Source organism: Miniopterus natalensis, chromosome 11 (genome assembly GCF_054644295.1).
Source record: "Miniopterus natalensis isolate mMinNat1 chromosome 11, mMinNat1.hap1, whole genome shotgun sequence".
Classification (NCBI taxonomy): Eukaryota; Metazoa; Chordata; class Mammalia; order Chiroptera; family Miniopteridae; genus Miniopterus; species Miniopterus natalensis.
In genome coordinates this window covers 39,069,277-39,283,184 of record NC_142091.1, presented here as the reverse complement: position 1 = coordinate 39,283,184, position 213,908 = coordinate 39,069,277, and the positions used below count along the sequence as shown (strand labels likewise).

The following is a 213,908-nucleotide window of genomic DNA, read 5'->3' as shown; positions in this document are numbered from 1 at the left end:
TGTCACTAGGGTCCTAACCCAGGTCTATCTGCCTGGAGGGCCAGAGCTCTTTCCTGGGCCACCCTGGGAAAGATGAGAGCTCTATAAATAAACTGCCCATGTGGTCGTGAGTGTGTGCCCTGAGCACTTGGCACAGGCGGAAATGGATGGAGGGGCCTCTGTAGCCAACTAGAGGCAGGGTCTGAGTGTGTGGGTGAAGAGAAGGAAGGAGGGCGTCCAGGAGGAGGGACGTAAGCTTGGAACTGCACAGCCTCACTGTGAGAAAGAGCGGTGAGTTCAGGGAGGGACCTGGCCGTCCACAGCACCTGGATGGGCTGTGTACCCAGCCTCCTGCAGGGACTCAACTGCCTCTGTCCCTTGAGGGAGACCACAAACAATGATGGCTAAAGGGGCCAGGAGAAGGGAGGGTCCACCCTGACAGGGAAGGCTTCCTGCCGGAGGTAGTTCCTGGACTGAGGCCTGATTGTAAACAGAGCCACTGTTCCCCTGTGAACTCTGGATCCTCAGCCACATCAGGAGGTCAGCTGAGCAGGCACAATTGCCCAAAATTATAGAGGAAGAAACTGAAGCTTGGAGACATGGGGCTGGGTCTTGACTGCTCGGCACCCCTCTACCTCCTAACTATGGCTCAGCTAGCATGGAGCAGCTAGACACAGGCCCACATAGGGGTTGGCAAATGGGCACCCAGGTTCTTCCTGTGGAGGCCAAGGCTGCTTCACCTGTGCTGCTGGGATTGATGTTGGGTTCCCTAAAGCACCCTTGCCCACTCCCAGGCCACTGGGTGACCTTGGCTGGGCACTGATCCATTCTGAGCTTGGCTCCTCCTCTGGCCCTCATGGGCTATGGTGAGAACTGGTACTCAGGAGAGGCCTGGCCAGGCCCCAGCCAGCACTATTTACAGTGGCTCCACTTATTCCCTTGCATCCCTAGAGGCAGGGACTGCCCCCCCCCCCCCACGTTTGCAGAAGAGGACCCTGAAGCTCAGGGACGGTAAATAACTTGCCCAGGGTCACAGAACTGCTAAGTGATGAGCCAGAGCCTGTGACTGCTCCAGAGCCCAACACCTTCCCTTTCCTTCCATCATGCTAGACCCTAGTCCTCAAGCTCTGTTAGTGAGGGCCCGACCTCTGGTTGTTCAGGGGTCATGGAAGTTCTCTTCCCCAGCATCCAAAGTCTGGTGGAGACGGAAAGTGTGGCAGGCTGGGGCTGTGGTCACTCCTCAGTCTCACTAATCCTCAGCCAAGTCAGCCAGGTCAGGGTGATGGAACAAGGCCTGTGCTGAGCAGACTCTGGACTGCCCTAGCACACTTGTGATTCAGTACCAGCTGTGTGGCCAGGGCTGGAGGCAAAGGTGGCTTCTCAGAGAAGGTAGCAAAAGCACAAGCGGAAGTGCAGTGAGGTGTCTTCCAGCCCTCCCAGGTCCCTTGCCATCTGTCTTGGGGGCCAAGCGAGACAGCGTGGGGTGGCCCAGCCTCCCTGCCTGGCCTGAGCAGGAAACCCACAGTGCTGAGTGATGGGGCGGTGGGCAGAGCAGAGCCAGTTGGAATGCCAGGTGGTGGGGAGGGTGCCTGCTGCCCGCTCCCACTCCGGGGGATGGGGTAAACCTTGTCTCCTTTGGCAGCAAGTTGTTACAGGCTACTACTTAGCCTCTCTGGGCCTCAGTTTCCTCATTTGTGAAGCCTGGAACCCTGTCTTTGAAGGGCTCAGTGAAATTCAGCCTAGAAAGGGAATGAGGTAAGCAGTAATTGCTCTTGGGAAGTCCCAGCTCTGCCCCAGAGACAGCTGTCTGGTTGTAGACTGCCCTCTTCCAGCCCCTGACTCAGCCCAGGGAAGGGGCAGGGATAGCATCTGCTCTGCACCCAGACTGGGAGAAGCTGGGTAGGCCCGGTCTGGCCACCTTAGCCCTTTTCTTAGCCTCAAGGACCAATTAGCCCCCTTAGCCCCACCTGCCCACATCACCCCACTGAGCCTCCCAGGCCCGGGCCTGGTGGCAGCTCTGAGGGGATAACAATGCCCGGCCGCTGGGGGTGGACTAGGGAACAGCTGCTGCCCAGTGTGCCCTGAAGCAGGATTAGGGGCCAGCATGCATGGAGTCCCCATGCTTGGGTTAGGTTTGGACATCATGGCTGCCCAAGGCTGGGGTGGGGTGGGAATTGGGTGCCCTTCTCACTGAGTGGCCCTGAGGCAGCCTCTGCAGGTCGCTGGGCCCCAGCCTGCCAGCAGCCCTAGGGAGCTGGGGCTTCACCCTGGGAACTCTGCTTCCTCCTCCTGGGAACTCCCAGCCTTCCCTGGGCTTCCTCCTTCTCACAGTACCTTTACCTGGAGTTGGCACAGAATAGGGCAGCATGCAAATGAGTACAAAAGCAGGGAAACCTCAGATGCCCAGAGATCTCCAGGGTGGGGCCAGCACCTTTTTCCCTAGGGCCCTCCTGGGTGCTGTGTAATAGCCCCCCTGCTTACCATGTCCACTGGTTGCCTGGCCTTGCCATCAGGCTGGTAGACGCCCCGAGAGCATGTGTTGAATGCCAGGCCCTGGGCTAGGCTCCAGGGAAGGGACCAGAGTGAGGTGGGAAGCAGAGAGTCAGACAGCCCTGGGCTCCACCCTGCTTCACCACTTGCTGCTTCTGTGACCCATTCAAGTAACCTCCCGTGGCACAGTTAGCCCAGGTGAAAAGGGGATGCTCATCTCTCCTGTGAGGAGTGGAGGCAACCCAGGATGAGGACCTGGCCCAAGGGAATGAGGGTCATTTCCCTTCATTGTGAGGATGGAGGATGGGAAGGAGGAGATGCCTACTGCCGCCCACTGTGGGCGCTGCCCTACTTCAGCCCCAGTTGCCAGGGAACCACTGGGCTCCTCGCTAACCTGAATTTCTCTATTGATGGGCGGCCTTTGTCTTCCTGCCTCGGGTGCAGCCATCGCTGAGGGGACCATGTCCAACTGTGTTTCCAGGCAACACTAGCCTCTGGAGGCTGCAGGGTGTTTCTCAGGCCCTAGAGCTGCTAGCTGGGAAACAGAAATACCTGCCTCGCCTCCTTGCCGTAGGTGGGCACCTGCCTCCCACCTCCAGCTCCCCAGTCCAGCTTCACTTGGCAGGGCGCCCTCTGAGGCACAGTTGTTCCATTCCTGTCCCCTGCTAACCCTTCTGGGCTCCTATAGGCCCCAGGGGAAGTGCAAGCTTCTCAGCTTGCAGCCAGGCTTGGTGTGACCTGGGCGTTGCCCACCCACCTTCCCAGAGCCCCCCCTTCCTATACCCTCCCAGTTCCCAGATTCTCACCATGGCCAACTGGCACCTCCTGTGTACCAGACTCTGTGCCAAGCATTATACGTAAATATAAGAGAATCTCACTTATACCTTACACCTGCCTATCAGTGTATGCTATTGCTCCCTCCACAATTTACACATGGGGAAAATGAGGCACAGCACATGCTTATTGAGGGCTTAGTGCCATGTCTTGTGCTGAGTATTTCATGTGAGTTTCCTCATCAGCCCTCTGTACAGTGGGGTAAGGTCCAGAGCCATAGTCAGGCTGGTTCTCCCCAAGTGGGCCCAGGGGTTCAGGTGTAGGTTCCGACCCCCACCTCACCCCAACCTCTGGGTTCCTTAACCACCAGCCTGTTCTCTGCCCCTCTAAACCTTGGCAGAAGCTGCATCCTCTCCTGAGTGTGCCTTTTCTGATCCCTGCCCCCTACCTCCTAAGCTCAGTATATACCTCCCCACATACTGGGGCCAGGCCCTGTGCTGGCCACTGGGCACAGAGGGCAGCCGTCAGTGAGGAAGGGGCATAAGCAGGATGGGCACACACAGGATGATTACTGCAGAAAGGGAGGTGGTAGAGGGGCTTCCAGGAGGAAGTGACTGAGCTGAGAGCTCTGAAGGAAGAGTAGGCGTTGGCCTGGTGATGGGAGGGGTTTTTGGGCAGAAGAAACAGCAGATACCAGTGCTGGGGTGACAGGCAAATGTGGGGACTGAAAGAAGCTCAGAGCAGCTGGAGTGGGGTGGGGGTGGGGCCAGATCTCAGAGACAAGACACCTAGGCTGCAGGTGGGGCTGAACTGGAGGCTAAGGAGGTAGGTGGCCATGGGGGTGGGCATGAGGCCAGGAGACCTTCAGGATTTGGTGGCATGACAAGGAGGCTAGGGTGAGGCTGGTGAGTGGCTGGGTGCCCGTGACCCCACTGCTTCAGTTCTGGGAAAGGGGAAGCTGCCAAGGCCTGGGTGGGGGGCGGGGGCAGGGGACACAGCTTCCTCTTTCTCTGTGGCCTCCAGGGCTGCACCTCCCTGGTGCTCCTTGGCCTCTAGGGACCCTTGCCCTGGCTTTATTAATAGGCTTTCTTCCAGGGAATTTCTGGTTCCAATGTTCGGGTATTTTTTTGAGGGCGGGGCTAGGCTGAGTGTGAGGAAGCCCCTGCTACTGTGAGCTTGTTTGGTGGAGGCCTCCTGCCCCAGACGTGGGCTGGGGAGGGTTTTGTGGTGAATGAGACAGTGTCCCCGCCCTTGCTGCTGTCTGGTGGGGGGGCAAACAATAAGCAAGCAAGCAAACAAATGCTTAATTACCTGCCTGGGCAGGAGGTGCAGCAGGAAAGAAGGGCTAATGGGGAGGAACTCCCACGACCTACTTTAGGCTCGTTACCTCATTTAAACCCGTGCCAGCCTTGCCCTGGGAGATGATATCCCATGTTGCAGTTGAGGACGCTTACACTGGGTGAGGTGAAGCAGGGGCTTGGGTCCCACAGGGAGTTGGTGGGGCCCCAGGCTAGGAGGCTCTGTTCAGGGAGGAGTGGCCTCTAAGCTCACTTCCTTCTCTGCCCCTGGGGCCCCACGGGGTTCTCCTCTGCCAGGAGCACAGGGGCAGGAAAGGAGGCCCCTGGCTGTGGGCACTGCCCTTCTCGGGGCCTTGGTCTGCCCACATGCCCCCTCTAGGAAGCCCTCAGGAGTTGGTGGCTTTGGGAAGTCACTGACTCCTTGGCCTCCAGGTCAAGGCAGGGGGTGGGGATGGAGCCTTCCCATACCCGCACCCAGCCAAGGGGCTTTGGTGGAGGTTCCAGGGCTCGGGGCTTAGATGCTGGAGTCCTGATGGGGGAGGGGGTGCAGAAGGGGAGGCAGCTGGCTGGCGGCTGCCTGACTGGGCAGGCCCATTGGGGGCTCAGTCTGGGCTGAGTGTGGGGCAAGGGGAGCAGCTGTAAGCAGAGGCTTGGGGGCTAGACTGGAGTAAGTGCTGGTTTGGGGTAATTAGAAGGTACATAATTAGAAGGCGGCAGGGCTCTCTAGGCAGTGAGCGTCTGTGAATGTGCCTAAGTGGGTCCTCACTGACTTTGAGTCTGGGCCTTTAGACCCCCATTTTGCTCCTGGAAGCCTCAAGATCTCAGGTCCCTGTCTGTCTGGAGATGAGCAGCTGCACAGCCCTCCCTGTGGGCTCAGGTCACCCAGCAGGTGCAGTCAGGGCCAGGGGTGGGGCGGGGGGCCATCTCTTCTGTGCCTATGGTACCTCTTACATTTCACTCCTGCCCCAGCCCTCTGGGCCCACCCTGGGGGACATGGATGGATGCTGGGTCTGGCCCCTGGGCAGGGCTCTGGGACCAGCCTGAGGACTTGGGGCTTGTGGCAGGCCTATGGATTAGGTCCTATGAAGAACAGGGTAGGGCCTGTGGGGAGGTGGGTTTGAATGGGAGCCACCCAGGCAGGGTGAAGTTTCACTTGGGGGCAGAAACAGGAAAGGAAAACTTGTAACCAAGTCAGAGGAGGGGCAGGTTGGGGAAGGGGTCAGGGGATGTCACCTGTTGGGCGCTGTCAGGGGCCAGCCTTCACTCTACTCTGGCCCAACGTTCTGTCCCAGGTTTTCCCCTGAGCTGGCCTTGGGCCTAGAGCTGCCAGTGACCTAGAGAGTCCCGTGGTGTGACTGCTGCCCCTCCCCCTCCTGTGGTGTAACTCAAGCCCCTGGCCTGCCGAGGTCTGGCTGGGCCAAGCCATCCAGTGAGGCCAGATCATTTTCTTCTGGCTCCTTTTCCAAGTGGGAAGCCTGTGCCACCCATAGGCTGAGGGGCTCTCCCAAGGGGCTTGGCATCAGACAGTTTAGGGATCCAGGCAGGGTCCCTTTAACCTGAGGGGTTCCCTAGGCCAGTGACTTGGCTCTCCAATGCCACCCCTCAGGGTTCAGAGGTTCCACATGGCCTGTGGCTTTGGCCAGACACATATTGATCCCCTCACCCTCCTGAGCCTGGAAATAGGTTGTTGGAAACTCTCTCGTTTTCCACGATCCCTTTTGTTGTCTATTTCTATCCTCCTTTCTGCTACTCCAGCCTGTCCACTGGCTGGAGACTTCGCCAGGGGAGGCTACACTCAGCCTCTCAGGCCCATGCCCACTGCGTGGAGACAGTATATGTTGGCCACTGGTCTGCCCTGTGGTATGAGCTCCGTGAGGATAGGGACACTGTCCATCTCGTTCATATTCATATTGTTTCCTGTACCTGGCACACAGTAGGTGCCGGAGAGAGGATGGGAGGCTGAATGCTGGCCACTAGAACCACTCCGCAGGACCTCCCCCAGGTCTGCCCTGGCCCTTTTTGGAGAAGTTGGCTGGGTGTGGACAGCGGGCACATGGGAGGGCCACGACTGTGATGGAGTTGGCAGGGCTCTCTAGGCAGGAGCTTTGGGGGCAAAACCCAGCTTTGGAGATAGGTGGTCTGGAGAAGCTTCTGGAGACAGAGGACTTGTATTGGGCTTTGAAGGGTGAGAGGAAGGGCCTGCCTTGAGCAGGAACAGCAAGAGTGAAGGCAGAGAGCAGGAGAGGTGGGCATGCTCGGCCTGCACGGAGTTCTGAGGGGCAGGAGACTGAGAGATGGGGGCGGGGGGATTGCAAGCTCTCTTATCCCCCATCCTCAGGGATGCAGTCATAGGCTTCCTTCCTCCCAGGCTCCCCTGCCCATGCCCCAGGGCACCTGGCTGTTTATAGAAGGGGAAGGAAGCTGGACCTCCTCTAGGAAGCCTCCTAAGCCTGGCAGATCATCCTGCCTTCCTCCAGCCTGGCTGACCTGGGAGGTGGGCCCCAGACAGGGCACCCCCACCTCTACTCAGGCTTGAGGGCTATAGTGGGGGGGAGGGAGGGAGTGTAGGCCAAGCCTTGTAGATGCTCTACCTGCCCAGCAGCACCTTGCGAATTCCCCATCTAGTGCTGTCCTGGAAGTGGGCCTTTTCTCACCTCCTGCTGAGCCTCCCCTCTGCCTGCCCTAGGCTGGGGACCACAGGGCCTGAGGATGAAGCTGAGGATGAAGCTGAGCCCTCCACCACACTGGCCCCTGTCCTGCTTCCTTGTGGTGAGTTGGGGATGGGACTGTGGTGGGGACAACAGAAGAGCCAAGTCCTGAGCCCTGAGCCAGGCCTTCCAAGGAGGTGGAGTGTAAAGGCTGCTCGGAACGGTGCTGGGATGGGGTTCTCAGCTCTTCCTGTGAGGCAATCTGACCCTGGGAAGTACCTCTTGGCCCACACTCATCCTGGTGCTGGGAGTCAGGTCTGGGACCTGAGGAAGTCCCCAGAACCTCCTGTGTAACATTCCCTCCGCCCTTCAGGCCAGCTGGCTCTACTCTGCACCTCCCACCCCCAAAGCAAAACCAGAGGGCCAGGGGGTCTCCCCACAGCAGGGGGATTCAGGGCAGACAGTTCATACCTGGAAAGGGAAGCAGAGGGAGGTCCCAGTGGAATGAGCTGGGGACACAAATTAAGAAGAACCTTCCCTTGGGATGTTTCACGCTGTGTGGGTGCAGGGATATGAGGCTGACCTTACATCACGGGGAGGCCACGGAGGAGGATGTGGTCCTGGGGACTCAGCTGAGGGCCTAGAATAGGCAGCACCAGCTGCAGATTTGGCCCCAGGGATGAACAGAAGCTGGTTGATGACAGGCCCAGCTGTGGGGGGGGGGGGGGGGAGGTAGCAGGAAGCAGGGCGGAACTTGAGAGGAATTTGGAAGCATTTCCCCCTCATCCTGGAGGATGCAAGGGGTGTGATTCAGAGACCTGAGGGCTTGAGATCCTAATGAGGCCCTGTCTGGGGCTTTCCAGCATTTTCCAAAAGCAGAGTGTCTCTCCCTACCTGAGCAATGGCCATGCAGCAGGTCTGGGATGAGCAGGCTTTACTCTCAGCATGAGGGTGAGGTTAGAGAGGATCCCTGAAGCCTGGAGGTCTTCAGTCCACTCCTAGGGCCTCAGGGAGCTGGTGGTGGATAGACAGCCCTAGAGATGCCATGGCCCAGTGCTTTCTGCTCAGTGTGCCCTGCCCACTGTTCTTCCAGCTGCTGCCCTGGCCTCTGGCTACACCAACATCAATGACCCCTTGGCATTGCCCACCTGGGGAGGAGCCCAATCTGGTGAGCTCACCCTGCCCACCTGCCCTGTCCTGGGAGGATTCTTGAGGGCTGGGGTGGGTTTCCTGGAGACCTCGGGCCTGGCTTCTGGCTTTGTTCTCACCCTTTCCCTCCCACAGGACCCGGGGCAGGGCACATTATGCAGGGCCTGCCCCCTGGGCACCTTCTCAGCCTCGTGGGGCTCTAGCCCATGCCAGTCCCACTCCCGCTGCAGCCTTCAAGGGAGGCTGGAGGCCCAGGCGGGCACAGTGACTCAAGACACCGTATGTGGAGACTGCCAGCCTGGGTGAGCCATGAGGTGGGGTGCGGGGGCTCATGCCGGTTGACGAGGACTCTGGATCCTGGGGCCCCAGCCTCACCCAACCCCTGAGTGGGCCTCAGTCCTCCCATCTGTGAAAGGAGATGGGTAAGGACCAGTGTGGGTGTCCAGTAGAAAGTCTAGTCTCTTTTGAGGAAAGTTCTGGGTCTCACTGATGTCTCCCCCCCTGTAGGTGGTTTGCCCCTTCAAGGGTCCCCCATGTTCCCTGTCAGCCATGCTCCTGGACACCTCTGGGTCCTCGCAGTTGTTATGGTAAGTGGCAGATGGGGCCTAGGACAGATGAGGGTATGTGTGGGAGGGGGTCTGGCGAGCTTGAGCCTAGGAACCACCCCCAGTGTCCATCCAGGCCAGTGGGGTCCTCATTCCCTCAGCTCATAGGAGAGTGCACAGCCAGGGGTGTCTAGCAGGACGTGGTCCATTGTTCCACTGGCTATGTATCCACCCACTTCATTTCTGAGTGGCAGAGACCATCCAGCAGGTGGCCTCACCCCATTAAAGACACCCGTGCAGATGAGTGTGAGCACATGCTTGTGTACACACACACACATACCCTATCAACTAACTCACAGACCAGGTCATGGGGAGGCAGGATCCAGTATCCCTGTGCCCACGCATGCACTCAGGTGCCGAGTGTTCATGCCTCTGACCTAGCACTAGAGGTGACAGGGGGATGAGGTTCTGACCATCTTGAGGCCTGAGGAGGCCTTGCTCAGGCTGACTGATCAGATGGCCAAATAGGAGGGCCTGGGGGTGAGTTGACCTTTGCTTCCCCAACATGGCAGGGAGTGGGCAGCTCTGGGGCAGGGAGTGGGCAGCTCTGGACACATCAGAACCCACACACGCACACGCACACCCCCCAACCCCGGCCCTGGGCCTCTGAGTGTCTGGTTCTCTTTGCCTGTCTTGCCTCCATGCCTCTATCCTCCATCGTGCTCAGATCGGAGATGGCGGACCCGACGTGGTGTGGAGGTGGCAGCAGGGGTCAGCGGCACTGGGGAGACACGGCAGCCTGGGAACAGCACACGGGCAGGCGGACCCGAGGAGACGGCTGCCCAGTATGCAGTTATTGCCATCGTTCCTATCTTCTGCCTCATGGGGCTGCTGGGCATCCTGGTGTGTAACCTGCTCAAGCGGAAGGGCTACCATTGCACTGCCCACAAGGAAGTCGGGCCTGGCTCCGGAGGTGGAGGCAGCGGTGAGGCCTGGTCTGGGGTCCTGGGGAGGCCAGAGGGCACAGGCCAGCCCAGCCCAGCTCAGCTTGGTGGCTGCCTGAGGAATTCTGCTTGGCCCAGAGGGTCTGACAGGGAGAGGCCTGAAGAAGGCAGCTTGGAGGGCTTCCTGGAGGTGCTGCCTGTGGGCCACAGAGGAGATACTGCAAACTGACAAGATGGAAATGATGAGGTGGCCCAAGGAGGCGATGGGGCAGAGCAGAGGCAGAGCAGGTTAAGAGGCTTTAGTGGGATTCCCACTCTGGGTGAGGCCACACCTGGCTGTAGGGATCTGGACTCTTCAGAGCTACAGTTGTGTGTGTGGTCAAGGATCAGACTTTCCTACTCGGTACTCAAAGTGATCTCTGACATCTGGCCTGAAGGGCTGGAAGGGCAGCTGTCCTGGGCAGGTACCAGGAGAGACTTGGGTTTGCAGGCTGTGGTTTGAGTTACGAGTCCTGGAACCAAAGGGAGACGTGTTCCTCCTGCCCTTACCCCAGAGCCCTGGGCCCTTTTCTCCTCCTTACTCCCTACTATACCCTGAAGGCCAGTAGGGCAGGGGCCCTATGGGCACATATATTACCCACAGGAGCCTTGTGCTCAAGTCAAAATTGGAATGTCACCTCTAGTGCCAACTCCCCAGGCTGCCTGGGGCTGGCCAGAGCCCTTCCCAAGTCCTGACACTGGAGTTTGGAGGGGGCAGGAAGTGGGCAGGAATTTTAGGCAAGGAGGAAGGTGGTAATTCAGGCCATCTCGCCTGGACCGCCGTTGTTTTCCTAGCCTAGGACTAACTTTAACTGCTGGCTATTGCCTGGGTACAAGTCCTAGGAGCTGTTTGCTGCTGGCCTGTTTTCATGCTTTTGTGGTTTGGGCCCTAAGCTGGCCAAGGGCCCTCAATTAGTTATGTAGACAGGACAGTGTGCAGGGAGGTAGGTAATAGGCCTGGAATTGGCAGAGTTTTCAGGAGCTGTTTGCAGGAGGGGAGAGGGCAGGCCCCAGAAGAGGCTACCCTCCCCCCCATACACACACACACTCTCTGCAGGGACTGTGGAGTTCAGATGGCCCTGTCGCTGCGAAGCACCTGGGGCTTTGGGGTGCAGGGAGCATTGACGCTGAGTACTGAGGGTGATGATAAGCTTCTTAGAGCTGCGGCCTGGAACAGGTTTATAAACACCCAGGTTTGTAGCCCAGCTCCTAGGAAGGCTTGGTGCGCCCTCTGCTGCCACATCCTGGTGTAGCTCCAGAGCCTGGCGGTCCACCCTCCTCACTTCCCCAGGATCACCGTCCTTCTCTTCTGACCCCAGGGAACAACCCTGCCTACCGGGCTGAGGATGCCAACGAGGACACCATCGGGGCCCTGGTGCGCCTGATCACAGAGAAGAAAGGTGAGGGGAAGGTCTGATCTATCCCTGTGCCAGGAAAGAAGGGTTTCCTCTCAGAGCCTGTGAGGCAGCCTCACGGGTCAGATCCCACCCTGCTCTGCCCTTCTACCAGGTCACCTCCGGCCAGCCTGGCCCTCTCAGACCAGTGTGGCTATGATGCTGCCCTCTTCCCTCCTGTTCTTGCCTGTTGGGGGGGTGGGGGGGGTGGAGGAAAAGGCACATGGCCCAGGCCAGAAGGGGGTGGTGGGTAGGTAGGGGGATTGGTGCTGAGACAGGGTTCCGAGGGGGGTGCCCCTCATGGCCCAGAGCCAGGTTCTGACTTCAGTTGCCCACAGAGAATGCGGCGGCCCTGGAGGAGCTGCTGAAGGAGTATCACAGCAAACAGCTGGTACAAACCGGCCACGGACCTGTGCCCAGGTAAGTGGGCAGGTGGGCAAGGAGGGCCCACACCCAGCTAATCAGCCCATTTCCTGGGGACTCACCACTTGGGTATGCTCCCTTTCCTGTCACCCCAACACCCCTTTACTACCGTCTGTAGTCTTCTGGTCCTAGCCTGCCCTAGTGACCACTGTCACCTGTGCCCTCCGTAGGCTACCGCCTGGACCCCCCAGCATGCCATACATCTGTCCGCATCATCACCACCTCCACACCGTGCAGGGTCTGGCCTCATTCTCTGGCCCCTGCTGCTCCCGTTGTAGCCAGAAGAAGTGGCCCGAGGTGCTGCTGTCCCCCGAAGCTGCAGCTGCCAACACTCCCACTCCCAGACTCCTGCCCAACCCAGCCAGGGCTCCCAAGGCTGGGGCCAAGGCAGGACGCCAGGGCGAGATCACCATTTTGTCTGTGGGCAGGTGAGGTGGGCACAGACGCAACAGGGTCAGGGCGAGACATGACAGCCGGGGCAGGGTGGGGGGGGTGAGGAGGCAGGGACCTAGGTTGAGCCCTGAATACTGCCTGGTGATGGCGCCACCCTTCCTGGCCTCAGTGTGCCTTTCTGGGCAGTGGGGGGTGACCAGGGAGAAGGCAGGTCTGCTTAGCTGTGCTCTCACATGGAGCCCTCAGGCCCCCAGGGCAGGATCCTGGCCACTTATCACACCTGGGGCCCCTCAGGCCAAGGGCCGGTCACCTGCAACCTAGGGTTGGGGATGTTGGGGGCTCATCTGTGGGCAAAGGGGATGTGGGAAGGGCTCAGGCTCTGACCCCTGAACCTGCTGTGTGACCCTGGCAGGTGCTGCCTTCTCTACTTCCGGAGTTCTTCCTTTAATGGGGGGATGATTGAACCACCTCTCTTCACAGGTTCCGCGTGGCCCGAATTCCTGAGCAGCGGACAAATTCATGGGCCTCTGAGGTGAAAACCATCACGGAGGCTGGGCCCTCAGTGGGTGATTTCACTGACTCCCCACAACCTGGCCTCCCCACTGAGCAGCGAGCACTGCTGGGAAGTAGTGGAAACCATACTAAGTGGCCAAAGCCCCCAGCAGAGAAGAAGGCCGAGGTGAGGGGGCCAAAGAAAGTATCTACCTTGACTGCAGATGGGGCAGGGGTGGAGGGGCAGGGGGCCCTGGGAAGGGCCACTTTCCTGGAGCCCAGAAGCCCCCTGACTCTGCTGACTACTCATTCTTGTCCCCCAGGAGAACCGCTATGTGGTCCGGCTGAGTGAGAGCAACCTGGTCATCTGAGGCACCGTCTTGTCGGAAAACACTGCAGCCTTGTCCTGCGAGGTTCTGAAGGCTTCCTGGAGGAGGTAGAGCTGCAGCTGGGCCTGCAAGGATCAAGAAGCAATGGCCTCGCAGAAAAACAGCAAAGGCTAAGGCCTGGAGGTGGGAGTGCCTGCCCCAGTGAGAAGGCCGGCTGGCAGGCGCTGTGTACAGGAGCAAGTTGAAAGCCCCACCCCTGTCCCTACCACCCAGTTCCTTCCCTGCAGGAGGCCCCTGACCCTGTACCCTGGTCAGATCCTAGGAGCCCACAGGATCCTCTGTACCATCAAGCCAGGCCTTGATGGTGGGAGGGGCCCTCTGCTTGGTACCCCTGGCCCCACACCTTGGTAATGAGTCACCTCCTGCCTCTCTCTGTACAGGGCCCTAGAGCAGATGTACCTCCCCCTCCTCTTCCAGCAGGACCTGTAAAGGGAAGGGGCAACAAAGTGCCATGGGCTGAGAGTCTGAGTGCCTTGGTTCTAATCCTGAGCAAGGCCCCAGCCATCACTGAGTCCCATTTTTTCTGACTGTGAAGTCTCAGTGCCCAGGGCCTCTCCAACTCCCTGCAGGCTCTGGGCTGGGTTGTGGGGGAGAGCTTGCCTCCTTGCCACCTCTCCCATTAGTAGCTTTATCTGGCCCCATTTTTGCTGCTTTCAGGGCCTCCACCTTACCTTCAAGGCCCCCATGGGGCTGCCCATCCATGGCTCTGCCTATAGAAGGGGCTTAATGCATGTGCCTGCCTCCTATCCTGCTGTTTTTATTGAAATTGAAAAAACGGACTTTACCTGGGCAGGGCCCAGCCACCCCCAAGATATCAGGAGCTTTGGGGAAGGGGTGTGTGACAGGCTGGAGAGGCACCTCTGACATTGGTGGTTTGTGTCCCTGTGGTGTTGGTGCATCTGTCCCCTAGCGTGGGCAGTGCGGGCAACTGCCCAGCCTGTCTCCACCCTGGCTCAGCAACCTGCTTATTTATGTGGGGCTGTGCAGGCACAGGCCCCCCGCTGTCCCCATTTCTTATTTATTGAAACTTTGCTGTTGTCCTGTCCCTGCGTCTCCACCCTCATCCACTTGTTGAATAAAAGGTGGGACGGTTGTGTCATGAGGAGCTTCTTTTCCCTGTGCCTCTTCCCAGGTGTTTGTCCATTCACTGAATAGTTGTTAGGCACGGTGTGTGGCACAGGCCATCCCTCCCCTCGAGGTGCCTTTTCTTTGGCAGCAGGTGAAGTGGGGCTTGAGGAGGCCCCTCATCCCTTCTGGTTCTCACTGAAGCCCCTAGAGGCAGTGCTATCGGACGGAATAGAGCATGTGCCATGTATGTAATTTAACGTTTTCTAATAGCCACATTTTAAAAATAAACAGGTGAAGTTAATTTTAAATGATATCAATAATGTATTCTATTTAACCCAGTATACATCTAAAACATTTTCATTTCAGTATACAATCAGTATAAAAATTGTAAATGAGCCACTTATATTTTTGTTTTGAAATCTGGTGTTTTACTCTTAAACCATATCCTACTATGAACTCACATTTCAAAGGCTTGCTAGCCACATGTGGCTAGTGGCTCCTGTATTGGACAGCACAGCTCTAGAGAAAGTGGAGCCTGGAAGATGATGCGGTAAGTAAGACGTACTGGGGGCTGCAGAATGCGGAAGGGGAAGCATGTTCCACAGAGAAGTAACAGCATATACAAAGGCCAGCCATCAACAGAAATATGAGGAATTAGAGAGGCTGGAAATAGAACCCTCTTGACAAGTGTGGAGACTGGGGCAGGGGTGGGCATTAGAACGTAGTCATGTGGGTTCTCAGAGGCCATGCGCCTTATTATCCCAGAGACCCCAAGAAGCTTCTAAAGCATGTAGGAAGGAGGAAAAGCATGGTCAGCTTGTCCTTGGTGGGTGGAGGAGCTACAGAAGCATGGGTTCCACAAGGAAGCAGACAACAGGCAAGAGGTGGTGCAGGCCAGGCTGCATGGGTGTGATAGAAACAGATGGGTCCAATAGATTACTAGGACAGAGCCACCAGGGCTTAGTGATGGGATGTAGGTCGAGGGGTTAGGGACAGCTGGGACAGTTGGGTGGGTAAAGAGGAACGGTTCTGGGACAACTGTGGTACAGTCCATGGGTATCCTGAGGCATCTGGATGTGAAGGCCTGGCACTCTCGAGACAGGTCTGAGTTATAAGATACCTGGAAGCACTCAGATGGGCATTTCTACCAGTACTGGACTGGGGGTGCCATGTTTCAGGGAGAGGGCTCAGGACAGACTGCTGGGCTGCTCCAGGGCACTGGCAAGGAGGTGGGAAGGAAAGCAGGAGATGCAGTATCCTGGAAGCCAGGGAAGGGGAATGGGGAACACGGTGGGGCACAAGGCCAGGTGCTGCTGCTGCAGGGGCAGGAAGAATGCAGCGTCCCATGGTGATTAGACAGGGATGTGGAAGGCGTCTTCTCAAGGGAGTGGTGAGAGCAGGGCCAGGCCATAGCTGGTGAGACCTTAGACTCAGGGAGAAAGGGTTTTCAGTTTAATTCTAGGTCTTTTGGTATTTGTTTTTAAGATGGAAGAGGGGGACACATTTAAAAGCTAACAGGAAATAGGCCCAAGGAGAGGCTGAAGCACCAGAAAGCGAAACTTGATGGACATGAGGAAAGGGACTCATGGGAGGCCCAGGCCTGCTGCAGCTGGGAGGAGCTCTCATGCTGGGACTGCAGGAGGCCTTTCTACTGGGCAGAAGCCGTGAAGGGGCCTGGCCTGGCAGCTTTAGAGAAAGCTCTGCCCGGAGGGGAAGCTGGGCAGAAATTCCTTGAGATCCTAGCTCTCCCTACCTCTCCTTTCTACGCCACAGGTTTCTCTTTCTCGGGCTTCTCAGGTGGGCAGGAAAGGAAGGGCACCCCTGAGGAGCCAAGAGACACAGCTTCACCTGCTCTAGGAGAGGGTAAGGAAGGCGACAGAGAGGCTGGACATCAGGAGGAATTCTGTGAGCACCAAAGGTTGTCAAAGTCTGGAACAGGGTGTCCTTTGCGGGGGATTAGCGGGCATCACCAGTGCACCCAAGGAAATGTTCCCTGGGGCTGCCAGAGTGCACTTGGTGTCCTTATTTGCCAGCTGTTAGCTGCATCTCAGGGTTTGGCTTCTCAATGTCTCCTCAGCCAACCAACTCCATTTCACATAGGACTTAGATGACACTGGGCTGAGCACGAGGCACTGCCCTCTTGCCTGGGATGAGGCACATCCAGACACCAGCCAGGGTAGATGGAGACTGGGAATGGGCTTCCCAGGCCAGGTAAGGGACACCCTCACCTTGGTGCCCGGCCTTGGAGTAATAAACACTGCTCCCCTCCAGACACCCAATTAACTGCTTGCTAGAAGGTAAAAAAGTATGGCCCTGGCCTCAGTTTTTTTACCTGTCCTTTGGGGGTGTTGAGGCCAGCTCCCAAGTGGGATGAGGAAATGAGATCAGGGTAGGGGTATGTCTGATGCTCCTAGCCTTCAGGGCCCCCACCCTCACCTGGAAGCTCTCCTGGCTTGTCCCCTCCAAGGCTTGCCCCCTCTAAATCATGGTGACTTTGTCAGCTGTTGAGTTCAAGGTCAGCTCAGGAGCACGCAGGGGTGAGAACTGGAGGACAGGGTGGACCCCTGGGCTGACCATTCCTTACTCCACCCACACCCTTTCCTACACAGGTCAGAATGGTGGGTACTGGGGCCCAGTTCTCTGCCTCCCTACCCGCTCCTGGCCCTCAGCACTGCCACTGTGACCTGGAGCTGAGTTCCTGGAAAATATCCCCTTCCTGCCCTGGAGAACTGCTGTGACATAGCCTGGCATAGCCTGTGGGCAGAGATACCCTCCCCTCCCACACCTGACCGAGCTTCCTGCCACAAGGGAGGGAGGGAGGATGAGTTTCACGTCAGGTGAGCACGGGAGGCAAAGCTGGGGAGGGTGCTAAGGAGGCACAGAGTGTGGCTGGTGGAAAGAGCTAGAGAGTGAGGAGTCCGAGTTATAATTACAGTTCTAATGTGAGCCAGGTCACTTAGCCAATTTGGGTCTGTTTTCTCTCCAGTTGAGGAGGTTGGGTACTTGGAGGCTGGGAGAGCGTAGACTGTGGGGCCAGGCCCTAGACGGAAATGGCGGCAACGATGATCAGGAAGAGAAACCTCGACCTGGACCAGGGCAGTGGCTTTGCTCAGAGGGGAGACGAGAGAGAGATGTTCAGGATGTACAACTGTCAACCCTTGATGAACATTTGGAGGAGACCACATAACTTCCTTGGTTTCCCACCTGATAAATTTACCCTTTAAGCAAGCTCAGGCGTTGCCTCCTCTGGGGTGGGCAGAATGTGCAGTTTGGAGCCTGGAATTTGGAGCCAGACCATGTGTGAATTCCAACTCTGCCCCTCACCAGCTCTGTAACCTTGGTCAAGGTACTTACCCTCCTTAGCTGTCCCTTCCTGAGGACAGGCCTAACAGGGCTCACTTCCCATTGTACTATGAGGATTCTGAAAGTTACCAGGCATAGCACGCGGCACCAGCCATGTATGGTGGGCACATGGTAAACGTCAGCCTTCATCACTCATGGCTTCCCTGCATTCCTGTGTGACACGCCTTCATCCAGGTGCTGATGGCCACTGCCCAGCCCATCAACTGTGAGTGCCAGGGCAGCCCTACTGTGCCTGCAGGGAGATGCAGCATAGGTGCTACATGACTGGTGAGAAGCCCAGGGGACTCACTGGCCCAGGGGGTGGTCTGTGTCCCCTGCCCCAAGAACCACCAGTCTGGTCACCCCAGACCTTTTTTTTTTGGAAACTTTTTTTTAATAGTTATTGAATGTTCTACAGCTTACAGTAAATATCATAGTTACAAATTCTTGGCTTCAATCTTTCAGAATGATCACTATCTGATCTTCAAAACAAAACGAAACAAAAACCCAAAAGAATCCAAAACATCAAAACAAAACCAGATTTACACGTCATATACACAAGCGAGGCCACGGGGCTTTCCAATCTTTGCACTCCAGGTTGTGTTTTGAAAACACCTATAAGTTCTTTGATCAAACTACTTGGAAGACACTGGTCGAAGGTTTATTATTATTATTTTAAATGTTTTTCCTTTTAAAATGTGAATTCCAATAAAATTTAAAAATTAGATTCTAACTGGTAGATTAAAATGAATTAAAAAATACAAAATCATATACAACACTCTCACAGGGATGTTACATGCCATGAGAACAGGTGATATGAAACAGGAGATGGGGACAGGCCCCTGGGCCTTTAAAGGTAATTACAGACAACTCCAAGTCGCTAGAGGCCTGGTCTTACCTCCCCCTGGTGAGGAGAAGCTTGAGTCCCATCCTAGATCCAGACAATCTGGCTGACCCGAGAAGGTGGTCTCTGGGCAGTCCCACTCTTTCCGATTCTCAGGCTGGAGCCTGGAGGTGCTGGTCTTGCTGGGGTCAGGCTCAAAGATGATTTCACCCATTCGACTCCCATGGGCTGGTACTTATCTGCAAAGCTGTTTTATCTATTCTCTCCGGAAAGGAAAATACCCCTCTACCAGGAGCTGGAATGGGTACAGGGTCTCATTGACACACAAGGAGCCGAGGGGCTATGGATGCAGCTGCTGGAAAGAGCTCATTTCCCTTTCAGGCTTTGTGACAGCCTGTCCTAACTCCTGTTGTTTCTCACTTGGCCACTGGGCTGGACTCAACAGCATGCATGATAGAGAATAACCACTGAAGAAATTGAGTGAGTGGGACCCGAATCTGGTTCAGGCAAGGTTGACTATGGAATGTTGAAGCTGGCCTGCCAGACATTTCAGAAATGAGTTATCTAGGAGAGGGGAACATGGACAGGTAAAGGACAGATCCTACAGCCAGTCTGGCTGGCCATAGGAGCCTGAGCTCAGAGGCTCAGGGGTAGAGTCTGATGTTAGCCTGGCTGAGTTTCCTCTACTGTGATCCTGCTTCCCCAGGTGCGTGGGGCCTGGATTCCCCTAGGGCTATATAGCAGCCTGGAGCCTGCTTCCCGCCTACCCACTCCACCACCACACCTGACCCTCTGGATATCCAAGCTTGGCATGCAGCTGGGCACCACATACCCTGTAGTGATGTGGTAGAATGCAGGGTGGAAAAGCGAAACTGCTACACACTTTCAAGTGCAATCAAGGAGAAATGCATGGTGATATCTAAATGATGAGTCTAGTCAGAGTGCTGTGACCAAGACCCATGCCTTCTGGGCCCTCCCTCTCTGGCATGGAGCAGAGCTGAGGAATCTGACATGCAGGGCTCCAGGCCTGGCCAAGCCAGTGCCTCGCTAAGACAGACCAAGTCCTGTCTGCATGATGACACCAGAACTCGGTGACCAAGAGGCCTGTCCTACATTATGCCCCACGACTCACTTCCGAAGGCCACGCAGAATGAAGCCAGCCCCTCCAAAGAAGCATTCCAGACCTCTAGAAGTGAGACACCTCAGACTTGGAACAACTTGGGGGGCCAGAGGTAAGAGCTGGGATACGGAGGAAGGACTGTGTACTATCTCTAGGTCCTGGTCCTCGCCCATGGGGCAGCCCAGCAGCCCATCCCTTCCTCTTGCCTGCCACTCAGACCCAGCCAGTGCCGGCAGAAAGCAGAGGATCGAAAGAGTTCATATGTTGGCTCTCTTATGAGCTCTGTGACCTTTGGCAAGTCTCTTAAGCCTCTGAGACTTAGTTTTAAAATGGGTATTTTGGCAATTAATGTCAAAGTACTTTGTACATGAAAACACTCTAGACAGGTGTGTGTCCTTGTTAAATATTCAGGGAAGGGAATATCACTTTAGGGTCATTGCTAGGAGAGAGAGAGGAGCAGCAGCAACTGTCCTGTCTCATGGGGAAGACATTTAAAATTTTTTTTTTCAAAATGTAGCAGATTGTTTCAGGCTCTCACCACTTGGGGGCACTCCAGCTTCCTAGGCCCCAGGCTAATAAGAGGGAGTCAAATAGAAGTTGGGGGGGCAGTGAAGAGGGTTGGCTGGTGACTAGAACCACCTATAGACCCTTAACGCTGGCCAAGCTATGGTACTGGGGAGAGGCAGTGGAGGGGGTGGAAAGGGGTTTGCACGTGGTGCCAGCACTGCAGCTTACTGTCACATTGGCACATCCCGTCTTCTCTCGCTTGCTGGCCTTCCCACAATGACAGGGCCCTCCCAGCTCTGACTACTGGGCCACCTAGTAGCCTTGGATGATGCCCATAGTACCTCCTGACAGACACCTGTGAGCCTACCAGGTGTGTTCCTCCTACTAAAAGCATATTGCTGCCCCTGCTCTCCCGGCTCAGTCTCTTTGCAATGACTCCCCAAGCCTCGCCAGGCTTGTGGATCTCCATCAAAGAAAGCAAGTGAGGCCAGCTGAACTGGGGCTCCAACACTCATACTGTAAAAGGGGTGCTGGGCCTGGGTTCTTCCAGACCACACCCTTTCTGTGCCTTGTTCATGCCTCAGGGCCTGTCTTTGATCTTGAATTACATACAAGGGCTTAAGAGATGGTGCAGAGCATAGATACTTTGGTCTGCAAGCCTGTGCATGGAGTCAGACTGGAGGGAAAGAGACAGCAGACAGACAAGTCACTTCACTTTTCCAAGTTTCAGTTTCCTCATAAGTCAAATGGGAGGGAGAATCTATTTCATAGGGTTAAATCAGATGGATGGATGTGAAATTGCTTTGTGAACTGCAAGGTACTAGACGTTAGTTTTTACTTACTGGTGCAGAAAGAACAAAAGTAACAAAGTCATTCCTAAGGCTCCTCTTTTTCCCTTCCTCTCTGTGGTTCTACTCCAGCCCATCTAGACGCAGCAGGGTTTGGGAAGCCTGTCAGGATAGCAGCATTCTGCTCACTTTGGGCAAGTTCCCTTTCCTTCCAGAACCAGTTTCCTTGTTTGTCAAGTAGGTATAACAATTCTGACCCTATCTCTCTGTCTCGGGGCCAGTAAATTAAGGGTTGTGACGTGCTCTGAAATCTATGAAGCACCTGACAAATGCAAAGGTTTCCTGTTATTATTATTGTTATTATTTTGGCATTTTCCAAACATGTATGACATAATGTAAAACAATCTTCACCCACCCTTACCAAACCAGAGAGGAGGTATTTGCAAAAAATGGATTAACACTGGGAAACTTTGTTGTTTCAAAATAAAACTTCTTCAGCACCCCAGGACAGACCATTCAGAACAGCTGGATTTCTCCTTACTGGTCCTACAGGTCCCTGGAAGGCCAAGGTGGCCGCAACTCCTGGCTCTGGGCTGAGGATGCTGATGGGCTTCGCCCTCCGGGAAATGGCCAGACAGCCTCTGAGGTCCTTCTGGCCCAAGGGTTCCTGGTCTTTTCCTCCTTTAGGGAGTTATGGGAGGTAGGGGTAGGGATATGTCTAAGTTTGCATGAATTTAAATTGAAAAAGTTATTTAAAAGTCCCAAATTTCATCAATGATCCCACTTTGTACAGTAAAATGTCCCTGCCCCCATTAGAGGGGCTGCTGGCCCAGCCAAGTGCTAGGTGCAGGTGGCAAACCAGGCTCCTGGCTGAAACTAGCGGGGCCTCCTGACCCAGGGACTCCTCTTCTCCCAGGAGATCCCAGGTCCCCTGGGCCTCATCTCTGTCCTCCCCTCCTCTCAGGATAAGGGGCTACTGTCCTAAAAGCACAAACGCTCCTTTTCGGACAGCCCACCTGCTTGTCTCTTAGGAGTGGAGTCAGGTATGGGACAAAAGTTCCAGATGTCTTCACAGAATTTCCAAATGCTGTTTCTTCATTTGTAATTTCTGTTCCTGCCATCTGCCCCCCATGTAACCTCTCCCCAGTCTTCCCCCCTGCCTTTGGAGTCCATGGAGGAAAAGAACAGAAACTAAAACCCAGACAGATACTGTTCCAGGGCTCACCAGATGTGGGCACTGCTGACTTAATTTTTACAAAACCAAGCTAGTCCATCCCTAGCTAAAATTTTGTGGGCAATATGCCCCTAGGTAGGAAGGCTGCATTTAATGCTAATTTACTGCAAGATCTAGGGAAGTCCTTTCCTCTTCTCCAGGCCTCAGCTTCCTCATCTATCAAATAGGGGAATGGATGAGATGATTGCTAAGGTCCCTTCAGTTCCATGAGTCTATGAAATGTTTATTGCTATTGCTTTTCCTTCACTATTCTGACCTTCAGAGCTGCCAGCACCCATCTGGAATGTGGTTCCTCTACTTTGGCCATGAGTGGCAAAAGGTACCAAGAGCCTGGCCTGCCTGCCAACCCCATGGACAGATGGGTGAGCCCTGGCACTGGGAAGGGCAGAAGGAAGGGAGAGAAATGCCATAGGTTTCCACTCTAATCAGGAGGTGGCTCCTCATTAGAGTGGTTCCTTGAGGCCAAGGTCTGGATTACATAGGGCACCTGGCCTTTCAAGGCTTTGGGAGGCTGGGATCCCACCACCCTGCAGCTGCTTGGCAGGTCTGGGGTCAAAATAACCTTCTGAGGAAGTGCCAGGTCAGTTTACATTACTGTGCAAATCAGAGGGTCTAGGCCCAGGCAATCTGGCCAGAGACCTTACAAACCGCAGCCAGCAGGCAAGCACCTCTCTCCCTCTCCCCTCCCACAGTGCTCCCCCCGCCCCCAAGTTCTCCCAAAGAAAGAATCTGGTTTCCCCAGGTTCTCACCTGGGATATTAAGCTGCTATGAACACTCCTACCTAATCAGGGGGTTTTGTTCTTGGTTTGTTGCAATGGTTCTCAGAAGACATTTCATTTCTGTCAGGACATGGTAATGTCCTAAACTAATCTTGCTTGAGATAAATAAAGTAAACAATCCCCCAAAGATGTAGTATGCTCAACAGCTCTGAGTTCCCACCCTAGACCCAAGGGCTACATCTGTTACGCTCTTCAAAAGAAATCATGCCTTGAGCTGAACCACTGCCATAAACCCCACTCTCTACCTGCCACTAGACTGGGATCCCCGGGGAATGGACGCTTGGGGAAGGAAAGAAGAGCAGAGAGGAAGTGCCTGGTCAGTTAGAAGGAGGGGTAGAGCTGGAAGGGCAGTGGCTAAGAGAAGGACAGTGGGGAGAGGCAGATTAGAAAAAGCAGCTTTTACATAAACCAAAAATAAAAATCAAAACCGCTAAAGATGCATAAAGTGACCCTTGCACTTCCGTTGTCTCTTCTTGCAAATAGAGGTGGTGCTGCCAGGGAACTGCTCCAGCACCTGTGTAAGACTTGAGTAGTTGCATACAATGTGTGACTCCAGATCTAGGGACGAAGGGGAAAGCCATTAGTGACAGTGATATTCCCAAGAAGCCAGTGGACCCCTCCCCTTGGGAGCCCTCTGTGCCCCTGGAGGATGTGGAGGGCAAGGGAGCTAACACCCCTGGCATCTGTGATTTACTGGCACTGCCTCAGGAGCTGCTCAGAGCACCGAGGAAGCAGGAGGGGAGGAGGCGAGTTTAGCCCCAGTCAGAGCCAACATCTGACTGAGAAGATTTCAGTTGAAGAATGGTGCCCACAATTAAAAAGTGTGAAGATCGTACTGCAAAGAGTATCGAATTTAGTACTAGAGGACTAGAGTTCAAGTCTCAGCTTCATTTTTACTGGTTGAGGGATGCTGAACTATGTATTTACCTGTACAACAGAGCTGATGATCCTTTTCACAGAGCTACTGTAAGGATTGTAAGATAGCAAGTAAAGTACCTAGGATATATGTAAAGTGACAGCTATTATTAAGAGTGATATTACTGCCTGGCCGACGTGGCTCAGTGGTTGAGCATTAACCTAGGATCCAGGAGATTCTTGGTCAGGGCACATGCCCGGGTTGCAGGCCCGATCCCCAGTCAGGGGCGTGCAGGAGGTAACCAATCAATGACTCTCTAATCATTGATGTTCTGTCTCTCTCTCTCCCTCTCCTTTCCTCTCTCTCTAAAAATCAATAAAACCATATTAAAAAAAATAAAAATAAAAGAGTGATATTACTGAACTTAAGCATGAAAGCAGCTGATAACTATCCTTTGCCCTGTTGACATCTGTGCTTCAGACCCAGCCAGGGATTCTGAAGCAGTTCCAGTGTTCAGTCACCCTCCTACCCCTCCCAACCTGGGCCCCACTCACTTGGATGGGCTGCAGGCTTTACCAGTGTGGTGGCACATAGCTGTACGCAGGGGTCCCTTGGGCCCTGTATGTTGGCATGGAGACAGGGTGTGCCCCAATCGCGGTGTGCTGGGGAGCAGTCAGCAGGGTACCTGAGCACCCGGAGAGAGAAGAGCAAAGCTGATGAGGCCATCCATCCGAGGGCGCAAGGATGAAGAAAATGAGGCCATGGTCTTTCACACAGCTGTTCCCTGCCTGGGCCCCACCTCCCCGCCAGCTCATGAACCAACCCACCCTTCCCCACCTTGCCAGGTTTCATCTTAGGGAAAGCTTTTCTGATGCTCCAGGGCACAGCCAACCATTCTTCTCCAGGGGCCTCCTTTCACTCTTCTTTGCATGCTCCTCTCATTGCTGAAACATCTTACTGAGGGGCAATTGTTTATGTGGGTGTGCTTCTCACTAACCTAGTTGTTCCTAAAGGCAGGGCTCTCGTCTGAGCCTACTGGTACCTGGTCCCCAGGACCTGAATAAGGCTGGCACGGAACAGCACTCAAAAGCTCCCTGATGGCCCTAGCCAGTTTGGCTCAGTGGTTAGAGCATCGGCTGGAGGACTGAAGGGTCTCGGGTTCGATTCTGGTCAATGGCACATACCTCGGTTGCAGGCTCAATCCCCAGCCCTGGTCAGGGCCTGTGCAGGAGGCAACCAACTGATGTCTCTCTCTCACATCGATGTTTCTCTCTTTCTGTCTCTCTCACCCTTCTACTCCCTCTGAAAAGCACTGGAAAAAATATCCTCAGGAGAGGATTAATTTTTTAAAAAGCTCCCTGATGTGATCTGGGGAATGAGAAGCCTCAACTTCCTCTTATATTAGGGACAGAATAAAATCCCAAACTCATACTTCCCGCCCACCTGACCCCTTGTACTCTCTTCCCTTAGAAGGTGACCCAGCTGACTCTTCAGAACTTGGCCTCTAAAAATCATTCATAGCCCTCGTGTCTCCTCACGCTCTTCTCTGGAATATCAACTCCCCCAGACTTCCCTAAACCTGCTCTTCCTCTGGCATCTCTTCGCCCCCATCCTCAAGGTCCCTGAGGGGCAGGGCTCTGGTCTAATTTCTGGAGTAAGCCAGAAATGGAGAAGGGTCCTTCTGGACTCCTGCTTCTCCCATGCATTACAACTAATTATGGGACAGGTCCTTAAGCTCCTGCCTGCTAAGTAACATTCCCCATGCCCTCCTTTCTAGAACCATTGCTGCTGTCAGAGTCCTAGTGTCATCTCTCTTCTAAACTACAGCCTCCCCTGACCTACGTGCTTCTAGCCTCCACATCTAATCCTGCCTCCACCTTGCAGCCAGAGAATGTTTAAAGCAAACCCCACCTCTCCTCTGTCTAAACCCTTTGCTAGTTCCCCGTTACCTAAAGGTATTCTCTCTTCCCCACTTTATCTTTGCCGACTGCTCCAGCCACCCTTCCAACTTCCTGTACTTATTTCCTAAGTGCCTTGGACCGTTTCCATTACGTGAATGTGCCATACTCATGTTCTTTCCCCCCTGGGCTGCCCTTTCCTCTTTCATTTCTCTGGTTAGCGTCTGTTCGCCTTGAAGGCGTAGCTCAATATGCCCTCCTTGGTGAAATCTTCCTCATCCCTGTCGGCAGATTTAGAGGACCCTTCGTCTAGGTTCCCAGAAGCCCCAGCACAGGATTTCTCTTACTATGCTACAGTCGACTCCATTACTAGTGTTCCATCCACTCTGTCACGAGTTCCTGGAGGAGGGGGATGAATGGAAACTGACCCAGAGGTGGCCCTCACCTGCTGACATCGCCATAGTAGTGCCGGCCACCATGCCCATGGCCACGCCGTTGGTCCTGGGGGCAGCTACAGGTGCTGGGTAGATGGCAGAGGGAATGCTGTTGGGCTGGACGACCGTGGTGTGGTGGATGACATGGGGCTGGGCAGCATACACCGGCTGCGTGTAGTAGGCTCCCTGTGGGGGAAGAGGCTGAGGTCACATTGGCTTTTAAAGTGGGATGGAGTGTGGAGAGGAGAGGGGTGGGGAGCCTGTTCTTCCCAGACCCTAAGGGATGGGGTCAGAAAGGCACTGTACAGGGACACAGGGTATGGGCCCCAGATGGGGCTCTGCTTGTATCTTACTATGCAACTGTGGACATTTCAGTGCTGGGCTCAGCTTCTTGTCTGAAAAGTAAGGCTCCAACCCTGTCCTGCCTCGTTCCTAGGGCTGCTAGGATGATCTAATGGGGTAATAGCTTTGCTCCCTTAACACTGACTTCAGCATTTTAAATTGTTTGTATTTTATTGCAATGTGCTCCATAAGCTGCCTAAAATGCAAAGGCTGGGACCACAAGTCAGTGAGTGAAGAGGACATGGGCACAGCTGGTGAACACCAGAGCACTGTGTGCACGTGTGTGAAGGACAGCCAGTGGGAGCTTCACACTGGTGCAGATGCTGCGACTGTACAGCCTAGGAGAATGTCACAGATGCAGAGCATTTCCTAGGAGATGTCTTTTACCACCATTCCCTTTAGGAAAAGTTGAGGTGACTCCCATTGTCTGGACCACATGGTTGCTTCCTGCTGCCGTAGTCCACAGGCCTGCTAACCCTTGTGCGGAGCAGACAGGGGCCCCTGGATCCTCTTAATCCAGGACTTCTCAAATGTTTCTACTAAACAATAACAAGAACTTCAGAATATAGTCTGTAACCCCAGAGGTCTGAGAGCGGAGTGCAAAGCAGCCTGCCATAAACAAGAAACATTTATCTCAAGTCTGTTGTTTTCTTTTAAAAACTTTTGCATTCTACTCTACAATATAGCTGTTTAAATTTAAAAAGCATTCTCCTTACTACTTAAACCTTATGTAAAATTGTCACTCTAGAAAAATGTGCCACAAGTATGTTAAAGCCTCATACAGTCACTGTCGCATAACCATCCCCTCAGAGCACACAACTCTATTGAAGGAGCCCAGATGGGGGCACTGAGGCACAGAGAGAGAGAGAGAGTAATGTGCCCAAGGTCATACAGGGAACTGGTGGCAGAACCTGCACCATCTCCTCCCTACTCAAGCTCCCTACTCAAGACTTTATCAGGGAAGGGTGGATGTGGGTGTGGGACGAGGGAGTAGGGAGAGATGCCCAAGACATAGGGGTCTCATCCTGACTCACCCAGTAGCTCCCTGTGTGACCTTGGGTAAGTCACTCCCCTCTCTGGGTCCAATTCCCCACTTGTATAACAAAGGAGTTGAGCGAGATGATCTCCTGCATTCTGGGCTCCATTAACCTAAGTGAGTGAGTGAGTGAGTGTATGTGTGTGTCCAGGGGCTGAGGTGGAGTGAGGGAATGTAAACTGCAGGGATACCGTTTCCATAACACAACAATGACAGCTAGCCAGAGCCATGGGCTCTCCTTCCTTTTCTTCCTTACCCACCCCCACCCACCCAGGCTGGTGGCTCCTTTACCTGCAGAAGAGGTGGGCCCAGACCTCCAGATGCACCTACCTGGGCATACAGATTCTGCTGAGGGTAGGCACTTCTGATGGGATACATGGCCGTCTGATAGGGATTGGGTGATGGGGAGTAGGGGGGTGGAGCAGTATTACTCTGGGTCGGTGGGACCTTGTATGGTGTCCCCGCAGTATATCCTGTACCAAGGCAATAAGAGAGACTTTCAATTAGTTGGCAGAACAGCATTGCTAGAAGGTAGCAGGTCCCAGTCACGACTCCCCAGACAATGGGCTGAATCCAGGCTGGAAACACAGATGAGCACAGACAAAGAGCAGGGCTCCACCCAGAGACCCTGGTCCCAGAGGCAGCTCCCTCAGTCCTGGTGCACAGGGCTGCATGTGTGATTCTGGCATCTTTTACTTCTCTGGGCCTCAGGGCTCTCATCTATAAAATAACAGATGGAACCAGATGATCTCTTAAGGGACCCTTGCAGCTCAGATGGTCTAGGATTCTGAGCTACATGCAGTGAGAGGCAGGTGCACACAGATGGGGGACCCTCAACCTGCTTGCTCTTTATTGCACTATCTTCCTGCTTTTCTGTCTCCTCACTAAGCACCCAGGGTATCTTCTGCTGCTGTTTCTGTCTTTCTTGATTCCCCCCTTACTCTGTATTTCTTTTTCCCCATGTATCTCTCTCCTTTCCCCATATTCCCCTTCCTCCCTGCCAAGTTTAAGGTGAAAACTCCGTACAAAACACCATTGAGAGATCCTCATCTTCTGAGATGCTGAAAAACTCTGCTCCACAGAGCTGGCGTTTCTATCCTCCTGGGATGTGGGGCAGGGCCACCTCTGCCAGAGGGCCTGAAGTCATAGTCACAAAGGTTCACAGCAATTTGGAACCCAGGCCATGTGGGTAACTGCAGGGTAGACAAAAGCTGGGGGATGGGGGCTGAGAAGCCAGACCCCAAGAAACTCACAATCAGCCATTCAAACAAATTGTGCTGCCTTTGACTCTTCTGGAAAAGAGACTCAGATTCTATGTTCACAGGGAAAACTTGAAACAGGCATCATTCAGGAACAAGAATCACAAAATGAATGACCATATGGAACTCAGGGATCTATACAAGGGGGTCCTGGGGCTCAAGGACCCAGGAGAAGGCAAGTCTTTATAGGAACCTCTCCTTTCTGAGCTAAAGGGACAATGACGCATCATCATAAATCTCTCTCAGCCCCCCTCACAGCTCTGGCTTGGTGCCCCCGTCCCCAGTGGGTCAGTAGGGTATGGGAGCTGCTGTTTAGTTGCCACAAAAGCACCATAAAATGTGTCCTGTCCTCTCTCCAGAATCAAGTCATTTACTTTCCGCCTGGAGATCCACAGTTTGTTCCAGGAGAAACCAATTTTGTGGTCAGATACACTTGGGAAATAAGAAGCAATGAAGATGGAGTGGAAAGAATACATTAAAGAGAAGGGAGCATCATAAGAACTGGAAACTAGGAAGGGTGGGACGAGTCAGCTGAGGGAGGAGTCTACAGCAGATTCCTAGAGCTAATCATGAGAGGTGTTCAAGGAGGAGAAACAGATACTGTGGGGAAAACAGGGAGTCTAGGTTTGCAGACATCTAGAAGGAGCCATCTGAAGGGTACTTCACCTTGGAGACACAGTTTACTTATCTTATAAAACAAGCAGTTGGGCATGTCCCAAGAGTACATTAGGGACTGTGATTCAGAGGGATCTTAATCATTGTTTTTCACGAAAGCAAGCAAGCAGCAGCAATGTAAAATAGAGATAAATAGGTTGGTTTTTTGTTTGTTTGTTTTTAATTCCATGAGAAGTTTTAAAATGACAGGATGAACTGTGACTTTCTAAGACAGGGATATGCAGGAGATTATCCCCAAATCTATTTTACCACAGAATCTTTTACTCAGACTATTTACATTTAAACCAGGCGAACTGCAATTTTTGGTAACTGTAGCCTATTTTGATAAATAAAGTTTTACGGTAACACAGCCATGCCTGTTCATTTACATATTGACTGTGGCAGCTTTCCTGCTACAATGGTAGTTATAACAGAGAACATATGGCCTGAAAAGCCTAAAATATTTATTCTTGTGCTGACTCATTATTTAAAAGGATAAAACAAGGTATGGGGAGTCCTGCCAGAGTGGAGAGCATCTCTCTTCCACAGGAGGGCAGGATACCCCCAGACCCTAAGATGCCCGTCTCTGGAAGCTATCCAGTACAGTAGTGGTTATGGGTAGTCTAGAGCCAGACTGACTGCCTGGGTCCAAATCCCAGCCCTGCTACTTAACAGCTGTAGAATATATCAGTTTCCTCAGCTGTAAAATGGGGGAAGGTGTAATAAAAGTACCTATTCGTAGAGTTACTCCGATAAATACATTAATAAGTGCAAAGCCCTTAGCATAGTGCCCAGTACACTAAAAGCACTTCATAAAGGTTAGCTATTCTTTGTTATCTCTCACTGTATAGAGAGATCATGAACTTCCTGCCCTGGGGGTATACAAGCAGAGACTAGTCTGAAAGATTACAGTAGACAGGAGGTTGAACTATGACTTTCATGGCATGCTCCAACTTGAAACAAACTCCAGGATTCTAAGATTCTAAAATTTTACAGTCTAAAATGCCATCATTTGATGAGTCTTTAAAGTTAACAAGCCAGCAATGCTCCCCGAGAATGTGCTCTGGGATTCTGGTCCCCTGGGAAAGCCTGCACATCTCCCTCTATGCCACAAGGACAACCACCTTACACACTGTTGAGATCATCACTCTGAGGAAAAGCAAAAGGCTCCAGGAGACTGCAGTAGAATTTGGTTTCCACATCTAAGAATAACTTCGTCTGAGAATGTTTCCCTTTTTTCATGTTATGAAACGAAGACACGCACATACTCAGAATGTATATCAGTAGCCAAAACACCCTTGGCAGCCAAAATGATGATTCTGCAGAGGCCTTGTTTGTTTGTCCAAACAGTCTGAGAAGGGAGAAGCAGAAGTGCAGAACTAGAAGAGATCTCAGAGATCATTAGGACCAACAGAGATGTCTCACATGAGATCGTGAACACATGCTGAGAACAAGCAGCTGCTCACAAGGACTCAGTGCTTCTTCCTCTAACCACAGTGGCTCCAAGGTCACTGTTTGTCAGAAGGCTGCAGAAACTGCCCTGGGGCCCCATCCTGGGCCCTGTCAGGGAGTCAGGTCAATTCTTTTCTCAAGAAATAACCTCATTTGGATTTGGATTAGGTAGTATCAGAGGGACCTTTCTAATGCTGACATTCTGTCTGAGTATTTCAGTGAAACATTCATGAGGAAATCTTGGCAGAGGACTTTCCACAACTGACCGGTGGTCCTGTTCATGTCCCTGAGGATCACTGGAAAATCCCCTGGGCTGTGGCCTGGGCTACCTTAAGCATCACAAAATTCAGGGTCATTACTTTGTGCATCTAAGTAAAAGAAGCTGTTGGGTTTGATGCAAAAAAAAAAAACCCACCCCAAACCTACAGCATTTTGCTCAAATGAACTCAGACTCGATTCACTCAAGGGAGGCCTGACTCTCCATAGAGTTCTACCTAAGCCCGAAGGTCAGAGTTAGGTCTTTGGAATGCTATCCCTTAAGGACATTACAGACTTTAATTCAATGCTGTTTCAGATGAAGAACCTGGAGCCCAGAGGGGCAGAGACTTCCCCCTAAACTGCAGAGCAAATCAAGTACCGAGCTGGGCCCAGAGTTCAGGGCTTGCCAAGCTCGGGGCAGAACTTCTTTCCGAGTTATAGGTCTCTGCAATCCAATCTTGGGCATTTGGTATATTAGCCTTTGTGCCATCATTTCACTAAAGGCAGTGTCATAAGAGAAAAAGGGAATCTGACACTAGAAGTCCTAGCTTTGCCTTAAAAGAATCTTTATGACGCCCTGTTCTTTCTCTCAGGTTTCTAACCATAATTTTAGGCTCCACCAAACAGGGTAATAGAGTATGTACACCAGTAAGGTAAACACCTTCTCAGTCCACTCTTCAGTCCTTTCACACTGTTATAAATCTTTTTCCAGCTGTGGAGCCCTTGCACTTTCAAAGGCATTGATCCTCACATCAACGATGCCTTTTAGACTCAAAGGTTTATTGACTATTAGATTTATGTCTGGACAAAGCTCTATGTCTGATTTCTGCCTTGACCCTCAAGGCTCCTTGTTGGTGGCTGAAAGAGAGAGTGCTGAATAAGTAGGAGGGAGACCTAATTACAAACAGGCTTAGCAAGTGTTAGTGAAATTGAACTGAATTTGTACAAGTGCCCTGAATTTTCTGTGGCCTTAGAAGCCACAAAATCTGTGCGCTGGGAGGAACCCCAATGGGTGTGGGAGGGTTAGTCAATCCCACCTCTATTTAAAAATTACATAGGTTCATACATTACTTGCTTAAAAGAGTGGGGACTGGGATAACCTGTGAAAGGACAGCAGGAGACAGAGACTGGACATTTCAATGGAACTGCAGGAAGATTTCAACATAGAAGACAAGGCCTAATATTCAGACTTTCTCGCTGTGGAAAGGGTTGTCTCTGGAGGGAATGAATACCCCATACCTGGAGATGTGTGTGAGCAATGGCTAGTGGGCCAACGACTGGTCAGGGCAGGAGGGAAAAGGTCCCTGCTGGAGTAGAGGATATTGAGTGTGACAGAATCAGGAGTAACAGCTAGAAAGAACCCTAAAGATGACCTTATCTAGCACCCTTATTTTTCAGTTGGAAAAACTAAGGTCCAAAGCATGCAAATGAATTGTCCAAGGTTATACACAACCAAATCTAGAATCCAACTCTTTTGGAATTCTACCCCAGGCCCCTTTCTTCTTTCTTTTTTAATACGTTTTTTGTTGATTTCAGAGAGAGAGGAAGGGAGAGGGATAGAGAAATAGAAACATCGATGAGAGAGAAACATCGTCAATCAGCTGCCTTCAAGCCCCCTACTGGGGATCGAGCCTGCAACCCAGGCATATGCCCTGACTGGGTATTGAACGGGACCTCTGGGTTCATGGGTCAGCGCTCAACCACTGAACCACACCGGATGGGCCCAGGCCTCTTTCTTCTGCACTACAGTAGATGTGTCTCTAAGCACCTACATCTATATGTGTAGATATAAGAGAGAATATATATGTATATGCCCATTTACATGTATAATGCCATCAGTATCTAGAAACTTCCTACTGTTGCCACCCCTCTCTTAAAGGGTATAGTTAATCTCGTGAAAAAAGACAATAATAGTGCCCTGGCCAGGTTGCTCAGTCGCCCCATACACTGAAAGATTGCGGGTTTGATCCTTGATGGGGGAGCATATAGGAGGCAACCAATTGATGTTTCTTTCTCTCTCTCTCCCCCCTTCCTCTGTCTCCACCCCTTTCCTCTCTCTCTAAAAGCAATAAACATATCCTCAGGTGAGGAAAAAAATTTTTTTTTAAGACAGTAATAGCAGCTTACCCTGGGTGATACCTTTTTCTAGTTGTGCTGCTTCCTAGTTGGATGGCAACAGGTGTATCACCTTTCTGAGCCTCAGCTTTCAAACTGGAATAAAAATCCACCCAAATAATAGGACTATAATGTAGATCAAAGGAGAGGGTGATTATGAAAGCAGAGTCTCCAAAAGGTGAGAGTTATGTTATATATGAACGTAAGCTGATGTTGACATCTAGGAGCAATTATAACTAAGAAATAACGCTGGGTATTTTAAAGAAAAAGAACATACCATGTATTCTTCTGATCTATACTTACTTAATAGATTAATAATCCACTGAATCACAAATGATGGGGCGTGGTCTGCAACATCCCACCCAGTTCTTGTCCAGCGCCCTCTGCTGAACAACTTCAGAGACAGGCACTCACCACACCTAGAGCCAGCCACTCCTCTGGACAGCTCCAACAAAGCACACCGCTTTCACTTAAATAGAGTCAAAATGCCACTACGTAATTTCTATGCTTTGGTCCTCATTTGACCCAGTGGAGCCATTTTGTGTTAAAAATCAGATGTGAAGGTAAAACCATTAGTCAGCTCACTGAGCCTCCAGACGAGTGACCCTAAAGACTCCGCGTACCTGCTTTACTCCCCCAGTGGAGCTTTCACATGGGCAGTATTTCTCACATAGGGCGCAATCTTGCCTCCCAGGGGATACTGAGCAATGTTTAGACATTTTTGATGCCCGTAATCTGGATGCCCACAGTACCAAGGATGAGAAGCCCTGTGCAAGCTAGAGGAGCCCTCTCTGTCTAAAGGTCCACAGGCAGGTGAGGTGTTCCAACGTCCCCTCTGTCCTTTCCCTTGAAATGTAGTAACAGTCCTTCCCTCATCAAACTTGTTGGCCAGATGAGCACTTCTTTCTCCCTCCCTCACTGCTTTGTGTCTCCCCAAAGCTGGTTGGTTGCGTGATCAAAAAGGATGACCTTTCCTGTATGAGGAGGGCCAATTTTTTGCGTGGTAAGAGAACCTCTTAAAATAGTGTTTTATAAATGTCACTTTAAAAAGTTCCCTTTCCTCTCTTCCTAAGAGACAAAATCAGTCCCAACCTAGGGGAACAGGAAAGGAGGAGACAGGCTGTATTTACTGAAAGCCGCAGAGGATGCTTGGTAAGTTCGGTTCTCGGTCCCGGTGTCCACTGGGAGGTGGAAGGTGCCTTCAGTGCCACAGGAAGACGAGTTCTGTGGCCAGGCCTGTTTCATCAGCAGAGTTGCTTAAGGGAAGACACAAGAATGGCATTAGGCAGAAACAAGAAGTGGGCACCACCAATCACAGACACAAAGCAAGGGTCTTGGGCTGGACAGAAAACATGTAACTCGAGGGGCCCTGTTCAGATACACAAGACGGTTCATCCTTTCTGACTTGGGTGCATGGTTGAGAGGAGGGCTGAAGTGAGCTTCCAAATGATTTGAAACCTACAAAATCTGAGCTTATACTAAATTAGGAGTCAGAATTTTCTACCCACCACCAAAACCACGAAGATGCCTGTGAATACTGCCTCCTACTGGTTGGCACTTTGGCCTGAGGCTCTGGACTAGTCCTCAGCCGCTTTCTCATGAATGTGTGTCAACTTGGAGCCTTTGATTGCCTTTTGGGCCAGATCAACTGGGTAGTTTTTTTAATGCCTGAAATCTCATCTGGAGGTGTATTTAATAAACTGCTTTCAAAGAGAGACCCCAAAATAATTACCACATGACACAAACTTTGCTGGGCTGCCATCTCTTCTAAAGGGACTAAGCTGTGGCAGCTCAGAGGGCCCATGTTGGCCAGTGGGGCACGCCGTGATACCGGGGCGACAGACAGACAAACCTCTTGCACACCCTTTATACCTCCTGCTGAGGGGCTACTGGTGCCTCCCTCGATTTGAGATATCGCCTCATGAATTAGAGATGATCTTTGGGCCATTAAGAAAGTAAATGTCAAACCTGAGGTAGGTGTGAAATAGAGATGAGGCCCAGTTTGAAAGAAATCTACAGAGACTTCCCAGGCTGACTCAAAGCTCAGCTTGAAAAATTTGAAGGTTGACGCTTCGTATGTTCTAGAAGTGGGAATAACTAAAAAAAAAAAAACTTACCTTCATGATATCCTGTGGGGAAGGAGAGAGGAAATAGGGTTTCAAAGGGGGGAAATGCCTAACATTTTAGATATTTCCCTTGATACACTTTCAAACACTAAAGGAGAAACATTCTTGACACAAATTGCCTCTTAAGAGTAAAAAGAATGACTTTTAACAGTACCTTTTCTATTCAAATAAGGTCTTGGGAGTCATGGATATGGGGTGCTTTAAAGTATATGAGAAGGAGGTGGGGCTGCACTGGCAACAGTCTGATATACTTGAAACGTTTTAACAAGGGGCTGCTTTAAGACAGGATGTTGTGAGAAGAGTGCACCATTACACTCTAATTCCACCAAGATAAGGACAGCCCACCTCCAGGGAGATCCCATAACCCCCTGCCTGTCTGAGAAACAGGTAACACCTCTGGTTCCTTCAGTCATGAGGTACTGGGCCCAGAGAAGGAAGTCAAGGGCTGCTGTTTCTGCTGATCCAAGGCTAGAAATGTAGCTGTTGCGGGTTGACCCTGAGCTTGCATTAATGGCCCACAATATTTACAGTGGATGCTGAGAAATGAGAAGAAAATCATGGGCAGGGAAGTGACACTAAAAGGAGAGTTCTGGCAAAAGAAATGGAGCCCCAGGAGGATTCCATGCAGAGTCCAGGGCTTTTGCTGGACATCAAGACGTGGCTTTGCAGACAATGCGTGGCGAGGGCAGTCAGTTTTAAACAATTATCTTTGGTTTCTTTTTCCAGGATGGGGTGTATGTGTGTGTGTCGGGGGGATTAATAAAGGATCCAATTAGTGTTGAAAAGTCTAATCAAGATGTCTCCAAATTTAGAGCCTGCAACTCCATGTGGCTGGATAGCCCTGCCCATCCAAAACTCAAAGTGAAACATGTAGCTCTGAGAAGTAGAGAAAATCCATGCCCTCAAGACCCCACAGGGATTTGTAGAAGGCCTGAATTTGGCTTCAGAGAACTTGGAGAATTTGGAGGTCCAGTTCCAGTCCAGCTGTTTCCCCAGATGGTGAATACTTTACCATAATTTTCATCATAAACCAAAAGTCTGACATTAGCCTGAAGGACTGTGTTACAAAGTAAATAAATCAAAATTAATCAAAGAGTGACTGAGGCCTACTGCACTCAGCACTGAGGGGAGCGCCACGGTGGACAGGAACACACGTGGGTCATGGTCACTGCACACAAGGTACTTATAGTCTAGCGGGGGATGCAACACAGCCACACGCCAACCAGAGAGTGAACAAGACAGCATTGCACACAGTAAAATAACGTTCCAGATTAACCAGGAAAGAAGCAAGTGCGACTGTGCCTTTGATTATGTCTTTTCCAAGTGATCAAGTGAACTAAACTATGCATGTTCCTGAACAAGTGATTATCTTCTTCTGGTTTCATTACAAAGAAAACAAATATTAGTATTTTCTATATTTCTTTATATATATATTTTAATACTTAATAATTTAAATAACTGAATAGGAAGACTAAAAACAAAAAAGAATATTAGCTGTCCACTTCATTAGTTAGTTGTATCATATGATCTTCCTCCTCCATGTACAATTCTGAAATGAGCCATTCTGTTGGTAGTCATGATTCAGAGCTCAGTTGTAGGATCAGCCCAACTGAACCTTTCAGAGGCATGGTTACAGAGGAGGTTGCTTTCACAGGCATGTTTGCACTTGGGTGCCATAAAAGGTACCAACTCCTAGAAATATTTCTGTATTTTGAACTGGGTGATAAATACAAGTGTATACATATGTAAAATATTATTGAGCTATACATTTGAGACTAGTGGACTGTATGTACTATAGTATATGTGTTATTCCTCAATTTAAAAAGTGGGGGGGGGGGAGGGAAGGAGGGAGGGAGCGCACCCAAGCGCGCCCTTGGCAGTGAAGGGCCTTGGCCCAGTCACAGCATGCTGCCCACGTCCAGGTGCTGGGTTGTTCACTTCCCTGGATACGGGGCCCTCGCGCCCTCTGACACTTGAACAGTCTGTTAAGCACACTTACAAGGAGGAGAGGCAGCAAGGGACCATCATCCTGAACAATGTAGTAAGTCAGGAAATCTGGATTCTAGCCTGGGCTGTGCCACTTATTAACTGTGAAACCTTGGGCAAGTCACAACCTTTCTAAACTTGTTTTGTTGTCTCATAAAATGGCAGTTAATAATCACTCTCTGGTCACTTCATAGTATCGATGTGAGGATTAAAAATAAAGTGTTATAGCCCTGGCCTGTGTGGCTCAGTTGGTTGGGCGTCATCCCATGTACCAAAAGGTTGGCGGTTCGATTTCTGGTTGGGGCACATGCCCGGGCTGTGGGCTGGATCCCCAGTAGGAGGCATGCAGCAGGCAGCCTATTGCTCTTCACTCTTACATCAGTGTTCCTCTCTCTCCCTCCCCCCTCCCCTCTTTCTATAAATCAATTTTAAAAATCTTAAAAAAAATAAAGTGTCATCCAGCCTTATAGTTTCTAATCCTGGTATCTGTCTCTTCTCCACAGTTGCAGAGAGCTCTAATTTAAGCTCTTACCATCTCTCACCTGAACTACTGCAACTGCTTCCTTACTGTTGTTTTTTTAAACCTGCCAACTGTCATCTCCAAGCTGCACTCAGGGTGCTATTTCCAAGACCTAAACGTAATCACAAAACTTTTCTTAAAAACATCCCACGCCGTCCACTGCCTATAGGAAGTGGCATTTGAGGCCCTCATGATCTAGTCCTATGACCTCTCTAGACTCTCTCTTGCTCTCACTCTCCAAGTCTGTACTACCACACAAGCTCTTTATCATTCCCAGAATATGCCAGGAACATCACATCTCTGTATTTTTGCTGACAACGCTCACTCTTCCTGGCCCAGTCTTTCCCCAAAAGCTACCTGGTAAACATTTATTAATTCATCAGTCATGGGCTGAAGACTCATCTACCTCTACTATGAAGTCCTGTCTTTTCCCCACCCCTTGACCACAGCCCCCATCATAGATCCCATAAGGTTCACTATCCTGGTCTCTAATTCTTAGAAGTTGGCTTCTCTCTCCCACTAAACTGGGAGCTCCTTGAGAACAGGATCCTGTCTTACTGGTCTTTGTCTCTTCAAAGGGCCAGTTTAGGGCGTGGCACAGAACCATGGATGCTATAACTGAAGGGATGAGGAAGCATGACAGCTTCTCCCGCTTTTTATTGAGTCTTCTGTCCAAGTTCATACCTCCTGAGGCAAACAACAAGTGACTCCCATAAAGGACAGGAGAAACAAGTCTGTAACGAGCAAAATTGAAATAATAAAATTTTTACGAGGACAGGCTGTTAGCATTTAAAGGGACCTCAGAGATCATCTGGAATAAAACACATTATCTATGGCCTGGAGACATTAGCGAATTGCCCAAGATCACACAGCCCATAGCAGCGGCAAAGAGAAATTTTCACAGCTCATCTCGTGAAAGATGCGCCACACATAGATTCAATATTCAGCATCCAAGTAATTTAAGGGTAAAAGTTGAGAAGGTGTGCAGAGATTTTACAGAAACATTGTCCTGAGCAGCCCAGGTAAGGGTGGTGAAAGTGGCAAGTCCCTCCCATGGTCCCTTCCTGTCTATGACAAAAAGGACCTAGTCAAGTTACACTGCTGGGACCCTCACAGGTGCCCAGAAGTTCCTGTGGTGCCTTGGGCCTGGAGTCCACACTGCCCAGAGAACCCAGCTCTGGTCCCTTACTCATTTGGGCACACTTGGCCCTCACCTCTCTCCATGCAGGAAAATGCCCTGAAAAAGATCCAGAGCTCAAGGTCTGGGCTACCGAAACAGATTGTATCTCAAGTCAACCAGGTCTTCAAACATGTCAGACTGCCGATGGAGATGAGGAATCTAATCCTGGGACAGACTGGTTTTTTGGATTCTTATAGGCATAACCCAGGTACTCCTCCAAGGGGCTGCCACAGAGCCAACAGAGGAGTCATACCAGCCCAGGAATTTTTGTTTCACTTGTTTGAATTCAGCAGTCAGGTTAGGGTGAAGGTTTCTGACCTGGGTCAGATGGGACTCTGGAGGTGAGGACAGGGAGAGACACCTTTTAGTGTCATGATCCTTCACTGCTGCCCTAGGGGATGCTTCATGTGTGTCTCCAACCCATGATTTTGCACCATCAGACATGTTCCTGCATGCTTTAGGAACTGCTGCTGAGCCACCTGGGGGAGCCCAAGCCTAGGGGATGGGATTTAGGGAGGGGAGGAGAGGGGATCTACCGTTGTTACGAGATAACACATTCATAGGCCATAATACATATGAGGAAAAATAGCTCTCCTACCATAAGCTGAATGCAGGAACTGAAACTCTGTTGGATAGAAATGTTAGTTGAAATTACCACTAAGAATCTGCGCAAAGTAGTACACATTGCAGTTACAAAAACAGATTTTGTCTCAAGTTAGCAGTTTACCCCAAGCTATACAAGAAACAGAGAATGCAGAGGGTGCGAAGTGCCTCTACCCTGGAGGGAGTGACAGACTTGCCATCCAGAGAAAACCATTCATTGAGGGGTACCTCCTTGGCAGCTGACCCAGAAGCTGCCTGGAGGTGAACAAGCCCAAGCTTCTGCTCTTTGCTTGTCCATGCTAAGAGTAAGTTTCAATTCTCCCAAGTACTGCAGAGGAACTTCATGCATGACAGAGACTTTGTGTGCTACAGGACATGAAGGTTCAGGGACAAAATGATCATTTTGGCCTCTGAAGAGCTCTCTGTTAAAGCCCCAGAGAGCTAGGACCAATGCAAAGGCACTTCATTCCCCGAGGTCTCTGGGGAAATGTGGTGCAGGAGGAGAACAGGCTGTGGGCTCAGACAGGTTGGGTTTGAATCCCAGCTCCACTGCTTTTTAGCTGAGCAACTCTGGAGAAGTTATTTAACTCACTGAGCAAAATCGGAGGCAAGAAGCTCTACCTCACAAGACTAAGGTAAAAATGAACATCTGTGACAGGCCCTGCACAAGGCCTGGAAGATGGCAGGTGTTCAGAACACCCAAATCCTTTCTTTGCCTTTCCCCATGATCATTATATGTCAAATGGGAAGAATACACTTGCACTTTACAAGGCTGCTATGAAATCGAGTGAGACAACAGATGAAAATGATTTATAAACAGATTTCTTATGAGACAGTATTTCATTCTTATCAATATTAGTTATCTACCTTACCCTTTCCTTTCATTTTCAAGTCAGATTACCATTAATATGACACATCCTTTGGTCTTCAGATTCTGAAAACAAGTCTCAGTTGGCTCCTGCCTCTTGGGGGGCCGAACAGTTCTTAAATAAGATCCCTGAAGTCATTAAGAGCTTGGGGAAAAGCTCCAAGTACCTGCATTGCCTTCAGAACCAATGAAATGTTTCCCTGCATCCTGGACAGATGACATATGAGGGTACTCAAAGCTGCTAAAAATAGCACTCTCTGAAGCAACTTCTTGGTCTCCTTGAAGAAGCTGAGAGAAATTTAAACCTGAGAGCAGGCTCCTTTGCAGGTTTCTACCCCGCAGGCAACTCTCAGCATCACAAGTGGCTGACTCTGGCAGGAAGCTGAAAGTAACCTCCACTGTCTGTCCTCTCTGCCCTTGAGCCAGTTAGTTCCTCTGCAGCAGGAGCTCCCCCACTGCAGTCAGGAGACCTGGTGAGTACAAGTACAGACGCCAGCCTCCCGCATAGAAACAGACCAGGTGTGCATGTGCTATGACCCTGGTCTTCCAACTCCCAGTTTGGGGCTTTCTGACACAATGAGCTAATCCCACCCTCTCTAATGGATTTTGTGGGTTTCTGAGAAAATTGTTTGGGTTGGTTTAGTCACAGCTTAGAAATATGTTGACCTTCCAAAATACAAAATTGGGGGAAATCGAGTTTGATGAGGGCTGATACCTTGTTTGGTTTGAAAGGAGCTTTCCAATTTCTATTACCCCCAGACCCACCCCCCATCTCAGCCTCCTCCTGCCTGCTCTCCCTTCCCCCTCTGGTCTGGCTGCTCTAGTCTAACCCTCAATTTCTCTCTGGCCAGCTCCAAGTGTAATGTCGTGGTGAAGAGCACATGCAGGTGCGGTGGCAGGATGCCTGGGCTTGGATCTTGTGCTACTTCCCTGACTTCTAAAGTTTTAGTTTTCTCGGTTGGAAAATGGGAACAACAACAGTACTGACCTCAAAGGTTTGCTGTGATATAAAACAAGTTAATATCCATAAAGAACTTAAAATAGTCCCTGGCACATAGGAACCATTCAACAAATATTAGCTATTTATTTCCCATCCTCTACATTCTTGCCAAACTAATCCTAAAACAATTCCACACTCTCTCATCAGAAGTTCTGAACATCATGAGAAAATACCCCAGGGCAGGGGAATAGTCTTGGGAAATGCACAGCCTCCCCCCTCAACTGGGCCTCCAACGCTACACACCTGCTTCTCCCTCAAGTCTCTATTGCTGGGCCCTCTGTGAAGCCTGCCCTACACTTTCGCCTCAGGCAGACTGTTGTTTCCTCCTCTGCATCCTCTCCTCTTATGTGTATCCTTTCTACCATGCTCATCAACACTGCACAGCCATGAATTTGTTCAAATGCCAGCTCCCAAATGGACTGTAAGCCACTGAGGCAAAGACGGCAGCCTTTCTTTTTCTATCCCAGTGTGGAAGACATTCAACAAATAAATTCTTGCTGAGTAAATGAAGAGGAACTTACATAAAACCATCTACAACCCTGAGGCAGGTGGCATACTTCTCAGAGGCATGAGGTAACTTGTCCAAGGCCTCACAACTAGTGAGCTGAGTAATCAGGATTCAAACCCAGGACTAACTGCAGAGCCCACTCTTTCTCCTACCCCTTGAGTGTTAAAGCACCGGCTGAGTGTGGGGATTAAGATCAGTGAGGAGACCTCTGTACTGCTCCTAGGCCAAACCAGAACAAACTTTTTCAACATTTCCAAACTTATTTCAACATTTATCCAAGGAGGGTTGGGTTTTTATTATTTTTGAAAAACAAGTTCCTTGCCTCAGCTTGAAAACCAGCTTTATCCTCTGATGGCAAGTCTCTCATTCTCTTCCAAATCCACACCCAGAAAGTGTGTGTGTGTGTGTGTGAGAGAGAGAGAGAGAGGGAGAGCGAGAGGGAGAGAGGGGGTGTGTGTGAGAGAATTGTGTGTGTGAGACAGTGTGTGTGTATGAGTGTGACAGTGTGTGTATGTGTGAATGTGAGTGTGTGTGAGAAACTGTGTGTGAGTGAGAGAGCTGTGTGTGAGACTGTATGTGTGTGTGTGTGAGACAGAGTGTGTGAGAGACAGAGAGTGTGTGACAGTGTGTGAGTGTGTATGTGTGTGTGTCTGTGTAAGAGTGTGTGTGTATGTGTCTCTATGACACCCACAGAGGCAACTGAGCAAAGAACAGATTTGGATGCTGTTTGGGAGAGCAAAAAGGTTCTGTGAGGAGGATGCATGTCTTAGACATTCTAACAGAGGAGAGATGGAACAAACTTAAATCCCAAGTAGAATGGAGGAGATTCTACTCCTGCCCCCACCCTAAGGCTGAACTGCCTCTGTTCCCAGAGGGAACACTCAGGAGAATCATACTAGGACGAGCTGAGCCAAGAGCAATTAAGAACAGGGAAAGGCCAGCAGATGCGTTTGTTTTCCCAAACAGATCCCACCTCCCACCCCAGTCACCACCACTATCTCCACCTTCTCCTTACCTGGGGCGTAACTGGGGCTATTGGTGGGGTACAGGCTGGGATTGTAGGCAGGGGCAGCTGCCGGGTAGGCTGTGGGATAACCTACAAAGAGACAAGAAAAGCTCCATTTAGTTGGGCAAGAAGAAAAGTAAATTTCTGAGGTCATATCTAAGAATCCATCACCAAATCCATGGTCATGAAGATTTACCCTTACGTTTTCTTCAAAGAGTTTTATGGTTTTGGCTCTTATATTTAAATCATTAATCCATTTTTGTAAATGGTGTGAGGTAGGGATAGATGATAGATGATAGATAGATGATAGATAGTTTTATATTCTATCTTCTAACACTTTAACATTATAAGCATTTTCCCATATAATTACACATTTTCAGAAACTTTTTTTTTTCAATATATCTTTATTGATTTCAGAGAGAGGAAGGGAGAGGGAGAGAGAGACAGAAACATCAATGATGAGAAAGTCGTCATTGACCAGCTGCCTCCTGCATGTCCCCAACTGGGAATCGAGCCCACAACCCAAACATGTGCACTGACCGGAAATCGAACCGTGATCTTCTGGATCCTAGGTAGATGCTCAACCGCTGAGCCATGCCTGGCTGGGCTCAAAAACATTTTAAATATCTTTATAATATTACATTATGTAGCTATATCAAATCATTTAACCATTACTCTATTTCTAGATGTTTAGGTTGTTTGAAACTTTTATTTATTATGCATAAGCTATGAAAACAACCTAAATAAATCTTTGGCCGCACCTCTGATGATTTCTTTAGGAACCAGTTCTAGAAATCTCATTTCTAGGTCAAAAGACAGTGCTATTTTTAAAGCTCATCCATTCAACAAATATCTGAGTATCTACTCTGTGCCAGACACTATGATCCCTGCCCTTGTGGAGCTTAGATTCTAAGAGGGTGTGAGAGGCAGTGGATAACTAGTAAATATAAACAAAAACAGTCTTAAGTGCTATGGAAAAGAGAAAACGGGCAGGATAAAGGACACTGGAAGTGCTACAATGCTGGGGGACAAGCACTGCAATATTATATAGGGTAATCAGCAAAAGACACATTGAGAAGGTAAGATTTTTACAAAGACTTGAAGGAAATAGAGTTAACCAAGCAGATGGCTCAAAAGAGAGTGTTGCAAAGGACAGTCAGTGCAAAGGCCCCAAGTTCTGAGCATACAGAACGTGTCTGAGGAACAGCAAGGAGGCCAGTGTGGCTGAAGTGGAGTAAGTGAGGGGGACAGTAGTAGTGGAAGAAGTCAGAGAGATAAAGGGCTGATCAGTTCATGAAGGGTCTTATGGGCTACTGTAAGAACTTCAATTTTTACTCTGAGTGAAATGAGAAGCCTTCATGGGGTTTGGAACAGAATAACAATATGATCTCACTTAAGTTTGAAAAGGGTCCTTTGACTGCCGTGTTGAAAACAGACTATAAGAGGGGAAGGGTAGAGAAGCACAGAGGCTATTGTAAACGTCCGTCATCAACAAATGATGGGGCTCAGATCAGGGCTACAGCAGGGGTGATGAGAAGTAATACGCTAAGTCTTCACATACTTTGCCACACTGCTCTCTAGAAAGACTATCAACCTGTACGTGCACGAGCAGAGGGTAAGTGCCTGTCTCACTGCTCCCTGTAGTTTTTCTTAAATGCTCATTGGTATTTTGACTGACAATGAAAAGCTGCTTTTAAAAGTCAAAGATTAAATCCCTAAATCCCTAAAAGCTTCTTTGGGATTTGTAAATATTGAGCTTTAATAATGTATCTTTGTTAATATGCCTTTCCCTAAATCCTCTCCAATTCCAAAGAAAATTAATCTCTCTTCCCCAGACCCCATTCATTTCCTGATTTCAGAACTGAGGTAGCCAACTTGTCACTTAATTAGCAATGTGGAGGTCTGCCACTTCTCAAGAAGAAAGTCAGGGATTTAATTTGGGAAGCAAAGTGATCCAGTCTCATGCCTGAACTCTACTCAGCTTCATGTGAGAGATCATGCACCCAGGGTAATTACACCCATTAGGTCATTTCAGTTGCCTCTCACTTTAGGAGCAATTATAGGAGCTTCCTTCAATTCTTCCAACTGGAATTTTATTTCATTCATTTAAATTTGGCAGATATCATAGAATGGCAGCATTAGGAACTTTATTTGGCCCAACCCTTTTCATTTTATAGATGATATCCCTAGGCCAAAATAAAGGAAGGGACTTAGGGTCACAGACTGCTGAAGTTAGAAGCATCTTAAAGGCCATGTGATCTTCACCTATAGGTAGACCAGGGGTGGGGAACCTTTTTTCTGCCAAGGGCCATTTGGATATTTGTAACATCATTCACAAGCCATACAAAATTATCAACTTTAAAATTAGCTATGAAAACAACTCCTAGATTTACTGAATTTCAAGTCCTGCCTGCAGTTGTCTTGGCAGGACCAGACCAAATGATTTCGCAGGCCTTGTATGGCCCTCGGACTGGATGTTCCCCATCCCTGGGCTAGAGCTTCCTCTGCACAACACACTCACAGGATCATTCATTCCAGCCTTTACATCTCTATTGAGAGCGAACGCCTTCCTTTCCTGAGACAACCTCCTGCCCCCATGAGACTGCTCTGAAAGAAAATAACTTCTCATATGGCACAAACTCTGACCACCAGTAGGTGCTACTCTTTAGAAAAGAACAAATTTGAAGACACTTGCATCCCCAATTACAGAACTTATTACACTGTACTTCAGTGGTTTGTTTATACTTCCTGTCTTGACCCCTCTCCTTAAACTGGGAGCTCCTTGAAGGCACAGCTAAGTCTCATTTGCCTGTACACAATGGCTCTTGGTCACCCTCCTTCCCACTCCCTGCCTTGTCAACACACTATTCCTCCCCTCCCCTCAGCCTGGATAAGCAGGCATCTGAACTCAAATGCAGGGTGGGCGACAGTCTGTGTGGCCAGCGGAGAACATCCCTTCCCTACCACCAACTTCCTCTGTCCAACAAGGGCATCACAGGTAAGCTGGGTTCTCGCCCCCACAACTTTCTTGGCTTTGTTTTGAATTTTTTGTTTCCTTGCCCCCACCTGATATTATTCATCTTACTGTTTTCTGTTGATAATGATGTTGGCATCTCTAGTACCTAGCACAGGTAAGGTAGAGAATAGGTGCTCAATAAAGAGATTAACAGAGGTTGTATTCTGGAGCTATGAGAGGTTTAAAACAAAAGAAAGAAATCCAACTGGCCTTCAGAGGGTCACTAACTAATGAGGGAGAAAGATGAGGGGAAAGTCAGCATGCACTGTGCCAGGCACTTCTTTATCTTATTTAATCTTTACTCTAACTCTGTGAAATACTTATTAGTCCCAATTTAGAGATGATGATATTGAAGCTTAGACTTTTCTTACGAGACTAGCAAATAAAGAGTGGAGATGGAACCCAGGCCTGATCAGTGAGGGACAAAGTCTATTCCTACCAACCTCCCCACCTCTCTTCAAAACTTGAATCTACTCAACATAAACCTCTTGACTTGGCTACCATTTTCTTTGCCAAGATTCTTTTATTTCAGCTGCAAAACTTGGGAAAACAGGAAATCAGTCTGGTCAAAGATGGTTCAGTTAAAAAAAAAAAAAGCTATTCAGTTCCCACTCAGTGTCCTTAATATAGGTTAGGCGCATGTTACTGAAAAGCATCACACAGGTACCAAAACATTGCTGGTTCAATTTCCGGTAGGGGGTGTGGAGGAGCTGATCATGCTCCAGTCTCACATCAGTGTTTTTCTCTCTTTCCCCCTCTCCCTTCCTTTCTCTCTCTAAAATTCAATCAATAAATAAAAAGAAATATATAGCTGTCTCAAGCATGAAGGAATGAAAATGTATGCCATATTAGGGAAATGGCAAATAGTTCAGTATGTTGGAGTTTACAGTAGGGGAGGAGGTGGGGGGATGGTAGGAAATGAAGATAAATAGGTACACTGGGATATATTGTGAAGAGATCTGAATTCCAGGCTAAGGGATGGAAATTATCAATAAATAACAGGAGTCCATTGGAAGATTTTAAACTGGGAATTACAGATTTGTGTTTTATAAACACTACTCCAGCGGCAATATAGAAAGGGGTTCAGGGCGGGTGCGTGGGTGAGACCAGAGAAAGAGGGACCAGAAAGGAAGTTACTGCAGTAGACCAAAGGCAAAGCTAAAATAGTAACAATGGAATAAAGAAAGAGGAAACTACAAAGATGTTTAGGAGACAGTGCCTATAAAAATTTATCCCGAGAGCAAAATCTCATTTTTATTGCCGTGAGCTGAAAGGCTACAGAGGAAAATGGAAATGTTCTAACTGCAGGGTTTGTGGGCTTTTTTGGTCAAATCTTTAATAGGCAGAAGAAAATAAATTAAATAGACCCTTGAATTTGTTAGTTCCACAAAAAAAGCCTAAATCTGAATTCCTCTTACTAGCTGGGGGGAGTGGCTACTGAGAGTGCTATACTGGCAAGAATATAGGTCAGCCAGGACTGGAACCTGAGGTAGCCTGCATGCTGGATTCAAGGCCCAGCCACCAGCCTCCCACTAGTGAGTCCCAGGGGATTGTAGGGGTGTAAGTGAGGCACTGTTCTTCTTAGGGCAAGGCAACTCCCCCTGAGGAAAACAAGAAAGGGGGGAATATCCAGTAATCGATTATGCTCCAGGATGTGTTGCATCTTCAGGGAGAATTTACCCATCCAGATGAAAGCCCAGCAGTCTGTGGGTCATTCACCCAGGCTAAGCCCTAGAAGAGGAAGGCTGCTAAAACCAGAGCAGACTTAGCATGATATGCCTTTAGTGTAAAAACAATATATATCATCAACAAGAAAAGAAAAGAAAATAGGCTATGTAAAAGCTAATAATGAAATTGCTCCTAGGTAAGCACTTAAGGCCAAGTGTGTGCTATTCCTTAGGGGGAAAATTCTTTTACAAATCTAAAAATACCCCCGAAGTTCCCTACCTGCCAGTATGGGAGAAATTTTAATGGAAAGCAGATGGCCTATTTGGTTTCCATTGCCACTCCAGCGGTATGCTGCTGCTGCCCTTTTATTTTCCTGCATCTATTAGGAGATGGGGAGATGCTCAGCCCTTTACAGGTTGTTTGGTCAATGATTCCTGCCCTCCTGCATTTTTCTTCTAAAAAGAGATAAAAGAGTAAGATGAAATCCTGCAAACTGATAATTTGGTCCATAAAGCCCTTTCCGTCCCAGGTCAATCCACTCTTTTATTCTGTTTAAAGAGATCTGGTAAAGGGAAAAATCTCCCTCACATTCAACAAAACATATTGGGATACTTGGTTTTCCGTGTAAAGAAAAAAACAACTAGATCCTCACCTCACACTTCTCCAATTCTAGAAAGACCAAAGACCTAAATATTTTTTAAAAACACACAAAACTTTAAAACTATTAGAAGAAAATAGAATAATATTAGTTTGAGCTTGGGATTAGAAAGTATTTCTTAGGTGAGACTAAAAATTTAAATCTGTATGACAAGATGCTATAAACAAAGTTAAAAACAAGCATAGAGAAAAGAGATTTGTAACACATTTAACAAAGGACTAATATACAGAATTCATTTGTTCGATAATAAGAAAATGAAAATAAACCAACAGCATCTGATCACGCAATTCACAGAATCTAAAGAATATCTCCTGTAGACAGTATATAGTTGGATCTTGTGTTTTTAATCCAGTATGACAATATCTGCCTTTTGATTTGATACATAGTAGATTTAATGAAGGCATTGGAACAGTAGGGTGCATTCAAAGTGAGTAAATGTTGACAGGAAAGGAAAGGAAAGATGAGCAGTAGAAAGACCCAGAGGAAATTTTTTTTTTTTTTTTAATGGAGGCAAGACATTTTTCCCCCCTAAAAATGAAGGGAATTAGGGGCATAGATCTAAATGCATCTCCCCCCCCCATAATATTTAATGCATCTTTTTTTAAAATCCTCACCCAAGGATATGTTTTTATTGATTTGGGGGGGGGGGGAGGAAGGATACAGAGAGAGAGATTGATGTGAGAAACATCAATAGGTTGCCTCCCATAAACACCTTGACTGGGAATTTAACATGCAACCTGGGTATGTGCCCTGACTGGGAATCGAACCCATGACCTTTCAGAGGACAGAACGATGCTCCAACCAACTGAGCTACAGTGGCCAGGGCTAAATGCATCTTTTTTTATGCTCAAGTTGTTAGCACTCACTTTTACACTCATTTTATTATCATGAAGCCTGCATCCTTACAGCCTTTCTTAGCTAGCCATTTCCCAGTGCTAAAATTAGTTGTGGGCTGGAAGGCTAGAAATCCATCTTTTTAGAATTGTGTACATGTTAGATGTTAATACCTGAGTGACTGTCTTCAAAAGTGAGCTAAATACACAAGTGGTGGTCAATTAAATTAAAAATTTACATGAATACTTAATGTGTTCCAGGTGCTACAATAAATGCAAAATGAAAAGACATAATCCTTGTCCTCTATGAATTCACCATCTAATGGGAGACACAAGCCAGCACAAAAGTAATTCTGGTATTAGGCATCCTGGGAAAAGGCTATCAGAGAGAGAGATACAAAGTGTTGTGGGAGAACAGGAAAGAAAGACAAAATAAGTTTTACCATTTACCCTGGTTTCCTGTCCCTCCAATCTGGTCTGGCTTCTGAAATGCAAGTTAGCTATAAGAGAGACCTTAAGTAGAAAGTTATTTGTGCTCAGGCCATGTACCTTCCCCTACTGTTAATTCAAACAAGTAACACTGTTGTGGACATTGAGAGCAGGTGTCAAACTAAGACAAACTGTAGTGTTACTGAAACACCAAGAGCTTCACTTACAGGCAGAACTAGATTCAAATCTGAGCTCTTTTACTTAGCTTTGTAACTTTGAGCAAATCACTTCAATTCCGAGTCTCAGTTTTGCTATTTTAAAAAATAGTCTGCCCCGGCCAGTACGGGTCAGTTGGTTGAGCATCGTCCTGTGCACTGAAAGGTCACAAGTTCAATTCCCAATCAGGGCACATGCCCAGGTTGCGGGTTGGGTCCCTGGTTGGGCATGTATGGGAGGCAACCAGTCAGTTTCTCGCTCATATCAATGTTTCTCTCTCTCTCCAAAAAACCAATAAAATATTTTTTTAAAAAACAGACACAGTCAGGCCCTGGCCGGGTGGCTCAATCAGTTGGACCACCATCCCATACACCAAAAGGTGGTGGGTCCAATGCCTAGTCAGGGCACATACCTAGGTTGCAGATCGGGGCATGTACAGGAGGCAACCAATCGATGTTTCTCTCTCACATCGATGTTTCTCTATCCATCCCCTCTTCCCCACTTCCTCTCTCTCTAAAATCAATAAAAAACCATATCCTCAGGTGAAGATTAAAAAAAACCAGAAAGTCATTAATTTATTGCTCGGTAAACATTTTTTTAGTCCCTACTCTATGTCAGGACCTGTGCCTCTTTTTACTTCTTAACTGCAGGTGGGCTGGCTAGGAGGGTAAGCAGGGAAGTTCTGAACTTGCTTTGCAAGATACCCATCTAAATATTTCTACCAAGAGTCATGAAGAGTTAGTCCAGGAGGGCCAGAACAGGGACTCTGAAGGCAGGCAAATGATTCAGAAGTCAGCTGTACCACTTACCAGGCATGAAATCTTAGGCAAGTCTCTTTACCTGAACCTCAAGAACACAGGGATATCCTATACTGTAGGCTAAAAGATTAAGAGATAGCATGCAAAACACATTACATAAATACTTGGCACAAAGTGATAACTACTTCAATGTTAGTTCCCCACCCCTTTCATTAAAAGTTCCCTTTTGGAAATGGCTGTGCTTGCCCGTGGATTTTAAGGCATTTAATGAAAAGCTTCTAGGTCCTCAATCATGTCCCCTAACTCCTTCCCTTTCCTCTCCCTAACAGGGCCTGGCTCCAAATGATTAGGCCTATTGCCATTTGGCGAAGCACAAGCTGGACAACAGCAAGCTCCTAGTGAGCATAGCTTTCTGTGGAAACACTGTATCAGTCACTATGTTTTGAATACAGGAAATTTGTGTACTGTTACATGTGTATTTACAGTCTTTTGTGCATTTTAAAACATTCGTGTCCGTTTTAAACTTTTGCAAGTAAAAGTGTCCCTATGTTTTACATTTTGATTTCTCATTCATCTTCAGTCTATTATTTTTGCTTTGTGCTACTGGGTAAGAGTGGAAGTTAAAGCAACACAAATGTCTACCAACAGGGCATTATCTGAAATAAATCTAAATGACCCAACAACTCATAATTCCTTAAATAAATTAAGATGTTACAGGATAGTATATAGTATATAATCTCATTTTTGTTGAAAAATAATGTGTTTGTATGCTCATTTTAAAAGATCTAGAAAAAAGAGATGTACCAAAGTACTAACATTGATTACCTCTGGTTCAGGGGAATTATGAGTGTTTTTCTTATATTCTGTATTTTCTGAAATGAACACAGTTTTCTAAAATGAACACATTGTTTTGAAAATGAGGGGGAAAAAACAAAATAAACTATAAAATGATATTATTGACACTTAGGTAAATCCAATTACTCTTCTATTATTAGACATTGTATCTGTTTCTGTTCCAGATAACTGCTACTCATCCTTCAGGCAGAACCAGGACTAGATCCTGATACCCAGGTTTTCTAGTTATATGTAAAGATTTCCTAAAAATTCTTTTTGGGTTCTACAAATTTAAAGGGATGATGTTACTAGAGACTTGTCAGCCCACTCGTGAGGTCCTAAAGGAAGTATGAGGGAAATAGGTATGACATGCTCACCAGGAGTGGGTTTTCAAATAAACTGAAATAGGGAACATGTCTTTGGTCAAAGATTCCCAGAAAATGCTTCCATTGCAACACATTTTTTTGTTCAGAGATGCCACTAGGATACTATGTGACCTGGGCAAGAACCTTATAATCTTTATCAAATTCTGAATCTCTGTTTCCGTGTCTGCAAAATAATACTACCATTAACTGAACATCTCCCATATTTTACAGGTGAGAAAACTGAGGCTCTGAGAGGTTAAGTAGTTTGCTCACAGTTATGTGACAAGATAGAAATCAGATCTATCTGATAAAGAAGAATACGGGTAGGGTAATGGTAGATTCTACTTCTATGAGTTATTTTATTTTTCCCCCTTAACACAAAGGAGGCATCAGTAGTTCTTTCTTCATACAGTGCAAATTATACTGTACACTCTGTTGGATTGAATTAGAAGGTGCATTGAATTATGGTTAACTCATTGCCTCATCATAACAGCTGAGTAATTAGATCAATCTAATCTTCTGAATTTTATTGCTTGCTTTATTATGGCCTATAATTGGTTGAAATTACAACAGGAAGTTCAAGAGTCTTACATAAAGGCAACATGCTAAAGAGGAAAGACTATCTCCTAACACTTAGCTGGATGACCCCAGGCAAGTTACTTAACTACTCTGCACCTCAGTTTCTGAATCTGTAAAATGGGAATAGCATTATCTTGCCCTGTAATTACCAAGGTGTATTAAGTATAGAAATCCCAGCACTGGAAAAAAGGAGGATTCCCCAAGGACTATGAGAAAATTACCTGAGAAACACATGCTGGCGTCAGTGCTCCCGAGAACTCTGTGAAAGCAGGACCATGGAACCTGTCACTTAAGCCAGAGGAAGCCCAGGATAAATCCAGGTTCTTCCTTCTCCCTCATTCCTCAAATCCAACATTAAGTCCTAACTTATTCACTCCTATTCCACAAATAGAGAACAGAGAACTGTATGCCAGACACTGCTCTCTCTAAAAATGTCTCAAACATGTCCTCTCCATCTCAAATACTACCCCTCATTCAGGTCTCTTGATTGAACTATTTTAAGGGCCTTCTAACTTACCCTCAAACCTACATTTTCTCTCTCCAATATATCTTCCTTACACATCTAGAGAGATCTTTCAAAAATGCCAAGCTATCTATCATGCCTAAAATTCTCTGGTGATCAAGGATAAAGTTCCAAACAAGGATACCAGTTGTTGCCAAGGATAAAGTTCCAACTTTTTTAGCACAGCATAAGGACCCTCCAAGTCTGGCTCCTATACATCTAGATGTCCTATTTCCTTTCTTGCCATTCCTGGCCTGGCATTTTACACTTCACCAACACCAAATGCACAGCTGTTCTAGCATACTCCATTCAACTGGTCCATTTCCATGTCACTGTTCAGGTTTCCTCAATCCTTCAATTGTCCTTCCCTTGCCTTTCACTTAATTACCTTATCCAAAAAGTCTTCCTTGGCCTTTCTCTCTCCAGGCTACATCAGGGGTTCCTTCAGGCTACTCTCATAGCTGGCTTTTCTTATAGCTCTTATCAAATTATATTTCCATTTTTCTCAAATATGCATGCCCCAATTTGGTGGATCTAATATCAGCCCAGTGATGACCCTCTAGTTGTGGTGTTCTTTGTTCTTACATGCCTCATCCAGGGGCTACTGCTTGGGTTCTCCCTGTCCAAAGCTATTCTTTTCAGTTTCCTTCCAATCCTAATCACCAAGTCTGTGGCTGATGCCATGTGTCTGGCCAAGACAGACTCACCAATTAACTACCGTTTTTCCGCTGACTCAACTCCCAGTGCAGAAAAAGGAGCATAGAGTTTAGATTTAGATGTAGTGTCTAATCCAGTTTTGCCATTTCAAAACCTGTGAATTCAGGCAAGTTATTACTTCTATTCATTGAACTTCAGCTTCCTCTTATGTAAGATGGAATAATAGTTACTTTGCAGAGTTGAGATAATAATGCTAGTAATAAAAACAATATTGTTACTTATTATGCATTAATTATTATGCTAAGAACTTTACATAGATCTCATTTAATCCTCTCAACTCCTTCATGAGGTAGTTCTACTATTATCTTTATTTTACAGATGAGGAAACCAACTAGAGAAGCTAATTAACTTGCCCAAGCCACTATGATAGCTAACTCTACATTCATTTCCAACCCACTCTGCCCCTTTGACTATTGAGGCTGGAAAAATCTAAATGCTCACTTTCCCAGCCTTCCTAGCACTTAGGAGTAGCCAGGTGGCCCAGTTCTGACCAATTACATATACACAGAAGTCTCCTGAGGGAATTTTGGGAAAGCCTTACCTTCCTAGTAAAAGGATGAACATTACCGACGGTCCCCTACACCCCTTGTTCCTACCTTGATCACAAACATGATGCCTACAGCTATAGTAGCCATCTTAGATCAAGAGGGAAAAGTCAGGAGTCAGGGCACACTAATCCTGAAATCACTGACCCCATAAATAAATGCCACCTGCCACTGACCTCCAGACTCCTTTATGTGAGAAAAATAAGACCCCTTATTTGTTTAAATTACCATTAGTCAAGTCTTCAAGTAGGCTCTTCAGGCATTTTATGTGATATAGAATAATCAGATGGTGGAGCTAAGATTCAAAACTAGGCAGTTCTGGCCATTAAGCTATATGAGAAACACTTAGCACTAGATCTGGTAGGGAATGGGTACTCAAATGATGAAAATGATCACAGTAATATAAATTACTCAACCTTCCTTCTCAAGGCTCCAAGCTCCTACGGAAACTCAGGACTGCCAGCATCTTAAATCACAACAGAGCTGCCTGGGAACAGACTACCCCTTTTAAATACAGTACCCACCCCTCTTCTCTGCATTTCTGAATTCAGTTCTCCCAGCTCAGGGTCCACCCTAAGGAGGGAAGAGGGAAGGAAGATCTGGAGTCAGGTCTTGGCAGTTCACCCCTACCTATCTCATGGTACCACAAAGATTCAAGGCTTCCTGCTCTGCAGGCATAAGACAACAGAGTTCAAGGAACTCAGCAAAAACTTATAATCGTGATAGCACTTGTGGTGACAGTGAAGGCCCAAGCTCCTCTCTGGCAGCCAGAGACCTTTGGAGGTAATAAGAAGTGTGGTTTTGTAACTTAAACAAGACCAACGACTATTGATTTTTCTGCCTCTTTTCTGCTGAGAACAGTAATAGCAAAAATCTGATTTAGACACTTAAATTCAAGTACCTCCCCTACCAGCTGAGCAATTTTCAAGTTATCACAACTTTTGACCTCACCCAACGTGAGTCCTTCAAAGCCAATTTTTGGGGACAATTATTTAGTTTTCTTAAGATGTGCAAGGAAAAAGAAAGTATTGTTGGCCATCTTCTTGAAAGCTGTAGCTTCTATTCCTGTGTCCAGGGTTTAGAGCTGCCTGCTCACAGACCTCAGAATCTGTCTGAGAAGGGGCCAGCCGCTCCTATCATAGCTGACACATGTGTCATACCAGACCCATGACCTCTGTTTCTAGAGCTGCTTGGAACTCAAAAGGTATTTCCCATAGAAATTATGACACTCATGAAGGAAAGATTCCTAGACAAGCACATAGAATTAAGAGAGAAGAGAAAGCCTATTTATTGAACAATTACCAAGTAACAGGTATGAGCATCAGAATCTAGGGAGCTTGTGAAAACACAGGTTGCTGAGAACCACTTCCAGAGTTTCCGATTCTATAGATCTGGGGTAGGGCCCAAGAATCTGCATTTCTAACAAATTCCTAGGCCTGAGGCCTACACTTAGAAGCCACTGTTGAGATCTTAGAAACCAACAATTAGCGACCTCCAGATGTTGGAAAAGTCTCTCTAACTCTAAGAAGAGATTCACAATACCATGATATTCATCTTGCTTACAGCCTTTTAAAAACAAACAAATGAACAAACAAAACAACCCTTTCCAATACTCCCTATACCCCCTACACCCACGAGAAGCCAGTAGTGACAGGTTTGTACAGGTTTCTCTTTAAGGACCAGATTCCAAATGCTTCAAGGACACTGGGCAATGCCTGTGGATTTTCAGAAGAGAAATTCTCCTGGGAGCTCCAGGCAATACACTCTGGAAGAAAGGTCAAGCCTACAGTGGAGATTCACCAATCTCCCTAAGTTTACACACACACTACTTACCACTTTAGCTGCTACTAAGAAAAAAAAAAAGCTTTAAAAGAATTATTCTCAAGCTTTGGCCACAATACAGCTGTGCTCACGACAGTAATGATCAGGAGTGAATGGGTAAAAGGATGGAGAAGCAAGGGGGTATGAGAGTGTATAGTGGGGGGATGAAAAGAGAAACAAAGTCCAAATTCTGAGATACCCTTCATGGTAGCTTAGGAGCTGTCAATGGGATACTGGTGAATTGAGATACTGATTCCTTAAGCTCTTAGGGTGTCTGGGAAGGAAGTGAGGCATAAGAGGTCCTGGGCAGCCTTATCTGTTTATCCAGAGTTCTCTACAAATATCATCATTTTCTGTGTGGAAGTACTGGCTTACAGCTAACTGTGACTCACTGCTTTAGAGAACAAAAGCATTTATTCTAAACTTTGAGGTCAATTTGCCAGATATTTATGGACCTCTGAAAAGGCTTCAGTATTAGAGACATTATCATTTAGCCATTTATTCATTTGGCCAATCGATATTCACTGAGAGTTTACTTTGTGTTAGGCACTTGTTAAGCACTGAGGACATAGTGAGTGCCTACAAGAGCAATGACTGTTACAGAAATATAAACAATTATAAGGCAGCAAATAATAGAGACTACATGTAGCTCAGTGGTAAGAGCATGGAACATCCAAATTTAGACTTGATTTTGGTTCCACTGCTTTCTGGCTCTGTGACAGGGGCAAGTCTTTCCATTTTTCTTAATTTGTGTCCATATATATTAACACTTGGACAATAAGGATTAAGTAAAATAATTACGATGTAGTTCTCAAACTGGGCCAGGAACCACTAAAAGTACTAAACAATACAGGTACATGAAAGCAGTGAATAAATATGCTGCACTTTCTTGGGATGTTAATAGAATTTTAAGATAAGACATAAATTTCAAATAAATTTTAACCTTGGAGTACCTACTCTGGGCTATTCCCCCATCAATCCAGGAATGAATTTCTTCTGTAATGATATTAAATACACATGGGTAGGAAAGTTTCCAAAATTCTATGCATGGCTGACAATGCATGCTCAACAAATAGCAACCATTACTATTAATAATAGATAGCTATTATTATTAACGCATCCACAGGAGCAACAAACTTACTCTGTAGTGTATGGGGCATTAGAAGGTGTCCTCTTTCCCTAGGCATCCTTTTTTTCCAAGCTCTGGAATTCTTCAATTCCTGCCCCCAAACCCTAGGATTACTTGGGAAGTGGAACTCCAGGTAGCAGGTTAATTCTGCCCCAAAATGCCAGGAAGTTGTCTTCAAAACACACAAAGAAGTTTCAGCACTAGTAAAGTTGCTAAACTCATCAACCTCCTGGCCTCCCCCGGGGCCTTGGCTTGCCCAAGCAGTTAACCTACAGGATAGGAACAGTCAGTCCAATCACAGACCCAGCTCCATCCTGACTAGCTTTCTCTTACTTAAAAAGCTCTTAGAGATTAATTATCTCCTTAAAGTCTCATAAACAAGTGATAGATGGGGTAGGTACTATTTTTCCTACTTTATAAAGGAGAAAACTGAGGCCCTTGGAAGTAAAGTGACTTGTTCAAGTTTTTAGTTAGAGGCAGAGTCAGGACTGAAATTCAACTCTTCTGACTTCAAAGTGGGGGGTGGGGCAGGGGCACACTCTCCCCACTACATTAAGCAACAAAAATCATTCCAGTGAGAATCTATGCAGCATAGCTAAAAGCTCTTCTGGTCCTTTATCAAGATCCCATCAGTTTGCAGCTATATTCAAGGCCACTAAATTATATCTTCATTGACTAAGAATCATAAGTAACTAGTAGAAAACTAAACTGCATGAGCGTATTTAGCAAGAAAAGGGAACTCACTGGTGGTGGCTATGGCTATACCTGCCCTTTCATAGGAGGATACTTGTGAAAAGACTTTCATGGTTTCCTACTGATCTTGCCCAAGAATGTTAGCTCTAGGGCAAGACGCCTAGGGCTGACAGAAGGTACTATCACAGCAGGAAAGGGTTCTAAGCTTACCTCATCTTCCCTGTTTCTGAACCCTTCTTTAATACCAGGGATTCCAAAAAGGTACAAGGAAAACAGTGTTCAAGAAGAAACAAAAGAAACAGGTTAAGGGAACGAGTTAGCCAGTTGTTTTGTAACAAAAGAGACCTAACAAAAAGGTATAATATCCAGAATGTGAAGAGCTGAAAGGGAAATTGTTAAACAACTCACAGCCAAAAAAAAGAAAAGAAAAAAGAAATTAAAAATAAAATAAAAAACATACAGCCTGAATGTTGGCAAGATGAAGGCAAAAGTGATATGGCAGGATTTGCCCAGTATCTTACAGTCATTAGTAGCAGAACCAGAACTCAAGCTAAGACATCTACTTCATGCTTCAAGACCTAGTCCCATGTTTGACTTCCCAGAAGCTTTTCCCAACACCAACCTCTGATAGAGTTGAGGTTTCTCCCCTCCCCTATACCCACCATGTTTCCACAGCAATTTGTACATCTATTTATTATGTTAGGTTCTTGGAATATAGTGGCACATCCTTCTGAGATAGCACTTATCTTGGTGTACTATAATTGTCTCCTTACATGTGGAGTCCATGGAAGGACTGCTGGTCAGGATCAGGCTTCTAACTCCTCAAAGGTGAGGTGGCACCTAGAAACTGAAAAGATAACCCTCTTCCCTAGTTTATCACTGGGAGCAGTGAAAGGAGCACACAATTTAAGACAGATCTGCTTGCTATAATAGAAAGCGCATATACTTTGAAATCATAAAGAGCCAAGTTCAAATCTTTCCTCATCCTTTAAAAGCCATTGTATACACTGGCCACGTCATATGACCTGAATTAAACTACCAGTTTCTTTAACTGTAAAGGAAGTGTACTACAGGGTTTATGATTAATAAGATTAAAATTAGTATATATATGAATTACCTAGCATGTGATTGTCAAATACTTTTGAACATAACCGTTACTAACAATAAATGTTTATTCTAATGCATTGTATTTGGCATTTGTTTACAAATTATCCCATGTGGATCTTCTATATCCAGCAATGTGAAGGAAGAGATAACCTGAAAATCTGCCTACTACGTAATACACAGAAACCTTTGATAAAGTTTAACAAATACTTTATATTATATAACGAACATAGACAGAGTTGAGATTTTAAGAAGGAGAAAGAAATCTCCAGGAGACAAAAATGTAGAGAAAATGAAAAATCAGGAACTCTCATAGTGAGCTGGCATTGGACTGATCTGGGAAGGCTTTTTGTCTGGGCAATCAAGGGGCTTGCTTTTCAAGTCACAGAGGGTGGGAGATGAGGCCTTGGCCTTGGAGAGGCCGTGAATTGGAACTCAAATTCCCCTGTGTAAAGATGGGACCTTAGAGGAAATCATATTGTCAGTTAAAAATAAGTAAATAAACTGGCTCAAAAGTACAAAGAGACAACAGGAAGCTTAGGTTAAAAAAGAAAAGTTTCCCTAAAAATTTGAACTTTGGCTTGTGTGAAGACTGAATTTATTCTAGTGGTGTGGAGTTTATACTACCTGTGTGGTCCTAGACTCTCCAGCAGAGAAGTTAACTTAAAACACAGTTCCAGGCTTCTATTTCTTGGTGATTAGTAGAAACAAAGGCAACCCTTCCTCTCTTCCTCCAGAGGGGTACTAATTATCTCATTTAATTCTCACAACTATCCTATAAAACAGGTTATATTATCCCCACTTATAAAAGAAAAATTAAATTTAGGGAGGTTTAGCAACTTGTCCAAAGTCACCTAGCTATTATCTGACAGAGCTGGGATTTGAACCTGGCTGTTGTTCATTCAATCAGAACACATTTACCAAATTCTACTATGTGTCATGCAGAGACAAGGTCTGTTCCCTTTCCAATGTATCACACTGCTTAATCTTCTTTGTGCAAATAAATAGATAAATGCAACTGTTTTCTTCTTTCTCAAGTTTAGCAATTCAGTAAGAATGAAGGCAGCCAGAATCACAGGAAACCCACAGGACTCTGGGCTTTGTCTGCCAAACCAGCCAGTCCTCTTCTGGCAAAGGAACTTAGGTTGCTGGAACACTCTGACCTGGAAAGGGAAACAGCAACAGGCTCCCCGAGCTAGTGAGGTATGGGGTTCTGCCCAATGGGTCCTGATTACTGGAATTAATTTTACTAGAATAAACATACAGAAGTTCAAAGAGAAAATGTTTACCATTAAGGCAAAACTGGGATAATAAAGCTATTGTGATAAACACTAACATAAGAAATTAAAAGTTAGTGATGACAGCTATAATGATATTGTGACAGGCAGTTAGCCATGAGCAGAGCAAGGACAATGGGCCAAGGACAGAAGGTCATCAGGGTGGAAAACCCTGATGCCTAGCAAAGAACAATTGTGGGGTGGGACCTCATCCCCAGGGTGGCCTTTCCTCCACTAACATATCTCTGGTCAAGCAATTTAAACCCCCTGACCTTTCCTCCCTAGAGATAACATTTAGGCCTCAGTTGTGTTTTAGCTCCAGGCCCAGAAAAGCAACAAAACCAGCCACAGCTGACCTCAGGACCAGCTGCACTGAATAATGCCTCCCCCGCCCTGGCACTGACCAATCAATCCGTGGAGACCACTATTCTGAAAGAACACACCTGGAAAACTGCTGAATATTCTATTAAAATCTTCCCCTGGGACCTCCCCTAAGATCTTCTCCCTTAAAACCATTAGGATGGAGGACCCAGTGCGCTCTCCCTCCTGGGAACATGCCTAAACCACACACCCCCACACACCCCCACCCCCACCCCGGCCCACACATTAGCATTAGCTTCCACACTCCCAAGCTCCAAGGGACCTTTCTTTGCTTTTATAACTTGTTTCCTAAGCCTATTTCTTCTAGGAATTTATTCTTCTACCTCTGTGATTTACCAAATAAATGTTATCTTATAGTTTGGGGCTTGGCTCTGAATTCTCTCCTAGCCAGAACCCAAGTAGCAAGGTTGCTGAACTCAAGTCCGGTGTGAACCCACTGGACAAACATCCAGTGCTGTTTCCCACAGCTTACAACAATATCAGGCTTAACCGCCAATATATTTCTGAATGTTATTTAGGATCCTGCATTGAGAAATCCTGATTTACAAGTAAGCAGCTATAAATGTTAGCAGTTTTTTAAAATTAATATGCATTCTCAGAAGCTTAAGATAATACACTGGTCATCTTATATGTATGTGTGCTTTATAAAAATAGTTCTAAATATTTGTTAAATAATATATCTGAGGAATTTCTGAAGCACCCCCTAGTGCTCTCTCTTATAGAACAAAGTTTGGAACAACCCAGGAGTTCCCTGAGATCCCTGCCACCAAGACCATTATTAATCTACCTTCTGAGCTTCATCTCCCACTTTTCCCCTTTTCTACTCTTTACCGCAGCAAATCACAAATATTGACTGTACCCTGACCATACCTTCTTACCTCCGTGTGCTTGGTCATTCTGTTACCTTCACCTTCTATTAAATTCATGGTATTTTTGAAAGCTGATGATATACTAAGCACCATGGTAGCAAATTATATACATTTTCTCATTCACTTCCACTACCATACATCCTACCCATCTTTATTTGTCAATCATAACAACCATTATTAAGCACTTACTTTGTACCAGATATTATATGCTGAGTGCTTTGCACTAGCTCATTAAATCCTTACAGCAGTCCTATGAATAGAGTAATACTATTGCTCTCATTTTATAGTGAGGACACTGAGACTCTGGAAGGTTTAAAAACTTGCCTAAGGCCATTGTAAGGGAGGGACTGCTTCCTGGAAAAGTGCTGTCTGAACCCCAAGCTGAATTCGGATAAGGTTGAGCTGTCAGGAGACAATGGCATTCCAGACAGAAGGACAACATACACCAAGGCAGAAAAGTAGGAAACAGTTTGGTATGCGGTTCAGGTGGGAAAAAATCAGCCTTCACAATCAGCAGACCTGGGTTCAAATATCTATTTTTGTATGGTATTGTAGCCTCTTATTGTGACTATGATTTTCTCATCTGTAAGACGGGTGATGATAAGCTGTACGGTGCAGAAATGCTTTAAGATTAAAGTGCCCAGCCCTGACTAGGTGGTTTAGTTGGTTGGAGTGTCATGACATGTACCAAAAGGTTGCGGGTTCAATCCCTGGTCAGGGCACATACAGGAGGCAACTGACTGAGTTTCTTTCTCACATCATTGTTTCTCTCTCTCTCTCAAAATCAAGAGAAACATATCCTCGAGTGAAGATTAAAAAAAAAAAAAAGATTAAAGTGCCTAGCACAGGGCCAGGTCCGTGGTAGGTACTCAACAAATAAACATTATCTCCCTTCCTTTCTCCTAGTTGACAATTCAGTAAGCCTTATTCTCAATGATGTGATTTCCATCTCTACTGGACCCCAGACATGTCTCCCTTCTACAAGTTTACAAGCTTTACCAAAAGTCATTAAGCAATTTGGTAATGCCCTTAACCACCATTTCTCAAAATAAGAGCCATTCTCACAGCACTCACCTGTGTAAGCCATGTTCTTAGGGTTGCCATAGGGAGCCCCAGGCTGCACGGGGCTATAAACAGGGTTCATTGTGGAAGACTGAGGATCCTACAGAGAAACAAAGAAAAGAACATTGATTATTAATTGCTCATTCTCCCTGACATCAGCTTTCTCCCCATAATCTTTAGTTTATACTCAGAGAAGCAAATGGTATAGTAGAAAGAAGACTAAACAAAAAGCCATTTGTTTGTACTTGGCCCTATGCTAGACACTTTTCCTACTATTCAGATGACGATATCGGGAAGCAGAGAGGTGATAAAACTTGCCTAACATCAACCCAGGCGGTTGGCTCTCAGTCTGTACTAGTCCCACTCTCCCAGACGACTCTGTCACTAGCATACTATGTGACAAGGCCAAGTCACTTCCCCTCTCTGGTCTTCAATGTCCTGATGTAAAATCAGTTCGTTTCACCTCTCCAAGGTCCTTTCTAATCCTAAGGATGCTAATCCAGAAGCTTGGAAAGGATACACTTCTGTTCCCCAGGGGAGCCCAAGTACCTGACGATGACCACACGGACTACTAGAAGGAAGAGTAGCAAGTGTCTCACCCAAGTCACTAGTGGCTTGTCCTTTGCACCTACAGAAGACAAGATACTACTTACAACAGCTTTGGGAAAAAGGGACGAGGGTGGAGTCTATTTCCACTGATCATTTTAATGCAAACAAGGAAACACAGACAAGGCCTCTTTCAAAATTCATTCAAGGCAAAGAAATAAACTTGGAAATTCGTGCGAAACAAGTACCGCCTGCACAAGTGCTCTGTTAATTATCTTAATGAAGCACATTCTCCATTCTGATTAACGGAAAATCTGCCATTAAGCTCTATTAGCCAGTCAATTTGTCCCACCCTGTTTAGGGAACCATCTTTGACACATATGCCAACACATGTTTGAAAACGTGTCTCCAAACATATTATTTACACTTCATAAAAACCAAATAATTCCCTCCTAACTAGGTTCACATGATAGATGGGCAATTTTTTTAGATCATTAACTTTTCCTGTACCACCTCAGGATAGGAAACAGTCAAATGTTGAAGACAAGCAGTTAACAGCTGGCTTGATGACAATTGCTCTGCGATTAATTAGTCTGTCCAGGGTTCTGTAATGAGAGGTAGAGAAAAGATGGATTCTCAAGGAGAGGAAACTGAGGTGGTCAAAGAGGCAAAGAGGAAGATGGCACTGGTCAATTTCTGAGGGCAGAACTTTCAGAAATGTACCCAATGCGCAGACATGGCAAACCACCCCAGGGCAACAGGCTACATTAAACTACCACAACTTGACAAAAGTGAAACTAGAACAATTTGGGGATGAAAGTTCGGAGACATATATTTCAGCACAACTTAAGGAAAAAATATTCTTACAGCCAGGGTTATCCAACAATACAGCCAAGTAACACTATCTCTCTAAATATAAGCACCCTCTTGACAGGGTACTGAGAGAATTAAGAGAGATCACAGATGTTACATTGCAAATGTAAAGTGACATGCAGGTGTAACTGATGATGATGTAATAACACAAAAGACTACCAGTACACTTTCCCTAGCCAACCAGTTCTCTGCTAAATAAGCCAGGGTAAGGAAGACTGTTAAAATGCTAATAAGCAGCACAACTGGCCCTAAAAACATATGAGCACTCTCCCACTGAGAAGGTTCTCTATTTTGCTGATTGGACAAAGTATGAAATTGCTTTTCATAACCAAAGAAACTCATCAGCTTTGAAACTGGTCTCCTGCTGCTCCAAAATAAGGGCCACAGTCTCAGAAGGAGATCACGCCTGGGCAGCACTCCACAACAGCATCGATTCCAATCCAGGCTAATGACTGACAGAAATGAGGTCTGCCAGGGGCTCAAAATTTGGAATAAGAATATGACAGTCACTTGGGGGAAGCTGCTTGCCAGCAGACAGGGTTTCTGGCTTTCAAGGGAAGGTCAGCCTTTTAAAACAGAATCCACACACTGTTAACAGTTTCTGGGCCAGATAAAAACAAGTAGGAAGATTACAAGCTCTATGATCAGGCAGACTTAGGTTCAAATCCTGGAACTGCGACATACCAAATGTAGGACCACAGGCCAAGACTGAACATACATTTCTTCAATGAAGTTATATAAATGGCCAATAAGCACATGAAAAAATACAAATCAAAACCACAATGAGGCCCTCGCCGGGTAGCTCAGCTGGTTAGAGTATCATCCCAATATACCAGGGTTGCAGGTTCAATTCCTGATCATGGCCAATAGAAGAAGCAACCAAGGAATGCATAAGTAAGCAGAACAACAAATCTCTCTCAATCGCTTCCCCTCTCTCTCTCTCAAATCAATAAACAAATTTAAGAAAATGTTTTAAACCCATAATGAGATACCACTTCACACACACTAGGATGGCTATTATTAAAAAAACCCACAGATAATAGAAAGTGTTGGGAAGGATGTGAAGAACTCTGAAAGGAAACTGTCCAAGGAGAGAAAAAAGCAAAGGCAAATGTGTTCCGAAGTGGAAGCATGTGTGAAATATGGCATGGAGGCCAGTTTAGCTGGAGAGCAGTGAACAAAGGAGAAAAGAGTAGGCCGTGAGATCAGCTAGGTAATGAGGGCCAAATCATGCAGGGCCTCACAGGCCAAATAAGGGCTTTGCTTTCTAATTCACGTGAGATAGGAAGCCACTGGAGTGTTTTGAGCAGAAGAGTGACAGGATTTGCCTTCATTTTTTAAAGTTTTTGTTTGTTTTCTTTTATTTTTATTTTGACTTCATTTTACTGTTGAGCTGAGATCAGATGGCAGGAAGGCAAGAGCAGGGAGATCAGTGAGGATGCTACTGAAATGATCCAGATGAAAGATAATGGTGGCGTGAAATGTCCAGAGAAGCCTCCACTGATAGCTCATCTTAGGCAAAACAAGCAGTAGTGAGTCAGACAGCATGACTTATGACAAGGAAAACAGTCAAGAGATGCTAAAGACTTCCCTCCAGATGGAGCTAGCTGGCTTTCATTCCCAGACTGTTTTGCAAGTGGCCTGCCTGCTGCCCTCAAAAATACCTGAACTATTTCAAATCAACAGCAAAACCTACAAGCATAAAATGACAGAAAGTGATACTTGGAAATATCATATACACAACAGGTTGCAGTATTTAAAATTAGTGTTGTTTGCGTAGTTTACAAACTACTTTAGAGCTTTTCCAAAATTTTTACCATTTAAAAGTGCTTATAGTTTATAATGAGATTTTAACCACTATTTCAAACCTGATCCTTTGAAGTAAGCAATTCAACGGTTATTAATTTCATTTGACAGATAAATAAATTAAAGCTCAAAGGTTTAATGTATATTGGGATACAAACTGTAGGGAAAAGAGAAAGACAGTGTCTGCCCAAAGGAGGTTGTTGTCTAGCTGGGGAATTTTAAGGGTTAAATAAAAACAACAAGGCCAAGAATAATACAAGGAGAAAGACCTTCTGGAACACCTAACCTGCTTAGCAAACCCTCTCCCCAAAAAGCAACAACTGTCAAAAAAAAAACAACAAACATTCCAGGCCTCCAAAAATTAGCCAAAAGCATACATGAAACTGAGACATGTTTGTTCAAGAAAAGTTACTGAACAATATTAAGAACAGTGAAAATCTGTGAACTTTTAGCCTGGGGCTGCCCATTACCCCCACCATCCAGCTCCCTGAGGGTAATTCCATCAAGGCATGCAGGCTGTCAGAGTGGGCTGAGTTAATTTCAAGCCACGCATAGAAAATCTTCTCTGGATGTTGCCCAGAGTCACTGTCAAAAACAACAGAGGGACGGTCAGGGGAACGACAGTGAATAATCCAGGAAGGCCACTACTGTAGCTAGCCTAAAGTCAAAGTACTAGTTAGGGCAGGCAAAAGAGCTGCAGATAAGCCAGAAATTTAAACGGGAGTTCTGGGGACAAAACAGCTCTAGTGGGTCTTGATAAGACCTGGTGGTCTATAAGGCTTCACACTGCTAAGGAGAAACTTGAGAGGGTCCAGCTATCTGCTAAGCCTATGTGAATATAAGGCCTTGAATACACTGAAAGTAAAGGTAGAAGAACTGTAAATTGCCTGAACTTTGAAGGCATTCCCCCAAAGACAAACAGATCTGTCAGCAAAGGATAGAAGATTTCCTGGCCTAGGGTTAAAGTCAATCAGTGTCTGACCACTAGTCTGTTTACCCAAGGGTGGCCTTTAGGAAGCCAAGTTTAAAAATGAAAATAATAATTTAAAAATATGACCAGAATAAACTACTTGTATGTTAAATAATTCAATAAATATGCATGGTTTAAAAAAAACACCAAACAGACAAGAATAGTCACACTGCAAAGGAGACAGACACTATAGGATAGTCTAAGCAAGTCACTAAATTATCAAAAAAGGCAGCAACACCCCACCCCCGCCAGTGGGGGAGGAATCTGAATCACCTATAATATATTGTCTCTAAGAAGGCCCAGATGTTAGAATCTGAGGATAAATATTTCAAAGCAGCTATTATAAATAATGTTAAAAAAAATAAAGGAAACCAGATTTAAAGAATTATATAAAAGTATGATGACAATGACTCATCAAATAAAGAATATCAATAAATAGAAATTATAAAAGAAAGAAGCAAATGGAAAATGTATTCTGAAATAAAACATTCGTGGGACTCAACAACTGTTTTGAGCTAGCAGAAGAAAGAATAACCAAACTTGAAGACAGATCAATAAAGATTATATAATCTGGGAAACAAAAAGAAAAAAATGAAGAAAAACAAAACAACAGTCAGAGACCTGTAAGCAAACCAACATATATTAATGGGAGTTCCAGAAAGAAGAAAGAAAAAAAGAAAAAAAAAAGAGGAATAGGCATAAAAAAATACTTGAAGACATAATGGACAAAAGCTTCCCAAGTTTGATTTTTAAAAAACAAACATTAAACTACACATCCAAGATAGACAATGAACTCCAAGTTGGCTAAACACAAAAAGATCACACCTATACACATCATAGTAGAAAGTGTTAAAAGCTAAAGAGAAATTTTCAAAAGTAAAAACAAGTTATTAGATAAAAGGAATGACAATAGGATTAAAATTAACAGCTCACCTCTCATCAGAAATAATGGAAGCCAGAGGCAGTGGATTGATACAGAAAACATGCTGAAGGAAAAAAACTTGTCACCCAAAAATTCTAACCCCAGCAAAACTATCACTTAAAATTAAAGGCAAAAACAAAGACACTGCCACATAAATGACTGAGATAATTCATTATTAGTAACCTGACTTTCAAAATATTAAAGACATCAGGCTGAAAGGAAATGGTACTGGAGAGTAATTCAAATCCACATTAAAAAAAGAAAGAAAAGAGCATCAGTAAAGGTGATTACAGAGGTAAATATAAAAGACAGTATAAATAATTTTCTATGTTTTTCTCTTAATAGACTTAAAAGACAGCTATAAAGCAGTAACTTTAAAACTGTATTGTGATCCTGGCTGGTGTGGCTCAGCTGGTTGAAGTGTCATACTGTACACCAAAAGGCTGTGGGTTTAATTCCCGGTCAGGGCACATACCAAGCTTGTGGGTTCAAGCCTTGGTCAGGGTACATATGGGAAGGCAGTTGACCAATGTTTCTCTCTCTCTCCTTCCTTCCCCTCTCTCTAAAATCAATAAGCATGTCCTCGGGTGAGGATTAAAAATTTTTTTTAAACCTGTATTGTTCATCACATAATAGGTAGAAATTTAATTTATATAAAAACAAGAGCCCAAAGTCAAGGAGAATGGAGTTATATGGAAACAAAGTTTCTACAGTTTATGAAAATAAAATTATCTTGTATCTGAAGTAGATGTATGTAAAGTAGATTGTAATAAATACATAATTTGTAATAAATTGAGACACATATTTTTAATCCCAAAACAGCCACTAAGAAAATAACTTTAAAATTTTATAAAAATATCAACAATGTCAGCAATAAAAACAGAATAAACCACTGATACATGTTACATGAATTAACTTCAAAAATATTATGCTAAGTGAAAGAAGCCAAAACCAAAGATCACATATTGTATGATTCCATTTACATGAAATGTTCAGAAAAAGCAAATCTATAGAGGCAGACAGTAGATATTTGGCCATCTAAGACTTGAAGTAGGAATGGGGATTGACAGCAGATGGGGGCAAGAGATATCTTTGGGATAATAAAAATGGTTTAAAACTGGATTTTGGTGACAGTTGCACAACTCTGTAAATTCACTAAAAATCACTGAATTGTATACTTTAAATGAGTGAATTTTATCATATATAAATTATAAGTCAAAAAAGCTGTTTAAAATACAAATTTGTGATTCAATAAATAGTTACACATTTTTTTATAAGCTAAAAGGAATTAAGTCATTTAGTTTAACACCCTCATTTAATACACATGAACTGATATCTCTGGTGCTAGGCTCTCTGTAAAGTGTTATAGATTCACAGATAACAGGACACAATTTCTGTCCCTGGGGTGTTTATATGAGGGAGAGAGACATGGAAACTGACCATTAGGAGCAATATAGTACTATTATTATACTGACTGCTAGAATTTAAAGAAAGATAACTAACTAAAGGGGGGGGGGGGGGCTGTGTTATCAGTGCCACCAGGTGGCAATATGTTCAGTTAAAAAAGATTCCATTTCTCAACCTCTCTTGTAGTTAGGTGTGGCTATGTAACTGAAATATGATGGTGTGAGACTTCTGGTTAAAAGCTGCTTGAAGAGAGCAGTGTTAGCTGGGGATGGTCCCCTTACTTCTCCTCTTACCCTTTCCTGGTATCTAGAATTAGGACATAAGGATTGCAGCTTATCAGCCTTCTTTTCCATGAACTGACCTTGAGAATGGAAGTCTCAAACCAAGGATGGATGGCAGAAGGGGTCTTTGATTTCTTGGAGCAACCATTTCAGCTCTGGTCTACTACCTCTGTATTTTAAACCACTGTTCTTTAGATTTCTGTTATATGTAGCTGAACCTAATCCTATGTAACTGGGAAGGAGAGAGAGATAGATTTCAAAAGAATGTGTCAGTTGATCTGTTTTGAAGGATGACAGGAATTCTACAGAGAGAGAAGGGGAAGGAAAAGCCATTTGTGAAATTGTACCATGAGAGAGAAAGGCACAATCAGAGAATACTGAGTAGTTCTTAAAGGGTGGAGTATAGACTCTGAGGGAAAACATGGCAGGGATATTATCATCTTGTCCCCACTTCTGAATTATGTCCACTCAGCTCTTTTGAAGGATCTGAGGACAGAGTGGGCATCGCTATAGGCCATTTTATGATCCCAGAGCTCTCTGAGCCTTTCTGTTGTAAATACTCATTGCAGCTATAATTTGCTTGCCCAGTTCTTTTCTTCCTGCTACATTTTGAGCACCAGGAGGTGAAGGGACCTTATCTTTTATTCATCATTGCATTTCTAGAAAAGAGCATGGTATAAAGCTAGGTGATCAGTAAACATTTGTTGACTAATTGAATAAATTAATGGGTAAATAAAAGGAAACATTTTATTGGAATTTAATAGCTTAATATCACATTAACTTCTTCTTACCAAACAAAATAAAGAGAACTTGGTTTCAGTGGGGGTTTTTCCTTAATTCTATCAGTATGATATGCAATGGAGCCCAATTTATATAGTAGATGTCTGCTTCTTTATACCGTCTGCCAAATGTAATCAGGCTACACATTAGATTTCTACATTTTACAGTTCTGTATATCATTTCATCTCAGAAAATCTTTCAATTTAAAGAGGAAATGGATGAGAACTCTGATTTCTAGGAATCTACCAAGAGGATCTCAGTATCAAAAAGGTAACTGTAGAGTTAACAGAAAGATCTTTTCATGCCAAAGCTCAACAACCATTTCTTGTGCCTGCCTGTAAATGAGATGCTCATCTGTAAAATGTCACATTCCAACTGCTAGAGCATTCAGCCCATTAAAATAACTTTAATAAAATGGCTTTTTGTTGATCAAAGTCACAATAAAAATGTTTGCAAATAAAACAAAATTTCTTCTCAAGAGTTTTTTGTTTTGTTTTTTTAAGGGCAAACAAATTTCAGAAGTAATCTCCCTTAATGTAGAATCCAATTACAGACATCCCCTGACTTATGATGGTTTGGCTTATTCATTTTTCGACTTTACCATGGTGTGAAAGTGATACACATTAAGTAGAAACTGGTGAGGCTAAGCTATGATATTCACTAGGTTAGGTGTATTAAATGCATTCTTGACTTACTGTATTTTGAACTTACAATGGGTTTACCAGACATAACCCCACGTAAGTCGAGGAGCATCTGTATTCATTAAACACAGTAATTACTTGGGATTTACCATGTGTCATTTCTCTCCCCTTAAAAAACTTCTTTTTAGTAGGGAAACAGCCATGTGTAAGTATGACTATAATGAAAGTGCTATATTAAAACAGAGTGCTTGAAACGGAGAGAGGATGCCATTCTGCTTGACAGAAGTGTCAAGGAAAGCTTTCATAATGTAGCACTTTTATAGTTTATAAGGGTGGTGCAAGAGATAACAATTACTACCTTGCAGATAAAAAAACATCAGAGAAGTTATATAAATTGTTCAAGATTCTATACATGGTTAATGGAAAGCCAGGGACTAAAATCTACGACTTCATTTCCAAAGTCCAGTGTCCTTTCCATGACATCATGCTGTTTCACAATCCAGATGCCATACCTAAAATGGCTGTAATTTCAAAAGAGCATTTTCCTGTCTTCATACTTTACAATCCAGTGATTTGATCTTCTTTGAATTCCCCTGAACATGCCATACTCTCTTGCCTCTGAGTCTTTACACATGCTGTTCTCTTTGCCTAAAATACCAGCTTTCTCCATCATTCGGGGGTTCTCCCTCATCTCCTCTATCTCTTAGTTTGGATAATTCCTACTTGTCTTTTCACACTCCCAACTGTAAAGCCCATTAGAGCAGAGATTTGTCTTGATCACAGTTTTATTCCTAATACTTAGCACAAAGTCAGGCACACAGTATGTCCTTGGAAAATATTTGCTGAATAAATTGATTGCACATCAGTTTCACAACAACACAATAGCCTGAAATTAGCACGCACCTCTGAAGCAAAGTTATAATTTGTTGAAAATGGATTGCTACAGGTAGACTTGCTATAACATCCCAAGCTATAAGAAACAGTGATCCGGCATTTCTAGAAAGACTATAAATCACCAATTCTCACAGCCCCTCTTTAATGGTTACTTATAAAAGGCTAGATTTGCAATGCAAATATATAAGCTGACTTTATAAGAAGATTTAATATTCTTATATAAGGCCCATGATATAGTATAAAAACACTGGTGCTCCTTTTCCAAAGTACAATTGCCATATTACCTATCACATCTAGTTGCAGAGAGCTAATTGGAAGAGGTCCATGGTTATGGCATATAACAGTTATTTATTTTTGTTTAGAAAAGAAGACTGAGGCACAAAGAAGGAAAGGGACTACCTGGCAATAACTCACCCTGTCCACTCTCATATGCACTCTCACCCACTGCTTCCCAAGCAGCTTCACACCAGGACCCCCATGTTATCTGCAGGCTGTGCATAGAAAACAGGCATTTATCAAGACCAACAAGGCTCAAACACCAGGAAGGAGAGGTAAATTATACATCAGAAATAAAGGCCACTGTTTCCAACCAGGCCTTTGAGGGGAAAAGCTCTGCTAGATGTGCACTGTGAGAAAACTATGATCAAAAGTTAGGTTCAACCTACTGAAGCTTTCTAATGTAAACCTGATACATCAGTTCTATAGAAATAAGGAGAGAGAAAACAAACTTCCACAGGCTCACTTTATCTGTAAAAAAAATCAGTGATTCAAAACACTCTCAACAATGTTTTATCTGTATGTTTTACCTATGCTCATAAAATCTCTGTGAAAACATTGGCAATTTATTCCAGAATAATAATTAGTGCTGCCAGGAGCAGTAGTCCCTCCCTACAATTTATTAGAAAAGTCGCTTCTGCTCTATGGGCGCCACTTCACTCATCAGTTAGAAGCAGAAGCTAAACTAGATATTTAAAGGTTTCATCTTTAGCCCTTTATAGCACATTATAGTATAATAATGATACAGTACCCCTGCAACTTCAGACTCTGATTTTAAAAAAATCATTCATTCAATAAACATTTATATAAGCGAGGCGTTGAAAACACAAATACACTAAATGACAAATTCATGAAAGTGTCACATATACTGCTTTTCCTATTCAGAGCTGTGTTTCTATTAAAAAAACAAAACAAATTTTGCTCCAAAATTCTGTAGGTTTTTTCTTCCCCTAAGTGGGTTGCAGATCTTTTATTATTATGTACAGTACTATATTTAACAACCCCCGCCAAAAAATAAACTCTTCGTATTAAATCACAGCTCACACTTCTTCTGCCTTCTTTAAATCACTCACAGCCTGACCTTACTCATTTAGGACTTTTCCCCCTAGTTACTATATGATGGGAACATCTCTAAGTCTGTACAATGTCTTTTTGTTATACCCAACCAACCATTAGTTCTTTGAGAATAGGCCCAACATCTTATTTCTCTTTGCATCTCCAGTAAGACTTTTTATTATAATTTACTTATAATCCATACCAAGACTAATCCAAAAGAATGTGAAGTGATTCACCTTACTAGGATATAAAAATAAGACAGTTAAAATAAAAGTAAATAAAAACCAGCTGGGACATAGATTCTAAATCAAATGATCAAAATTCACCTCCCAATATCTGCCATTTATGAGCCATGTGAATACTGGCAAGTTATGACCTCTCTAATCAACTTATCATTAAGTAAACACACAAAGCCGAGAAACAGACACTGTTGATTGGATTCAAATCACAGCTCCATCACATATTAACTGTGTGATCTTGGGCACTTTACTTAATTTCTTTGGGTCTTAGTGTCTTCATCTATTCCAAATGGTGATAATACAACTTTTACAGCTGATTTAAATGAAAAAATATATGTAAAGCACTTAGCATAGAGTTGGGCTTATAGTAAGTACTCAATAAAAATTAACTATTCATAGCAAGCATCATCTCCAGGCTGTTTATGAAGATGTGTTATATAAGGGGGGGAAAGGTTCTAAAGTTTAAAGTGCTATGAAATGTTTACAATGCTTATTACTGTTACTCATATCCAAAACTATGAAGTAGATTAATAACAAAGAGGGGAAAACATGTCCAAAGACAGTTGTTTTAAACTATATTTTTCTAAACATAGTTCCTTATAGCTCTCTCTTTTGCATTTCTGGCCCCCTTCCAAATATCTTTAATATTGCAGTAAAGCAGGAGCGAAAATGCAATCTACGCACTTACAGGAAAGGTGAGGCTTAGGGGTTTTCTACCAAGTTGGGACAAAACTGCCATCTCTCCTACTCTGAGCTCTGCAGAATGCCTATGCAGGTTTGAGTACTCGACAGCTGCCAGGAAGGCCGGTTTAAATGGAGGCAGCTGGTCGGGTTTGAGGGGTTATTTTTTCTGGTACTACTAGAACACACTGGTCTCTGGGTCTATGGCTTGCTCTGTAGGATGACAGAAGGTATAGCCAGAACATAAAGGCAGCAAAGGACATAAAAAGGACACAAGAAAAATACTCAAAAAGCCAGTGTAGCATGATCACCAATGAGACCTGTTTCATGAGCATGTGTTGAACAAGCCAGTATGTGTGCAGTCACTATGATACACTCTTTAATGCATTATATAATCTGTGTACATGAAGAATGTCAAAGAAAAGGCTGATCTGTGTCCCATATACAGAGTCCTAAAAGATCAGAACTGGAACAGCCTTCAGAGGTTAATCAATCCAGCATTATTGTTATTATGGATGCAGGAACTAAGGGAGAAAGGCTTATCCACGGTCACACAGACAAGGAGAGGTGTAGAGCTGCGATCAGAACCCAAGTCTAGGCTGATTGTGGACTTTAGTATACAGTATGTAGAAAGAGAACATATAACAAACCTTATTGTTTGTGAACAGATCTCCAGAGATGGATTAAGAATCCCCCAATTTCCTTAGCTAAGTAAATCTCTCCCATCCACCACTGTCTCATCAAATCCTTTTCAAACGCTCATCTCAGGAAAGTGGGAAATTACGAAAATGTCACAGACCTTTGAGGCTGCTCAAGAATAGCCAGAGCTGCATATGGTAAGTTCATCAAAGTGAAATGTCTAAAACAAAGCCCAAATTTGTAAAGGGTAAACAGGCAGAGAGTTCATTACCTAGCTGCTGTCCAGGATTTCCACAACTCATCTTTGAAAAGGGAACCTATCTTCAGTGCTATTAATGGAAATAAAAATTAAATCCTCAAATCTAGAATTCTAGGCTTTTTAAAACCTATCCCCAACCTCTACTCTCCAGCACTCCACTCCAAATTAAACAGGAGCTTGGCTTTTCCACTTTGTTTAAAGAGGAAGAGAAGTGTGTGCTCGCCTTTTCCCACAAACTTTGTGTCATCCCGAGTCAACCCGTCATCAGGAGGTAGAGTCTAATTTTCCTCCCCATGTATCTGAGCTGGACTAGCCCAACCAATAGGAGGCAGTGGAAGTAATGCTGCGTGACTTCCAAAGCTAAGCCCGAAATGGCCATTCATCTTTTGCCTGGTTCTCTTGGATGCTCCCTAAAGAGGAGGATCCTTCATTCTTCCAAGCTTTCAACAAATATTTGTTATGAATTCCTACCGTTAGGCTCTAGACATTGTGTTAGGCACCGAGGATGCCATAATGAACCACTCGGCCACTGCTCCTGTCCTCAGAGTTTATACTCTAGAGGAGGAAAGAGATGAAGGGCAGGTAGGACAGACTAATACATCCTATAATTGCAAAGTGTAAGAGATGCTCATAAAGAAGCAAACGTAGAGATTTGCTCAAGAATGGCAAGACAAGAAAGAACACTTCCAAGGTGGTGACATTTAAACAAGCCATAACAGAGGAGTAATTAACCATGTTGAAACATTTTAGGGAAAAGAATAGCATGGGCAAGGCACTGAAGCAGAAAAGAACTTGATATGCTCTCAGAGGAACAGCCACAATAAATGTGACTGGAACAAGGGGAACAAGGTGAACAGGTGGGGAATGGCACAAACACCAGAGTACAGACTTCTGAAGCAACAGTATTGGTTTAATCATAGGTCAGTGAGTGTAGTATATCAGTAGAATCACCTCTTAAAATTATAATTTAAATATTATTTTTAAACCAGCTTTATATAACTTCAGATATAAAACAAAAGAACTCAAGTAATAAGTGCTGATACTGAATACTGTATAACTAAATGTAGTCACATAGCAAGCACATTATTCAAAAATGGGAATATTTCCAAGACAAAGGAACATATGGTTTGAAGGCCTTTCTGTAACTAACCTCTTTAAAATTCCAGGACAGAGAAAGACAGAATTGACTTTCTCATTGCCTCATTAATGGTGCATTTCACAAATCATACCTGATTTGACCTAGTTTCTTTAGCAGTCATCTCAAAATGTTTCACTGAAACCATAATTTTTAAATAGGGAGAATGATCATGTCTGTCACCAAACGATGCCCTATCTAAAAAGAAACAGCCCCTTTAAAGAATCTGAAACAGCAAAGGGGCTCCTTACATACCCTACCCAAAGGCTTTGTCCTCTTATCAAATGTCAAGCTTGTGACAAAAAGAGATGGGTTTACACAGTATTTCACACTACTATGAAATATCTGTCCCTTCACCCAAAGACAACTGAAATAATCAGCTGGAAAAAAAACATCATAACTACTTATAACAACAAGGTCCTTTGGTCTAGAAGAATGTCTCTTACATTGCTTGAAACTAGTACGTTCCAAGTTATAGGTGAGCTGATAAAATTTTACTATGGTACAGTAGTTTCAAGAAATATAAGTGCTATTATTTTAATAAGAAGATTGATTTTAGTCTTATAATTTGAAAGGTTTGGTGGCTTTTTCTGCTTGTGCAACCTAGCCTATGAATGTTGATTGCACTCAGTGAGAATCATAAAAGAAGGAGCCCTTTGGCCCCCTTTCCAGGACAGTCTGAATAACAGGCACTCTATTTTCTTGTCTATACTGTTGTTTCAACACCTGTGCAACCCTCTAAAGCAACACCTGAGGAACCTTTTTTCCTGCCAAGGGTCATTTGGATATTTATAACATCATTTGAGAGCCATACAAAATTATCAACTTAAAAATTAGCCTGCTATATTTGGTCAAACATTTAATTAACTCACCCCTAATGTGATGGTTGGAACTGTTTCTCTTTGGTGAGGCCTTGGCAGGGCCAGACCAAATAATTTCACGGGCAGTATATGGCGCATGGGCAGGAGGTTCCCCACCCCTGCTCTAAAGGAATTGCCACCCCTACCCACCTTCTGGTCTGGAGAATTTGACCAAGCTAAGGGGCCCTCCCCCCATTTCCTTCCCAACAGAGCCCTGGGATGGCAGGAGACAAAAATAATGCCCTTGTTTTCGCTCATATTTAGTCGTGACATTTTCTCTACTGAATAACAGAACTCTTGTTTTCATCTTCAGAACTAGGAAATTAGTCTTTAACTGGATAAAACAACTACATAGCAACCTCACCAGGAAGAAAAGAAAACCAAGGGAGCTTGCAGCTAATGCCTGTGGACAAGAATGCTTTAATGGTAATAACTGTGGGGAAGGGGATACTTAGTATTTGAAGTAAACTGTTAGACCACTGCCTCATTCTGAAGCCTTCACTCTGGGTTTGAATCTTTAGTTGGCACTTTAGGGCAAAGAATGACTCTCCAGCACTAAACAATGGCATTCCTCACTGAAAATAAAATCCTCATGCACGATGGATGAGAGAGAAATCACTTGCAAAAGTTACCCAAAGGACTATTCGGGGCACAGGAAATTTGAAGACACTAGAGTTCAATAAAGATGTCAGAGGGAATTCTCAAGGAAGATAAAATTGCAGCTGAGAAAGGAAGGCATCCTACTTTGCTAAAGGAGAGAAAAGGAAAAAAAGTAACGAAGCAATAGCTTGCATTCAAGTTCAACTCCCAAACCTAGGTTGTGACTTCCTTCTCTTATGACCAGGGATATTTTGTCAGGGGCCAACCATCGATTTTTAAACTGAAAAAAAATATGGGTCCATGCAATTCCTATAAAAAAAAAATCTATCCTTAGTCCATCAAAAGAAAAGAAAATGGATCTGGCTGCCGAGCTGGCATTTCAGAAACAGTTTTATGGTAATTTATTACCCCAGCATCAGCCTGGGTCATTAGGATTCTTGTTTGCTATACCGGGCACTTCACAGTGTCCCAGATGCAGAGGCTGTAACGACCAATATAAAAAATACAGAGCATACCTCTGTTGGGAGCACTGGGTTTCACTCAAAAGATATCACCAGCAAACACTCCAAGGCAGGGTGGGGCAGAAAGGGTTTTGGTGAAAGAGAGCCAGAGCTGAAGTGTCAGCTCCTCTAGCTATTCATTCTAAAGCTAGGCCCCTAACTCTCTGGCCCTTATTTCCATGTATGGTAATAATCCTTTACTTCATACATATATAGTAAGTACTATAAGGCTTATAATAAAAAAGCAGCAGTCCCCTACCTGACTCCTGATTTCCACTTCCCAAAGGCAATCACTTTAAACGTTTAGCTCTTTCTCTTAGTATTTCTTTCTTTTTTTTTTTAAAGGCTTATACTGGCTTTTTGTCAGTTTTAGTCACTATTTGTCATCTTTCTATTATGAGGATTGTTCTTTTATATCATGATTATCACAACCACCCATACACACACTTCCTTTTCACTAATATAGTCACATCATAATTTTTAGTTAAATTAATATTTTAGGATACACTCATTCCATGGAACATTACTCAGCAATCAAAAGGAATGAACTATTAATGTTCACAACCATTTGGATAGATCTCACAGGCATTATGCTGAATGAAAAAAGGTCACACATACTGTATGATTCCATTTATATATTTATCTTGAAATGATAAATTATACAAATGGAAAACAAGTTAGTGGTTATCAGGAGTTAGGGATGGGGTGTGTATGTTATGACCATGAAGGGATAGCATGAGGGAAATCAAGTATTCTGTATCTGGACTACAGTGGTGGTTACACAAATTTAAACATGTGATAAAAAACACATTGCACCAATGTCATTTTCCTGGTCTTGATACTATACTATAGTTACAAGATCTAACCATTTGGGGAAACTGGACAAAGGATCTATAGGACCTCCGTGTACTAGCTTTGCAACATCCCTGAAATCTATAATTATTTCAAAGTAAAATGTTTTTTTAAATTAATATTCAGAGTTTACATTATTATGATTTTCACAGTTAAGCCGCACAGTATATTATGACGTACTGCCTTTCTTGAACAACTAGAATTCTAGTTTCTCCTAGAATTAACAGTTGCCTCATTTTTAATTTTCCTGGTTTTAATGTCCTTTCCCCCAATTCTTCTCCACATTCTCCAAAATAACGCTAAGGCTCCTTTTAACATGATCACATATGTCAGATAATTTATTGGTTTCATTTTATCTTTTCTTTAAAAACATCTCCCTTGGAGACCTCCGACCTCTTGTTCTAATCTGGTAACTCTCTCTCGTCTTCAGGCCTCCTGCACAGCCATGGTCCTGAATACCTCATTCTGGGATTTCTACTCACTTTTCTCTTCTATATTGGATACTCCTGTTTCCTGGATCCATGCCTTCCTCTTTCTTTCTACCTCATTATGGTACATCAAACTACCAAGTTTCCTGAAATAGCATATACAGGAAATATTTTGAGAGGTCTGAAGATGTCTTTTACCCCCGACATTCATATGTGATTGTTAGTTTTCTTCCACTTCCATCTAGCTTCCAGTGTTGCTTGTGAGGAGTCCAATGCCTTTGCGTGTGGCCTATTAATTCTCTCAGGAAGCTTTTATGATATTCTCATTCTACCCAGTGTTCTGAAATTTCATGATAATATGGTTCTTTCTTTCTTTTTTTTATTGTCCTGAGCACTTGATGGAGTTTTTAACCTAAACATATATGTACATAAATTCTAGGATATTATTTCTTTAATGATTTCCTTCACTCCATAATCCAACATCTATTAGGAGACCCAGAGATCTAAAAAGGAAAAACAAGAGGAACTGAAAAGAAGAAAAATCATCAAAATTCATTAAATCAATTCTCTTAAATTAATCTGAAACTGATCCTCTAATTTGTTTCTTTCTCCTATTTTCTACTTCTTTGTTTTTATTCTTCCTTTATTTCACATATATTTTTAAGTGTCCAAAAGTTCTTTCTTGTTCTCGAATTCCATTTTTTTTATAGGGCCCTATTATTGTTTCACTTAGGCATGATCTTCTCTAATCTGAGGGGTTTTTTTCAAATTTTCTTTTGCTTCCTACATGTCTCTCTTGTGCTATCCCTTCCACCTGCTCTATTTTGGGGGGATGGAATATGTTCTGTTTGTTTTTATTTGTTATTCATATTAGAGGTTTTTCTTCAATATCAAGTGATCTTTGCCTAGCCTTTCACACTTAAGAATAATGTACCCACAGATACACTGTACAAGCGGCACAGCATAACTTCTAGGCTTCGCTGTAACAGGAGAGAATGTCCACCCAGTTTTTATTGGGGAGGCCGTCAAATGTCTGCATCAGTTTCTCAGAGAGGAATCCTCCAATCTCCCACCTGAGAATAAGCCTGACTACCTATGTCTGGAAACTAAGAACTGGATAGAGACCTTCAGTTAATCCCTGTTTTTATAATGTCATCTCTCTGTTACAGCTAAATTTGGTATTCTCTAGTCTAGGGCCTCTCTGGTTTTTGTTTCTTTAGAGAATAAACCTCCAGAGTTCTGCTGAAATAAAGAAAAGATCGGGGGGGGGGGGGGTTGTTAATTATTCCTCTGAATTCCAGATTTCAGCTCCGCCTCTCATCCCAACATTCAAGATGTCAAGAATCTCCAATATCTAGGGCTTTCTAGGTTTCTGTACCACAAAATGGCTTTGTTCGTGGTCACATTCCCTCAGTAGCCTTAGCTGTATGCTTTCCAAAATCCGCTAATTCAGTCATCATTTGTGCCTCTTTTCCATCTTCTCCTACTCTCTTAGCTGTTGTGAGTTAATACTCGTTTTATTCCATTTCCATAGAGTTTTTAAAAGGAGGTAAGATGTACATGTTCAATCCATCTTATTTTTTAAAAGCCCCCTCATGAAGCTCTTGAAAGGACAAAAGACAGAAGGAATAAGAAAAGTTCTTGGAAAACTCATAAAGTAAATGTTCAGTAGCAGTGTTAGTGGTAACAATAGTATGCTATTTTTTACATAGTTACCCCAATATAAAAAACTTTTCTCTTTGGTGCTCCAGGGAAGCACCAAGTTTTACAAATAAAACATCAAAAATAGTTGTAGCATATATATCAAAAGATGAATAACCTTAATATGCTTAGAGCACCAAACCCCCCAAATGTCAAGAGTCAAAGAACTTAGCAGAAAATGTGCAATAAATTATGCAAAATTCACAGAACTACAAATGACCAATAAACATTAAAAAATATTTAACTTCACTAGTAATTAGAGAGATGAAAATTAAAACAATGAATTATTTGTCTCTCATTGGATTGGCAAAAATTGTAGAGAATGATACTATCCAGTGTAGGCAAGGTATGACTATGTTCCCAGTGTAAACCAAAAACCTAAAAATAAAAGGGCTTTCTTGCTCTTTAGTTCTAATTCTAACCCCACTCTTAATTCACTATGTGACTCGGAACAAGTCACCTCCCTTCTCTTGGCCTCAATTTCCTCATCAGTTTTTAAAAAATCAACAAAACAAAAAAATCATTAAGAGTATCTGACTGCCCGGCCGGGCGTGACTCAAAGGTTGGGCGTCGACCTGGGATCCAGGCGATCAGGGTTTGATTCCTGGTCAGGGCACATGCCTGGGTTGTGGGCTTGATCAATGACTCTCTCATCATGGATGTTTCTATCTCCCTCTCCTTCCCTCTGTCTGAAATCAATAAAGATATATTTTTTAAAAAAAACAAAAAGAGTATCTGACTTGCTTATCTTACAGAAGTTTTGTGAAGAAAAAGCAACACTGGCCATGAAAGAACTTTGTAAACTTTACAGGTCAATACACTCCTGCAGCACTTATGAGAAGGAAAATCAGAGTTATCAAAAATTAACTGCTTATTGTTGGCTAAACATGCTATGAAATAAACAGCTACTTTTCCAAAAGAACTGCAGGAAGAGAATTACAGAAGAAATCTAGATCTGGTTTTACCATATAACTTTAAACAAGTCCTTTAATCTCTGTATTTCAGCTTTTGAAGATCTCTAAGGACTCTGCAACTCTGTGACAAAGAGAGAAATGAAATCCTTGAACTGGAACAGCTGGAATTAAAACTTGCCTGAGTCTCTTGCCTGAAAAAGCTAAGTAAAGATCACAGGCCAGCTTTGCAGAGACATCTAGTTTACTGGTCCATAAAACACTTTTTTACTGGCAAACTCTCCTTCTTGGCTTAGACTAAAGAAACAGCAAAAAAGAGATCTTTACTCATTTTTAGTGAGGTAGCTTGTTTTAGAGTCCTTTGTATATTTTGAGCAGAAATCTTTTATCAGATACATGTTTTGGAAAATTTTTCTCCCAGTTTGTGACTTGTCTTTTTATTTTTTGAACAAGTTCTTTTACAGAGTAGTTTTTAAGTTTATAAAGTCTAAATTATTAATTTATTTCTTCATTAAACTCCATGTCCACAACTATTTAAAAAAAAAAAATAGCAAAAAATAGCTCCATCACACCTCCTTAAGGGCCTTTGACAAATGCTCCTCGGTCTCTGTATACAAGACAATGGACCCAGAAATACAAGCTACTGGAAGTTTTGAACCACAACTCAAGTCTTTGTACTCCACTTTCTCTATAGAGAGCAACTTGGAATAACACAACCAGGACTGCAACTTGGAAAGGAAACTCTCAGGGGAAACGACTGCATAGTTCTGTCTGTAGACATGACGGTAGGAGAAAGACCACCAGCAGATCAAGTAATACTGTCTATAAAGGAAATGACAAGAGCTCCCCACTGAAAGAATTAATCACCGAGTATATATTAATAAGCCCGGACCCATCCCCACAGGAACTATCCTACCCTCAGGAGTCTTTTCCTGCAGATATCCTAAGAACAGTCATTGCCACTTACGTATCACTCAGCAAACACAAATACTACGTGCCAGGCACTCCAAGTATAAAAACACTTCCATTTACATTAGCCAGTTCTTTACAAACCAAACCTATTACTGAGGAATTACTACCTCCATTTTACAGATAAATTAAGGTTCAGAGAAATTCAAAGACTTACCCAAAATCATGGATCACTATTATCATCATTCTTATTTATCATTATTCTCATTTTAATGATGAGAAAATTGAAGCTCAGACAAGATAATAACTATTAAGTTATTAAATAGCAGAATGGGGTTTTGCCCAGTTGGATCTGCTCTTAAAGCTCATACTAATTCCACTACATGCCTTTCTTGTGCAATGCTAAACCACAAAATGAAAGTAAGGTTTCAACTCTAATGCGTATGCAGTTAAAAATAAATGACATGTACAGACTCCTTCTTCAGTTCCCTTCAGAAAATGTCATCGTTTCTCAAAAGCAGGATAGCAGCAGTGTTTATTGCCAGGAAAATCAAAGGAGAAGGTAACTATCCTTAGAGTACCAAACTAAGGAAAGGGGACACTGATCCAAGGGCTTCTCACTGTCATGATGGGATCGACACTCCCATGTCGGCCAATCTCAGTGGCCACCCCAGAGGATAATCACAAAATAACCAGCTGATTAATTTGATTAGGAAGTCCTGATTTACTGGCCTCTCCTAATGTTTTTAATGCAAAACCTTTCTTTTAATAATGTTTGTTCCAAGCCATATGCAATATTCTGGCCCTTTAGGCAATGAGAAGGGCATCAGGGTCTCCAAAGTCTGTCTGGCTGATGGCCTGAGAAAGGAACTGACTCTCAAGCCTAAATAATTTATCTAAAAGCTTTGTGCGTGCTGGCCCAGAAGCAACAAACACACAAGCCTCATGAATTTGCTTCCTAATAATAATTAAGTGGATTATTTATTTTCAGACCGTAGAAACGGAAAGCAAACTACAGGAGCAAGAGAAGAGAAGCTTATGTTGCAGGGAATGCATCAGAACTCTTCTGTGAGCTGCTAGTGTGGGATTAAAAAAAAGAAAGAAAAAAATACATATAGTAATACCCTGCTGCTATATAGCAACTGTTCCCAAATGGGGTTTCTGAAACTCAGGCTCAAACTGGCTTATTTTAAATGGCAATTATTAGCAAAAACTATCATTGCAAGTGCTACTATTTTGCTCTGCTGTTACTTAACCAGACCCAAATGGCCAGAAGCAGAAATCAAGTCTACAGATTTCTACTGCCATCAGCTAACAAAAAAACTCTGCTTGCCCTCACAAGCTGGGAGAAAGGAAGAGGGTGTTGCCCTGTTCAAATTTTAGAACAGCCACCCACGCTGGGTGGCTCATTTGGTTGGAGCGTCATTCCGTACACCAAAAGGCTGTGGGTTTGATTCCCGGTCAGGGCACATACCATAGGTTGTGGGTTTGATCCCTGGTTGGGGCATACACAGTAGGCAACTGATAAATGTTTCTCCCCCCCCCCCCCTTTCTCTCTCTCTAAAAATCAATAAAAACATATCCTCGAGTGAGGATTAAAAAAAAATTTAGAACAGCCAAACCTAGGCTAGCTTTGCCACTTACTAGCTGCATAACTTGGTCAAGTCCTTCAACCTTTCTGGGCCTCAGTTCCTCTATCTGTAAAATGGGGATAATACAATGGACTGTAGGGAGGAAATGAACTAAATTGCACAAGAGATACTAGTATAAGAAAATGAACTAAATTTCTGAGGAATATACTTATATGCAAAGGACCTACCTTAAATTTCATATTATCATATCTTAGGGAAGGGGATATTTTAATTTCACATGAATATTAACAGGAGAATGTTCTCACTGTCCTCACTCTAGCATCTAATGCAAGCTATGCACAAGAAAGGCACAAGACAAATGGCAGTCAATAAGGTTTTAACTGCTAGGGAGAACGCCTGGCCCCAATCCTTCAACGATAGTGAGACTTAAGCCAACCCACAGAAACATCTAAATTTCCCAAACTTACAGAGACTTTTCTTCATTCAAACAATATTAACTGAGCAACTTTTTAATGCCAGGGCCCTTTGGGGACAATGCAGATACAGAAATATGACACTATTTCAGCCACTTCTGAGCTCACAGTGCAATGAGGAAGACAAATAGCAAAACAAATTATTATAATATATAAATTATTAAATTTTGCCTTAAAGCTCCAAACCAATTCTTCATTGCCCTGCTCTGTGATACTGGACTGGAATCTGCAGACTACATTTCTCGTTTCCCAACTGGTTCATGTCAGGTTCTGCCAATAGAGGGTGCTGGAATGAGACTACAAGGCTGAGTCTTTCCAGTGTTTGGTTTCTCTATGAGGCAGCAAGTAGATCAGTGAGCTGGAAGGCAGGGTAGATTTCAACACAGTGGCTCTCCAGGTTCTAAGGTGAGTGCCTTCCAGGCAGTTTCTCCACCACCACCACAAGCCGCACATTCCTAGGACAGCCACACACTCTCCTCAAAAGTCTGAATCTCAGTACTGTGGAGCTCTCTCTTCTCTTAAGCTTCTAACTTCTTCCTTTGTTCGCTTTTCCCTCAGCCCTAGGGATAGATGGTAGATTTTCTGCAGTTACCACCCTATTATACCTTAGAGTTATCTTTTTAGTAGTTAACCATTTTTTACCTAGTTAACAATTCTTTATATTAAATCTTACCTGTTCAAATTATTAGTGTACCCTCTATTGCTTCAACTGGACCCTAACTACTATAAGTAGGATAAATGCTATGGTACAGGTCATGGAGTGCAGCCTCCATATCTTACAGATAAGAAAACTGGCATTTCAAATATTGGAAGTGATCTGCTGAAGGTCGCAGAGTGGAAGAACTAAAGCTAAAACTCCTGTATCCTGACTCTCAATAAACATGTACCAAACACTTATTCTGGGTCCAGGCTCTACGTTGGCAGCTGAAAAAATACAAGAGAAAAATAAACTATACCAAATCCCTGCCCTCAGGGGGTCCAATATCTAGTAGGGGATACAGACACTGAAAAATAAAAATAAAGAGAGAGAGAGAGAGAGAGAGAGAGAGAGAGAGAGAGAGAGAGAGAGAGAGAGTGTGTGTGTGTGTGTGTGTGTGTTAATTCTAGGACAGGGTGACAAGCACTAAAACAAAAAGAAAAGGAATTACTAGCTCTGGGACCGTAAGAGAAGGCTTCCTAGAGGGCTTCATTTCACTACACTTTATTCCCTAAACTGAAGGACTCTGGAGCTGAATAGAAGGTTAAACAACTTCAAAATAAACCTATAACCAGGGCTTAAGAAATACAAGTAACCAAACGGTAAACCTCCATTCTGGGCATAATAAAAAATATCGTTAATGGTGAATCCTTCTAGAATAGGAAGCAGTACAGAAACAAATTGTGAATGAACACTTGTCAGTGTTAACTTAGGAGAGAGCTGCACTGGCTTACAAAGGGCAATAGGAGTTTGAAGACAGGTATCAGGAATCAGCCTGGAAAGCTTTTTAGAGGAGAGTGTAATTATACTAACTAAGCTCTGAAGAAAGGCTTGCAAGGCTCAAGAGGAGGTGCGGCCTGTTTCAGAGAACACCTGCATGTAAGGAAGAATACTCCCGTGGTGAGCAGAGGCTGGCACAGCATAATAGGAAGAGGCCTTGAGAGCCCTAGACCAGAGAGGAAGCCTAGTTTACCTGACTCTCTGGTTCTAGCTGAATCAAGCTTCCCACTGCTTTCCTTAAACAACAAGTTCTTTCACATTTCTGAGATTTTTCACATACTGTTCCCTGTGCCTATGAATGCCCTTCATTCCCTTTGTCTAAAGAACTGACACATCCTGCAAGGTACAAATCAATCATCATCTTCACTATAAAGTCTTCTCCAATCACTCCCCAATCTTTGATCTGGGAAGAATTAATCATCCCCTGTTCAGTGCTCTTTGTATATCTCTCAATTATAGCACTTTCTTGCAATATAATGTAATTGTATGTTCCTTCCCAAACAGACCATGAGATTTTAAGCAGGATAGTCCCCAGGATCTATTATTGTTCCTAGTATACATCAGGAGCTCAATAATGTACACAAAATTATTCTACTGAATTGTCTAGACAAATTCAGCCTTTAGGCCTAAGAATGAATGGCTCTTAAAGCCCTAATATTCCCTGATTCATGATGAATCCCTCCTGGGGTCCAGAATATTAGGCTGTCTAGAAACTAAGTATTTCTACTGGAGAGCTTAAATATTTCCTTGTGCCAAACTAGCAATGCAACTGTGTAACGTTAGTACTTCCACTAAAGGAATTAAAGTTTGTTGCAAGTCCAAACACAACAGTTCTTTATCTTCCTCCTTTACATAAATTGGAAAAATAGCCTGAAACCTTCCCAGAGAAAAGGACTTGGCTGTTTACTAACAGTTCAAACTACTGCTGTCTAATATCCATGTGGCTGGAATATCTTCTCTTTTGGCAGCTCAATCAGATTTAGGGAGGAAGTATCATGCACTGCAACTAGAGGGCAGGACTTGGAGTCAAAAGAAGTGAATGAGTCCCAGCTCTGGCACTCTTTATTTTACCAGGTGACCTTGAACAAGTCACTTAATCTCTCTGAGCTTCAATTTTCCCACGTAGGAAATAGGAAAAATATCACCTGTCCTACTGTGCTACTACCATAAGGATCAAATGAGGACTATTCCTTATTGCACTGAACTCTAATCTTATGAGTCTGACCTTCTCTGAAGAAGGCCACATATCAAGGGACAGAACAGAGAAGGGACAGAGCACTAAGGTTTGAGTCAGACAACCTGAGATTAGGCCCAGCTCTACCACTCAATTATGTGATGGGGAAAAGTCGTTTTATCATTCTGACCCTCAAATTGCCCTATCTATAAAACAGGAATAATCTTACCTGCCCTACTACCTTGTAGAATTACTATGAAGTTTAAAATTAAAAGGAGGTGATATGGATGAAAGCAATTTACTTGACAAGCCCGAAGTTTTATAGAATTCAGCAATCCGATAACCTTGTCTTTCTGGAACAGAACTAGGAAGTAAGCAAAAAAGGCCTCTTCAAAGCCAAAATAACTGTCTTTAATTCTTTGTACTTTACTAGTTGAGTCCCCAGGGCCTCACTCTTCTGTTAAATACACATCTAATAAACTCAGTAATTTGGGAGCACCCATATACAGTAGGTGAGAAGTGACAAAGCAACAAAGGAGAACAATACTGTCTATTGTGTTTCACAATCAGCAGGAGAAGATGCAAAACAATAATTCCAAAACAACTACAAGAACGTAAAAAGCATAGTACTCATCAAAAAGGTGGTCCTTAGCTTTTGTTTTTGCTTTAAAGTACAGCATCACAGTAGTTAATGTAGGATACAATAGCTCCCGTGGGCATCGATGCAACACAAAAAGGCAGGATAACTGATGTTCAAAATAATGAACTTGAATCCTAAGAAAGATTAAATAATATTTTGTCTCTTCTGTAAAGGAGGGTATATAATGTATTTTAGACCCTACTTTTGAATTTTTTATAAGGCATAAAACCATAAAAACAAAGAGAAATGGAGAAGAGCAATAGGCACAAAATATTGAAAGCTAGAAAGCAAATGAATGAGCAGTAATTGACTTATCATATCCAAGAAAGAGGACTACTAAGCCAGCAGTAAAAAAAATTAAAAAGTAACAATTTAACCTATGAAACCCCCACAAAATTCAGAAACTGGAAGCTCCATGTTCAGGTTTTCTTTTCCTTCTGTTAAGGATAAAATAGAATGTCTCTAGACAAAGGGAATAGCAGGCACAGCTGAAGGCAGGGTTACTGTACTGAGAATAAGAGTCTAAGTGACCTGAATATTGAGCCCCCCCCCCCACCGGAAGTCTTTTCTCTTTCTCTCTCCCCTCTCTCCCTCCTTCCCTCTCAGTCTCCCTCCCTCCCTCTCTCTAAGCAAGTCCTCCCGTGAGGATTAAAAAAAAAAAGATTAGATGGACCTATGCCAAATCTCTAATTGTTCATTTTACTGATGGGTATTGACTTAATCAGGGATAAGAGGTATAATAAAATATAATTTGCAAAGTCTAGCAAGGTGCTGTATTGTTTCTGCATTTATTTTTCTAATTTTAAAGATATCTGTTGTAGGGTGCGACCAGAGCCGCCATCAACAAAAAGTGAGGCAGGAGCTGGGCAGCTCATGGACTGGTGGTCAGAGGCCAGCCAGCCCACACCACACACACACACACACACACACACACACACCCCACCCCCCCGCCACTAGGATGTCTTACAAACCAAACTGGACGACACACATGCCTGCCTGCCTCAATGCAACCTGGAGCACCCACCTGCCCTCCACCTATAGCAACGCCCTCGCAGTACCGGCAGCTGCTGAGTGATCATGAGCCACCATCTGTAAGCTACACCAAGGAAACTGGGAACAGCCCAGAGCAAATATACAGAGTCCCTGGCCTTCATTGAAGAGTTGGGGCAAGAAATTAGACCCACCTACATGGGAAGCAAGAGTGGAATGACTAAAACAAGGCATCATCCATGCTAGAGGACTGGTTCGGGAGTGCTTGGCTGAAACAGAACGGAATGCCAGATCCTAGCTGCCTTGTTAGCGTGGAAGGTTTTCTACCTTCCAAGAAGTCACAGTTCATCTGAAACTTGTTTTCAAAATGGTGACTGTTTGGTTTCTCCTCCCTGTGCCCCTCTCATGGTTCATTAGATTCTGAACCTATAGTCTAAGACAGAGAAAAGATTTTGAAGTTGATTAGGATTTATATTTTTAAATAGTTAGGAACTACCCAGGTGTTTTTTTAAGCATTGATTCAAAAGATGTAAGAGTTCCCTATCGCACAGCAAACAGTAATTTGCCCCCAAGATACAGTGTTTCTCTTTTGAATACATTTATGTTACTCAAATTGTTCTTTGTTTCTCTTCTTAAGCTAATACAACTCTTAAGGGTTATGTTTTTACTGTATACTGACAGTACGCTTTACTTAATAGCCTGTCCCTGGTCCCTGTTGGCCAAACAGTATAGATTCTGCTTAATGTAACTTCTTTTTTTGCTTAAGCACTTGCATGACTATTAATGCTTTGAAGTCAATTTTTTAAATACACAAGTTATAAATACAGAAGAAAGAGCAACTTACCAAACCTCCTTTAACAAGGACCCCTGAAATTTTTTCTAAAACTGTAGAATTCAGTTCTAACTTTCCTGTAAGTTGATCCAAACATCTGGAAAAAAATGACTAATACTGTTTGCATCTTTGTATGTATTTATTACTTGATGTAATAAAGCTTATTTTTATTAACAAAAACAAAAAAAATAAAGATATTTGTTGTTAATGGATCTACATATGGATGGACTGAGTATCCTAATGAAGTACTAAAATAAAACAGCCAATGTATCATAAACAAAAGCATTAAGAGACATCATTCTATCTACTAAGCACTTAGGCTATAACATGTAGTTTAGAGCTTTGTATGTACAAAATTCTAGATGAACCTAGAGGAGAAAAGTATGTTACCTCATGGCACCTCACCTGCAGAAGCCAGGGAGACTTCACAGAAAACATGGTACTTAAATTTTTAAAGAAAAGAGAAGTTTATCAAGTAAAACAGGAATAGGAAAGGGGGTAAGTACAGCATAACAGAAAGACAAACATGGGCCAGAACATTATATTAGGGTGGAGCAGGTGAGAAGCTACAAATAATGCAGTGTCAGGAGCACAGGCGAGAACAGTGGGAGATGAGGCTGAAAAGGGTAGGCAGAAATCAGATCAAAGAAGACTTTATATGCCATAGAAGAAATATGGACTCTAATCTGAAGGCAACTGGAAGTCAATGAAGAGTTTTAAGAGCAAATTAAGATGATCACATTTGAATCTTGGAAAAGATCATTCTGCGGATGACATAACAGATTTGGGAAGGGGGAGAGGCTGGTGGATATAGCCTTTAAGCAATTTGCTATTCCTAAAAGGCAGTTCTCATGCTTACAAATCCTAGGTTCTGCTCTCAGTTAACTGTGAAGTAGATTATTCCACCTCTAAGAGACCAGTAGCTAACCACAGACACTGTAATGGTTCCCCTGAGGACACCAGTATTCCGAGGCCTCCACCACTAGGTTCTTCCTTTTTCCCTCCTAAAGTCTTCTTTGAAAGAACAAAGATTGTGTTCTGTTACTTTATCAGAGTATATCTCTCAGCCTGGTTTCAAGAAAGATATGCATCTACCCCAAGCCCTTCACCCTCCTAATTCCCAATGACAGTGGCAAATTCCAGCCATTTCTCAGAGTGAAACACTTAAACACACACCCATGAAATCACCTGTATACATGTCTGATTTCCTCATGTATACACTCCTTAAAGAGATAGAAGATGGAAAGGAATATTTCATGAACAACAACTTTACGCTTGATTCTTTCCCACATAATTTCTCATTTAATCCTCACAAGGTAGATATTTATATACCTATTTTTAGAGATAAAGAAACTATGGCTCAAAGAGATTAAATGATTTACCCAAGATCACAAAGCCAGTATAAGCCAAAGCCGAGATTTCAAGCAGCATGTCTATGGGTTTACCAACACTTTTCTACTACTCTATACTAGGTTTCCCTTATTTTATTCATTACTGAATCTTCACTTAACTCAGTCTGTTGAATTGCATTATATGAAGTTGCTCCCTGAACAGAACCACCACCTGGGAAAACAAAGTGCAAATGGGAAAACTAGGCAACAGATGCAGGTACCAAAAAAAAAAGCAGCAGCAGCAATCCCAACAAAGCTTTTTGGAGCCCCAGCTGATAGTGGCAAGGATAGAAATAGCCAAAACTCATGTTGACAGAACTCCATTCCAAAATTTTATCTCCTCCTCAGCCAGCCCCAGCAGAGTCCCTGGTAAATAAAATACTGCCTAGTCAGGCACACATCACAAATGAATTCCAATAAGCAGATGCAATCTCTCTCCCTGAGGCATTCCCAATCTTACAAAACCACCAGGAACTGAGGAAAGCTTTTATTCACCACCTGACCAACTGCCTGCAAGCCCTTGGTGGTAAAGGAAAATTGGGTTTGAGAGGCAGATGGCTTATACAAAAGCCTAAAACCTCAGGTGAAAAGGAAGCAATTTACTAAAACCAAACATTCCAAAAGAGAAACTACGCTTCTCTGAGGTGACAAAGGATGCTGTCATAGTCATGATTTCCCTCCAAACAGACTCCTCAAATCACCTTGTAGGAGGGGCAGAAGCCAAGAGTTATAGACTAGCTCTAGCTGCACTGGTCAATAGATTCACACCAGGTATCACCACAGGTTCACACTAGATTCTAACACTCTAGATTTTTCTAAAAGTAAGCATCATTTTCCCTGACCAGTGTGGCTCAGTGGACAGAGCGTTCACCAGCACACCAAAGGGCCAAGGGTTCAATTCCCGGTCAAGAGCACATACCTGGGTTGCAAGTTCAATCCCAAGCCCCGACAAGACAGCGGGTTTCCCTCACTCTCTTTCCCTCCCTCCCTTCCACTCCCTCTAAAAATGAACGGAAAAAATATCCTAGGGTTAGGATTAACAAAAACAAACAAACAAACAAAAGTATCACTTGTTTGCAACAACTATCTTTGGTTATGGAGACTTGACTGTGGAAGGATTTTGTCATAGAAGAAAAGTACTATTATACCAATTAGACCTCAATATAATAAGGGAAGGTTAAATAAGATAATTTGCTTTCATATAATTTATCTCATTTAATCCTCAAAACAATTCATAACAAGTGTTAATTACCCTCATTTTATATATAAGAAAGCTTAAAAAAAACAAGTGTTTCACTACACAACAAAATATGTGGAGGTGAGCACTGGGCCAGGAATTGGAATACTACCTGAGTTCTAGTCTTAGCTGTGCCAAACTGCTATGCAGCTTAAACTAAGTCCCTTCCCTTCTCTGGATTTTAATTTTCTCATCTAACTCAACAGTGGTACAACTTTTAACTTAAAGATGAGTTACATTATCTCGAAACTCCAGAAATATAGGATACACGATCAAGACTCTACTGGACAAGAAATTCTCCCTTATTGGCCAGTGTTCACTCTGCTCTTCCTCTGGCTATACTCTCAGGACTAACGGCTTACCTCCACCTGTCCATACGCCATTTCTAAGCCAGAAGCATCTTTTCCGGTGCAGCTCACCACCTGTGCTGGATGTTTCATTAAGTGTAAAGCTGATACTGTACTTAGCTGGAAGCCTGGTGCACAAATGTTACCTGGAGATGAATAAATCATTCCAGTTGTGTTGGGTTGCAATTGTAAGGGCAGCAGCTGTGGGTCTGAAAACAGATGGTCTTATAAGGATGGAAGACTTGGCTCCTATCTGATTTTCCTAAGGCAAGCAGGTTTGGGTCAGCAGGAAGCCGGCTATTAAGTGCCTGAGTAGAGCTAGTATCCAGTGAAGAGGAGAGATGACAGAAATGCACATGCAGTTTCTTCCCATAATAAATGAATATATTGGAGGCTACAATTAGCAGAATCTCAAGCCCTTATTTTTGTACCTACTCATCAACTTCTAAATCATTTTCTTTTCAGTCCAACATTTCCCTCCTTGATTCCAATACAAAGGTGAGTTCAGGAAAAGTGCTTAGCACAGCCTGGGCACAAAAGCAGAACTTTAATATCTGCTGACTAAAACAAATTGAAAAAATACAGAAAAACTGAACTTATTGAATGACAGTGGAGTACGAGCCTAGGACATAGTCAATAATAGCAGGTGTGCAGTAAACAGATGTTTAATATAATAATGTGTCAGGCAACATTCTAGGTGTTTTATATACATTCCCGTTTAATTCTCAAAGTAGCCTTTATTATCTCTGTCTTATAGATAAGGAAATTAAAACTCAGAAAAGCCAGATACTCTGGCCAGAGTCACACAGCAAATTAAGTGAAGGGAGTCAAAACTAACCCCCTACCCACCCTGGGCTAAATGACTCCAAAGCTCTATATATTTTGTTTGTCAACCTCCTGTCCTTTTTGCTGTTCCTCAAACCACATCTAGCTCATTCCTACCTCCGAACCTTTCTGCTTGCTTCCTCTATCACATATCACATGTCTTTCTATTTTAGATCATTCAGGTCTCTGCTCAAATGGCACCTCTTCAGAGAGGCTTTTCTTGATCATCCCCCAACATATTCTATTCCCTTACCTTGCTTTATTTTTTATTACGACACTAACATTATATTATTTATTAGTTAACTGTTTTTGCTTATTGTCAGCCTCCCCCACTAGAATGAATGATCTATGAGGGCAAGGATTCTGTCTTGGTCACAATGGTATCCCCAGCACTTAGAACAGTGAACAGTACATTGTAGGTACTCAATACATATTCAATTAATGAATGGATAAATGAATTATATGTGATTACAATCTCAGAGTTCTAGAATGCAGGCTTTGAAATCCGGCAGATCTCTGACTAGGACTGTGCAACTTTGGACAAGTCTCAACTTCTTTAATCTTCCATCTTTAAAAGCATATAAAAATATAAGTCACATAGATTTGTTATGATTAAATGTGATAAACACATGGAAATGTTCTGTACAAACTATAAAGTGTTGTATAAATATGTTTATTATGATGATGGGAAAACATTTAGAAACAATCTTACACTTTATAGATCACCCCAAAGCCCAAAAGTGTAAAGTGAACTGTCCAATGTCCCAGTTATTTAGAACCAAACCATGATTAGACAACAGGACCCTAGCAACCAAGCTGGGACACTTGCTATTACCCCCACAAACTACTTGGCCTCTGGTACTTCACTTTCTCTACATTCTTCTTTTATCTCACTGGCTACTCCTTTAAACTTCTCAATCTCCCAATGTCAGCAGTCCAGGGCTCCATTGTTAGATCTCTTTCTTTATCTACACATATTTCTTAGGTGATCACATCTACTCCATGGCTTTACATATACTAATGACTCCCAGATTTATATCTACAACCTGGACTTCTCTGAATTTCAGACCAGTATATCCACCTGCCTACCTGACATCTCCTTGGATGGTTATCTAACAGGCATCTTAAAAACAATACGTCTAAAACCAAACACCTGACCCCTTCCTATAAACTTGTTCCTCCCAATCTTTCCCATCTCAATATATGACAATTCCAATCTTATAGTTGCTCAAAGCAAAAACTTTCCATTGACGACCTCCTTCCTCTCATAATCCTCATCCAACCTACCAGCTCAATTCTGTCAGCTCTACTTTCAAAACATATCCTGATTCCAACAATTTCTTGCCACCTCAACTGCTATCACACTGGCTCAAGCTTTCTTCATCTCATTCCCTAACTCTTGTAAAAGCTTCTTATCTGATCCCCCTGCTTCTGCCCTTGTCACTGATCCATCCCATGCCCCTCTCTTCTCAGAAACCAAAATCATCCTTTTAAATTCAGTTCGGATCATGTCACTGTTGAAAACCCTGCAATGGCTTCTCATCTCACTCAAAATAAAAATACAAGATCATTACCATGATCACAAGATACCTTGTATTCTATTATGGCTTCCTTCTACCTATCTGACCTTGCCACCTAACACTGTCCTCTTTGCTCATTACACTTCAGCCACACTGCAGTAAAATTAAAATGTATCACCAACACTCATGCTGTTTGGAAACCACTCTGAGGTGCCCAAAAGCAAAGACAAAGAAGAACATGCAAGCCTCGGATTCCTTAATGTGAACAGAAGGAACATTCTTTCCCTTATTCATGTTCACTGATAAGCTGAGCACAACTCCACCTCAGGTTTTTAGCACTTACAGTTCTCTCTGCCTAAAGCATTCTTCCCTCAAAGTATCAATATGACTTGTTCCTTTATTTCATTAAGATCTGTGCTCAAATTTCACCTCACCAAAGAGGTACAGATTAACCGATCTTATCTAAAATAGCCCCCTCCCTTTCAATAACTCCCTTTCCCCATACATTGCCTAATTTTTCATGTCTCAGCCCACTAGAGTGCAACTCAAAGCAGGGACTTTAATTTATTGACTGATGTATCCCCAGTGTTAATACCACATTGTAAGTGCTCTATAATCAATACCAGTAATCAATTCAGCCATTCAATATTCTTTAATATCTTATGTCCTCAATCTGGTCATCCTCTAAACAGATGGACTATTATTTGAAAATCCCTCTTTTCTGAGGACTTTCAATTCAACCAGTGATAGAAGAAAGGAAAGAAATAGTAAGATGAAGTGATAGTTTTCTTCCTCTGGCATCCGCTTATAATCAACTAACAAATCGCTGAGTATTAAAAAGCACCTATGGGGGTAGAGTACCATCTTATTAAAGGATATTACATAACTCAGTAGTAAAACAGAGAAATACTTAAAAATAGGAACAAGATAGGCCATAAGCACATTAAAAGATGTTCTGCATCATTAGCCACCGGGGAAATGCAAATCAAATCACAATGAGATACCAACTCCACATTCATAAGGATGACTGAAATAAAAAAGACAAGTCGTGGAGAGGGGAGAAAGTGGATCCTTCATACACCACTCATGGGAATGTAAGATGGTACACCCATTTTGTAAAACAGTCTTGAGCTCCTCAAAAGGCTAAAGTTACCAATTATCCAGCAATTCTACTCCTTAGAACTCATTTCCTCTATCCAAAAAAGAAGAAAACATCTATCCACACAAAAATTACATAAGAATGTTCATAGCAGCATTACTCATAAGAGTTAAAAAGTAGCAAATGTCAATTAACTGATGAATAGATAAACATGGTCTAGCGATAAAAAGGAATATTCGGCAATAAAAATGAATTAAGTATTGATATATGCTACATTAATGAACCTTGAAAACAGTATGCTAAATGAAAGACGCGTGGTTACAAAAGGCTACATATTATATGATAACATCTATCATATAAATATCCAGAATAGGCAAAATCTACTATAGAAAATAGATTAGTAGGGCTGATGAAGATGGGTGAAGTATGGTGTGGCTGCTAAAGTACTGGTGTCCCATTGGGATTATAAAAATGTTCGCAATTCTGTAAATATACTAAAAGCCTTGATTTGTACACTTTAAATGGGTGAAACGTATGGCATGTGGATTGTAGCTCAAAAAAGCTGTTTAAAAAAAAAAAAACTTCAAAAATACAATCTGGGGTTTATTTAGGTTTCATTTGTCAACATTCTTACCATTCACATTCAATTTAATATTTATTGAATGCTAGATAATGCTCACTTTCTTTATTTTACTTTATACTCACAGTCAAATAGCCTATTGCAGGTAAGAAACATCCAGCTCATAGAAATTAAATTATTTAAGATCTAGAGTAAATTATCACAGCCAGGAGTTGGTCCTGCATTCACTCTCCAGATCTAAGGCTCTTTCTCACTTGTCTCTCCCCACTTCTTACTAGCAAGCGTAATTAAGACCTAACTATAACACTTACTCCTAAGAACTATGAGTTAATAAACCAAGGACTAAGAAATCATAAGAACACAGATTTATAACCACAGATTAAGAGAATAATTACCAAAACTGTATATCATAAAATCCAATATCCCTGCATTTATTACTTGTCTGCAGTGTTCTGCTACATGAAAAGAGGGGGCTAGATTTAATTCCCAAAGTCACCTATGGGGGGGGGGGGGAGAGAAAGAAAAAAAAGGGGCATAGCATTCCCCAGCAAACCAATCAGAGAGATAAGCACTTTGGACTGGTGTGCAACTGACCTTGGCTATTCTTGAAATAAGAAATCTCAGTAACACTACTAAAAAGCACTTACTAAAAAACTAGCTGTTACAACGGAGCTTTTGGAGTGATGGAATTGTTCTGTCTCATGACTGTGGTGGTGCTTACACAAATCTATGCATGTGTTAAAATTAATAGAATTTTATAACACAAAAAGGGCAATTTTATTTTGTTAACGTATAAGAAAAATTTCAGAAAACCTGCACATTAAAAAATAAGTTTTGTGCATCAAAAGACATTATTGAAAAGGCAGTAAAATTTCAGACATCTCACGTAGCAGTATCTTCACTGATACATCTCCCAGGGCAAGAGAAACAAAGGAAAAAATAAACAAATGGGACTATATCACACTAAAAAACCTCTGCACAGAAAAAAGAAACCACCGACAAAATGAAAAGGGAACCCACACACAAAAATAACAAGCGTTGACAAGAATGTGAAGTTGAAATCCTTGTGCACTGTTTGCAGGAATGTAAAACAGTAAAGCGCTGTGGGAAACACTGGCATTTCCTCAAAAAATTAAAATAGAAGTACCATACGATCCAACAATTACACTTCTGGGTAAATACTCTGAAGAACTGAAAACAGGGTCTCAAAGAGATATCTGTACACTCGTGTTCATAGCAGCATTATTCACAATAACTAAAACGTGGAAGCACCCAAGTGTCCCATTAATGAATGAATGGATAAGCACGATGTGGTATGTATACGCACACACACACACAAAATGGAATTATTATTCAGCCTTAAAAAGGAGGGAAATTTTGGCACATGCCCCAAAACATAAATGAACATTGAGGACATTATGGTAAGTGAAATAAGGCAGTCACAAAAGGCAAATACTGTATGATTCCACTTATATAAGGTGATTAGAGTAGTAAAAGACATAAGAGACAGAATGTCGGTTTCCAGGGGTTAGGGGAGGGGGCAATGGAAAGTTGTTCAATGGGTATAGAGTTTCAGTCTTATAAGACAAAAAGAGTTCTGGAGATGGATGATGGGAAGGTTGCCCAAGAATATGAATGTACATAATGTCACTGAACTATATACTTAAAAATAGTTAAGATGATAAGTTTTATGATATGTAGACAAATAACATGATTTCACTTATATGTGGAATCTAATGAACAAAACGAAACAAAAAAGAAACAGACTCATAGATACAGAGAACAGAATGACAGTTGTCAGAGGGGAGGGGGGTTGGAGGGCTGGGTGAAATAGGTAAAGAGATTAAGCAAAAACAAAAACAACAACAAAAACTCTAGACACAGATCACAATACAATTACCAGAGGGAAGGGGAATGGGAGCAGGTAGAAGAGGGTAAAGAGGGGATAAATGGTGACGGAAGGAGACCTGACTTTGTGTGGTGAACACACAATAAAATATACAGATGATGTATTATAGAATTGTACACTTGAAACAATATTTTACTAACCAATGTCACCCAAATAAATTCAATTAATTTTTTTTCAATTTATGTTATGCTTTTTACCACAAATTATTTATTTATAAGTAAATAAATAAACTGGGCATACATGGTAAGGTGATTTGAGGTAAAATTATAATAATAGCTAAAGTTTACTGAGTGCTCACTATGAGCAAACACATTATCTCACCCATCTCTGACCATAATCCTGACTATTATGACCTCACTTTTACAAATGAGAAGTCAGAGCCTAGTAAGGTCCAGCCTGACAACCTAAGCTTTTACTTGAAGAGAGCCACATTAGAAGCAGACATACTGTACAAACAATATAACAGATTAGAAGCATGTGGAAATATCAAGATTATTCTTATAAAAAAATGTATGTATGAGCCCTGGCCAAGTAGCTCAGTTGGTTAGGGCATTGTCTCAATACACCAAAGTTGTGTGTTCGATCCCTGGTCAGGGCACATACAAGAATCAACCAATGGCCCCAGCTGGTGCGGCTCAGTTGGTTGGATCATCATCCGGTACACCAAAAGGTCACGGGTTTGATTCCTAGTCAGGGTACATACCTAGGCTGTGGTTCAGTCCTTGGCTGGGGAGTGTCCGAGAAGCAACTAATCGATGTTTCTCTCTCTCTCTCTCAAATCAATAAACATACCCTCAGGTGAAGATTAAAAAAACAAAACAGAATCAACCAATGAACGCATAAATAAGTAAAACAACAAATCAATGTTTCTCTCTCCCCCCTCCCTCCCCCTCTCTAAAATCAATAAATTTTTTAAAAAGAACATTTTAATAAATAAGTAAATAAATAAATAAATAGTGTGCATATGTACATACGTAAATTTCACTGGCCCCACAGTCTCTCCCTTTGGAACCATGCCCCAAGCCAGCCCATAAAAGAAAGAGCAAAATAATGACAGTTTTTCTTCTTATTCACTCATTAGTTGCTTCTTATATGTGCCCTGACTGAGGATCGAACCCACAACCTTGGTATATCGCGATGATGCTCTAACCAACTGAGCTACTCAGCCAGGGCCCACATTTCTTAATCCTCCATATTTCTTTGTAAAAATTTCTTAATCTTTCCAGCAATTTTCATTCTTGCCTTAAAAGGAATCACTGATTAAACAAAATAGGCTCACATTAAACCAAACTTAACTAAGCACCTACTACGTTTCTGAATTAGATTTCTTCATAGGAGGTTTTTCATTTAATCCTCAAAAAGAATCCTTGACTTAAATATTATTGGCTGCCACCCTTCCTCATTTCTTTCAACTACCAAGTAAGACTCATTTAAAGTAACTTGCAAAGACTTCATAACTAAAAAGCAAAGGAAAAAAAATGTAGAGGAGCCAGGATTCAAACTCAGGCCTATCTCACCTTTCTGAGCCTCAATTTTGTCCTCTGCAAAATGGAAATAATATTGTCCATCTTCAAGGGTCAATATAGGAAGTACTGCATGCAAAGCAGTCAGATCAGTGTCTGCTCCTCAATTAACATCAGTTCTTCCCCTTTCTTCCCTCATACTTGAATTGCCTGGTTTGTTGTCTTATACTCCATTTAAAGCTGACACCTCATTTTTCTCTTAGCTGTCTTATAACTATTAGCTTCATGTGTGATGACCCTGGGGTATCTCAGGAGCACTTCTGGCTCATCTAGTAGATGGTATGCTCGCAGCAGAGCTCTTTTTGCTCAGAGACTTGTGTAAGACTACTTCCTCTCCTCCATTCTCTCTTAGACAAACATCCCTATGCAGGTGGAATTTTTTAAAAAGCCATAATTAACCTAATTAACATAGAGCGATAGAAATAGAAACAGCCACAGTGTTCTAGCCAGGCTGCAGGGCAAACAAGAATTCTCTGGCTGGAAAAGTGAGGGCAGAAAATAGCATCTACTAGGAAGAAAAAGTCACAGCCACATGGCAGAAACTAAAGAATGTCTAAAATGGATGGTCAGCACCACCTGCCAGGGCCCTCATCCCTACTCCCCAGGATGGATTGGGTGCCCCTGATTTAAAAACAAGAACTCTCACCAGACAAAAGTCAAATTATGAGCTTCTTGAGGACCGAAACTATAACTTACATCTAGATCCCCAGCACACAGAACGTGGCACAAACAGGCACTCATATTTGCTGAATATATAAATAATGGGTAAATTCATGAAGTCAGACTGAAAGGGTCACTCCATCTTTTCCACAGTGTACCAGTACTACACAAGAGGATTCCTATCATCAGCCCATATGCAATCCATAACTCTTCATAAATACCCACACACACAAAATCAGAGCACATCTGCAGGCCATCTCCCCAGGAGTTCTAGATAGCCCACAACTACTTCTGAAAAAAGTGACAGCAAATCCCAAATAAAACTTTCATACAGCTCCCCTCTACCTTCAGAAGTCTATACACATTAATGGGTATATAAGGCTCTTTCGCAAATTGGCTCTTGCCTTTCTTTCCAAACATCTTCTCAAGAACTGTAAATATCTGCCAAACATGAACCCACTGTCCCTTAAATATGCCCTGCAGTCCTGCTTCAGGAGCTTTAGTTGCCACAGTTCCCACGATTCATCATCACAAAATTTTTGTTGTTAATCCTCACTCAAGAATATTTTTTCCATTGATTTTTTTTTAGGGGGGGGGGGAGAAACATCAATGTGAGAGAGACACATGGATTGGCTGCATCCGCATGCACCCCAACCAGGGAGGGAATTGAACCTGCAACGCTTCAGTGCATGGGCAGATGCTCTAACCACTGAACCACACAGGCCAGGGTCATCACCACAAAAATTTGGTTTACCTAAGTTCTATCCACCTTTCATGGGACAAATCAGATCCCATCCATTTTACAAATTCTATTAGAATTGTCCCAGAGCAGTGTTCATTTCCTTTCCTGACTTAAGGTAGCCATGTCCATAGCACTCATCCTACATTCAATGATAGCATGTTGTTGTTTTGGTATGGTGAAACATCCACATACAGATTAATACAGGGTATGGTATGCTCCTCCAACCAGATTTCATAATAGCCAGAATATACTTAAGTTACTCTATTGCCAGTGGCTAGAAAATTAGCCTGTATCTAGTAAGTGCTGCTTGTTCATGCAAAACCTGAACATTTTTTCCATTTTAAAATGCAAGTACCAACTAATACCTATTATTATTATATTTTAAAAAGGGATTCTCAACTTACCAGATTTTTAATCAATTTTATATAGTAATGTCAACAGCAAAAACGGCACCAGGTGTTAGACTGGTGGAGTCAGAATGGACCTGGGTTTAGCAACATCAGTACTTGAGTTCTGGATAAGAAAGAATTCAGAGCCAAGACTCAAACTATAAGAGAAAGTTTATTTAGAAAGTCACAGAGGTAGAAGTGAACTGTAGAAGAAATGGGCTCAGGAAACAAGTTATAGAAGCAAAAGAAGGCCCCTTGGAGCTTAGGAGAAACAGAGGCAAGGAAAACTGTGCTTGAGGGAAGGAGGTGGGGAAAGGCATGGTTGTGCCGGAGAGAGCACACTGGGCCATAAGTCTTGAGGGTATTTATCTGAAGGTCTCAGGGGAGGATCCCATCAGAATATCCATCAGCTTTCCAGGGTCATGGTCATATGTCCTTTCAGGGTCATGGTCTCTACTGATTGGTGGGGACCAAGGCAGGGGGTCATTAGACAATGCAGCTGGTCCTGATGTCAATCATGGTGTTGCTTGTCTGGTTTTGCTGCTTTTCTGGGCCTGGAGCTGAAACACAACTTAGGCCTAAATGTATTTGATGCAGATCAGAACCTCATTGTCCTGGGAGCTTAATACTTAAGGGCTATTCTCCAGCCAACTTGTCCAGTACCCCTCTAAGGGGGTCTAACTTGCATGAATAGCAGTATGATAGAAGAAGAAAGGTCAGGGTTAGGTCTGAACCACAGAACCAGCGATATAAAAGGTCAGGGGATGGGGAGGAAAGGTTACCCTGGGAGTGAGGTCCTAGTTTTCCCAGTTTTGTCTGTTGGTAGGCACCCAGCTGTACCACAGTAAGTGCTCTAATAACAAGAAGCATTTATTAATTCCTACTTTTCTTTCTGAATCAAAGACAAGACTGTATCATGTACAGTGAGGCTTTAGGAGTAACTACGTTTAATTATTTCTTGATTCTTGGAAAACTGGTAACGTAGAAATGCTCTAAGACAGTGGTAACTCTTTAAGCTAACATTATGTGATAACCAGGTATATCTACTCATCTTTTAAGACTCATAAAGCTATGACACTTTCTTGAATACCTCTCCCTACTTGCAGGACTAACTAATCTACTTATTTTGGGTTCCACTTTCCCCCAGATATATCTGACCCAATTCTAGTAGAACCCTAGATATATTTCTACCATAGCACCTGTTACACTTAATTATACTTCCTTACTTACATGTCTGTCTCCCTACTGACTTGCCCCTCTAGATCTGTGCTTTCCAGTACAGTAGCCACTAGACACATGTAGCTACTTAAATTCAAATTTATGTTAATTAAATCTAAATAAAATTTTAAATTCAGTTCCTCAGTCTCACTAGCCACATTTTAAGCACTTAGGAGCCACATGTGGCTGGTGACTACAATATTGGACAGCACAGATACAGAACATTCTATCATTGCAGGAAGTTCTACTGAACAGTGCTATGTCTAGGTCGTGTATGTTCCCTAAGGCACACACAGTCTAGCAGGCAGTCTCGTAGGAGCTATGCCTAATTTCTTTCTTTATCTCAGCACTTAGTAAATCACCAATAAATGTCTCTTAGGAATGACACTGGGTAACAGAGCTTGTCCTACCTTTCTTATCACACACCACCAGGACCTATATTCCATATATTCAATGTCTCTTATAGGCTAGAATCAGTGTACTAATCCACCACCATCCCAACTTGTGGAAAGAGGTAGGAAACACAATAGTTAGAGATAATCAGAAAGCCTTTGTTCGATCCCTCCCCCCAAAACAAATCTCCACTTTTTCTGTGAGACTTGATAAAGAAGAGGACTTACTTATTTTTCAGGTTTAGCATGTAACTAAACTGCAGGTGATTCTAAAAGAAGCTTTTTCAAATATTGGGGCAAATTCACAACTCAGCAAAAATAAAAACAGGAAAACACTGTTAGAAATTTATCACACTTGTTGGGACTCCATGAATTAATATATCCTCAGTATGCAAAAAAACTTAATTTGGCACACATTTTCTGAAGACCTATTAAGGGCTACGAGCTAAAGATAAATAAATCCTTGCCCAACCAGTGTGGCTTAGTGGTTGAGTGTCACCCCCAGGAACCAAGAGGTCACTGGTTGGATGCCTGATCAGAGCACATGCCCAAGTTGTGTGCTCAAGCTCCAGTAGGGGACGTGCAGGAGACAGCTGATCAATGATGTTTCTCTCTCATCGATGTTTCAATCTCTCTATCCCTCTCCCTTCCTCTAAAAATCAATAAAAACATATTTGAAAAAAATAAATTCTAGTGGCAGATAGAAACATAAATTGGAATAATACAAAGTGGTAAGTGTTCTATGATAAGGGGAACTATGAAGAGCACAAAGAGAGGCTCAGAACCCAGTGGTAAAATGTGCTGGGGGCAGTGGAGACTGGAACTACAGGGAGGCTGGTCAGAAATAAGCCCAAGCTTCTTAAACGGTAATTAAGAGGTTGGGAGATGACAAAAGGGTGGGAGGGTGTCACAAATAGAAACAATGGCATTTATGAAGGTACAGAAATGTCACCGGGACAGTAAATGTCAAGTAGTTCAGTCTGACTGAAACAACATGAGAAAGAAGATTTGAGACTAATGAGGCAGGCAGAGGCCAAATCATAAAAAACTTTGTAAGCTAAACTAAGGGGTTTGAATTTTATCCTCAAAGCTATAGGAAACTTCTGACGGTTTTAAAACAGGAGAAATGAGCGCAATATATATTTAACAAAGCTCACAGAAAAGCAGTATGAAGGATGATCTGGGGGAGGTGAGACAGGAACAGGGAGATCAGTCAGGAAGTTGCTGCATAACGTAAAGAGACAGTATATTTTACCACAATTTTTAAAAAAAAGTGATGAGACAGCATCCATCTGATGCAAATAGTTTTTTTGTGGGGGGTTTTTTTGTTAATCCTCACCCAAGGATATTTTTTCCATTGATTTAGAGAAGTGGAAGGGAGGGGGAAGGAGAAAGAGAAAGAAAAATGACAATGTGAGAGAGACACATCCACCGGTTGCCTCCCGCATGAGCCCCGCCTGGGGCCAGGGATCGAGCCTGCAACCCAGGTACGTGCCCTTTACTGGGAATCGAGCCGGCAAACCTGCGACCCTCCGGTGCTCAGGCCAGAGCTCTAACGACTGAACCACACTGGCCAGGGCAGTGATGGGTCTTTCTCCATTAGTCTATGCCCCTCAAAGCCTAACACTATGATTTAATTATATAGCACAACTACAAAAGCAACTGTTAAAGTCAATTACATAAGCCCTAAAAAATTACACTGCACTCTTATTCAATAGCCATTCTGGGCTTCAAACTAAAACTGCACATTTTTCTCTTTTCTACTGCACATAATTTTAGAAAAACACTTCAGCCAGCTGAGCACATCTGTGTAGTGTGCAACAAGTATAAACAATTTAACAGGAGTTTAATGAAACATCTCCTATTCTTTATTAGAGGGGAAAAATTAGAAAATTCTAACATGGCAACATCAGGCTGCAAATTGACATTTTTTAATTAGTTGGGGTTTTTTTATATGAACATGCCAATTTTAAAGCCCATCTGGTTGCATGGTGCAGCTGTCCTGAATGAATACAGCATTTTCAGTTATTAGGCACTTGGCTAAAGCATTCAGAACTGCCATGTGCCATCAACAGCAAGAGCCACAAATACAGTACTTTGGAAGCACCTACATACTCAAGCTTGTATGAGAGGATTTCTTAGTCTGTCCTAGGGAGGAGGGGACATATAGGGACATGGAAGGAACAATCTCACAATTTTAATAAAGTATCTTTCAGTTTTACCTCTTATTCTACTAAAGGCAATGGATTCTGGTGTCACTGATCCCACAGTTCCTTAGGGAGTTTTACCTACCCTCCTGTCTTTTTTTTTATATATATCTTTATCGATTTCAGAGAGAGGAAGGGAGAAGGGGAGAGGGAGAGGGAGAGAGGGAGAAAGCGGAAGAGAGAGAGAGAGAGAGAGAGACAGAGAGACAGAGAGAGAGAGAGAGAGAGAGAGAAACATCAATGATAGAGTAGTCATTGATCGCCTGCCTCCTGCACGCCCCCGACCGGGGATTGAGCCCGCAACCTGGGCATGTGCCCTGACCGGGAATCAGGAATCGAACCGCGATCTCCCGGATTCTAGGTCGATGCTCAACTGCTGAGCCACATCCAGCCGGGCATACCTTTCTGTCTTGTACCAACAAAATCTGAAGAACCAAGGCTTTAGAATTGGACTAAAACTGGGTTCAATTCCAACTCTATCTCTTACAAACTGTATGAACTTAACACACTGCTTAAACCTTCCTAAGACTATTTCTTCATGTGTAAATAATCATACCTAACCTTGCAGAGTTGCGGTGAGGATGAAAAAAAATGTATATAATATATATATAGAAAATCTGGCTCATGTGGGCATTCAATAAATGGTAACTATCTTTACACTCTCCTTTGTACCTCACTATAATTTGTATATAACAGTAATTATGCACCTACCTTAAAAGTTTATTGTGAGGATTAAATGAAGCAATATAGGTAAAGGGTTTAGAACAGTGTCTGGCCTAGTAATCGTTACACTTTAATTGCTATTGCTCTTACTATTTCATACCAATATCATAGCATGTTTCACAATGAATTACAATTTATTTGTCATCTTCCATCTAATACTTATCATAAAACCTCAATAAATATCTGTTGCCCAGTTTAATAAGTAATGGGCTGAATGAATGAACTGAAGATATCACGGTTCTGTGACAAAAGGAATACCTCTCCTAATTTATCACACAATCTTCCTGTAGTAGCCATTCAATAAGAATGCATTGTTTTGTGAATTGATGTATTCTATCAAGCTTGTGTCATAAGTAGGAAAAGTATTCTTGTAGGCCTGTTCTACAGAGTAGCACAGTTTCAGAGACATTAAAGATTAAGATCACTAAGCTAGGACAGGAACTAGAATCCCCTTTGGTCTCTCAGAAACTAATTCTAGATTTTTTTTCTACTAGGGCTTGTTCTCTCTCCATATTCTAAACATTAACTATGAGACTGGTCAAGTTTTTCCACTGTGGTTGCAAGAAGAGACCTCTGAGTCAGAAGATACTACCAATGAATGATGGAAAGGTGAAAAAGGAAAGTGACCAAATAAGGAGAAAGTCAGTGTCTGAGAGAGAAGAAACAAAACCCTGATTTTATTTGGCCTGAGCATAGAGAAAGCAATTAAATCTGAAACTAACAAGAGGATAAAGCTATGAACAAATAAGGACAGAGGGCACCAAGAAGGTCAAATATGAAAGGCGGTGTGGGGGTTACAGGCACTCATCCCCTCCTGTAGAAAGCATGACCAGGTACAGTCTTTCTGGGGAGTATTTATTCTTTCATTTAACAAATACTTATTACTAAGTTCCTGCCAATGAACTAAGAGAGCTCAACAGTATGTAGCAGGAACCTTAAAAAATTTGCACTTTTACTCTAATTATAGTATTTCTAAATTTTATCAGAAGAAAGCTATCAAAAACTACAGACCAAAATTTACAACCAAAGGTGCTCATCACAGTGTTATTTATAATATCCAAAAAAATGGAAAGTAATCTAAATGCTATGATTAAATCGTATCATGAAATGCAATAGCATATAGTCATTAAAACTGATGCTTAATAATTTCAATGATACTGTAAAATGCTTATGATCTAATGTTAAATAAGCATGCCACAAAACTGTCTAGCCCAGCCAGTGTGGCCCAGTGATTAGACGTGGACCCATGAACCAGGAGGTCACAGTTTGATTCCCAATGAGGGCACATGCCCAGGTTGCCGGCTCGATCTCCAATAGGGGGTGTGCAAGAGGCAGCAAATCAATGATTCTCTTTCATAACTAATATTTCTCTCTCTTTCTCCTTCTCCCTTCCTCTCTCTGAAATCAATAAAAACATATTTTAAAAATATATTTTAAAAAACTGTCTATAGTATGATCTTTACAACAAATAAATAAGAAAAAACTTTTAAAAATACTATGTTTTAAAAGTTAATCTCTCATGGTAAGCTATAAAGAGCATATAGTGAGTATAGGACATAGGGAGATATTGGCCAAGTTTTCAAATTTTCCATAACAGGCATTTTTCAAAAAGCCACAGGATGGAGATTACAGAAGAAAAGCAAGCATATTAAATACCATCAGAACTAATCAAGATCTTTGGAATCTGCTAGGTAAGAAGAATATAAAAGGCATATTATCTTTATACAAAAGGATTATGTTAATCCTAGTGAGAATTGACACAACTACAAGGGTTCTGAAACACAAAGGGAGAGCAATAAAGAGGAAATCCAATCAGATTCCCAGGAGGTCATTTTCATTCCAGAATGTCCGTCAGCAGCAAAGCCAAGTTTAATGAATGAAGAAGATGGCAGAAACCTAGTGCTAAAATGTGCGAGTTCCTTGAGAGTATGGAACCTCTCAATTACCATACAGTGTGATAAAGACCATGAGGAAGGCAGGGCAAAAATGTGGCAAATAGTCTAGAGACAGGTCAGGGATGGCTTCAGGGAAGAAGACTGATTTCAAAAAGAAAGGCATAAACCTGGAGAAAGGGGAGAAGGGCATTCTAAGAAAAAGGGACAGCCCAGAGAATACAAACAACGTAACATGTCCAGGGAAATGACATTCATTTCAGTGTTGCTGAAGTACAAAGTGCAAGCAGGCAAGCAGTGGTGAAAGCTGTGGTTGCAGAAGTAAGTCATCAGGGGCCTGTCCCAGAGGACATGAATGCCTCATGTACTGTTAGTCAAGCAGCTGTACATGAATCAATCAATAAGGGCACCAGCCCAGCAGAAGCTCACTCCAGCAGAAGAGAAGTTAGGCAGGCAGTATTATGGAAAAAGGTAAGTGAAGGCGGTTAGCACAAAGAAGGAGCAACCAGTCCAGCCTGGGGGCTCATAAAAGGCCTCTGAGAGAAAGTATCAAAGTTGGGACACAAAGGAAAATGGACCTAAGGGCAGCACACTATTGACATCTGGCCTAACACAAACTGCAAATCAGGGAACCCAGTCCCTGACAAGGCTTCCCAAGAGGGTACCATTCTCATCACCAAAATGTGAGCTCCAAAAATCACTGCCATGTCTCCAATACTAAAAATAGTGAGTACAAAGAAAATGTTCTATAGATATTTATGAAGAAAAATAAAAAGAGAGGAGTCTTGCTGTTATATGAAAAAGCAATGGGGAATTCACAGTCACCAAAAGGTAGAAGCAATCTAACCATTCATCAAGAGGTGAACAGATTTTTTAAAATGTTGTATGTACATTCAATGGAATATAATTCAGCCTTTAAAAGGAAGGAAATTCTGACACATGGTACAATGTGAATAAGCTTTGAAGACATTATGCTAAGTAAAATAAGTCAGTCATAAAAGGAAAAACACTGTATGATTCCATTCATATGAGGTACTTAGAGTAGTCAAAATCATAATGACAGAACAGTGGCTGTTGGGGGCTGGAAGGGGAAGGAAATGGGGAGTTACTGTTTAATGAATACACAGTTTCAGTTGTACAACATGAAAAAAGTTCTGGAGATGCATGGTGGGATGGTGACACAACAGTGTGAATGTACTTACTGTCACTGAACTGTACACTGTAAAATAGCTAAAATGGTAAATTTTACATATATATTTACCACTATTTTTTAAAAATTACAAAATGCACCAAAAAAGTTACTTAGAAAGAAAGCAATGGGTAAAACAAAAGAAATGGGAAAAAGGACAAAGAAGTAAGAGCATCACTCTGGAGACTAAGACGCATCCTTAGGAGCTGAGAGCCAAAAGCAGACAACAATGTCTCCCCATCCCTCCCTTCAACTGCCATTTCCAGCCACATCCAATTTAGTAATTTTACATGTAGCTCAGTCCCTATGAAAATACTAAGTATAGAACCCCCAAGGGGTCACAAACAAGCAAATCCATGGGTAATCTGAAAGATGTGTTATGAAAACACAGTCTCACTGATTTTATCTCATTATTGTTAGTAACAGCAAAACGACTATCATTTACTTCAGGGGTGGGAACTGTCCCAGCTGTATAAAGCCCACGAAATCATTTGGTCTGGCCTTGCCAAGGCAACCACAGGCAGGACTCAAAATTCAATAAATCTAGGAGCTTTTTTCATAGCTAATTTTTAAGTTGATAATTTTGTATGGCCCTCAAATGATGTTATAAATATCCAAATGGCCCTTGGCAGAAAAAAGGTTCCCCACCCAATTTACTGGAACACCTAATATGTGTGGAGCACTATGGTTGGAGCTTTACAAATATTATCTCTAATCATAACAGCAATCTTGAAAGGTAAATGTTACATATAATTCTATTTTCATACTAACTCCTCTAGGCTGATACAGATATAAAATGTTAAGGCTGAAATTTGAATCTAGGTGTATCTGATCCAAAAACCTCCTGGAGTGATCAATTGTCTCAAAAGAACTGACTTGGCTTCCTTCCTCCCCAACCAGCTACCTCCCTCTGGGCTAACTACTGGGGCCCTAGCCCCAGATTTGTCCTCCCTTCCAGGTCTGCTAGAAGTTATCAGCTGGGAATACCTAGATTGAGTCATTACCAAACACCTTTCTAGGCAATACCCAATGCCAGAGAAGGGGATGCTCTGGACATTGAGCCACTGGAGGGAGAAAAAGGAGTGACTCACCACAGGTCTTTCAGACCCCAAATTGACCAAGCAGGACACAGAGGCACTTAAAACATTTGTAGCAATGTTTCCTCCAGGAGGGCACTCCACTTGTACTGCCTGAGGTATTACTGCTGCTTAACAATGCTTCATTGATTGATTAATAGCCTTCACTCCCTTTCCTCCCCCAGACAAGCCCTAGAAATCATGACTAGCCCATCTTCTAGCCCAGTTTCCTTCAGCCTCTCCCACTCCCATCTGTACCACTTTCAGCATCACCAAGTCCACTGCTCCTTTACCTAGCTAGCTTTGCTGGGTGACATCTACTATCCAATAAATGAACTAATAACATCTGCACAGTTCTCAAGACACTTCCAAACATTAAATCATATACTCCTTACATCAACTCTGAGAGAGAGGTATTAATATCTCCATTTGACCAAACTGGCTCAGTTTACTCTAAGTAAATAAATAAGTAGCAAATAATATCCATTAGGGAAAAAAGGCCACCTTTCCTGTTTTTTTTGTTTTGTTTTGTTTTGTTTTGGAGCCAAGACCCTTTTCAAAAGCCTCTAGTAGCATTCCTGTCATGTCTCACTGGCTAGACTTTGGGCACATACCCACTCCTAAATCATTCACTGGCATGGGGCATGGAATTAGCATGATTAATTGAATTAAACTAATTCCTTGGGGTGGAATGGAAGTTGGCAAACACACAACCACCACAGGGCCCATCACTTCTAGGATACTGACATGAAACAATGAAGCAGACTGCCTCCAGGCCCCTCCTTAGTATGTTTCTTTCATGTCATAGGGACCTTGAAGATTCAAGGGGTTAGAACTGCGGGCCTGGGGAACAGAGAACAGACATTCCATAGAGTCGAATCTGTGGAGAGCCCTCAAGAAGATGATCTAGAGACTATACTAATAGTAGTTCTAAAGGTAAAGCCTGCTATGTATGCTTTGCTAAGGTACTACCTGTCCTCAACCCTCAGATTTCCCTTCAGTAATAAAACACTACCTAGATCAGTGTTTTCAAAATGGTCTTCAGAGAACTAAGAGTTATCAAAAGGACCAGAAGTAAATAGAAGGGGGATACAAAGGAGTAGTGTTATAAGTCCCACTTCAACCAGAGCAGTTCCCATTTGATCTCTTTGTATAAAACCTCATATAACATTTGGTAGGAAAAAGTTCTAGTGGTTTAAAACAAATTTTAATCCACTAAAACAGATGATAATACCCCTTCCAGATTAACATTGTTTTTTTTCTTTTTTTAATTTTTAAATATATCTTTATTGATTTGAGAGAGAGGAAGGGAGAGGGAGGGAGAGGGAGAGAGAGAGAGAGAAGCAATGATGAGTCGTAACTGATCAGCTGCCTCCTCCTTCACGCCCCCAACTGAGGATCAAGCCCGAAACCCAGGCATGTGCCCTGACCGGTAACTGAACCTCGATCTCCTGGATCCTAAGTTGATGCTCAACAGCTGAGCCACACCCAGCCAGGCTTAACATTCTATTTTTCAATGAAACAGATATCAGCTGAACAACCATTAATCACTTTACTATATTTCACTAAAGTTATGAGTGACCTTCATGCTGATAAATCCAGTGGACGTTGTCTTTATTTTTACTTGATTTCAAATATAAATGCACCTTTAATAAAAGAAAACCTGAAAAAAGTACTACATATGTAATTAAAATAGCCAAAATAAAACAATGATAATACTAAATGCTGGCAAGGATGCAGAGAAACTGGATTTCTCATACATTGCTAGTAGGAATACAAATGTTACAGCAAACTGGAAAAGCATTTCACAGGTTCTTATAAAACTAAACATGCACTTACTACACAGCCCAGCAATTGCACTATTGGGCATTTATCCCAAAGAAATAAAAACATAAAAACCTGTACAGAAATGCTCATACCAGCTTTATTTGTAATAGCAAAAACCTGGAAACAATCCAAATGTCCTTCAACAGGTGAATGGTTGCAGAAACACAGATACATCCTTATGATGGAATTCTATTCAGCAGAAAAACAGAACAAAATGTTGATACATGCAACGATCTGGATGAATCTCAAGGGAATTATGCTTAGTGAAGTCAATCTCTAAAGGTCACACACTATATGATTCCATTTATATATCATTCTCAAAGTGACAAAATTATATAGATGGAAAACAGATTACTGATTGCCAGGGCACAGTGACAGGAGCAGGTTGGGAGAGAGAGGGAGGTGTGTGTATAAATATAAAGGGTGATGGTACTACAAGGGAGTTCCTTTGTGGTGACGAACAGCTCTGTATGTTGTTTGTGGGTCTAATGATACAAATCTATACATGGGATAAAATTGCATAGAACTAAACACACAAAGGAATGCATGCATGTAAAAAATAGTGAAAATGAATGAATAAGGTCTGTAGTCTAGTTAATATATTGTACCAATGTAAATTACTTGGTTTTGCTATTGTTCTACATTATATAAGATGTCACCACTGAGGCAAGATGGAAGAAGAATACACAGGACTCAGTCTATTTTTTTGCAACTTCCTGTTATATTATAATTACTCCAAATAAAAAAGTGTTTTTTTAAAGCAGTACAAGTCAAACGCTTATGATGTATCTACAATATGTCAGGTACTGTGCAAGGTGTTTTGTAATGGAATGTTATTCATCAAAAAATTATATAGTACAATGTCGTATAAAACCAATTTTTTTCAATTTTGATATCCCTGGCTTATCCACTTTAAAAATTAAGATACTTTTGCCCTGGCCAGTGTGGCTTAGCTGGCTGAAGCATCATCCTGTACACCAAAAGGTTGCAGGTTCAATTCCCGTTCAGGGGCATGTCTGGGAAGGCAACTGACTGATGTTTATCTCTCTCTCTCATAGATGTTTCTGTTTCTCTCCCTCTCTCCCTCTCTCTTTCTCTCACCCTTCCCCTCTCTCTCAAATCAATAAGCATGTCCTTGAGGATTAAAAAATAAATAAAATAAAAATTAAGATACTTTTTGCTGACTACTCTATTAACTATTTTCTCTAATATGACAACTATTATAACCTTAATTTAGTATTAACATACTTATAAAACATTATTACTTCTACATGCCAAAGCACATTTTTTATACCATTAGCAAATATATCAAGAGCTCAGAAATGTGTCATCAGCTCTCCTTTTTACAGCAAAAAAAGAGCCTGAAAGGTGCAGAAATACGTGTTGAAAAAAAATAAGTCACTTAAGGGAAAAAACAAAACCGAAAGCAGAGCAAGTATGTTCGAACACATAGTGGGATGGGGGAAAAGTAGCTTCTTATAGTATATCTATCCTGAAAAAAGGTATTAAACCAGACCACAAAGGAGGATCTTGGCAGAAGGTGTAACTGGTATAAAGAAATGAGGAGCCCCTGAGTCCCCAGGAAGGGAAAAGAGGTTGAAATCTATCCTGTGACAGAAGTCTCCGGATGCCTATAATGTGTTTGGATGGTCTGGGCTCCTACACAAAGTCCCAAGTCCATCCAAAAGGGCCTACGGGTTTCCCCCGCTACCCAAAAGTAAAACATTCCTATGAAATCATTCATAAGCCAAAATAGTGTAAAGTGAAGAAGCAATTACCATTAATTTACATGAAAAAATTTTTGAGCATTCCCAGACCCAAGATTCTATGCACACACAGTGTCTTAATTTCACTCACCACTTCAAAACGCTTAATTATGTCCAGTTTTATGCTAAGCATAATAACACCCTTATGAGCTCTCTTAGGCTTTTCTGATACCTTAGCACACATCTTGCTAACGGATGCCAAAAATAAATCCAGATAAAGCACAGATGCTCACAGACACAGTTCAAAGCTATGGCAGCTTGATGCTGGCATACTGAGTATAGTTCCAGGGAAAGGAGCTTGGCAGTGCCATTCTTGCTGCTCGGGTGCGAGCTGCCTCTGTAACAGCTTGCTGCAAAACAAATACTGAACACTATTTTTGCTTTTGCAAAAAATCCAAAAGAAATTTGGATTTCTTTTGGTTAGCAAAACAGTACTTTACAGGTCCCTAGAAAAGTGGAGTAATGCAAACTTTCGAAAAGTAGAGATACCTATACACGCTGGACTTCCAATGTACCTATTCCTCTGCTGGGATGTCTCTCCTGGTGACCCAGGCCAAAAATGGTCTCCACCCTCCTCTGAGCTCCTATAATCACAGAAGTATAGATTAAACCACACCTCTGGGAAGTTACCCTATACTACTTTAAACTGTAGCTTGTACATTTTAATCCATCTCCTCTATAAGTAGGACCTTTAAAAAGGCACTGTTTAAACCAGTATAAAACATGTAAACAGCCCTAGCCAGTTTGGCTCAGTGTTTAGAGCATCGGCCCTTGGTCTGAAAGGTCCGGAGTACGATTACGGCCAAGGGCACATACCTCAGTCATAGGCTCAATCCCAAGCCCTGTTTGGGGTACGTTCAGGAGGCAACCAATGGATGTGTCTCTTTCACATCGATGATTCTCTCTCTCTCCCTCTTCCACTCTCTCTGAAAAGCAATGGAAAAAATACCCATGGGTGAGGGTTAAAAAATAAAAATCCATAAACCAACATCTTTATCAGGACTCCTTTCATTGCTGAAATGATTTTATTTTTATATCTGTATCATTTAACTAAGGGCTAAAAAGTGACACTTCACTCAATTTGGACAATAATTTTTTGGATAACTTAAGTATCCTCGTCTATATGACTTTTTTTTAAGGGAAGTAAAATGAGTTTTATCTTTTTTTAAAAATCTTTGACACTATTACAGATGTCCCCCATTTCCCACTCCCCCGTTTGCCCACCTCCACCCAGCCCCCACCTCCCCTCCCCTGGCCTTCACCACACTGTTGTCTGTGTCCATGGACTATGCATTTATGTTCTCCTATATAATTCTTGATCTTGAGGTTCAATGCTGCAATTTTAGGAAGGGCTATGATTTAAAACATTACAAGGGAATATTTACAGCTATATGACTTCCCTTCATCTCTCTGATCCTCATTATAAATGGGAAAAATAATACTTACCCTGAAGGACTCTTTTGGAGATTATATAAAAAAATATTATGCAAATCACGTAGCAGGTATTCAGTAGCATCTGATTCAGACCTCGGTCTACAATCCAAGTATCTTGGTCTACAATCCAGGTATCTTGCTTCAAGGTGAAAGTGTTTTCTATCATAGAATGAAGTCTATAGTGCTAGTTAAGACTTTTTCCTTTTGATTTCTTGCTTGATCTGGTTTTCTGACTTTAAAGCCCAATAAAGAGCTAAAGGTTTCCTACTAACAGGTTGGTTTTGCCAGAACCTGGTCAAAACATTCCCTTGGCACTAGTCAAGCATTAATATATATTAATATTTAATTAAGCAAGGTATTAATTCACAAGAGGTCCAGGAAAGGGGCTATTCAATGGGGCATTGCCATACTATACACTAACGTTGTGACCAGAATTTCTAATGCCATTACTCTCTATATCTTTTGTTATTTAATACTGATGCAATGGATTGGTGAAATCAATGACACTACAGCAAGAAAAGACTCACAGGTGGCTTTTCAAGCAATTCCAGACCAAAATTTCATCCCTAACAGGTATTTACTTTTATGTTCATTTCTATCATTCACCTAAGCCAGACGTATCAAATATTCCTAGTACAGCAGACCCTTAAATAATGTTGTTTCATTGAAGTCATTTTGTTCCAGTGCTACTGAGATGCTGCATGAATTTCACTCTTGTTTATATCAATTATTTATAGTAAACTGGTTTCATTATATATCATTTATTTCACTTAAAGTTGAGAACCTATGCCCAGCTGGTGTGGCTCAGTGGTGGAGTGTTGACCCATGAACCAAGAGGTCCCCAGTTCGATTCCCAGTCAGGGCACATGCCTGGGTTGCAGGCTTGATCCTCTGTAGGCGGTGTGCAGGAGGCAGCCAATTGATGTTTCATCGATGTTTCTTGCTATCCCTCTCCCTTCCTCTCTCTTTAAAATCAGTTAAAAAAAAACTGAAAAAAACAAGTTGCAGAACGTGTCGACAATGTTAAGTGAGGACTGTCTATGCTATGGAAGGCTCAGTCACATTTATTTTCCATCATAACTCAACCAACAATGTCAGCTCTCTCACTTGTTAACTGTATAACCTAAACTCTGAAGACCATACTACTTATCTGATAGCTGTCTAATAGATAGTGCTACTAGCTAAGTAAAGTTCAGAGATAGTTTAATGTAGAATGTCTACACAATGTCTGGCCTGAAGAAAGTATTCAATAAATTGTAGATGCTAGGCCTGGCCGGTGTGGCTCTGTAGATTGGGCATCCATCGTCTTGTGCACCAAAAGGTTGCCAGTTCAATTCCTGGTCAGGGCACATGCCTGGGTTGAGGGTTGAATCCCTGGTAGGGGATGCGCAGGAGGCAGCCGATCCATGTTTCTCTCTCTCCCTCTATCTTCCTCTCTCTCTAAAAATCAATTTTTTTAAATCATTTTAAAAATTGCAGCTGCTATTGTCATCATCAATAAGTATTCATGAATGGTCACTATTCTCTCAACACTGTGCTGAGTACTAGGGGGTAACAATAGGTATAGACATAGTCCCACTATTAGAGAGTACTCAATCTAGTTGAGAAAAAACAAGTTGACCATTATATATAATTATATAATTAAATGGTGAATTGATTTGCACAGACTAAGTGCTAAAGGAGACTAGAAAGCTTTTCCTTCTATTCACAAAAACTCTTGAGTCAGGCAGGGCAGAAATTAGTTTTCTCATTTTACAGAATAAAAAACTGAGACTAAAAAAGAAAATTTCCTGTTCATGTTCATAGAAATCATTTATGCATTAAGCAAATTCTAGACCATGCACTATGATAGGTACAGAAGAGGAATAGTTCAGTTAGGACTCTTTCCAGTGTAAATAACAGAAAACTTAATCCAAACTAGTTTAAGCAAAAAGGCTAATTACTGGCTTAATTACCGGAAGCCCAGGATAAGGGAAGACTAGGGAGGAGCCTCAATTCTGAGCTGAAGGTCACCAACTCCATCTCTTTACCCTCACTTCTTCAATGTTGATCCTCTAGTGAGCCAGTCTCCTCTTCTGGTGGCAAAACAGCAGCTTCTAGTCCTTCTAGAAGCTAACACCATTCTAGTTCAGCAGGACTGAAAGAGGGTCTTTTGTAGTGGCTCCAACAAAAATCCTTAACATCCAGTGCAGACCAGCTTCGAACATATATTTACCCCCAAATGAATCACAGTGGTGAGAGGAATGTGATGTGCTACTTAGCTTAAGCCTGGCTCAGGAACACCAGAGCTAAGAAGTTCCTTCTCAAACCACATGGGGCAAAGTCAGGCACCCAACATTTATTTTGCAAGTTATAGGCAATGGTGTGGTTCCCAAAGCCAGTATCTGAGGCCATTACTGAGATAAGGGAGAAGCTAAGGAAGCAAATTACCAATGTCTACCACAAGGAACCCTATGACTGTGCTCTCATGGAATACAGAGTCTAGGGGAATGATTCAGTAGGAAAAGGGGTTGGAGGTACAGTTTCAATGGAAAAGAAACATAATTGCAGTAAAAGTAGTAAGTGCTACTACAGTGGATATGTTAAAGTGTCACAGCACCCACAAATAAAAAGGCACTAACTAAGGCTGCCCAGAGGACTCAGGAAAGTCTTCATAGAGGTGGTACTGACCAAACCTAGTCCTGACGAGAATGAGTCAAGTAGAAAATCATGAAAATCCCCCAGCTACAACAGTAGAACCAAGGTTTCCAGATTTACTGTCAAGAGTTTTTCCCACTACTAAGTCCTAATGGTAGGAGAGTAAAATGGGCACTGGGGCATTAAATGGAGGTAACTGTCACAGAAGCTCATTTAGACCTGCTGTCAAAACTGCTCAGCACTTAAAGACACTGTAAGGGCCCTGTCCACACAAGCAGCAGGATCACAAATACCCTTCAGCCCTACAAAAAGATGTTTCAACTAGATACAGTCATGATCCAAACATGAAGCTGGGCAATCTGTCATTCCCCAGCACTTTAGCTCTTCACCAGCTACCATACTGCCTCTTTCCACTATGTGTAAGGGTTGAAAGCTCAAAGAGAAAAGTACCACGCACATTAAACTGAGACCACGTCATATGACAAAACAAGTAAAAAAACAAATCCAAAAATGACATTTCTATACATACAGTTTATGCTCATTGAAACGGCATGATATACCAAAAAGGAGGTAGAGTTCAGGGTCTGCACAGTCTCCACCACTTACCAATTGTGAAGCCTTGAGCAAGTCATTCTTCCGACCCTCAATTTCCTCACCAGTAAAATGGGAAACATGAGTATAACAACTTTCTTCATGAAGTTATTATAGGAAAATAATATAAAGGGAAAGCACTTGATCAAATCATAAAGCATCATGTAAGCGTTAGTTATTATGTTCTTTAACACTTTGCAGAAAGATGTTTCAAAGTAAATTATATGACTTCCACTTTTATAAAGAGCAGAATCCACAATGCTCCAAAACATACATTTCCTTTTGAATTTGAAGATGATCAAAACTGTTTCCAGGGAAGGCTTATAAAAACAATACCACATTAAACGTTGGTGATTTGTTTTAAGAGCTGGTATGCAATTAAGAGGATTCCACTGTTTCACCAGGCTCTTGTGGCATCCAATTAAGTAATAATAGAAAAAGGAGCTCTTAATTGTGGAGGAAAACGCCACACGCCAGTGACAGGTGTGCAGGCTCAAGCTGAGATCAAAATAGTTGACTACAGCATTAATCCCCCCTTTCCTTTTTCCCAAAGACACTTAAGTTTGCATGCAATTAGTTGAAAAGTAAACCAGACCAAATGACTGCCATATTTCAAGCTTTATTACCCTTTATCACGTTAACATCCACCAACTGAATTTTAAAGAATTAACACTAAAACAGATGGTTTAAACCCACAATAAGTGAGCTTCAATGATCAGAAATGATAATGACCAAGTTGAATTTACATTCATCGCTAAGATGTTACCAGGTCTCCCTAAATTGTGCCTATTATAAATTGAAGTTATTCCTTTTTCCTTTTAATCTACTTTGTAAATAACCTTAATAAAACCATCTTTAAGGGGATTCGTTTTTTTCTAATTTGCCTTCCTTTCCTCCAAAATGTATATAGCAAACCTCTTTTGTCCCTTGATTTAATCAATAAAAATTAAAGTCGGGCATCCAGTATTTATTTTGCAAATTACAGACAATGGTTTTAGCAGCAATGAAAGCCAAATAAAGCACACCCCCAAAATCCAAATGCAAAAATAATTTTCCCACAAGTTTGATTATTCTAAGGTTAATCGTGTGACCTTTCAAAGAAATTGACTCTTACAAACAGTTTATGTGAACTCTAAACACGTGACTGGGCAATGATGATGCCACAAAAGCATCCATTTGTTGGAATAGCCCTTTTCAAGCAGGGTTACTCTGTTTTTGAAAGATTTTTCTTTTTTTATTGATTATTAGAGAGAGAGGAAGGCAGGGGGAGAGAGAAACACCGATGTGAGAGCAAAACATCCATCGAATGCCTCCTGCATACCCCCTACAGGGGATCAAGCCACAACCCAGGCACGCGCCCTGACCAGGAATTGAACCAGCAACCTTTCGGTGCACAGGACGATGCCCAACCAACTGAGCCACACTGGCCAGGCTCAAGCAGGGTTACTCTTGAATACCAAATAAAAGAGCTCCAAGGAAGGTCATATCTCTAAATGCAGTGTCGGAAAGGAATTTCTGAGAAATATGTACACACTCACATAGGATGAGTCATCATGATAAGAAAAATATAGGATTTGGATTCAAGTACCAGTCTCTCACATACTCTAGTTATTCAAGCAATTAATGAGTAGCTGCTATCTACCAGGCACAATAGTGAGTGCTGATGGTATAAGGAAGACACATAACTTAGTAATTAGTACAATAAAGTGACAGCATCAACACAGGAGAAGTATGAAGAGAAAATAGTCAATTCTACCTAGAAAAAAGAGCAACAGCTTTATAGAGAAGTGATATTGGTGCTAGAATTTTTTTATTTTTTTTTTAACAAGGCTGTGTTTGCCAAGTAGAGAAGAAGGACCATTTAAACAGAAGAAACAACATGAGTAAAGGTTTGGCAGTTTAACAGCATATGGTGAATCCCAGAGACTGCAAGTGGTTTGGCAGGTCAGGCTGAGAAGAGGAGGTCACTGGAGGTGACCCTGGCAGCAGAGGAAAGAATGAAGGCTACTGTCTGGGCAAGAGATGCTGAGAGTCTGAGCTGAGGCAACAGCTGTGCGGACAGAGAGAAAGGCATAGATTTGAGAAATGTTAAGGTGATGATATCTACACAGCTTAGTGACTGAAGAATTATAGGGAGATAAGGAAATCCCAAATTTCTAGCTTGGGTGATTGAGAGAATGGTTGGGTCATTCACTGAGATAAGAAACACAAGAGAAGGATGTTTGGGGAAGAAGATACTGAGTTCAGTTTTGAGTCAAACACGTGACTTTAAACCAATCACTTAATACCTCAAAATCAAAATGGTTATCATACCACCTACCTCAAAGGTTGCGGTGAGTATTAAATAGAATAACGGATGGGAAAAGGGCTATATTATTATCACTCTCTACTTATGACTCTGTGAAGGAACTACCAATAGTATCCATTTCCCTTTCTTCCTCTTAGTATGGCACTCCCCTACCCTTGCTTTCTGCCAAGATTTAACCCAGCTGGAAGCGACATTTCTCAGTGTTACTTACAACTAGGTATGCCATGTTTCTAAGTACATACAATGAAAGAGATGCCAGGAAAAGTGATGTAAGCAACTTCCAGCTTTTTTTTTTTTTTTTTTTTAAAGGCAGCTATGTGCCCTCTATATTCTCTCTTCTTCCTTCCCATGGACTAGAAAGGGGATGTATTAATAAGCTGTCTTTGAGCATGCAGTTGAGGGTACCATCCTGGGAGAGTAATGAGATAAAAGGTATCTGGATCCCTGGATGATTTCATGGAGCAGAATCTCTGCCCACCCTGGTTATAACAGACTTATCCCTCTTAACTTATGTAAGAGATAAACATCTATCTTGTTTGAGCCACTGAAGTTTTGAGTCTCTGCTTCAGCAACTATCCTGTACTCTTTTTACCCTCCAGGCTTGTAAAACCTGCAAGGAAACTGTGCACCACAAATTTCAGGGCCCTAAAAAAATCTACCATATACCAGTAGTGCCTTCAAGATCAGAGAGGGGAATATTCATGTGTATATATGCACTCACAGACATAAAGTGAGAAAAAACTTGGATTGATGTGTGCCAAGTGACAGAGCAGAACCATGTCTGTAGTCAGCTAATCAAGATTAAAAATTCTAATTTTTCATCTCATACAATTTCCACATTAAAACTCTTAAAAGATCCAGTAATGTGTAGATTACTACCTGACACTCAAATCTACAATCTGGAATAATGGAATCAATTATGACACTCCTGAGAGGTAATTTACATAAACATAATAACCATGTCAGACTAATATAAGAAGAGGGGCTTAGGAATTCTCAAACATTTTAAACTATAATCATATACAAAAATAATGCAGGGCAATGTACCTGGAAAACCAAACAGGCTATGATATGACTGTATTTGAATATATTGCCTAGAAGCTAAATGAAGTGACCTTGAGAAGTGGCTTCTTCTCAAGGACTTGGAAGAAGGCTATCAATGGAATTAGCTCCTTGAACCATTTACTATTAGGATGCCCCTATCAAAAACCACACACTTTCTTTCTTTTCCTTCCTCCTTTCCTTCCTTTTTCTTTTTTCTTTCTTTCCTCTATCTATCTAGTTTATTTATTTGCAGGACAGATGAGCCAAAACACTTTTGCTTGTGGCTTTGGCCATATGACTCCGCTTTAGGTCAATATCTGCCTTCAAAATTGCCAAAATAAGAAAATCGTTTGCAAAAGAAAAAGAGTGTGCTGTGGCAAAAACAGAGAAACCTAGGTCCAGTCCCAGGTCCTCCATTTTCAAACTGTATGACCTTAAACAAATCAATTGATTTCCCTGGGATTTCAGGTCCTTACCTGTAATACAGAAGAGGGTAAGAGGAAAGCAGATAATGATCTCTTCCACATCTACTAAGTTCCACAGTCTGTAAATCTTCTAATGACAGACTACTGAGTTAGGCTCTTATTATTTTAAGTAAGTATTTCAATGTAAAAAAGAGAGGTCACAAAATAGCATCACTTCAATTTATTTAAAATAAATATACTTTAGGAAGAAAAAAAAAAAAAATCCCCGAAAACTAATTTGTCACTGTCTTATCTTCTTCACAGAAATACAAAAAAGCTGACGAGGCAATCAAAGAGTCCAATACAATTAAGTTCACCCAGGCACTCCAAAAATTACTTCAAGTATTACAATTGTGTAACTGCAATCCCTCTCTCATATGAAGGCTGTTATAGACAGTTAACGTATATTGGCTCAGCTATATTAAATGCCCCAATAGTGTTACTATAATTGTCAAACATAATCCAACAGTGACCAAGTATGAAACGAACAGGGAAAATATAGGATTTAAAGCTAGCAATTTTAGCATCATCGCTCTTTAACAACACTAGACTCAGCAAGAGAAAGTGAGTGAGAAAGAGAGTGAGAGAGAGAGAGTTGTCTGATCTACTCTCAAGGAGCTCTCACAGTCTACCAGGGAATTTGGCTCCTGATATTTGAAAACGACAGACACATTTTTTTTTAAGGATGCCTCTTATCTTCAGTTAGTCTATATAAGGAATCTATTTTCCATATCTAAAAAGATTATTGTGCATTCCTGAGAAAACAGACATGTAGCTGTACCAATAGCTATAGCATGATACAGGGGGAAAATATGGGAGTTGGGGTCAAGAGACCTGGGATTTGGAGTCCAGATTCTGCCACTCAACAAATGTATGACCCTGTATAACTAGTTCACTTCATTTTCCTTCACCTATAAAATGGATACAGCATAGTATCTGCTTCAGAGTTTTAAGACTCAAATAAGATAGATAATATATTTTATATATACCTATATATTCTTACAAGCTGTTTCTAAAAAAATGTAGTGTAGGGTTATGTGTGTAGGCTCTGAAGTCAGACTTCTTGGGTACTAATTACACCTTGTAATTAGTTGTAAGACTAAACAAGTTACTTCCTTTTGCTGAGTCTCAGTTTTTTCTTCTATAAAATGGGAATAATGAGAATTAAAACAAATATTGCACCTGGCACAATCCCTGACATACAGCAGTGTTTGCTAGCATCATCATCATCATCATTAGCTCTGTGCTGATACAATGAACACAAAGATGAAAAAATACATGGTCCTGACACAAAAGAGCTACCAGTTTAGTTCAAGAAACAGATCAGTAAAAAGAAAAATTTCAAATAATATAAAATACTTTACAAAAAAAGAATTATGCAGCTGTCAGCTGACATTATTACATATGAATTTAATATGATAAAGTAACTCAGGCTGATTCTGAATGGGGCCTATGGAAATCCAACTCCTACCTAACCACTGTAACACCTTCGTACTAGAAGACGACAAAAGAGGCAGGAGAGTGTTCTTATAATCAAATAAAATGGACACTTTGAAACTGTCCTATACAACTATTCTACTCCACTACTCAATAGAGAAGACAGTGATCCAGATTACATAATGCAATCACTTGAAGTAAAGAAAACCAACATCCTCCTGAAAGAAAAATGAATAAAACTGGTATAGTACCAAAATTCAGAGCCAGAAGGCTTTCTTCACATGAAAAAAATCTTTAGCCAATACACTGCAGCATTCAGATACATCAATAATTAAACACATTAAAAATTGTGGTTGATGTTCCACTTAGGAAAAATACCATCTGCATTACTGAAACGCTATAAACAGAACCAATTTTCACGAAAGAGATAACCTGAATATGACTGCATAAAATTAAGCTTTCTATCTGTGAAAGCAGACCCCCACTTGCCAACCACCTGCACCTCTTTAAATGAAAATATACCTAGCATTTTTCAATTTAAAAGGCATTTTCACATCCATTACCTCATTTGATTCTCACAACAGATGAGAAGATCAGCTCTTAATATCCCAATCCCAAGTCTCAACCAGAGAAAGTCAGTTGTCCCAAGAAACTCAGCTACTAAGCAGAAAGCTGGAATTTCGACCAGGCTCATATGATCACAAATCCAATGCCCTTTCCACCTGTGCACTCACTTTTTTGACCATGAGAGTGTAAACAATGATCAAGTTGTCTAAATGTCCCTTAAACAAAGTACCTAGTTTGGGCAATAAGTTCCTAGAGAAAAATGAACTTTGTCAATTTAATAGCATCAACATGAAATGCAATATAATGGCACTAGAAGTTGGCCATCTTCTAGGGTTATGGCCAATAATGAAGGAAGCATCAAATTATCCTAATAGTTCACTAGTAGTAGAGTTTGTCAAGAAGAAAGGAAATGAACATTTATTGATTCCCTACTATGCAACAAGGCATATGCTAGGCACTACATAGCATACATTAATCGTAACATCCCTGTAAAGTGGGCATCATATCCCTATCCTGCAGATGAGCAAAATGAGGCTTACCCAAGGGTGAAGGGTTAGCCAGTGAGAGTTAAGAGGTTTATACAAGATTCCCCCAATAAGTGGCAGTGCCAAGATTTTAAAACCCAGTCCCCAAACTCCAACTCTGAGGCTATTTCCTGTGACTGAGGCTATTTCCATGCTTTGGTGCCTTTAAAAGAATTCTTAAAACTGTATGTCCGGCACACCTTAAACTTTGGTAAAATAATCAAAATATTCCATGTACCTTACTGCTATAACACAAGACTAGATGATATACAGAACAATCAGATATATACATCTGATAAGTACTAAGTCATGTATAATTTATTACTGAGCCAATCGCTGTAATATCTAAGAGTGTAACAGAAACTTTAATGTATCTTCAGAATGTCTTGTACTATAATTGAAAATCTAGTATGAGCTTTAAGTCTGGTAAACTGCCCGTCACTTATTAGTTGAGATACCTTACTATGGTTATCTCACTTCTCTGAATTTAAGTTTCTGCATATGAAAAATGGAAACAATACCTATCTCTCAGGGTTCTAATTAAGATTTAGAGATAATATATGTAAAACACCTAGGGCAACGTCTAGCATGAGGTAGCTATTACCATCCTTTGCCCTCTGTGAGTATTCCCAACAAAACCATGTAGATGGAAATTAAAAATTCAAACAAATCATCTTCCAAGTGTAATGGAATGTTTGGTACCATGGAAAATAAATATTCTAACGACTTCAATTTTTAATTTTCATCCAGATATTTTCACATTGAGTAGACAAAACCTTTTTTAAAATCCCAAATGACAATCAAAACAAAACTCAAGCTATTTGCCTTGAATCCATAAGCAGAATTTCTTCCCAGTTCGGAAGATCCTCTAGTTACCTAGTAACCACCTGCCAGCCCCAAAGTAAAGAAAATTGGCTCTGCACTGGGCTAATTACCCAACCAGCCTGAACAATCTAAAACGAAGTCTGGAATAAAGGAAATTGTCAGCCAGAATGTTACTGAAATTATCCACAACAGGAGACCTGAGAATCCAAATACCACCAGGCAGTTATTTCCATGAGAATAAAATCACAATTTATGAGCCCTGCAAATTATACCATTATTAAAACAAACATCCCATTGAGGCTACAGCTATCAGATAAATGGCTTTATTGTCCCCATTGTTATATCCACTGCAGCAAAGAGGTGCAAACTGAATGAGCTGTTACCAGAAGCAGCAATTTCTAGGAAATTACAATGCAGACCTCCATCTTAAGACCCCTTTTGTGTTGGACTGTAAAGGCTCTGGAAGGGAAGAGGGGAAGAGAGAATCAACTCTTCTTCACTGCCCCCAAACTCACTGACTAGGACAACTGTACAGGCAGAACTCACCAGTTATCCCCACATTTTCCTATTTGTTTTCCCCCTAGCAAGTTGTTCCTGGGCTTGCCGAGGAGGAAGAATCTAAACTCAGCAAATTCACTTTATTCACTAAGAAAGCGTTAGACAATTTTCCAACCCAAATAAACACAAACAGAAGAGACAAGAAAATGTGCCCCAGTTTTCCTGGTGTCCACAATACAAGGTACCTCCAACTACAGCAATGAGACTAATGAGAAAGTACAAAACCAAAGCATTAGCTCCTCCCATCAGAAAAAAATCCCTTTACAATAACTCTAAGCATCATAAACCTCAAACTGCATTTTCAGACTAAATGGGAAATCTGAGACACTACCTAACAGCTATCCCGGGCCAAACTGCACCATGGAATGGGGAAGGCAAGAGTAATCCCTTCAGTGATAGCTCACTGAACTCCACAAATCTGCCAATTTTGGAAATGAAAGGAAGGAAACTAGAGTCATTGGGTATATGCTATATAACAACTATTGTACACACATTATTTCTAATTCTCACAACAACCCTCTGAGGCAGACTAGATATCCCTTACTGACAGATGAGAATTGAAGACTCAGAGAAATTAAGTAATGTGCCCAAGGTCACACAACTACTAAATTAAGATTTGAATTAAAATTTCTCTGACCTTAAATTCTAAGCACTTTTAACCTTTGGTTTTTGCTTTTTTGTGCTACCTATTAGTAAAACCTAATAAAATGTACTTTTAAAAAAACCTCTAAGATAAATTTAAATGCTACCTGAACCTTCTGCCAAGTTCTAATGATACAAGGCAGTCATAGTATGATGCAGATGAACTATGATTTTATCATATAACTCACCTTTAAAATTCTCCTTTAATCCTATCAACAAATTATGTGTGTGGTCTGAGCTCCCTGACTTTATATGTGAGACAACTGAGGCTCAGATTTTATGATTTGCCCAAAGCAGCATGGAAACTAAAGCCCAGAATGTTGACTACAAGCTCATTGCCCATGCAGCTTAATCACAATGCCAGGCTTAAACATAGGCATAAAGAATTTAAAAACCTGCTATGGCATTCTTTGCTTATTTATGAAGAAACATCTGTTCATAATTAATAGCATGTGGAACACTGGACATGGAAGGGGAAAGGAATTAGTACCAGAAAGCCCTTTAGGGACTCAAGCTGCCTAAACCTAAACTTTTCTGTTTTAAGAACACTAAAAGCTCATTCACTGGGAGGGGACATGAGGTCTAGGTGATAAAAAGCAATTTGGAGCTCTGAACTCTGGAACACCAACTGAAATCTGGATGTAACACTGACTTACAAGGACTGAAGAACTGTTTTGTGTCAGGCGCCCTGCTAGGTAGGCTCTTTCTACACATTGTTCCTATCTTCCTCATGGTCCTTTGGGAAGGTGACAGAATCCCTATTTTACAGATTAGTAAACTAGGCTGAGAGTTGAAATGACTTCTCCAAAGTCGCTGAATTAACACAGTGGCAGACTGGGGATCTGAATCCTGATTGGTCTGACTTCAAAAGCATTGTTTAAACTCTAATAATAGAAAGCAGATCAATGGTTGCTGGGATGGGGAATTAGGGAGAGCAGGAGGAAGGTATTAGAGGGGCAGTACCAGGAAACTTTTGGGAGCTGATGTATATATTCACTACCTGAATTCTGGTGATGGTATCACAGGTGTATGTATACATGTGTCAAAAAATTAGCAAACTGCATTAAATTTAAGTTGTTTATTGTTTGTCAATTTTACCTCAACAAAGCTATTTAGGAGAGAAAAAACACTGTTCTAGTTAACAAACCACTAACCAGGATCCCAGAGTATTTGCCCTTCAATTGTGTCTGATCACAGGGAAGCCAGGCCAAATAGTTCTTCCTCAAACCAATCTAATTCTGAGTTTACGTAAATTATTAGTAAACATCACTGAAAGTTTTAAGTACCTAAGGGAACAAATTATTTCCAAACACTCTACAGCATTTCAAGAATACATTTCCATACAAACGAAATGCTAATTACAAAAATGTAGCCTGGTAAAAGGATAGAGCAGAGATTTTTAACCAGCATGCCACAAGAACATTTTAAAACGTGCAATACCTGACTATTTACTCAGAGGCACTGACCTCTTCTCCTTTAGACTGTCAAATAAAAAATGGAACAGCCAACACAACAACAGCCGTCTGGTGTAAGTGAATCAAAATGACACTTTTTTTTTTTTTTTGGTCAGATCAGCAAAAAATATATATTTTTCGGTGTGCCACAGAAATTTAGTAGTTAGTTTATGTGCGTCATGAGATGAAAAAGGTTGAAAATTGCTGGGATAGTATAAAGGCTTTAGCATCACAAAAACTTGGACTGAATCCCATCTTTGGTTCTTTTAAGTGAATCTAGTCAAGTTGCTAAATTTGCATCTAGTTCCTCATTGATAAAATGAAAGTGATAATAACAATGCTACCATTTACTGAAATCGTGCTACGTGCCAAACAATCCTCCCAATAAGTAATACTGTAAATACCACTATATCCCCATCACATAGATGAAAATAAGTTAGAGAAAAATTAAGTAACTTTGAAGGTCACATAGCCAGTAAGTGCAAGAGCTGGGATTTAAACCCACCTTGCAAAATTATTTGGAGGAATAAACTTGAAGAAGGAAATAAAATACTATCAGTGTTAGTAGAATAAAAATGATAGAATGCCCTCTCTGTTCTTTAAAGCAAGTTTCTCTAAAGTAGTCTATGGTATTGAAAGGAAAAAAGATTTTTTAAATATTCTAAAAATTAAACTTTTAACTGATTAAGGCTAGCGGTGTGCACTTTACCCAATTTATCCTTTATTCTTAATCTGCAAAGTAACTATAATTTTTCTCTGTTTTACTGACCGGGAAAATGCAATTCTGAAATGTTAAATAAACTTCAATGGTGGCACAAACATAAGTCCTCTGATAAGAAATGGAGCTCTTTCTAGTTCAGGTGTTGCCATCCAAGCCACTCAGAACTACATTTGTTTTTTCAGAGACCACTCCTTAAACCTCTTAAGCAGTATATCTTCCATTATAGCACAGAACCAAAGTATTGTGGGTTCTGGACTTAAAACTCTTTGCCCTAATGCATGATGTTAGCACGTCATAAATGACATCTATATCCTAATATACCCAATCTTTTTCTCTTATTTCTAGCTTAGGTTAAAAAAAAACCTGATGCTCCAATCTGTCCAAATATTATTATTAATAAAAACAAAAACCAGAATATAAAATTTGTAAAGCGCATTTATAAAGTTCTTTCACATGTATAAAATCCTTGCAATTTTCAAAGGCAAATATAAACATCATTACCCTCACTTTACAGGGGGAAAAATGAGGGTCAGAGTGCGTAAACAATTTGCTCCAAGTCAGACAGCTAGTAAGTGGCTGAGCTGGGGTTCAAATTCAGGTCTTCTGACTACATACAGAATCTTCCACACACAAGATCTTGGTCTTCTTTCAGAAATAAGCTCCTCCAAGAACTCATCCCTGAAAAAGGCACTAACACGTCCCTCTCTGCTACTTATTTACAGCATCTGCAACACACTGAACTGTAATATTTTTGTTTATACCTTCTCCAGTGCACCTAGGAGCTCCTTAGAAAAAGAGACCACATCTTACTCATTTCTGCGTATCATCAGAACCTACCTAGTACAAAGCTTGATATGCATGTTAATTAAATAAATGTATGCACAAATGATTATTTTTGTCTGGTACTAAGACTCCAGCAAAATATTTTTTGGAAGCCAAAATTTAAATCACCTGTCAAGAATTACTAAGGGCTTAATAGGGCAGTCATAAATACCCCACTTTTTTTTTTTTTTACTTATGGTTGAGGTGCATTACCCCACATTTCTTAAAGTCTGTGAGTCCACTACTGTAACAGAGAAGTCAAATCCTATATTTAGGTTCAAAAACTCAAATGCACAAGAGAGTACTGATAAAACGGTTTTGTAGCATTCATTTTATGTTATCTAAAAGTTAAAACTGACCAAAGGTTAATTAAGAGAAAACTTGGAAGCAGAGAAAAGAACCAAGAGTTAGAAAAGCAATCATAAGATCCCAACTTCTCCATTTACCAATGTGACCTTCATTCATTCCAAGTGAGATTTCAGGCTCACTTACAAATCAAGTTCGTTCTGAATATCAACGTATCTACTGCATACACAGCACCACTGACCAATGTATGGGCAAAGATTAAAGGAAAGCTTCATGAGAGCGGACTGAAGTGTAGTAGAAACAACACAAGGGGGGTTAGGGGAAGGTGCAATGGCCACAACAGAAAAGTCATTCTACTAAAACTCAGCCAAGAACAACATAAAGTAACTACAACTGGGTGGGAAATTACAGCTGCTAACAGACCAGCCTGAAATTATGGGTTTATTTAACAAGATGCCTATTCTTACTGATGCCTATTCTGTACAAGGTCCAAAAATGGGTTCTTGAGAATAAAAGGATGATCAGCTGCAATCCCTACCCACCACAAGTGAAGAAGACCAATAAATAATAAATAAATGGACAATGACAATCAAGAGAACCCAAAGATGGGGCATCCCATCCCAATCTGGGAAAGTCAAGAAAAGCTTTCTGGAAAAGGTTAACTCCTGGGCTAAGTCTTAAAGGCTGAGTAGTAGGAGTTAGACCAATTAAGAGTTGCAAAGAGATGTCCAAGCCCAGAGAAGACCATGTGCAAAGACACTGAAGAGGCATGGCACAGCTAGAGAACTGCAAATACAGTACAACGTATGTACACTTCATTAGTACTAGGCAAAATGTGATATCTGGGAGGACAGACAAACAATGAATGACACTGAAGAGGGAGTTAGGAAGAGGACACTGAACTGCCTTACATACGATCCTAGGGAATCTAGACTTTAATCTCAAAGATTTTAAGTATTCAAGAGTGACATGCTAACTTCCATCTAGGAGACAGTATACCTACAATGACACTTGGATGAAGGGCAGGCAGGCTTTCAAATATACTCTTTTAGAATGGATAGGTGGTTTCCCCCTCCATAACTCCACAGCCTAATCAAAATGTACTATCAAAGCCATAAATCTCAAGAATATAGATACTATTACCACCAACATAAATAAATGTAGAAAATTTTAAAAACACACTCCTCCTTTGGTTCTGTGGCAGGCTACTATGGAGAAATATTGAATCCTCTTAGTGATGACTAGTAATAGTTAGAAAAAATTTAGGAAGGGATGTTTCTCACATTCACTGACATTTTTAATTTAGAAAAAAGTATCAATCTCTGTGAACTGTCCAGAGCAATCCAACCTGCTTCATCTAGACAACAGAATTTAAAGATTGAAAGTAGCCCCGGTCAGCGTCGCTCAACGGTGAGAGCGTCAGCCTGCGGACCAAAGGGTCATGGGTTAAATTCCAGTCAAGGGCACGTACCTGGATTTCAGGTACATTCCCTGGCCCCCAGTCATGGCGCATGTGGGAGGCAACCAATCAATGTGTGTCTCTCACATCTATGTTTCTCTCTCTCCCCCCTCCCTCCCTCCCACTCTCTCCAAAGAATCAATGGGAAAAGTATCCTTGGGTGAGGGTTAACAAAAAGAAAAAGTTGGAGAGTCAAAGGCCATACCATACCTGCACTGGTTCACCAAGAAATCTGGGCAAACGGTCAAAATTAGAGCTTCATTACCAGGAAGACCAAGTAAACTATAATCGGAAAACAAATCCCAAAATACAAACACCAATACATTCGGTGCTTTATTTCTCTAATAAAAATGCATTAAAAGCCAAAATATTATTTCTTCTTCACTTGCTCAAAGTCACATTAAGTCCCAAACTTCATTCAGGAAGAATATGAATAACAGCTACCATTTATGAATTATATATGCCAAGCACTATGATAAATTCTTTATATGAATTATCTCATTCAATCCTCACAACTATCTAGGAATTATGTACTGTTATTACTGCCCTTCCCCTTGTAAAGATTAAAAAAAAGAGAGACACAGAAAAGTAAAGTAATTGGCCCAAGGTCTCATTGCTAGTGAGAGGGGAAACATGGCAAAACAGATTTATTGCCTATTCCTTTTTTGTCTGTCTGTTAATCTTCACCCGAGGATATTTTTTTCCATTGTTTTAGAGAGAGTGGGAGGGAGAAGGAGAGAGAGAAACATCGATGTGAGAAAGACACATCAATTGGTTGCCTCCCGCACAAGCCCCAGCCGGAGCTGGGACTGAATGCTACTGAGGTATGTGTCCTTGACCAGGAACTGAACCCGAAACCCTTCAGTGCATGGGCCGACGCTCCAACCACTGAGCCACGCTGGACAGGGCTATAAAACCTATTTCTGAAGAGATCATTAACAATCTAAGGAAAATGCATCCCGTTAGGTCTTTTCAATTCCTAAATATCCAAATTATTTAAATAGTTTTATAGAGTTTATCATTAAGAAGATTCATCCTTTCCCCATAGCAACAGATGGTGATTGGACCCTAGTATGTAACTTTGTAGCACTAATCTACACAGTAGTCCAGAGGAGTTAGATTACATCCTACTCTGTAAAAACTGGTTCACTCATTTAGTACTGACTTAATTATTCAACAAAAACGTACTAAGCACTACCAGGTTCCAGGTACCAAGGATACACAAATAATCAGTGAGACTATGTCCTTGGAAGACAGCACAGCATGGAGGAAAGAGCACTCAACAGGCTTTGGAGGCAGGAGAGTTTGGGGATAAACCCGAGCAGGCTCCAGATCTCTGAGCCTAAATTTTCTCACAAATAAATTTAATAATTATGACCACCTTACAGGATAATTGTGAGTTTAAATAAGATAACACACATAAAGGGCCTACCACAATGAATGTTAATTCTCCTCCCTCCAGAACTAAGGTTCCAGGCTGTATAAGGGTGCTGGCTGAAAGGTAAAATAATGCTCAGTACTGACTTGTCTAGCCTATCTTCTCCATTCTCCTCTACCTAATCACAGTGAAAAATCAAAGTCATGACACAAGATTACTTGGCTGTGGCTTCATTTGCATTTTTTTTTCCTACTGCAAATATTCCAGGTTAAAGGTAGGAAGACCCAATAACATACCTCGAGAAACACTTTTACACACAGCTATGCACAGTTCCCTAAAGACCACTTCATACTTTTCCTTTACCACAAGGTAAAGCACCACCAAGCCCAATGATTTTTTAAAATCATGACAAAGTTATAAAACTGCTCAATTCTAAAGTGTTTTGATTCTATTAAGCCAAGGAAAAATCAACTGCATTCATGCTGGCTTTCAAAACAGTGTAACAAAACCACCTATTCCCCCCTTAAGAAATAAGCAAAGACTTGAAACATCATCATACTAATAAATAAAAATATATCATCTCTCATTAAATCAAAGCAGTGACACCAAACCAAACCGTATTCTTCACAGACACGCAAAAAAAAAAAAAAAAAAGCTAGTTTCAGTTTCACTAAAGAATGTTCTTCACCGAGACAAAAAAAAATACCTAAAGGAGTTCATCACCACCAAACCAGTATCACAAAAAGTGTTACAATTATACCAAAATATAAAAATATACCACCTTGGCCCTGGCAGGGTAGCTCAGTTGGTTAAAGCGTCGTATCAGGACGCCAAGGGTGCAGGTTCCATCCCCGGTCAGGGCACATACAAGAATCAACCAACGAATGCATAAATAAGTGGAGCAACAAATTGATGTTTCTCTCTCTCTTCCCCCCCTTTCTCCCTCTCTCTCTAAAATAAATTATATACACACACACACACACACACACACACACCATCTTGTATTGAATCAAGGCAGTGACACCAAACTGCATTCTTCAGACATGCCAAAAAAAAGGAGCCAGTTTCAGTTTCGCTAAAGAATGTTCTTCATCGAGACGAGAGGAAAAAAAGTGAAAGGAGTTCATCAAACCAGTATCACAAGAAATGTTAGAGACTTCTTTAAGAAGCAACCCTGGCTGGTGTGGCTTGGTTGGTTGAATGTCATCCCATGCACTGAAAGGTCACTGGTTCAAATTCAGTCAGGGCACATGCCCAAGAAGCAGGTTCAGTTCCCAGTTGGGGTATATACCGGAGGCAACAGATCGATGTTTCTCTCTCTCTCTGCCTTCCTCTTTCTCTAAAAAAAATCAATAAAAACATATTTTTAAAAAGAAGAAAATAAAGACAAAAAATGTAAATAATAAAATGGCAATAGCTACATATCTATCAATAATAACTTTAAATGTATATGGATTAAATGCTCCTATCAAGATACAGGATGACTGAATGGATAAGAAAACAAGACCCACACACATGCTGCCTATAAGAGACACACTTCAGATAGAAAGACACACAGATTGAAAGTAATGGGATGGAAAAATATATTTTATGAAAATGAAAATTAAAAAGCTGGGGTAATAATAGTAGTTATATCAGACAAAACTGACTTTAAAACAAAGGCTATAACAAGAGACAAAGAAGGACCCAGCAATTCCACTTTGGGGTATTTATCCCGAAGAAACCTAAAATACTAATTCAAAAAGACATATGCATCTCTATGTTCACTGCAGCATTATTTACAACAGCCAAGATATGGAAGCAACCTAAGTGTCCATGGACAGAAAACTGGATAAAGAAGATGTAGTACATATATACAATAAAAAATTACTCAACCATCAAAGAGTGAAATTTTGCCATTTGCAATAACACGAATGGACCTAGAGGGTATTGTGCTAAGTGAATTAAATCAGACAGAAAAAGATAAATACCATATGATTTCACTTACATGTGGAACCTAAAAAACAAAATAAGTGAATAAACAAGAGAGCAACAAACTCATACACATAAAAGAGAAACTGATGGTTGCCAGCTGGGAGAGGGCTTGGGGGGCTGGATGAAAAAGGTGAAGGGATTAAGAAGTACAAATTGGCAGTTACAAAACAGTCATGGGGATGTAAAGTACAGCATAGGGAATACAATCAATAATACTGTAATAACTATGGTGCCAGGGGGATACTAGATTTATCAGGGGGATCACTTCATAAGTTATATAGATGTCTAACTATATAGCTGCTATATAGCTGAAACTAATATTGAATGTCAACTGTGCTACTATATAGCTGAAACTAATATTGAATGTCAACTGCTACTATATAGCTGAAACTAATATTGAATGTCAACTGTAATTGAAAGTTATTATTTTTAAATAATATAGTTTAAAAATGTTCATGAAGCCACAAAAATTATTAATTTCATTAAATCTCAATCCTCAACTACACATCTTTTGAATATTTTGTGATATGGGAAATACACATAAAGCATTTCTCCTGCATACCAAACTACAAAAGTTGTCTTAAGGAAAAGCACTAAAAGCACTTGTGCAATTGAGTTGCAAGCTGAACTAGCTGCTCTTTTCATAAAACACCATTTTTACTTGAAAGAATGACTGGCAGACAAACTATGATTATTCAGACATAGATGTCTGGCAGACATTTTTTCAAAAATGAACAATGTGAGGCTGTCACGTCAAGGAAAACAACTGTCAGTATTTGTTCCAATGATAAAATTTGAGCTTTCAAGCAAAAATTTAAAAAGACTTATCTGATGAGATTGGTGGTGATATTAACAAATGTGATTTTTTGACACTGTATAATAGAATATATCAACATAGAGCAAATCTGCATAATGCAGTGAACCAGTATTTTCCAAAATGACCAATGCATGTTACAATATCATGCATGGGTAGAACATCCATTCAAAAAAGAAAACACTAATGGAATTTTAATGTAACAGAATATAAAAAGTTCCTTGATATGGTTTCAAATTCCACAAAACAATGGGCCTTTAAGAAACTACCAATTGTCAAGTTTTGGTATAGTATCTAAAAAGAAAATCCACAATTACTTTTAAAAGCAATAAAACATTCTTCCCCTCTTCTAGCCACATATACATGTGGGACTACATTTTCTTTATATACTATCAGCAAAACAACCAACTGCAAGATACAGAATATAAAAGCATATATGTATCCAGTCCAGAGTAAAGAGATTTGGAAAACTAAAATATTGCCTGGCCAGTGTTGCTCAGTGGTTGCACATCAACCCATGCACCAAGAGGTCACTGGTTTGATTCCCAGTCAGGGCGCATGCCTGGACTGTGGCCTTGATCTGTAGGAGGCAGCCAATCACTGCTTCTCTCCCATAGATTTTTTTTTTCTCTCTCTCTCCCTTCCTCTCTCTAAAATCAATAAAAACATATTTCTAAAAAAAAGAAGAAAAATGTAAAATATTTTTCTCACTTTTTGGGGCCTGGGATAAATGCAGTTATTTTCTTAAATATATGCTAACATTTAATAGGGTTATTTTTAAATAAGCATTTTTTAAATCTCAGTTTTAATATTTAATACAGTAAATATTGATAGATATAACCCACATACAAAAGCTCTTTAGGGTCTTCAATAATTACTAAGAGTGAAGACACCAAAATGTTTGAGAACTATTGCCACAAAGCAATGAGCAAGGACAAACTATTACTTCACAAAGAAACATAAATGACTCTCACAAAGTTGAGTACAATAATAACTCAGTCATACCTTACAAAAGTTCATAAAGAGGAAAAAGTAACCTATGGTATTAGAAGTCACAATATTGGTTACCTTGTAGGGAAGTATAATGTTTCCTTTCTTGATCTGAGTTGCGGTTACACTTCTTGAGCACTTTTTTTATATTATATATGTGTGTGTGTGTATCTCAATACCTTTTTTGCCCTGGCTAGGTAGCTCAATTGGTTTGAAAATCATCCTGATACACCAAGGTTGCAGGTTCTATCCATGGTCAGGGCACATACAAGAACCAACCAATAAGTGGAACAACAAATCAATGTTTCATTCTTTTATGTTTTTTCTTTTATATTTTCTTTTTCTTTAATGTGCTTTTATTGATTTTAGAAAGAGAGAGGACAGGAGAGGGGGAAAGAGGCAGAAACATCAACGGGCCACCTCCTGCACACCCCCTACTGGGCATGTGCCCTGACCAGGAATTGAACCAGCAACTTCTCAGTGTATGAGATGATACTCAGTCAACTGAGCCACACTGGCCAGGGCTCTATTTTCTATATAAACAAACCCATACACACCTGCCTTAGGCTCACCCAGAGAAGTTCTGTTAGGATAATTCTGTTAGAACTGGAACATGTCTTTTTTCTTAAGAGATCTGCAGGTGATTCTAATGTATAGCCAAGATACTTCTCAGAGACAAGAGTTTAAAACCAGGGAACTTTATATATAGTACAGTAAAAAGAACAAAGAGCTTTGAAGCAAGGCAGATCAGGTTTTTAATACAAGTTTTTCTCTTCTCTTACTAGCTATGTAGCCAAATGCAAACTATTTAACTCCTACAAGCCTAAGTTACTTCAGTTTCCTCTTCTGTAAAATGGGCACAATGCCCTATAGTGTAAATGTGAGAATCAAATTCTATGAAAGCACCCAGCATATTGCCTATCACTCAAATATTATGTCCCTTTGTCTTTCCATCCTCATACTCTACTAATCCTAAGGCCTTTTGAGTCTTGATTACTTCATCCTTAAAATGAAAACAATACAACATGACCAACTTATACACTGTAGATCAAATAAAATAGTATAATTTTATTTGCAGAAGTATAAATAGTGTAACTATACACACAGATGGTTTTTGCTATCAACTCAAAATAAAAGAGAAAGGAGAACACATTTGAAAACTAGGATATGTAGGAAAATTATAAAACTGAGGTTAGAAAATATGAGCATCAGCAGAAACTGTCAAGATTGAAGGACATGATCAGAAGGTAAATCACGATCACAATGTCAATTCAGCCAGGGAGTAACATTTACCGTGAAAAATGTATCAGCCCAGCATTCCTTCAAAAAAAAATTTTTTTTTTAATATATCTTTATTGATTTCAGAGAGAGGAAAGGAGAGGGATAGAGAGATAGAAACATCAATGATGAGAGAGTCACTGATCGGCTGCCTCCTGCACGCCCCCAACCGGGGATGGAGCCCGCAACCCAGGCATGTGCCCTGACCACCTGGAATTGAACCCCGATTGCCTGGATCCTAGGTCGACGCTCAACCACTGAGCCATGCCCACCAGGCCTAAATGTCTGTTATTTTTAAAAAAGCACAGTCTATATCATCAGAAAAGCAGGCATATTCTGAAAGGACCCAGACACCTGCCTAAACGGAGGGAGGAGGGAGAGTTGTGTTGGAGCTTTATGAACCAAGGTGTTCTTAGAGTACCTTCAAAAAGAGATCAATGGCCCTTTTTAAAAAATGTTAAACTTTTAAATAAACAGAGCAGTTTGACAGAAAATATTATGTACAATTGTTTTCAATACTAAAGATATGCCTAACTGCCCAAGGAACTAAATTTTATAATAAATAAAACAAGAAATACAAACTTGCTTTAGTCTCTTTGCTTATCAATATTCTACAACTTCAAGTTTGATTTCTGGTAACACACCAGAGACTGTCAAGCTATGGCATACCCATGACCTGTTTTTGTATGGCCTGTGAGCTAAAAATAAAACATAAAGAGGAGGGGAAGGGGGGGGAGATGAGGAAGGGGGAAAATGAGGAGAAAAAGAAGAAGAAATAACAGAGACTGCATGTGGCCCACAAAGCCTAAAATATTTTTTACAGAAAGCATTTGCCAAACCCTGAGCACACCATCTTGTTCTCTTCTACTTTCGAACCTTGTGTTATACAACATCATCATCATCAAATTCTTTATCAATTCAATTAAATTCTAAATTTCATTGTAAATAAATAAAAACCTATATCTAGAAAAACACATATCACCTTACTTCCCATTAGAATATCATACTACTGGTTTGTCATCTATCCTTACTGAGTTCGGTTCAAAAACTAATCATTCACAAGGCACCCTCCAGGAGTTAGGACTATAAAGATGACTAAGACACAGTCCCTGCCCCCAAGAAACTTACAGTTAAGTGAAGGAACAAATAGTTCATTTTTCTAATACAGGGCAATTACTATAACAGAGACATGCACTGGATGTTCACTGTGAGCAAAATGGGGACACTTATGACAACCTTCAGAGTTCTGAAAGGTTTCTTAGGAGAAGATGCACTCAACCCAGAAGGATGAATAAAAGGAGAAACGGCCTGAGCAAAGGTGTGCAAGATATCTGTAGAAACTACATGCTGCTCATTATTACCAGTAATGGGAAATTAGGCAGGAGGGTCACAGAAGGCCTAATGTCATGGCAAAGAGCTCAGACTTCAGAGCCAAAGAAGGGATTTAAGGAGGGGAGTGGCACAGACATTTATACCTGTTGGGTAGATGTTCTGGCTGCTGTGTAGAATATAGGTTTACTATGTGGGTGATACAGAAACCAGTTAGGAGGCTAGTGCACTTGTCCAGGTAAGGTTAGAGTCTGAACAAGTCAGTAATAGTAGGAAAGGGGAGATGAATTGCAGAAATATTTACAGATTTATTTTTGACTATGAGAAGGGAGAAGACTAATGGCACAGATTCACATCTTGAATGAATGAATGAGTGGTAGTATCTTTATGTTAGGACAAAACTACAGAAAGATGATTCTAACTTTTTGTGGGGGAGGGAGTACAAAATGGGGGAGGTCAGAATAAGTAGATGGGGAAAATGAGTTCTGTTTTGCAGCTACTGAATTTGAGAATCATCTAAATAGATGCATATGAGTGGCCAGTAGCCAGTGAGATATACAAGACCGGAGCTCAGGAGAGAGCTCTGAGCTAAAGACAGAAATTTGAGTCATCAGCATATAGGTAACAGTAAAAGTCAATAGAGTGGGCAAGACGACTGAAGGAAAGAACTTAAAAAGTCCAGGGAGCTAAGAAGCCAACCCTAAGGAATATCAACATTTACTGAGAAAGCAGAATCAATAAAGATCTCTTCTTAAATTTCTGCTAGTTTCAACAGCTTCAAAAATCTCTTCCTGCTAAACAACAAACTGAAAAGAGCAAAAAGCATAAATATGTTCATTAGTACACTTCATCTAATGGACAAAGTAAAGATTAAGGAATTCAGTAGGGAGAGGGCTATCCAGGTAGAAGGCACAGCATATGGAAAGAAAAAAAGCATGACAGTACAGCATATTTAGGTATTTGTTTATTTGGTTTTTACAGTTGGTGTACATGCCAGAAAAGCCTTTAAAAAACGGTGCAAACCAAGGCCACTGGGGGGGAATAATCAAGGAAAACTATGTTGTTGATAACATGAACCCTTCTTAACCTCTCCTTCCCCAGCACATCCACATACCCTTCAGGTCTCAACTCAGGCATTAACTCCTTCAAGCAAATCTCTTTCCTGCTCCCCCAGGCAGATCAGGCCATGCCAACCTCCATCTTCCCCATGCCCCTTGTCCACACCCCACTGCAGCACTTATCACACTATTCTAAAATTATCTGTGACATGTCTGTCTCCCCACTAGATTGACTATAAGCTATAAACTCCTTAAAGCAGGAAATTTTAATTTTTGTATCCCATACTCCCAGCACTCCCTTACTATCATCTAATAATCACTCAATAGATATTTGTTGAATAAATGTCTTAAACATATCTGTCAACCTAAGACTACTAGCTCCTTAGCCCTGGACTGCATTGCAGTTTATTTTCTTTTTTTTTCTTTACTTATGATAATATTAAAATAAATTTATAATACAAACGCAAAATGAGTGAGGGGAGATGTAGCCCAGGAAAATACTGAATAACAATATCCTGGAGGAAAAAACAGCTTTAAAAAATTCATAAGTAAAATTAAAATAATAATTGTAGCTACCATATTAAGCACAAAGTATGTATGTGTCAGTCGATGTTCCAGACTCTCTGTCCTTCTTATCTCTGTAACCCACAGAAGAATCCAACAATGGCGTATCATCCCCCCTCTACATATGCACAAATAATTCATCTTACTTTATTCTGTCTCTGTAATAAGTTACAGGTAGAAAACTAACAAGGAAAAGACTATGTTTGTTTGTATATTGCATTTGCTACTTCAATAGTTTCATTTTGAGCTGGTAAATACAATTAATGTGGAACCAGGTCCCATAAATTCCCTAGGAGAAAGTCCTTTAGCACCTTCTCCATCCCACTATATCCAACAATCTTCAAGTTTCAAGGGAGAAACTGTGAACTATGTACTCCCTCCTCCATTGGCAAAACCCTTCAGAAAGGCAATAAACCAAATACAGCAGGCTTTTTACCTCTGTGTGGGGTGCTCTCCTGATTTGTTTTATAAACTGGGGGGGGGGGGGGGGGGGGAGAGAACTAACATTTATATAGTCCTTTACAGTTTAAGAAGTATTTTCACACTTATCTCATATCTGAGCCTGATTTTACAGATAAGTAAACTGAAGCTCTAACAGATAATGAATGAATTTGGATTTCAAATCTCTTAGACAAAAAATTCTTGATGTTTAGGTTGCTAAGCTTCTGATATGTGTAACTGATATGTATACTATGTATCCTATTCATGGTACTCTGTACATCAGATAACAGACCCTCCTGCACAATCAGGTAAGAATCAATGTACCAGACTATTTTTCTGCAAAAAGAAAGATGCACAAAAATTCTGACCAAAAGATTTATTGAAACATGATATGAAGCTCTAAGCAGGTATAACAAAGAATTAGTCTCTAGCAAAGAAAGAACTCCTGCCAATGAGAAAAAAGCTCTAAGACAGTGCTCTTTCACAGCTCACAAAGGCTGCTACTACTCCCTCCGATTCCTATTTCCAAGTATGATTGATCCACACCTGGATAATCTGATCATCCATAAATGCAAACTGGCTTCTTCTTGCTATCTAGATTAAGAAGTGTTGCTGGGTAATGGGACTACAGACAATAATTTTGCTCCCTTTTACTTTTTTGTAATTTTCAATTTCTACCATGAGAATATGTTATTTTAACAGTGGAAGAAATAAAGCTCTTTTAAAGTTAAAAAACAACAGGAAGAATAAAGCAAGTCGCATTAGAATACTTACATTATAATTCTATTTACATAAAGTTGCAAAGGTAAAAAATATATTGTTTAGAACATGTAATTGTTTGGTAAAACTATAAAGAAAAGCAAGGGAATGGTTTACAAAAAATTTAGGAAATCCATTACTTCTGAGGGAGAAAGAAGGAGGGAATTTGCAAGACGCTTTAAAGGTAGTAGAAACCTCCCTTTTGTTAAGCTGATAGCAAAAACAGGCATTCAATTTACCATTCTTTAAGTTGGAGATGTATGTTATATGCACTTTTATACATATGGAGTGTTGCTCAATTTAACAAGACGACTAAACAGGGCTAAGGAATCCAAACTTGGGGACTGTAACCCAGACTCTTCCACTTATTGACAATAACCTTAAGTCATTTAACCTCTCACAGGAGTTTTTTCTTCTTATTTTATTGATGAGAAAGCTAACAGCTAACATATGTTTACTACTTCACTGTTTAAAGTTCCTAGACTACCGTACAAACATGCAAATATGCAGGTAAACTATGAGATGACAATGCAAATTAATACCTACCTCCTTAATAAGTAGTAGAACATCACAATACTAAGAACTCAATGATAGGACATATAAGGCTATTCACATTCTAGTCTTCCTATCTAATAATGCAACAACTAATATTTTTTAATGTGTACTACGTAACACACAGTGTTAAATGCTTTCCATAGATTTTTCTGTTTAATTCTCAAAACAACTTTATTAGATTATGTCTCTTATGCCAGCTTTACAGATGAGGCCATTGTGCCCAAGGTCGCACACTAATAAATGGTAGACAAACCTCAGAACCCACGCTCTTCACCACCACATTAGTTTTGCCTCACTTCTCTCACTATATTTAAATCGTCTGTCTCTCCCACTACACTGAAAGCTGGTTTTTGTTCATTTTCATTTCCCCTGGCACTTAGCAGGCAATAAGTAAATAAATAAATATTGAGCAAATATTTCATATACGCAGTGTTTTCAGGACATAAAGTTATTTCAGGACATGAACTGATTTGTTCCCCTTGACAGCTTTGTGAAGTATGAAAGTTTTTTTTAAACCATTTTAACCATATTTAAGTATATAATTCAGTGGAAGTTAAGAACATTCACAATGTTGTATAATCATTACCAGTAAGTATGAAAGGTTTTTAAGGACTTTACTGAAATCACTGAGCTATCAAATTCTGAAATGGGGATTTCAATCCAGGACTTTTGACCCCTAAATTTACAGGCTAGTCATTCTACCAACGTGCCTGTCTACTAATGCCTCCTTCTGCTCTCCCCTTCTCACCAGAATACTGGACAAATCTAATGAGGTAAAGATATACTAAAACACTTTACATACATTTCTATAGCACAGGTGACCACAATTGTGAGAGGCAGGGAAATCCACCAAGACATTTCTCCCAAGCAATTACTTTTCATTTTGAGCTTCGAAAAGCTAGGGCTTTAAAAATATAAATATCCCACCTCTAAATCAAGCCTGCAGATCCACAAAAGCAATGTCAGGACCCCAAAGTAAAGTTATGAGGAGAAATGATGCATTAATTATATTACACTCTCATCGAAAGACAGGTAACTGCTCAAACCTGATTTTTATTGTAATAAAGCTTCCTCATTAATAACACACACAAAATCTTTCATTCTGAGCATAAGTCTAACCTTCCATCATTCTACCCATTTTGGAACTACCAAAAAAAAAAACAAAAAAAAAACATTCTAAATATTGAGTATTTTAATATGCTTAACTGTGAAAACCAAGGAAAATTGTGAGCTGAACTCTGAAGCTTAAACAAAAAACAAATGATTTTGACCCATTGATGCCAATTTTAGTCTCTTTACATTCCTCCCCATTTTTTTCTGTTTGAGCTCTAAAATCAACAGCCACTTCTTTAACATATCATAGTTAATGCAATTAAGTCCAGAAAACTGTATCCCTAAAGATGTGTCTCCCATGCACACCTCTCTCTACTTCCCAGCATCACTATTCTGCCATGAGAATAACCATATTATGAAGCTTTAAATAAAATTGGAGATAATGCCCTAGCGGGTTTTGTTCCGTGGTTAGTGTCGGCCCGCAGACTGAAAGATCCCTGGTTCAATTCCCGCCAAGAGCACGTATCTTGGTTGCAGGCTCAATACTGGGTCCCAGTGGGATGTGTGGGAGGCAACCATTCAATGTGTCTCTCTCACATCAATGTTTCTCTTTCTCTCTCCCTCCCTTCCACTCTCTCTGAAAAACAATGGAAAAAATATCCTCGGGTGAGGATTGAAAAAAAAAAAAATTGGAGATACTGCTTCTGTAGTTAATGTAATGTGTCTACATCAATGTCATCCCCTAAAAAATAAAATAAAATTATTCTATATGCTTTATTTATCCACACCTGATAGAATTCTAACCACCTGAATTCCTTCAGAAGAAAATTCAATCTACAGAAATATAGTCCAATTATTATAAATCTTATCAAGTAATGTCGGAAGAGAATCAAATGAAAAACTCCATCAATACCAAACCATCTTACCAATGAATATTTATGACATTTCTATATTTCCTGTCCTCTCTGTTTACATAAAGCACTGGTGCCAAGATTCATCTCAGGATTATTAGCCTGCAATACAATGATGGGCCTAATTGCCTTGCAAACCAGGACACCAATAAATGGAGTCCTCAAGCCATCAATTTTAAGAGGGAAAAAAAAGGCCTAAGCTCTTTCTGCATACATGCACACTCCCTGACTAGGAAATAAATTCAGCCTCATATTTTTCAGTCTTATTCACCAGTTCTCAAGCAAGGAATGCTACCTCAAGCCCATCCTATCTATTTAATTCCAAATTCCAGGAGTAATTTTTAAAAGCACAAGGGGGAGGGCAGAAAGGAGAAGGCAGGGGTATCATATAGAAAGATAACTGTCACATTCCAGTTTTATCGTTACCTTTAGTTTGGGACTGGGTTTTTTCTCCCAACCTTCTTGTTATATGAACACAGACATATCTCATTTTATTGCACTTTGCTTTATTGCACTTCACAGATGTTGCAGTTTTTACAAATTTAAGGCAAGACCTTCCACCAGCAATAAGATCACAACTCGCTTGATTGCTATACTCGCTTCATTACGGTGGTCCAGACCCAAACCACACTATCTACAAGGTGTACGCCTGAAATAGATGACACTCTCCCCTCCTTAATTCTACTTTAACTGAAGCCTCTCTCAACTTTATCCTTTGGGTTGATTTACATCCAAATATGATACTAACATAAATGAAAAAATAAGATTAAACTAACAGCTTAAGATGTCCTCTAGGAAAGAGAATCTTTAATATGCGTTCTCTCTCCCTTACAAAGTCCTCTCTGATTACTGTCTCTCCCCAAACCACAGCCTCCAAAGCTGTTTAAGTTCACCCTTAACCCTCTTCTGTCTCTTGAAGACAATCCAAATTCTTTTTTTTTCATCCAACCCACCTCTTCCCAGCACTGTTCACTGCCCCTCTCCATCCTCTCTGCCCCATCCACACCAACTCCATGTCTCCCACTCCTTAAATAACCGTTCTGCCCCCTCACCATCAGCAATCACCTCTCCTGTCCTACTAGTTCATCTCAGACATTCTTTCTCCAAAACTCCCTCTGCCACCTTGACCAAGGGACATTTTCTTCAAGATACCATCCCCCAACCCTGCTCACCACCTGCCACTATTCTTTCACTGAGTCCAGCTCAGCAGCCTCTTCTGTGCCCTCTGCCTTGACCCTGCATCCAAGGAGCGACCAATGCCCCTTCCAGAGGCTCTAAGACCACCCTAAATCCTATCCCACTGTGCCCCCTCCCAATTTCAATCCTCACCCGCCAATTTTGGGCCTAATTTCTAATTTAACCCCCTCCTGCCAGCTCACCATCACACTCCCCTCATTGCAAGTCCTATCCCCACCAGCTCGTATTCCAACCTCCACAAACACTCCCCAGGAAAACCCCAAATTCTACCTCCTCTGCTCTCCTAACCCACGCTATGCATTAAGTCTCCACAAATTCCACCACCCCTAGATGACAAACGCCCACTTCAAGCCCAGGTCTCTACCCCCGCCAAGCCCCTCACTCCCAGCTCCTACCACCCCTATCCGCTTGCCCTAGGTCCACCGCAGATTGCACCCTCCTGAATTAACACCCCCCCCAAGTGTCCTATCCAACCCTGCAATCCCACTCTCTATTGAAATTACCCCCTACCCCGCACCCCAGCTCGGATCCCAAACTGTCAACTGCTCCAAGCCAACCCCAAATCCGCCACCTTCATTCAGTCCCCTCCCCCATTAAAAGCCACCCCACTCCAGTCTCATCATCCAGCTCGCCCAAAACCATCCCAAATTCCACCCCAACCCCCCAAACCCCACGCTCCCGTCTCAGGTCCCGCTATTCCCCACAGAAAAGTCCCCTTCCCCTGCCGCCCCCCCAACCTGCTCGGGTCCCACCCTCACCCCACCCCACCCCCAGCCCGCGCCTGGACAAGTCTCCCCGGCCAGCCCGCCGTTCCATCGCGCCCTCAACCCCTTCCCCCAGCCCGCGCTCCGCAGCCCCCAGTCTCATTCTCCCAGGCTCTTCACCGGCCCAGCCTCAGGGCGAGCGGACCGGGGGGATGTGGGGGGGGGCGGGGGGTCCTCACCGGCGAGCCGCTGCAGGCGAAAACGGCGGCAGCAGTGGCTGAGGCGGCGATGCCCTTGTCTTCTCCGGAGGCTACAGAGGCGACGCTCTCACTCCCTCGCCTGTGTCCAGTAAGGTGGCGGATGGCGCGCAGGGACCGGGAGCCTCCTCCTCCTCCTCAGCGACTCGGCTCAGAATCCTCTGCAGTAGCTGCTGAGAAGCCCGACGGGTGGGGGAGGGGACGCTCCGCTGCGGGCGAGGGAGGCGGAGGCGAAGGGGGGGAGCGGGGGGGACCTATAAGAAGGGCGGGGAAGGAGGAGCCGGCGCGGCGCCGCGACACGTCCCGCAGCCTCGGCGAGCTGGGACCACAACTCCCGGCATGCCGCGCGCCGCCCGCCGCCCGCCGCGGCCTGAGGCGGAGGGGCCGCGCCCTCCGCGGGCACGGACAATGGAATGGAGCCAGCCGTCCGCGGGCGGCTTTTGTGGACTCGAAGACCACATGTGAGAGTAGCGAGGGCGCCCCACGGCCCCATCCCCAGGTGGCGATGTTCTCAGAGTCGCCAACTTTTTTGGGTGCGCGCTGCGCACACTCACACTCACACACACACTCACACACACACCCCCCGCCGCCCCGGCTCGCTGGACTACATTCTCCAGCATGCGCCACAGGCTCCCGCCTTCCTGCTCCCGTCCCTGCGAAATGCTGGCAGACGCAGTTCACGGTTCTGCCTCCATGTTAAGAAAAAGAAGTGAAGGCGAGGGAAAAGGAAAGGGACGCGCCAGGCGCCGAGGACAGGCCGGCACGGATCCGCTCGCCCGTGGGACTCCGCTCGCCGCCGCCCGGCCGCCGCCGCCTCACAAAACTAACGCAGCAGCTGCCATCCGAGGACCATTCGGCAACTTGAATCCAAATGTAAAAAGGACAATGATCATTTTTGACACAGCTCCATTACTTTTTAAAATTTACCTTAAAAAGGCCATCGGACAGTTCGGAAAAAATGGATGCTGGAGGTGGTTCTATGACATTGTTGATAATGGGGGGGGGGCGGAAATGTCTATCAACAGGGGTTGATTGAATTATAGATACCAACAATGCAGTGCTAAGCAGCCATTTAAAGTAATGCTATAGAGCTACTTAATTGACATAAAAAGCTATTCACACTTTATTCTTGAGGGGGGGGAAATTGATTACAAACCAGCATGTTTAGAATGGTCCAACTCACGGGAAGTTTGAGACAATATTCTGTAATAGATTTTAAGAAAAAGGTTCCCCAAAATATCAGTGATTATCTTGGAGGAAAGGGTGTCAGGCTTCAAGTAATTTTAAGTTTCATATTGCCTGAATGTGTAAAAGGAGCACATGATTTTTAAAGCTTTAAGACTATTTTCAAAAATACAATTTCCATACACAACAACCATATCTTTGCTGCCTAAAAGCTTTCCATGGCTTCCTATTGCCCTCAGTGGTACTCCAGGACTAAGCCTGTCTGGTTTTTCCGGGAGCTCAACAGTTCCACTATTAAAACAAATAATGGTGTTCACTTAAAATTCATGAAAGAATATTACGTTAGTAAGAATTTTTTCTCAATTTTCCTTGTCTCTTCTCAAATTTTTCCTTCTGATCTTTCCACACGCTTGTCTCCTACTTAATGTGGTTTTTTTTAAATATATCTTTATTGATCCCAGAGAGAGGAAGGGAGAGGGAGAGAGACAGAAACATCAATGATGAGAGAGTCATCTTCCATCCGCCGCCTCCTGCACGCCTCCCACTGGGGATCAAGTCGGCAACCCGGGCATGTGCCCTCACCAGGAACCAAGCCGAGATCTCCTGGATCCTAGGTCCATGCTCAGCTGCTGAGCCATGCCCGGCTGGCTCTCCTACTCAATCTTGAAGCTCAGGGCAAAGTCCTCCTTCCCTAGAACATATTTTAGGCACACTGATTTTTCTAGCAGTCGTTTCTAATCTGTGGGCCAGAGATCACTGTGGGGAGGGGGAGTGAGGCTGGAGGAACAGATATTGTAAAGGCTCTACAAAGCTCTACTTAAACAAAGCATTGTCTATAGACGGAATAATATGTCTGACACTTAAAGGAAATTTTTTCCTTCTGTGTCCAGTTCTCCTAGAATATAAAATATGGTATCAGATAATCTCTGATTTAGCGTAAATCTTGTCTTCAATTACTTACTATATTTAAGATTTCATGTATTATTCTGCAGTGTCATGCAAGAAACACCAGAACATTTGAGCTCCACTAGCCATCCCACAGGAGAACTACAGGCCTACCAGAGAAAGCCCATGTTGCCTAGATCAGAGTTTAACAGTCCAGCTGCAGCCAGTCTGTCAGCTTTACCCCATCTAAATCTAGTTATACTCATATCCCTTAGGAATCACTTTCTCAAAATACATCAGGCCCAGTCTTTTTTCAAACTGTCTATCTCATTTTTTATCCCATTCTCCCAGCCTTAAAATCTTACCCCCACCCCCAATAAACATCCTATTCCCCTGTGTTCTTTTCTTAGAATAGTAAGAAAAGTACCTAAGACGTGCTGGCTATGTTCTTTCCCCTCTCTGAGTTGCATTGGCTAGCCCCTCTTCTAAACCTTTTCACTCCTCCTCCTCCTTTTCCCTGCTTCTCCTAATGACAAAAGTGGGGGCTGGGTGATCAAAATTAGGAGTCTGGTCTGTCCTGTGAGTAAAGGATTCTCTGAGTGAGTTAGGGGGATCAATATGAGGAAGCTTACTGGACTAGGAATCTGGGAATCAGATCCTAAATTAGACCTTGCCATGGACATGCTGAGTAACCTTCAGTAAATCCCTTTTTGAACCTCAGTGTTTACATCTATAAATGGAAGGAATGATTCCTGCCCTATCACCTCCTAAGATTAATTAGGAGAATCCAGTCAAACAATATGTATGAAAGTGTTTTGAATATTATTAAGTGCCATTTATAGTCCAAACCCTTCATCTAATTTGAGAATTATCTCTCCAAATCCCTGCCAAGTCTTGGCACGTATACTCTTTACTCAGAATTATATCACTATTAATGAATTTGTTAAAGTATTTAAGCAATTAACTCCATTAGGCCAATTTAATTCCTTGATAAATTTTCTATATAGCACAGTTAAACAATTTCTGACTTTTCTAAATTTTTCTAAATTGAGTTTTCATCAAAATATATGCTGCCCTGGCTGGTGTAACTCCGTGGTTAGAGTGTCAGAGTCACTCTAACCAGGGTCGAGGTTTCAATTCCAGGTCAAGGGCATGTACCTGGGTTGAAGATTTGATCCAGGCCCAGCGCATGTGCGGGAGGCCACCAATCAATGTGTCTCCCTCACATCCATGTTTCTCTCTCTTTCTCTCTCCCTTTCTCTACTCCCTCCCACTCTCTCTAAAAAATCAATGGGAGAAATATCCTTGGGTGAAGATTAACAACAACAAAAAGATACAAGCTTTTCTCTATCAATTTTACAAGAAACATTTGATTCATCAGTTAATTTTATCACTTTTTACCGATTATCGCTTCAGCCATTATGAAATTTCTAGTCATTATTTCCACCAGCTCCACCTTTTCCTGGGAGCAATTTGAGCCATTGTCAGTTTGATTTTGTGTTGATCATTTCTACCAAGTGGAATTTTCCCAGTGGTCAACTTCGCAGTGTTCAATGCCATCAACAAAGATGGGATCATTCAGTTTGCTTTACCATCCATAATAAATTTTTACCACGTGTAGCTTTAGCCATTGTCGGTTTTATTTTGTGTTGATTATTTCTACCACATCCAATTTTTTTTCTGCAACCCAACTAAAACAAACTCAGAGAAAAAATGACAGTGTCAAAACACTATCCTTTGCCTGTTACTGTCTGATTAATGAGGGCTGTGAGATGGTTTTGTCCCAGCTATGTTAATGAGCTGGTTTGAAGTTTCTCAAAGCATCTCTTTGGGAGCCTTGGCACAAGTATGGGTTGGAGTATTACTTTCAGAATTGCAGGAAAATGGACATTAGACCATGTTAAGAGAACTGATCTTTAATAAGCCAGGTCCTGTCCTAGTGTCTAAGATCCATTATCTCATTTAATCTGTCAGCCTAAAGGTTCTTCACATGACCGTTTCATAGTAGAGGAAATTGAGACCCAGAGAGAGGAAGGGATCGGCCAAGTTAGGATCAGAAACCAGACCCTGGTTTAATTCTCAGTTAGTGCAATTTGAATAATTCTAAGTTCGAAAGTTGTCTAATTTAATTTTTAAACTTTTGCTATAATCTTGTTGGAAAATTTAATTATAATTGTTTAGTTTAGCTAAGATATGGAATAACAATATATATGTATAAACAAAGCATTCTCAAAGAGCTTTTCGTAACAGCCAATGATACAAGGAGTGTGAAAATGTTTTGTAAATGACCCAACACTGGGCAAATGGACATTACTGCCATTTGTGATGAAGGCTGTTAAATAAACCTGCTGTGCTAGCTTGACAGAGTGCTAGAAAACTAATAACACACTACTAATATTTGATAGGTGGGTATCAAAAGCCCAGCCTAATATTTATTTATTTATTTATCTGTTTATTTATTTATTTATTTATTTTTAAGGGAAAGCAAAAGTTTATTGAAGGAGAGGAGAGACGAAAGCTCCCTCTGCAGCAAGAGGGGTCCCAAATAGGTAGCCCTAATATTTAATTCTAATAGCCAATATTAAAGGGATGAGATTGTATCATGCCTATCCTTTAAGACCTAAGTGAGTCATCAGGGAACCTCTCCTGATCCCGGCTTAAGTTAGGAGCCCACTTGGCCACCACAGCCTGCTCACACTGTCATGTTAATTATCTACTTACCACCCTCAAGGACAAGAACAAAGATGATTTGGTTCATCTCTGTGTCTAGAACTCAGTTCAACCCAGAGATTCTCACAGGGTAAAGCTTGTAGTAAATGGAGGTTGAATTAATGAATCAACCAATTAATATGACTACATATGCTTGTCAATTAAATTCCTTGTCAATTAAAATGACAAGGAAAATACCTCAATAAAGCTGAAAAAAAAATTAAATCACAAGGGGAAAGCGCACATTAAATAAAGAGCAAAAGTAAATCACAAACGAATCTGCGTGAACTGATTACAGCCGCCTAAGCTCCCATGCAGCAGCAGCAGGAAAGAGCCTTGCCATCCTAGTTTCAAATCCTGCCGCAGCCACGATTGGGTGTCCTCAGTCCAGTCAAGTCCTTTCTTCTCTTGTACCTGTTTCTTTATCCACAAAATGACTGACCTTGCAGAACTCCCTGGGCAGATAAAAGAGTTAATTAGGGTATCAAGATGCCTTTCATGCTATAGGAGCTGACAGAAGTGAAGATTGTTACTAACAAAAGCCAGAAGAGGGAAGTTTGTGGTTAGGAGGATCCTTTACATAAATTATGCTGCTCAAGTTCATAAACTTTAAAAAAAGCCTTACCAAATAGAGTGGGTTGAATTGTGTCTCCCAGAAAGATACAGGCACACCTCATTTTACTGCATTTCAGTTTATTGTGTTGCACAGATGTTGCGTTTTTATAAACTAAAGGCAAGACCCTCCACCAGCAAAAAGATTACAACTCACTTTATTGCGGTGACATACCCTCAATATATCCGGGTATGCCTGTATGTCCAACCCCTAACTCCTATACCTGTGAATGTGACATTATTTGGAAATAGGGTCTTGGCAGTTAAGAATCTCAGGATGACATCTATCCTGGATTTAGGTGGGCCCTACATCCGGGAGTGGTGTCTTTATAAGAGAAGCAAGAGGAGGATTTGAGACAAAGAGGCACCAAGGGGGAGGCCATGTGAAGATAGAGGCAGAGATAGGTTAGTCATGTACCCCAAGCCAAGGAACATCAAAGATTGCTGGGAGCCTCTAGAAGCTACGAGACAGGCATGGAGGGGTTCTCCCTCAGAGCCTCCAGAAGGAACCAACCCTGCCAGTACCTTCATTTCCGATTTCTGTTCTCCACAACTGGGAGACAACAAATTTCTATTGTATGAAGCCACCCAGTTTGCGGCAATTTGTTAAGAGAGACCTAGGAAACTACTACAGCAATTAAGCTGGAAACCCAAGTAATCAAGTCATTAGCAAATATTTTAAGTCTTCAAAACAGATTCAAAGGAGCCTTTTTGGGGAAATGTTTCTCATTTCCACTTCATTTATCATCTCTAACAACAGCTCTGGAAAATTGGTGTTAACATCCATTGCCTCTTTTCTTTTTTAATATATTTTTATTGATTTTTCAGAGAGTAAGGGAGAGGGAGAGAGAGAGAAACATCAATGATGAGAGAGAGTCATTGATCGGCTGCTTCCTGCAGGCCCCCCTATGGGAATTGAGCCCAAAACCTAGGCATGTGTCCTCACCTGGAATCGAACCCTTATCTCCTGGGTCATAGGTCGATGTTCAACCGCTGGGCCACACCAGCTGGGCCATCCATCATCTTTAAATCTGTGCCTTTTCTCTTTTGAACGCTTATTGCACTCTTAGTTCTTGCCCTGTCTCCTGGGATGGCTCATATTTCAAATTAGTGTGAAGAACTCTGGTGTCATACAAAGTGCACCCACATGAGGAAACCAGACCTGGGTTCATATCCCAGCTCAGTCACTTAGAGGCTACAACAATGGGAAAATCGCTTCTTATTCATTATAGGGTTTGCGGCTTGGACATGTGTGTGGCTCGCTTTCTGGAGGTGAAGGAGGAATAAGCCTGTGATGGAAAGAAGTACATTGGTATCCACTAAGCGTAAAGGGGACTCCCCAAATATTTTTTTCTACACAAGACCCCAGATCCCTCGCGAGGGAAGGAGGCCAAATAATGACCAGGATGTAGGTTGGAATTAATTTGATTTAAATTTAATAAAGTAATATGTTGCCTGGCCAGGCGTGGCTCAGCGGTTGAGCGTCAACCTAGGATCTAGGCGATCAGGGTTCGATTCCTTGTCAGGGCACATGCCTGGGTTGCGGGCTCCATCCCCAGTCAGGAGCCTGCAGGAGGCAGCTGATCAATGACTCTCTCATCATTGATGTTTCTATCTCTCTCTCCCTCTCCTTTCCTCTCTCTGAGATCAATAAAGATATATTTTTTTAAAAAATAATATGTTATTTCTTCCTCCCCTAAGTTTGTGGAATAAAATTCATACCCACTACATAATCAACAGAAAATATAAAACTGACAGCAGCTAAATTGTACACAAGAAAATTACTTATTGACTAAAAATTGATGGAAAAACAAAATGAATCTTTTAGACAAAATGTAGATCTGTAAAATTTGTCCCAGGAAAAGTGGACTTGATAGAACATAGAAATAGCAACCATAAAAGATAACTTACAGTGATAGAGGTTTTAATTATTAAACTGTGATATGGATTTTTTAAAATTGACTGATAACTCAAATCATCATAATAAAATTTATACAGAAGGTTATTTTTCAGATGAAAATAATTGTAGCTCAATTTTAAGTGAAAATGGATAAGTTGGAAATAGATTTAATATGCTATATAGAAAAATCAAAGGTATTGAGCTGACCCAATGGCATTTGTTCTGGGAAATATTTCCTTAGTGAAAAGTAATCAATATGATATAATTCCATCTAAAAATCTGTATTCATAAACACAAGACAAAATCACCCTGAGGGTCAAAACAGGAGACCAAATATCCTGACCTCTCTGCTAAAGTTCCTAGAGAGAAAATAGAAATGGAGACCAAGTCTTTGCTGATCTACATTTTACCAAGAATATTTCTCTGATTCTTCCATCAATTTTTCATCAATAAAAAATTTTGGTGTACAATTTCACTGCCATAGTTTTATTTTTTTCTGTTGACTCTGTAACGGTTAGTGTCCATGTAATGAAGGCCTTGCCTTGGAGCCTCATTACTTAACATTCTCTTTGTCCGTCCATTGCTCCATCTGTCCACTCACAGTTACCCACCAAACACCTACTCCGCACCAGGCCCTGGCAAAAGACTCAGGCCAAGACCCTGCCCTCATATATTGACACTTTTACTTCTTTTTTCTAATCCCATGCTTTTTCTTGTTGTTTCATTGGGGAGGACCTCTAGCATAATCTCGAATAAAAGTGATGATAATGGGCATCTTATTGTTATATTTCACCAGGTAAAGTTCCCTTCTATTCTTAGTTTGAAAAGGATTTTATCATAAATGGGTGATGACCTTTATCAAATGATTTTTTTACATTTCTGGAGAGGATCTTATGATCTTTTTAAACTTTATTATGATAGTGTGGTAAATAATATTGATTAATTTTCATAGTGTGGTAAATTATATTGATTCATTTTCAAATGTCAAACTGACCTGTATTTCTGCAATAAACACAACTTGGTTGTATCGTATTATCCCTATTTATAGATCTTTGGATTTGGTTTGCTGATTTTTTTTTTTCTTTTTAGAATTCTTGCATCTTTGTTTGACCTATAATTGTCTTTTTTTTTTTTTTTAATATATCTTTATTGATTTCAGTAAGGGGAAGGGAGAAGGGGAGAGAGAGAGAGAAAGAAACATCAATGATGAAAGTCATTGATTGGCTGCCTCCTGCATGCTCCTGCTGGGGGTCGAACCGAAACCTGGGTAGATGCTCTGACCGGGAATTGAACCCTGATCTCCTGGATCATAGGTTGATACTCAACCGCTGAGCCACACCAGCCAGACTGTCCTTCTTTATAATGTCTTTGTTAGGTTTTGTATCTAGGTATTGCTGATCACATAAGTTGAGAAGTTCTTCCACTTTTTCTGTTTCTGGAAGAATCTGAACCTGGAGTTTTCTTCGTGGGAAAATTTTTGTAAATAAAAAATTCAATTTCTTTAATAGAAACAGGACTGCTCGGTTTTCTGGTTTCTTCTTGTGTTAATTTTAGTAGGCTGTATTTTTCTAAGAATTTGTTCATTTCATCTTTTCAAATTAATTCTCAACTTTGTTGGGATATAATTATTCATAATATCTTTTCATTATCTTTTTGATGAATATTGGTCTGTAGGATGGCTCTCTTCATTTCTAAAGTGATAATGTGTCTCCCCTTTTTTACCTTCATCAGACTTGCCAGAAGTTTATCAGTGTTAGTTTAATTGGTTCTTTTGCTTCTCTCTTTCATATCTTTGTTTTCTATTTTATTAATGTATTCTATTTTTTTTTTTCTTTCTTATATTTTACTTGGATTTAATATTTGGATGTTTTTCCTAACTCCTTGAGGTATATATTGAGATAATTGATTTTCAGCCATATTTCTTTTCCAATATATGCATTTAAAGCCATAAATTTCACTCTAAGCATGGCTTAAACTGCATTCCACAAGTTTTGACATATTGTATTTTTATTATCATTTGATTCAGATATTTTCCAGTGTCTACTGTGGGTGTGTGTTTTTAATCAGAAAGAGGAAGGGAGAGAGAAAGAGAGAGAGAAACAAACATCAACGTGAGAGAGAAACATCCATTGGCCTCCCCCCATCCTCCCCACCCCACACACACCCTAATTGGGATCGAACCCACACCTCGGGCACATTTCCTGACTGGGAATCAAACTGCCACCTTCCGGTGTATGGGACAATGCTCCAACCAGCTGAGCCACATCGTCCAGAGCTATTGTGTTTTTGTGTCTGTTTTTCTTTTTAAATCCATGGATTATTTAGTAGTAGACTATTCAATTTCCAAAAAGCTTTGGGATTTTCCTAGTTTTCTTTTTGTTCTTGATTACTAGCATAATCCAACTGTGGTTATTGAGATACTCTATATAATTTCAGTTTTTTGAAATTTGGTTAGACTTACATTATATTCCAAAATATCCATAAATATTCCATATGCACTGTCATACTGAACTCCTAGAAGTTCCTAGATTTTGTTTTTCACTGTATGACCTTTTTGTCCAAAGCATGTGTCACAAACTCAAATGCCTACGTTTGAAAGGGACAGAGACAATATAAAGTAAAAAGAAGTCTTTAGACTCCTAAACTTGAACAAACAGAAAATAGACTGAAAAAACTACTCAGCTGCAAACACTGGCTACCCTTCATGAAAAAGGAAGGATGACTCAGAGTGCAGAACCAATACCCACAGAGAAGTATTCCCAAGTTGGGGCTGAATCACGGGACTGCTCAATTTCAGAATCAATGTGTGCCCTGCCTGATTTCAGAATTGCTGTGGGTCAGTGATCCCTGTGTGCCTCCTCTTTTCTCCCTTTTTGAGTAGGAGGGTTTGTAGCTGTTATCCTAGGCCTCTGCTACCATTGTATGTTGGGTGGGGAGAGAGTAGATAACTCTTCTCTCATTTGCATATTTTCAGATAAAGTACAACTATACTTGAGGTTACTTAAGGAACTGCACCCAACTTGACTGAACTTGACTGAAATAATGAAGTTCTGGATCTCAAGTTGACGCTGTAATGAGATGAGACTTTCGAGGGACTTCGGAGTGGGAGAGGGTATTTTGCAAGGTCAAGAAGGCAGATTACGTTAGCCAGCCTCCAGGGTGGCCCCCAATGATTCCTACCTTCTGATATTCACACCCCTGACAGGTTGTGACTTCTGTGATTAGGTAATAAAAAGCTTTGTGGCTTGTGCCTCGCTTTCATGGGTCACTTGCTCTGGTGGAAGCCAGCTGCCATGTCATGAGAACAGATTCATATTAGGAGGAACTGAGACCTCCTGCCAACAGCCAAGCTTCCTGTCAAGTCTCTCCGATGACTGCGGCCCTGGCTGATGTCTTGACTGCAACCTCATGAGAACCTTGAGCCAGAATTCTTAGTTGAGCCACTTCCAAATTCTTGACCACAGAAAATATGTGAGAGGATAAATGTCTATCGTCTTAATCCACTAAGTTTTGAGATAACTTTTTATGCAGAAATAGATCATTTATACTCCCACTTGGACTGCGTACACTTGAACTGTTAAAGAAAATCTATCTATTTAGGTCATGTAAGATCACTGTTACAGCAGTTGAACTTATATCATCACTAGTACAAAACTGTTCCCCTGACTGAGACATTTCTTTCTCTTTTTTTAAATCTTTTAAAAATATGTATATATTTTTAATTGATTTCAGAGAGAGGAAGGGAGAGGGGGGAGAGAGAAACATCAATGATGAGAGTCATTGATCGGCTGCCTCCTGAACGCCCCCTGCTGGGGATCGAGCATGAAACCTGAGCAAGTACCCTGACCGGGAATCCAACCTCCATCTCCTGGATCCTAGGTCGATGCTCAACCTCTGAGCCACGCTGGCCAGCCTGAGACATTTCTTGAGCACCACAACATGACTTGCCCTTCACCTGGCTATCTCCCGCTCATCCTCCGGGACTTCCCTCTGCTATCTCCATCTCCGAGAAGCCTCCTGTTCCTGTGGATAGAGAGCCCTTCCATTTCCTCTGCAGCAGCACTGCTTACTCTGAGCAATAACAGACTATGTCCACGTCTGCCTTCTGTAGCAGGCAATGAACTCCTTGAAGGCAGGACCCCAGGCACAGAGACAGGTGTGGGATGGGTAGAGAGAGTCGGTGAGTGATTACTGACTGATTGAATGAGATAATAAATAGCTTCTTGTCCCTGAGGGCCTTAGTGACTTTGGAGAGCTTCTGTGAAATGGAACTCCTGTACCCCTGGAGTCTTCAGGGACCTTCGAGGAGCACTCAAAGGACCCTTCGAGGACTCCTTTGTTAGGCCCACAATGAGTTTAGAAAACGGACAACTCTCAGGGAGACTTTCAGGAAAGTTTCAGAGATTCGTAGTTGTAAGCAACAAAAACATAACAGAAACTCCTGGCTGATTTAAGAAAAGGATTATATTAAAAGAATATGGGAATAAGCACATGAAAAGATGCTCAACATCGTTAGTAATCAGAGAAATACAAATAAAAACCACAATGAGATACCACTTCAAACTCACTAGGATGGCTAATAATTAAAAAGACAGGTAATTACAAGTGCTTGCAAGGAGGTGGAGAAATCGGAAACTCCATACACTGTTGGTAGGGATGTAAAATGGTGCAGGTGCTCTGGAAAACAGTCTGGCAGGGCCTCATAAAGTTAAACTTAGAGTTACTGTATAACCCAGCGATTCCGCTCCTAGGTATATACCCAAGAGAAATGAAAACATATGTACACACAAAAATGTGTATATGCATGCTCACAATGGCACTATCCATGATAGCCAGAGTGGAAACAACCCAAATGTCCATCAACTAATGAATGAATAACAAAATGTAGTATATCCATATTGTAGAAATTTTAAAAATAAAGATAACTGTTTTTAAAATTTTTATTGATTTTAGAGAGAAGAAAGGAAAGTGGGAGAGAGAAACATCGATTTGCTGTTCCACCCACCTATGCATCTATTGATTGATACTTATATGTGCCCTGACAGGCGATCAAACCCTCAACCTTGGCCTATTGGGGCTATGCTCTCATCAACTGAGCTACCTGACCAGGGCTATACTATGGAATGTTATTTGGAATAAAAAGTAATGAAGTACTGATACAATAAGCTACAACATAGATGAACCTTGAAAGCATTATGCTATATGAGAGAAACTAGTCAGAAAAGACTACCTCTTGTATAATTACGCTTATGAAACATCCAGAGTAGGTACATCCATAAATGGAGCACAGATTAGCAATTGCCTAGAGATGAGAGGGTGTTGTGGGTTGAATTATGACACCCCCCCCCAAAAAAGATATGTTAAAGTCCTAACCCCTGGTACCTGTGAATGTGACCTTATAAGGGTTCTTGCAGATATAATTAAGATATAAATAAGATGATGTCATACTAAAGTAAGGTGAGTTCATAATATAACATGACTGATGCTATAAGAAGAGAAGAGAAACACAATGAGATGAGCACAGAGGGAAGAATGCCATGGGGAGCATGTCACGTGACAACGAAGCCAGCAATTGGGAGTGATGCACCTGCAAGCCAAGGAACACCAAGAATTGCCAGCAACTTAAGGAGCTCAGAGAAAGGCATAGAACAGATTCTCCTGTAGAGCCTACAGGGAGAGCATGGTCCTGCCAGCACCTTGATTTTGGACTACTTGTAGCCTCCACAACTCTGAGAGAATAAATTGCTGTTGCTTTAAGCCACCCAGTTTGTGGTACTTTGCCATGGCAGCCCTAGCAAAGTAATATTGGGGACTAAGGGGGAAAAGCAGTGCATGCTTAAAGGGTCTGAGCTTTCTTTTCAGTGTGATGAAAATCTTTTTTTTTCTTTCTTCTCATTGCTTTTCAAAGAGAGTGAGTGGAAGGGAGAGAGAAACATCGCACATGCTCCTTGACCAGGGCCAGGGATCGAGCCTGCAACCGAGGTACGTGCCCTTGGCTGGAATTGATCCCAGGACCCTTCAGTCTGCAGGCTGGTGCTCTAACCACTGAGCCACACCAGCTAAGGCTGAAAATGTTCTAAAATTGATTGTGATGATGGTTGCACAACTCTGCGAATATACTCAAAACTGCTGAATCTCAATAAACCTGTTATATTAAAAAAACAAAAAGTACTATTGGGGAGTTCATAGAATCAACAAGAGGCCTAGAGAACCAGGTATAGAGCCAGTAATACCACTCTAAATCATAAAAAACTGGTCTGGGGAGAACCCACAGTTGCTTTCTCAAACACTAACCACTATAGACTTTTAAACATTATTATGAAATGAAGCAGGTCCTCTTTTTAAAATATCAACTTGGTATATAATTTACATTCCATAAACTGCACCCATTTAAAGTGTATAGTTTGAATATTATAATAATTATGTATAGTGTCAGATGGGTATGAAATATTTCAGGATGATCACTTAATACGTTTTATAATGTCCAATCACTAGGGTGTACACCTGAAACTAATATAATATTATGTCAACTGTAGTTGAAAAAATAAAAGAATGATTAAGAAAATAAAGTGTATAGTTTGGTGAGTTCTGACAAAGGTATGTATTCCATGTAACCAGCATCACAATCAAGATACAAAATATTTCCATCGCCTGAAAAAATTTCTTCCTGTCCTTTTACAGGGAATCTCCCTCCATCTTCAGCCCCAGTCAAGTACTGATCTGCATCCACTCCCTGAGCCTGTGTCCAACCTTCCCACCAATTCTGTGAAGCACCCAACACCCGTCCGATAAATTCCTTCCCTTTAAGTGAGCCAGGATTGGTGTCTGTGTTCACAACCAAACATCCTGATAAAATAGGGGGAGAGCAAGTAAGGAGGAGGCAGGAGAGAAGTAACTCAGAGAAAACGTATTTACTCTGAATCCATGTATACAAAGTTCAAAAACAGAAGAAAACAACTGATGTATTATTTAGAGATACATCCCTATTTGGTAAAACCATGAGGAAGACCAAAGGCATGTCTGTGATTGTCTGGATCACAGTTTAACAAATACTCACTGTACCTCCCTCCACTGTGAAAGGACTGCATTTTCTGCCCCATTGAGGTTGGGCTTGGCCATATGACTTGGTTTGGCCAGTGGGATGTTAGTAGACATGACATGAGCTGTGCCTTAAATGTGCTTGTGCCGCTTGACGTGGCTCTCACACTTCAGTGAGCTTCTGGAAGAGGGCTACGCCCCAGGTATACTCTGATCCAAGTAGGATGAGAGACCCGTGGAGCAGACTTGGATCCAGTCTGTAGCTTGAAGCCAACCCAGGCAACCCACCCACCAAGCCCAGCCCAGCCCAGTCCAGCCAAAGCAGTTAACCTGCGGACCATGAGCGTGAGATAAATTGTCATTGAGTTTTGAGGCGATACGTGGCATTTTTATAGCAACAACTGACTGATACAGAAAGCAATAGCAAACTCAGGAAGAGAGGGGAGGGGATGTGATCAGGGCCTCAAAGTGTCAGTAATGTTTTAGTTTTCAAGCTGAAAGGTGGGTTCACAAGAATTTGTTTCATAGTTATTCTTCACATGCATCCCTTATACACACTTTGTTATTTCCGATTTTTTTTTCAAAGTAAAAAAAAAAAGAGTGAGGAGGAGTTTGGGGCCATGGCCTACAAAAAACTGTTATGTGCCCGAGAGTGGGGCTGGTGCAATATGAGAGTAGAGGGGGCGGGGAGGGGGTGCAGTGCAGAGGTGGATAAAACAAGTGCCAAACGGAGAAGACAGTACTTGGATCTGGGTGGTAGAATATTAGGAGATTTAATTTTCTTCTTTACCCTTCTCTGGAGTTCCCAAACTTTCTGCAATGAACACATATGACTTTTGTAATCAGTTCCCAAACTTTCTGCAATGAACACATATGACTTTTGTAATCAAAGAACAAAAAAATGTAATGGCAGACACAAGTGGTCACTTCCCAGCAGGCCTCTCTTTCTTCTCTGTTGACAGGATACCAAGCCAGCCACGGTAGCAGCCCTCACCCCCTGCCGTGTGGCCCAGTTCTGACAAGTGAGGTGAAAGGGGAAGTCTCCTTGGTGGAGGGTTGGGGCAGAATTTTAAGAAAAAATCCCCTCCCTGATAAAAAAGAAAAGAGAGAGACAAGGAAGGTTTTGTACATTGTCCTGTTATGGCGTGCTATTTGCATTTGCAGCAGCCATCCTGCAACTTCGAGGGAAGACGTTGCCAAAGAGGGCAGCTGAGGGGAGAGATGGCAAGGTCCTGGGTGACAGGTTGAGCCACTGAGCCAATCTAGGGACAGTTCTGCTGACTTCCTGTTAAGGGAGATTATAAAACTTCTATGGTTTAAGTCACTTTCAGTTAAGAAGACTCAGTTACAGCCAAAAACATCCTAATTGACACGGAATATTTTTTATTTTATATTATTTTATATATATACATATTTATGTATATATGTGTGTGTGTGTGTATATATATACGTATTTCTATTGCTTTTCAGAGAGAGTGGGAGAGAGAGAGAAACATCGATGTGAGAGAGACACATCAATTGGTTGCCTCCCACACGAGCCCCAACCAGGGCCAGGGATGGAGCCTGCAACAGAGGTACCGAGGTACGTGCCCTTGGCTGGAATCAAACCCGGGACCCTTCAGTCTGAGGGCCAACCTCTAACCACTGAGCCAAACCAGTTAGGGCCACAGAATATTTTTTTAAGTGTGAGAAGAGACATTATCTGAAAGACCTTAGAGGCTCATTTCCTCTCCCTACAGGCAGCTCAGCACATCTCAGTTGGCCCAATGGTATCAGCCCCTGGCTCTAGGGGCTTCCTTTCCTAACTAGACCACTTCCTCGACTAAGAGGCTTCCAATGTGACATAGTCACATAGCTGTTCCCTCCCATATGCACTCTATTTAAAAGCTCCTTTGTAAGTTATATAAACATCTAATCACTATGTTGTATGCCTAATATAATATTGTATGTCAACGGTAATTTTTAAAAAATTTTAAAGAAATAAAAAGTTCCTTTTTTTAAATCATTCATGTCAGCAAAATATTTTCCTTCTCCATTTCAGCACTACTGGAACAGGGCCCCTTCTGCTGGGACTCTGGTCATGGGTCAATGTGGTCATGAGAGTTCCAGGGACTGCTTGTGCCCTACTTCTCCGCTTGTATGCTCCCCCCTATTATACCCTATTTTATATTTGTACTGCTGAGTGGGCCTAGTGGTGTGTGTCCCATAACCTGTTTGCATGACAAGTGTTAAGCAAAGAGGAAACCTTAAGACAGTGACAGTAGGGTAGATATAAACTAGAATTGACCAATGTCAATATTGCAACTGGCTCTGTCCTCTCAACCAGACTTGCTCCTAAAGCTGAATGCAGGGTAAGGCCCCAGGGGTGAGAGGTGGGAAGCCATGCCCGCAGTCCCACCAGTGCCCACCCCAGCAGATCCACTTTCTATGCCCCTTCACCTACCAGGTCTCATCTCAAGAAATCACTAGTTCTTCTCACCTCTCCAAAGAGTGAGGTTTTAAAAACATAAATTAGCCCTAGCCGGTTTGGTTCAGTGGTTAGAGCATAGGCCCGAGGACTGAAGGTCCTGAGTTCCATTCCAGCCAAGGGCATGTACCTTGGTTGCAGGCTCAATTCCCAACCTGGTCAGGGGGCAACCAATTGATGTGTCTCTCTCACATCAATGTCTCTCTTTCTCTCGCTTCTCTCTCTCTCCCACTCTGAAAAGCAAAGGGAAAAAATATATATAAAAAAAACAAAACAAAACATAAATCACATCATATCATTTCTTTGTTGAAAACTCTCCACTGCTTTCCATCACACTCACTGTGTGTTCACTCCTGTCTGCCTGTCACCCTGTGGGAGGGAGATGCTCCAAAGAAGCAGGCTGTAGGATTTCTGCCATATGGGCACACCCAAGGTTCTCCCAAATACCGTGTTCTGAGGATGCTAAGGCCACAATCTCCAGCAGCTGGTTCTTCAGGAGGAAACTTCAGCTGTCCCTCCCCACTCCCATCCTAACCCATCTCTGCCCCACAAAGGACAGGCTGCTGGTGGAAATCATCTGCCAGGCTTCGGGGTAACTTTATAGGTGCTACCCACGTCGGGAACTTTCAGGTGACCTCCGCGAAAGCCTTAGAAAGTCCTGTACTGACCTGGGTGCCAGGCTTGGGTGCAGCAACCAAATGTGGCCACTAGGGGGCAGTCACACGTTTTTCTCAACAGCAGGGATTTGGCTTTAACCAGAAACAACAGCTCAAGATGTTTTTAGCCTGATCCCAAGCAGAAGGGCCAGATGGAGATCTGCGGGTGCTCTGGTGAGGGCAAATAACTCGATGTGCTTTTAAAATTTACATTTTAAAATACTTGTTCAACTATATTTAGTGGGGATGGAAAGAAACTACTTTTTAAAATGTACTGTTTGAAATATAATCGACATAATATTGTTATTAGTTTTAAATGTACAACATAACGATTTTTTAAAAGAAACTACTTTTCTGTTAATAAATACAATATATGTAGTAGTACTATATCGCAAATGTTTTTAATTGTATTTTATTAATTTTTTAAAATTTATTTTTGGACAGAGAGGAAGGGAGGAGGGAGGAAGAGAAATACCAATTTTAAAAATATATATTTTTTTATTGACTTCAGAGAGAGAGAGGGAGAGGGAGAGAGGGGTAGAAACATCAATGATGGGAGTCATTGATTGGCTGCCTCCTTCATGCCCCCCACAAGGGATCAAACCCGCAACAGGGACATGTGTCCTGACTGGGAATCAAACCAGGATCTCCTGGATCATAGATCGATGCTCAACCACTGAGCTACACTGGTCGGGCAGAAACACCAATTTTTGTTGTTCCACTTTAGCATGCACTCATTGGTTGATTCTTGTATGTGCCCTGACCGGGATTGAACCTGCAAACTTGGCATAACAGGATGACACTCCAACCAACTGAGCTACCTGGCTAAGGCATTGCAAATGTTTTTTATATCTTGATAATTAAATTTCAATAATATTGGTTTCCTTTTTAATCTTATGCATTGCCAAAAGGCATGATGTCTCAGGGTTGCCCCATCAGCCCTGGGGATGGGGATGTGCTGTGCTCTTCAATGCCCCCAATCCTTGAAGTGTGGTCTCAGCCCACTGAGTGGCCCCTCAGAGCCTCCTGATGACTGGCACACATATAAAAATGGAAGCTCTTTCAATTCCATAAACTCATTTTCACACATAACCAAAGGGTGATTATTAGTCACCTACTAAATACATTATTAAGTTAACAACAATTGATTTTTCACAAACAGAAGTTATACCTCACTAGGCAGTATTGATTACTCACAATGAGAACTTCACTAAGGAGTTCTGCCACCACACAGAACTGGCATGATCCAGTTGGGGTACAAAAAGGGTGACATCTCTTTTTTAGCAGGATTTTTGGCATATCTCTCTTGGTCCCCAAGTCTAGATTTGTCCAAGAACTCTAGAGGCTTACCCAAAGAGGTTGGTCTTATTTCCAGATTCCACTAAGTCCAAGTGCCCTTGACCACTGCTGGCATGATCTCATGTTGATTCAGATCCCTACTCCAGCCACACGGACCTTCAGGAGCAAGTTATCCAAGTCCACTTCCTGCTGGTGCAGCTTCAAGGGCCCAAGTAGTGTTTTAAGGGTTAAGCAATCACAGGCTTTTGCAGGCTGGGTTTGGGGTTACATTGACAACACAATTTCTTCAAAAGTGTAGTAAACCTTTGGTCTATTTGGTTCTGGTCAGTTCCAATGTGATCAACCACATCTCAAGGTCTTACCTAAACATGGTTTTCAAGCCTAAAGATTCTGATCTTCTACTTGTAGGTCATTCCCCCAACTGAGTAATGGCTCTCTTCAAGCATCTGAAACAAGAGGCTTGGGTGGGAAAACACCATCCTATTTTGCCAACAGGCTCACGGCTTTTCAAAAGAGGGCACTAGCTGTAACTCCTCCCACAGCTGCCACTTGGCAGTTACCACTTACAAGTACTTCAATGTGGAAGCAATTGGCTTTATAACTCTGCAAAACTCAAAATTACAGGACACTCAGTCAACCCAGATTATATGTTGTAACAAAGAGTTCCTCCCTTAGCAAAGTTGTAGAGTAGCTAACTCCAGTTTGAGTTTCTCTCTCTTTTTCTCTAGTAAGACTTTGCTAATAGTAGCAAGAAGAAACCAGAAAACACCATTCTAAATTTCCTTACCTTTCTACATTGCTACATGGCATTGCTACGACCTCAGTTAGCCCATGATATGCCCTCCAGGGTGAGGTAGCTAGTGTCTGAAGATCACCTCCAATGAACCATATCTCCTAGTATTTACACCCATGTGTAGCACCCCCCCCCCCCCCTTAAATCTGGGTGGTCCTGTGACTCACTTCAAAGCCTTAAGAAGGTCTGGAAATTTTCATTTTTGCATACTTGAGATCCAGCTAGCATGTAAAGAAGCCCATGCTAAGCCACATGGAGAGAAAGGTCATAGCCCTTGCAGCCATCCCACCAAGCTATCACACACGGGTGATATTCCATCCCCCAGCCACCATCTAACTGAAACCTCATCAAAGACCTGTGAGACCAGCAGAAAAACCAGTCAACCCGCAGAACTGTGAGAGGTAATAAAATACTTGTTTTAACTGACTAAGTTTGGAGGTGGTTTGCCACATAGCAATAGGTAACCAACACACAAGGGTTTGGTTTTTTTCGACACACAAGGTTTTGACCAAATGTTTGACTACTGTATGCAGTGCCCAGGGCCTGAGTCCTTGCCCTCTGCAACCCAGCTGCACTCATTGGTTAGGCATCTAGGTTCCGTCACTTGCAGTGCCCTATTTCCAGGTACCAGGTTCAACATCAGTTAGAATTAGCTTCACCAGTGAATGACAGAAAAATTAAAGTATTAGTGGTTTAAGCTAAATAAAACTTTATTTCTGCCCGGCCGGGCGTGGCTCAGCGGTTGAGCATGGACCTAGGATCCAGGCGATCGGGGTTCGATTCCCGGTCAGGGCACATGCCCGGGTTGTGGGCTCGATCAATGACTCTCTCATCATTGATGTTTCTATCTCTCTCTCTCCCTCTCCTTTCCTCTCTCTGAAATCAATAAAGATATATTTTTTAAAAACACACAAAAAAACCCCTTTATTTCTATTTCACATAAATGAAGTCCAGAGATAAGTCAGGAGAGCTGGTTTGATCCTCCACAGTTTTAGGGACCCAGGCTCCTTCTCTCTTGTTCCACCATCCTCAGCACACGGCTCTCCTCTCATGGCCCGAGATGACTGCTCAAGCTCCAGCCGTCCTGGCTGTCTTTCAACCAACAGAACGTGAAAGGAACAAAGAAAGGTATGTCCCCTTCCTCTAAGGACATTTTCTGAAGTTGCTCCGGATACTTCTGCCTACGTCCCATTTACTAGAACATATGACCACACTCTGCTGGAAGACAGGCTAGATGTGGTCTTTATTCCAAGTGGCTATGTGCCCAGATGTGGGTCTGGGGTTCCACTAACGATGGAGGGGAATGACTGTTGGAGCTAAACTGGCAGCGGCTGCCACGATTGCTCTCATTACAGTGCTTTCTAGTCAATCCTGATTTCTGGAGAGCAAACCTCCTCCTCTGCTCTTATTGTTCGGACTTTCTTTGTCAATTCCTAAAAAAGAAAAAGAGAAGAAGGCAGGGGGGATTTGCTAGTATTCTAGCTGGAATTAAATTTATATAGTAATAAATGTACATAGTAACTTGGAGAATTGACACTTTCATGAATTTGTATCTTCCTAACCAAGAACATGGCCTATCTTTTCATTCATTCAGATCTTGTACTAGACCTTTTAATAAGTTTTGTGGTTTTCTCTTTATAGGTTTTATGCTTTTCTTGTTAAGAGTATTCTGAAGTATCTCACAGTTTGGTTGCTATAAATGTAATTTTACCCCCAATTTTGTTTGCAGGTATTCAAAGAGTAGAAAGAAAGATGGACACTTTGCTTCAACCTTTATGGCAGTGAGTGCTCCTGCTGAGAACTGGGAAAGGCATTGAAGAGCTACCGAACCAGCCAGGCCTGGGGGTGGCTAGGGTTCCAGAAAGGGAGCTAACGGTCTGCAGCTGCTTTTTATATCCTAATATAAAGTTTTCTTTAAAAGTCAAATAAAAAATCTGTCCTGGCCGGATAGCTCAGTTGGTTACAGTGTTGTTCCAATTCGCCAAGGTTGTGGGTTCAATCCCCAGTCAGGGCACATGCAAGAAGCAACCACTGAATGCATAAATAAGTGGAAAAACAATTCTTTCTTTCTTTCTTTCTTTCTTTCTTTCTTTCTTTCTTTCTTTCTTTCTTTCTTTCTTTCTTTCTTTCTTTCTTTCTTTCTTTCTTTCTTTCTGTTTCTTTTTCTTTTTCTTTCCTCTCTGTGTCTCAAAGTCAATAAATAAAAATTTAAAAAATAAGAGAAAAAAAAAATTTTAAAAGCTTCTGTTTTTTTCAGTTTATCTTATATAGTCACCTTGCCCGATTCTCTTATAAATTCTTAGTAGTTTGTAATTTGTCTCTTATGTTTACTGAACTTACAATATTTTAAAAATTAAATTTATTCGGGTGACATTGGTTAATAGGATCGTACAGGGTTCAGGTGTAGATTTCTGTGATACAGGATCTGTATATTGCACTGTGTGCCCACCGCCCAACATCAAGTCTTCTTCCGTCACCATATATTAGGCCCCCTTCACCACCGCACCCTCGGGCATACAATCTTAACAGTAAAAATGCTTTATTTCCTTTTCTTGAATTTATAGCAGCTATTTCATTTTCTTACCTTAATGCTTGTGCTAAACCTGTAAGGAATAACAAAATACTTGATTAAGGAAAGGAGGTGTTAATACCTTGGATAATGGAATCAAGAAGTTTACTAAAATGTTTTGAACCCCTCACCTGCCAGGCTCCACATCCATCCTTGGGTTAATCCTCACAACATCACATGAGGGAGGCATCGCTCTCCCCACTTGCAGATGAGCAAAGGACACTCAGAGAGGTTAGGTAACTTGCTCAAAGCCGCCCAGGAGGGGTGGTGGGGTAGGAGCAGCAGAGGGAGGAGGGAGGAATGAGGAGCCCGGGGCAGCACTGCCACCACCTCCCCTTTCCCCACCATCCTGCGCTGCATTCTGAAAGGAGTTTTAAGCCCTCCTAAGGGGGCCAGCTGCTGAGGCACAGAGTCAGTGCTATTATTAATCCGCAGGGATGGCGAATGATGGCTTTGTCCCTCATTCATCTGTTCACGCATTCATTCGTTATCTCCATGAACATTCTTGGAGCACTGAGAACATATTCTGTGCCAGGCCTGCCCTGGGCACTGGGAACATAGAGACGACGAGGTCCTGTAAGTATAGGATTAGCCTTGGCTGCAGGTGGGCAGTAAGTGGAAGCACCTTCCAGGCAGAAGGAAGGGCATGCACTGAGGCCTCCAGGGCCACAAACGAGAGGTTTAAGTAGAGAAAAGAAGGAGCCCTGACAAGCTGGAGGGTCTCAGGGTATTTGATACAGGGCTGTTGTATCAGTCCTGTCCCCTCTTGACCCTCTCACTCACCGTCTGCCCAGGTGCCAGATGCAGGCTTGGCTCTGGGAAGAAACTTGCTCATATTGATCCCAGCAGGACTTGGCGACAACAGAGGAGGCTCTGTGCAGCCTGGGCACCATGGAGGGGCTTCCTTCTGCCACAGGTCTGCACTGATGACAAACTTGGGAGACACTGCAGAGTTCGATGCAGAAGTAGCTGAGTGAGACCAAGTCTCCCTCTCCCAGGCATCAACGGGAAACAGTTGCATTTGCCATGACAGCATGTGTATTAATAGTTCCCTTGGTTTTAGGCAGAATTTTTTAGTTAATGGAAAAAAATTTCTGTTCTAAGAGCCAAGGTATACACCCTTAGCAATTCACCACTAGTTCTAGCAAAATTAAAGCTCCTGTCAGTTTCACCCTGCAATGAAAGAAGTGCTCAAAGTGCCTGACACCCTGGATACATTGAACCCCATTATTTGGTACATTTTATGCTTAATAACAAACTAGCTAGGAAAAGAAAAACCTCAATATTCAGATCAAGATAAGCCAATCTCTTATAACATGAGAAAGGACCCATCAAGGCAGAAACCAAATCCAGGAAAATACAGGTAGAAAAAGCAAAAGCAAACTTAAAACTATACAAGCAACAGAAGAAAGACTCAGGCTCGGCCGGCGTGGCTCAGGGGTTGAGCATCAACCTGTGACCCAGGAGATCGCGGTTTGATTCCCGGTCAGGGCACACACCCGGGGTACGGGCTCGATCTCCTGTGGGGGGCGCGCAGGAGGCAGGCGATCAGTGGCTCTCTCATCATTGATGTTTCTCTCTCTCTCTCTCTCTCTCTCTCTCTTCCTCTCTCTGAAACCAATAAAGACATATTTTTTTCAAAAAGAAAGACTCAGAGCTCTCCAGGATACGTAAGAAGAGTCTAGACCAAGTCTCTGGAGAAATATTGGATAAAGATGAAAGACATGACAGCTTCCCACGTAGAGGAAAATGTGGGTAAAACTTGGAATCAGCAGGTAGAGACAGTATTTACGACCAAACAAGAGGAGCCAAGAGGAACCTGACTTATGTTGAGAAGTTGAGTGTAAAATGAAACATCCAAGATGGAGAGAAAAATCAATGCTCCATCAACATTGCTAAAAAAGAAAACAGAAAAGCCCATGTGACAGATCATCTTAAACGTCTTCAGGCTGAGCAAACCTCAGCTGAAAAAGTGCAGATCAAGATCTTCAGGGGGGAGGAAATGAAGTGACTGTACTTTGTCAAGAGAAAGAAACGGCATCTCTTAAGAAATGATCGATCCATTATTACTTGGAGCAAGAGGAGGAAAGTTCTGAAGCAAATGACAAGATGAACATGTGAATGAAGAACTGAAGACCTTCAGAGAGCAATTCCAAGGCCTTGAAGAAAAGCTGGTGAGCATCATTTGTTTTCAAAACCAAATTATTTCTCTTGAACGAAGCAGTCTTAGTGTTCTCGTGGCGGGGGGGGGGGGAGCAGATTTCTTTTTCTACATGATTTATCTAAAGGAATTGGCTTATGCAGTTGTGGGGGCTGGCAAGTCTGAAATCTGTAGGGCAGGCCAGCAGGCTGCAAACTCTCAGGCAGGGCCTGAGACTACAGTCCACACACTACACAGTCTTCCTCAGAGAAATCTGTTTTGCTCTTAAGACCATTCAACTAATTGAATGATTATTAAGGATAATCTCCTTTACTTAGGGTCGGCTGATTGCAGAGGTTAACCGCATCTGCAAAATAGCTTCACAGCAACACCTAGATTCCTGTTTGATTGAATAACTAGGTACCATAGCCCAGCCAGGTTGACACATAAAACTAACTTCTCCTGCTCCAGGAAGCCTGGATGCATCCCTCTGAGGCGGCTTTCCACCAGGAGACTGTTGTCCTCTTTAACATCCCTCATGGGCAGGTTTTTTTCTGGACACTCCTCCCATTCAGGAAATGTAGCATGTCCCCTTCGGGGTTCACTGAGCCTCCGCATAGCCGTCCCTTCTATTCAAACTCCAAAAACACTGCAAAGACCTCACACCACTTCATTTATTTTTTTCTTCAAAATTATTTTTGAATTATCTATTTTTTTTTTGTTTAAAAACCTTTTTACAACTCGACATTAAAAAATAAATAATCCAATTAGAAAATAGACCAAAGATTAGCACAAGCATTTCTCCAAAGAGGAGATACAAATGGCTAATAAGCACACAATAGATGCTCAACATCATTGGTCTTAGGAAAATTAAAATTCAAAACCACAATGAGACAATTATCACCTACTACGAGGGCTATAATAAGAAAGACAATAATGAGGAGTGTAGAAAAATTGGAACTCTCATAGGTTGCGAGTAGGGATGTAAAATGATGTAGCCACTTCGGAAAATAGTGTGATGGCTCCTCAGAATGTTAAACATAGAGACACTGAAACCAGACACAATGGATCCGGGCTGCCTGTTCTACTTCAGCCAATTAAGCAGAGACGAGGTTGAATCATATATGAATATTTTATTCCAATATTGCCGACAAAATGGGAGAGCAGAGGGATTTGTCCACATAAAATCTGCTCTTTCCTTCCCTTATTAGCTGGCTGGTTATACAGGGATGAGGAAGAAATGCCGCATGCAATGGGGAAAGGGGAAGGGGCTGGCTTTAGGGTCTGTGTCTCCTTTCAGGATCTTGAAGTCCTATAAAAAGTAGTTAATTTTCAATGGTGTTAACGCCCAGCTCCACCAGTTCCTGGGACCTGAGCATTCTCAGGTCCTAAGGCAAACTCCCGGAGTGGGGGTCACTCTCCAAGCACAGCGACCAAATCAAAGTGCATCTGTTCTTTGTCTGTTCTCAAAATGCATTTTCTTTTCTGAGCAATGGACCCATTCAGGCCCCAAAGTGTCTCTTTTTTTTTTTTTTTTTTTTTACAGCTCTGTTTTTCTTCTTGCAGCACATCTTCCAGTTTCCTGGGGTTTGTAGGAAAACTTCTTATCTATAGTAAGGTGAATAATTATTAAACAACTAAGGTCCTATTCCTATTAGATGCCCTTTTCCCCTTTCACAATCACGGTCAACAGAGCATGATCAGCATCTCTGCCCCCTACAATACCATATGACTCAGAAATATCACAAAAAATGAACACATATGTCCACACAAAAACTTGTACACATATGTTCATAGCAGCATTATTTATAATAGTTAAAAAGTGGAAACCACTCAAATGTCCACTAATAGATAAATGAATAAATAGAATATGGCATATCCATACAATGGAATAGTATTCATCAATAAAAAGGAATGAAGTGTTGATCCATGCTACAGCATGGATCAACCTTGAAAATATTATGTTAAGTGAAAGAAGCCAGTTACGAAAGGCCATGTATTGTATGATTTCACTTACATGAAATGTGCAGAATAGGCAGATCCACACATATGAAATAGATTTGTGGTTGCCAGGGCTGGAAGGGAGGAGGATTGCTATAAGGAGAGAGTCACTGCTAAAAGGTATAGAGTTTCTTTTTGGGTGATGAAAATGTTCTGGCCTTGCCAGGGTGGCTCAGTAGTTGAGCATCGACCCATGATCCAGGAGATGGAGGTTTGATTCCTGGTCAGGGCACACGCCTGGGTTATGGACTCGATCTCCAGTAGGGAGCGTGCAGGAGGCAGCCGATCAATGACTCATCATTGATGTTTCTCTCTCTCTGTCTCTCCCTTCCTCTCTCTGAAATCAATAAAGACATTTAAAAAAAAAAAAAAAAGTCCTGAAATTAGATGGTAGTGATGGTTGCACAATTCTATGGATATATCAGAACACTGAACTGTAAAAGTGAATTTTGGGGTATGTAAATTATATCTCACTAAAATTATTATTTAAAAACTTTTACATAGTGGTTTTACTTTTGCTCAGATTACAGGAATTTTTTTTTTAGCAAAAAGAGATAGTATTAATTTTTCTCATTACATATGCTCTCTAGAAAATATTAGTAAATTTTAATTTCATGAATCAGTCCACTATTCTCTAAACAATATATTATCTGTGAGCTGTTTATAGCTCACAGAAAATACTTTTCTTTCTTTCTATGTACCACAGTTACAAGAGAAACATGAAAGTTACTGTTGGCTTGTTGGTCTCAATAAGTTTTAGTTGATTTAAACAGACAGTCTCTCAAAGCCAGGACTGTTGGAGCTGGGTGGGATTCCTGCTATGCTCTCAGCGCCTCTCACTTGTCAACCACAGTCTTTCCACCAGTCTACACAGCTTTGGAAAATAAAAACAATCTCAACAGTAATCATCAGGATTCAGAAGGTTATGAACTCCCAGGAATTGTACGCAAAATGTGACTCGTGTGCATTTTTTTTTCTGGGCAAAGTCTACACCCTTTATTAGCATCTCAAAGAGGGTCATTGACCAACATTTTAGAGACACTTGCCAGGTCTGGCTGCCTTTAGATTTTGCAGCAGCATCTATAGTTTAAGTTTGCAAAGCATCTTTTCCCCCCTTGTTCTGTCATAGCGCCCCCTCTTTGGGAGGATGATGGGTGAGTCTTCCCCTTGAAAACTGCTGCTGCTGCTGGAGAATCTTTTCATCTGGTTGCTAAATCCAGAGAATGCAATCTAGAGCTGTCTGCATGGCTCCCCCCACCCCCACCCCTCTATGAAGGAGCCAAACAGCCCTTCACGGAGGGGAGCAAGGAGAGCTGGGGTGAGGGGTCTAGATCCAGATTCCCTGAGGCCACCTCCACCTTTCTCTTCTTTTGTTCCTTTCTTCAGTCCTTCTATCCTTCTGCTGTGGGGGCGGAAATTTTTGCTTGGAGAAGGTAGAATGTTCCAGGGACAGAAAGGCACAGGGTGGAGAACAGTGTGGTTTGGGAAAGCTGGTAACTGGGGCTGCAAGGAGGGGATGAGCTCTGGCTAATAGGATCGGCCATGGGGAATCCTCCAACAAGTCACGCACTGCACGAAGGGCCCAAGGGCCCCGGGTGGCTTGAGGTCAGGATTACAGAAACCCAAGAGTGAGAGAAGGGAGCTTAAAGGGGCAGGCTGTGCAGCCAAGAGTGGGGTGGTGGCACTGTCCTGCCCCACTGGAGAAAGAAAATTTAGCCCCAGCCCTGATCGAGGGAGGAGAATCGGCTGTCCCCTCCCAGGGGAATTACAGGGATGCTAGGTCAAGACCCCTTGGAATCACGGACGAGTTGTTTGTTATCCAGCAAACTGAAGGTCTGAGGCCCAGATCAGTTGGGGAGGTGGGGAAGGGACTGAAGAGAGATGGCTTTCTCTAGGATCTATGTGCCCCCATTCCTTGCCTCCCCCCTCTGGCTCCCACTTGGTAGCGCCGTCCTGATCCCCTTATCTCTAAGGCGCTCAGGGAAATGCCCCCCTGCAGGAGCCTTCTGGGAAATGCTGCCCTGGCCGCCCAGGAACCATGAGCCCCGCAGCCCCGGTAAGGAAGAAGTCTCTGGGATAGGAGGAAGGGCCTATGGCAGGGTGGGTGCCCTTTTCAAATAGGGGATGGGACCAGGAACCTTTCAGGCCCTGACAGGCCCTGTTCTCTGAATGACATCCTTGTTTTGCTTGTAGGTGGGGGTTTGTGGCTGAGCTAGTCAAGGAAATGATCCTGGAAGGGCAGGCTGAGGTGGTAGATACAGAAACAGTCTTCTCTCTCCAGTTGGGTCCCCCTCTATTCATTTTTTACTGTCCTAGAGGTACCTTTCCAATCCACAAATTAGACCACCTAACTCCTCATCTTGAAACCCCCAGCCCCAAGCTCCAGTCACTATGTCATAACATCCAAGCTCTTGAGCCTATCATCTAATGCCTTCATGCCATCTCCTTGCAGCCCCTGCAGCTTCATCACCTGCCACTCCCCATGCCTTCCCCAGCCCTGCGCTTTACTTCCCAAACACACTGAGATACTGGACACTTTTTTTTAAATCCTCACCCGAGGACATGCTTAGAGACAGGAAGAGAGAGAGAGAAATCAATTGGTTGCCTTCCCTACCTGCCCCGACTGGGGTTCGAACCCTCAACCCAGGTATGTGCACTAACTGGAACTCGAACCCGAAACCTTGCGGTGCACAGGAAGACGCTCAGCTGAGCCACTCCAGCGGCGGGAGGGACACTCTTTTGAACTTCCTTGATTAGTGTGCATGGGAGTCTCCTAGGTTTCCTACTCATCCTTCAAGGCCCCTTTTGCCTCCTCTGGAAAGCCTTCCTGAACCTCTCGGGCAAAGTCAGACTCTTCTTTCCCATTGTCAAATTACACCCTGTGCTCTAACTGTGTGTTCACGTTGCATGCTACTCCCCAACCAGACTGGAAGCTGGGGAAGGAAAGAGGAAGGGCCTTGTGGGATGCTTGGATGTGCCCTCCACTAGCGCCCAGGGCAGTGCCAGGTGCAAACTGAGTATTGAGAAAACACTGCATAACTAGGGGCCTGGCTTCTCCTTGAACTTTTTTTCTAGAAAGTGAGTTCAAGATGCTTAGGAAAAAGTATTTGATAAATAAGTGAACAAATGTCTTGACAGCAAAATAAAATCGCAGGTGCGGCCTCTCACCCGAGCTCCGGGGCAGAACAGGGCTGCCACCCAGGGGCAGCTGCGTCTGCCGGGTCGCAGAGCTGCCGACTACAAGGCCCAGAAGGCCTGAGGACCGCACATCGCTCCAGGCCACGCCCCCTCGGGGGGGGAGGGGGGAGGCGGCCCGGGGGGCGGGGCCGGGGCAGCGAGTCCCCCGCCGGGGTGTAGTCTAGGGAGTGCGATGCCCCAGGAGCTCTGGGGCTCACACAGCGCAGGCGCAGAGGGTGGGTGGCAGCAGCATCAAGTAGCGGCGTTTTGGCAGCAGCATCCTGCAACAGGTGTAGACAGGTGGGTGCATCAGGGGGAGGCCGGAGAGGGAGTGTGCACCTGGCCCTCTTGTCTTACCTGTGTCAGGGCTTGGAAATGGGAGGGAGCGGCAGGAGACGCGGGGACAGGGCTGGGCCTTCCAGCCCAGGTGTGCCAGCCCTTGCTACGCAGCAAGTGGGGGAGGGGCAGAGGCACCTGCTGGCTGGTAAGTCGCCCTCAGGAACAGAGTGCGCCTCGATTCCAATCCAAGCTCCGTCACATACGTGGACAAGTCGATGTAGCTATCGCTCAATTTGTGTATCTGTAAAATAGGAGTAAATTTCCTACTCATCTAACAGTGAGAGTGGGGACAAGGTAAGGTAATCTAGTATGTGAAGTGGTTCCCAAACTTTGCTGCACATTGAATCAGCTGGGGATCTTTAAAGACTATCAAGGCTTGCTTCCCACCCCCCGATATTCTGGCTTAGTTTTTAATAGAGTATGACCTGGGTATCTGGAGTTTTAAAAGCTCCTACTGGTATCATGGTTAGAAGCTAGGACTGCTGGTTGTGAATCCTGGCTCCAGTGCTTACAAATCAAGGGGATCTGCACAAGTGACTGGTCCTCTCCAAGCCCCAGTGTCCTGGGAGTGACAAGGATTGTTGTGAGGCTTTGATGAGATAATAGACAAAAGCACTGAGTAGTGTGCCTGGCAAAGTGCTCAGTCATCTGCTGTTGAAACATTATTTTATGCACTTTATAAATGGCTCCGGTGGGGTTCAAATATGAGGGAGGCTTTTCTTATCATGAAGGTCCCTCATTTATCGCTGTGATTCTAATATTCTGTGCTGCCAGCATTTCAGAATTCCAGGGATTCTAACATTTTATGAGTTACTCACTCCAGCCTCTACCTGCCTCACAGACACACTTCTACAGATCTAGAAAGAGAGGCCAGGAACAAGGGACCTGGCCAAGGTTATGGAACTGAGATTGGAATCCAGGCTCCTGACCCCACCCCCACCCCAGCACAGTGGCGGCTGCCCTGCTGACCCCACAGGACAGAGCTGCCATTATCTGCCTGGAGTAGAGAATGGGGAGGAGAAAGGCAGGCCTGCCTTGTTTACTTACACTCCCTTAAACATTTCCTCGGTGACTCCCCCAGGGAGGACAGGGCTTGGGGCTTCTCTCCCCAGGGCTGCTCTGGAACTGCTGATGAGGCCTGTGTGTCCTGTCACCCCTCTGACAGGTCCCGCCTGACTCCATCCTGGGAAGTCCTTTTGAAGAAATGGCCCTGGTGAGGGGCGGCTGGCTGTGGAGACAGAGTAAGTGAACCTGGGCCGAGCCCCTGTCTGTCCTGCACCTTGTCCAGGGGAAGGGGTGAGGAAAGTGGCTTGTTGGGCCTGCCACAGTGAACCCTTCTCTGAAGAAACCAGGCCCTTTTAAAAAAAAAAGAAAAGAAAAAGTTTTTTATTGATTTTAGAGGGAAAAGAAAGGAGAGGTAGAGAGAGGGAGAAACATTGATGTGAGAAACATCAACTGGTTGCCTCCCGTACACACCCCAACCCTGGATGAAACCTGCAACCTGGGTATGTGCCCGGACTGGGAATTGAACTGGTGACCCTTCAGTGCATGGGCTGATGCTCAACCAGCTGAGCCACAGCAGCCAGGTCAAGCCAGGCCTTTTTTATGCTCCCCCCTTTGTCCACACTTTTCCCTGTGCCTGGAATGCCCTTCCTACTCCTGACTGCTTGGTAAACTTCTATTTCTTCTTCAAGACCCAGTTCAAACATCCCCTTCTGTGAGGAGCCTTCTCTGACTTTTCCTCTACCCAAGCCCCTGATGTAACACCAAACTGATTTAGAGGCTCACTCCTCTGATCCCCAGTGCCTCTTCCATACTCTTGTTATAGCATCGATCTCCTTATAACTGTGGGTCTCACCACCCCCCAACCCATGCAGGCTTCAGACTGTGAGCTCTTCAAGAGCAGGGACTGGGTTTGATCCTCTATGTGTCCACACCACTCCAAGTCCAGGGCTGCCCACATAACAGGGCTCAGAACAAAATGAAAAATGCCTCTGTGCTTTGGAATCCATATGGCTCTAAGAAGCTCTCATATGTCTTTGCCCTTTCTGTTAAGATTTCCAATCGCAAAATGTCTGAAGCTAGAGCTCAGCTTCTGGACCCATACTCTGACCAGAGTCATGATCTTAACAAGAGCTCTCCTGGGCTAGGAGCCCTCTACTCCCCTCCATGACCTATTCTCAATTCATTCAGTTCAGCAAACACTGAGCCAAGGTCCAGCTGTGGACCCCCTCCCAGGTTTTTGGAAGAGGCAGACACTACGTGAATGACTGTCACACAAGTCAGAGATAAGAGCTAAGATGGAGGCTCATGGCAGGTAGAGGTCTTTGCCCTTGAAGTGACCTGGGGCTAGGCCTTGGAAGCCCTCAAGGGAGGAATCAGGCCATTCATTTGCCATTCAAAACATTTACAGAGCCCCTACTCTGTGTTAGGCCTAAAAGGAGGCAGTGGGTGAGCAAGACAGAAAGAGGACCTGCTGTCATTTCAGGGGACAGACAAGGAAGGGTGGTTACAACTCTGGGGAACTGGGGAAGGGGACTCTGGGAGCCCAGCCAGGGTTCCCGCCCCTAGCAGGCTCTGCGATCAGCCTGCCTGGCGGGTCTGGAATATCGCACAGGCTCTATCCTTCGCCGCTGGAAACGGAACTGGTTCGCTCTGTGGCTGGATGGGACCCTGGGCTACTACCAGGACGAGACCGCGCAGGATGAGGAGGACCGTGTGCTTATCCGCTTCAATGTCCGCAACATAAAGATTGGCCAGGAGTGCCACGGTGAGAAGCCCTTTCCTCTCTGGCACTGTGACTATGGGTATGCCCCTCCCATCATGTCTGTCTGAGAACACCTGCATTGGAAGGCTCTTTGCAACTTTCAGAGGGCTTATAAAGACATCGCTTCTAGGCCTCTATCAGCTCCAATTCATGTGGGTATGAATTAGGAAATCAGGTCCTTACTGAGTTTCTACCTTGTGCTGGACCCTGGGCCCTATGCTGGGGGTCACAGAGGTGAATCCAATACAGTTCCTGAACTCTAGGTGGTAGGAACTGGATAAAGATGAAAGGAAATAAAAGAGCCTCAGAGAAGTTAAGTGACTGGCCCAGAGTCACACAGCAAATCTCAACAAGACTAAGGCCACAGTTATAAACAGTGTTACTGAGAGCTAAATGTACATAACTAGAGAAGCGGGCAATGTGGAAGGGTTGAAAGGCTCTAGGAAGTAGAGCAGAATCCCAAAGAAAGTGTGTGGGATCAGAGGAGGTTGGCAACGGCCAATAAACAGAACCCAGAGAAGCTGGTTCCTATTCTTGTTCCTGGTTTACTGGGGGGACCTGGGGCCTGTGCCCCATGGAAACTCCTTATCTGTGTGTCTGCCTTTAGATGTGCAGCCCCCAGAGGGCCGGAGCCGAGATGGCCTGCTGACTGTGAGTCTACGGGAGGGCTCCCGCCTGCACCTGTGTGCGGAAACTAAGGATGATGCCATGTGAGTTGCTCCCAAGAGAGGATGGGATGGGATCTTGGGGAATGTGATCAGATGCCTCCTCCTCATGGGCCTCCTGGTTCCCTGAGGTTAAGAAGAGGGGACAGACAGACCAGTCAGGTTGGTGGAGGCTGGAAGAGTGGATTTGGTGGCTCATGGTGATTAGTAAGATACTCAATAAACTCATCACATGGTCTATGATGAACTCAGGATTGTTGGGGGAGGAGTGTGCACACCTTCATCAAGTGTGTGGCCTCTGATCATTCGAAGTCAGATCTTTAGCAGCCTCTGAAGTGAGCCCTCACTTAGGGGTGATACGAAGGAACAGAGCCCTGTGGCATCCTCAAAGCACCCTCCTGAGAAGATGTCCTGGTGGGGGACTGATCTGAGGGGTAGGCACTGGCCTGCCTAACAGAGAGAGCCTGCCATATCATGGGGCACCCCAATGTCAGACCCAGGTCCATACTGTGAGACTGGGCGTATCTTCTTCAGGCGCTGGCTGCTCACTCACATTCTTTCCCTTCCTACCCTCTGGCAGAGGGTCAGTTGGCCTTTGCACTATAGGAGAGTGAATGAGATGGGGTGTGTGGGAGTGGGGGAAGCTGAGCTCTGGGTAGACAAGGCACAGAGCAGCCTTGTCCACCCCAGACAGGTGCCATGGCAACCAACAAAAGCCCAATTGTCCTGTGTCCACTGGGCCTTTCCAGGGCTCTGGGGTCAGAGTGTTGGGGAACTGTTTGTAGGTTTTGGATGTGGAGGGGAGCCTGTAGCTAGAAAACCGGCCCAGGCATGTCAGAATCTGAAGGTCCCTAAGAGACCCCCAGGCCCAGTTGTCTATTGGTCTACATGGGAAACTGGACCTTCTAAAGGGTAAAACTATGGACTAAGAATAAATTATGAGTTTCCAGCTCAACTGAGGGCTCTGTCCATGTGACTGGGGCAGGGGAGGGGGTCACCTTTGTATACACAAAATATCTCCCCCTTCAAAAGAGACTGGGGCTAGAGGCTGGGTGGGGGAGTTAAATCTAAAATGTAGGGGCCCATCCCCCTTCTCCCAAACTACCCCCTCATGGTCTGGTTGGGTTTGCTTTGCAGAGCGTGGAAGACGGCACTGCTGGAGATGAATTCCACCCCGGTGAGTCCCCACTCCCTCCTTCTCTCCTCCCCACCCCTACCTGCCATGGAATCATGGGTGACTCAGATTCGGTCTCCACCTGCTAGGAGTTCTCACTTCTCATATATGTGAGTGAAGAGACTTGTGCAGACTCAGGTGCCCTGAGTCCCAAGTAGAAAAGAACAGAAGACAGACCACTGGTGCTCAGAGGAGGGAGAGAGAGGCCTCCAAGGAGGGGGTGGCATGTGAGTTGGGGAAAAGGAACTGTTTTTTATCGAGCAACTATTATGTGCCAGGTGTGGTACAGGTGCAATTCCAGCTATTCCTTCCTCATAACAGTCCTGTGAAGTTAGGGTTATTGTGCCCTTTCTGCAAATGATAAGACTGAGCTTCATTCATGTACACAAGAAACACTTACTGACTTTCTACTATATGCCAGGCACTGTGCCAAGGGGTCAGGGATGAGAGGTAAACTCAGTAGATGTGAGCCCTGCCCTTATGAACTCAACCTAGTGGGAAACCAGATGTGAAGCAACTAATTGTACAGTTGTTTATTCTACTGCAGTGGTGGTAACTGCTCTGACGGAGACATACAGTGTACATTCAGTGTGTGACCATCTTGGTGGCCTGACAAGGCTTAAAATGAAACCTGAAGGATAAACAAATAGACTGGGTGAAAGCGGCGGGGTGGGGTGAATGGAACAGTTTTCCAGGAAGCGGGAACTGCATGTGCAAAGGCCCTGAGAGGGGTTAAGACTTTGGCAAGTTGAAGAACAAAAGGAAGTCTGGGGTGGCTGGAGCTCAGGGAGTGAGAGGGCAGTGGGGGAGGAGGGATGGCAGGGCCAGGCATTAGGGGCTGTGTTATGAATGTCAGTTTCTCCTAAGAGCATCAGAAAGTCATTGGAAGTTTTTAAGCAGGGGCATGGCATGAACAAGTCAGGCGAGATTTGTATTTTTAAAAAGATAGTCTGGCTGGAAATGGATTGCAGAGGGTAAAAGTGGATGCTGGAGACTGGTTAAAAGGCTGGGACAGTGTCCAGGTGACCAGCTGGAGGCCTGGACTAAGGCCCTGCTGGCGGAGACAAGCTGACAGGATAAGACATGTTTAGGAGGTAGAGCCAATAGAGCTTAATAAGGTGTGGGTTTGAGGAGCTGTCCAAAGCCCCCAGCTCAAGGGTGGCCCAACTTGGCCTTGACCTCCATCTGCCTGTCTCCGGATTCTGTGCTTGCTCCTTCTATCTGTGGCACAGTGGAGTCTACTCATCTTGAGAGAAAGTCCACTGGGAAGTAGCAGGGGAAACTAGGATGCATCTAGAAACCCCCTCAGACATCTACCTTCTGAGGGCCAGGCATGCTGCTGAGCACCGGACATCAGTTATATCATTTAATCTTCTAACAACTCTGGCAGGAGTTGATGTTTTTAGTCCCATTTTACAGATAGGGATGCTGAGGTTCAGAGGGGGAGTGATTTGTCCAAAATCTCATAGTTTTAAGTCAGTGAAAAGGCCTGTACTGGAATCTAGGTCAGTGTGAGGTTTTGAGGGAAATTGCATGAGCAGAGGCAGGGAGGTGACATGTGCATTTGTGTGTGTGTGCGCTTGTGTGTATCGGGGCCCGGAGTCTGGCCTGGTTGGAGGGTAAGGTGTGGAAGGAAAGAAATGGGAAAGATGACTTCTGAGGAGCTATGTCACAAAGGGCCTTGAAGTCTAGTTAAAGGAACTGAACTTTATCCCAGGGTTGTGGGGAACAGTAAAGGTCATTAAGCAGGATGGGCTGTGGTCACACTTTGGGGAGCAGACTCAGGCCTCTGGGTAGAGCTGGATTAGAGAAAGCTAGGAGTGATGAGGCCGGGGCAGTGGTCAGCAGGCTGGAGGGGCCCCCAGTTGGGCTAAACTAGCTCTGAGCTCCAAACCCCCCGATGCAGGGCGAATCAGTCGCACCCAGGAGGGGCGGGCAGAAGGAAGGGAGGTCGGACCGTTCTGCACTCTGTGACTCTATGAAGCTGCCCTGTCCCTTCTCTTCCTGTCTGCCTTCCTGCCGCTCTGCTTACCACACCTCTGCTTAGATCCTCTACTCCACCTCTCACTGTTCTACACACACACATCCCCCCGGTCCCAGGGCCTGCTCCGGAGGGGTGTGTTTGAGCCTCTGTGTCCCTGTACCAGTGTCTGCCTGTCTCTGTGTGTTCATACCTGGCGGGGGGGGGGGCTTCTCTCTGTCTTGTACCCTATGTGGGAGTGACCTGCTCTTTGTCTCTTCACATCCTGCAGGTTTATAAGGTTTATACCCCACTCTGGGTGGAGGCTTGAGGAGGAGCCCCTGACCCCAGCTGTCCCAGGGAACACAGGGCTGGGGCTCAGCCAGGGGCAAAGCTGGGGGGGCCAGTGAAGGAGGCAGGTGGCTGGGAGGGCAGATCAGAGCTGTTTTGTCTTCTCTGGAGATGGGGAGCCTCAGCAGCCTGAAACGGGTGAAGCTGGACTGATTCTGGAGAGATGCTACTGATCCTTCTCTGAGTAACTGGCAAAACCATCACCCCCTCTTAGCCTCTCTCTCCCCCTTTACAACATGGGCTGAGGAGGAAGAAGACACCCCCAGCCCCTGCCCAGCTGGCAGAGGGCTGTGATAGGGCCTATGAAGAACTGTGAGTCTCTCCAGATGTAGAGGGCCTCTGACACCTCCCTTCCTCCTCCCTCTTGGGTTTCTGTGGCCTGAGCAGGCCCCAGCTGGAGCCACCGTCCCTCCCAGAAGCCGCCGGGTTTGCCCCAAGGTCAGGTGTGTGACCAGCTCGTGGAGCCCCTGTAATGTTGAGAGGCGAATCTGGGTAAGTGCTGACTTAGCCCTCCCTGCCTCCATCCTGGCCACCAGGATGTGCCTCCAACACTGGGCCTGGTCACATCCCTTCCCTGCTCACAAACATTCCATGGCTCCCATCATCCATGGGACATCAACCACAGCCCTGCTTTCAAGGCCCTCGGGATCTGGCCTGGGCCAGTCTCGCCTACCACAGGCCCCTCGTCCCCTGTGCTCCGACTGCTTTGCTGTACCCTCTTCCTAGCTGCTCCAGACCTTTTCCCTCTTCCCAGCCTTTGCACATGCCGTTCTCTCTGCTGAGAAAACCCTTAGTTTCCACATTCACCTGACACACCGATGCTTATCCTGTAAGACCCACCTCAAAGACTGCCACCTCCTCAGGGAGGACTTCCCAGACCTCCAGGCATTGGCATTCACACACACACACACACACACACACACACACACACACACACACACCTCACTGTACCAATACTTAGTACTGCCTTCATTCTGCGGGTTTCAAATCTGTTATTTCTGTCTTTGCTCTCCCATGAGACCTGGAACTTCCTCCAAGGCAAGGACCAGGTCTGATCAGCTCTGCCCCCGTGGAGCCTGGCACAGTGCTGGGTATACAGCAAGAGGTCAATGACTACTTAGTGATGGGGACAGTTTGTTGTGTCCTTCCTTATACCTGGTGCATAAGGGACAGGCACAAGTAGGCCTTAGGAATATTCACCGAATGAGCGAACAAGTGGATTAATAAAGGGAGGAAGTGAAAATCCTCTGCTATGACATTTTATCATTTAATCCCTGTCTCCCTGCCCACCCCGCAGTGTTTCTGGAAAGCAGGATTTGGGGATGAATCCTCTCTCTGTCCCCAGTGCTCAGCCTGGGCAAGGCCGGGGCTTCCCCTAGAGTACCTGTGGTCTTATAGTCAACTGTGAGCTCTTTTTCTAGCACAGTGCTGCTCAATGTGGTTGTGCATTAGAATCGCTTAAGGACTTAGAAAAAAACAAAACACAAATGTTCAGATCCTATCTCTGGATGCTCTGAATTTTCTTTGGAAATCTGTGGTTTAAAATTTTCTCCTGGTGATTTGATGTGCAAGAACCACTGAGCCCAGAAGTACTAGGACCACCCTAGTGTGGCTCTAGAGCTTCAGCGTGGCTCTGCTGGATTCTCGCCGCGGCTAGGGAGTGGACAGTGAAGGAAAGACTGCCCCTATTTACAGATGAGAAAACTGAAGCTCTGAGAGGTCATAACTTGACCAAGGTCACTTAATTCATCAGTAAGTCTCAGCCCTGCATTCTGAGGCATCCCCCAGGCCCAAACTACGATTCAAATTTGTTTACAGTAGGGATTCCTAAAAATAGGATTTAAAAGGCTGCTAACCTTTAAAATCTTATAGTAAGTACACAACAGCTTTTCTCAGGGAAGGGATCTATTTGCATGTGACCTCCTGAGTCACACGACCCTATCCCTACTCACAAAAGGGCCTGGGCCTGTGGAGAGGGAGAGGACCCAGAATCAAGTCCTTTGGTTCTGTCCTTGAGGTCTCTGGGGGATCCTTCCCCGTTGCCAGGTGACCCACATGACTTTACCTCTGGGCCTCCCGGGCCTGGAGGGTAGAAACATGTGGCCTACAGGGACATGAGGTGGTGTTTTCCATTCTCTCCAGGGCCTGACAGGGCCACTGGCTCCCTGTGCAGCTGCAGAGGTGTACACTCTAGACCTCAGCTTCCCTACCGGTAAAATTGGAGATGAGTGCTTAGACCTCTCTAGCCCCTTTCTAGGCTCAGAGCTCAGATCCTGGCCACCCCCATCAGAAATCCCTGTTGGATCACCCTTGGGGAAGGAGCACAGTGAGGGAAGTCACTTGAGACTGAGCTTTGTTTGTCTGAGCCTCTTGCATTGCCCTGGGGCTGGTCATTGTCTCTAACTTGAAAGTAGACTTAGAGTTGGGTGACCTTAGTTCCAGTCTGGCCCTGTATTTGACTCACTTGAGATAAATTAAATATATTAGGCATGTACCGTGTTCCAATCAGGCCTGATTAGACTCAGTCCCTGCCCTTGGTGGTGGTGATGGGGATGTCTACAAGTCTGATGAGAGAGATTCACACTCACAGGGATACAAACAATGACACTACTGAGTGACTGGTGCTTTGCTGAGATGAGGGGAGTCTAAGGGCAATGGGTGTCCAGATGGGAGCTCAACAGAACCTGAGGGTCAGGAAGAGTAATAATTGAGTTGACTCTCAAAGTTAGGTAGTTGAATAAGAAAGGGTGAGAAAGGCATTCCCATCCATGGGAAATGGCCTGGAGATTTGAAATCACAAGGTGTGCTTGAGAACTCCCCTTTACAGCTAAACTTGAAAAAGGTGTCGTGACATGTTGGTTCTCTCCCTCACCTCTCAACCATTCTTCAACCCCCTATAGTTTGGCTTCTTTCCCCAATCACTCCTCTGAAAAGTGTTTTTTTAAGGTCACCCACAGCTGCCAAGTTACCAAAACCAATGGCTTGTTCTCTTGGCATTTGCCAAGAGGAGGGACAGAAGAGCATATTTAGAAGATAAAGTCATGAGACCTAGTGGCTGACAGGATGTGGAAGAGGAGCGTGTGAAGACAAGGGTGCCAACGTGATGTCTTGGTTTGAGTGCGTGGTGGTGACATTTAGAGAAAAGAATTTACAGAAGGGCAGGTTTGGGGGAATGGAAGGATGATGAAATCACTTTGAGATGGGTGGAATTTAAGACACCTGCACTTCAAAGAGGAGCTCGGCCATTCAGGTGTGAAGCCCAGTTGGAAAGAGATAGAAGGTGGAAGGGGGCTAAGAAGGAGGAGCCGGGGAGAAGGGGATCCTCCAGGACTGCTCCCCTGTAGGTAAAATGAGGGGCTTGGATTAGGAGCTTCCGTTTAATTCAGCAAATATTTATTCTTGTCATTCACTAGACCCTACTGGTTACACAAATAAATCTGATTCCTTGCCTATAGGTAGCTCACATCTGGGGTACAAGCAGGAAAGGCCCAGAGGAAGGATAGGAACAAGAGGCAGAAGCACAGCCCACAGAGAACTCGGGAGGAAAGGATTCTTTCTGAGCCCAGAGGGGCTTCCTGGAGTGGGTGACTTCTGAGTTAGGCTTTGAGGGGTTAGTAAAAATCTAATGGGAAGGGGAGAGAGGGGGGCAGGGAGTGCATTCCTCCCTCCCAGAGAGATCACTGACCACTTTCTGAACCTCCATCCCCAGCTCTGTGGTAATGTGATAATAATGCCTGTGGTAAGGAATAGAGGAGGTAACAATGTGAACACCTCCCTCAGCACCTGGTACATGGTGGATGCTCGATAATACTTTAGTTACTTCCTTTCCCTACTGGATCAACCCCCTTCCTTTCTCCCCAACCCCCTTCTATTGCCTGGGCCTGGGGTTTGGCCAGGTCTCCCTCTCCGTGACTAGGAGAATAGAGAAATTCATTGGGTTTTTCTAAATGGAACCATTGGAGAGCTGCTAGCAAATATTGGACTATCTATGAAGGATGTTGGAAGCCATGGAGAATTTTTGATTAGGAGAGTGCTAAGTAGGAGGCCAGGGCAGGAAAATGGCATCACTGGGAGCTGGATATAGGGGCTGAGCTTTATAAAGAGAAGGACCATGGACCTTATGGAGAGGCATGGTTTTTCTCCAGGAGTTTGCTTGTCCCTGGAGACCCATTTCTAAACTTGGGGAGGCGGATCCATGGGCCAGAGGGGCTTGAGCTGGATGTAGTGGGTAGGGGACCAAACCCGGGCCAGGGCGCTCCCAGGCAGCTAACCTGGCTGGGCTCCCCAGGTGCGTGTCTACAGCCCGTACCAGGACTACTATGAGGTGGTGTCCCCCAACGCGCACGAGGCCACATATGTTCGAAGCTACTATGGACCGCCCTACGCAGGTAAATTCCGGGCCTGGCCCGCCCCTTGCCTCCCTCCAGCGTCAGACCCGGACCAGGCCCCATCCTTTTAGTGACCACGGATTTTCCCAGGTACCCTCCACAAAGCCCCGCCCCCCCCCCCAACTCGGGATAGCTCTGGGACTACAACCCCTCCCCATTCCAAAAGTGACCTCACCTTTCCAGGCCGCTCAATACCCGTTCCTGAGCTGGTAGCGACCCCTGGTGGCTAATGTGGGAATGGCCGCCGCCTCCCGCTCCAGGTGTGGTCTGGAGGTTTTTAGAGATCCCGGGGTTCCCTCGCCTTTCCACCGTAGCCCACGGTCCGAGAACATCCGTAGCAGATCCAAGGCCTGGAAGACGTGGAGACGGGGCGCACTTCCTTACCGCGTTAAGTCCTCAGTTTCTCCGACTTAGGAACAGGACAGTGGGCTCAGCGCCTTACCTTGGGTTGGGCTGGAGTCAAGCGATGATCGCTCTGCTCCCGCCTCTGAAGTGTCTGGCTTTCTCCGCAGGCCCCGGCGTAACTCACGTGGTAGTGCGGGACGATCCCTGCTACAGCTCCGGAGCCCCGCTGGCCATGGGCATGCTTGCGGGGGCCGCCACCGGCGCAGCGCTGGGCTCGCTCATGTGGTCACCCTGTTGGTTCTGAGCCCTGAGACTCAGTGCGTGAACCCTGCGCATAGTTTACTCCTTCACCCCACCCTCCACCCCAAGCCCTGCCCAATTTTTGCCGCCTCTTTTCCATTTAGTCACTCCGAGCTTGGATCATCCCCTTCCATTCCTCATCCTCACGTCGGAAGAAGCTATCATCCCAGGCACAAAACTTTAACTCAAAATCCTTGTATCTACCGCCAGACACTCCAGAAATCCATTACAGACACATGGATATACTTCCCCCAAACACAACAGGACACAGAAAACACAACTCATATGGCTTCGTTTCCCAGATGCTGGAGACGCAGGAGTTGGGGTTCTTCCTCAGGTGGCTCCAGGCTTGGTGGGCAAAACAGGAGTTAAACACTTGACAAGGCAGTTATCAGTCCTTGGACAGTATGAGGGCAGAGAGTGAGGAAGGTAGACTAGAAGCTTGTTGGCAAGAAGAGGGCAGAGCCGTGACCATCATGGCATACCACAAAAATTAAAGGGGCATTTAATTGGACTGGGGGTGGGGCAGGGGTCAGATCTTTATGCCCCTGCAGGTTAAGCAGCTTCCTGGGTAAGGGGGAGATGTGAGATTTTCTTGGAGGAAGTTTCATAAAGAATATATTGCCTGTTTTGTTAACATACACATACCCAAACCCAAAACACTGTTTAGTCCCATCCTTCCCACTACCAGCTTACTGGGTCCCCTGTTCCTTCAGTGTTAAGCACCTATTTCCCATGTCAGGGTGCCTGGGGTAGCAACTGAGCTGAACCAGGGGTCCCCTTGCTTTGAGGGGGCAGGTGAGATGTTTGGGACCTCCAGCCCTAGGATGGTACCTCTATCAGGAAATGCATTTCTGCTCCCCAGAAGCTTGGCCCTGTGCCCACAGCTATGGCTGTCACCATCTTAGGCTTTGTTTCCTCCACTCTGGGGGAGATGGTAGTGTTCACTTCTGGAGGCTGATCCACCTTTGTCTTAGACCAGAAGGCCCCCATATGTGCCTGCCTCCCTACGGGTGGTCCAGCAGTCTCCCCATTTGATCCCTTTCTAGCCTCCTCCCCCAGCCTGTCCCAATCACCACAGAAAAGCTAACATCCCTACCCTGTAGCCAGAGTAGCCTGCGAAAGTTCCCCTGTAGATAGGGGCTCCAGTTGCCCTGCTGCAGACTCTAATAAAGGTATGGTTGGCTCTAGCCCTGGCTCTGGCTTTGTTTGTTCTCCCTGGGCCCTGTCTCCCTAGGCCATCTCCATGACTCAGCTCCTAACAGTGCCTTCTCTGGTATAGTAAGAAGTGTGGAGTCTAAGGTCAGGTAGAACTGGTGACAGCATGTTAGCTGAGCCACTTAGGGCAAATCACTTAACCTTTCTGAATCTTGCTTTCCCCCACCCATAAGGTAGCAAGTTGAAGTTGGCCATCCCTGAGGGCTGAAGAGAGAGGCTGTTATCAGGGTCTCTGTCATCTGAGCTAATGCGTGAGCCTGCTTTCTGAGAGTTCTGAGATCTTTCTCAGTACGTTCCCACCCTCCTACACTTGAGTCAGTGAGTTGATCTCAGGGACCAGGTGGTCAGGGAAGGAAACACAACCATCTTGCATCAGGTCTTTTGAGGCTGTAGGTGATCTGGGAAAGATGGTCTAAAAAAACACGGTCTTGAGAAGGGATGGGGTGGTATCCAAAAGGAAATTTAGGGCAGTTTCCCAGAAGTAGGATAAATAGATGTGAGCTGGGTGGCAAAAACAGGTGTCCACTTCAGCCATATCCCCAGAGACATCAACTTAGAGGGGGACATAAACATCAATGATTCAACGAGGTAAGAGATGAACATGGTGCTTCTGAGGAGGAGGTATCCGACTCTGCTAAGGGAACGGGAAAATTTTGGGAGAGGAAGTAGAAATTTAGGGTGAACCTTGTAGGATGAGTAGGAGTTTGCCAAGCAGAGGAGGGAGGGAGAGCTTTCCATACAGAAAGAACAGATTAAAGAAATGGCATGAGCAAAGGCCTTGGAACACTGGCCTTGAGAGCACTATGAAGTTCAGAATACAGTCTGATGTCACAGCATGTTGTACAGTGAGAAGAGGTGGTGAATGTGGCCAGGTTATAAAGAACCTCCCACAGTTGGGTTAAGGGCTCTTTGTGCCTTTGCAGCTTCAGGGGTACCATTTGCCATGGTCTACTCACCCCACTGAACAGGGCAAGAGGGATGCAAATAGATGCTCCAAATGCAGTCTGCTTCAGATTTTCTCCACTAACAACAGTATCACAGCATGAATTTTTAATTTTCCAACTGTCCAGCAGACAATTATAAAATTATTTTTCAATATACACTTGAAGAGAAACGTTAACCCTCACAGGCAACACAGTCTAATCTGGAGGTACCCCATGGGCCACATTCTGGCCTACACATTTGTTTGGTCAGCAAAGTGATTTTACCAAGTTTTGAACTAAAATGTGATACCACTACACACCCACCTAAATGGCTAAAGGTAAAAAAGACAAACAACATTAAGTACTGATGTGGAGCTGGAAATCTTGTATAAACTGGTATAACTGCTTTGGAAACATCAGTAGAGCCAAACAGGCACACCTGGTAACTCATCAATTCTTCTCCTAGGGTACACCCAATGGAAATGTGTACTTATGTTCACACAAAAACCCACAATAGGTACAAGTGTCACAGAGGTGCTGGAAAAACTCAAAATCTAGAATAGGTGGTTCCACTAACATATTCCACTCACAAAATGGATACTATTCAAAAAGAATTAATTACCCGTATGTATAAGCTAAATTATGGGTGAACCAAGAAAATAACAGCAAGGGTGAGGGGGGGTGAGATTTTGGGGGAATGGCCAGTTGGCAGAGCAGCCAGAACACACACCATTTATCAGTTAAGTTTGCCATCTTAGAAGAGCATGGTTTGTGGTGCCCCAAAACAGTTACAATAGTAACATTAAAGATCACTGATAACAGATCATCATAACAAGTACAATAATGAAAAAATTTGAAATATTGTAAAGAATTACCAAAATATGACAGACACAAAGTAAGCAAATGCTGTTGGAAAAATGGCGCTGACAGACTTGCTCGATGCCGGGTTGCCAAAGACCTCCAACAATTTGTAAAAAGGCAGTATCTGTGTGAGCAACAAAACAAGGTTTGCCTGTACAAAGCTACAGTAATCAAAACAGAGTGGTATTGGCATAAAGACGGACATACAGACCAATGGAATAGACAACCCAGAAATAAACCCTCACATATATGGCCATCAGCTGATTTTCAACACGGGTGCCAAGACAATTAAATGGGGAAAGAAAAGTCTTTTCAAAAACAAATGCTGCTGGGAAAACTAAATATCCACATGCAAATGAATGAAGTTGGAGCCCTGGCCGGTCTGGCTCAGAGCATCATCAGCCCACGCATCAAAGGGTCTCGGGTCCGATTCTCTATCGAGGGCACATACCTGGGTTGCAGGTTTGATCCCTGGTCCCAGATGGGGCGTATGCGGAAGGCAACCAATCAATGTCTCTCTCTCACTCACATCAATATTTCTCCCGCCCTCCTTCTCTCCCTCTTCAACTTTCTCTAAAAAAAATCAATGGAGCCCGGCTGGGCGTGGCTCAGCGGTTGAGCGTTGACCTGGGATCCAGGCGATCAGGGTTCGATTCCCGGTCGGGGCACATGCCCGGGTTGTGGGCTGCAGCCGATCGGTGACACTCTCATCGTTGATGTTTCTCTCTCTCTCTCTCCCTTCCTCTCTCTGGAATCAATAGAGATATATTAAAAAAAAAAAAAAAAATCAATGGAAAAAATACCCTCAGGTGAGGATTAACAACAAAAAAGTAGTTGGACTCTTACCTTATACCAGATACAAAATTAACTCAAAATGGATCAAAAACCTAAATTTAAGACCTAAAATTATAAAACTCTTAGAATAAAACGGGGAAGAAAATTTTCATGGCATTGGGTTTGGCAATGATTTCTTGGCTATGACACCAAAAGCATAGGCCAAAAAAAAAAAAGAAAAAGAAAAAGATAATTGGACTTGATCAGGATTTAGAACTTTTGTAAATTAAAGGACACTGTTAAGAGAGTGAAAAGACAACTCACAGAATGGGAGGAAATATTTGTAAATCCATGTGTCTATTAAGGGATTAATATCTAGGATATATAAAGAACTATAACTCAACAACAACAAAATAAACCACCCAACTTAAAAATGGGTAAAGGACTTGAAGAGACATTTCTCCAAAGAAGATATACAGATGGTCAGTAAACAAGAGGTTCAATATCAACAGTCATTAGGGAGTCCAGCCAGTGTGGCTCAGTTGGTTGAGGGTCGCCCCATGCATCAGAAGGTCATCTGGGTTAATTCCCAGTTAGGGCACCTACCCAGAGTGTGGCTCAATCCCCAGTAGGGGGCATGCAAGGGACAACCAATCGATGTTGAGTCTCTCTCATTGATGTTTCTCTCTCCCCCTCTCCCTGCCTCTCTCTAAAATCAATAAAAACATGTTTTTAAAAAAAATAGTCATTAGGGAAATGGAAAAATCAAAACCACAATGAGACTGATAACACTACACATGCATTAGGATGGCTATTAAAAATTCAGAACATAAAAAGTGTTGATGAGGATGTGTAGAAATTGGAATTCTCCTATATTGCTGGTGGGAATGTAAAATAGTGCAGCTGCTATGAAAAGCTGTTTGGCGTGTCTTCAAAAGTTAAACTAAGTTAAATACAGGAATATCATATAATTCAGCAATTCCACTCTTATAATGAAGAGAACTGAAAACAATAACTCAAGCAGACACTTGTATACCAATGTTCATAGCAGTATTACTTAAAATAGCCAAAAGGTAAAACCAATGTCAGTGTCCATCAACAGATGAATGAGTAAATAAAATGTGGTATATACATACAATGGAATATTCAGCCATAAAAAGGAATAAAATTCTGATACATGGTACAACATGGATGAACACTGAAAACATTATGCTAAGAGAAAGAAGCCTTTAAATAGTTTAGGAAAAAGCAGCTCTTACAGGAGGCACTCTCCCTAGATTACAGTCCACTAACTGATGTTTTAAAAGGGAAAAGGTAGAGTACTAAAAGATCAAAGGCAGGCAGATCACTTCATCAATCCCTCACTATCAGGGATTTCATACTGCCCTAATATTACCCCCGTGGGCACCTGCACCAGTAGTCTGGCCTATGGCTTCAGTTTCTATAGTAAATGGGACAGCTATGGTTTGTACCAAGGTAGGGGTTAGCCCTTTTTTCTGTAAAGAGCCAGATAGTAAATATTTTTAGCGTTTTGCACTATAAGGTCTGTCACAACTACTCAACTCTGCTTTTGTAGTGAGAAAGTATGGCTGAGTTCCAAAAAAACTTAATTTAAAAAACAGATAGCAGGCTGGATTTGGATTTGGTGGGAAGGTAGTAGTTTGCTGTCCTTATCCCAAGGCAAAGGTCGGGTTAGGAGCGAGGAGGAAAAGGCTGACCTTTAAAACTACTTTTCTTACTTGGCCCTGTTTTTCAAGTTGCAGCCACTCTCCCTCACTTTTTATTTTATTTTCCTGGATTCTATACTCCCCTTTTTAGTTCTAGGGAGAAAATAAGAAGCACATGCTAATTTACCACCTTGGCAGGAATGGGAAACCAAATCAATATTGTTTTTTTGTGTGTTTTATTTATATATATTTGGCAGCAAAATTGTTATTAAAAAAAATTTGGTCTATGAACACACTTCACTGCTTCAGTTGAAGAACCCCAAGCTAAATAAAAGTACAATATTAAAAGCAGCATAACTGGCTACTGTCTTAAAGATACATAAAAAGAATCAAATGCTATAGTGTAGGAAGTCAATCACCCCATGTCAGAAATCACAACTTCTTCCAAATAAAGAATATGACCCATTTGCCATATTGAATTGATATTTATTTCAGGACATGCCATGTCAAAATAAAACAAAAAAGTCAACCCTTGCCTTTAACAATAATATTGTATTATAAAAGCACTTTACAACTCCATCCCATCTTTGAGTATAAGTTACTGGTATGTGGGCTAATGATTATCTTAAAACATTTTTCTATTCAGACCCATTATCCAAGAGCTCTCTGAATATTAGAAGGTGATAATAAATGGGAAGGGGAGGAGGAAGAGGAAAGAGGGAAACGAGGTTCTCCTAGTTAAGGGTTTTGTTGTAATGAGGGGATGAGGAAGTATGAAGATATTTTTGTTCTTTTCATTTTTATACTGTGTTAAGTAATGCTTACAACATAAATTCAGCAGGCTTTTCCCAAGCTGTAACTCAGAAAATTTCTTCCTGCAAATAATGTATTTACAGATGTGTTTATTAACTTACACAGCAATCTCACAATAACTAGTAAAGATTAAAATGGTGCACTCCTAGTATATTTGTTTGCAGTGTTTTAAGGGAAATACACATTGCCATGGTGATGAAGCTCTAGACAGATTAAACATCTGAAAATTAAAAGTAGTTTTAAAAGAGGCAAAGAAATAAATATCACCAAAGAAAAAAGATTAATTGTAGCTTAAATATAAACTAAATTACTAGTTAATTAACCAAACTATACAGATCTAAAAAAAAGCAAAACCAGCCTAAAAGACCTAACATTTAAAAAAAAGCTAAAAAATAAGGCATAAATCTGCATAATATTGAGTTTTATTTCCATTCTCTCTTACCCTCTTCTATGTATGCTTTTTCAGATCTGCCTCTAGGGGCTTATAAGAAAACCTACCATTTTCAATCTGACCTAAAGTATCCTGAGCAAAATATTTGCTATTCTGTTGAGGATTCTTTTGTTGGTAAGCTTTAGATATCATCGTTTCTACTGGGTATAGTAGTTTTGATCAAGGCGCCAAATTTAAGTTATTCCACTGGTTCTTCTTAAAGAAATTTTATTTCTACAGTGCCTTGCCTGTACAACATTTTAAAAAAACAAAAACCCAGGAGAAATGTATTGCTTAAAAAAGTTTTTTTAAACAAACAGAATAACTCTATCTTGACAATTTTAGAATCTTGGGAGAGATAGTTCTTTAGAATAATTAAATATCAAAAACCTGTTCTGGAGCACTTTCACTTTTCTCTCCCAGAGTCTAACATGTGAAAGGGTCATTAGTCTTGGTCAGAAATACATTGTGTGTTCATTACTTGTAAGTACTATGTTCATTAGAACTCATTTTAAAGATGCACCAGAACACTTCTTATTCAAGCACTGCCTACCATGATAAAAACCGAGTTTTGACCTCAAATAAGGTCTCAGTAATTTACTTCAGTGCTCAAGAATAATTTTGGACATCTTGACCCAAGGCCTAAAGCAAGTGGTATCACTAAAATAGAAAGATAATTCCAATGGGCTTGGTCTGACTGCTGCTTTGCCACCTCGTTTGTTTTGAGAGGCAGAGAATAATGATAGGGAATGAGGTAAAGGAGAGGTGAAAAAAGCAGGGAGAGGTCAAGTAGGTAGGCAAGTGCTGCTGTGAACAGCTATTCCTTTACCAAGCCACATACTGTTGAGATTTCCATCATTTTGAAGTGCATTATCATAATGTTAAAAAGGAAAAAAAAGTTAAGAAAATGTATCTAATTTTTAAATTTATCGCTGGAATTGTTTGACTTTTTGTAAAATATAAATAATATAGACACTGACTTTTTTGTGCTTGTGAAGCTAATAGATCATCTCCACGAGACAGGCAGCAATGATGAATTGCAATACGTTATTACTGAAGGGAAAGGTTCAAGCCAATATTCACACTGCAGTCAATGAAAGAGTAAGGGGGCCAAAGCAGTGAGCTTCTGGAGAAAAGTTGAAGATGCCAAGAGGGATTAGCAGGAACAGCCTCCTTCACTGACTGGTTGATCCTGAGGCTTTTCCAGTTTTATGTCAATCACTGAAACAAAAGTTAAGGAGCTATAAATGGGGAAGTACAATTCCAGTTTTGCTAAACACTGACATCTCTGGCAAGTCCCTCCCTCCCATTCCTATTAACAACCACTATTTTCTATAGAGCTAGCTCACAATACAATAAGGTGCTCAAATGGAATAAACTTGCTTATACCTACTATATGCAGCAAGGGTAGAATAAGGTTAATCTCTCTATTCATGGGAATCTTTCCTAAGGAAATTATGCTACAGGAGCAAGAAACCATATAAAAATGATGTTCCTTATGGAATTATCTATAATAAAAATCTGAAAATACACAAGATATCTCCAACAACTGGGAGAGAATTTAATAAATGATGGGACTTTGTAGAACACATTATGCTATTAGAAGTAATAAAGGCTTAGAAAACAAAACATTTAGAAGTAGGATGAGCTGAATACAAAGTGCTGTAAATTGTATGGCTTAATAAAAATGTCTGCATATGGAAAAACACTAGAAGATAAATATACAACAATGTAAATATCAAAATTCAAAATCCTTTGAAATTATTGATATTAGATGTGCTTCACTTCATTACATTGTTTTTGAAAGCAGAAGCCACAATAAAGCTCCAGACAATTTCCTGCCTCCCTTCCTTGCTCTCTAAAAATCAGTAAGAAAACATATCCTTGGGTGAGGATTAAAAAAGACAAAGAAAAGAAAAAGAAAAAAAAAAGACTGGGACTCTAAGAGTTTCCTGCTTATTAAAAATCAAGCAAGCAGCCCTAGTCTGTTTGGCTCAGTGATTAGAGCATCGGTCCTTGGACTGAAGGGTTCCGGGTTCAATCCCAGCCAAGGGCACGTACCTCGGTTGCAGGCTCGATCCCGGCCCTGGTCGGGGCATGTGCAGGAGGCAACCAACGGATGTGTGTCTCTCACAATGATGTTTCTCTCTCTCCCCCTCCCACTCTCTCTGAAAATCAATGGAAAAAATATCCTCAGGTGACGATTTAAAAAAAAGGAAGCAAGCAAACAAACAAACAAACACAAATTCTCTCCCTGATTAATTGTAGTGAGCAGCAGGGTAAAGTGTGTACTTGGATAACCAGATCTCATTTGCTATAGAAAACCTCAGAGCTTCTATGCTCCTAAGCCATCAATCCCTGGCTGTAAAAGGCAATGGCATAATATTCCTTAGCAAACCAAGTGGGACTAGTGATAAAAACATTTTCCAATGAAATAGAAAGGATACTATCTTCTCTGCTTCTGTCCTGCGTGCTTTCCATTCCAGGTAAAGCTGCTGCAACACGTCGGAAGAGCTGTGGAAAAGAGAGAAATGTGATCATTGGCAGGGAAAACTTGGCAAAGGTATCAAGTAAAGGTGGATGACAACTGAATGCTGAGTTCAAGGATATGGCTTCTAGGTTATTCCTCATTTAAACCTTACCATAATGAAAGCATCTTAAAATGTCTATTTATTCTATAAATAGAATACTGTATGAAAAGCAGTATACCAAATACAAAGAGGTATAAAGGTATGATCCTTGCTCTCCAACTGGTGAGATTAGACACGAACAAACAAATAAGAAATAAGCAGCAAAAATGTGATTTGAGTCATAAAAACAAAGTACTGTACTATGGGAACTCAGAGTCAGGACAGACTGTTCATTCAGTAACACTGTATAGTGGCATTCCTATCTTTTATAAAGGGTTAGGTTCTAAAGTCAGTGTACATATAATGAAAGTCAGTCTAGTCAAAATTACCCTTGTCTTTAAGAAAGCACTATGTTAGAGGCCAACATGCCACCTCTTCAGTTAAACACAGCTGGCTTTTCCTCTGTCACTGGAAAGAGCACCGGTGGAAGTGGTTGACTTGTATTTGATATGATGTAATGAAAAATATCTTCAGGATGAGAATGACACTCAGGTCTGGTGAGATGTTCACTTTAGAGGCATGTGGGAGCAGAAAAGACTGACTGAAGAAACAGCAGATTCATGCCTATTCTGTCCCCAAACCTAGACAAACATTCACTGGGTAGAATGGCACATACAACTGCTGGATTATTTCAGTCATATATTTTTGTTAGGCATACAGTATAAAATTCCTATGTTCCTACGTTAAATGTGATGTAACTCCCTCAAACTAAGCATCTGCTTACTTGAAGTATTGTCTCAAGTTCTCCAGGGACACAGAAATGAACAAGATGTAGTTTTTTAATTAAAGGAGCTCACAGTTTGGCAAAGGAGACAGACTCAAACAATTCTTTACATTACGATGTGACGAATGCTATAAACCAAGGAAATACAAAATGATACGAGAATACAGATGAAAGAAAGTCCTCCTCAGGAGGCTGGGAAAAATCTTTAGGGCGTAACATCTGAGTTGGGAATTAATGGCAGTTTTAAATTTTCACTTGGCTGAAAAATATACTGTGCAAAGTGCTCCAAGTTTTAGTGCTCCATAAATGCTGCTGAGTTAAAATGAGAAGGAGCCCGGCTGGGCGTGGCTCAGCGGTTGAGCGTCGACCTGGGATCCAGGCGATCAGGGTTCGATTCCCTGGTCAGGGCACATGCCCAGGTTGTGGGCTCAATCAATGACTCTTTCATCATTGATGTTCCTATCTCTCTCTCTTCCTCTCCTTCCCTCTCTCTGAAATCAATAAAGATATATTTAAAAAAATAAATAAATAAAATAAAATAAAGTGAGAAGGAAACAGAAAGAACAAAGGCAAGAGATGAAAGGCTGAGGCTGCAGTCTGTATGGTGAAAGTATAGGAAAGGTGCAAATTTTTATCTGTAGGCAATCACCCAATGGGATTGGATTAGGAAACACGTGAGAAATAGTATAATTGTCTTGGTTCTATATGGCTTAGTAGCACTTTAGAAGTATCCCAAAGTTAGGCATTAGCCTCAATATTCAACCAAAATTAGCTATTAGACTTAAAATTGTAGAATGCTTATCTTAACATATTCTAGTAATCTAGAAATTGTGCATGATCAAACGGTTGTGTAAATTAGCATTAATCTAATCAATATGACATTAATTGTAAAAGGGGGGTGCATTTGGATTAATACATGAATACTCAGTTTCAAGTATAAATCAACATTCTAGATACAAGAATACATGCTGCAATAATTAATGACTCAAAGCTGCTAATTTTATGAACAAAATTTACTTAAAATTCACAAAACTGAAATACAAAATTAGACTGACAGAGTAAATTAGACAACTTTAGGAAAAAAGAGTATTACGCCCTTGTAAAACTAGAAAGTGTTTATTAAAATGTAATTAACTCAGACAATTCTAATCTTTTTGAAGTTTTTGTGTATTAGCATTAGATAATGAACTGAAAGAATGACAACTGGCAGTTCAAAGTTTTATGCATCAAGAAAAAGTCTAACACCCATTAAAAATCACCTTTCACCTAGACACAAAGAATATAGAGGATGAAGTAAAACATATTTTATAGAAATAAAGTCTAAAAATGTTTTCCCCCACAACATCACCTAAAAATAACCATCTACTGAGTATTGCAAACGGGCAATAAATAAATATAGTGACTACAGAAATAATCTAGCAGCTAACAATGTGGCACTAGATCAGAACTTGTATCCCAGAAATTCATTCTGTAATGGTGATATTCAGTCTTGGTCTCAATGATTTTAACACTTGGTCATCTAGCCCAATGTAGACTCAGCACATTTCTGATTTCAATAGAGATGAGGGCAAAGGACAAGAAGTGTGAAAATTATCAGAGGCAAGAACTGCCTGAATAAAATGTTCATAGGTAGATAAGCACAAGGCATATTTAAGAATGGTTAGGCAGTCCTGACAGGCTAGAGCATAGAATATGTAAAAGAATTAGGATGAAGCTGTATATATTGAAGGACAGACTAAGAAAGACCTGGAAAGAATATAAACTTTGTCCTGGGGACAAAGGAAAGGCACTAAAAAAGCAGTTTGCATGAGGACTTAGTGTCTTACTATGGCTACAAAGACATAACATCACATATTGAAAGCGAAAGATATTAGGGTGAGATGGCAGAAAGCTAAAAACTAAAATGTAAAGTGCATTTAACATTCAGGGTAGGCCACTTAGATGACACGTCATCTGTCTGTCCCTCAGTTTTCTCATCTGTAAATTGGGTTTAAAATAATAGTATACTTAACTGACTAGATTATTATAAAGCTCAAGGGAAATCATGTTATGTTATGCTAACTGCTTAGGACCTATCTGTTATTTAGGAAGTCTTTAATAAACAAGACTAGTCATAGTAACTCATGGTCCTGTGGGCTAGGGGAATGGAAAGTTTTTCCAATGTGATATTCTGCAGTGGATTCTAGTACTCTATAGCAAAACACCTACAGGTACAAAATTCTGCTTTAAGAAATTATGTAAAACTGCTGGAAAAGGTATGGAGGTTAAGAGAGACCTTCTGAAAATATTAGAACAGAAGTGAAATATTCTTCCTTAGAAATACATAGAAATCTTTCCAAGACGTCATAGCTTGCTTCTGACATGAAATATTTATTAAATTACTTATCTGTGCAAAATGCATAATCTTTTCAGCTCCTAAGGATATCAAAGGTTATTTTACAGGCTAACTTAGAAATGGAATTTTTTTTTTCATGGGTGAGGCATATTCTTTCCAGGGAAGGTTTGTTTACTTTCTATGAAAATGAAATAAAATGAGGTTTACAAGTTTTGAGACTCTTAAAAAATTAAAATAGGTTCTAATTAATGAAAAGTACATTAACTAATGAGGTTGTTTAGGGAGGGTATTGTTATAGTCACACCTGTCTACCTATTTTCATAATATAACACAATATTCAATGTTTATAGAAAGAGTACAAAATTTGAGCCAAGAAACTCTAGTACTAACTACCCCCCATTACAGCTTTGTTACCTCAAGGATGTGAATTTCTCTAATTTTTAGATTTCTTCTAATAAAAAAGGGAACGTAATTGTGAGGTTCAAAGGACACAATGCTGCTGCTTCTCCTTGGAATATATATCTTCTGCCCTGCTCCCAGCCCAATCTGTCTATCTGACCCTTACCTTTCAGGATCCAATCCTGACAGTTCCCTAGAAAACTTCCTTAATTCATTCCAGATTCCTCCAATCCCATCCTCCTCCTATATAATAAAATACTTCTATATACTTTAATGGCATCCTGTATTTCTTCTTTCAGAGCTTTTACTACACTAAATGTAATGGTCTATTTACATCCCTGTCTTTCCCTCTGAGAGCAAAGCTCATATTTCATTTTTGTCATCCTACTACCTGACATGCAGTAGGTTTTTTTAAAAAAATGCTAGTTGAACAAACAACTAATGGGTGTGAAAATACATTAGAAAGCATAGAGTGCAGTACATACAGTTGATTAGTGCCTTTAGCTGATGACTTTTTTGGGTTCACTTGCATCTGAATTATCATTTAATTCCTTAGGCAGACTATCCATACTACTACTTAGCATATGATCACAGATCTGAGAAGGCTATTCTTTTATCAAGTGAAAGAAAAACTAGCAATAGTTATGCCCACTGAATCCTCCAGACCCCGCAACAAATGGGCAACAAAAGAAATCAATTTACTCAGTTCCTTGTAGAAAAAGGAAGTATAAAAGAGACTTTAAATGTATATGCAGAGAGTGATAGTGAAGGAAAACTCTAATAATCAAACTTCAATTTGATGAAAAAAACAAATGCTGCTGGATAGTATCTCCAATCAAATAAAAAAAGGATTCAATTAAAACATGCAAATATAATGAGAAGTAATGACCTATTTGCTACACACCAAATAAGTAGCAGAGCTATTCCGAGGTTCACATTCTTTCTATTACCTTACGCTATCTGCGAAAAGTGCTGTGTGAAGAAATAGCTGCAAATCCTGGGTAAGAATTTGCTTTGTGAAATACTTTAACAAAAAATCAGACATAAAAACTTAATCCATTTTCTATGACCAAAAATGTTTATCTATAGTTTTAACCAACGTATTTTTAAAATTTGGTGCTCATTCAAAACATTTCAATTAGATTAAAAGAATCAATGTCACTAACCTGTACTCAACTCAGGACATCCCAAAATGAGCCAAGAAAATGCTTTACAAAAGTCAAGTTCTATCCTCACAGAAATACATATGACAGGAAACAAAAAACTCTAGGTGTTTAAGTTGTTTTAAATAATCATTAAAGGAAAATCAATTTCTTAAATGCCAATGATATACTAACAGAGAATTTGGCTATATTAGGAATCACGTATGACAAAGTATGGGGTCGGTACAGTTGGTAATATATTTAAAAATCCTCACACTTGTACTCACTGAGTATCCACTTTCTATAGGCGTTCTCAGGCATCCGTGCTAGCATGCTTACCAGAACACTTTCTTTTCTGGAAAAAGGGTATTAATTCCACTTTGACCTCCAGTTGTATGGTATTTTACTTATAATTTCTAGAGGAAAATAGTCATATTTAAATTGCAGTGAAAGCTATGGGAATTAGATCTGGAGATGATGACAATCTGCATCTAGGCTCTCCATAGAAATTTTCAAGTTGAATATTTTGGGCTACAATTTTAGGTGTTTAATTTAAAGGAGTGAATTGGAAGAGATCTCAAAGTAAAATCATTGCTATTAGTTCTTACCTTATTATAAAATTAACCAAGTACTTAAAAAAATTTTTTTAAATTTTTATTTATTGATTTTAGAGAAAGGAAAGAGAAACATTGAACTTGTTGTTCCCCTTATTATGCTTTCATTGGTTGATTCTTGTATGTGCCCTGATTGGGATTGAACCTGCAACCCTGGTAGACTGGGACAATACTCTAACCAACTGAGCTACCCGGCCAGGGCTTAAACAAGTATTTTATAAGCAAGAAGAAATCCCATCCTTCAAAGAACAAGCTAAGCTAATCAGTTCCACCAGCTTAAAGAAAAATTATGAAAATAAACTTTGTAAGGGTAAGGAATATTTTATACACCATTGTAATTCTCATATGGTGAGTGCTTAGTATTAGCTGACTTTGAATTTTTGCTAGATCTGGTAGTCCATCATGTCTTAAATGAAGGATTAGTTTAATACTTTTTGTTGTTGCAATTTTAACATGTCTGCTTGCTTCCACCCTTACCCTCTACAGTCCATTTTTTACAGAACAGCCAGTAATTTCTTTTAAATACTAAATCTCATGTCAAGTCCCTAATTAAAAACTTCAGACAGCTTCCTGCCTTACTCCGAATAAAAGTTTAAATCCTTAACTACAGCCTACGCGGAATTAGACCTCTGTCACCTAAAACGATTCTCCTATGAGCTCAATTTCTATCACTTGTCCCTTTCCTCACTACACTCTAACTTTACTGAATTCCTTAATATCCCTTAAACATGACAAGTACCTTTGATCCTGTCACTGCACTTGATGCTTAGAATGTTCTTCCCCAGATATAGAAATGACTCACTTCCTCAATTCCTTTAGGTCTCTGCTCAAATATCACCTTATCAGAGAGGCTTTCACTGATTACCCTTTATAAAACATGAGTATTTAACTCCCTTTACCAGTACTCTTTATCTCACTGACCTTGCTTTATTTTTCTCCACAGCACTTCTAACCTCTTGAAGTATTACATTTTCATTTATTGCCTAACTCTACATATTAGAGTGTAAACTCATAATTATATGACTTAAGATGTTTTACTATTCTCTCTCAGCACCTATAACAGAACCAGGCATGTAAGAGATGATCAATAAACATCTGATGAGTTAATTAATGATTGAATAAGAGCATGGTCAATATTTTTCTTTTCACCAGTTCATAGTCATCATATATTTGGATTCCTGCCCACTCAGTGACATTAAAGTCCTACTGTATTAGGGATGTGAAGTACAAAAGGATAAATTAGGGGTAAGACTAAATATGAGACAGGCAGAATAGTGTACGGGTAGGAGCACAGACTTTGGAACTAAATAGACTGTTCAAATTAGAGCTTGAGCTATAATCTTTTTAAAAAATATTTATTTATTGGTTTTTAGAGAGAGGGTGAGAGGGGAGGGGAGGGGAGGGGAGGGGAGGGGAGGGGAGGGGAGGGGAGGGGAGGGGAGGGGAGGGGAGGGGAGGGGAGACATCAGTTTGTTGTTCCACTTATTTATTCGTTCATTGGTTGATTCTTTTATGTGCCCTGACTGGAGATTGAACCTGCAAACTTGGCATACTGGGACAACACTCTAACCAACTGAACTTCCCAGCCAGAGCCTTGAGCTATAATCTTAAGCAAATTACTTAGCCTCTAAAACTTTGGTTACCTATCAGTGAAATTCATACATCTACCTACTTCATAAGGATACTATGAGAATTAAGAGAGATAAGTACCTGGTACATTAAGTGGCTCTGACACATAGTATTTAGGCAATTCTGGGAAAGTTATATAAGACCTGTGCCTCAGATTTTCTCTCTAAAATCAGAGCAACAATAGTAGCTGACTTAGAGGACTACTACATAGATTCGTTCCTGTATTCAACAACTATCTAAGCACTTCCATATTGTATGTAATGTGCTTGCTTGGTAAGAAGACAATAAAGAAATGTTTTAAAGTTAATATTTATGACATAATATTTATATAAATGTATGCTAGGTGGTCTTGTATTATATGTTCATTTCTCTTCCTCCTTGGAGTATCCCCTGTCTTTTATCTGTCCAAATCAAATATACTCAAGAGGTTTAGCTCAGATTGTGGTGTTTTTAAACAAAGCCCTCCATGATTATCCTAACTGTTGTGATCTTACTCATTTCTTCAACTTATCTCCTTGTTCCAGCATTCATTTTACATCTCAATAATTACTGTGGATCTTACTGTTTGTAGCATTTACTAGGTGTGTCATGTATTATCTACCCTTTACTGCAGAGTTTTTATGAGAATATGACTCTAGTGCTCAACAATATCATAAGTTTTTTGAAATAAAAAAACCCGTATTTTAAGTAATTTTACCTAAAGTGGTCTTGAATACTGAAGGTACCTGATACCTGTGGATTAAGGTACATAGTAAAAGTACAAGATGAAGACCTACTATGAGTCAAGAACTTTGGTAGACATGGGATGTGATACTGTGGAAAAGACACCATTGCTACCAGTGCTTACAGTACATATGCTATCTCAGCAGAAATAATTTTCTCTCTCTCTCTCTTACACACACACACACACACACTCACTCACTCACTCACTCACTCACTCACTCACTCACTCACATGTAACTCCACTTTATGTACACAAGCTTTCATTGACCTATTAGCACCGATGCCCATCAGCTGTCACTAATTTCTCACAAAGGACTCCCCTTTCTTACAAACAAATATTTTTCTTCTGACAAGCATTGATGATTTAAGAAGTTCAAGATCAAGGAGTATTTTGTTCCTTTTCTATTTTCCAGTATTGTAAAATCAGAAAATATAGTAAGAAAGTTGACACTCATACACACTTAATGCTTCATTTAAAAAATATACTGCCTGGCGGGGCGTGGCTCAGTGGTTAAGCGTCGACCTGGGATCCAGGCGATCAGGGTTTGATTCCCGGTCAGGGCACATGCCCAGGTTGTGGGCTCGATCAATGACTCTCTCATCATTAATGTTTCTATCTCTCCCTCTCCTTTCCTCTCTCTGGAATCAATAAAGATATATTTAAAAAAATAAATAAATAAATAAATAAATAATATACTAATTCTCAGGCCCTGGCCAGTGTGGCTCAGTTGGTTAGGCATTGTCCAGTGTACCAAAAGGTTGCCGGTTCGAGTCCTGGTAAGGGCACAGGGTGGGCTGTGGGCTGGATCCCTGGTGGGGAGTGTGCAGGAGGCAGCTGATTGATGTCCCACTCTCATATCAATGTTTCTCTCTTCCCCTCTCCTTTCCTCCCCCTCTAAAAATAAATAAAAATATACATACATATATATAAAAAAGAATATACTAATTATCAAATGAAAAGTCAGGTGGAGCCTGGAACAATCACCTTATCATTACCATTTTCTCCAGCAATTTAAACAGCATTCCACTTTTACAAAGAAAACAATATTACTACATTTTAGAAAAACAGAATTAGGAAAATAAGGGGTAAGTACTTTTTCTTAGGCTATCTTTTAAGGAAATATTGAAGGGAATAAAAAACATTACTTAAATATACTATATAATACAAATGACCATGTTAGATATTATTTATTCTAGTTCTAGCGCTAATAGCTTTTATTTAAAAACTACAATATTCTTTAAGACAGAAACAGGGCTTTAGAGATAAGAGCTTAAATCAGACTAAAGAGTAAAAGGGTTCAGCAAAGAATATTTTTAAATATGAAGAAAAAATAGCAGTATTGGGTAGGAATAAATTTGTTTTATTTTAAGCCAAAGTTCTCAGGCACTAAGGCCCAATCAGTTCAACCATGGTCAGATATTAAATGATGCATTAATGAAATCTCTCCTAGAATTGTTTAAAAAGGAAACAAAACAATAGACAAAGCCCATTTTAAGCTTTTATTATATGTATTATTATTCAGTACATGAGGGAGTAGGTAGGAGGAATCCAATTAGCAGATTAGCAAAAAGTTAGAAAACATCTCTGTATATGCAAAGTGCAACTAGATGATACCTTTAGTACTGATAAACTTTTATACTTCTTGTATACCTTCCAGTGAAAAGGTATGATTTTGTCACATAAAATGAGCATAATGCACAATCATCAAAAGTAACTGCATTGCAAACATATATGGCTGAATAAAAAATATACATGCAATGCTTTCCTAAAAAAAATTTACAATGACTGTGATTCCTTGGTAAGTTTCTGAATACCAGAACCATTCCTGAATTGTGATTGACCTACAACACACACTTGGAAGGGGTCTGAGATTATTTCTTCATAATTACTTCTGATATGTGTTACTCACTGATCAAAAATTTAACTCAAAAGTCCACTTGTGTTGATATTAGATAAACAATAACATGCAAAATTTAGGAATATACTAGCCTTCCATGTTAAATAAAACTAAGTATGTACATGATAAATAGTCTCTGTTATTTTATTTATCAGATATTAACTTTTACCCCCATAAGTTCAGTATAGTGTTCAGATTTGGATATAGGAGAATAGCTTATATTCTTGTAGATAACGCTGGGATAACACTCTTGAAGATAACAATTTTTAACTTTGGACAAAATATAAAAAACAATTATTTGAAGGCTCTCAAGAGCAATAAAAAGCGGTACAAATGAGGGAGATTTCAACCCTGGAAAGAAGAGAACCCACACTCACTGGCTGAGATCCATGTTTATTCAGGTTTTCCCAAGAGCTATGCCAAGCCTGTGAAATATGGAGTAGCTAGAACTCAAGTAGAAAACTAGAGTTTTACAGGTTTGAGGTGTTAGCGGACTGCAAGTGTGGCTTTCACTGAAGAAGGAAATAACAAAAAGGAGACAGACAAGAGGAGGAGTCCTAACATCTACATATAAATTTCCTTCAAACCCTCAGTTGATTCTTTCTTTACTGATTGATTTTCTTTTTCTTTTTTTAGAGCGAGAGGAGATGGAGAGAGAAACATCAATCAGTTGCCTTCTGCACATGCTCCAACTAGGGATCGAACCCACAACCTGGGTATGTGCCATGATTGGGAATTGAACTACCACCTTCTGGTGTATGGGATGACGCTCCAACCAACCGAGTCACAGCGGACAGGGCCTCAGTTGATTTTTTATTTTTTTTTTAAGTGTTTTCTGGCATGTACTTTTTTTTCCTCCTTCTTTTTAAAAATATATCTTTATTGATTTCAAAGAGAGGAAGGAAGAGGGGGAAAGAGAGAAACATCAATGATGAGAGAGTCATTGATGGGCTGCCTCCTGCATGCCCTCCACTGGGGATCAAACCCAAAACCCGGGCATGTGCCCTAACTGGGAATCAAACCTCGATCTCCTGGACTGTAGGTTGATGCTCAACCACTGAGCCACACCAGCCAGGCCTCAGTTGATTCTTTAATGGTACATATGTAAAAGAGACTCCAAGAAGGCCATGTGAAAGCAACAAGATGAAAAAAATGAGCAGCAGAGATTTCAGCTACTGCTTACTCCAGGGATACGGCTTAGAGTTTCAATCCCACCTGGGATTCTTGTTAAAAATGTCAATTTTAGCCCGGCTGGGCATGGCTCAGTGGTTGAGCACTGACCTAGGAACCAGGAGAGCAAAGTTTGATTCCTGGTCAGGGCATATGCCCAGGTTGCAGGCTTGATCCCCAGTAGGGAGCATGCAGAGGGCAGCAATCAATGATGACTCTCTCATCATTGATGTTTCAACTCTCTCCCCCTCTCCCTTCCTCTCTCTGAAATAAAAAAAGATTAAAAAAAAAAGAAGAAAGTAAATTTTAGGATACTACCCTAGAGTTATTGAATCAATATTTGGAAGTAGTGCCCAGGAGCTTACAGGTAACTTTCATGTACATTAAAGTTTAGAACCATTAAAGAATTTTCTAATCCAAGGAGAGCTTCCTAGGGACAATTTGCCAAAGATAGCAGGATGGAGGAAAAATACATTCCTGGCCTCAATGGTAAACTTAAGAGATTTCAAAACTCTGTCTTCGAGAAAGCTTTTATCACTCATTTTTTTCTTCTATTGAGCAAGCTTTCCAATGGCATGATAAACATTAGACTTGTAAGAACAGACACTGTCACTGTACTCCAAACACACAAAGTGCATTTGGTCTGAAGTCAGAATCTGGACAATGGTTATTTGGCAGATTTGATTTAGATTTCACTTAGGAAAATATTAATTGTTCTATACAGCTAATATATCAAGTGGTATCAAGGCTATGGTTTTTCTTTTTTCTCCTAACATGGAATGATTTCTAGTATTTAAGAAAAAAGACAAAGGTTTTTGTTAAATTTTATTTATTTTTTAATCCTCAATATAGGATATGTCTTTTAAAACTGATCTTAGATAGAGAGGAAGAGAAACATCGATGTGAGGAGAGAAACATGGGTCGGTTGCCTCCCATACATGCTCCTACGGGGGACTGAACCTGCAACCTACATATGTGCCCTGACAGGGAATCAAACCTGAAACCTTGGTGCAGGGGACAATGCTCCAACCAACTGAGCCATTCGGCTAGGGTAAAAGACAAAGTTTCTTAATGATATCCTATTTGATTAGCTCTTAAGCGCCTTTATAAAAACTAATTCAAGAAATAAACATAAAAAATCATGTAATGTATTTCTTAGCTAATACTTAAAATCAATTAGTAATTGCATCACATGACAGAAATATATTCTATATGATTAATCAATGAAGTTAAATGGGGAAGATTTTACCCTTTCATTTAAATGCGCTTTTAACATAAGATTTAAAAAATATTTTTAATTGATTTTTTAGAGAGAAGAAGGGAGGAGAAAGAGAGAAACATCAATGTGAGAAACATCAATCAGCTGCCTCCTGCCTGCCCCTAATCAGGGATGGAGCCCGTAACCCAGGTATGTGTCCTGATGGGGATTGAACCAGCAACCTTTCGGTGCACTATACAATGCCTAACCAAACGAGTCACACCGATCAGGGCTTAACATAAGATTTTAATTCTTTTTTGGTTTCATTCTCTCATTTGGGGAGAGTGGGCCCTGAATTTTTTTCTTCCTTAAATAAATTATATGAGCTGACAAAGCATGGGTCTTCAGATATTGAAATAAAATTCTAATATACTGTGGTACTACCTATAAAATAAAAAGTAATGGTATTTGTGACTTAAGGAAGCTGTAAAAAAATAAAATTTGAAAATAGTAACTTAGGTCATATTAATATTTAAAGATAATAAAATCAAGTCCCAAAAGAATCAGGAACTTCAGGAAAATCACATGTTCAGACATAGCACCAACATAAGCAGAAATAATAAAGTAGCAAATGGGTTTTGAATTCAGGACGAGATTGTTTTATCAAAGAAGTCTTTCTTCACTATCACTGGTTAGCTATATCTGTCTGAATGGGTCAAGCTCTTGAAAAAAATTATGTAACTGGTGATAAAAATGGTCTAAAATCAAATTGTGCTGATGGTTGCACAATGCTGTAAATTCACTAAAAATAACTGAATTGTACATTTAAAACACGTGAAATGTCTGGTACATAAATTATAATTAAGTAAAGTGGTTAAAAATTGTGTTTATAAAATAGCAAATGAATGACATATCCTGTCTCTCAACATCCTAGGAGTTATCTAAATTTGGAAGGAATTAAATGTCACGATGATGATATGAGAGCTTCCAAACTATGAGACTACTTAGGGTCAGGACTAGGGAGAAACAGCAATCTCTGCTTTAGACATTAACCCAGACTGAAATATGTCCTATAGAAAGGCCACACTTTGACACACAAGAAATTGGCTCACATCTTTATTAAAATATCTATAACAGAGAAAGCTAGATGAAGCTACCCACTGCTTTGTCCTAGAACAGTGACATGTGATAATATTGTGGTACTTCTATTACTCAAATTCTTTAACTGTCTATGGCTCCTACAGGTTCAATTACTTATTGCATACTAAATTCTATATGCATTGGTAGGTCCTAGGAATATATAATTTTGATGGGAGAGATAATTTCAACATAATGTGGTAAGTTCTATGACAGTGGTTTCACAGGTCAAGTGTCTGTGTAAACACAGAGTGGTCATTTAGCAATACAATAGCCTGGAGGTATGGTAGAGAATTTCATAGAAAATGTTTCTGAAAAATTGACACCTAAACTGAAACTTAAAAGATGAGTAGGTATCAGTAGGAAGGAAGAAGAAACAAAAAGAAAAACAGCATAAACAAAGACAGGGAGCCATGAAAGAGTATGCTATGAAGTAACTAGTGACAATTCAGTATTACTTACAAGTTTTAAGGCAAGGAGAGATGGGAAACAAAGTGCCAAAAATCAAAACAATATAGAGAATTTTTCATAAAGCTCTACTTCATTTTGAAGGATTTTAATTTAACCCACTATTAATCACTTAGAATTTAAAAAAATAATAATTTAGCTCTGGCTAGTGTGGCTCAGTTGGTTGGAGCGTTGTCCTGTGCACCAAAGGCTCATGGGTTAGAGTCCCAGTCAGGGCACATACCCAGGTTGAGGGTTCAATCCCCGGTCGGGGAGGGAACCGATCAATGTTTCTCTCTCTCTCTCTCTGAAAAAAAATCCCTCAGTGAGAATAATAATAATAATTTATTGGTCTGTAAATACTATAAATCTGGTACTACTACTCTATATAATATGTAGCCCTGAAGAATTAAGCAGGTGAGTTTTCAGATACTTCATCTTTCAGAAAAGTTTGATAACATGAGGTCTCCATATATTTTCCTGTCCCCCACCGCCCCAGCACTCCTTTTATAATCACTGTTTTAACACACCCATAGTTTGTTAAGGATAAAGTAACCAGAATAACCAGAATGTACTTTCATCACAAGCAAAAATACCATTCCTAACAGCAATATTTGCTTTCTTTTATCATAATCTTACCATCAAACTCTAAAATAAGAAATGTTACCTTGAAGCAATGCAGTAGGGAAGTAGTGAGAGTATGGTGAGTTTACAACCTTGCAATCACACAATCTTGAAATCATAATGAAATCCTGTGCACAATCTGAAAGTTTGGCAAGTCTCTTTTTCCAAAAACTATGCCACATTTATATTTTTTTCACTGTTTAATAAACTAGTTCATGAGGCCTAATGTGCTAACTGAAAGAGAATCTTACACTGGAGAATAGAATACTCATACAATTATTTCATAATATGGGCAACCTATACTCAAAGAACACTTACCTGCTTTACATTGTATCCTGCTTTTGCACTCGTTTCAATAAACATAACATTCAGCTCTTTGGCTTTCCTCTCACCCTCCTCAATTGACACTTGCCTGTAGAAAAATAAAAAAACAAATTCTTCATTTTGAAAGATATTATAAAGATTAGAAACAAAGTTCTGAAACCAACTTTTGATATGGGTGCTTGTTACACAGACAAGACTAGTTTGAAAATTTAAGCTGCAGTACACTTAAAATGTGTATACTTGTGTGTTATACCTAACTAAACAATTTTTTAAAATACATTTTGCCCAGCCGGGCGTGGCTCAGTGGTTGATCGTTGACCTAGGATCCAGGCGATCAGGGTTCGATTCCCGGTCAGGGCACATGCCCCGGTTGTGGGTTTGATCAATGACCCTCTCATCATTGATGTTTCTGTCTCTCTCTCTCTCTCCCTCTCCTTTCCTCTCTCTGAAATCAATAGATATATTAAAATATATATATATACCTTTTTTTAATGATTTGCTTTTATCTGGCTGAGTTTATCCTGTAACATTTTATTTTTTGAAACTTAATAGCCTGCTATTTTCTCTTAATATTAGATCATAAATATTTAATCTTGTGATTAAAAACTTTATGTAAAATAATTTTTATGGCTAGACAATTTGTCAATTTGCTACTATAATTTATATAACCATTCCAAAACTGTTAGAAATGTAAGCTATTTTGAAATTCTACACTAATGTGAAAATGCTGCTATAAACATCTTTGTGCTTAATACTTTGCACACTATGGATTGTTTCCTGAGGTTGGATTTTGTGAATATCTGTAAGTAAAAAAGTGAGTCAAAAGATATATATGTTGGCCCTGGCTGGTACTGCTCAGTGGTTAGGGCATTGGCCTGTACACTGAAGGGTCAAGGGTTCGATTCCTGTTCAGGACACATACCTGGGTTGCAGGTTTGATCCCCAGCCCCCGTCGGGTCACATGAGGGAGGCAACCAATCGATGTGTCTCTCTCACATCGTTGTTTCTCTTTCTCTCTCCTTCTCTTTCTCCCCCCCACTTCCCTCCCTCCCTTCCACTCTTTCCAAAAATCAATGGGGGAAAAATCCTCAGGTAAGAATTAAAAAAAAAAAAAGACATGTATGTTAAGGTCTCTTGATACATAGTATTAATACTTTAATACTTATTTTAGAGGGTATTTTGTGATGTATTCTTCTTAGCAGTGTGTCTCAAATTGTGAGCTCTTCATGTACAAGGTTATCTCATTTACCTTGGTGTTCCAAGAGCCTAGCTGGCAACATAGGTGTTTAAACAACAATTTTTCTTCACATTTTGAAAGGTGACAATCTTGAATGGTTTAGTAGTGTGAATTTCCTAAAAATAATTCTGTCAGATGCCCTAAAACTCACTCTTGGACCTCT

General features: G+C 42.5%; 4 protein-coding genes and 1 pseudogene across 7 annotated transcripts in view; 3 read left to right on the top strand and 2 right to left on the bottom strand.

The window, feature by feature from the left end:
- Positions 1-7,232: 7,232 nt before the first annotated feature.
- RELT (RELT TNF receptor) lies at positions 7,233-12,939 on the top strand. Its single transcript, XM_016208439.2, has 10 exons — positions 7,233-7,310; positions 8,283-8,357; positions 8,474-8,640; positions 8,846-8,925; positions 9,611-9,868; positions 11,186-11,266; positions 11,599-11,680; positions 11,854-12,111; positions 12,557-12,755; positions 12,892-12,939. The coding sequence occupies exons 1-10, from the start codon at positions 7,251-7,253 to the stop codon at positions 12,937-12,939; spliced, it is 1,308 nt and encodes a 435-aa protein (XP_016063925.2). The 5' UTR covers positions 7,233-7,250.
- Positions 12,940-17,738: 4,799 nt separating this feature from the next.
- FAM168A (family with sequence similarity 168 member A) lies at positions 17,739-147,343 on the bottom strand. Of its 2 annotated transcripts, XM_087821668.1 has the most exons (9): positions 147,091-147,343; positions 62,210-62,297; positions 42,751-42,831; positions 39,355-39,381; positions 34,075-34,200; positions 27,537-27,679; positions 25,840-26,014; positions 24,051-24,181; positions 17,739-23,198 (listed from the first exon to the last, which is right to left on the bottom strand). In XM_087821668.1, exons 2-8 carry the CDS (start codon positions 62,277-62,279, stop codon positions 24,069-24,071), a joined length of 735 nt encoding a protein of 244 aa, XP_087677794.1. In that variant the 5' UTR covers positions 62,280-62,297; positions 147,091-147,343; the 3' UTR covers positions 17,739-23,198; positions 24,051-24,068. The 2 variants fall into 2 exon arrangements, with proteins under 2 accessions (XP_087677794.1, XP_087677795.1); XM_087821669.1 differs by lacking the exon at positions 39,355-39,381 and having other exon boundaries at positions 147,091-147,342.
- On the top strand, positions 88,678-89,007 carry LOC107533667 (cyclin-dependent kinase 2-associated protein 1 pseudogene; annotated as a pseudogene).
- Positions 147,344-175,400: 28,057 nt separating the features above from the next.
- Positions 175,401-188,901, top strand: PLEKHB1 (pleckstrin homology domain containing B1). 2 transcript variants are annotated; one of them, XM_087822217.1, is made up of 9 exons: positions 175,401-175,418; positions 178,044-178,119; positions 179,496-179,648; positions 180,253-180,355; positions 181,448-181,487; positions 183,391-183,427; positions 184,181-184,287; positions 188,084-188,183; positions 188,696-188,901. In XM_087822217.1, exons 1-9 carry the CDS (start codon positions 175,401-175,403, stop codon positions 188,830-188,832), a joined length of 771 nt encoding a protein of 256 aa, XP_087678343.1. In that variant the 3' UTR covers positions 188,833-188,901. The 2 variants fall into 2 exon arrangements, with proteins under 2 accessions (XP_087678343.1, XP_016063935.1); XM_016208449.2 differs by lacking the exon at positions 183,391-183,427 and having other exon boundaries at positions 184,183-184,287.
- Positions 188,902-194,736: 5,835 nt separating this feature from the next.
- Positions 194,737-213,908, bottom strand: part of RAB6A (RAB6A, member RAS oncogene family) — a 53,031-nt gene continuing 33,859 nt past the window's right edge. For both annotated transcript variants that reach the window (XM_016208478.2, XM_016208477.2), the window contains exons 6-8: positions 212,503-212,596; positions 197,962-198,028; positions 194,737-196,735 (exon numbers count right to left, since the gene is read on the bottom strand). In XM_016208478.2, the coding sequence (XP_016063964.1) occupies positions 196,671-196,735; positions 197,962-198,028; positions 212,503-212,596 (226 nt within the window). In that variant the 3' untranslated portion in view covers positions 194,737-196,670. The remainder of the gene's footprint in view (positions 196,736-197,961; positions 198,029-212,502; positions 212,597-213,908) is intronic.

What these genes read in the sequence shown, in the direction of transcription:
- RELT (XM_016208439.2), top strand. Translation starts at nt 7,251, where the DNA reads ATGAAGCTGAGGATGAAGCTGAGCCCTCCACCACACTGGCCCCTGTCC. An exon ending in GGCCACGGACCTGTGCCCAG is followed by an intron (nt 11,681 to 11,853) that starts GTAAGTGGGCAG and finishes TGCCCTCCGTAG; the next exon opens with GCTACCGCCTGGACCCCCCA. An exon ending in ACCATTTTGTCTGTGGGCAG is followed by an intron (nt 12,112 to 12,556) that starts GTGAGGTGGGCA and finishes CTCTCTTCACAG; the next exon opens with GTTCCGCGTGGCCCGAATTC.
- FAM168A (XM_087821668.1), bottom strand. Translation starts at nt 62,279, where the DNA reads ATGAACCCTGTTTATAGCCCCGTGCAGCCTGGGGCTCCCTATGGCAAC. An exon ending in TAAGAACATGGCTTACACAG is followed by an intron (nt 42,832 to 62,209) that starts GTGAGTGCTGTG and finishes GTCTCTTTGTAG; the next exon opens with GTTATCCCACAGCCTACCCG. An exon ending in AGCATCCTCTGCGGCTTTCA is followed by an intron (nt 27,680 to 34,074) that starts GTAAATACAGCC and finishes GCCTTGGTACAG; the next exon opens with GATATACTGCGGGGACACCA.
- PLEKHB1 (XM_087822217.1), top strand. An exon ending in GATTGGCCAGGAGTGCCACG is followed by an intron (nt 179,649 to 180,252) that starts GTGAGAAGCCCT and finishes GTCTGCCTTTAG; the next exon opens with ATGTGCAGCCCCCAGAGGGC. An exon ending in TGGAGATGAATTCCACCCCG is followed by an intron (nt 181,488 to 183,390) that starts GTGAGTCCCCAC and finishes CCCCCGATGCAG; the next exon opens with GGCGAATCAGTCGCACCCAG.